The sequence below is a fragment of the Protopterus annectens genome, chromosome 1.part0 (assembly GCF_019279795.1).
Source record: "Protopterus annectens isolate FY-2018-M chromosome 1.part0, PAN1.0, whole genome shotgun sequence".
NCBI lineage: Eukaryota > Metazoa > Chordata > Ceratodontiformes > Protopteridae > Protopterus > Protopterus annectens.
Genome location: NC_056725.1, coordinates 624,893,508 through 625,181,865, shown reverse-complemented (window position 1 = coordinate 625,181,865; position 288,358 = coordinate 624,893,508).

Genomic DNA, 288,358 nt, shown 5'->3' with positions numbered 1-288,358 from the left:
TAACCCAAACCCTAACTCTAACCCTAAGGTCCGTCACTATCACACAATCACCTCACCCACGCCCTAACCCTAACTCAGCTACCCCGCCCTAACCCTAACGTCCGTCACAATCGTACACTTACCTGACCTGCGCCATAACCCTAACTCACCTAACCCGCGCCCTAACCCTCACGTCCACACAATCGCACACTTACCTGAACCCGACCCATAACTTTCCACCACAGTGCTGAAAATAGCTAAGCGACAGAAACAGCCAACCAAATTCTTCCCCTAGGAAATAATTTGGTGTTCTGCAGCTTCGTTATTTTCAGCGTTCGTTGAATAGGGTTCGATATTAGAACATTCGAAGTTTCAAGACTTCGATGTTCTAATATAGACCCAAAAAAACAATGAGGCATTTATGCATTTCAGTCAAGTTTCTGACCAGATCACAGGATCAATGCAAATATGTGAAACTCTCCACAGCATGCCAGAAAAAAAAATCAAACTACAGTGCCTGACAAAAACAGCAAATAAGAGAGGTACCTACTCTAAAAGAAACTTATAATTCAGTGATCCTCCCATAAGAGGTGACAGTCAGAAATGAAGGCTAGCTGTTTCTAACATTGCTTATGTTTACAATGGAAAGCCATGAAACTTCTCAGATATGATTACACTTTATGATTATAGAGACTGTGCTTCTACACAAAGCCCTGCTATTTCAGGATTGCAGTAATGTATACATTCCAGTTGTAAATTCCAGAACCTTTCACTTTGAAGAATACAATTTTAATAATTCAGAGTACAGCATTCTTCAATTAATTATTAAACATACTTAAAATCGAGTAGAGCCACAATAAAGAAATCTAATTCACAAAATGGAATACACTTAACTACACTGAAACTTCAAGAGCAAGGATGCCTTAGCTATCTTATTCCAGATGAGTTATGCTGCCTTGTAAAACACATTGACATTAGAAGAAGCAAAAAATATTATCTACCCTTCCTAAATGTTATGTTAGAAGATAGCTCAGTCTCAAGGTGACTGTTTTGTTACAGGATCTAAACTGGGACACTCAAGGGCTGTCCTGAGAAGCCAGATCCACGATGACATCCTCCCAGCCCCCAGGGATATGGAGATAAGGCCACATTGTCATCTTGTACCTGGGGCTGGCCTTGGGCATTGTGTAGGCCTCCCACCCTTCACCTGGCGCAGTGGGAATGCCACTCTGCAAGCTGCACCACACAGGAGGCAAGGGGCTATATGCCAGGAGGCTCAAAGCGATGTGCATTTGTCAGTGCTTGGTGCCATGGGGGAGAGAGATGGAGGCACACAGTGAAATGCGCAGAGATGCAGGGACCTAGGCCCATCTTCTGTGCAAGTTTGAAACCCTAGGTGGAGGGTAAAGGGGAGAGCTGGCGTCACTAAATCTGGATGAGGGACTGTCTGATGCCTCACAGATCACCAGAGTTTCACGAGGCTGAGAAGGATCAGAGAGAAGCTCCCTTGAGAGGCTCCGAGAGCATGGGTGACACTGCATGATTTGGCAGCCTTCAGGAGATATGTAACATGGGAAATGAGCTCAGAGGGGATTCTGTCCCAATGGAAGTCCAGAAGGAAGAGAGAGGCAGAAAGTGGCCAGCTGGGAGAGCTCCCGCCTGGGTGAGAGGGTCCAGATCATGCCCCCTGGATGGAAGTCCATAAGGGAGTGCTGGGTGGATGGCTGTGAGTGCTGGAGAGCTCCTGCCTGGGTGAGCAGTGTCAGGTAGAGCCCCCCCACAAGAGAAGTCTGTAAGGGAGTGACTGCTGGACATCTGCAGGGCCTGGAGAGCTCCTGCCTGCATGAGCAGGGTCAGGCAGAGACCCCACAATGGAAGTCCTTAAGGGAGCAGCTGGGTGGATGGCTGTGGGGCCTAGAGAGCTCCTACCAGGTAGGAGGAAGGTGTCTAACCTCACTCCATACCCAACGGTGTCCCCAAAAAATTGTAAAGTCCCCAGAGGTGCTCTGGATATGAAAGAAGGGGAATTCAGAAGTCTTTATGAGAGCGGCTCTGCATCTCTGCAGCCAAGGGGAGTTTGGTGAAGCTGGCCAGGATTGGAGGGAGGCTCCTCTGAGAGTATCCGACCGCATGCGTTTTCTGGCACAATTTGGCAGCCTGCAGGAGACACAGAGGCGGCAGGGTCCCCCAAGGCAAGGTGGGGTCCACGTCCAGGGAAGGAGGTTTCTCAACAAGGTCAAAGGGGAAACCTGTAGGGGTTGGCCCTGACTGAAGTCCATAAGGGAGCAACTGGCAGAAGGCAATGGGGCCTGGAGAGCTCCTGACAGACTCTCCTCAGTGCGGCCTGACCTCGTCCCACCGATGGGCCGGCGGGCTCACCTTACGTGCTTGGGCTCTGCGGCGATGTCGGTGTCCCACCCATCCTAGCTTGAAACATGGACCAATGAGTCTAACAGGTTCATGAGCCCGTGGGTGAGCAGGAGACCCCATAACACAATGAATGTGAGGGCTGGCGCATGCTGGCTGAGGCAGGATTCCCCCCACCCCACATGCAGGGTGCACTGCTGGCCTGTCTCACCCATCCCATCGGGGAGGTGGAGCATGAGTGTACCTGGTGGGACCTGAAAGATGGTGAACTATGCCTGGCCAGGGCAAAACCAAAGGAAATTCTGATGGAGGTCTGTAGTGGTCCTGATGACCTGGGTATAGGGGTAAAAGACTAATTGAACCATCTAGTAGCTGGATCCCTTTGAAGTTTCCCTCAGGATAGCTGGCGCTCGGCAGATGCAGTTTTATCTGGTAAAGTGAATGATTAGAGGTCTTGGGGCCAAAATGATCTCAACCTATTCTCAAACCTTAAATGGGTAAGAAGCCCAACTCACTGGCCTGAAGCCAGGTGTGGAATGCAAGCACCCAGTGGGCCACATTTGGTAAGCAGAACTGGTGCTGCATGATGAAGTGAATGCCAGGTTAAGGGACCCAACGTCGATGCTCATCAGACCCCAGAAAAGGTGTTGGTTCATATAGACAGCAGGACGGTACCATGGAAGTCAGAGTCTGCTAAGGAGTGTGTTACAACTCACCTGTTAATCAACTAGCCCTGAAAATGGATGGAGCTGAAGCACTGGGCCCATATCTGTCAGTTGCTGGGAGCCAAATGGGCTACACTGCAATGAGTAGGAGGGCCACCTCGGTGACAATGAAGCCCAGGGTGAGGGCCCAGGTGGAGCCACCACTGGTGCAGATCTTAGTGGTAGCAGCAAATATTCAAAAGAGAGCTTTGAAGGCCGAAGTGGAAAAGGGTTCCATGTGAACAGCAGTTGAACATGGGTCAGTCGGTCCTGAGAGATAGGTGAGCACCATTCCGAAGGAATGGGCGATGGCCTCTATTGCCCTCAGCCGATTGGAAGGGAGTTGGGTTCAGATCCCCGAATCTGGAGCTGTGGAGATGGGCACCTCACGGTGTCCAGTGCATTGATGCAAATGATCCCAGGGAAGCTGGTGGGGGACCCTGGGAGAGTTCTCTTTTCTTTGTAAAGAGCAGGATGCCCCAGAATGGGTTCACCCCGAGAGAGCAGCCTGCACCCCGGAAAGTGTTGCAGTTCCAGCGGCGTTAGGTGAGCTCTCACCAGCCCTTGAAAATCTGGGGGAGAGGGTGTAAGTCTTGCACCAGGCCATACCCATATCCACAGCAGGTTTCCAAGGTGAACAGCCTCTGTAGGTAAGGGAAGTTGGCAAGGCAAATCCATAACTTTGGGACAAGGATTGGCTCTAAAGGCTGGGTCAATTGAGCTCAGGCATGAGTTGGGCTGGGCGCATGCCTCAGCCCCCTTGCTGCATGCCTCCTCCTGGGGGGCCTGGGGAAGGCGGCGGTGACTCTGGATATGTGCCAGGCCCTTCCTGTGGATCACCCCAGCTGTGGTGAGCACTGGTCCCAACCTGCTTCCCGCATCATTCGGCAGCTAGCAGCTGACTTAGAACTGGTGCAGACCAGGGGAATCCGACTGTCTAATTAAAACAAAGCATCGCGAAGGCCCGAGATTTGTGTTGACGCAATGTGATTTCTGCCCAGTGCTCTGAGTGTCAAAGTGAAGAAATTTAATGAAGTGCGGGTAAACAAGGGGAGTAACTATGACTCTCTTAAGGTAGCCAAATGCCTCATCATCTAGTTAGTGACACACATGAATGGATGAACGAGATTCTCACTGTCCCTGCCTACTATCTAGCGAAACCACAGCCAAGGGAATGGGTTTGACAGAATCAGCAGGGAAAGAAGACCCTGTTGAGCTTGGCTCTAGTCTGGCACTGTGAAGAGACATGAAAGGTGTAGAATAAGTGGGAGGCCTCAGCCGCCAGTGAAATACTACTACTCATCGTTTTTTCACTTACCCAGTGAGGCGAGGGGATGAGGGCTCTTGCTTCTGGCTCCAAGTGCCCGGGTCAAGGCACAACCCACTCTGGAGAAAGTGTCAGGTGGGGAGAATGACTCGGGGTGGTACACCTGTCAAAGAGTAATACAGGTGTCCTAAGGTGAGCTCAGGGAAGACAGAAACCTCCCATGGAGCAGAAGGGCAAAAGCTTGTTTGATCTTGATTTTCTGTAGGAATATAGACCGTGAAAGCAGGCCCCCATGATCCTTCTGGCTTTTTGGGTTTTAAGCAGGAGGTGTCAGAAAAGTTATCACACAGATAACGGGCTTGTGGTGGCCAAGCTTTTATAGTGACGTCGCTTTTTGATCCTTCGATGTCAGCTTGTCCTATCATTGTGAAGCAGAATTCACTAAGCGTTGAATTGTTCACCCATTAATGGGTAATGTGAGCTGGGTGTAGACAGTCATGAGACAGGTTAGTTTTACCCTATTGATGATATGTCATTGCAATAGTAATCCTGCTCAGTATGAGAGGAGCCGCAGGTTCAGACAGTTGGTGTATGTGCTTGGCTGAGGAGCCATGGACTAAAACTAAATGGCAAGAAATGCATAATAGTATCCTTTGGAAAGTCATCCATCCCTGGTAAATATCATATTGACAACACATCCCTTAGAGTTGACCCAGTAGTCAGGGACTTAGGGACATACATAGATAGTAATCTAGCCTTTCATCATCACGTGTCTACAGTGGTGAGGAAATCATTCTATGTTGCGCAACTTATAAACAAAGGTATAGGTTCATAGGGTCATAGGTGTGTACTAGGCTAATGGCCCTGAAACCTTTACAAGCCTAGCCCATAGAAGTGCCCTGGCATCGTGCCACCTGATGTTAGTTCCCAGTGCTTCTATCAAGTACAGCCACAGGAGTAATCCCCGGGGTGAACTTTCTATTTCCCATCCACTCAACAAGATGTCTCTTGAAGAGGGCCAGTGAGGTGCTCTGCTTGACATGTATGGGAAGTCTATTCCAGAGCATGGTTAGTCTCTGGGCTATGAACCTGTCCCTCCAGCATGTTCTGTTGATTGTGGTAATGAGGTTTAGGTCTCTGGAGTGTGTGGTGTGGAGGGATTGGGATTTCTTTAGATGTAGCATTTCTAACAGAGCTGGGTCAGACATGGCTTTGTATGTCAAGCAGAGATCGCCTCTTAGTGGATGATATGAGACAGAATAGGTGGAGTTTTTTGAGTCTGTCCATGTACGACATGTGTTTAAGGCCTAGGATCCTCTTCGTGAGGTACTTCTGTGGCCTTTCCAGCTGTTGCATAAGTGAGGTACATGCCAAATGGAGTATTATAATCGATGACTGGCCTAATGAGGGAAGAGTAGAGACAGATAATGATCTCTTTCTTCCTGGATCCAAAACCCTCGGTAATGAGATGTGCACATAGAAGGACTTTCTGACTACAGTAGCAATGTGGTGGTCAAAGGACAGGTTGCTATCAACCTGTGTCCCCAGATCTCTTATAGCGCCTTCAGTGTTCAGTGGGCTCCCATCAATGTGGTATTTAGTGGGAACTGAGTTTTTCCCAAAGGGGATGATGACATATTTTTTGGCATTAAGCTTAAGGCCATGGTTTTGACACCAGTCCTTGGTCTGTAGTATTTCTACATCACTTGGGGAGTTAATAATGGCTCCCAGCTTGCAGTCATCTGTGAACTTGGTCAGCTAGAGTCCCTCCATGTTGGCCTGGACTTCTGAGAAGTAGATGCCAAACAGGAGAGGACACAGGACCAATCCCTGTGGGACTCCACTCGTGACTGGTCAGCAGTCTGTCAGCTACTTTCACATTGTGGGTTCTATCTGTGTGCCAATTTGCAACCCACCTAGTGATATAGGGGTTATGGCCTAGTTTGGTTAGTTTATCAATAATTCTTGAGTGGGGAATGGTATCAAAGGCCTTGGCCAGATTGAGGTAGGCTGTATGTACTGCCTTGCCCTCATCCACAGCTCTGGTAACTGACTCAAAGAAGTCAAACAGGTTGACCAGGCATGATCTACATTTCACAAAACCAAATTGCATGGGATCTAGAGTTTGGAGATTCCCTATATCCTTGTTAATTAGGTCCAAGATGATGCGCTCCACAGTCTTATATATCAGACTCGTCAGACTAATGGGGCAATAATTCCCAGGGGCTGTAGTTCCTCCCCCTTTATGGAGAGGGATGACTGTAGCAGTGTACCAGTGATATGGCATCTAAGCCAAGGAAGTCATTGTTCCACTGTATTCGGCATTCCTCAGACCTATCATTGAGTACAATGCCTCCTTTGGTATGTACCTAACCAAGCATATCCAGCAAGTGGAACATCCACAGAGGTTCCTCACTAAAAGAATACAGGGCATAAATAATACGTCCTATGCAGACCACCTCAAGGCCCTATCCTTGTATTCTATCCCCTACACGCTTTTGAGAGGAGATATATGCCTGGCATACAGGGCATTGTCAGACCCCACTCTGATGGACCTCCTTCATATCCACAAAACAAACAGCACCAGAATCAACCATTCTAAAGACTTAAACCTTGCCTGTGATATAAATAGGACCTGCTTTAGAGATAGGTATGTATCCCAGAGAAGACCCCATCTATGGAACAAGCTCCCCATCCATATGAAGCAGAGTTCCTCCCTAACCCAATTCACATGCAAACTTGGATAATTGGATGGGAAACTGGAAATTCATCCCTGGTTTGGCACCTATGTCTCTAATGGTAACAGGTAACCTGTAAATGGTTCATCTCCCAGGCCCATGCTTACCCTAATCAAGGGTAGTAGAACTTATCATAGATTTGGGATGCATGGCTAGGCTTAAAAAGGCCCTTGTGGTCATTAGCCTAGTAAACACCTATGAACCTATGAACCAATGGTGTGAAGCTACTATCTGTGGGACTATGACTGAATGCCTCTAAGTGAGAATCCCACCTAAACATAACGATATCACAGCACTGCAGATCTCCAGTTGGCCAGGGATAGCCAGCCACAAGGTCAGCGAGGAGCACCGCTCATCACTGTGTTGGAGTGTGGACAGAAGGGGGCTGCCTCTCTCCAGCAGTGCAAGAAACGTTCATGGGGAACCGGGTGCTAAATAATTCGTAGACGACCTGATTCTGGGTCAGTGTTTCATATGTAGCAGAGCAGCAAAAAGCTGCGATCTATTGAAAGTCAGCCCTTGAGCCAAGCTTTTGTCACAGGTGGGGGGGATGGGCTCCATGACCTCACAGAGAGGGGGGACCCATCCCCATCCGGACCTCCCCACATGCTCCTCCTCCCTTTCTTCCACTACATCAGGGGGACTTTGCTTGTCAGCGGCAGCAGGGTCCAACCGTGAGAGGGAGGGAGGGAGGGAGGGACCATGGACCAGGCACTCCCTGGTGGCAAGGCCTCCCGCGTGGGTGGAGGCCCACTATCACCCCGTCATGTTGACGATCTCCTGTGCCTCCATCCAGATAGCCAAAAGTCGGGCATGTGCAGAGGGGGCCAAGGATCATGTACCCGGGCTTAAAGGTTGTTCCCGGAGGGGCAACCTGGTGGTGGGTGTGTAGTTCCTTGGAGAGGGCAAAGGGCAGTCCAGGGAAGCCAGATGTGGGTGTCCTGCCCCACAGGCCACCACAAAGGGGGACCCATCTTCCCCTTTGTGGGTGTCCTGCCCCGCAGGCCACCACAAAGGGGGAGATGGGTCCACCCCAGGAAGACAGGTCTGGGATCCCATCGTCACAGCACCCAGGGGAGCAGAAATAGTGTCACCATGGTATCTCACACCCAGGGCCAGCTGGGAGAGGCAGTTGCCAGTGCGGGCAGGCCAAGGGCCACCCCAGGAAGCCAGGTTTGTGATCCCATCCTCCCAGCTCCCAGGGGAGAGAAGATATGGTCACAGTGGTGTCTCACACCCAGGGCCAGCTGGAGGAGTTGGCATTCAGTGCAGGCAGGCCGAGGGCTACCCCAGGAAGTCAGGTCTGTGGTCCCATCCTCCCAGCCCCCAGGGGAGAGGAGATACAGCCAGCATGGCATCTCGCACCTGAGGCTGGCAGTGGGTGTCGTGTTGGCCTAGTATCCTTCACACAGCACCACAGGGAATGCCACTCTGTGAATAGTACCATGCAGAAGGCAAGGGGCCATGTGCCAGGAGGCTCAAAGTGTTACACATTTGTTGGTGCCTGGCTCCACAGAGGAAAGAGACAGAGGCACACTGTCTAATGCATGGAGATGCTGGGACCCAGGCCCATCTCCCATGCAACTTTGAAAGCCCTAGGTGAAGGGAAAAAAGGAGAACAGTGTCACAGAATTCTGGATGAGGGACTGTCTGAGGCCCTGCGGACCAGGAGAGTTCCACGAGGCTGGGTAGGATCGGAGGGAAGCTCCCCTGAGAGGCTCCAAGAGCATGGGTGATACTGCACTATTTGGCAGCCTTCAAGAGATATGTAACCCAGGAAATTAACTCTCTTACCTGGGTAGAAGTGGAAGTCCATCCTGATGGAAGTCCGGAAGGGAGACAGAGGCGGAAAGTGGCTGGCCAGGAGAGCTCATGCCTTGGTGAGGGAGTCCGAGCCATGGCCTCCCTCTGGGACAGGAGTCTAGAAGGGGGAGAGAGGTGTAAATTGGCTGGGCAGGGAGAGCTCCCTCCTGGGGGAGAGGGTCCAGATCATGCCCCCAGAACCAAAGTCCTTAAGGGCACAACTGGTGGATGGCTGCGAGGCCTGAAGGACTCCTGCCTGGGTGAGCAGGGTCAGGCAGAGACCCCTAATAAAGGAAGCTCATAAGGGAGCACTGGGTAGAAGGTGGCAGGGCCTGGAAAAGTCTTATCAGGGGGAAGGCACCCAACCTCACCCTGTACTTGACGGCATCCCTGAAAAATCGCAAAGTCTCCAGAGCTGCTCTAGATGGGACAGCAGTGGGACTCAGAAGCCCTGATGAGAGTGGACCTGCCTCTTAGTGGCTGAGGGGAGTTCTGCAAGGTCGGCTGGAATTGGAAGGATGCTTCCCTAAGAGGTTGTGAGGGCATGAGCAATCCGGTATGATTTGGCAGCCTGGAGGAGACATGGAGGCAGAGGAGTCCCCCAAGGCAAGGCGGCAGCCATGGCTGGGGAAGGATTTCTCTCACCAGGGTCAAAGGAGAGGCTTGTAGGGGTCAGCTCTGATGGCAGTCCATAATGTTGCACCAGGTGGACAGTGGTAGGGCCTGGAAAGCTCCTGTCTGGGTGACTGGGGTCAGGCAGAACCCCTCCCCACAATGGAAGTCCATAAGGGAGTGACTGGCAGATGGCCACGGGGCATGGAGAGCTCTGTCCTGGGTAAGCAGGGTCAGGCAGAGCCCTCCATGATAGAGGTACTTAAGGGAGTGGCTGGCAGACGGCTGTGAGGCCTGGAGAGCTCCTGCCTGTGTGAGTGGGGTGAGGCAGAGCCCCTCCCCAAGATGGAAATCTGTAAGGGAGCGACTAGCGGATTGCTGAGAGGCCTGGAGAGCTCCTGCCAGGCAGGGGGGAAGGCATCCTACCTCACCCCATACCTGACGATATCCCAAAAAAAATCGCAAAGTCCCCAGAGTTGCTCTGAATGGGAGAGCAGGGGGACTCGGAAGTCCTGATGAGAGTGGACCTGCCCCTCAGCAGCTGAGGGGAGTTCTGCGAGGCTGACTGGGATCAGAGAGAGGCTCCCCTGAGAGGCTCTGAGGGAACTTGCAATCCGGCATGATTTGGCAGCCTGCAGGAGAACTGGAGGCATCGGAGTTCCCCCAAGGTGAGGCAGGTGCCACAGCTGGGGAAGGATTTCTCTCACCAGGGTCAAAGTAGAGGCCTGTAGGGATTGGCCTTGATGGAAGTCCATAACGGAGTGGCTGGCGGTTGGCAGCAGGGACTGGAGAGCTCCTGCCTGTGTGAGCAGGGGTCAGACAGAGCCCCCATGATGGAAGTCCATTAGGGAGCAACTGGTGGACAGCTTTGTGGCCTGGAGAGCTCCTGCCAAGGGGAAGGCATCTGACCTCACCTAGCACCCGACAACATCCCCAAGAAACTGCAACATCCCCAGGCCTGCTTAGGATGAGACAACAGGGGGAACTGTCCATCCTGGAAAGCTATGTCACCATTCAGACTAAGCAGTCCAAACTGGGACATTTCTGCATCCCAAAGACAATATTTGGGATTCTGGGACAGAGACTTCTAAACCGGGACTGTCCCAGGAAAAAACAGGACTATTGGTCACCTTGCTCAGTCTTCATTTGGAACCAGATGTCACAATGGACATATCAGACTTTCAACCTCTCGTGAACAAAACAAATATAGACTGCTTCACATTATGTTTCTATAAAACATTATGTTAACTTGCAGACCACACTACTTCTGTCTTTCATTATGAGTATGCATTAATCTACAAGTCTTGAAAACAAGCAAATTACCAAATTAAACACCTTCCCCTTAACCCTGTGGGTATTCATAGAAGAGGCTACTATTACAAAAGGGGTTACTTTCCCAATGTGGATTCATCATTGTGTTTCTTTCAAGGTTGAAAAAAAAGTCACACCTGTGATTTAACAAACTGCATTTATGTGGCCTGTTTGACAGTATTTCACTTAACAAACATAATATACTTTAACAAGGTCCTTTCAGCGAATAATGTGCTACAGTAGCAGCTCCTTAGACTGTCCTCCAGATAAGAAGCTGCAACATAAACAATGCCAGCACTTTTACCAGAAACTATGAACCAGTAGTTTGTCTTTCTGTAGGACACAATATACCTACAACTGTGATACAGGTGATCCTGTGACATTCTACCTCCCAGTGACAACCTTCTATCAGATATTATGGTTTACTGCTGCAGTGACCCTCCCAGAAGGAGAAGAAAAAGAACTCTTTTTTTTTAAACACATTTATTGAATTATCACTTGAGACATAGGCACATTTGCATTTATATAAAAGTAATCAAACTGTATTAACAAGTTAATTTAACGCACATAATGTATCGCGTATATTGCTATATATCATATAACCTAAGCAGCATTACATCAATTATTCAATTCCTGCCCCTTTTTTTAAACAAGAAACATCTTTATTAAACCATCACTTATGACATAAGCAATCATACATTTATATAAATGGAAACAAACCACACTGACACAATCCTAGTTGCAGATATTTTATATCACAAACCATACTGACACACTCCCAATTGTAAACGTTATACATCACTTTGTAATCTACCCAATCGTTTTCAGTCAAACATTACATTTAAGTCCTGCCTTTTCAGTCAAACATTACATTTAAGTCCTGACTTCTTTTAAACCTCATTGCTCCCCTGTATGTATTATTCCCACAATTCCTATTTTTGTCTATGTAGTTTACTTGTACCTTTTTCTACAGATCTCAATTCCAGTTGTTTTATCTCTGTTACTATATTCACTGCTTCTAATATGGCTGGTTTAGATTTTAATTTCCATTTTCTAGTAATTGCTTTTTTTGGCAGCCACCATAGTTAGAGACAGCAAAGCCTTGCCACATCTAGGCAATTCTGATTCTGTATCATAGCTCAGGAAAATCATTTCCCTCATCACACCAATCTGCCCACCCAGCATCTCTGACAGTGCATTCTGCAGGGAATCCTTAAAGTCTGCCAACTTACTGCACTCCCAGAAAATATGTTCCATGTTACATTTTTCTTCCCTGTCACACTTCCAACATTTGCATCTACCTGAGGAAAAATTCACTGGAACCTACTTGGGGTATAAAAATATCTATGTAAATATGTCCAAGCAAAAATCCTAAATCTTCTAGATTTTGTTGCATATTTGGCAGACATACATATATCCTCCCATTGTTTCTTTGTGAATTGCTTATCCAATCTCTCTTCCCAATATTTTCTAACCTCCTCTGATTGATTCTTATAGTTATCATGCGATCTTTTATATGATCTACTAATTATTCCTTTTTTTAATGGCAGCTACCATTCTAGATTCTACTAAAAACTGTACCAGTGTTGGTCTTTCATTTAGGACCCCCTATTTCTTTCTCTTTGGCTGTACTCTGATATCAGTCCTTGATAGGGAAGGCAATCTCTAACCTGCAGTCCTAATAAATTTGTGGCATCTTCTCATTCTATCATCTTTCCTTCTCTAGTTATTTGTTCCTAATATATTGGTTCTTTTGCCAGTTTTCTCCAATAAATTCCAGCCCCCCTTGTCTATTGTTTATATCCCTAATTGCAGTCATCCCTATTGGCAGAATCTCCTTTCTCCATTCCTGTCTTGGCTTAGTTCTAGGAATACTTTCTGCTGCTTTATGGATATAATATTCTGTATGATTATTGTTATTCTCCTTAAAGGCCTGCATCCAAAATCCAAGTCTCTCCTTGTTTCTTGAGCTTCCCACCTGTTTCAACATCATCCCTTTCCACTTTGAATTATAGTTTTCTGCTTGTGCTATGTATAGGAGCCTTAACTGTGTAGCTCTGAAATACCTTTTCAAATTGGGTAATCCCAGTCTGCCCTGTTCTTCTGGAAGAATCAGCTTATCCCACTTGATTCTTGCTTCTTCCCCTACCAGATAAAGTCCTTCAGCTCTATATTAATCGCTATCCACTGGTTGATAAAAATATGCCTGACCTGTGTATTAGACTAAATGGACTAAAACATTTTTGACTGCTTGTATCTTACTATCCATATCCATATAACAAAACTTCAATTTCCTCAGTTTTTGTATTATCTTTTGTTTAGTCTCTTCCTACATATCCTTACCTGCCACACCAGAATCATTTTTAATCCATACTTCATTTTATCGTGTTCTCATAAATAAGGACATTGCTAAACCAATTCATGTGTGAGTATGTAATTTACTGCTATTGCCTTTGTTTTAGCTTCATTCATTTTGTATCTCAAAAATATTTGAAAATGTCTTAAAATGTTCCACAACACTGTAATGTCTCTTTCTGGTTTTATCAGGTATAAAATAATATCATCTGCAAATAAAGCCAGCTTTTCTTGACTACCATATCAATTATATCCTTGAATTTCTCAATTATTTATTTTCTTTGCCAATGGTTCTAAATATGATGCAAATGACAAAAGGAAAAGAGAACACCCCTGCCTGGTTCCTCTGCTCAAGCAGAAATTATCAGAAAGGACCCCACCCACTTTAATATTCACATCAGATCCCTCATATATCCTCCTAATCAACCTTATATTTTTTTCAGGAAATGCAAATGCTTCCATTGTCCTGCTCATAAAATCCCAGCTTACTCTGTCAAATGCTTTCTCTGCATCAAGACCCACCAATAACAATGGTGTTTTCTTACATTCTGCTTCCCCCTGGATGATCAATGTTCTGTTAATGTTGTCAAATGTGTGCCTCCTCTCCACAAAACCACACTGATCCATATCTATCAATTTTGGCATTACTTTTGTCATTCTTTTAGCCACTATAAATGTGAATACTTTATAATCATGGTTTAGTATTGACATGGACCTGTATGAAGCTGGGTCTGATGGATCTTTACCCTCTTTAGGTATTACAGCTGCCACTATTTTTTTCCAGGATGTTGGTACTTCTCTCCCTCTTAAAATACTGTTAAACAAAAATTTCCTTATCTTTATCAGTCTTCCCTCCTAGTTTCCAAACTTCCACATGGATACCATCTGTTTCTGGGGACTTCCCGGTATATTGGTTATACATCACAATTTTTATCTCATCTCCTCCTATCCTAACCATTAGTAACTGAGCCTCATCTACCTGTAACCTTGGCATATTTAATTCTTTAGTAAACATTTCCATTTGCATCTTTTCTTGATTAAATCCCAAGACTTGTATGTGCTAGTTCTGGAATAGAGAGACTGAATTCATGAAAAAGGGGGTTTTATATATTATAAGTCCAAGAGTGCAGAGTCTCAAAGGATTCTTATTCTCAGACATATAGCATACACACACACACACACACTCATACAGAAGACATATTATATATGTATGTAAATTTGAAGGGGTGTGGGGGTGTCGATGTCAGTGTTCTCTATCAGTTTCACTGCTTTTTCCCCCCATAATTGCAGGACTTGCTATTATAGGTCTAGTGTCATAATAAAGAGTTAAGGTCACTGAAAAGTTTTTTATTAGATCACACAAGAGATTTTTTTCTGATCTTCTAATATTAAATATAATCAAATGTCTATTACTGGGAGGTGTATACTATTGCTGGAATGCTTTCAGATATATTTTCAGTACATATAATTTTAAATGCTGGTAAGCTCAACTTTTTACTTACCAAAAGCATAGATCCCCAAGGGACTTACAGGCTTGAAGGCCCAAACAGAGTGAAGCCCAATGTGGGATAGGTAAGGGAAATGCATGCCAGGTGCATCAGTACCTTTGAAGGCAGAAGACCTGCACTGATCTTTGCAAGAAATATTTATTTATTAATGCACTGTTTATTGATCAGGTTAGTTGCACTAGACCAGTGTCCTCTTTTCAGAGGAGCCCCAATGTGGTATTCATACTGACCAGGGGAAATTTCTCCAGGATACTGGTGAACCTCACCTACTCTTTTTAGCATAAGTGTTATGGGATCTTTTGCATCCGCCCAAGCTAACACCAACTCAAGCAGATGGGGTCTCAGTTTATCGTCTTATATGAGGGATGGAAAAGCCATTACTGAGAAAAATCCCACAGGAAAAAAAATTGATGGACTCATACGTCATGATTTACTGTTACACTGACCTTTCTAGCACTTTATACAACTGTACTTTACAAAACTGTGAAAAAAAAAATAAGTGATAATATTTTTGTGTCTGACAGCCTACCACACTATGTTCATTTTGGCCTACTCATTCCTTTTCATGCCAGATTACTTAATCAGGAGCAGCAGACATAACTTCCATACCTATGAAATCATACTGTCACTACAAGTGTAATGGTCTTCAGGCCACGTGAGTTCAGTGTCAGGAAAATATGAAGCAGTAATTGGAGAATCAGCAAAATGCAGGAAACCCATCACTCCAGATTTCAATACTTATGATTCACTCAAGTTACTTTCCATAAACATGGCACTTTGTTTCCTTCCATCCAATTTGCTTTTCAGTTTCATACCTGCCTCTAGTACCTCCCATTCATAACAATGAACTTCTCCATTTTATTCTAGGTTCTCGCGCCTTTTCAGATACACACGCATACACAGGCATACATAAATACACACACACATGCACATACACACACACACACACACACACACACACACACACACACACACACACACACACACACACACACACACACACGTACAAACATATATCGGATGAGGTGGATATTTCATGACTTTTGCTTAATATCTTCCTATCTTGGGAATCTACAAGGATGCCTTCACCTCCCCCTCATATATATTAGTTTAATTTGCTGCCAGCAGATTTCATTTAGAAAATGTGTTGTGCATATTTTTATTATTGAAGAAGTGGAAAAAATAGCTTATGGTGAAATATGGAGATGGCTAACCATATGTTTTAAAGCACTGAGAGTGTTAAGTAGTATGAATCTAGTATTTAAAAAATTAAATAAATTGTTTTTGCTAAGCATTTAAAATTTACTTGAAGTAGGTCTTTTAGAACAAAGTGCTTCAGTATCTGTTAAATACAAGGCAGCATAAGCAGGAAAATAAGGACGTTTGGGACAGCAGATGCATTGATTAATAAAACAGAACTTGCATCCTGTGACAGCTAAATCTGAGAACTAACTATAAAATAAGACCAGCTAACTACATGGGTGATGTTAATCATGAAACTAGGTATAGTGTGTGCCCCTTACCCATTGTGTCTATAAACTTACTGGATGAATGGTGTGTGGGCAAAGGTCAAAGTTACACCAAAAATGTATCTTTTATGCCTTCATTTATGAACATAAATATTTGAATCAAGAGTTTTTAAATGATTTCCAGTCGTAGACCTCCATAAATACTTCTAATAGCTTGCCCAACATAGCTGCATTATGTTCCCTTGCAAGTAAGTGAACCTGGACAGACTGCTCTAAAATAGCAACATGAAGGAAATGACCTTTGTATCTACATGAGACTTCAGAAGTTTGTCTTTGCCAGCTCATAGCCTTGGGACATACAGTTCCAGTTTCCTGAAAGTTTCTTCATTTTCTTGGTTCAAGTAAAGTTTATTTGTAAAGTATTATGAATCCCTAGCATCTTTACCTAATCTAATGAAGCAGAAGAAAAAATAAACTTTTGATGTCCGTAAATTGTTAAACATGGACCCCTGGGAAGTGATATTTGGTTTCCACAGGAAAGTTTAGAAATTGATATAATGTGGTTTTACAGTTACCCAAGGAGAAGTGTTTTGTTTTTCTTCACTTCAACTTGGCAGCAGTTAGGGCATTCATAGAGGTAAACTGTATTAGTGATAAACTGGTTTATAGGTTGCATTATGGACTTTCACTAAAGTAAACTGTGCTTGTAATAAACATGTTTATAGGCTATGTTATAGTGCTTACATTTGCTTGCCTCATTGTCAGCCATTTCTGGGCCACTAAATGATTATTTAAAACAAAATCTACCAGTCTGGCTGGTCTGTTAAGACTGGAGTAGCACACGTCTGTCAAGTTGTGTGATCAAACCACTTGTGTTTCTCAGTTTTATTTCATGTTAATTGTACATGCATTTAGAGATGTAGTTTTGGTTGTTCTGTTCAAAATATTTCTATAAAATGCAGTGTGTTTTAGATAAAGATTCAACCCATCATATTCATTACAAGAAATTACATCTGCATTATCTCAATAATTTTTTTTACAGTCTGGAATTTTCATTTACTTCAGATATGAAATATCCATGACCTCCGCCTGACAGCTTTGCATATAGTGTGCAAGTGTATCCTAAGCTTCCTGGTGTGACCTCCACGATACAATCACCCACAGTTTCCTGTAATTCTTAAGTAGTGCATGGAGCACCATGACTGCACTCCAAAATTGAAAAAAAAGACAAACCTATAAGTGCTTCTGTAGTGCAAGACTCAACTGTAAGAGCAATTTCAGAGGTATGTAAAAATTGTTATACACTTATGGTCTTATGGTTCGATCTCAGGAAAGAGATGTTCTTTTACTCTCTGATGTCCCTAAATAGCTTGCCTCGTTTTTTCATTCTATAAAGTTTAGTGACATTTAACTAAATACATTGTCACTGATCTTTTCTTCCACTTATATTTACTAGCTGTCTATGAGTCAGCATTTACTAAGTGCTTTACTGGCTTTCAAAACCGGTAAACGCTTCATGTTTTTTTTTTTTCTTTTATAACTGATAGTACATGGAGTAGATAAAATTCCATGCACTACAAAGAGTTATGATCGAGCCTCTTCGATCTTAATCATGTTATTATGTATTCTTGACACGGATGCCAAGATTCGCCTCTTGAGCTGCACTGTCCAGGTGAATTTCTTGGCATCAACGTCTCAAACACAGCATGGTTATGATTGGAGACCAGATCATAGCCCTCTGTATAAGTGATGCCAGTACCCACACAGTTGTTCATTATAAGCCAAAGCTTTACATGTTGTTCATTTAGTCACCTTTGGAGATACTTGATTTTATATAATTTATGTATTTGTTTAATTATTTACTTATTCATTTATTTTAATTCTTCTGTATTCTTTGTTTTACTCTATTTACCATTCTTCGTGGACTATATGTTGAATTGTTTTTCTTTTGCTCAAGTTGCATCTCTAATAGGTCCATTTCGGATCAGTGCAGTATTTGTATTATCAAATAATAAAAATAATTTACTTTTCTTGATATTTGTAGACAACGTGCATGCTCAATAGGACAGCGCAGGTCCGTGATACATATACCTTGCTTTAAGAGAAGGCTCTGATATACTTATTACAAAAATAGAATGAAGTACCAGATTGCCTTAAAATTGTCAGCAGTTGTACAATGTTTCGAAATTGTGGTAACGAGTCATGTGTCAAAAGTCCTGCAGCATTTTCAAACAAGATATTCTTTTTTGGATTTATCACCCCTGCTTTATCACTAGACTGAGTCCTAAAATAAATTGTGATAAAAGAATGTGCTTGTCTTTTATGTGAGGTCTGCATTTGTGATTTATTTTATCATTTTATCAGTTGTAAATATGCTGTTCTGTCAGCCATACTTATGTTGAAAAGAAATTAAAGCAGATACATGTTTTTGTATTTTTTTGGTTCTTATTAAAATATGCTGTTATATAAAGTCTGGGAGTCTGAGGTACAAAGAGGTATAACCTACTTAACAGAAAAATGTGTTGCTCTTAATCTTTTGTTTGCCCCCAGATTTAATGTTGTGATTTACTTCAGCCTTCATTACTCAGTATGCATTACTTCAGACTTTCATTATTGTCTAGTTTCATTCTTCAGGATTCACTATGTAGCATTTCACTTTTATAGTTCACACTCATATCATAGTGAGCCAGAAAAAGGTACAGCTGATTAATTTCTCTGTAAAATGGTATGAGAAAAACATTATGCTAGGATTAAAGAGAGATAGAGAGATGCCATTTCTCTGGTGACTACAGCTTGGTCTTGATGAGCAATTTTGATGTAAAAAGGACAGCCTGTAAGAGTGAGGGAGAAAGTAAGTGGCAGGCAATATTGATGCCTCATATTTTTATAGTGTGGGGTAAGATTTTTACTCTACAATTCAGTATATACTGGAGTGCTGGGAGGAGGTGAAGGGTAAGAACATGTGAGTGTACACACAAAGGGTAAGAAAGTGTGAGTGTACACACACTCACTATCATGCAAATAGTCATGAATACCATCCATGAGGGACGGAAGAAAATAAAAACTCCATATATATATATATATATATATATATATATATATATATATATATATGGATTCACTTTATAATCCCGAAATCCTGAAATATCGAATCTCAGAATTTCGAGACCATAAAGCCGAAAGCTCTAAATACCGAAATCCCAAAACAGCAAATTTTGAAATCGTGAATCCTACACTAACCAGACACCACACATACACTAACACACTCCTTCCCCCCACACACAAACACACAAACCTACACTAAATACAAGCAGGGGGGCAACCACTCCTGCGCCCCCCCACACCCCCTACTTAAATATACTAACTCCAGGGTTGCACTGCACAGGCAAACACACAAAAACACCACCACACACCTACATTCCCCTTGCACACAGATCACAGTCACAACACACACTGACACACACCAAAGCCCCTAACCAACACCCTTAAACATACATATTTACCTGAACTTCCATTCAAACACCGCAACACCAGAAGCGCTACTTCAACATCAGCGAACGTCGGGATTTTGAAATTCGCGCTTCTGGGGTTTCGGTATTTAGAACTTTCGGCTTTATAATCTGGGGATTCTGAAATTCGATATTTCGGAATTTCGAGAATATAAAGTGTTCATATATATATATATATATATATATATATATATATATATATATATATATATATATATACACACACGTATATATATGTATGTATATATATATATATATATATATATATATATATATATATATATATATATATATATATCGTTTTATAACAGAACTGGGGTTCACCAACTGACTACTGCCACTAGTCAGACTGTTTGACTAGTACAGATGAAAAGCTGAGCCCTGCATCTGAGGGGAACCAAGCATAATAAAAAATAGAAAAAGAAAAACGTGAACTGCTATGAACTACAGTTTATTTATGAAAATGCATTAACAGCATCTGTTACAATTTCCTAAACTTCCAGGGAGTATGCTAATTTCTTGTACTTGCACAAAGCTACAGTTGTATCTAAGAAACATTTTCCCTCTTCAAATCCTTTCTCTGTTTCTGTTTGCCTCCACCTGATTTATTTTATAAGCTTGTACACCTCCCCCACATACTGTCCTGCCTCAGTTTTATTGTTCTGTGACACAAGGTAGAGTTCTTCTTTCCAAAGTAATTTGTGGGATGCTCTTTTCTCCTTTGTTTTGCTCCTGAAGTAAGCAGTACTACCTTCATGTTGTACCTATTTTATTTTAATAAATGCTTCAACCTTTTTTGTGATGAGGATCCCAGCAGCTTAAACTAAAAATAGAGAAAGTCATCTTGAGTATTTTCATTTTTAGTGCCTTAAAAAGCAAAACTTCCATTGTTGTCACTCTCCACCACTGTCACCATTACCACAACTGTCTTTCCGTAATGGTGAATTATTACTATACATTATATATATATAATATAAAATTATCTTCAAGTACCTTGTTCTGTAATTCTCCTAGAACTGAGGATACTGTCTCACTTTTCAGACTATTACCAGAGCTGAGATTGGTCATGTCTTTGAATGGGATTTTCATATTCAGTACATTTCAGTAAGGAAAAATCTGCAATATAAATGTCTCTTTTTAATATATAATGTACCCAATTTCAGCTTGTTTTCATGACTCACAAATAATTATATTAATATTAAATAGCTCTGCTCTGAAAGTTGAGTTTGTTGTTATGCAAAAACACATACCAGGCAGAATTGTAAACATTCTTGCAAATATGCTCAACTGTTAAGTTTGCTAAAAAGTTTAATAAGTTGCACAAAATCTTTTGGAAAACACTGAAGGTTAGGTGAATGAGTACACCTAATTCTGCAAAAGCTACATTATTACATGGTTATGATTTGTAGTTCTGTGTTCATTATTATATACATAGTTCTTGACAGCAGCATGTAATCTTAATATCTCTCCTGACCTCTTACAGATGCAGAATCAGTTTAAAGGCAATTACATCTAAGGCATATGCACTGAGCCATTTAAATGAATGATAGATTTAGTGACTTTATTTCTTTATTTTTGTTTGTCTGTTTATCAAACCTGTCACTCAATTTAGTCTTTACATAGTTTGGATGTATTTGGCTGTGTGTGTAATAGATTACTGCTTTTAGTTGTGTGAACTGTAGCAGCACTCCAGTTTCTCATCAATAATGGTTACAGACAGACAGTAGCATGAAGTTTCACTATAGTAGGTCCTTACTTATTCTGATAGATAGTTCAGCTGTGGAGGTAGTACATGTAAAAAAGGGGAGTCAGAAAGCAGAAGGTATTCATCAAAGATACACCTAGTCCTGACAGACTGAAAGACAGTTAATGTGGCCCTGGTCATTGCAGGAGGCTGAAATACTGTTAAAAGGCTTTAGCTACGTGCAACACAATAGCATCCAACAGCAGCCTGGTGATTGCAGAAAGATATAGGAAGGGCTGGGTGCCAGATATGTGAGTTGCTAAGCAAAAAACCACAAAGCTCAGAACCAATAGGGAACTGCAGAGGAGCCATGACAGGTGTTGCAGCCCACCACAAGTACACAGGCTCACATGAAAGATATCACTAGCTAACTTGGACTACGCTATGACATGGACTTGTCAAAGAGAAGGAAACAAAAGATGGCAGTCAAGGGATACCTATATCATAGCTTCATCATACATTTTATATATACATATATATATATATATATACACACACACACACACACACACACACACACACACACACACACACACACACACATGCTTAGATGGATAGTACTGGGTATGTGTCAACAAACTTTATAAAACACATATCTGAGGAGCCATAGCAAATCCACAGAGCAAGTCAGTTTGATATGATGAAATGTTCATGCAAAGGAGAAAGCAAAACTAATCAAAACAACAAAAGAAACACCAAAGATATTTAAAGAGAAATACAAATAAAGGCACCCAGATATGGTCAATTTCACAATACAAAAAAAAAAATAAGAAAACAAAGGGAGGAAATAGAAAAGAGAACTAGTAATGTAGAAGTTAAAATAAATAGAAACTGAAGTTATGTATTACCTGCTAAGTGCAAAGTAAAATATTTAGTATAGTATAGAAAATCCAACTCAGGCAATGTCACAGTATGATGGAACAATGGATCCCAAAACTAAGGAGAAACAGGGGGAATGGGATGCATTTGATGACTTGTCACATGGTAATGCTCTGGACCCTTCAGTAGGAAACTAGTACAAAAGTTCATTTGGAGTTGCACAGCAGGGGAAAGAGCAGGAAACAGTCTCAAGGCTGACACAGGCAATGCTGTGTAGTGATGGGCCAATACGTTTTCATATAAAGGAGCAGCAGATGATGCAGGATGCAGCTAAAGATGATATGTCACAGGAAGACATTCTGGAACTTTCTGTAAAATGGCCACAAGAAACAGAGAGCAAAGAATGTGGTTTCTAAGGTAAATTTGTCTGATTTAATAGACATGGATAAACATATTAAGATCAATGAAAGAAATAGATTACAGACGGTAAATAAGACCCTAAATGTTAGAAGTCTGATAAAAATGATGAACACAATAATCAAGATTATTGACAGAAATTCATGTGATATAATAAAGGTTAACATGATATATTACTGTTCAGCTAAATTAATAACCAATAAAGTCTTACCACAAAAATGGGCAATAAGGGAAAGGAAGGAAAGAAATAAAATACCATTATGGAAGCATAGAGAAAACCATAAATCAATTAGGACAAGAAATGAAGAATATAGAAGATGGTACAGATCAACAAAAATACTTAGAAAGATAGATGTGGTAAAAGCAACGCACAGTATCAGAACAGGCCAGGCTCTGTCATACACTATTGCAAATAATAAACTAAAGATATCAGCACAGGCAGAAAAACTTAGAAAATATGCAGATAAATTTAAAGGTAAAGTAAAACAAATAAGCAATTCATTGATGACCCAAAAAGATTTTACAGAGAACTGGGAAACAAAATAAAAGTAACAGGAACACCACCTAAAAAAGAAGAAATAGACACATTTTGGAGTAATATTTATGAAGATCCTGTGGAACATAAAGATGCTGAATGGCTAGAATAATTAAAAGAAAATCTAAGGAGTTTAAATGTACATGATATGAAATGGGATGAAGTAAACTTCGTTGAAAACAAAATTAAGAAAAGCTCCTGCCTGGAAAACCCCATGCCCAGATGTGGTAGCTAACCTTTTGCTTAAAGTATTAACCATCCAACTTCAACCCCTTTTCCCATTTTGCACATTGGGTCAGGGTGTCACTTCCACAGTGACAATCATCTCAAGCCCAGGTTTACACTGCCGGGTGGCTAGCCTTGCTGTGGTAATTCATTTGCACCACTAACTCATGCACACACTCTCACCTATGGCCAATTTAGAGTGCCCAATCCACCTACTGCATGTCTTTGGAATGTGGGAGGAAACCCACATGACCACAGGGAGGATATGCAAACTCCACACAGAAGACACCGAGACCAAGTACTGAACTGAAGAGACTCTTGCTGTGAGGCAAAAATGCTAACCACTGCATCACTGCAGTCATCCATCTTTTCACAAAGATTTAGCCCCAGGTAAGAATTACTTATAGATACCAACCTGGTTAACAACAGGAAAAACAATATTCCTCCTCAAGAGGGAACCTATAAGCCATTCTAAAAACTGTAGACAAGTAATTTGCCCTGGAATGATTGTAATACTAAGAATTTGATCTACATAGCTCATTGTATAGTCTGTTCCACGTTTTATGTAGGGAAGAAAAATATGAGACTCTGAGCACGTATTAGAGATCATACCTATTGTCTTAAAAGGGGAATGGACTATAGTGCATTAGCCAAGCATACATTAGCCGCAGGTGATGATCATATTTTTTGGTTCCAAGTCCTACAAGTTCTTAATGTTGGTATTAGGTTGGGGGACATATATGCACATACTAATACGGCCGAAATTAAATGGATTTTAAGACTTGATGCACATATGGGGTCTGGTCTGAATGATGCAGTATCCATCAAGCCAGCCTTGAAAGCTCGTAGGTTGATGAAGAAATAAATGACATTAGTGTTGTTCAATTTGCATATATTTTTGTTTATGTTTTTAGTATATATATATATATATATATATATATATATTTTTTTTTTTTTTTACATATATCTTTTATATATATGTGTTCTAATGGATCCAGGTTACTACATCGACAACTAAAAAGATCGACAGCCACTTCCCCGACACGAAAACACCGACACATAAATAATCGAAACTGCAAATCACGGACATTTAACAGGTAACGGGTTTAAAGTTCGCTAATCATGCCTACCATGTTTTAGTAAGTGTGGCAGTGTTATGCATGTGTTACGATCATTGTATTACTAAGTCCTTATGGTAGGCATGATTAGCGAAATTTAAACCCGTTACCTGTTAAATGTCCATGATTTGCAGTTTTGATTATTTATGTGTCGGTGTTTTCGTGTTGGGGAAGTGGCTGTCGATCTTCTTAGTTGTCGATGTAGTAACCTGGATCCGTTCTAATATATGTTTTTTTATATAGTTTTGTATAGGCTAGTTAATTATTCATGAACTGTAATAGTGACACAATGGTTTCTGTTATTTTTGCCCCATGATTGGTTGTTTTGAAATTGGATAATGTATTTAAATGTGTGAATAGTTGGAGTACGTTGTCTGATGAAGCACTTACAGTGTGAAAGCGCTTACCATTCATTAAAGATTTTGTTTGTTTTTTACAAGGAAAGTGAATTGTTTTATTTAGTACTGGCCATGTTTCTGCACAGTTTTTTGCTTTGTTTGGTCTGCTATATACTGGAATTAATGAAGACATTAATGAAGACAGAGCTTATAGTCATTTAGAAGAAATTTCAGTTGTGACAATAGAACAAAAGGGTAACAAAAGAAAGTCATATGGAACAGGGGATCATTTGCTGCTAAATAAAGTCATAATACAGAATTGTAAAAATGGGAAGGGTCTAAGTACGGCATGGACAGATTACCAAAAAGCATTTGACAGCATCCCACATTCTTGCATAAAAAAGTGCTCACAGTTGTATAAGATATATTATGTTATAGTGACCATGAGACAGTGGCATATCACTTTGCAGTAAAGCGATGATAAAGGGAAAATTATTATCCCAGGGATAAAAATTAGAAGGGGGATATTCCAGAGTGATTCTTTGTCACTCCTGTTGTTTTGCCTTGCCTTTAACCCATTAAGCTTTTTACTTAACAGATTAAGTCTTGGTTACTATTTGGTTCCCAGAAAACAAACTTGCTTAAAGACTTCTCACCTACTTAATGTGTATGACTTAAAACTGTACAGTTCATTAGAATTAGAGTTGAAAGTACAACTGCAAGTTGTTACATTTTCTCAGATGATGTAAGAATGACATTTGGTCTTGATAAATGTGCAAAAGCAATGTTTAAAGCAGGAAAGTTGCAGTACCAAGAAAATATCAGTCTGGGACAGGAATGTGATATAAAAATATGAACAAAAAGGAGTGTATAAATATTTGAGAAGTGATGAAGGATCAACAATAAAACATGAATACAACTCAGTAAGGAATACTTCTGAAAACTAAAACCAATATTGAAAACAGTGTTGATGTCTAGAAATAAAGTCCAAGCTATTAACCAATTTATTCTTTCCATTCTAACTTACAATTTTGGTGTGATTGACTGGCCCCAAAAGGCAATGGATCAGTTGGGTGGAAAAAGAAGAAAAATGTGTCATGCTTCTCACGATATATAAAAATCAGTGTATACCAAGATTATATATTCCACATTCTGAAAGACATATGGGTCTCATCAAAACTGAATATCCTGTATAGATCTGCAGTCATAGAACTGCATACATATATGCTGACCTCATCAGATCCAAACATAATTAAAGTTTTAAAACATGAGGGAAGGAAGTTTAAGTTGACCTCTCTGCTTAGTTTAGCAGAAGCATTCCAGACTCAGGAGGATGGACATCAAACCAGAAGTAGACAAAAATCAGGCAGCAACTGAATGTGCCAAAAAAAAAAGAAAGAATATAAAGAGAAGAATCATATGAAAAGGAAAGAAATATGGAAAAGCCATACATATAGTGGCATGTATAAAGATCTGGGAAAACCTCATGTTGATCAGGAGTTGATACAGAAATGGTTAAAGAAAGGTGAGCTGAAACCAAAGAATAAAAGGTTAATAATGGCAGCCCATGGTAGTGGACTACATACATGTCGGTTTACAAAGTCCATTAAACATGTGGGAGAAACAGATAAATGTAGGTTCTGTAAAAAAGAATTGGAAACAGTTGCACATCTTGTTGCTCGGTGTTCATGGCAGGGGGCTTGTACACTGAAAGTCCCAATAATGTGGCAGACCTATTGCACTAGGAATTGTGCAAATACTACAATATAGATGTAGCTGAGAACATTGGAAACATGAACTACAAAACATAATGGAGTATTATGAAGTATGTATCACATGAAATCACCCATTACCAACAGTTCAAAAAATAGATGTGAGAAAACTAGATATAACTGTCCATGAAAAAAGACAAAAGTAGCACTGATCATTGAAATTGCTACACCAAGCAATTATGGTTTCTCATGTACAGAGAGACAGAAATACATAAAATATGTACATATATATATATATATATATATATATATATATATATATATATATACATAAAATAATCAGGATTTACAGGCAGAAACAAGGGAAATGTGGAAAAAAGATATTCCGACAGTTCCAATAGTAGTAGTAGGAGCAATGGGTCTAATAAAAAAGAATCTACAGTCATATTTAGATATGCTAACAATAAATTTAGCTCCTTATGAACTGCAGAAGGAGTCAGTTTTGGGCACACTGTGGGCAAAGCACTTTTGGCTAACATCAAAGACTGAAACAATACTAATTTCATGAATTTTAATTATATCCTGACTTAGTTATGTGGTCCATTCCCTTCATGGTACTAGAAACCCAAACAATTTGGAGAAATTAAACCAACAGGTCAAGCAGCTGCTCAGGACTGTAACACATTTGGATGTCATGGCAGAGCAGTACCACACAAAGGTAGGCCATTTCTTCATATAGGGTTACCATGCCACAAATACAGGAACAACAGAATGCTGCTGACAGCTGAATGAAATCAGCAGAATGTTGGCCATTCACAGATACTGTTGGCAGATGGGACATTTCCTGCATAGCCATTGGTCAGCAGTAGATTATATACAACACATGGCTTCACTGGCATGCCCACAATACACATGATGATGCCATTAGTGTTTGCTGATGATGAGAAACATCTGTGTTGGCATATAGGGCAATGTAGACCATAATATCTGACCTCTGCAAAACATATGGATTGTGACTGGATGCAGGATATATGTTTCCTGACTTTGAAAGGGCTACCATCACCACTCTTTGGTGCCACACACTGATAGCAACCCCAGAGCTGCTTTCCACTTTGGTGAAATTCTATGGTAACAATTGAAATGGCAACACTTGCCATCCCTCTATGGCATCTACAATACTTTCATGACTCAAAGGAAAATACTTATAACCCTAGCCTTTTTAAAGGATAGAGAAGTCATACCATTCTTCATACAACTGTGGAACCCATTGCAAGTCATCCATTGGAATTATTTGCAAATTATGAATGACATTTATAACTGAGGTAGTCCCCACAAGAATTCTATCAAACAGTTGCCACAGACCTGCTTTTGCAATGTAACAGACGTCATCCAGCTTGACCTCCCTCTAGCACAGAATAACAAGGATGTGTAGCCAAGGTAACACCATGTCCTGATATGGCATCCATCTCACACCATACATGAACTGTTGACTGCAGCAGTGGTGCAGTGGTAGCATTGTTGCTTCACAGTAAGAGGTTCTCCGGTTTGATTCTCAGCTGTGGTGCCTTCTGTGTAGAGTCTGCATGTCCACCCTGCATTCATGTGGGTTTCCTCCGAGTGCTCCGGTTTCTTCCCACATCACAAACACATGCATCTAGAGCGTTTCTCCCCAGGCCTCTGCTGAAAACTGGCTTTGTTCCAAGTCAGACTTTCATGGTAAATAAATGTTAAATAAACAAATAAATAAAATAACACTGTAGATGATCACAGATAAGGTTTCCTGCAAGATGAGCTACCTACAGCAGGAAGAAAGATAGCCCAGAATAGGGGCAGGGAGTATTCTTTTCATCCTTTGCAGGATTCATAGATACAATATCAATCAACTGAAGTTCCTTAGAGCTACCACTAGTAGAAAATCCTCTCACAGAGTTTACAAGCAGGACACACCCATCCATTCCCATATCTGTTAATAAAGTTTAGTCCTTTGCAACACACCTTCTGTTGTCACTCACACATCACTGCACTCTGTGTACACTGCTGCTGCATGCATGACTAGTTAGCTGCATCTTAAGCTGTGCAGCACAATGTGACCTCTGTAGTACAGAGTACACATCCCATAGGTTTGTATATGTGGCACTCTGCAGGATTACTTAGTATTTGGCACCTATTACCACTGCTGCACCAGCTTCCATGTTGTGTCAAGTCCCATAGTTGTAGCCACATTTTTCAGTAGAAGTGGTGGCAGGAGTTTGGAGAGTGACCTTACCATAGCATCCCAGGAGGATGAATAAACAGCACACATAGACAGAAGAGTTGTGGTCTAACCTACATGAAAACTAAAGTCAAACTGAATTTACTATAAGACCTGTGTGCCATATCACTGTAGCTAGTCTAATAGCACTAAAAATTTACATCTTAATAAGATATCCCCTTCTTTTAAAGCCAAAATATTATACACACACACACACACACACATATATATATATATATATATATATATATATATATATATATATAGCAAGAGAGAGAGTTATCTCTAGTTGTCCATTGAATCAAGAATAGTGCGGAATGAATGTTCTATGTCTTAATTCATAGGCTTGCACAATTTTTCAAATTCCTGACTAAAGTAGTTAAAACTCTTGTCAGCCATGACAATATATATAATTTGTCTCAAGAATATAAACTTAAATGCATTAATTGTAGTTGAATTTATATTTGCCAGTCTGACTATTTCAAAGAACTTGGTATAATAATCTACCAACGTGAAAAAGATGGTGTCTCACAACTGGAACACAACACTGCCCTCTCTGCTCCACATATTATCTGGTATTGGGTAAGTCAACATCTTTACCTTTGGATTATGTTTATGGTATGCAATGTACATGCCACTAGTTGGCATTACTTGTGCCATCTGACTAGCATTTTTGGATGCTTTACTGTTCCCAGATGATGTTTATGTTTCTTCTCAACTATTTATTTTCTTGGTTTATTGGGAACTATTATTTTGTCAGCTTTGATCATTAAACTGTGAGCATAATTTATTTTGAAAAATAAGGCTACATTTCTTTCCTTGCAAATAATTTTGCTTGTGCCATCCCTTCATTGTAATATTCCTAAGCATATTTATTTCTAAGTCATTATTAATGCATGTCTGAAATTATTTTACTTTTTTTGTCTTTGGTAAATGTGGCATTACCAAAAAATCCCCAGTGCTTTTTCTAACAGCTCTGCATGATTCTCTTGTGAATATGCTCTGATTAACATATCTATGTGTAGCTCATTGCCTAGTCTATACTTCACTTTCATATCATAATTTTGTAGATAAAACAGCATCCTGTGTAATCTCCGGAGTAATTTCAAAGGCTTTCTGAATATACTTTACAACAGTTTGCAGTTTCACCTGAACCTTTATTACCATATTTATGGAATCTCTCACACGCATACACTATCTCACATCCATATACTGACACCAACATTTCTTTTTCTATCTGAGTATACCACTTTTGTAAATACTGTTAATTCATAAATAACTAGTCTATTATCTAACAGTATCACAGTCATTTACCATTTGAACTGGCATCTAATTGCGGCAAAACAGGCTTATGCACATCACAGTATTTTAATGTTGGAACTCTGTAACTAATTATGAGTATTTCAAAACTCTCTTCATGTTCAGAGTTCCATTCCCAGGTTACATCTTGCTCTAGCAACTTTCACAGAAGCACAGTTGTCTCAGACATACCAGTTGTAAATTTTGCAAGATAGCTCATCATTCCTGGAACCCTCTGTAATGACTGTTTGCCTTCTGGCCTTAGCATTTGCACAAGTTCTCGGATTTTTTCAGGCACAGCTCTTTGGAATTCCTCTGTTGCTGATGAAATACCAAACTGAAGTCTAAGGCATACCTTCCTAATGATATACTATATGTATGCAGTTTAGAGCTTTGTACATCTAGCCTTAATTTAGTATTCGGCATTCTTATGACCTCTTCTTCAACTGTAAGTAATGGAGTGTGCTCTCAATCTGTTCAATCATGTGGGTCAAACAAGTGAAAATCTTATCCCCAGCAGTGACCATACTATTAACTATTTTTATGGGTTTATTTATTTCTTAGTGACACCCACTCTACCAGGATATTGACATCATTGCTTTTTACAGTATCTAACATATTTATGCAACAATGTGATTGATTCTAAGCTTCTCACAAGACAAACAACCTAAATATTAGGAGATGTCGATTTTGTAAGTGATGCTATTTGAAAAAGAAGACTGAACTTTTTCATATTAACATCAGCAGTCTCTGACCTAATCATAAAAACAGTAAAATCCATGTCAGCTATAATCTTTTAATAAATAAAATGTAAAATACAAGCTTTCACATAAACCGATGCTTTATCAAGTACAATTTAAAACAATCATAAGTGACATGATTAATGATGTAACAATCTAGAGCATAAAACAGGTTTTAAAGAGCAAGTCTCGTTAAAACCTAGAAAAGATGTTGCTTTCAACCTACTAATCTGGATATATTCTATACACTCAGTTTTATTTACAGTATTACCACTTCTTATATTTTAGTGTACTACCTGTAACACAGAAAAGTTTATAGTATGCTCAACTCCCATTAAAGAAACATATTTCACTAAGGCATTATTTAGGTTAGACTTCTTCATTTCATAAATATGTTGTGATATCTGATGTCTAAACGTCCTGTTCATCTTACCAAAGTAAAAAGCTGCAGAAAGCTTATACCTGACAACATAAACTGAGACTTAGTCTTTAAAGTCTATTTTATGGTCTAGGTTGTTATATCATTAATCACGTGGATTATGATTTGTTTTCAATTGATTTTCTGTGTTTGTATTTTAGATACTTGACAAAGCATTGGTTTAAGTGAATTATGCAGATCACCAAATTTCAATCTTTGTTCAATTCTTATTTGCAATGGTGATGGACAGGTTGACAGACGAGATCAGACAGGAGTCCCTGGGGACTATGATGTTTGCAGATGACATTGTGATCTGTAGTGAGAATAGGGAACAGGTGGAGGAGACCCTGGAGAGGTGGAGATATGCTCTAGAGAGAACAGGAATGAAGGTCAGCAGGACTACGACCAAATATATGTGTGTAAATGAGAGGGAGGATAGAGGAATGGTGAGGATGCAGGGAATAGAGGTGGCAAAGGTGGATGAGTTTAAGTACTTGGAATCAACAGTTCAGTGTAATGGTGAGTGTGGAAGAGAGGTGAAGAAGAGAGTACAGGCAGGATGGAGTGGGTGGAGAAGAGTGTCATGAGTGATTTGTGACAGACGAGTACCAGTAAGAGTGAAACGGAAGGCCTACAAGAGGGTAGTGAGACCAGCTATGTTATATGGGTTGGAGACAGTGGCATTGACAAAAAGGCAGGAGTCAGAGCTTGATGTGGCAGAGTTGAAGATGTTAAGATTTGCACTGGGTGTGATGTGGATGGACAGGATTATGAATAAGTATATTAGAGGGTCAGCCCAGGTTGGAAGGTTTGGATTCAAAGCCAGAGAGACAAGATTATGTTGGTCTGGACATGTGCTGAGGAGGGATGCAGAGTATATTGGGAAAAAGATGCTAAGGATGAAGCTGCCAGGTAACAGGAAAAGAGGAAGGCCTAAAATAAGGTTTATGGATGTGGTGAGAGAGGACATGCAGGTAGTTGATGTGACAGAGCAAGATGCAGAGGACAGGAAGAAATGAAAACAGTTGATCTACTGTGGCGACTCCTAATGGGAGCAGCCGAAAGAAGAAGAAGAAGAAGTTTAATTCATAAGATTAGTAGCATATACGCATCTACAGTTTCTTTTGGATCTTGTGGTATTGGAAAGAACAAATACCTAATTAATGGTAAATGGTTTTCAACAGGCATTAATTGCTAAATTTTCATCTAAGTGATGCTATTATGCCTTTCTCCCTTCAAGAAAACCTAAGATTTAAATACCTTGATGGGTCCTTCCACCAGCAACATGCAAGAATGTTGCTCAATAGGCTTTTTCAGGATTTCAGCTAATCTACTCACAGTGATGAATAAAGTAAATTTCACAATGATATGAAGGGATAATGCCTTAACTACTAACTACATCCCAGGCAACCCATGCTTAATTAGAGACTTGGGTATCTGCAGTGTCGAAAGGGAGGGATGGAAATGCCCATCCTGGGGGAAGGGCATTTATTGAAGATACTTCCTGAGGGAAGTATGATCCACAGATGTTGACAAACACAGGAGAGAAGCAGTAAAACAACAGTAGGTCAAAACATAATCTCCCTCAGTGGCAGAAGCAGTTGCCCTTAAGATTCACTCTGGCCCCAGCTCACTTGGAAATAAATCTGTGGGAGGAAGGAGAAACAGATAGACCTAATGATGGACAGGGGTACAGGGATGGCCGGAAAGCATGAAGCAGCAATGGGGGATTAAATAAATAAACTGAATGTTTGGATCCAAAGCTTACATTTTTCAGCTATGACGTCCAAACACAGAGACTCTTACAAGCAAATAAAGTTCTTCACTTCTGCAGATATAGTTCTTCAGTTATGGCAGATATTCTTCACTCTGACATTGTGTGGCATTAACAGGCTAAACAAATAACACAAAGATGCAGGAGATATAGCCTAACCTTCATGAGATCTAGATTGTAACTTAATTATCTGAGAGACATGTATAAACCATGACATGCAAGTCACCATAGCTAGTTTATTAGCATCAAAGCTACATACTCAGATAATGATAGCTCTCAATAACAGTGATGGACCAGAAAAGACCCACTGGGAATCTTAAGATAATCTGTCTGATGTCATTAGCTGTGCAACTTTAGGACTGACACTGAAACAAACTAAGTTCCAGCCACAAATAAATTTTAGAACCAAAATCACTATAGGTACACCAAGATATAAATTTTCAGAATAGCTTTGTCTATGGCTAAGATAGCTTGAACAAATACTGTGAATGCCTTGTGTCTGTATATCAGCAAAGCCTCTGACACATTTCTGAAGGTGAGGCTTATTAGGATGATTGCAAGGTGAAGAATGAAATCAGCATGATAGACAGTATCAGAAAAAGACTGTCACAAATAACGAACAGCGAAACAGTAGAAGGAAAAATGCACTGACACCTCAACCAGTGATGAGCATGATCTTGCATTCTTGCATAGTACTTGGATTCATAGAAGCTATCAGTGATAATTATTTATTTTATAAATTATTATAGAAGCTATCAGTGATAATAACTTCAGCTTAAGAGTGAAGATGAAGAGGTGAATTTTTTGGAAGCCATTTTGAGAACTTGCAACAAACTATAACGTTATTGTCAGGAACCTACTTATAATTCTTAGCAACACTTGGAAAGTTTTAGTTGGCCCAATATGATATAAATTAAAAATGTAAGAACATTAATTCTTTAACATTTTTAAAAGTTCTACCACACTCCCTGTAGCATAGAGTGATAAAGCCCAGACTATAAACTGGATGTCCCAAAATTAATTAGTGGCTTGAGAGCTGGAAAGCCAGACAGAGAAGGATGTGATTGAGCAGTTGATGCAGGGTCACTCATCCTGGGAGGAGCCAGAGGTGAACCAGTCTACTGCAATATTGACAACTACTACAGAGAGGAGTACAGCATGTAGCATTTGTAGATAAGGATGTTGTGCTGATGATTACAAAATCTGTGTTGACATATAGGGCAATGTAGACCATAATATATGACCTCTGCAAAACATATGGTTTGTGATTGGATGCAGAATATATGTTTGGTGACTTTGAAAGGGCTGCCATTACCACTCTTTGGTGCCACACACTGATGAAAATGAAAAAAGCATTCACATCAACCTGAATGACAGCTGCACCATGAACAGCTCTAGCCACAGCTGGGGAACAAATGGGTGAGTGGTGACAGCCAAATAGCATGCAGTGACATAAAAAATAATTCTAAAAATAATAATTTTAAAAAGCTGTAACACACCTCACACTGTCACCCAAATGGGGGGCAGAAACAAAGTGCAACTCTAACCAACCAACAGCTTTAAAAGTCAAGCTTTTTAGTGTATATGGCAGCATAAAGTGTGTTACAGCTTCCAAATCTGTGAGTAGGTTTCTGATGCAGTTCTGTGTTGGCTGATGTCTGTGTAACAGTGCAAGACTCACTAAATAACAATGAGGTTTATCTGCAAGCACCATGGTTCTTACATTTGAACATCTCCATAACAGGGCTATTTTTTTTTTCAATTAAGCAGCATAGTCAGCTACACTTTCCTTATCTTCCTATTCTTGTGCCGCTGAACTGCAGGAATTGTGTGGTACCTCAGTATTACATAATTTAACTATTTATTGATTGACTGATTTACTTTATGTTTATTGTTAAATAGGTATACAGGCTAACCTGGGATCTATAACCCATATATCCATTGCTAACAGCTCTATGCCATGCTGTAGACTATCTGTTTGTATCAGCATGAACCTGATAAATTAGCTCTGCCAGTTTTAGCTTATGGCTATGGAACACTTGAGACTTTATGTGTAGTATATTATCTTGTTCACAGGTTCATAGGTAAGTATGAGGCTAGCTGCTCTTGCAGACCATTTTAAGCCTAGCCAATTCCCCTTTCGGTGTTTGAATTAACCTATCAATTTGGTGTTAGACTGCCCTTACCTTTCCCGTGGTCAATAATTATATATTACCCCTAGTGAGAATAACTGGGATCATACAATAGATAATTTGAGGGACCCATGTGTGGGATAAAGTATTTGTACAGGTGGCAATCCTGGGGTAAATTTTCTGTTTCCCATCCATAGATCTAAGATGCACTTGAAGATGGACAAAGATGAGCTTTGTTTTATGTGGATGTGGCGCCAGTTCCAGAGCAGTGGTGTCTTCAGCAAAATATACCTGTCCCGCCGAAACCATTCTGTTGATGTTGCAGAAGAGGTTTAGATCTCTAGACTGAGTATTTCTGATGTCATTTGAATGCTGATGTGCAGTAAATTTACCAGTATGGGTTTGGAGTATGCCTTGGATACCAGACACAAATAACCTCTTAGTAGTCTGCAGGATAGCGAGTATAGTGAAAGGGCTTTGAGTCAGTCCATGTAGGACATATTGTTTAGGCCTTATATCCTTTTAGTTAGGTATCTCTGTGGGCATTCCAGTTGTTGCATGTGTCTGGACAGATACATGCCAAAGGGGCATTATACTCAATGACTGCCCTAATGAAGGCTGTGTAAAGGGAGACAATGACATCTCTAGATCTAGACACAACCCCCTTGTTTATAAGCTATGCATCATAAAAGGACTTTCTTGTGACAATAGACACAAGTTGGTTGAAAGTTAGGCCACTGTCCACATATGTTCCCAAATCTCAAACATCTGGGTCAACTCTTATGGCCATATTGCCAATGTGGTAGTTCCTCCAGGTAGATGAGTTCTGAAAGAATACTATAATGCATTTTTTGGCATTTAGTTTCAATCCATGATTTTGGCGCCAGTTATTTATTTGGGACAACCCTTCCTGCAGGATGGCTAAGTTATTTGGAGATTCAAAGACTGTTCCTATCTTACAGTCATCTGCAAACTTGATCAGCCACAGTCCTTTGCTATTGGCTTTTACTTCAGAGAAGGTGTAACTCATTCTAAGCCTTTTGGTTTAAACACTTGGGCTTCGGACCAGTTAGTTGTTTTGCACTGAGAGGGTTTGTGGTCTGCACTGTTGTGGCAGAACAGGTAGCTTACATCCTTCTAGGTTGAGAACTGCTGATTGAGGGCTCAGTGTCTGTTATTCTAAAAGTGTATTAATTCTGGTTTAAGCACTTGGGCTTTCAAGCCAGTTATTTTACATTAAGAGGGTTCGTGGTCTGCACTCTTGTGGGAGGAGAGGCTGGACTCTGCCCTTCTGAGCTGGGAATTTCTGGTTAAAGGCTTATAGTGCATGCATATCTGAACTGTTTCTTACTGAAGTTGGTGCGCCTTCTTTGCTGTGGCATAGACTGGATTCAGGCCTGCTGGATCTAGCTTTGTTTGTGTAACTTGAGCACTAATCCAGACATTCTCTAAAGTATTCAATGGTATTTATTACTGCTTGGTTGTAACTTGATTAAAGTGTAGCTATCATTCAAGTCTTTTGGATTAAGCACTTGGGCTTCAGACCAGTTGTTTTACATTAGGAAGGTTTGTGGCAAGCACTGTGGTGGCAGGACAGGTAGCTTTCATCCTTCTAAGTTGGGAACTGCTGATTGAGAGCCCAGTGTCCAAGTGTATTAGTTCTGGTTTAGGCACTTGGGCTTCAGGCCAGTTATTTTACATTAAGAGGGTTCGTGGTCTGCACTCTTGTGGGAGAAGAGGCTGGACTCTGCCCTTCTGAGCTGGGAATTTCTGGTTAAAGGTTTATAGTGCCTGAATATTTGAACTGTATCTTACTGAAATTGGTACACCTTGTTTGCTCTAGCATAGACTAGATCCAGGCCTGCTAAATCTAGCTTTGTTTATATGCTTGTTGTTTGTTTGCTTGTTATTTCCCTGGAAGCTAATTCCACCTAATACGCAACTTCTCAGCTTCTGTGGATCACTAGTGATATCTGCATTGCTTACTGTACTTATTTCCTTGTTTCACTTGAAAGAAAGTTACTGTTTGTCGTTTTGCATTTAGTTACTTGTAACACATTGCACTCAAGTTACCTGGCACTTGCTCACTAAAGCAATTATATAAGTCAGCACTAAAAATTAAAAGCACTACACCCTCACTCCCCACTGGCCCTTGTTTTCAATTAAGGATTTCCCAATATTATTCTAGCATGTCCAAAGGTCAGTTGTCAATCTCCTCTCCGGTCCAGCTGGTGAATCTGGGAATCTTGAGGCAATGTTATAACTGCCTCATGTACACAGACAACCCTCTCCTCCTCCCACATAACACAAATACTTGCGAGAGATGCAGCTATTTAGCCAAACTGGAGGCTGAGCTCTCTCAACTCAGGACTGGCAAGACCAGGCAGGAGGAGAAGGCAACTACACACACCACAAAACCAGCCTCACATAATGCTACCACTCCACTGAATCAAACACATAAACACACAAAGACATACTCGGAGGCTCTGAGTAAAATTTACCTAAACAGCAGAGGCCTCCAAAGCAGACACCCAAACAACTGCTACCTCAAGACACCCCACAAGCAACACATAAACCACAAAAGCAGTGTGCAAAGCAGTCACAGCCCTTAAGGCCAAGTACAACACCAAACATACTTGTCATAGGTGACTCCATAGTCAGACACACTGATGTCCCACTCACCAGGCTGAACAAGGAGAGGGTCACAGTAAGCTGCCTATCGGGCGCTAGAATCCGCCACATAACACAAGCACTCGAGTCACTCCACGGCAAGTACAAATATGACACAGTCATTGTCCATGCTGGTGTGAACGACCTGAGGCACCTCCCTGGACTACATGAAAAGAGACATAGAGGAGCTCTCTGATTATGTAGCCCAGGCAGGTATGACCCTAACCCTGAGCAGTATCCTTCCTTCACCAAGAATGATGCCACAATATAGAGACAAGATGATCAGCTTTAACAATTGGCTTAATGTCTGGTGTCATTCAAAGGGGATCCAGTGTCTGTCTGCCTGGGATGACATGCTTGACAAGCCACGCTGCTTCGCAAGGGACGGCTTGCACCTGTCACCCCTGGGATTCGGATATTGGCTAAGGCTCTTGCCACCCCATAGTGCCTTTTTAGGCAAGGCTTAAATTCTAAACCTACCACCCTAGAAAACAAAAATGGGAAGAAACTGAGGGTAATGCTGCTCAATGCCAGAAGTCTAAATCTCAAAATGCACGCACTCGAGGCCCTTCTCAGTATGGAGAACATTGATGTCTGTGCTGTAACTGAAACCTGGTTCAAGGCTCCTGAGAGCACCCTGGCACTATTAGGGTTTACCTCATATCATGTGTTCCGGCCCCAAAACCCGGACCACACCACAAAAGGAGGGGGTGTATCCATATTCATAAAGGATACCCACACCTCCAGGTTGGTGGCAAAATTGTAGCATGTTACAGGCCACCCTCTCAAACTCAGGAACCCCACACAGCCTTCCTGAAGACACTGGAGGGTATAAATGTATCTCCAAACACCATCATATTGGGTGACTTCAACTACCCGAATATAGACTGGGAACATTACTCAAGCCCTAACTTTCTAGCCCAATGGTTCCTGGAGTTCATAAATTCAAATGCCATGGAACAGCTAGTCACTGTTCCCACGAGAGGAGAAAATATACTAGATCTCATTGTCACAAACATGGGGACAAAATGCTCCACACCGGAAGTATATCCCTCATTGGTGAGATCTGATCATAAACTAATCTCACTGGAAATCCACATCCGCCCCACCCCAAACAAAAAAGACCATAGTGAAGAACTTCTCTAAAGCAAACTTCACACTACTCAAGACTGGTGTGGTATCCTTCAAGGCCCCTGAGCCAGAGGAAACCACAACCCAAGCTGCGGAAGCCCTTACAAATGCCTTCTATGAACACCTCCAGGACTGCATGGATCAGGCAATCCCAAATAAAACCAAGACTCTTTCCACAAAGGGCAAACGTCCAGTCTGGTGGACCCCAGCCATTAACAAACTTTATAATAAGAGGAGATAGCTATTACATGATAGAACAAAATCCATAAAAGGGAAGTCACCCCTGATCATTATTAGTAAAAAAATACGAGCACTCATAAAATCAACTAAGGCCAATTTTGAGAGAAAAATTGCCATGGATTCAAAGGACAATCATAAGGCCTTTTTCAGCTATGTTAGGAACCTGGGTGGAAACTCCCAGATATGCTCAGAATTAGTCCAAAATGATACAAAAATCACTGAACCCACAGACATTGCCAACATACTGGCAGACAGGTTCAGTGCAAACTTCAACCCCCTCTCCCCTCCTAAAGGAGAGATAACTATCCCAGCCGAGTGTAGCCTCCCGGACATCTCAAATGCGCAGGTGAAAGCTGCTCTCTCTAAAGCTAAAAACACAGCATCAATGGGACCGGACGGCGTCCCCGGCTGTGTGCTACACGAGCTAAATGAGGAATTAAACCCGCACATAAGGCAGCTGTTTAATCTCAGCCTTACCACAGGATACGTGCCCAAGGAGTGGCAAGCGGCAACTGTGGTCCCACTCCACAAAGGCGCCTCACGGACCCTGGTAATTACCGCCCCATAAGCTTAACAAGTCTAGTCTGCAAAGCTATGGAGAGGATCATAATGGAGCTCATAAATAAAGATATAGGGGACTTGCAGACATTGGACCCGACCCAGTTTGGCTTTGTCAAGGGAAGATCATGCCTTTTGAACTTGGTCGACTTCTTCGAAACAGTCACCAAGGCCATTGATGAGGGAAAGGCAGTCCATACAGCCTACCTTGACCTTGCAAAGGCTTTCGACACAATACCCCACTCAGGTATTGTAGAAAAACTTACCAGCTTAAATATAAACCCATATGTCACAAGATGGGTTGCAAACTGGCTTAAGGACAGAACCCACAGGGTTAGAGTTGCTGGCGCTGTGTCAGACTCCAAGCGGTCACAAGTGGTGTCCCACAGGGCTCGGTCCTTGGCCCCCTATTGTTTGGCATCTACTTCTCAGAAGTACAGGCCAACATGGGAGGACTTTGGCTGACAAAGTTTGCAGACGACTGCAAACTGGGCCATAGTGGAAAGTGCATCGGACACGGATATCCTTCAGAAGGGACTCACGGAAACAGATAGCTGGTGCCAGAGCCATGGCCTGAAGTTAAACGCCAAAAATGTATAGTCATACCCTTCGGGAAAAACAAGGTAACCCCAAGCTACCATATAGGTGGCAATCCACTAAGCACAGAAGAGGTTATCAGGGACCTGGGGACCCAGGTTGACAGTGGCCTTTCTTTTGACACTCACGTTGCTAAAGTGGTTAGAAAGACCTTCTACATTGCCCACCTGATCATGAAGGGACTCACATCCAGATCTAGTGAGGTCATTGTTCCCCTGTACTCTTCACTTATCAGACCAATGATCGAGTACAATGCCCCATTCGGGATGTATCTCACCTGACATCTGCAGCAATTGGAGAGACCCCAAAAGTTCCTCATCAAAAGGATAAAGGGACTCCAAAATCTGTCATATGCTGCCAGATTGAAGAAACTCCAGCTCTATTCAGTCGCATACCGTCTGCTCAGAGGTGACATGTGCCTGACATACAAGGCCATGTCCAACCCGGAATTAATGGACATGCTCCACCTCAAAAATCCAAATCCACCAAAACCACTAGAGCAAGCGACTTAAACCTTAGCACGGATATAAATAGGACGTGCTGGAGGGATAGATTTATCACTCAGAGACTCCTATGCTGTGGAATAAAATCCCAGTCCATGTGAGGCAGAGCACCTCGCTGACTCTGTTCAAGAGAAATCTAGACCTGTGGATGGGAGATCGTAGGTTTACCCCGGGAATCATCTCTGTGTCACTGCTGGACAGAGGCACAACAAACTAATGGGCACAGTATTTTTTCATATAAGGGGTGGCGTAAGCCACAAGAATTTGGGCTAGGCTTATAAATGCCTTAGGGCAGATAGCCTAGTATAAACCTATGAACCTATGAACCTAAGAAGTAGATGTAGACAACAAAAAAGAGAGGTCCGAGCACAGAACCCTGGGGGACTCCACTGATGACTGCTGTTTTTGTGGAGGTAACTTCCCCTACTTTGATTTCCTGCACCCTACATATGAACCAATTGCAATCCATTTGGTGACATAGGGGATTATTCTCAGTTTATTTAGCTTTTCTACTACGCCTAAGTGGGGAATTGTGCCAAAAGCTTTGGCCAGAATAAGGTATGTGGTATGTACTGTTTTATCTTCATCCATTGCTTTGGTGACATTTTCAAAAAAGTACACCAGTCTGAATAAGCATGACCTGACCTGACCATTCTAAAATGAGAGGGGTCCAGTGTTTGAAGGTTCCCTATATCCTTACTGAGTATATCCATGATAAGTCTTTTCATGGCTTTGCATATAGCATATAAGACTAGTCAGATGTATAGGTCTGTAATTGTCTAGGTAGGTGGAAGGTCCTCCCTTATGCAGGGGAATGACTGTAAGTTTTCTCCATTCACTTGGTACAAAACCACTGTGGAGGCTAGGGATGTATAGTGCTGCTATGGGCTGGTTAAATCCTGCTTTATGCTATTTAAGATGCATCCAAGGATATTGTCAGGACACATCAATGCAGTATGTTTAGCTTTTGCTAGCAGTTTTAGGAAATGGTCTTGTGTGATAGTTGGAGGCAAGACAGTTTCAGATGCATCTTGAGAGTCACATGGAGGAGAGAGAAGGGTGAAGTTAGAGCTGAATTTATCAGCCAGTAGGTTTGCTATATCTCCGGCCTCAGTGCAAGTAACATCATTCACAATCAGCTCAGTGCATTGCTGCTATGTGCTTTTGAGATTACAAACATAACTTTAAAAGTTCTTCTGATTGTCTTTTACTTGGGTAGCTATTTTAGCCACATACTTGGCTTTGGTGGATTTTATTAAGCTCTGCAGTTGTTTGTTTATTTCAGTGGCAAGGGCTCTGGCATTTTGGCAATTGCTCTTCTTACTTTTGGTCAAAATTCTCTTCCTTTTAATGTAAAACTTGTTGATATTATGGTTCCACTGTGGTGTGTGGGTTTGTTTCTGGGTTTTGCCCTGCATTTGTTACTACAGGGTGGAGCTGCATCTGTGCAGCTGTTTACATGCTGGTATGGTGTGGTGGTGCACGTTTCTGCACATTCAGTGACATTAACTGGGTTTGGTGGGGATCTGAAGCTTGCTAATGTATCATTTACGAACAGGTAGTTTGCCTGAAAGAAATTTCTAAAGGTAAATTGGATGGAACGGATCTGTGGCTTCAGTTTTATATGGAAGGAGATGCTTTATGGTCAGACCTAACAAGTGACAAATATACCCAATGGATAGTGCAAGATTATCTCATATTATTAAGGCTAATATCCAAGATGTTGTTGCCCCTAGTGAGTACTCAGACTAATTGTTCCAGGATGTTTGTACTGACAAAGTCCAGGAATCTCTGTGCTTGTGGACTAGTGGTAGTATAAGTTTCCCAGTCTATAGCTGGATAGTTTAGATCACCTAGGAAAATGATATATTGGCTTCAATACTGAGTGATGATTCCAGTTCCTGTACATAAGTGTTGTGGCTTTCTTGGGTCATAGCAGGAGTTCTATAGCTAGCTAATAAATGGTATGGGTCCACAAAAAAGATTTTGGGAACTTGTATGGCAATCAACAGTATGGTACTGAAATACACCATGCCTTCCAGAGTGTGAGACAGTAATGAGGTCTATACTATTAACCTAATCATCTTGTTTAGGAGTATTGACATTCTGGTTTGATTGCTTTTTCTTTCCAGAAAAGGAAGTAAAACATACTCCAGGTATGGTAAGAGAATATTTTTGTATATCTTTATTGTTAGATAATAAAAAGCCCTGTAGCAAGCAACAAGCACTGTAGACACTTATGCTTGTAAATGAACCATATATGCCAGGGTCTAAGCATATCTATATATATATATATATATATATATATATATATATATATATATATATATATATATATAGGATCGGACTGTTTCTTAATTGCCCACAAAGGGAGAGATGCATTAGCCAATCAGCAATTTACCACAATTGGTAATGGTGCCAGACAATGTGGCCTTGGTTTTATTCAGAATGGTCGACTCTTCGTCATTAAAAAAAATCATTGTGACAGTTTTACCAGATTAAAGCCAGCAACATTGGTGAACTGTGCCATATAAAGTAGTTTATTGAAAAAACTACTAAGATCTCATATTATATAGAGAATAAACAGACCGGTTTCGGCCATCAGAGATCTGGCCTTCTTCAGTGAAATACAAAACTCATATAAAAATAATATGGTCTTATATTGTATTTTGTATTTAATATTAATGAGTTCACTAATCTATATGTAAATGTCATCCAATGAAATGTCTTTACTCTCTATATAAGACCATATTATTTTTATATGAGTTTGTATTTCACTGAAGAAGGCCAGATCTCTGTTGGCCGAAACAGGTCTGTTTATTCTCTATATAATATGAGGTCTTAGTAGTTTTTTCAATAAACTACTTTATATGGCAAAGTTCACCAATGTTGCTGGCTTTAATTTTGTAATTTGTTCAGCGTTTCTTGCCGTGCAACCTCCCACGTGCAGGGGAATTTGTTTTGTGTTACACAGTTTTACAAGGTCATACTGAAAGAAGGGCTGATCTCATAAGAACATCAGCCTAAAGACAGCAAGACTATCGCCATAAAGTTCACCATTAACGTATCTGTTATGGTTTTGTGCTGTATTAATGAACAGGGAGAATAAGAACAGTCCTGTGACTTTCATCTCTCAATGTAGCAGTATTCTGATGACATGAATGGGTGAAATTTAAATATATTAGAAGCAATGCTGGGGCAGTCAGAGAACGTTCTGAGATAGTTATATAGTAATCCGTGCCACCTTAGGTTCTAGGTCAATATGAAATGGGAGAAGAAATTAAATGTTTTGTGCAAATCTTACTAAACAATTTCTGTCAATTCCTCTTCTTTTCCATGTGGATGCAAATTGAATTTGTTAGGGCACTGAGCACATCCCACGCACAGGTTCACTCATGCTAAGCATTGCAGACAGCAGTGAGAAAAATAAAAATAGTGATAGCAGAGCAGTACTTAGTCTGGTCAATATATGGTCACTTGCAGTGCAGCTTTAGATAAAATAGGGCATCAGATTATCCCCTGCACCTTCTGGAGAGGAATAAAGTTAAATACAATCACCTCCAAAACCTAGTTTTGATTAGTGAAAAAGAGGATGGTGTACATAAGCATGATTCTTCTCTACCTTTAGAATATCTCCTAAGGAATTTGAGATGGGCCTAAGGAATTTGGGAGAGGTGGGGGTTTCATCACTGTGCAGAGCCTGCATGATCAGCTGCAAATAAACCCTTACCCAAACAGTACGACCATGTTTGACCAGACAGCTATACTGCTGTCAGAAATTCTTGATAGCACAGATGATTAGCACAACTACCATGAAAGTCTAGGCAATCAGAGCAGATATTTAGGTAGCTGGGGTTCAAATTTAAATCAAGCCTTTATTTGTGTTTGTTTCTTATTTGCAAGCAACACTCTTTTGGTAGAAAACATTATTATTTGTATAATATCATGTTGTGCATTACAAAAAATGTAGCAGGTACACTTTAATTTTCAGCTTCCTTGACAGAATGGATGATTAGTACAACCAAAATGATTTGTGAGCAGATTGAGTTGAAGTTCCAGTTAAAACATTTTCTCTCTCTTTTGCTTTCCTCCGTTTCATGTTTGGAGTCATAATGGAGACACCGGATCTTAAACTCATTTTCTGATGAGAAGGAAAGTACAAATAATCCTTTTGCAGAATCAGATATCTTGAGTACTTAAAACTTGTGCCCAAGTGTCTTTTTTATCATATATGATTCTTCTTATTATTTATTTTTTGTTTCTTAACCAGATAAACACACTACACACAGCTTGCAGAATACCAGGACTAACCCTTAATATACCGCAGAGGTCTCTATCATTAAAGTGTAGGTTTTGCACAGCACAGCACAGCTGAGAGTCTAGTCCTTGTGAAATAATGTCAATTCAAAATTGGTCCTACTATACAGGAAGAGAGCTTAAATGAGTAGTGGAGCCACAGATAAAACAAAAACTAACCACTATTTCTAATTATCAGGATAAACAAGGTACACTGTCAGAAATGGATCCGCTTAAAATAATGAACAAGTAGCCCAGCTCCATGGCACAGAGAGATGCAGCTCAGACTACAATCCAGGTGACCCAAGTTGGATAGCTCTGTGAGTACTGGAGAAGATGGACAAAGGGTGAAAAATGAGCAGCATCCTGAGAGAAGTGTTTGGGGTTACTGCATATAGTGTATGCGTTCTGTTGGAGAATGCTAAGCATTTCCTAGATAAAAGGCAGGGTACTGTTCTTGGTGGTTTACTACTGTTTGTGTGAACGACATTTTATCGTCTGCAATGTGCTGAAAAATAGAATGTCGAATGCACAAGCAGTTTTGCACCAGATAGTCGACTCCACTTATGCGAATGCAAAACTGCATTCGCATAAGTGGAAATAAGAAGTTATGTCCCTACCATAACGTTCCATGTTAGTTGTCTTCTTCTCGCCTTCTTTCTTGCTGGATGAGTTCGGAGCCGATCCTCGGCTCCGACTCGGCCAATACTAAAGCTCGAGAGCTAATTCCACCGGCTCGAGGCTCCCCCATATCCCACAATGCTAGGCGGTAACTCCTCAGATCTCGTTTGAAAGCTAGGCCAAGCAAGAAAAACTCCATAACATGGAGAAGGGAAACCCACCTCTATAGGGCTGACTGTGAGGTGTCCTAAACCTAACAGAGGAAAAATATAGAGGTGGTAGAGCGTGGGAGAAAAGGATTGAAAGGTCACAAGACAATCTCCTCTAGGTCTGTCCAGGCTAGGGGAAGGAGGGTGGGACGCAAGAAAGAAGGCGAGAAGAAGACAACTAACATGGAACGTTATGGTAGGTACATAACTTCTTAATGTTAAGTTGTCTATCTCGCCTTCATTCTTGCTGGATGGGACCGCGTCCCTAGCACCTTGTCCCGGGTGGCCTATCAGAACAGACTCTTGAGAACAGTGGAACCAAAGTTGGCACGGTCTCTGGAGGCTATGTCCAACTTGTAATGAGAAATGAAGGTATGAGGGGAAGCCCAGGTGGCTGCTGAGCAAATAGAATCAATAGGAAGCCTATCCTGAAAAGCTATGGATGTGGCTAAGGCCCTAGTAGAATAAGCTCTAGGCTTCGAGGGCAATTGTTGGTGCCTGATCTCATAAATAAAGGTAATCATAGAAGTAAGCCATCTAGAAAGTGACACTTTAGTGACTGGAAGGCCCATCTTGCCTTCCGCATATGAAATAAACAGTTGGTCTGATTTTCTAAACTGTTTAGTCCTGTCTAAATAATACCTAAGTTGGCGATGAACATCTAAACAGTGCAGTTTCTGTTCTGACCTGTTGCCATAGTTGGGGAAAAAACTGGGAGATCAATAGTTTGATTCAGATTTGCTTGAGAGGACACTTTGGGAAAAAGGATGGATTGTGCAAGGATACTCTATCTCTGTGAAAAAGTAAATACGGGGGATGACAGCATAGAGCATGGAGTTCCGATACCCTTCTAGCTGAAGTGATGGCTATTAGAAAAAGCGTTTTCCAAGACAACAACTTCATAGAACATGAAGCCGCAGGTTCAAAGGGGGTAGAATCAATGATGCTAGAACCAAGTTCAGATCCCATGGAGGAGGTGGATCCTTGATAGGGGGCTTAAGAAGAAAGACTCCTTTCAAAAAGGCTTTACAGAGTTTGTGAGACATAATAGTAGACTCTGACACACCCACATGAAAATTAGATATAGCCGCCAATTGAACTCTGATAGTAGAAGAAGAGCCTGCTTGGAAAAGCTCAGCTAGGAAATCCAGAATGGACTGAATAGGTGCAGTAAAAGGATCTATTTCCCTGGACGCTGCCCAGAAGGAGAAACGTTTCCATTTGCTGCTATAAATCTTCCGGGTAGAAGACTTATGAGAAGCTATCAAAATATCTCTAACTGAGTGAGATATTAAGGGAAGCCTGGCTAAGGTTGGAATTGGAGGAACCACGCTGTGAGGTTCAGAGAAGAAAGGGATTGGTGCAGTTGACCCGATTGATGGGTCAAGAGATCTGGAACTGGGTCCAGATGCCATGGTTGCACCAAAAGGTAACGGTGAAGAAAGGGAAACCAAACCTGTCGAGGCCAATAAGGGGCAATGAGGATCACTGAGGCCTTCAGAGCGATGGCTTTCCAAATCAGCTGTGGTATCAGTGGGAAGGGGGGAAAGGCATACAGGAGTCCCGGAGGCCAATCGTGAACTAGAGCGTCTCTGATGGGATGACCTGGTAGGGGAAAGAGGGTGAAGAAATCGGGACACTTGCTGTTTTGGGGAGTGGCAAAAAGATCACAGCAAGGTTGGCCCCAAGTTCGAAAAACTTCTTCCAACACTGATTTCTTCAGAGGCCACTCGTGAGGCATGAGAATTGCTCTGCTCAATCTGTCTGCTATCACATTGGACTTGCCGGGAATGTGCGTTGCTATCAGGACACGCTGAGAAGAGATCGCCCATTGCCACAGTCTGAGTGCTTCTCGACATAAGGGGTAATATTTGGTCCCGCCTTGCTTGTTGATGTACCACACTATGGACATATTGTCCATCTGAATTGCTATAGTTCCCTTGGGAAGAGAGTCCTGAAGGGCTTGCAACGCTAAAAGCACTGCTCTCATCTCTAGAACATTTATGTGCAAGTGGCACTCAATCGGCTGCCACGTGCCCTGGACTGTCCTGCCCTGGTAATGCCCCCCCCACCCGAACAGGGAGGCGTCCGTTGTCAGAGTTGCAGCCGGGGGCGGGGGAATGAAAGGTCTCCCTAGAAGAAGTTGGGGAGATGTGACCCACCAGGAAAGATGATTCCTGCATGACTGAGTTATGCTGATAGTGTGGGACATTGGCAGAAGTTGAAAAGACCACTGAGTGAAAAGCATCCACTGAAGAATCCTCATGTGGAAGCGGGCTAAGGGGAGGAGAGGAATAGCCACTGCCATAATCCCTAGGACTTTCAACACCAGTCAGACCTTGACCCTGTTGTGTCGTAATAGAAGAAAAACCTGCTTGTGAATGTCTGCTACTCTTTGTTCCGTGAGTCTGGCTGACAGACTGACTGTGTCTAATCTTGCGCCTATAAAGGTAATAGACTGACAAGGCGACAAGACAGACTTTTCGTAATTTACAGAGATGCCTAGAGTCTGACAGGTTCGTAAAGTGTAGTCTCTGGCTAAAAGAAGTGGATGCCTGGTGGTGGCAGTCAGGAGCCAGTCGTCTAAGTACGGAAAAACCTGGAATCCCTGGCCCCTCAAATGAGCGGCGACCACTGCCATGCATTTGGTGAACACTTGGGGGGCTGTAGTGAGACCAAAGGGCAGGGCCCTGAACTGAAAATGATTGGCTCCTAGCCTGAAGCGGAGAAATCTCCTGGATCGTCTGTTCATTTTGATGTGATAGTACGCATCCTGGAGATCTATGGAGCACATCCAGTTGTCCTGACCCAGAAAAGGCAGGATGGACTGCAGCATGACCATCCGAAATTTTGTTTTCTTGACAAACTTGTTCAAGTTGCTGAGATCCAAAATGGGTCTCCAGTCCCCTGTCTTCTTTGGAACCAAAAAGAATTTGGAGTAGATTCCGGATCCTTGTTGGTCTGCTGGAACTGGTTGAATGGCTCTTTTTGCTAGCAACTTTGAAATTTGTAGTGCTGCTTGCTCCCTTTGACTGGGTGGAACGTCTGGAAGGGAGTTTCTGGATTGTTTTGGGATGTGAATGAATGGAATTCTGTAGCCTTCGGATATGACAGACTGTACCCACTTGTCTTGAGTAAGGGAAAGCCAGGCTTTTGGGTACAGAGATAATCTTCCCCCGACTGCCTCCGAAGGTGGACAGTTGGGCAGCCCCTCAGGGGTGCTGAAAGGGTTTGTCAGAGAAAGTTTCTCGACTACCCTGATTTTGCGGGCCCCCTCTGCCTCTAGGACGGCGTCTATTATTGTTCCCCCCTCTGCCTCTAGAGGGGAAACGACTCTGTGCGTCCGGTAAGACTCCCTGTGGTTGTTTGCGGAACCACATCTTCCCCCCCTTCTGACCCTTGGGGTAAGGCCTAGAAGAGGTAGAAAAACGGACTCCGACGGCAGAAAGAGTCTTACCTTCTACCTCGCACCTTGTCAGAGTATCCTTCACTTGTGGACCAAAGAGAGATGATCCATCAAAAGGGGAGTTAGTGAAGGATGCCTTGAAAGGGTCCGCAAAGCTACATAGCCGCATCCAGGCGTGGCAGCGTAAGGCCACCCCTGTACCAGCGGCCCTGCTCGCTCCATCAGCCGCGTATGAAATCAGGCGCATGGAGGAGTTGACTACTGAGTTAAGGGTAGCCAGCTGGGAGTTCATCCTATCTTGAAACCCCACAGCTGATGGGTCCTTCAACACTTCACTCATATCCTTGAGCAAGTCCCTTTGGAGACGAGTGAAATGACACAGGTAATTCAGCGAACGCATAGAAAAGGTCGCTGATGAGAACATCCGCTTACCATACCTGTCCATGGTCCTAGATTCCTTATTAGGAGGATGAACAGGTACCAAAGGATCCGCTAGTTCCTTCTTGGTGGCTGCAGCCACCACCATGGCATCCACAGAGACACCTTTGGACAAAAACTCCTTCTCTTTGGGGGCAGTGATAAATCTGGCTGGCCTCCTAGGGGTGGGTTCCACCAAGTCAGGAGCCGCCCAAGCCTTCCTCGCCACCACTTCCATGAGGGGGTCAAAGGGAGGGGACACCCAGGAGGTGGAAGGTCAAGAACCAAACGCCTCAAGGTACACTGATTTGTCCTCTGAAGGGTTAAGGGCTGGCCAATTCCCCCTCTGTTTCAAGATTTTGAGTATGTCTGCAAAGGAGACATCTTCAGAGGGGGAACGAGGGGAACCCTCAGAATCCTCCAAATCAGTGTCAGAGGTGACAGACTCAGGGGAGTCAATGTGCTTCCTCTTGCACTGTCTCTTCCTAGGGGGTTCTCCTGCAAGGTCAGGAGAGGCCTCGGAAGAGGAGGAAATTCCCACTGGGGATACTTGAGGCACAGATTCTCTACGGTCCGAAGCAAGGGGGTGAGAAGAAATCACTGCAGGCACTGTGGAGGGAGGGGCTGATGGAGCCGACTGTGGAGTAGAACCAGGTTCTAACACGCTCTGCATGACCTCAAAGGCACCCCTGTCAGGCAGGGCCAGAGGTCTCCACTCCGAAGAGCAAAAAACCTCCCCTGGCACCGACAAGGATGGCTCCGAAGCCGATGTCAGAGCCGAACTAACCAGCACCGAAGCACCGAGAGGGAGAGTGGGGTCGGACAAGGGTCTGATGCCACTCGCCCCCTCGGAGCCGATGAGGGAAGTCCGGCGCCGAGATCCCTCCAAGGAGGAAATCAGAGCAGACGACGGCGCCGAAAGGAAAGGTATCAGTTCCGACGGTCCCACAGTCTTGGCTCCGAGCAGTACCAGCTCCGAACTCAAGAGAGTCGGAGGAAGAATATCTAATGGAATGGGGGTAGCCATCGACTGTTGAGTTGGGCTGTGTAACATCTGGGCCAGTGCCTCGGACTTAAGAAGTCTACTCGCCACCCTCTGCAAATCATGGTCCGAAAGTCTGCAGGACCTAGAGGAGTGTGACCTATGGCTCCGTTCAGACAAGAGCGGTGACGCTGGAGCCGAATGAACGGAGTCGATAGAAGGAGACCTGGATCTCTTTCTAGTAGTTGGTTCCGACAAGGGTATCGGAACCAACTTCGACTTGTCTGTCTCGGCCAGATCTCTGTTGGCCGAAACCGGTCTGTTTATTCTCTATATAATATGAGGTCTTAGTAGTTTTTTCAATAAACTACTTTATATGGCACAGTTCACCAATGTTGCTGGCTTTAATCTGGTAAAACTGTCACAATGATTTTTTTTAATGACGAAGAGTCGACCATTCTGAATAAAACAAAGGCCACATTGTCTGGCACCATTACCAATTGTGGTAAATTGCTGATTGGCTAATGCATCTCTCCCTTTGTGGGCAATTAAGAAACAGTCCGATCCTATATATATATATATATATATATATATATATATATATATATATATATATAGATAGATAGATATGCTTAGACCCTGGCATATATGGTTCATTTACAAGCATAAGTGTCTACAGTGCTTGTTGCTTGCTACAGGGCTTTTTATTATCTAACAATAAAGATATACAAAAATATTCTCTTACCATACCTGGAGTATGTTTTACTTCCTTTTCTGGAAAGAAAAAGCAATCAAACCAGAATGTCAATACTCCTAAACAAGATGATTAGGTTAATAGTATAGACCTCATTACTGTCTCACACTCTGGAAGGCATGGTGTATTTCAGTACCATACTGTTGATTGCCATACAAGTTCCCAAAATCTTTTTTGTGGACCCATACCATTTATTAGATAGCTATAGAACTCCTGCTATGACCCAAGAAAGCCACAACACTTATGTACAGGAACTAGAATCATCACTCAGTATTGAAGCCAATATATCATTTTCCTAGGTGATCTAAACTATCCAGCTATAGACTGGGAAACTTACACTACCACTAGTCCACAAGCACAGAGATTCCTGGACTTTGTCAGTACAAACATCCTGGAACAATTAGTCTGAGTACTCACTAGGGGCAACAACATCTTGGATATTAGCCTTAATAATATGAGATAATCTTGCACTATCCCTTGGGTATATTTGTCACTTGTTAGGTCTGACCATAAAGCATCTCCTTCCATATAAAACTGAAGCCACAGATCCGTTCCATCCAATGTACCTTTAGAAATTTCTTTCAGGCAAACTACCTGTTCGTAAATGATACATTAGCAAGCTTCAGATCCCCACCAAACCCAGTTAATGTCACTGAATGTGCAGAAACGTGCACCACCACACCATACCAGCATGTAAACAGCTGCACGGATGCAGCTCCACCCTGTAGTAACAAATGCAGGGCAAACCCCAGAAACAAACCCACACACCACAGTGGAACCATAATATCAAGAAGTTTTACATTAAAAGGAAGAGAATTTTGACCAAAAGTAAGAAGAGCAATTGCCAAAATGCCAGAGCCCTTGCCACTGAAATAAACAAACAACTGCAAAGCTTAATAAAATCCACCAAAGCCAAGTATGAGGCTAAAATAGCTACCCAAGTAAAAGACAATCAGAAGGACTTTTAAAGTTATGTTTGTAATCTCAAAAGCACATAGCAGCAATGCACTGAGCTGATTGTGAATGATGTTACTTGCACTGAGGCCAGAGATATAGCAAACCTACTGGCTGATAAATTCAGCTCTAACTTCACCCTTCTCTCTCCTCCATCTGACTCTCAAGATGCATCTGAAACTGTCTTGCCTCCAACTATCACACAAGACCATTTCCTAAAACTGCTAGCAAAAGCTAAACATACTGCATTGATGTGTCCTGACAATATCCTTGGATGCATCTTAAATAGCATAAAGCAGGATTTAACCAGCCCATAGCAGCACTATACATCCCTATCTTCCACAGAGGTTTTGTACCAAGTGAATGGAGAAAAGCTACAGTCATTCCCCGGCATAAGGGAGGACCTTCCACCTACCTAGACAATTACAGACCTATACATCTGACTAGCCTTAAATGCTATATGCAAAGCCATGAAAAGACTTATCATGGATATAATCAGTAAGGATATAGGGAACCTTCAAACACTGGACCCCTCTCATTTTAGAATGGTCAGGTCAGGTCGTGCTTATTCAGACTGGTGTACTTTTTTGAAAATGTCACCAAAGCAATGGATGAAGATAAAACAGTACATACCACATACCTTATTCTGGCCAAAGCTTCTGGCACAATTCCCCACTTAGGCGTAGTAGAAAAGCTAAATAAACTGAGAATAATCCCCTATGTCACCAAATGGATTGCAATTGGTTCATATGTAGGGTGCAGGAAATCAAAGTAGGGGAAGTTACCTCCACAAAAACAGCAGTCATCAGTGGAGTCCCCCAGGGTTCTGTGCTCGGACCTCTTTTTGTTGTCTACATCTACTTCTTAGGTTCATAGGTTCATAGGTTTATACTAGGCTATCTGCCCTAAGGCATTTATAAGCCTAGCCCAAATTTTTGTGGCTTACGCCACCCTTATATGAAAAAATACTGTGCCCATTAGTTTGTTGTGCCTCTGTCCAGCAGTGACACAGAGATGATTCCGGGTAAACCTACGATCTCCATCCACAGGTCTAGATTTCTCTTGAACAGAGTCAGCGAGGTGCTCTGCCTCACATGGACCGGGATTTTATTCCACAGCATAGGGAGTCTCTGAGTGATAAATCTATCCCTCCAGCACGTCCTATTTATATCGGTGCTAAGGTTTAAGTCGCTTGCTCTAGTGGTTTTGGTGGATTTGGATTTTTTGAGGTGGAGCATGTCCATTAATTCCGGGTTGGACATGGCCTTGTATGTCAGGCACATGTCACCTCTGAGCAGACGGTATGCGACTGAATAGAGATGGAGTTTCTTCAATCTGGCAGCATATGACAGATTTTGGAGTCCCTTTATCCTTTTGGTGAGGAACTTTGGGGTCTCTCCAATTGCTGCAGATGTCAGGTGAGATACATCCCGAATGGGGCATTGTACTCGATCATTGGTCTGATAAGTGAAGAGTACAGGGAACAATGACCTCACTAGATCTGGATGTGAGTCCTTCATGATCAGGTGGGCAATGTCAAGGTCTTTCTAACCACTTTAGCAACGTGAGTGTCAAAAGAAAGGCCACTGTCAACCTGGGTCCCCAGGTCCCTGATAACCTCTTCTGTGCTTAGTGGATTGCCACCTATATGGTAGCTTGGGGTTACCTTGTTTTTCCCGAAGGGTATGACTATACATTTTTTGGCGTTTAACTTCAGGCCATGGCTCTGGCACCAGCTATCTGTTTCCGTGAGTCCCTTCTGAAGGATATCCGTGTCCGATGCACTTTCCACTATGGCCCAGTTTGCAGTCGTCTGCAAACTTTGTCAGCCAAAGTCCTCCCATGTTGGCCTGTACTTCTGAGAAGTAGATGCCAAACAATAGGGGCCAAGGACCGAGCCCTGTGGGACACCACTTGTGACCGGCTTGGAGTCTGACACAGCGCCAGCAACTCTAACCCTGTGGGTTCTGTCCTTAAGCCAGTTTGCAACCCATCTTGTGACATATGGGTTTACATTTAAGCTGGTAAGTTTTTCTACAATACCTGAGTGGGGTATTGTGTCGACTACCAATTTGTATTTACAGATAACAGATGAGAAAAATGTGAAATACAGCTTAGAATACAGGGTAGTAATCATATGCTATCTTGGGAGAAATTGTATGGATGGAGCTCAGGGGAAAGAAGGAAGGAAGTTATGCTCTGGGATGATACAAGTAAGTGGAGTGACCTGTACAGATACAAATGGTCATATCTGTAGGCACTGGTTCAGGGTCCAAGATAGAAAAAGTGGCACAAATAACAAAAAAGGCAAGAACTGAAACAGATATCTTAAAAATAAACAGGGATGAATGACATTAACAACTAAGATGAACCTCAAGCATGACTCTTGAAGTAAGAAGAATAAGAGCTGAGGAGAGGCAGGAACAGTCTTTTCTTCTGTCTGCAGACATTGTTGTGCACAGCAGTATCTTACAGTAGTAAAAGTAGTGCCACACTTTGGTAATAATACTTGGAATTCAGATGGTGTCAAGATGCTCTGTCCAAAGGAAGCAATCGGTCACCAGTGTTCTTTGTTGAAATTGCTACAGTCTGGACAATAAATGAGCATATATGCTCAGTTTAGGTTGTTTCTCACTACACGGGTCTACTACACTTAACCCAACTGCCATAAAACTTTTAGTTATGTACTCACCATAACTTCAGATGTTTGGGATCCATCTCGCCTACATTCTGAATGATGGGTTCGGAGCCGATACCTCGGCTCCGACTCGGCACGCTTATGCTATAGAGCGAGGCCTCTTATTGGCTGAGCTTTCTTTATCCCAGGATGCACCACCACTAATCCCCCAGATCTTGTTTGTCCGCATTCATGCACACATGCACAGCTTGTTTATATAACATTGTTAGATGTTTCAAGATGAAACAACAGGATTCGGACCTTCTGATATCCTCTGATCTCCAAGGAAGGGGGAAGGAGGGTGGGTTATTAGGAATGTAAGGGAGATGGATCCCAAACATCTGAAGTTATGGTGAGTACATAACTAAAAGATGTTATGTGATCCGATCTCGCCTACATTCTGAATGATGGGACAGCGTCCTAGCACCCAAATCCCGGGTGGCTCATTGGAAAACACTCCTGAGCACTGTGGAACCAAATGAAGCTCATCCTCTAGATGCCACATCTAATTTGTAGTGAGAAATGAAAGTATGTGGGGAAGACCATGTAGCCGCAGCACAAATGTCACCAATAGCAAGCTTAGAATGAAATGCTACCGAAGTAGCCATAGCCCTTGTAGAATGAGCCTTGATAGAGGTGGAAAGCTCCTCGTTAGAAAAAATATAAGCTTGAGTAATACAGTCCCTGATCCATTTGGCAATAGTGACCTTTGTGACTGCGTTGCCCAATTTGTTTTCTGCAAAGGACACAAACAACTGATCTGTATTCCTTGACTGTTTGGTCCTATCCAAATAAAACGTAACTGCCTATGGACATCTAGTGTGTGGAAAATAAATTCCGCTTCATTGGAGTATTTTGGGAAAACACTGGGAGCTCTAATGACTGTTGTAAGCATAAAGTAGAGCAGACTTTAGGAACAAAAGAAGGATTCGGTCTGAGGGAAACTCTGTCTGGATGAAAAACCAAGTACGGAGGTTTTACTGACAAAGCTTGGAGTTCTGAAACCCTTCTGGCTGAAGTAATTGCCACTAGGAAAGCTGTCTTCCATGATAGAAACTTTAAATCACAGGTAGCTGCCGGTTCAAAGTGGAAGAAGTCAAGGCACGTAATACTATATCCAGATCCCATGGAGGTGCAGGATGAGAAACTGGAGGTCTTAATAGAGCAGCACCTTTCAAGAAGGTCTTACATAACCTGTTGCTCATTAAAGGTGGGTCTATGGATTCATGAAAGTTAGAAATTGCTGCCAATTGTACTTTGATGGTAGAAACAGAAGAGCCTTGGTTGAAAAGAGAGGTTAGGAACTTGAGTACTTCTGCTACGGGAGTTGAAATGGGGTCCAGGCCCCGGAGTTGAGCCCATATAGCAAATCTTTTCCATTTGCTAGAATAAAGTTTCTTCGTAGTGGACTTGTGGGCTGAAGACAATATGCGCACTACCTCTGGGTCTAGTGCATGTCTCCTGACTATGGTTGGAAGAGGAGGAGCCAGGCCGTCAATCTTAATGTGTGTAGGGACTGGTGAAGTAGTCCCGACTGATGAGTCAGTAGGTCTGGGATCTGGTCCAGGAACCATGGACCTTCCAGAGCATGTTTCCGAAGATAGGGAAACCAGACTTGATGAGGCCAGTAAGGAGCAATTAAGATCATCTTGCTCCCTAAGAGAGAAGCCTTCTGAATCACCTTGGGTAGTAGCGGAACTGGAGGGAAGGCATAAAGCAGGCCGGTGGGCCATGGATGGACTAACGCGTCCATAGGGCTCTTCCCCGGAGCCGGGGATAGGGAGAAAAATCCTTGCACTTCGCATTCAGAGGAGTCGTGAAGAGGTCGCAACAAGGAACTCCCCATTCGCTGAAAATCTGTCTTGTAATAGTTATGTTCAGAGACCACTCGTGAGGAGAGAGAATGGTCCTGCTCAACCTGTCGGCTACGACATTGGATTTGCCCGGTATGTGAGTTGCCACTAGGAAGCGATTGGTTGAGATTGCCCATTCCCAGACCCTCATCGCTTCTCTGCAAAGAGGATAGGATCTGGTCCCTCCCTGCTTGTTCAGGTACCAGACAACTGACATGTTGTCCGTGTGAACAGCAATTACTCCCTGAGGGAGGTAACAGTGAAGGGCTTGAAGGGACAGGAGTACTGCTCTCATCTCTAGGATGTTGATGTGGAGAGAGGTCTCTTCCGGATGCCATTTGCCCTGGACTGACCTGCCCAGGGAATGCCCCCCCCACCCCGTCTGGGAGGCGTCCATGGTCAACGTGGCTGCCGGAGGAGGAAGAGCAAAGGGTCATCCCTGATCCAAATTGGAAGACACTAGCCACCAGCGAAGGTCTCGTCTGCAAGATTCTGTGATCCATATTAGATGATTGAGAGGGAGTTCCTGAAAGGACCATTGAGTTGAGAGAAGCCACTGGAGGATTCTCATGTGTAACCTTGCCAAGGAACTAGCAGAACTGTGGCAGACATCGATCCCAATAGTTGCAAGACCATTCTGGCTGGGGCTTTGGACTTGGGAGTAGGGCTCGAACCTGACTTTGTATGATCTGAATTCTGTCTGCAGGTAGATAGACCTGCATCTGGTTTGAATCTATCTCTGCCCCTATGAATTTTATCCTTTGAGATGGCCGAACACAGACTTTGGCCAATTGAAGGTGATTCCTAGGAATTGCCCAGTGATGTTGTGGCCTGCAGGCTCTGTAGAAGTAGATGCTTTGAGGTGGCAGTTAGAAGCCAGTCGCCTAGGCACGGAAACACCTGGAATCCTAGACTCCTCAAGTGAGCAGTCACTACTGCCAAGCATTTGGTGAACACCCTGGGGCTGTGGTGAGACCAAAGGGCAGCGCGAAACTGAAAAATGACTGCTTCCTAGGCTGAAGCGCAAGTGTCTCCTGGACGCTTGATGTATTTTGATATGGTAATACGCATCCTTGAGGTCTATGGAGCACATCCAAACACCTTTCTCCAACAACGGGAGAATGGTTTGTAAAGTGACCATTCGAACTTGGACTTCTTGACTGAACAGTTTAGGTTGCTTAGGTCCAAAATGGGCCTCAAGTCCCGGTCTTTTGGCACTAAAAGAATCTTGAGTAAGTCCCTAATCCGATCTGGTCTGGGGACCGTTGGATGGCTCCTTTTGCAGCAGATTTGAAATTTCTATGGCTGCGTATCCCGTTGACTGGGTGGCGGGTCCGGGATTCTTTGGACTGAGGGGGGACAACAGAATGGGATGGTGTAACCTCCGGCGATAATTCGAAGCACCCATCAGTCCTGAGTAATCCTTTCCCAGGCCTTTAGGTGCTTGACGACCCCCGACTGGCTCTGGAGCAGCACAGCCGGGCAATCCCTCAGGGACTATGAAAGGTTGAGGAGCCACGAAAGGACTCGCAGTCTCCAGTGTTGCGGGGGCCTCTGCCGCCTCTGGGACGGCGTCTTCCTAATGAATTTCCCCCTCCTCTGCCTCTGGAGGGGGAACCTTCCTGCTGAGAGGAGTAAGACTTCTGCGATCTCCGAACCACATCTTCCTCCTCTTTTAGCCTTGGAATAAGGCCGAAAGGGAGTGGAAAATCGTGCCCCTACGGCAGTCAGAGTCTTACCCTCCTGTTCACAGCGGGTAAGTGTGTCTTTCACCTTGGGCCCAAATAGGGAGGACCCATCAAATGGGGCGTCGGCGAATGAAGACTTGAAGGCCTCCGCAAAATGACACAGGCAAAGCCAGGCTTGCCTCCGTAGTGCAATGCCTGTACCTGCCGCTACCGCCTCGGCCGCATACGAGATGAGCCTCATGGACGAGTTCGAGATGGATGACATCGTAGCCAGCTGAGATCGAACCGTCTGGGCCAGCTCCTCAGGCAGGTTACCTAAGAGGGTATCGGATAGCTCCTTAATCAGATCCCTCTGGAATCTCGTAAAGTGCGTTAGGTAGTTCAGAGAACTCAAAGTAAAGGCCGCTGAACTAAGGGTGCGCTTGCCGTACCGATCCATGCTCCTAGACTCCTTATTAGTAGGATGGATGGACGTAGAAGCCTCTGCTACATCCTGCTGTGTAGCAGATGCCACCACCATAGCATCCACAGCCACACCTTTCGTGAGGAACTCTCTATCTGGGGTGCTGAAAGAAATTTGTTTGGACGAAAGGGCACCGGTTCCACAGAGTCCGGGTGTTCCCACGCCCTTCGACAGATCAAATCCAAGAGCTCGAAGGGCGGAGACACCCAGGAGGCGGAGGGCTGAGCCCCGAAGGCCTTCAGGAACACCGACTCATCAGCGGAGGGAGGTTTGGACTGCCAGCCGCCTCGTTGTTTTAGGGCTTCAAGGATGTCTGCAAAGGAGACATCATCCGAGGATGACTTGGGGGACCCCTCTGCATCATCGAGATCGGTGTCAGATGTCAAAGACTCGTCAGGGGAGTCAACGTGCTTCCTCTTGCACGTTTTCTTCCTGGGAGGTTCATCCGAAGAGGCTTCAGAAGGACCTCCAGGAGGGGGAGAAACCCCAGCGGGGGTAACCTGAGGCCCAGGGGCTCCGCTGTCTGCTGACAGGGGAACTGCCAATGACCCAGTCTCCAAAAGTAGGGAAGGAGCCGGGGAAACTGTGGAGGTGGCCAAAGAAGATTTGGCTAGAGCACTCCTTATAGCCCTGAAGGCGGGACCACCAGAATCCTGGGAAGGTCCCCCCTCCGTGGCCACGACAGTAGACGGTACTCCCGCCGCCGATGCACCAAGAGGAAGACTTGGGACCGAAGGCATCAATCCCGAAGCCTCTCCCCTAGGGCCGAAGGAAGAAGTCCGTGCACTGAACTCCGACCCAGGAGCCGGAGTCGGAGCAAGGGTCGGGTCTGATCCTAACACCTCCACTGGTTCCACCAACACCCGCTCCAATGGTGCCGAAGCTGTTGGAGGAGGAAGAACTGTAAGGGAGTGGACCATCGGCTCCGAAGCCAAATGGGCTGGAGCCGAAACCATCTTTTGGAACACCGGAGACTGGAAGAGTCGAAGGAGTACCCTGTCGATGTCCAAATCAGACATCCTGGAAGATCTCAAGGATACCGATTGGGCCCGAACCGATTTCTCCATCGGCTCCGAAGGACCTGGGGACCAGCTCCGAAAGGATTCCACTATTATCGGCTCTGAGGAAGCCTTCACCGAAATTTCTCTCGGCTCCGATAAAGACTTCGGCTCCAAGGGGGAAGTGTCTGAGCCGATGACCCTTACCGGCTCCAATATCAGTGGAGCCGATGAGTATGACCCGCCTCTCAATGCTCCAGACCTCGGCTCCGAAACCAGAGGGGTCGAGGTAGGAGGCATCGAGGCAGACCGTTCCGACCTCGGCTCCGAAGTCTGTGGAGCCGATGGAGAAGTCTGCTTGCCTTTCTTAGCTGTCGGCTCCGACTGACTGGTCGGAGCCGAAGCTTTCCTCTTCTTAGAAGAAGGAGAGGAAGATAAAGCCTCCTCGAAAGAAGGCTTGATTAATCCTCTAAGGATTAATTTGTTTTTCCTCTCCTGGAGGACTCGAGAGGAAAACGCATGGCACACACTGCAGGATTCTTGGAGATGTATGGCGCCAAGACAATAGACGCACGAGGAGTGGTCGTCCGTAATGGACATTTTAAACCCACACCTCGTGCACTTCTTAAAACCGGATGGTTTATGTTCCTTAGACATAGTTGTAAAAAAAAACAGGAACAACAGTAAATTTTAAACAGCTTAGGATACAGGTACAACAAATATGCCAACCAATATATAAATACTGAAAGAGAAACTTTTTATTTTTTTTTTTTTTACAGTAAGAAAAAAAGAAAGAAAGAAAGCAAGGAGGGTCAAGACCCTCTAACTCAAATGGGTACTTGACCCACACACAACCAATAAAGCAGTTAGAACAGGGAAGGCCCCTCTGACTGAAAGGAATCTTCTCTGACAGGAAATTTCAAGTAAAAATCAATAAATCACCAAGAAACACACTCATACACAAATAATAGCCATTAAAACAGCTTTTGGGTTGAAAAAAAGAAAATTTCTGACAGGAAAAGATACTATTAATATAGTACTTAGCCCAGCCAATGTTGAGACCACGTCCAAGCTCTGTAAGCGGCAAACGAGATCTGGGGGATTAGTGGTGGTGCATCCTGGGATAAAGAAAGCTCAGCCAATAAGAGGCCTCGCTCTATAGCATAAGCGTGCCGAGTCGGAGCCGAGGTATTGGCTCCGAACCCATCATTCAGAATGTAGGCGAGATCGGATCACATAACATCCGACCTTCATAACACGAGCCCACTACATCAAAATCGCACAATACTAAACGTTCACTTAATCGACTGTCAAATACACGAATGTCAAAACACCGACTCTCATATAACCAACAAATGTCAAAACCAGCTGAAAGAAACACCATCACTGTAAACACCACAATCCTCTAAAACTGCCATGCAAAACATTGCTAAACACTACAAATAGACCTACAGAGCATCGCCATAATTATGTCACATATCCATTAATATTTAAAATATAAAAATGGCATGTAAACATCCAGCTGGTACAACTTGTTCTAAAACGTAGTGAACCGTACACCCAGCATTTTAAACCTTCAAATCTGGATATCCAGCACTTCACATCAGCTGTACTGAAAATCCATATTTTAAAACTTTAAATACACAAACCCATGTATACGACATCTTCCTACATACCACAAATAACCATAATAAACTAATACAACCTTACTTTTTGGTGACATAAACTACAATAAATATTACCAATAACCCCTGCACTTATCTACAACAGGTCCGCCATGCTTCTAAATGCATACATTATGAACTACAAATATTTAAAGAAACAGAACACTATAAACTCAAAAAAAAAAAACACAGTTTACAGCTCCATAATTCGAATACACAACATCTAAATTGCTACCCATCAAATAAACACTAACAGCTATAACATTTATAAAGTTTACATTTTAGCAGTGGAACTATGCCCCACAAACCCCCTCAAATTAAATATACTAACTCCGAGATCGCACTACATTGCACAGATGAGCATACGTCATGGTCTTCTCACCTCAGATCAACAACAGCCGGCATTTTCACTATTCAGCCTTATGAAAGACGGTAAAGTGAGGTTTCAGTTATATGAAACTTCAACATTATTGTCTTGGTCTTTCAAGTGTCAGTCTACTGGTTTTGCAAACTTCTTAAGTAGAGCCCCACTGCATACCCTGGTGTCGCATTTAAACAGCTGCTCATACCTAGTGTTAATACTCATTAAATGATATGACTTAGACCAAGTATTTGTATGCATATACATCAAGAGAAACAAACAAAAGACAAGCAAGTTTAAATGGTACATTAGAAATACTAAAATAAACTCTAGCGACAAGTATATCTCTCAAATGATTTGCTTAAGAATTCTGGGCAAAGCCAAAAAATAAGGGGGAGACAGATGCCCAAAATCAGGGACAATTTTAAATATTACTCAATTCACTTAAAAAGTTGACAGAACAGCAGGTTTTTGCATCAGCATGCTTTTTTTCTGAAGAATAATAAGTTAAAACTCGAATATCTGACGGTAATCTTCAGTGATTTAACATTAAAACATTCTACAAGGGACAGGACAGAAATATGAGGCAAAATCAGAAACAGTTGATAAATATGAAGGCAAGCAATATATACAAGACAGTAGATCACCTGAGATCCCCACTTGGTATTTTCAGCAAAAAATATGATTTATAGTTTCTGTACCTTGCAACCTATATCAGTATATTATACCAACAGGAACTAGTGTGTTTGCAGATTGTTTCTACTAAGCTTATATAATGAAGCAACATATCTGCCTTACATTACACTATAGTTTGTAACTGACTAGCATGCCAATATAATTCTCTTAAGTATAGCTTCTTATTTGCAAGAGAGTGATTTTGTTCAGAGTGACACATTTTTCTTTTAGAATCGTATCTACTTGTACAAATATGGGAGGAACCCATTTATATACTCTGGTTTATCTGCTATGTTAGTTTGAATTATTATGTTGCTATATTTATTTAAAGCACATGTTCTTGTCAAAAATGTACATCTGCTATGTTAGTTTAAACTGGAATGCTGTTATATTTATTTAAAGCACATGTACTTTTAGAAAATAAAAGGGCTATGCACATTTAGTATAAAACAGCATACTGTTATAATTCTGTAAAACAGTCTGTCATTACAGAAGTGTGGTTTCAGTCATAGCCACACCCTTTCTGCTGTATGAACCCATTAACAATATAATATTTCAATTGCAGTCTTACCACTGTCATTTCTCTAAGGAGCATCCCAGCAGAACTATACCATTATGTTTTACATTAATATACATGTACATACCGCAAGGGGCAGCAACAGCTGCTACTGAGACTGGTAACCCCTCTACTTTGTTATGTACCACACTTCATTACCCTGATGCTTCTGTGTTAACCACCCAATGATACCAGGCAGGGAGCAACTCAAAACTTGTAAGAGATGATGTTTATATAAAATAAACCGCTATGGACTGCTTAAATGCCACTTTAAATGTTACATTTAACAAAGCTTTGTATACTCATATCCTTATTCATCACTTTCTAATGCCTAAATGAAGGGGATAGATTTTCAAATTCCATTCTTACGTTCCAGTTCTGTTTGTGAAATAAGATGAATTTGTAAGAATTTATTTATTTTTCCATAATAGTAGTTGTGAAAATTGCTGTCACCAATTTAACTAGGTAAAACAGCATTTTACAGCTACAGGAGTTTTTTAGACAAACCCACCCACAGGCTGCAATTAGGTGTGAACCCATAACCATCTGATACTGGCTCTGGGAATGCTGGCATCTAGGCGGTGGTGTGCCAATACTGCAGAGCTGCAAGTTACAAGACATGTACAACAGACCATTCCTTCAACTGTTTATGTGCAGCAACAATTAAATGAATCTGACTAAATACATTTCTAGGGCTTTTATTATTTATTTAAATCACTGAGTGAGTTGGTCTTCATCAAGTCCCTTCAGTCAGGACTTGACCAATAGGCCCAGGCCAACTGATGTAAGGCACACAAAACTTAACAAAGAGCAACTAGTCTGTGCACTGAGGAGAGCACCCCCCCCCACCTTGAATTTGGTCTTAGATAGTACTGATTGTAATCTGTACTTGTACAGCAGTCAGCTACAGTTCCCTCTTGTACCATCCCATTGTAGAATGTGAAAAAAGGATTCCTAGTCATGGACGTGCACTTCCCTGTTATTGCTGCAGCTTGCCTGGTAGATATGGAACTCCTGAGGCAGTGTACTGATTGTCTCATGTTTACTGGCAACCACTTCCTTCTTAAACTGATATGGTGTGTGAGAGATGTAATTACTTAATGTCACTGGAGGCAAGGCTCTCTCTTATAACACTTGCAATAAAAACAGGTTGTCAATAACAGGCAAACACTACACTCACCTCGCATAGTATGGACCACACAAACAGACCCATATATGCTGCGGCTGTTAAATGTAATCTGCCTGAACCACAAAGACCTCCCAGACATTGTACAAATAAGTATCCTTAGCAAACTCAAGAGCATTCCACAAAATCCGCATCCAACACAATACATATGGCCACATTCCAGGGTGTCATAGCTTCTAAGCCCATAAGGCACACCACCACGCAACTCAATATTTGGTCATAGGAGGCTCCATTATGAGACACACAAATGTCTTATTCACCAGTCTAAGTAAGGAGAGAGACACAGTCAACTGCCTGTCATGAGCCAGGATTTGTCAGATCACACATGCACTTATGTCTTTGAACCACAAGTACCTATATGACTCAGTCATAGTCCATGTGGGAAAACAACCTGAGACATTCCTCCCAGAACTACATAAAGAGAGACATGATGGAAATCTCAGGCTGTGTGTCCCAGCGAGTATGAGCATAGCATTGAGCAGCATTCTACCTTCACTAAGCATAATGCCACAATATGAACTGAAAATAATTGATTTTAACAATTGACTTAGAGTATGATGTCATTCAGACAGGGGGAGTGCAATATTTGTCAGCCCGGGAAGATATAGTCAACAGACCATGCTGCTTTGTCAGGGATGGTTTGCACTTGTCCCCTCCGGGATTTGGAATATTGGCTAAAATTTTGTCTACCCCCATACTGCCATTTTTAGGCATTGCCAACCTAATAAACCTACCAACATATCCAAACCAGCCTAGGGAAATATGCTGATGTTACTGCTCAGTGCCAGGAGTCTAAACTCCCTGCAAGCCCTGCTCAACCTGGAGAATGTACTAAAACATGGTCTGAAGCCACAGAAAGCACCCGTCAGTACAGGGCTTCAATATCTTCATATGTTTAGACCAAATACTGCATAAGAAGAGACAAAAGGTGGAGGTGTCTCTATTTACATAAAAAAAACACACCTTAAGTCTGGTCCATCAGTATGATGAACTTGAGCTTCTCCATGTCCAGCTTACCTTAGACAAAGTCTTATCCCATATCTTTACAAGCTATAGGTCTCCCTCTGTGACCCAGGAAAACCATAACACATACTTAAATGTGCTGGAAGCACTCGCTATTAAACCTAACACCATACTCATGGGTGACTTTAACTACCCCAGTATAAACTGGGAATCATACATGACCCCTGACATAGAGGCCCAAACATTCCTGGACTTCGTAAATCCAAACACCTTGGACCTGGTAGTCTGTACCCCCACTAGGGGTGCAAACATCCTTGATCTGGTCCTGACAAACATGGTGGAACATTGCACCCTCCCTAGTGTCATGTCCTCACTAGTCAGGTCAGATCATAAACCTGTTTACCTTAAAGCAAAGGAATAACCAGGAACACCAGCAAACCATGGGAAATTTAGAAATTATTGTAGGACAATCTTCCCACATCTAAGTGACATTCTGGCAAAATGTACCCTCCACCAAACCCTGAGAACACTGATTTCTATGTGGAATCATTCACAGAAACCCTGTATAATCATTTAACAGCTGCATAGAGACAGCTGTACATGACCAAATTAAGTGCAGGATCAACTCAGAAAACAAGCCAGCCAGGTGGAATCCCAACATCAATAGACTGTAAAACAAAAGGAAGAAATTCATGGCACAATTAGGAGGTGCAATACCCAGCAAGTTAAAAAAAACTCTCATCAACCTAAACAAGTAACTCAGGGGGCTAATAAAGGCAGAAAAAAGCCAAATCTGAGGTAAACTTACCCTCCCAGGCCAAGGACAATCACAAAGCTTTCTTCAGCTATGCTCATAACCTCAAAGACAATACACAGCAATGTGCCAAAGTAACTGTAAATGGTGCCACCTATGTGGAGCTGGAAGATATACCAAACCTCCAAATGAAAAATTTAGCTCCGGTTTTACCACCCTCTCTCCATCAGATGCCCCTCAGGAAATACCAACATCCATAACTCTCCCAACTATCACTAGAGAGCAGGTGTTCAAGGCACTCTCCAAGGCCAAGAACACTGCATCAACAGACCCTGATAATATCCCAGGATGCCTCCTTAATAGTATGAAACATGAACTGTTGGGACAACTAGAAAAACTGTTTAACCACAGCCTCCAAACAGGCTTTATGCCAAACAAATGAAGGACAGCAATGGTTAACCCACTGACCAAGGGTGGGCCATCCATGGGCCCAGGGAATTATCAACCCATAACATACCCTGTGACTAGCTTGATATAAAAAACCTATGGAAACAATAATCATGGATATCCTAAATGACGACATAGGAAACATATTAACATTGGACCCAAATCAGTTTGAATTTCTCAGGGGCAGGTCTTACCTACTCAACCTAGTGGAATTCTTCAAGAAGGTCATCAAAGTAATGGACTAGGGCAAAATGGTGCATACTGCCTATCTTGACCTGGCTAAAGCATTTGACACAATACTCCACTTGGGCATTGTACAGAACCTCACTAAACTAGGTCTAAACCCCTACATCACCCACTGAATAGACAAATGGCTTACAGATAGGACCCAAGATGTTAGAACAGGGGTCCTCCTCCACAGGAAAGGCTGGCTACTAGTGGGGTGCCTCAGATCTCAGTGCTGGGAATGCTCCTGTTTAGCATCTACTTCTCTGAGGTCAAGGCAAAGTCTGACATAGAATAATGACTGGTGCCAGAAACATGGTCTTAAACTCAATGTCAAAAAGTGCACCATAGTATGTTTTGAAAAGATGGCAACCCCAGTCAACTACTGCATTAACAGTACACCCCTAAGAGTAAACTCTGTCAAGGATTTGGGAATGCATGTACCCAGTGATTTGGTATTTGACCATCATGTGCCTACTGTAGTGAGGAAATCATTCTGTGTTGCATAACTTATAAGCAGAGGTATAGCATCTAGATCCAAACATGTCATTGTGCATTTGTACTCGGGTCTCATAAGATTATTCACTGAGTACAATACCCCGTTTGGGATGTGCCTGGCCTGGCACATGCAACAAATGGAACATCATCAGAGATTCCTCACAAAAAGAATATAGGGACCTAACTCTTGCCTGCAACATAAATAGGGCATGCTGGAGGGACAAATATGTGTCACAGATGCTCCTCTGGAATAGCCTTCCCATTCGTGTGAAGCAGAGTTCATCCCTGTTCTTATTCAAGCATAACTTGGATCAGTGGTTGGGGAACCATAAATACACCCCTGGTTTGGCGCCTACATTTCTATTAGAGAGAGTAAATGCTCAGCCATCCATACCCAAGCATATACACCCCCACAAAACCCTTGGGAACCTATACCTATCAAATTTTATTGGGAAGCATGGCAAGGCTTAAAAAGGCCCCTTGGGCCAATAGTTTAGTATTCTACTATGATACTATGAAAACAATTAACTGATGAAAAACCTAGTTTGCATCTGTATGTGCATAGATCAACCAAAGCAAATAAAAGATAAGCAGGTTAAACAGCACATTAGAAATAATAATCTACACTATGTAGGCAGGTAAATACACAAGCCATTAGGTCACCTGAGAGCCACAGCTGCCATTTCAACAGTACTCAAAATTAGAAAGAGGTAGAAAACTTGGAGCGTATTATGCTTGACTTATGGTGTAAATATTTGGCCGTAAATTTATTGTAGTGCATGGAGAGTGGTGATTACATTCCAGTATCTGGAAAAAGACAAATCAGTTAAGTGCTTCTATAGGGAGAGACAAGATCTTTTAACAGTTGTTAAACACCCCCTGCTTCACTTGTTAGGCCTGGGTATCATGTTAGGCACACTGTCCAACAAACAACAGTGGCAGAATTAAAAACAGAGTTCTTTCTGCCTGATGTCTGTGTTAGTAATTTTCCCTGTCTTTTTTAAACTTTTTTACCCTAACGTATGACAAAGTGTCATGTCTTTTTGACAGTGCTTGCTAAGGGCTTTATGGCTTTGAAAGCTGGCAAAATACTTAAAGCTTTTTATATTTTTCTGTAACCAGTAGTACATGGAGCAGATTATGTTCCATGCACTACAAAGAATTATTTTTTTAAATAAGAAACAGCTTTACTAAATTATTACTCATGACATAGGCAGTCATATATTTATATAAATGAAAACAAACCATATTGACATATTTTCAGTTGTAAACATCATATGTCACATATAATCTTCTATACAGAACATTACAAAGCTCCTTCAATTCCTGCCTTCCCTTAAACCTCATTCCTATTCCAAAACATTATTCTGCATGTATTTTCCCACAGTTCCTTTTTTTCTATGTAATTCTTCTGCCCTTTTCTAAGACCCCCCCCCAGTTCTTTTACCACTGTTACTGTATTCACTACTTCTAGTATGTTTGGTTTAGATATTGATTTCCATTTTCTAGTAGCTGCTTGTTTTGGCAGTCGCCAGAATTAAACTCAGCAAGGCTACTATGTTTAAACAATTACAATTCTGTATTACAGCTCAAAAAATGATTTCCTTAGTTACACTAATTTGCTTACCTAGTATTTCTGACAGAGTGGTCTGAAGGGAATCTTTAAAGTCTGCCAACTCATTACAGTCCCAAGAAATATGTTTCCAATGACCTCTTTCTTCGCAATCACACCTCCAACATTTGTAATCTACCTGAGGAAAAACTCTTTGCAGTCCACTTGGGGTATACAATACATTTGCAAATACTTCCAAGCAAAAATCTTAAATCTTCTATACACTTTGCATATTTGGGAGCCATACATATATCCACCCATTCAGGGGAGCCTGCAGGATTTCTTGCAGAGGGGGAGTGCACACCCAGAGCCCCCCCACACACACACACACACAGCCATTCCAGTGACCCATTACCTGGCTATTTCTCCTCAGATGGCATAAACACTGTTCAAAACTCTCAATGTGTATACTGTTTTATGCTTTACTTCTACAATGATTACAGGTATTTGGATTTAATTTACAACTTTTATTTCAAATTTTATTGCTCAAACACTGATAGACATTTACTAAACAAAGCAATAGTCTTACAACGAAAAGAAACTTAGCATTAAAGTTTCTCTACCTTTGAAACTCATATTCACTGAAACGGCATTGAAACCCACATTCAAAGAAAATGCATCTGACCAGTGGCAGGTTAAGTTTACCTTTAGGCTGTTTTCAAACCATAAACCTCTTGCACTCATTTTAGGGCCATGCAAAGGTTCTTCGATTCACCTTCCTGATTTAATTAATTATAATATATAATTTAATTATATCTCTTGTATAATACAGCACCACTTGTTAGAGTGTGTTTTAAATTTATAGTTTTGAACATTTTTTAGTAAGCAATGAAACAAAACATACGAACAAATAATGACAAACTGCCCAGTTCAGAGCATTTCAACCATAAAAGGCCACTCAAACTTCTGTCATTACGATCCACAAATACCAGTCAATATACACAATCTCTGTAGAAGCAAAAGTCATCTGAACAATTCCACATTAAAGATATCTGAAACTAATGAATAGGTTGTTGCTAGAAAACAACTTTATATTTCAGTGTTTCATCTACAAATTCACTGCCTACTTTCCTCAAAGAATAAAGTGCCTATGTTATATTAAAAAATTGTAAGCTGGTATATTGCAACAGACAATGGGTGGCAAGCTGAAAAACAGGTTCATAGTTACTAGGCATCTCATCCAAAGGAGAGCATCCTCAGGACTGCAGCACTCCACCCCCTAAAAAATACAAATCTACATGTGTTATATTAGAATCTATAGCCCTCTACGTCAAAATGCAAGTATGATACCTGTTGTGCTACTAACACTGCTTTAAAATTCTATACCACAATAGTGATACCATTTGCTAAACAAAACAGTTGCACATTTTAAGCAGACTTAGCATGAGCAGCAGTAAACTTATCTTCCCTTGAAGCTCACAATTCCTAGAAAATGCGCTTGAAAATAAATTCCACATGCTAATTCTAACTAGGGCATTTCACTCTTTCTCTCTCACACACACCTCAACCTCTTAGTGCAAGAAATCTGGACAAAGCCTAAAATAAATAGGGACAGATTATAAATATTGCTCTCATGAACTTAGAAAATTGCTAGAATAACAGGATTTGTGTTAGTATGCATTTTTCTAAAGGGTGTGACATCTACATCTCAAATGTCTGCTATTATTTAGTATATTCAATCCTTTTTAGGAGGAATATGGGGCAAAAATCTGGACATTCTGCAAAAACCTGGAGAGCTGAGGGGTATGCTCCCTCTTATACATACATACATACATACATACATACATACATACATGCACACACACAACATGCTTTTCAATCTCTTAGCACATGAAATCTGGACAAAGCCTGTTACAATGTTAGGGACAAAGGCCCAAAACTAGGGACACATTTAGAAAGTTGCTAGAATAACAGGATTTGTGTTAGAATGCATTTTCTAAAGGACATGAAGTCTGAAACTCAAATACATGTCATTAGTTAGTAACTTTAATCCTTAGCCCATCCCAGTGATTTGTCAAAAAAACAGAATTTTTATGAGGAACAGACCAGAAATATAAGGCAAAGATCTGGACATTCTGTGAAAATTTGTATAGTTGAAAGGTATGACACGCACATACATCCCCCTACCTCCTTAGAAAGTGGATAGAGCAAGGTTTACATTAATAGGCATTTTTCTGAAGATATGAAGTCTAAAACTCAAATGTCTGCCATTATTTTCTGACTTCAGTCCTCAATGATTTGCCAGTAAAAAACACAATTTTATGAGAAACAAACTGAAAATATAAGGGGAAAAAATCTGGATAATTGCAAGGTATGACCCCCCCCTTACAAACACTCCTACCCCCTTCTTACTAACACACAAACACACACACACATACCCCTACCTCCCTCTTACACACACACACACACACACACACACACACACACACACACACACACACACACACACACACACACACACACACACACACACACACACACACACACACACACACACACACACACACACACACACACACCTACCTTTACCTACCTACTTCTTACATGCATGCATACACACCCCTACCTGCCTACTTCTTACATCCACACACCCCTACCCAGTGGTGTAGCTAGAGTTTGTGCCATCTGAGGCTGTCTTTGAGTTAGCCGCCCCTACCCACTCACAAAATCATGGTCAAATGGGGCCCCACACACACACAGCCCTCCCGCACTGCAGCCATTCCAGTGTTCTATTAACATGCATACTGCTTTATGCTTTACTTCTACAATGATTATTTGGGTTTCATTAAAAACTTTTATTTTAAATTTTATAGCACAAACACTGATAGACATTTGCTAAACAAAGCAATACAGTCTCACAATGTAAACAAACTTAGCATTAAAACTTCTTTACCCTTGAAGCTCACGTTCATTGAAACAGCATTGAAACCCACATTCTAAGAAACTGCATGTGGCCAGTGGCAGATTAAGTTCACCTTTGGGGTGTTTTCAAATTACAGACCCCTTGCAAACATATTTAGGGCCATGCAAACATATATGTGTCATTTGATTCACCTTCCTGATCATATTAAATTACATTCCTTGTATAATACAGCACACTTATTAGACTATGTTTCAAATGTATTGTTTTGAACATTTTTTCTAGTAAGGAATGAAATAAAATGTATGAACCAACAATGATAAAAATGCACAAAATCAGAACATTTCCATCATAAAAGTCTACTCAAACTTCTGTCATTACATTCCACCAATATCAGTAAATATGCACAATCTCTGCAAAAGTAAATGTTATCTAAATAATTCCACATTAAAGAGATCTGTAACTAATGAAAAGGTTGCCCCTAGAAAATAATTTTATATTTCATTGTTTCATCTATAAATAAAGTGTCTGTTGCCCTTGAAGAATAAATTGCCTATGTTACGTTAAAAAATGATAAGCTAGTAATATTGCAATAGGGAATTGATGGCAAACTGATAACAGGTTCATCGTTACTAGGTATCTCCTCCAAAGGAAGACATTCTCAGGACAGCATCATTCACCCATTTTAAAGTACATCAGAGTACAGTATCAGCAATCCATCTACATATTGTGGGAGTAGAACCCACAGTCTTCTGCATCAAAAGTACATATGCTACCTGTTGTGCTACTAACAATGCAAACAGGCTTGGTATAAGCAGCACTAAACTTCTGTTCTCCTGAAGCTCTCAGCTCCTTGTAAAATCCGCTTGGGACTCAACTATATATCTCCACTTTGCAGGACAAGAAATCTGGAAAAAGTCAAAATTTATTGGGGGGGGGCAAAACCAAGGACACATTTTAAACATTGCTTGCATAATCTTAGAAAGTTGCTAGAATAACATGTTTGTGTTACTATGTGTTTCCTGAAAGAGACTGAAACTTAAATGGCTATTATTTAGTGAATTCTGTTCTCACTCATTTGCCAGAAAATCACAAATTTTAAGAAGAACAGACCAAAAGTATGAGCCAAACATTCCAGATATTCTGTAAAAAATCTGGACAGTTGAGAGCTATGAAATCACAAACAAGTGGTGGTATGGGTAGAGAATTCAGGCTCTTACTCCTTGTACCTAAGGTATAGGGTTTGAGCCTGAGTAACACTAACCACCAGGTATACCTAACAGGGGCATTTGTGCATTGAACACTTACACTTAGTAAGCATCACACACACAAATTTCATAACGTCTATGCATTAAACACTTAATAAGCATACTAAATTCCCTTACTTGATGTCTGTGCACACACTTCACAATGTCTGTGCATTGGTGAAGAAACAATACTGAACACTTAGTAAGCATACTAAATTCTTTTACTTGATGTCTGTACACACAAATTGACATGAAGAATCAATTTCAAATAGCACTGGAGGACAGGAAAAATGTGACATCTGCATGGACAGAAGTAATGCGACCAGGACCGTTCTTAAAGAAGAATGCCATTAAAAAGTTTTTTTTTTGTAATTAAAAGAAAATTAATCTCCCAGCCATTCCATTCCATGGGGGGTGCAGGTGCACCCCTTGTACCTGCCTGTGGGCACCCTTGCAAAGAACATTTGTACTGTTTATAGCTCTGCTTTTTTGGTTATGTTTTAATAAGTGCATCACTGAATATTTTTTCATATGGAAGGGTCATAAACTATTCCATTAGTTTGTTAAATGTTAATTCAAAATATAATATTGCTATTTATTTGTAGTAGTGGTTGTTTGTAAAGAAGATGAGTGTTTAAATTCAAGAATTTATAATAAGCATGTGGCATGAAAATTTTACTGAATATCTGCATCCCTTGATTTTTAACCATTAACAGAAATTTGTCCAAAAGATGCCTACATTAAGAAATTTACTGGGTCTGCTTTATAAGCAGATATAGTATGCTAACATTTCTCTTTATACTAATTCAAGCATAACATCTTATGCCCTGGCATAAAATAAGAGCAATACCAATAGTGTTAATTCTTAAATATATATTAATAGATGATATTAAAGTTTCCTTTTGTGATCCGTTACTCAAAACATTAGCACTAAACATATGCATACTTTGAACAGTGGTAGTTTTAGAGAAACATTTCTTCTAAGTTAAGGTGTAGGGTTGGGGTTTAGGGACTTGGGGCAGTGTTAGGGTTAGCAGAAATTAGTAAGAATGCACCAGCTTACTACAGAATGCTAACCCTAACATTGCTCCTAATTCCAAATCTACATTTTTCCTTAGAAAAAAAGTTTCTGTAAAATTACCACTATACAAGACACCAGATCTACACCACATACAGCAGCACACACAAATAATACAAAATCTTCCTCATTCCCTAGGTCCTACTCTAACGCTTAATGTGCAAACACTTGCAGGCATACAATTGCATTCCCTACTGCCACAAACTGTGGTATATCTGGAAAAATATATATATATATATGTGTGTGTGTGTGTGTGTGTGTGTGTGTGTGTGTGTGTGTGTGTGTGTGTGTGTGTGTGTGTGTGTGTGTGCATGCGTATGTGAATCCATTAAACATTGATGTACTTCTGTGCCTCCCACACCTCCTGCTAATTATTTATTCCATCTCCAAGATCGCACAGTGCCTGGGAAAAAGGCATATTCCTCAACCCAGAGAAATGTTAGTCTTGCACAACTGTCAACCATCTGTTTTGTCAACCAAAATATGTCAATAAAACAGATGTCGAAAACTTCCAAGATGGTTGTACATTGAGTAATAGCTTATTTATAGGTTCATAGGTTGGTACTAGGCTATCGGCCATAGGGCCTATATAAGCCTAGCCAAACAATTCCCTAGATATTTCTTCCTACCATATTTACTTCCCTGGACCCCTGTCTAGCAGGGCGACTGATGTGATCCCCGGGGTGAATTTCCTATCTCCCATCCAATTGTCAAGGTTCCTTTCGAAGAGAGCCAAAGAGGTGCTCTGCTTGACATGTATGGGCAGTCTATTCCAGAGTTCTAGCTCTCCCAGTGTGAAAACAGAAACTCAGTAGAGAAGGCCAGTAGACTTGTGTTTATGGGTAAATTTCAGTAACTGGCTAGTGCACTGCCTAGATGCCAGGAATAAAGAAATATAGAGGATCTGGAAAAAAATCAGATACAAAATGTGAGGAAAGTTCTCCAGCTGTTCTGCAAAAAGCAATGCAACCTTAAGACATGACTTCCAGTAACCTACAGGAAGATATAAGACAACTGCATGTAGACGTGGTTAAAATAAACAAAACATTGATGGTGTATATCAACACAAAAAATAAAAGGCTGGAAAAAAATGGCAGAAGCATTAAACAGCTATTCAGATGAGATGATAAAGCTGCAAAAAAGAGAGGTCAAAATAAAGAAAAGGCTAGCTGAATGTGAGACTGCTCAAGAAGAGATGTTTAAAAAAATAATAGAATTAGAGGACAGAGCATGTACGGAATACCTGAGATTTTCAGCTATACCAGAGGAGCTGGAAGGAACAGACTGCATTCATTTTATGAAAGCACAAATAAGCAACTGGACTGGTATTCCACTGCAGGAGTTCTTAGTTGAAAGGGCACATTGTGTGTATGCTCCAAACCTGGCTATAAGAAAGCAACCTAGACCTTTAATCCTATCAGCAGAAGGAGTTGATTCTGACAAAAATGTGGCAGAAGGACAAAGTACTAAAAGTGGGAGACAGCAGAGTGTTTGTGCAGAATGATTACTCATTGTACACTAGAAAGAAGAGGAGAAAATGTATTCCACTATTCAGGGAATGTCAAGATGCAGGTGTGAGATTCAAACTGCTGTACCTAGCTGTCTTCAAGGTATTCTTCCCTGGAGGGCAAACTCATTTTTGATGAAGTGCATGCTAAGGAGGAAATGCAAAAGTTTGTCCAGCAAAAAGTAAGCTGTGAAACAGAAGGAGATGGTCCTTCTTGTTCTTCCGATAATAAAGACTGCAGAGGGACTGTACTTGTGAAACCTTTTCAGATTTTCAACTGAAAATGTTGGAGAGAAGGAAGGGAGCATGAGAGCTGACTAGAAGAATTGAGAGTACTTTGGAAATGAAGAAGAGGCAGGATTTTGGAGATGAACAGTAATAAAACCAGTAACTTAATATGGGATTACAATGCAATAATTATATTTGTGAAATATGACAGAACAAGAAAGTCTGGAAATATTGGACTTGTTCAGAATATGTTGGACTTGTAGGAGACTCTAAAGCATATGTTCTACTTCATGTCATTGATGTTCAGAAAAGTGCTTTGCAGAGGGGAAGAGGAGGGGGAAAGTTAACTGTAAGTAAAGACTTTTTTCTTAAATAGTACCAATTTTGTGGCATGTGGTTTTCTTTACATTATAAATTAAAGTTTTTTCAGTTATTTTTCAGCATAATGGCAATTGTAAACAGGTGCTGCTCTTCTTTTTTTTCATTTCTTTTCCCCTTCTTCTATCTCTCTCTATCTCTCTCTCTTCTTCTTCAGTTTTAAGAAATGTAGGCACTGCAATGTATAAAAAGCCTGGTTAAAAATCACAATAAAGGAAAAATGTATGTGCTTTTTCTCATTCCTGCATGTGGAAATGACTGGATTAAAGACCTTACATTGATTTAGTAACAAGTGTTAAGAGAGAGCAAGTAAATCAAAAAGAGCATTGAATATTATGAAGCTTTTTACAGCAAATACATGTATGCTCAGTAACAATTCTGCAGCTGGTCTTCATGTTTCCATGGAAGCAATCTGATAAAGGGAGACTGGCTACCTGGTTCTCATGTCTCTATGGAGACAATATGATAAAGGAAAACTGGCTACAGTCTGATGGAGAATGACTGGCTGAGGGAAAAAAAAGGAAAAGAAAAGAGAAATTAGCTAGGAGATAATGTTCTCTGAAAGCATTCAGGGTTTTTTTCCATAGTAAATAATGTTCTCTGAAAACATTTGGGGGGCTTTCCCAAGGTAGTTAATGTTCTTTGAAAACATTCAGGGGCTTTCCAAACTGGAAGAGCTATAAAGGTAAGACAAAACCAATCAGCACTTTGTAGAAGCACAGGCTGTACAATGTGTCTTAGCATGGGTGACTTTTCTTTTAGGTTAACTCAAGTCTGTGAGTGCAGCTGTCAGTGTGAGACTTTTGTTCCTATTAGGAGAGTAAAACTTCAGTATTTGAAGATGTACATAGTTTTCTGTGTTAGTATTAATAGGTTTTAGGCAGGTATTGGGGGTGCATTTGTTTTGTTTTTTTTTTGTTTGAGGGCTTTCAATAAAACATAATGTTTTATAAGATGTGACATAGGCTCAAATATATATAACAAGAAACAACTATATAAAAGTTCAACCTGCCAAACAGTGTATGCATTTAACACAAAAGCTGGAACTAGACATTCAACAAAACAGGTGTTATACGTAAAAGGTGGGAATAATAACTTTTTTAATATAACAATGCTTTCTTTAATGTCTTTAAACATAAATGGCCTCACAAATAAATACAAACAAGAAAGAGTAGTGAACTATATTAAAATGTATAGACTGCAAATAGCTATGTTGCAGGAGACACATTTAGAACCGAACATGTGAATTTGATAAAGAAAGGTTTTCAAATGGTTATTCAGCGGAATACCTGGGACAAAGGAAAAGAGGAGTACTTATATTAATTGCAAGAAGAGCTCCAATAGTGATAGAAGAAGATAAAAAAGATAATAATGGCAGATTTACAGTGCTGAGGGGCTACTGGCAAGGGAGGAGGAGTACGCTGGCATGTATTTACATTCCACCTAAAACTGCTATAATCAGTTTTCAATGAGGAATGTTACTTATAGGTGGGGGATGGAATTTGAAGATGTGTCTGGGGGGGCAGAAAGGAAAATATAACAAAAGATGGTATATCTTTGAAGAAATCTATGAAAATATTTGGCATGCGAGATGTGAACTCAGTAATAGGAGTTTGGAGTGAATTTACATATTATTACCCAAAATATAAAAACTGGGCTAGGCTAGACAGAATTTACATTTCATAGGAACATGTCCATTTAATTGAAGGTCTTGATACCCACCAAATAAATAGTTCAGATGATGTGCCAATAATAGCTAAAATAAAAGCACAGTGTAATGAAATAAAAATGAGACATTGGTGCTTTCCCACCTATCTGTTGAAAAGACAAGAATATAAGGACTAGATAGTGGAAAGTTTTCAGGAGCTGTTAGAGAGGATATAAATTTCTTCTGAAAATATAGCTAGAGAATGGGATACAATTAAGGTTGAGTTTATAAATAGGGTGGAAATAAAAGAAAGGGAGCTGTGGTTAAGAAGTTATATGAATTATTTAGAGGGACTGACAAATGTTAAAGTATGGCAGAATATGGGGAATCTCACAGAACGAGAAGAGGATCAACTACAGAATGCTAGGCAGAAAATAAGGGATTACCTCAGTAGTATGCATGAGCTTAGAAAGATTGCTGTTAAGCAACTGTTTTTTGCTAATAACACTACACCAATAAAACTTTTAGCACAATGACTCAGGCAACAGAAAGTAGAAAGAGCTCTCACCAAATGTAGGGATGCTGTAACAAAGAAGGTAACAAGAGATCCTGTAGAGGTATTAGAAATTCTGTGAGAGTCTCTATAAAGCAGAGAAATATGAAAATCAAGAAAAGATACAAATGTAAATGTTTATGGAAGAATTAAATATGCCAAGATTAGAGGTAGATGAGGCTCAATTACTAACAGTTAGGATAGGAGGAGATGAAATAAAAATTGTGATGTGCAACCAATCTACAGGAAAGTCCCTAGGAATAGATGGTATTCTTGTGGAAGTTTGAAAGACAGGAGGGAAAAAAATTGATAAAGATCTGGAAGGTTTTAACGGTATCTTAAGAGGAGGAGAAATACCACTGTCCTGGAAGAAAGAAGTGGTAGCTGTAATACCTAAAGAGAGTAAAGATCCATCAGATCCAGCTTCATACAGGTCCATTTCAATACTAAACCATAATTATAAAGTGTTTATGTCTGCAATGGCTAAAAGATTCGCAAAAGTAATGCAAAAACTGATAGATATGGATCAGTGTGGTTTTGTGGAGAGGAGGCAAGCATTTGACAACATTCAGAGAACATTGATGATCCAGAGGGAAGAAGAATGTAAGAATACCATTATTGCTCATTGGTCTTGATGCAGGGAAAGCATTTGAAGGAGTAACCTGTGAATTTATGAGCAGGGCAATGGAAGCATTTGCATTTCCCGAAAAAAATTATAAGGTTGATTAGGGGAATATATAAGGGATCAGAGGCAAAACTTAAAGTGGGTTGGGTCCTCTCTTATAATTTCTGCTTGAGCAGAGGAACCAAGCAGGTGAGTCCTCTTCCCCCTTTATTATTTGCATTACATTTAGAACCACTGGCAAATAAATAAGGGATTCAGAAATTCAAGGATATAATTGGTATGGTTGTCAAGAAAAGTTGGCTTTATTTGCAGATATTATTTTGTAGCTGACAAAACTAGAAAAAGACATTACAATGTTGTGGAATATTTTATGACAGTTTCATATCTTTTTGGAATACAAAATTAATGAAGATAAAACAAAGGCAATAGTGGTAAATTATGTACCCACACATGAACTGGTTCAAAAATACCCATCTCTATGGGGACATTATAAAATGAAATATTTAGGAGTATGGATTAAAAATGATTCTAGTGTGGCAGCTAAGGATATGTGGGAAGACACCAAACAAAAGATAATACAAAAACTGAGAAAATGGAAGTTTTATTATATGGATATGGATAGTGAGTTACAAGCAGTCAAAATGTTTGGGAATTATGGGAACAATACATACAAGGGAGGAATGAGGTCTAAAAGGTGGTAGGATTTAAATGAGCTATGTAATGTTCGAGTGAGAAAGATTAGGTGGATTGTAAGTGATGTATAATGTTTGCAACTGGATGTGTGTCAGTATGGTTTGTGATGTAAAATGCTTGCAACTAGGATTGTGTCTGTGTGGTTTGTTTTCATGTATATAAATGTATGATTGCCTATGTAGTAAGTGATGGTTTAATAAAGATGTTTCTTGTTTAAAAACAAAGTTACCAAAAACTTGCAGTTCAAAAAGCAAATATGTACCTTTTTCTATGTTTTTGTAGGGGGCAAGTCTTTTGCCCCCCCCCCCATGTGCAAGGAACTTGGGGTTGATTATCTCAGCGGGTCCTAGAGAGATTCTGCAGAAATTGGTCAGGGAGGAGAATCTGGGTTCTCTTACTGAATCTCGAAAAGGGCCAGAATCACCAGTATTTGTTAGGGCTCATGTCCCTTCCAAGAAGAGACAAAAATGAAGCATGTTTCAGTCCATACAAAGGATCCTCAAAGGGAATGGCAAAAGTTTTCTTATGGCTTGTTTTTTGCCTTGATGGTCATGAAGTCTCCTCAAGGGGTTTCGGTACCTCATCCTTGGACCTCTACCCCTTCTAAATGGCTTAGGGAACCAAATTCCTTGGATGAAGATTCAGTGACTGATGAGGGGGCTTTGTCCTATTCTTCACAGATGTCTTCACATTTGGCTTATGGTTCTGATGAGGAGGAGTCTGTTAGCCCTGAGTCTCCTTTTGAGGAGCTGTCCATTGAGGACACAATTGCTAATATGAAGGAATACTTTAAGTGGGATCTTTCTCAGGTGTCTGATATTAATAGAAGATATTAGGAGTTGCTTCAGGTGGATACTCCTAAGCCATCAGCAGTTCCTCTTGCATTGGCTGTATTGTTAGATACTGTCCCTGCTGCTTCCAAGTCTCCTAATTCTCTGCCTCCTGCTCCTAAAAAACGAATGGGTTCTGTAAGGTTCCTGAAGATTGTTAATTTTTATTTAAATATCCTTCTGCTGATCCTGCTGTGGTGTCAGTCTCTTATGACAAACCTTCTAAGCTCTTGCCCTCTTCCAAACTTTTGCCTTCTGATAAGGCTAGTAGGGCAATGCAGAAGATTGGTAAGAAAGTTTATACTGCTTCTGCTTTGAGCTTTAGGGTTATTAATTACCAGACTCACATGACCGGGTATTCTCTGGCCTTGATTGCTCAGGATTGTCAGGTTATCTCTGCCCTCCCTGATTCTGAAGGCAAATCCTCTGCCTTATCTATTTTAAGTTCTGCTTCTCAAGTGGCTTGCCACTCTAAGTCCAGCTATGATGCTGCTGATGCCTCTTCCAGGGCTGCAGCTTTTGGGGCTGTCATGAGGCGTTATTCTTGGCTTCATTTCCAGTGTCAGCCTGAGGACATTAAGGCCAAGTTGTTGGATGATCCCTTGGATAATAAACATCTTGTTGTGACTGCTGTTGACCTACTGAAAGTTCTTCAAGAGAAAGGCAAAATCTTTCAGGACTTTAAACATATTTTTATCTCTCCTATCCCTAAGTTCCAGAGGAATTATCCTTATAGATCTGCTTTTGTTTGTAGGCAACCCTGCCAGGCCTTCAAGGGCAGGAAGTGTGGTAGGCAGGCCCCCCCTGTTAAGGCTTCTCAGATATCTGTGTCCAGAAGCCTCATTTATCTGATAAGCCTGCATCTGTTTGACAGTTCACCTGCTCCCTTCTCTTAGGCCAGGTTTCTTTGTCCCTTCAGCTTTCCCTTTGTCTTCCAAATTGGCATTTCATCACTTCAGACTCCTGGGTTCTTTCTATCATCCATTAGGGTTACTTCATGGTATGGAAGTCTTTATATCCTTTTTCAGGTATTCCTCAAGCTCCTGTAGAGCAGTTTCCTCATTTCTCTGAGGTTCTACAGTCCCTGTGAACTAAAGAACCATTCAACCCGTCCCCCCTTCCCAAGTGGGAAAGTGTTTTTATTCCAGGATGTTCCTGGTTTCTTGAAAAGAGGGCACTTGGAGACCTATTCTGGATCTCTCCTGGTTCAACACTTTTCTCAAGGTCTCTTCTTTTTGGATGCTTACTCTTCAAACCCTGCTTTCTCTTTTACAACCCAAGGCTTTTCGGCTGTCTTTGGATCTGAAAGATGCTTACCTTCATATCCCTATTCAACCTCTTTTCAGAAAGTTTTTATGTTTCTATATGTCTTCCTTTCATTTTCAGTCCTCTTATTTGCCTGTTAGCCTTTCTACTGCCCCAGCAATATTCACAAAATGCCAAACTCCTGTGTTTGCTTTCTGCAGATTCCAAGGCATTCAGATTTTTCCTTATCTAGAAGACCTGTTGCTTCAGGTGCCCCCACCCAGTTGCCTTTTATAGGATCTGGAGTTCACCATCTCTTGTCTTCAAAGTCTAGGGTTCACTAACAACTTCCAAAAGTGTGTCCTAACTACATCTCAAGATTATGTGTATCTGGGATGCAGGGTTCAGACAGTGCCAATGTTGGCCTCTCTTCCACCTCCAAAAGTGTTGTCATTGGCAGCCTTCTTTCAGTCTCTTTTTCCTCTGACTGCCATGCCAGCCAGAGAGTTGCTTCAAGCCCTGGGATTCATGGCCTGTACTATTCCAGTGCTCCCTCTTGCTAGACTGCATATGTAGAGGCTTCAATGGTACCTCAAGTCAGTTTGGCTGTAGCATTGTCACCCTCTGTATTTCAGTGTACCTCTCCTTCCCTGTCTAAAGAAGGAATTTGAGTGGTGGCATCAATAGTTTGCTCTCAATCCAGGCCTGCCCATTCAGCCTCCAGTCCCTTCTCAAGAACTGTTCGCTGATGCTTCAGACATGAGGTGAGAGGCTACTTTTGGTCACCTGAAATTTTAGGGTCTCTGCCCCCACCTCACCCCATCAGAAGTCAGACCGTATCAACATCAAAGGGATGAGAGCTCTGATCCTGGCCATTCAACCTTTTCAACCCTTGAAGGTGTACACAGACAACACTTCAGTTATGTGGTAAGTCAACAAGCATGGAGGCACAAAATCTTACCTCCTCTGCAGGATGGCTCTTCAGGCTTGGGAGGTGGCTGTGAGCTTTCAGTTAACTCTTCAGGCAGTATACATTCCTTCAGAGCACAAGTTAATGACAGACTCTCTGAGCAGCTCCAAAACACAGACTCACGAATGGATGCTTCACAGAGACATTTTTCTGGACATTGTCAATTGATTGGGTATTCATCGGGTAGGTCTTCTTGCCTCCCTCTGAACAGGCAACTTCCTCTCTTCTATTCCAGTGTGCCATGCCATCTGCCATGGAAGATGGATGCCTTTTCTCTTCTTTTCTTTATGCTTTCCCTCTGCTTTCTCTACTTTCAAGAGCCCGGCAGAAGATTCAGTTGGACTCTCCAAAAATCTTCCTAGTGACTCCCTTTTGGCCAAGACAGCACTGGTTTCCCCTATTAATGCATCTGGCCAGAGGCAATAACCACAAGTTACCTCCCCAGTTGGATCTCCTCACTCAGGACAAGGGGTCTCTAATCCATCCTCACTTGTCCACTCTTCAACTGACACTGTAGGTGATAGAGTTTTGATCCCTTTCAGGCACCTTTTTTCGAGGATATGGTCAAAGTTTTACAGGAGGCAAGGAAACCCTCACCCAGAAAATTTTATGTGTCCAAATGGAAAAGATTTTTATCTGGTGCCATGCTTGTAACCAGGACCCTTTTTCAGTGGTGGTACCTGTGGTTCTCTCTTATCTGTGTGAGTTGCTCCTGTCTGGCCTGGCCTAGTCTTCTGTGAAAGCCCATTTGTCAGCCATTTCTGCTTTTATGCCCTTGAATCCTCCTTTGGCTTCTCATTTTGAGGTCACACAATTTCTTAAAGGCATCCTGCATATTAGCCCTCCAAGGAAAACTATTTCTCCTCCGTGGGACCTTAATTTTGTTTTGGAAAGAATGATTCAGGCTGCTTTGAATCTGCAGATTGTGCTTCTTTGCAACATTGTACCTTGAAGACTGTTTTGCTGCTGGCTCTTACTTCTGCTCGGAGGGTTTCTGGAATCCAGACCCTTATGGCAATTCCTCCTTTTTTGTTTTTTTCACAGGGACATGGTGTCCCTTCATACTAATCCTTCTTTTATGCCCAAGGTAGTAAATCAGTTGCCCTTGAATCAGTCAGTACAACTCCTTTCCTTTTACCTTCTACTCACTCTGCTAGTGAGAGGGTCTTGCATGCTTTGGATTTGCACAGACATCTTAGGATCACAGTATCCTAGGCAGTTACTAGGCTATTGGTCCTGAGGCCTGTATAAGCCTAGCCAAGAGTTTAGCCCATGTTTAGACAAGTCAGCATCCAAAGCCCCTGTCCAGCAGGGACACAGGTGGAATCTGAGGGATGTATTTTCTGTTTCCTATCCAGTTATCCAGATTGCACTTAAAAAAGGATAATGAGGTACTCTGCTTGACATGGAGAGGAAGTCTATTCCACAGATGGGGGAGTCTCTGGAACACAAATCTGTCCCACTAGCAAGATCTATTGATGTCACAGACTATGTTGAGGTCACGCAAGTGAGTTACTTGAGTGGAACTTGACTTGCAGTTATGCAGCAGTCCCATCAAGGTGGGGTCTGAGATTTGTATGCCAGCTAGAGGTCACCTCTGAGGAGTCTGTATGAAACTGAGTAGAAGGACAGAGCTTTTAACCCATCTGTGTAGGGTAGATGTTTGAGGCCCTGGATTCTCCTGGTGAGGAATTTCTGCAGTCTCTGCAGCTGCTGCATGTGCTTTGTGAGGTACTTGCTGAAGGGGGTGTTGTACTCAATAATTGGCATTATAAGAGAAGAATTCAGGGATGTTATGACCTCCTTGTCCCTGGATGAGATACCCTTATTTATGAGGTGGGCCATGTAGAAAGCTTTCCGTACAACAGAAGCAACATGGTGGTCAACATCAAATTGCTATAAACCTGGGTGCCCAAATCCCTCACAACTGATTGGATGCTTAGGATGTTGTTATTAATGTGATAATTTGTATGGATGTCACTCTTCCCAAAGGGCTGATAAAGCATTTTTTGGCATTCAGCTTGAGGTCATGTTTCTGGCACCTGTCATTTGTTGGGGAATTGATGACCACACTCAGCTTGCAGTCATCTGCAAACATAGCCAGCCATAGCCCACTGGTTTTGGCCTGTACCTCAGAGAAGTATATCCCAAATAACAGAGGTCCCAAGACCTATCCCTGGGGTACACCACTCATTACGGGTCTACTGCTTAAGGTGGCTTCCCCTATTTTGATTAGGTGGGTTCTATCAGTGAGCCAGTTTGCTACCCATCTGGTAACATATGGATTCATGCCTAGTTGAGAGAGTTTATCTATTATGCCCGAGTGGGGAATAGTGTCGAAGACTTTGGCCAGGTCAAGGTAGGCAGTGTGCACTGTCTTCCCCTTGTCCTTGGCTTTGGAGACTATTTCAAAGAAGTCAACCAGATTTAACAGACATGACCGCCCCTTGACAAAGCCAAACTGTATGGAGTTGAGTGTTTGGAGGTTGCCAATGTCCCTGTTAATGAGGTCCATGATAATCTGTTCCATGGCCTTGCAGATCAGGCTAGTTGGGTTAATGGGTCTATAATTTCCTGGATCAGTGGATGCTCCACCTTTGTGTAAAGGGGTGACAGTGGCTGTCTTCATTTGGCTGGGACAAAGCCGGTACTCAGGCTTTAGTTGAATAGAGTGCCTAATGGTGCTGCAAGTACATGCCTGGGTTCATGTAGGATGCAGCCTGGGATGCTACCAGGCCCCAAGGAGGCTGTATTTTTTTGCCTTTGAGAGGGCAGTGATGACCTGTTTCCTAGAGATAAGGGGGGTATGTACAAGGGATATCCTGATTTACTGATGGGGGGTGACAGAGGAGTGAAGTTTTCACTGAATCTGTCAGCCAGTAGGTTGGCTATATCTACAGCATTTGTGTATGTGGTGTCCTTGACCACCAGTTCTGAACAGATCTGGGTGCTTCCTTTGAGACTGTGGACATATGTGAAGATGGCCTTATGATTATCTCTAGATTAGAAGATGTGGCCAATTTGGGCTCGAAGTTGGCTTTAGAGGATTTCACTAGTGCTCTTATTTGCTTGTTCAGGCTAAGGAGAGATTGTTTCCAATTGGACACCTGCACCTTCTTGGACCTGGATAGCAATTTTTTTCCTTTTGTTATATAGCTTATTTATTGCAGATGTTCACCAGATAGGTTTACTATTCCTTGCGGAGGATGATTTTGTCCAGTCGGGTATTCCTGATTCCATGCATCTATATAAATGCTTGTATAGTGCTTTGGTGTAGTTTTGGATATTGGTGCCAATTCCTGCAGAGGGGGAGGAGGCTGTGAAGCTGTTTATACCATCCTTCAGGAGGTTGTAATCAGCTTTGGCGAATTTTTTTGTTTGATGCTAGCTAGAGGGGGGTCAGGGGAGATGGTAACTTCGAAAGTGACTGCTTTATGGTCAGATCTAACCAGGGAGGATGATACTGTAGGGGTGCTGCAGTGGTTACTCATGTTGGTTAATACCAAGTCCAATATATTATCATCTCTTGTGGGGGGTATTGACTACCTGTTCCAACGCATTTGCATTGATAAAATCGAGGAATCTCTAGGCATTTGTGTTCTGGTATGAGTAGTTTTTCCAATCTATGGTTGGGTAGTTAAAGTCACCCAGGATCAGGGTAAAGGGCTGAATCTTGATAGATTCGAAGATGTCCAGATAGGTGGAGTGGGCATTTTGAGTAAAATTTGGGGGCCTGTAGCTAGCTATGATTTGAATAGGGGTCTTGTCAATGGTTAACTGCCCCTGGAATGTCTCCTTTGTGTCATACTGTTTGACCAGCCTGGAGGTGTGTGTGTCTTTAATATATAGTGAAACTCTACCTCCTTTGGCTTTGCTGCCCACAGTTTGGGGTCTGAATGTATGATAGGATGAGTAACCAGGTACGGATGGGGTGCTCTTCGCAGCTTTGAACTAGGTTTCTGTGACTGCACAAATCTCATCATCTTCCAGGGTTAAGAATGCTTGCAATGAGTACAGTTTCATATTAAGACTCCTAGCATTTAGCAGCATGACCTTTAATGTGTGTTTTGTTTAAATTTTTAAGTTGGTAGTATCGACTTCATGACTGTTCCTAAAAAAGGCACTATGGAGGAAGCAAGGGCCTTTGCCAGAAGCCTGAAGCCCAAGTGAAACAGATGCAGGCCATCTCTAGCAAAGCACCATGGCCTGTTGATTATATCTTCCCAGGCTGTCAGGTACTGGATCCCCCTGGAATGACACTAGAAACTAAGCCATTTCTAAAGTCAATCATTTCCTGTTTGTATCGAGGAATCATTCTGGGTGAAGGTAGAATGCTGCTTAAGGCTAGGAACATACCTGCCTGGGACACATATTCAGTGAGCTCAATCATGTCTCTTTTCATATACTCCAGGGAGGTATGTCTCAAGTCGTTCACCCCAACATGGACTACAACAGAGTCATAACAGTACCTGCTGTTGAGAGACTTGAGTGTGTGTGTGATATGGCCGATTCTGGCACCTGACAAACAACTAACAGTGACTTTCTCCTTATCCAGCCTGATGAGAGGCACATCTGTGTGTCTCACAATGGAGTCACTTATGACTAATATGTTGGGTTTATGGTTAGGCTTTAGCAGCTGCGAGATACAGGTGTGTGGGCTATGCATGGTATGTGGTGTGGAGGGTTGTGGAGTTTGCATGTGTTTTTGCCTCTGAGGTCTCCTTTGTTTGACTTTGTTTTTGTTGAGAACCTCTGCATTTGTGGGTGTGTGTTGTGTAGTTATGGATGGTGTTTGAGGTGTAGTGATTGTGTTGACAACCTTCTCAGTGCCAGATATACTGGCTTGTGAGGGAGAGAGCATAGGCTCTAGGTTCTTAATGTAATTGCATCTATCACAAATTGTGTTCCTAGGTGGTAGTAGTAGATGGTTGTCCATGTACATGAGGCAGTTGCTAAACTCTCTCAGGATGCCCATATCAACCAGGTTAGCAGAAGACACCGTAGGAAATTGTCCATCCATATTTGTCAGAATCTGAGGGGGAGAGAAGCCAGGGAGAGCTAAGGGGTAGGCCTAAAGCCCAAGTGCTTAAACCAAAACTAAGAGGCTAAGAATAACACTTACAATTTAAACAGGCTAAAAAAAGCAGTAATAAAAGCAGCAGAAAAGATGCAATTAAATACTTTAGAGAGCAAGTAGCAGAAAAAGCAAGATGAAGTAATAGAGTAGAAGGAGGAAACACAAATTCTGCAAAAGCAGCTGAATAAAGTGTTTGTTTTTTTTTTAGTGATGTGGAAAGGGAGAAAAGAGGGACAGAAGATAATTCAAGGTTAAGAAACTAAGGGGGTGGCCTTCCCAAATGTTCTCCCTGTATTAGGTAGAATGAGCTAATGAGACTGGACTGTGAGGAGTGTCCCAAATCAAACTTACTTTAGGTACTATTAGGTACAATTTGGATAAAACTAAAGTCATTCATAAGTCTGATCATCTTTTTGTTTCCTTTCATCCCAGGACTTTGGGTTTGGTTATTTCTAAGCAAATCATCTCCTCTTGGATATCTAAAGCCATTTCCTTTTGTTACACTTTTCATGACAAATCTGTCAAATCTCTGTCAATGATTGTTAAACCTCATTCAATTAGGGCTGTTGCCTCTTCTGGTGCCTTCTTCAAGAGGTTGGACATTAATTCCATCCTTGAAGCTGCTACTTGGTCTTCAGTGCATATCTTTACTAAGCATTATAAGTTGGATATGGTTTCTAGAGCCAGAGCAGGTTTTGCTACAACCATTTTATATGGGTTTGTTGAGGGCTCTTCTCAGCCTTCTAACTTACATTCTGTTTCTGGAGCTTTTTTACTCTCCCTTCAGTTTAGAATACTGCAACAGTGATATAGAAGGACATAGTACAGGTGTGTAAAATCTTACCATAATAGTAGATGTCCTTCACTGTTGCAGTGTTTGCTCCCTCCCTCCAACCCATTGTTGATTGTTTTGTTTTTTATTTTAGATTCTGTTCTGGCTGAGGGTTTCCCCTTTTTCATCTGCATTTTTCCTTCTGGATGTGCATGGACTCCTTTGTCCAATGGAGACTATTCTCTTCTAGGTCAGTTCAGTTCTGGGTAGCTGTGTCTGTATGCCCCTTTTATGCCCTACATTCTGGGTAGGGAGCATAAGTGTGATGTACAGTGCATACAAGATCATTAGGCTTTGGTATCATGGCTAAGCCCTGGGCTGCCCTGGGCAGGAAAGACCTTCTGTTTAAAATACTGCAACAGTGAAGAGAAGGACATCTACTGTTATGGTAAGAATTTACACAACTGTACTTTTCTTGTGAAGACATAGCTTTAACAAATGACCAGTGGTTGAATTCCTATCTTAACTGTACTTACCGTAAATAAGAATGTCACATGCATTTATTATTGTAAACAGCATATAAATATATTGTCACTGCTTTGTTACAATAGTTTGTACAACTCCGAGAATTGTCTTGTCTATGTACAACTCCCTATTTGTGTCATGCACCATGGTACCTTGCTCATGACTGAAAAGGGTCTGCTGCCGGTCCATTTACCCAGCTATCCTGAATTACATGACGATGTTTCAGTAAAAAACTAAACTGAATGAATAAATACATTTGAACACTAATTTAATTAAACAGTCACTTGATTAAACAAAGGGAACCCTTATATACATATATGAGTGTGTTGATGTGTGTGTGTGTGTGTGTGTGTGTGTGTGTGTGTGTGTGTGTGTGTGTGTGTGTGTGTGTGTGTGTGCGCATGTGTGTGCAAAACATATTAGTGATTTACCCAGTAATGACAGTACATGTACATTATTCTTTTGGGTATCATTAAAAAATGTTGCTAACAAGTAATTATATTTCAAAAGTGAGGCATAAAATATGTCATAAAACATTTAGACACTTAGATCTTCTAAGAATCTGGGGGCCCCCACTCCCAGATTATATAAATGGATACAGGGGGCTCACTTAATCATCCTTGACTTTGCAGGGGCCCCACAAAAGCTGTTGCTGGTTGGGGAAAATGAGAAAAAATGTATTAATTTTCTGATTACGCTTTTTAACCTGAACAGACTTGATATGGCCACCAGTCCTGCTTGGATATGTGTGTACAGGAAGCTGCTGTTGGTTGTGTGTGTGTGTGTGTGTGTGTGTGTGTGTGTGTGTGTGTGTGTGTGTGTGTGTGTGTGTGTGTGTGTGTGTGTGTGTGTGTATGTATGTGGGGGGGTTGTGTGGTTATGACTTCTTTAATTTTCATCACAGTCAAACCTTAGAGGTGTGCACATGAGGTCATTATAGCTTGTGTTTGGGCTCAGGACAGTGTGGTCATTATTTTCTTTTACTTTTCTCACAGACCTCAGAAGTGTACAAAGAAGGTTACTGTGGCTTGTGTAGGGGCATTGTACTGTCTAGGAACAACACAGTAGAATACATTACTGCAGTCATTGTTTCACTTTCCTCACAATCACTCTTCAGGAATGCATACAGGTAGCTGCCTTTGACAGTTTGGGTTGAGGAGTGAGGAGGCATGTTATGCATAAGTATGTCTGCAGTCACTTGAAATACATGACTGTGGCAGTTTGGACCTATGCTTTCACCCCAGCCTAACACTAGAGCGATGCTTAGGCAGTCTTTTTTTTTTGGGGGGGGGGTTAGGGAGCAGGCAATTGCCAGATAAGACTTGTGTATTCAGATAACAACTAGCTTGTTAGTTTTTTTTTTTTTTTTTGCTACAGTTTTGTCATCTTTGAAAATTAAGTCTTGGGTACAACTTATGTCTTTTTTAAAGGAAAAAAAAAGACTGAAATTCTTTTCTTACTCATGTTTTTTTTTTTTTTTTATTTAGGTCACCACTGGATTTAAAGGCTGGGAAAATGCTCTAAAATAAATCACAGAACATCTATAACCCCATGGCTTCTTGGGCCCTGGCTTATTTGAGTTATTTCCTAAATGGTTATTATTGTGCTATCTTGGTCAGGAAAGATGTGTTGAAAGGATGCAAGGAAAACTAAAGCTGTACAGCAACACAATCCATTTCCTAATCATAATTGCTGTTTAAGTCATCATTGGTTGAAAAGATTGTGTGTAAAGAAAAAAAATCTTTAAAACACACTTCAGAGCATATAGGGAGTTATGGCTTCTTGAAAAAGCTGAATAGTAAGGCAAAATGAGAGAAAGGGAAGAAAAACGTAGTGTACATAGTATGGGGAGCCCAAAATGGAGAGAAAACAGGGGAAGACTGAAGGGTGTGTGGGGGGGGGGTTGCTGAAACAGTAGGTCTAGGATGCCATTTCACCTAAGTCCAGACTTGTACATAAAGTGGCTGCAATGTATCATTGTTGCAGCTAAATGCCAGTAACCATAAATATCGCTTTGTGAGATGGTCCAACATAGTGTGGTACACAGGTCTGTTGTATGGTAAGGGTACTGTAGCTACAGGTCAGTCTGTGTGCACTACCCCTAAAACTTTGCAGTATAAACTAAAATGCTGCTTAGGAAGGGTAGCAGTGATGGATCTACTATGTTTGGTCAAAGTTTCAGTACTTTTAACTTCACTTGTATGAACCCACTTGTTCGAAGTACTGAAACTTCGAAAACTGACTCCGGAGATCTCAATACAGCATGGAATGGGAATATTCCCTTTTCCTCGCTGTAGTGCGATCTCGGAGTTGGTATATTTAAGAAGGGGTGTGGGGGGTCCAGCGGGGCTTGCCCCCCTGCAAAAGCATGTTTTTGTTAGATATTTCTTTTTATTTGTGAGGCGATCGGGCGCCTAGTCTTCAGTGAAAGTGCACTTTCGTTGAAGTGCACTTCCGCTGAAGTGGGGTTCTACATTTCGTACAGTTTCAGAAACCATATCTATTATGAGTTTGACAGATGATCATAATAAATTATTTATTCAGTAAAGTAATAGATGTGGACGTATAAATATTTTCCAAAGATGAATTCTTTGACACCAAGTTATACCACACTCACACAATTGAAAAATGCTGTCTCCAATATTAGAGGTAGCATTTTGCAAACCAAAGGTGCCAAGGTCAGGAATTTCACATTTCCTAATATGCAATGACCTTGAATCTAGAGCGCCCCCCCCCCAAGTGGCACATTTAGCTTTTTTTTTTTTGGTCAATGCCTGATTGTTAAAGCCACACAGCTTGGTAGATTTGATGTTGATAGATTATTTAACAATGAAAAGTCACATACTCATTGGGCATATGTAATCACCTTCCCAACCAGAATGGTATGAGAAACAGTTGAAGGATTTTAAGAAATGTATGAGACAGATGCAAGACTCTCCTAGTAGACTAATAAAAATGTAACCTGTCTAATTAGGCCATCTACCTAGTATGTCTGTGGTGTTCTGTTATTGAGGGAGGGGATTGTGTACACTGGGCATCTCCCACACTACTATTCATTCATCAGTAACTGTGTTTACACTTTTTATATCTAATATGTAAACTGGTTATCAGGGGACTTAAACCACCTTACTAAAACTGATTATGGACCAGCCTCAAACATAAATCTGCTGTAAGTTTATCTTTACATTACTAACCGATCCTTGGTGCTTTAATAAATGTGCCAGCTGTGGCTATTCTGTTGTTTCCAACAGAAAAATGTCATTCATTTATGAAAATACTTGCAAAGCTTTACTTAAGCTCCCTGTTTTCCATTACATTATAATGAAAATACTGTAGTACTATAATTTAGATTAAATAGTAGTCTAGTCACTTCATATTTATGTACCACAGTTGGCTTGCTTTGAAATGAGGTAAAGATTCAGCACTTGTAACTACCACCTAAATTTTCTCTGTCATGTGGCAGCAGAAAAAAAGCTCCAAAAAAACTATAACAGAGAGACGTGGGGTTACAACACCTGCAAAGAGCAGAACTTTGCAATTATGCACTCAGACAAATTCATGTTCATGAAGAGATGGTTTCCACTGCAATATTCTGCACCTTTATCCTTTTTGAATGAAGGAGTTAGAATATGTAGATATACCAACCCAATGTAGAACATTCAGCCACAAAACCACTTCTGAATCATAAAGAAAATGCTGGCCAGGAGGAAACTGCCCTTTCAATAAATTCGGGTACTATTTCTGACTCTGTAACTCTTACTGAGCAAATGGTTATAAATGTAAATAACGCAGTGCCAAAACCAAAGTAACTACAGATTATATATAGCTTAATTATATTGTTTTTTTTTTCATTGAAGCATCCCTCTTCCTTTAATGGCTAAGCACTTATCCCACAGATTTTCAGATCCACCCCAGACTTTGCGGTAGCACTTGGAACTAGAAAAATAATCAGTAAGATTTATTAAATTTTGCTTTTGCCTGGTTCTTAGTGTCTAGATTTGTTTGAAGTAGAAAGATTCAATAGCTTGTGTAGTTTGCAGCAAAAATGAAGAAGTAACTAGCCCATTACCAATAAAAGGAATGACTCTAAGATTCTATGGCATCATAAAGACTAACATGTCTGAACTTCTTTCTCACAGAGGGTTAAGGCTATAGTTCCTGTGGTACAGGGATCGATTCCCACAGCCCTCATTTGCCTACTGTGTGACCTTCAGCAAGCCACTTAACCATAGAGTGCTTGAGGGTAACATGGAATTTGGGCTTGGCTCATCTATGGTGCACTGAACTGCAAGCCTGGCAATATCCTTGATATATCTTAATCATATAAGTACATCAAGTCCAGACAATTTGATACAGGAGCCTTTAATATGTATGATATATATCATTCATAAAAGATATGCCTGTGGCAATATACTTTCTGTAGCAGCAACAATGCAAGCTCCTTTTTTCTGAATGCATTCTAGCTTGTGCAGCTCAGCAATGCAAAGACCAGGTGAGATATGTATGTAAATTTAATTCAATTACAGTGGACATTGAAATTAAAAACATTTACACCAGAACTTAATTTTGGTTTCCAACAAATATCAAAACCCAGCAGATGGACATCTAAGGAAGTTAAGTTTAATAAAAATATAACAAAAACAGAACTAATCGTTCATATTCAACATACCTCTCAAATGTCCCTTATTTTGACTCAAATTGTAGTTTTGTCCCTCTTAATCTTGCCTAAAACTGGATTTTTTGCAAAAAATGTAGTGAATTGCACTTAATACATAATGGAAATAACTAGAGTTAAAGACTTCTTTTACTTCAAATAATGTATATTAATTCACATTCTCTTATTCTGTCAGTCTCAAATTAATAGTACAAATATTTTAAAATTACCCTTGATTTCCCTGATTATTTCTAGATTTGTCCCTGATTCTGTTGAAATTTGTCACTGATTTTGTGAGATTTGTTCCCGATTCTGGTGAGATTTATCCTTGATTCTGGAGAGATTTTTCCCTGATTCAGAGCTATGCTGCTCAAGTCATTCAATAGCACAGACTTAACAGTATCCATTTAAATGAGAACAAATAAAGTAATCAGATTCAGTCAGTAAAGAATAACGCAGATTAAAATCTAAGCCATTAAAACATTAATTGCTGTTTTATCATTCCAGATTTTCATTAAGCCATCATATATTTTTCCTTTATTCTGTGGTTTTACAAGGGTCGACTACATGTCTTCTCATACTAGAGTGTGTGACACACTCGCTCTTTGCCTCTTATTCTAAATGTGAAGTGTCCTAACTCCCACTATCCCAGGCTTATGTAATTATCTTACCCTTCTACCACCTGATCTTACTGAACTGCTTAAACCTAAAACTCCCCTCTCGAAACCCAAGTTCTTGATCACTCTCTAAACCTAAAATTCTGCACCCACCTCTCTAACCTTAAAGCCCATAATGTGTCCCTAAAACTAAAACCATATCCCTGCTCCCTAACCCTGAATTCCCCAACAGAGGTGTAGCCATTTCTTTTATTAAACTCTAAGGTCCTACACTGCAACTCTACCCTACCTCCCCCCCATAGCAATGGTGACCCACACCCTGAACTCAGGGGGTGGTCCTAGTTGAAGTGGAACCCTAGGCAAAATACTGTGTTACCCCCTCCTGTTGCCTTCAAGTACCCTGTGTCTTGCTCCTAGTTTTCCCACTATATATATATATATATATATATATATATATATATATATATATATATATATATGTGTGTGTGTGTGTGTGTGTGTGTGTCTGTCTGTTTTTTTCACTCTTCAGTTTTGTCCTGCATATGCTCAATACACCCTAACTTGCCACAGCTGTATTATAGCAACTGTGTAGGAAATAATAAAATTAAGCCAGGGAGCTGGAAAGGGCCTCCAGAAGCCATGAGGTTCATGATGTCCTAAGGCGTGATCTAATGATGGCCTCAAAAAAAATCCTGACTAAGGAAAGAAATTCAGTCTTACTTATTTTTTTCGAAAAAGAAAAAACATGCCTAATGCTTAATGATCAAAGATGACAATTTAATAGTTCCCGTTAAACAGAGAAGACAAATGCTCATGAGGACATAAGGTATATCTGGGAATACTTGTAACAACAAACAAACGGCTCAGGGTGCAGAAAGGTGCAGAAAAAGAAAGAACCAAATAAAGGATGAAGCGACGAGAGTAGCCATGAAAGCGCTCATGTTTGTTTTTGTTTTTTGTTCAATAAAACATCTGGCTGTGTAAGCTTGGTGCAGTTTTTTCCTATATCTGGGAATACTGCCTGACTCCCTACCACTCCCCCAAAAATAAGATGGTTACCTTTTGTTTATCCTTCTGATGCTGAGTTGTGAGAAGAGTAAAGAAACAAAAAGCCACAATCATAGATTTCAAGTTGCTGCTGTCGTACATGTACACAGCATGTGGGAACCTCTCTATTGTCAGATGGGGATGAAGGTGAAAGAACCAAGAGAGCGCTATCATATGTCAACTTGTTGTTGTCAGATACACATACATGTCATGCTTTCTTATCCCTATCTCCAAAAGGTAGCCATGGGCATGCACATCTGAAGTTTGATTCTGAGGACTGGGAAATAAAATCACAATGACAGCAATATGTAAAATAATCCAACTTGTTGGCTCTAAGCAGTACACTGCCCGTAAACAAGCTGTAGTCACCATCTCCTTACATCTCTGATGTTTAATTGTGAGGAAACTTAAATGAGTAAGGACTACATTCTCCACAGCCCCCAGTGCAAGCTATAATGACCTTCTGTGCATAACTCTGAAGACTAATTGTGAGAAAAAGTAAACAAATAAAGACCAAACTGTCCCCACCCCCTCACACAAGCTATAACAACCTTTTGTTCATACCTATGACATGTAATTGTAAGGAAAGTTAACTGTTCCTGGCCCCCACAAAAGCTATAGCAATCCTCTGTGTAGTATAAGTATTCTAAATTACTACACACACACACACACACACACACACACACACACACACACACACACACACACACACACACACACACACACACACACACACACACATATTAGTCCTGTAAAGTCAGAATAATGGTTGTTCAGCTTGAGTAAATCATAACAATGTCAGTCATTTGCATCTACAGGCACGCTGAACACTGGTCTTGCAAAGCCAAATGAATGACTATTTAAACTGAGCAAACAACAAAAGGGTCAGTTACTAACTTCATCTACAGATGGCAAATTCCTCATTTTTCTACCTTTGTTACCTGAATGAAATTGGTAAACACAAAGCAGTTTTCCATAACTATTAACGTATCTTCCGCTACTTTATAGTTTAAGAATAATACTGATATTTTTGCCTTCTGCATCATGGTTTATTTAATAAACTTAAAACTGCTATTAATTAGTAAATATATTTTAGTTAAATCTGCAGATAAAAATGACATACCAGTAATTGCATGGGGACTGCTATTTGTAGACTTACTCTACTGTACAAAATAACTAAATTCTCAGATTTCTGTAGTTTTATGAGATCCATCAAACGCAAATGGTTTGATTTGGAATACCAGTCTTCACTCGAAGCACATAGTAAGGTCTTCCATTCTGACTTCTGACTCCTGTAGTGGTTAGCTTTAGCCAATAAGACAATGCTACCTCCTGGATTGCATACACATCACACTCACATGGAGAGAAATGATGGCACAGTGTACTAGGGAAACAGATAAATAACCAAAATTTAAATGGATCACTCAGTATTTCATAGTTCCCTGTTATTTAAATTTAAAAAAACGGTATTTTTCAAGAAATACCTATGCTCATGTGGGCTTTCTGTATGAATCTGGAAGAGCCATCAAGGTGATTAGGGACATGTCAAACAACTGTGGCAGAATACAATGCTCATTAGACCAGTCCTTGAATATAATGCTCTCTTTGGCATGTATCTGTCCAGATACATGCAATAACTGGAACGTCCACAGAGATACCTTACTAAAAGGATACAAGGCCTAAACAACATGTCAAATGTGGACCAACTCAAAGCACTATCATTACACTCAGTATCTTACAGACTGCTAAGAGGTGACCTGTGTCTGGCATACAAGGTATCCTCCAACCCATTACTGATGGATTTACTGTACATCAGAAAATCAAATGGTATCAGTAATATTAGGGCTAGAAATCTAAATCTCTTCTGCAATATCAACAGAACAATTTGGAGGGACAGGTATATCTCACAGAGGATACTCCTTTGGAAAAGCTCCCCATCCACATAAAACTGAGTTTATCCCTGTCCATTTTTAATCACAACTTAGATTGATGGATGGGAAAAAGAAAATGTACCCTAGGATTGCCCCTGTGCTACTAATGGACAGAAACAGCTCATAAATGCTTTATCCCATGCATGGATCCCCTCAAATTATATATGGTATGATCTCAGTTATTTTCATAAGGGGTGATATACAATTATCAACCGTGGAATAGGAAACACCAACGTCTAACCAAATATGATAGGTTATTTTGATCACAAAGAGGGAAATTGGCTAGGCTTAAAATGGCCTGCAAGGACAGCTAGCCTATGAACCTATGAACCTATGAACCTATGAACCTATGAACCAGAATGTATAGCTGAAAGTGGTAGAGTTAAGACATGAACACTGCTTCTGTAACTCAGTAAAACAGGAAAGTACATTCTGATTTTCAGCTGTGATTTACTGAATTACAGAAGTCTTTTTTTTTGGATCACATAAAGGGGGAGGCACATAACCTGGTATCACAGCCAAAATCCATCAGGATTCACTTTAACTGTTGCAACACTTGAGCTTACTTGCCAACTTCTTTCCTTAAGAATTCTGGAAAAATCTAAAAATAATGGGAGTACAAAGGATCTAAATTAAGGATTTTTTTTTTAAATGTGGTTTATTTCACTTACAAAGGTTTGCTAACCAAAAACATTTTCTGAACAATAAGAGGTATGAAGCTCTAATGTCTGGCATTAGTGACTGATTTAGTAATATACCAGAAAATCAAATATTTGATGAGGGACAGGGAAAAAATATGAGGCAAAATCAGGGACATTCTGCAAAATCAGGGATGCTTAAAAGATATTCTCTAAGTAACTGCACCTAAAAGCATTGCAGTATGAACTGTCCACTTTAATTCAATCAAAAATCACCTGTATGAATTGGAGCCAATTAAGATGTCTGTATATTATATATACCAACTCCAAGATCGCTCCACATTAAGGAAAGAGAAAACACCCAATCCCAAAAAAATACCAGCACTGTGGTGAAAAGCCATTTCAATGATGTGAGCTTTGATATACTGCCATTTGATTTTGTGGTCAGTGAATATTTCAGCACAGACCTTATTTAAAGCTGGATATGCATGATTTTTTCATGTGGCTGCTAAGGTAAAAATTAGACAATTTAATTGGGTCCCACTCTCACAGGAGATCAGCAGATGAATAAATATATATATATATATATATATATATATATATATATATATATATATATATATATATAAAACGTCTTATCTTTAAACAGTATTTTCAGTGTTTTTTTCAGTGTGTTTGCTTCCCTCCCTTGCTGTGTATATGCTATATTGTATATAGTGTAAGCTTGCTGATGTCCCTATCCTCTGATTGCTTCCCTAAACTTAAAACTCACATCCTGCTCCCTAACCCTGAAGTCCCTGAATAATCCCTAACCCTAAACTCCCTTCCCACTCCCTAACCTAAAACTCCCACCAGCTACCTAACTGTAAATCCTCTGCCCAACTGCTACCTGAAAACTAAGCTACACTCCTACAAACCTTCCACTCCCTCCCCACAGCTGACATACTTACCTTGTTCCAACTTGACTATGTCTCCAGGTGTGGTATGGCCATTCCATGCTCTCGGCACTGCTGGTGCTGCTGCAACTCTCCAAGCATGCAGCCTGGTTCGAGCACAAGCAACAGCATCCCATGTGGTCTACAAAACGCTCGAGTCCCAATATTTCCCGAAGACCCTTTTTATAAGTAGTTTAACTAAGAGAGAGCTACTTTACCATGTAAAATGTATTGTAGTTTAATGTTCCTTTTTAATGAATGAACATGATCACGTTAATTGTTCTTAGATCCTAAATTAACTTCTGTTTTGTTTTGTTTTTTTTCTAGATTGTGTATTTGGTAGGCTGGTTCTGTTTGCATGGTGAAACTGTTCGTGTGTCAGCTGCTGTTTCTAGCAAATGGCAGAATAACTAATTCCTTCATCATATAAAATAGAATCACTGCAGCACAATTTTGCAAATATGACTTTTGAAACTGAAATCTGTAGAGAAGGCAGTAAACAGCTATCCAGCAGAGTAATAAACCAAGAAGCAAGATCACTCAGATAAAATCTATGGTTTCTGTGTAACCTAGAACATCAGTTTGTGTAAACAAAATTCTTGAACAGCTACTGCAACAATGGAAAAGCAAACTTCATTTGCAGGTCAAGCTGGAGTTTGCTCATGGGCCTGGTTCTTCTGTCACAAGCTCCAAAACACAACAATGACTGGCTGCTATTAGGCAAAAGGATTTTTATAATCAAGCTGTAGTTTCAGTTTGCACAACCTTCCAAATGGCATTGTTAATAAATCTTTAATACATATCAGGAAACTTCTTTGGCATCAATGAATTATGAGTAAGGTTCTCCTTCTAGCGTATTTAGAAATTAAATGCAATATTTAATTTTACTTTTGCAACTGTTGTAGAAGTAAAACATGAACTAAAAATCATGTTTATTTCCAGAACCATCTCACAATGTGGAGATGTTCTTAGATAATGTCATTTTTTTTTTTTTGGTGGAATACTAATTTTTCTCATAATGTTTACTTTATTATAGCATGAAGCGAGTTTTCTGCCAATACTCTGTAAATGTCAAAGGTTCTTCACTCAACATCAACAGATTGAACTACCCAGATCTCTGCAGTATTTATTACCAAATATATGTTGTCTACAACAAATACATTTAGTAAGCAGTAAATGGGATATTTTGTGTTTTTTTATATCCATCCAGCCATCCATAACCCCCTTTTTTTTCCATTTTAACACATTGGGTCAGGGTGGCACATCATCATCTAGAGCCAATGCTCACACCACTGGGTGGATAGCTATGTTACAGATATATATTGTAACTCAAATAATAACAAATCGGTTAGAGTAGTCATAATTCATACAAAGTTGAGGTCGTACACAAATAACTTTAGTTAGGTTGTATGAATTTTGCTAAGATATGTTATGGAAATACCACTTCCAATGCCAGTTTAATGTGTGTCCATTTTAACAGCCATTAATAACAACACAAATCTTTACTCACAAGCTATAAAAGGAATGACCACAAGGTTCACCAGCCTCATTTCCTTGATTTCTGTACTTTTATATAACTTCAGCAAACATCATTACATACATGTTACATTTCAGTGCAGTACAGTATAAAATAAAACAGTAAAAATTCCATTTCATTCCGTTTCATTTTCTTCATCTAGCTATAAAATCTGACTAGTTTCCAATATTATTACTCAACCATTTTCTTCTTGTAGAAACAGTCGCATAGAATGCATGTGCGATTATATGGGCAAGTGCCAGCATAGCCAGCTGGAGTTTTGTAAAGAATGATATGTCCTATGAATATCAAATTGATTTATACAAGATGCTTGTATTACAAATGTAATAGAACTGTCATTTGTATATCAAACCAGTTTGTACAGATGCTTGTGCTGAAAATGTATTTGTGAGGTTTGCTTGTGTTGAAACGTATAAACAGTGCACCCTGCTGAAAATGAAGAGAAATGTACATGTATTATTGAAACTGAATTAAATGTATCAGCTAGCTTACTTTAAGAAAAATAAGGAAAACGTAAATGAGCTGTTAAACCATTAAAATGGTACACCACAGTGCTGAACAGGACTGGAGAGGCTAGGTCTGGGAAAAAGCCTTTGTTCATTAGCTCAGTAAAAAGAGGGAAAGCCCAAGGCACTGCCATAAACATTTAGATGTATATTGTAGCCATCTATACTAAATTCCTGTCTCAGCTTGAAAAGGGAATACTGTGAGAACCTAGAGTCAGGTGGCCAGATGAGGTCATTCTGCCAGCCCTCCTAGAAATTATATTTTAGATATTACAAAGAGAAATCTCAGAGTATTAAGTATTCTGTTTTGGGAAACCTAACTAGAATGACCCTCACCCATACCATCTTGCCTTGTGGTAGTAAGTAAAGTAACTTAAGCAGGGAAGAGTAATTTTGTTTAGATCAGTCAGGAATATAGTGAAGCTTAGTTTAGATATTGTTTTTCTTTATTTGTCTGAGTCTGTCCATCAATGTTCTTTTCAATATTTCTTGTGATCTGAATTTTGGAATCATTAGCAGACCGGAGTTCCGCTGTGGCGACCCCTAGCCAGGAAAAGCCGACAGACACACACACACACACACACACACACACACACACACACACACACACACACACACACACACACACACACACACTGTAAAATTATATTCAATATTTTCGTGTTTTTTTACTGTTTATTGTTAAATATATTTAAATCTTTTATTGTGGCTGGTCCTTGTAGACAGTATCTAACCTTTCAGAGTACTTATTTTTATTTGGTGACACTGTGTGGACCACTGCAGAAGGCCTAGCCATCTTGGTCAACTACTACTATTTGTATTAGTATTAATATTCCACCATAAAATGGGATACCTTTTGCAAGAGCCTTATAGTAACTGACTGGTGGCAGTGAATCTGTCTTATAGTCTGGACAAAGCTGGTAGAGCAGGTAACCTGTGCCAGCCTTTCCCATGTGTGTGTGTGTGTGTGTGTGTGTGTGTGTGTGTGTGTGTGTGTGTGTGTGTGTGTGTGTGTGTGTGTGAAAATTAAATCTTAAAGAGTGTATGTGACAGCTACTTTGGGCAGGGACATGAAGCACTGGGTTCACAGAGAGGGTGCTGGAGGACTTGGCTTGGACACTCAGCTGAGGACCTAACCCTATGGCTGTACCAGTGGGGAGTGTTATTGGGCGAGCTGGAGGGAGACAGATATAGAGACATCCAGACCCCGTGCCGAGTGTGTTTCCTGTGTGCTCTTAAGGGAAAGTGTACTTGATCCAGGGAGGTCTGCATCTGGAAATACTGAGTGTATCCATTTGTATTCCAAGTGTACATTCCTCTCCAGTGTCAGTGATGAGGAATCAGGCTCCTTGATTACTGGCCCAGTGTGGGGACATCATATATTGGTGCCCATCACAAACTGGTAGCAATGGTGGGCATCACATATTTGGTTGGCAGTGGTGGACCATCAGATGCTCATATACTGGTGAGCAGTGGTGTGGATATTAATTGAACTCCTGTAGCCTGGAAGTAGTGGTCACTAAAGAAGGTGTTTGTACTCTCAATCAGCCACAAAGTAGACATTCAGAGTTTCATATCATAATAGGTTTAATTATTTACTTTTTGTTAGCTCATTTATTCAGGGAGAGCATGCAAAAATGTCAGCAGAGGATTATGGCAAGCTGACAGGGAACCAGTTGGCTGAGATGTGCCATGCCAAAGGACTGAGGCATGCCAGCCTGACTAAAGGGGAAGTTATTGCAGCCTTGATCACAGCAGAGGCACAAACCAACAACTAGTCTGGCATTGGGGTTGTACAGCTCTCAGAAACAGAACATTTCAACTTTTCCTCAGAGGACTTATAAACCCATCTGGAGTTAAAAAGACTTGAACTGGTGGTCAAATGTTTGGAATTAAAATCAGCACAGCAAATGCAGCATTTTGGAGGCTGAAGAAAAAGAGAGACTGAGACATCTGGAAGCTGAAGAAAATGAGAGGCAGAGGCAACATGAAAAGGAAATGCTGACTCTTCACCAGGATCATGGAGGTAATGGGGAAGGGAGTAACCATACCCCAGAAGCAATAAAGGTCAGCAAACTTCTTCCTCAGTACCAAGAAGATTATAATTTTGATAGTTTTATGCATATATTTGAAAGAGTATGCAAACAGTATAATGTTGACCTAAGGCTCTGGGTATGGTTCATTCACCCCCTTTCTCCATGGTAAAGCTGTAATTGTTGTTTATACATTGTCTGATACTGATTGCTCAAACCATGCTACAGTTAAAAATGTTTATTTTGAATGTTTTAAGTTAACACCTAAAGCTTACAGAAAAAAATTGAGGACATAGATACAAGGCAGCTGAAAGTGTATGTGATTATATTGTTGACCTAAGCATTTATTTTCATAGGTGGGTGAGTGGATCAGGCTACAACTTTTGAAAAGCTGGCAGACCTTATGGTGAGGGAACAAGCCCTTAGCACTTTGCCTGAGGACATGAGAATCTGGTTGGCAGACAGGGACTGCAACTCTGCAGATGAACTAGGGAGGAAAAGGGGATCTATACCTAGCAAGCAGGGTATCACTGCACAGGAAAGGGACATACAGTGCTTCACATGGATATAAGGAAACCCATGGTGAGCAACCTAAACTTCCCCAACAGAGTTCACCAGTAAGAGGGGAAGCCACTAGTTCAGGTACATGGCCAGGATCAAGGGTTAAATGGTTTATGTAACCAGTGGGGCTATGTAACATATAGATGTCCACAGAGGCAAGGTAGGGAAAAAAAGGTGGGGGAGCCAGCAAGTGGGAATAACAGAATGCCAGTGTTAAGTTGCCTGGAGACAACAGGGGGTACCAAACTACCAGCAGAGTTTCTATCCAAGCTTGGTGGATTGAAAACAGGCCACTACCAAGAGAAACACAGCCTATGATATAACCATTGTGAAGCCTGCAGTGGTTAAAGAGGAGCAGTACTTGCTTGGGCAGTCTACTCCAGTCAGAGCTTTAGGAGGGATCACATTCCAAATGCCTTTGGTCAGGGTTCACCTTGACTGGGAGGGTGGAAAAGGAAGCAAGCAAGTAGGTGTGTGTGTATGTTGATGATAGCCCTGCAGATGTACAGAGACAGCCCTGTGGGTCAGGTAGCATGGGGGAGACCCAGACAGACCACTCACTGAAGCCAGGATCGGTGATGTGGCTTCTTCAGGGAGGGAGCTACCTTGTAGCAGTGAGACTGAAGATGAGCCACAGCTGCTGGTGGGTATTGATGTTCCCATGGACAGAGATACTACAAGGGCAGAGGTGAGTAGTAGTACCCAGGCTGACAGTAAAGCACAGCTATCTGAGGATACCAGACTTCATGTGGAAGTGGAGCTGGGAAGCGTTACAAAGAGAGAGTTGAGAAAGGCTCAGCTGTCAGACCCTATGCCAAGAGGATTGAGGGAGGCACCTATGGAGGTGCCTGATTCTCAAGGAAAAGAGGAATCTGTATACTGGCACAAAGGGTTACTGTATAGAGACTGGACCCCTGAAAGAGGACTAGAAGGTGAGGTAAAACAGCAGTTGGAATTGCCCAGAGCCTAGTATCTGGCACTTCTAGTCATAGCCCATGGCATTCCTTTTGCAGGTCATATGGGCATAAGGTGTACCAAGAGATGTATTAGTCAGAACTTTTATTGGCCTGGGATTGCAGTGCCAAAAAGTAGGCAAGGCAGGAGACAAGGTCAAAGCTCCTTTGATGCCTTCGCCTGTGACTGAGTAGCCATTTCAGAGGGTAGCTATGGATATTGTGGGGCCTCTGAGTACTCCAACTTCCACAGGGAAGATGTATATCCTAGTGGTAGTAGATTATGCTAATAGATACCCTGTGGCGGTGGCTCTGTCCTCCATCGAGACAGAAAAGGTGGCAAATGCATTGCTAGATATTTTCAGCAGGGTAGATTTTCCAAGAGAAATACTGACTGACAGAGGTGCCAATTTCATAGGTTCAAAGGTTCATAGGTGTGTACTAGGCTAATGGCCCTGGAGCCTTTACAAACCTAGGATTACCCTGGCATTGTGCCACCCGACCTTAGTTCCCAGTGCCTCTGTCAAGTAGAGCCACTGAAGTGATCCCCGCGGTGAATTTTCTATTTCCTATCCACTCATCAAGATTCCATTTGAAGAGGGCCAGTGAGGTGCTCCTCTTGACATGTATGGGAAGTCTATTCCATAGCATGGTCAGTCTGTGGGTTAGGAACCTGTCCCTCCAGCTTGTTCTGTTGTTTGTGGTAATGAGGTTGAGGTCTCTGGAGCGTGTAGTGCGGAGGGATTGGGATTTCTTTAGATGTAGCATTTCTAACAGAGCTGGGTCAGACATGGCTTTGTAAGTCAAGCAGAGATTGCCTCTAAGTAGGCGATATGAAACAAAGAATAGTTGGAGTTTTCTGAGTCTGTCCATATAGGACAAGTGTTTAAGGCCTAAGATCCTCTTTGTGAGGTATTTTTGCGGCCTCTCCAGTTGTTGTAGGTGTTAGTGAGGTACATGCCAAATGGGGCATTGTACTTGATGATTGGTCTAATGAGGGAAGAGTAGAAGGAGACAATGACCTCTTTCTTCCTGGATGCAAAACCCTTAGTAATGAGATGTGTCACATAGAAGGACTTTCTGACCACAGTGGCAATGTGGTGGTCAAAAGAGAGGTTGCTGTCATCCTGTGTTCCCAGATCTCTTATGACACCTTCTGTGTCCAGTGGACTACCACCGATGTGGTAATTCATGGGAACCGGGTTTTTCCCAAAGGGGATGATGACACATTTTTTGGCATTGAGCTTAAGACCATGATTCTGACACCAGTCATTTGTCTCAGTGAAGCCTTTCTGTAGGATGTCAACATCACTTGGGGAGTTAATTATGGCTCCCAACTTGCAATCATCTGTGAACTTTGACAGCCAGAGTCCCTTCATGTTGGCCTGAACTTCAGAGAAGTAGATACCAAACAGGAGAGGACCCGGGACCGAACCGTGTGGGACTCCACTCATGACTGGTCGACAGTCTGATTTGGAGTCAGCTACCTTCTCACTTTGGGTTCTATCTGTGAACCAATTTGCAACCTACCTAGTGATATAGGGATTGATGCCTAGCTTAGTGAGTTTTTCTATGATTCCTGAGTGGGGAATGGTATCAAAGGCCTTGGCCAGATCAAGGTAGGCTAAATGAACCACCTTGCCTTTATCTACAGCTCTGGTGACTGACTCAAAAAAGTCAACCAGGTTGAGCAGGCATGATCTACCCTTCACAAAACAAAAACTGTGTGGGATCCAGAGTTTGGAGGTTCCCTATACCTTTGTTTATTAGGTCCATGATGATGCGTTCCATAGCTTTGCATATCAGACTTGTCAGCCTAATAGGGCGATAGTTTCCAGGGTCTGTAGTCGCTCCTCCTTTGTGGAGAGGGATGACTGTAGCAGTGCGCCATTTGGCTGGGACAAAGCCTGAGGTGAGGCTGTGATTAAACAGGGCACACAGGTGAGGTGCCAGTTCACTCTGTAGTTCATGTAGAACACAGCCAGGGATATTGTCAGGTCCTATAGAAGCCACATTCTTGGCCTTCGACAGTGCTGTTTTAACCTGTGGAGCAGTAATACTGGGTGCCTGGCAATCTACTGATGTTGTGATTGGTCCTTTGGTGGGGGAGAGAGGGGTAAAGTTGGCACTGAATCTGTCAGCCAGTATACTGGCAATATCTGTTGGCTCGGTATAGGAGGTACCATTGTGCAACAGCTCCAAGCAAATCTGGGTATTGCCGTGGAGATTCTTTACATAACTATAGAAGGCCTTGTGGTTGTCTTTACTATCTGCTGCAATTCTGTTTTCATAGCCATCTTTAGAGAATTTGATGAGGAATCTCAACTTTTTGTTGAGGCTGATAAGGGTTTTTTTCCAGTCTTGGGACTTCACCTTATTTCTGATCAGTTTCCTCCTTCTGTTGTAGAGTTTGTTGATGGCAGGGGACCACCAGACTGGCTTCCTTTTTTTGGAGGAGAGCGTCTTGGTTCTATTGGGTATGGCGAGATCCATGCATTTGTGTACGTGTTCATAAAGGGCATTAGTGTATGATTCAGCGGTCATGCAGCTGTTCTCCATTTGCATGGGTGCCGTGAAGTTAGCCACCTCCGTTTTTAGGAACCCAAAGTTAGCTTTGGAGAAGTTTTCCATGGTGGTTACATTTGCAAAAAATGTAGTGAATTGCACTTAATACATAATGGAAATAACTAGAGTTAAAGACTTCTTTTACTACAAATAACGTATATTAATTTAATTCACATTCTCTTATTCTGTCAGTCTCAAATTAATAGTACAAATATTTTAAAATTAACCTTGATTGTCCCTGATTATTTCTAGATTTGTCCCTCATTCTGTTGAGATTTGTCCCTGATTCTGTTGAAATTTGTCACTGATTTTGTTGAGATTTGTTCCAGATTCTGGTGAGATTTGTTCTTGATTCTGGTGAAATTTTTCCTTGAATGAGAGCTATGCTGCTCAAGTCAATCAATAGCACAGACTTAACAGTATCCATTTAAATGAGAACAAATAAAGTAATCAGATTCAGTCAGTAAAAAAAAAACACAGATTAAAATCTAAGCCATTAAAACATCAATTGCTGCTTTATCATTCCAGATTTTTATTAAGCCATCATATATTTTTCCTTTATTCTGTGTTTTTACAAGGGTCGACTAAATGTGTTCTCGTACTAGAGCATGTGACACACTCCCTCTTTGCCTCTTATTTTAAATGTGAAGTGCCCTAACTCCCACTATCCCAATCTTATGTAATTATCTTCTCCTTCCACCACCTGATCTTACTGAACTGCTTAAACCTAAAGCTCCCCTCTCGAAACCCAAGTTCTTGATCACTCTCTAAACCTAAAATTCTGCACCCACCTCTCTAACCTTAAAGTCCATAATGTGTCCCTAAAACTAAAACCTTACCCCTGCTCCCTAACCCTGAATTCCCCAACAGAGGTGTAGCCATTTTTTTTTTAATTAAACTCTAAGGTTCTACACTGCTACTCTACCCTACCCCCCATAGCAATGGTGACCCACACCCTGAACTCAGGGGGTGGTCCTAGTTGAAGTGGAACCTTAGGCAAAATACTGTATGTTGCCCCCTCCTGTTGCCTTCAAGTACCCTGTGTCTTGCTCCTGGTTTTCCCATGCTATATATATATATATATATATATATATATATATATATATATATATATATATATATATATATATATATATCTACGTTTTTAAGTCGAAAGTACGGTTCATCGAGGTTGGTGTGATGGTTAAGGTGCTTGCCTTAGAAACACAAGGTGCAGGGTTTGATTCTCACATGGGGTAATTGGCTAAGCTTAAAATGGCCCATGAGGACAGTTAGCCTATTACTAATCTACTTCCGCGAAAGTGCATTCCATCAAAAATGCACTTTCGCGGAATAAAAAAAAAAACTAGCTAAAAAAGTAAAATAACACACTAAACAGTGTTATGCAGGAGGGCAAGCCCCCCTGCACCCCCATGTGGGGGGCTGCGCCACCCACACCGCCCTACTTTAAAATTCTCACTCCGAGATCGTACTACAGTTGGTAAAAGGGAATATTCCTTTACCCCCACTATACTATGATCTCAACAAAACTTTCCTTAATTGTACATCAACAGTATAGTTTGATGTACAAGTAAGCCAACATGCAAACTGCATGTTTTCCTTTTTATTTGTTTACTTTAGCGAAAGTGCATGTTCGACAAAATGCACTTTCGCTAAAGTAATTTCGACAAAGTACAGTTCGATGAACTGTACTGTCGATAAAATAAATAGGACCCATATATATATATATATATATATATATATATATATATATATATATATATATATATATATATATATATATATATATATATATATATATATATATATATATATACACATACATATATATGTGTGTTTGTGTGTGTGTGTCTGTCTGTCTGTTTTTTTCACTCTTCAGTTTTGTCCTGCATATGCTCAATACACCCTAACTGCCTAGTATGAACCTATGAACCTATAACATGCCACAGCTGTATTATAGCAACTGTGTAGGAAATAGTGAAATTAAGCCAGGGAGCTGGAAAGGGCCTCCAGAAGCCATGAGGTTCTTGATGCCCTAAGGCGTGATCTAATGATGGCCTCAAAAAAATCATGACTAAGGAAAGAAATTCAGTCTTACTTATTTTTTTCAAAGAAGAAAAAAACATGCCTAATGCTTAATGATCAAAGAAGACAATTTAATAGTTCCCGTTAAACAGAGAAGACAAATGCTCGTGAGGACATAAGGTATATCTGGGAATACTGCCTGGCTCCCTACCACTCCCCCAAAAATAAGATGGTTACCTTTTGTTTATCCTTCTGATGCTGGGTTGTGAGAAGAGTAAAGAAACAAAAAGCCACAATCATAGATTTCAAGTTGCTGCTGTCGTACATATACACAGCATGTGGGAACCTCTCTGATATCAGATGGGGATGAAGGTGAAAGAACGAAGAGAGCACTATCATATGTCAACTTGTTGTTGTCAGATACACATACATGTCATGCTTTCTTATCCCTATCTCCAAAAGGTAGCCATGGGCATGCACATCTGAAGTTTGATTCTGAGGACTGGGAAATAAAATCACAATGACAGCAATATGTAAAATAATCCAACTTGTTGGTTCTAAGCAGTACACTGCCCGTAAACAAGCTGTAGTCACCATCTCCTTACATCTCTGATGTTTAATTGTGAGGAAACTTAAATGACTAAGGACTACATTCTCCACAACCCCCAGTGCAAGCTATAATGACATTCTGTGCATAACTCTGAAGACTAATTGTGAGAAAAAGTAAACAAATAAAGACCACACTGTCCCCACCCCCTCACACAAGCTATAACAACCTTTTGTTCATACCTATGACATGTAATTGTAAGGAAAGTTAACTGTTCCTGGCCCCCACAAAAGCTATAGCAATCCTCTGTGTAGTATAAGTATTCTAAATTACTACTCACACACACACACACACACACACACACACACACACACACACACACACACACACACACACACACACACACACACACACACACATTAGTCCTGTAAAGTCAGAATAATGGTTGTTCAACTTGTACAACAAATGATAGCAATGTCAGTCATTTGCATCTACAGGCACTGGTCTTGCAAAGCCAAATGAATGACTATTTAAACTGAGCAAACAACAAAAGGGTCAGTTACTAACTTCATCTACAGATGGCAAATACCTCATTTTTCTCTCTTTGTTACCTGAATGAAATTGGTAAACACAAAGCAGTTTTCCATAACTATTAACGTATCTTCAGCTACTTTATAGTTTAAGAATAATACTGATATTTTTGCCTTCTGCATCATGGTTTATTTAATAAACTTAAAACTGACATTAATTAGTAAATATATTTTTGGTTAAATCTGCAGATAAAAATGACATACCAGTAATTGCATGGGGACTGCTATTTGTAGACTTACTCTACTCTACAAAATAACTAAGTTCTCAGATTTCTGTAGTTATGAGATCCGTCAAAGGCAAATGGTTTGATTTGGAATACCAGTCTTCACTCGAAGCACATAGTAAGGTCTTCCATTCTGACTTCCGACTCCTGTAGTGGTTAGCTTTAGCCAATAAGACAATGCTACCTCCTGGATTGCATACACATCACACTCACATTGTTGTAATCACATGGAGAGAGATAATGGTACAGTGTAGTAGGGGAAACATATAAATAGCCAAAATTTAAATGGATCACTCAGTATTTCATAGTTCCCTGTTATTTAAATTAAAAAAATGGTATTTTTCAAGAAATACCTATGCTCATGTGGGCTTTCTGTATGAATTTGAAAGAGCCATCAAGATGATTAGGTACATGTCAAAAAACTGTGGCAGAATAAAATGGCTCATTAGACCAGTCATTGAATATAATGCTCCCTTTGGCATTTATCTGTCCAGACACATGCAATAACTGGAACGCCCACAGAGATACCTTACTAAAAGGATACAAGGCCTAAACAACATGTCAAACGTGGACCAACTCAAAGCACTATCATTACACTCAGTATCTTACAGACTGCTAAGAGGTGACCTGTGTCTGGCATACAAGGTATCCTCCAACCCATTACTGATGGATTTACTGTACATCAGAAAATCAAATGGTATCAGTAATATTAGGGCTAGAAATCTAAATCTCTTCTGCAATATCAACAGAACAATTTGGAGGGACAGGTATATCTCACAGAGGATACTGCTTTGGAAAAGCTCCCCATCCACATAAAACTGAGTTTATCCCTGTCCATTTTCAATCACAACTTAGATTGATGGATGGGAAAAAGAAAATGTACCCTAGGATTGTCCCTGTGCTACTAATGGACAGAAACAGCTCATAAATGCTTTATCCCATGCATGGATCCACTCAAATTATATATGGTATGATCTCAGTTATTCTCATAAGGGGTGATATACAATTATCAACCATGAAATAGGAAACAACAACGTCTAACTAAATATGATAGGTTATTTTGATCACAAACACGGAAATTGGCTAGACTTAAAATGGCCTGCAAGGACAGCTAACCTATGAACCTATGAACCTATGAACCAGAATGTATAGCTGAAAGTGGTAAAGATATGAACACTGCTTCTGTGACTCAGTAAAACAGGAAAGTACATTCTGATTTTCAGCTGTGATTTACTGAATTACAGAAGTCTTTTTTTTTTGGATCACATTAAAGGGGGAGGCACATAACCTGGTATCACAGCCAAAATCCATCAGGATTCTCTTTAACTGTTGCAACACTTGGGCTTACTTGCCAACTCCTTTCCTTAAGAATTCTGGAAAAAATCTAAAAATAATGGGAGTACAAAGGATCTAAATTAAGGAATTTTTTTTAAATGTTTAATTCACTTACAAAGGTTTGCTATAAAAAAACATTTTCTGAACAATAAGAGGTATGAAGCTCTAATGTCTGGCATTAGTGACTGATTTAGTAATATACCAGAAAATCAAATATTTGATGAGGGACAGGGAAAAAATATGAGGCAAAATCAGGGACATTCTGCAAAATCAGGGATGCTTAAAAGATATACACTAAGAAACTGCACCTAAAAGCATTGCAGTAAGAACTGTCCACTTTAATTCAATCAAAAATCACCTGTATGAATTGGAGCCAATTAAGTTGTCTGCATATTATATATAACAACTCCAAGATCACTCCACATTAAGGAAAGAGAAAACACCCAATCCCAAAAAAATACCAGCACTGTGGTGAAAAGCCATTTCAATGATGTGAGCTTTGATATACTGCCATTTGATTTTGTGGTCAGTGAATATTTCAGCACAGACCTTATTTAAAGCTGGATATGCATGATTTTTTCATGTGGCTGCTAAGGTAAAAATTAGACAATTTAATTGGGTCCCACTCTCACAGGAGATCAGCAGATTAATATATATATATATATATATATATATATATATATATATATATATATATATATAGATATAGATATATATATATATATATATATATATATATAAAACGTCTTATCTTTAAACAGTATTTTCAGTGTTTTTTTCAGTGTGTTTGCTTCCCTCCCTTGCTGTGTATATGCTATATTGTATATAGTGTAAGCTTGCTGATGTCCCTATCCTCTGATTGCTTCCCTAAACTTAAAACTCACATCCTGCTCCCTAACCCTGAAGTCCCTGAATAATCCCTAACCCTAAACTCCCTTCCCACTCCCTAACCTAAAACTCCCACCAGCTACCTAACTGTAAATCCTCTGCCCAACTGCTACCTGAAAACTAAGCTACACTCCTACAAACCTTCCACTCCCTCCCCACAGCTGACATACTTACCTTGTTCCAACTTGACTATGTCTCCAGGTGTGGTATGGCCGTTCCATGCTCTCTGCACTGCTGGTGCTGCTGCAACTCGCCAAGCATGCAGTCTGGTGCGAGCACAAGCAACAGCATTCCATGTGGTCTACAAAACGCTCGAGTCCCGATATTTCCCGAAGACCCTTTTTATAAGTATTTTAACTAAGAGAGACCTACTTTACCATGTAAAATGTATTGTAGTTTAATGTTCCTTTTTAATGAATGAACATGATCACGTTAATTGTTCTTAGATCCTAAATTAACTTCTGTTTTGTTTAGTTTTTTTCTAGATTGTGTATTTGGTAGGCTGGTTCTGTTTGCATGGTGAAACTGTTCATGTCAGCTGCTGTTTGCTGTAAAATGGCAGATAACTAAATCCTTCATCATATAAAATAGAATCACTGCAGCACACCTTGCAAATATGACTTTTGAAACTGAAATCTGTAGAGAAGGCAGTAAACAGCTATCCAGCAGAGTAATAAACCAAGAAGCAAGATCACTCAGATAAAATCTATGGTTTCTGTGTAACCTAGAACATCAGTTTGTGTAAACAAAATTCTTGAACAGCTACTTCAACAATGGAAAAGCAAACTTCATTTGCAGGTCAAGCTGGAGTTTGCTCATGGGCCTGGTTCTTCTGTCACAAGCTCCAAAACACAACAATGACTGGCTGCTATTAGGCAAAAGGATTTTTATAATCAAGCTGTAGTTTCAGGTTGCACAACCTTCCAAATGGCATTGTTAATAAATCTTTAATACATATCAGGAAACTTCTTTGGCATCAATGAATTATGTCTAAGGTTCTCCTTCTAGCGTATTTAGAAATTAAATGCAATATTTAATTTTACTTTTGCAACTGTTGTAGAAGCAAAACATGAACTAAAAATCATAGAAATGTTTATTTCTAGAACCATCTCACAATGTGGAGATGTTCTTAGACAATGTCATTTTTTTTTTTTTTTTTGTGGTGGAATACTAATTTCTCTCATGTTTACTTTATTATAGCATGAAGCGAGTTTTCTGCCAATACTCTGTAAATGTCAAAGGTTCTTCACTCAACATCAACAGACTGAACTACTCAGATCTCTGCAGTATTTATTACCAAATATATGTTGTCTACAACAAATACATTTAGTAAGCAGTAAATGGGATATTTTGTGTTTTTTTATATCCATCCAGCCATCCATAACCCCCTTTTTTTTCCATTTTAACACATTGGGTCAGGGTGGCACATCATCATCTAGAGCCAATGCTCACACCACTGGGTGGATAGCTATGTTATGGATATATATTGTAACTCAAATAACAACAAATCAGTTAGAGTAGTCATAATTCATACAAAGTTGAGGTCGTACACAAATAACTTTAGTTAGGTTGTATGAATTTTGCTAAGATATGTTATGGAAATACCACTTCCAATGCCAGTTTAATGTGTGTCCATTTTAACAGCCATTGATGGTAACACAAATCTTTACTCAGAAGCTATAAAAGGAATGACCACAAGCAGTTAGGACAGCTGTTTAATCTTAGCATCACCTCAGGATACGTACCCAAGGAGTGGTGCACTGCGACTGTGGTCCCACTTCACAAGGGCGGTGCCTCCACCGACCCTGGAAATTACCATCCCATTAGCTTGACAAGCCTTATCTGCAAAGCCATGGAGAGGATCATAATGGAACTCATAAATAAAGACATAGGGAACTTGCAGACTTTGGATCCAACCCAGTTTGGCTTTGTCAAAGGCAGATCATGCCTTTTAAACTTGGTTGACTTTTTTGAAACAGTCACCAAGGCCATTGATAAGGGAAAGGCAGTCCATACAGCCTACCTCGACCTGCCAAAGGCCTTCGACATAATACCCCACTCAGGTATTATCGAAAAACTCATCAGCTTGAATGTAAACCCATACATCACAAGATGGGTTGCAAACTGGCTAAGTGACAGAACCCACAGGGTCAGAGTTGCTGGAGCCATGTCAGACTCAAAGCCTGTCACAAGTGGTGTCCCACAGGGCTCAGTCCTGGGTCCACTCTTGTTCGGTATCTACTTTTCTGAAGTACAAGCAAACACAGGAGGGTTATGGCTGACAAAGTTTGCAGATGACTGCAAACTGGGCCATAGTCGAAAACACTTCTGACACAGATATCCTTCAGAAGGGCCTCACAGAAACGGATAACTGCTGCCAGAGCCATGGCCTAAAGTTAAACGCCAAGAAATGCATAGTCATACCCTTCAGGAAAAACAAGGTTACCCCTAGCTACCATATAGGTGGCAATCCACTGAGCACAGAAGAAGTCATCAGGGACCTGGGGACCCAGGTTGACACTAGCCTTCGCTTGACACTCATGTTGCTAAAGTAGTCAGGAAAACCTTCTACATTGCCCACCTGATCATGAAGGGATTCACATCTAGATCAAGGGAGGTCATCGTCCCCCTGTACTCATCACTCATTAGACCTATGATTGAGTACAATGCCCCATTCGGAATGTATCTGACCCGACACCTGCAGCAGCTGGAAAGGCCCCAAAAGTTCCTCACCAAGAGGATAAAGGGTCTCAAAAATATGTCTTATGCTGCCCGACTGAAGGAACTCCAGCTCTATTCAGTCTCATACCGCTTGCTCAGAGGTGACCTGTGCCTGACATATAAGGCCATGTCAAACCCAGATTTGATGAATATGCTTCACCTCAAAAAATCTAGATCCCTCAGAACCACAAGGGTGGGAGACTTAAACCTTGACACGGTTAATAATAGGACGTGCTGGAGGGACAGATTCATCACCCAGAGACTCCCTATGCTGTGGAACAAAATCCCGGTAAATGTGAGGCAGAGCACCTCGCTGGCCTTGTTCAAGAGGAATCTTGACCAATGGATGGGAGATCGCAGATATACCCCAGGGATTACTTCAGTGTCACTGCTTGACAGAGGCACAGCAAAATAATAGGCATAGTTTTATTCAAACTAAAGGGGTGGCGAAAGCCACATATCTATGGGCTAGGCTTATAAATGCCCTTGGGCAGATAGCCTAGTATGAACCTATGAACCTATATAAGATTCACCAGCCTCATTACTTTGATTTCTGTACTTTTATATAACTTCGGCAAACATCATTACATACATGCTACATTTCAGTGCCGTACAGCATAAAATAAAACAGTAAACATTCCAGAATTATTTTTCATTCTGTTTCATTTTCTTCATCTAGCTACAAAATCTGATTAGTTTCCAATATTATAACTCAACCATTTCCTCCTTGTAGAAACAGTCACAGAGAATGCATTTGTGATGATATGGGCAAGTGCCAGCATAGCCAGCTGGAGTTTTGTAAAGAATGATATGTCCTTTGAATATCAATTTGATTTATACAAGATGCTTGTGTTACAAATGTATTAGAACTGTCATTTGTATATCAAACCAATTTGTACAGATGCTTGTGCTGAAAATGTATTTGAGAGGTTTGCTTGTGTTGAAAAATAAACAGTGCACCCTGCTGAAATGAAAAGAAATGTACATGTATTATTGCAGCTAAATTAAATGTACCTCCTAACTTACTTTAAGAAAAATAAGGAAAAATAAATGAGCTGTTAAATCATTAAAATGGTACACCACAGTGCTGAATAGAACTGGAGAGGCTAGGTCTGGGAGAAAGCCTTTGTTCATTAGCTCAGTAAAAAGAGGGAAAGCCCAAGGCACTGCCATAAAAATTTAGATGTGTGTTGTAGCCATCTATGCTAAATTCCTGTCTCATCTTCAAAAGAGAATACTGTGAGAACCTAGAGTCAGGTGACCAGATGAGGTCATTCTGCCAGTCTTCCTAGAAATTATATTTTAGATATTACAAAGAGAAATCTCAGAGTATTAAGTATTCTGTTTTGGGGAACCTAACTTGAAAGACCCTCACCCTCACCATCTTGCCTTGTGGTAGTAAGTAAAGTAACTTAAGCAGGGAAGAGTAATTCTTTTAGATTAGGCAGGAATATAGTGAAACTTAGTTTAGATATTGTTTTTCTTTATTTGTCTGGGCCTGTCCATCAATGTTCTTTTCAATATTTCCTGTGATCTGAATTCTGTGGTGTACTCTAAATATATATTCAATATTTTCATGTTCTTGTACTATTTATTATTAAAAATATTTAAATATTTTATTGTGGCTGGTCCTTGTAGAAAGTATCTAACCTTTCAAAGTACTTATATTTATTTGGTGACACTGTGTGGGCCACTCCAGAAGGCCTAGCCATCTTGGTCAACTATTACTATTGCACCATAAAATGGGATACCTTTTGCAAGAGCATTATAGTAACTGACTGGTGGCAGTGAATCTACCTTATAGTGTGGGCAAAGCTGGTAGAACAGGTAATCTGTGCCAGCCTTTCCCGTGTGTGCATGTGTGTGTATGTGTGTGTGTGTGTGTGTGTGTGTGTGTGTGTGTGTGTGTGTGTGTGTGTGTGTGTGTGTGTGTGTGTGTGTGTGTGTGTGTGTGTGAAAATTAAATCTTAAAGAGTGTGTGTGTCAGCTACTTTGGGCAGGGACATGAAGCACTGGGTTCACAGAGAGGGTGCTGGAGGACTTGGCTTGAACACTCAGCTGAGGACCTAACCCTATGGCTGTACCAGTGGGGAGTGTTATTGGGTAAGCTGGAGGGAGACAGATATAGAGACATCAAGATCCCATGCTGATTGTGTTCCCTGTGTGCTCTTAACGGAAAGTGTACTTGATGCAGGGAGATCTGCATCTGGAAATACTGAGTGTATCCATTTGTATTCCAAGTGTACATCCCTCTCCAATGTCAGTGATGAGGAGTCAGGCTCTTTGATTACTGGCCCAGTGTGGGGACATCACATATTGGTGCCCATCACATATTGGTAGCAATGGTGGGCATCACATATTTGGTTGGCAGTGGTGGACAATCACATGCTCACATACTGGTGAGAAGTGGTGTGGATATTAATTGAACTCCTGTAGCCTGGAAGTAGTGGTCACTAAAGAAGGCGTTTGTACTCTCAACTAGCCACAAAGTTGACATTCAGAGTTTTATATCACAATAGGTTTATTTATTTACTTTTTGCTAGCTCAGTTATTCAGGCAGAGCATGCAAAAATGTCAGCAGAGGATTATGGCAAGCTGACAGGGAACCAGTTGGCTGAGATGTGCCAAGCCAAAGGACTGAGGCATGCCAACCTGACTAAAGGGGAAATTATTGCAGCCTTGATCACAGCTAGCTGAGGCACAAACCAACAACCAGTCTGGCATTGGGGTTGTACAGCTCTCAGAAACAGGACATTTCAACTTTTCCTCAGAGGACGTATAAACCCATCTGGAGTTAAAAAGACTTGAACTGGTGGTCAAATTGTTGGAATTAGAATCAGCAGTACAAATGCAGCATTTGGAGGCTGAAGAAAAAGAGAGACTGAAACATCTGGAAGCTGAAGAAAATGAGAGGCAGAGGCAACATGAAAAGGAAATGCTGACTCTTCACCAGGGTCATGGAGGTAATGGGGAAGGGAGTAACCATACCCCAGAAGCAATAAAGGTCAGCAATCTTCTTCCTCAGTACCAAGATGATAATTTTGATAGTTTTATGCATATATTTGAAAGAGTATGCAAACAGTATAATGTTGACCAAGGGCTCTGGGTATGGTTCATGACCCCCTTTCTCCATGGTAAAGCTGTAACTGCTGTTTATACATTGTCTGATACTGATTGCTCAAACCATGATCTTTTTCTTCTTCTTTCGGCTTTTCCCGGTTAGGGGTCACCATAGCAGATCACCTGTCTGTTCATGACTGGCAGTGGAGTTTTACAGTGTCGAGTTGCCAGCAACACATACACACACACACTCCTAGGGCCAATTTAGAGTGTCCAATCCACCTACAGCATGTATTTGGGATGTGGGAGGAAACCAGAGCACCTGGAGGAAACCCATGCGACCACAGGGAGGACATGTAGACTCCGCATAGAAGGCACCCCAGCTGAGGATCGAACCAGAGAACCTCTTGCTGTGAGGGGGCAATGCTAACCAATACATCACCATGGCCACCCATTGCTCAAACCATGATACAGTTAAAAAATGTTTATTTTGAATGTTTTAAGTTAACACCTAAAGCTTACAGAAAAAAATTGTGAGCATAGATGCAAGGCAGCTGAAAGTGTATGTGATTATATTGTTGACCTAAGCACTTATTTTCATAGGTGGGTGAGTGGATCAGGCTACAACCTTTGAAAAGCTGGCAGACCTTTTTGTGAGGGAACAAGCCCTTAGCACTTTGCCTGAGGACATGAGAATCTGGTTGGCAGACAGGGACTGCAACTCTGCAGATGAACTGGGGGAAAAGGGGGATCTATACCTAGCAAGCAGGGTATCACCGCACAGGAAAGGGACATCCAGTGCTGCACATGGATATAAGGAAACCCATTGCGGGCAACCTAAACTGCCCCAACAGAGTCCACCAGTAACAGGGGAAGCCACTAGTTCAGGTACACGGCCAGGATCAGGGGTTAAATGTTTTATGTAACCAGTGGGACTATGCAACATATAGATGTCCACAGAGACAAGGTAGGGAAAAAAAGGTTGGGGAGCTAGCAAGTGGGAATAACAGAATGCCAGTGTTAAGTTGTCTGGAGACAACAGGGGTACCAAACTACCAGCAGAGTTTCTATCCAAGCTTGGTGGATTTAAAACAGACCACTACCAAGAGAGACACAGCCTATGATATAACCATTGTGAAGCCTGCAGTGGGTAAAGAGGAGCAGTACTTGCTTGGGCAGTTTACTCCAGTCAGAGCTTTAGGAGGGATCCCATTTCAAATGCCTTTGGCCAGGGTTCATCTTGACTGGGAGGGTGGAAAAGGAAGCAAGCAAGTAGGATGTGTGTGTATGTTGAGGATAGCCCTGCAGATGTCTTGATAGGGAATGATTTTGAGAATGCAGTACCTGGTGTGCATTCAGTGACACACAGTCAGGCTTAGAGACAGCCCTGTGGGTCAGGTAGCCTGGGGAGACCCAGACAGACCAGTCAATGAAGCCAGGATCGGTGATGTGGCTTCTTCAGGGAGGGAGCTACCTTGTAGCAGTGAGACTGAAGGTGAGCCACAGCTGCTGGTGGGTAATGATGTTCCCATGGACAAACAGACTACAAGGGCAGATGTGAGTAGTAGTACTCAGGCTGACAGTGAAGTACAGCTATCTGAGGATACTAGACTTTCTGTGGAAGTGGAGTTGGGAAGAGTTACAAAGAGAGAGTTGAGAAAGGCTCAGCTGTCAGACCCTATGCCAAGAGGATTGAGGGAGGCACCTAGGGAGGCACCTGATTCTCAAGGAAAAGAGGAATCTGTATACTGGAACAAACGGTTACTGTATAGAGAGTGGACCCCTGAGGGAGGACTAGAAGGTGAGGTAAAACAGCAGTTGGAGTTGCCCAGAGCCTAGCACCTGGCACTTCTAATCATAGCCCATGGCATTCCTTTTGCAGGTCATATGGGCATAAGGTGTACCAAGAGATGTATTAGTCAGAACTTTTATTGGCCTGGGATTGCCAGGGATGTAACAGGGTACTGCAGGACCTGTGAGCAGTGCCAAAAAGTAGGCAAGGTAGGAGACAAGGTCAAAGCTCCTTTGATGCCTTCACCTGTGATTGAGTAGCCATTTCAGAGGATAGCTATGAATATTGTGGGGCCTCTGAGTACCCCAAGTTCCACAGGGAAGAAGTATATCCTAGTGGTAGTAGATTATGCTTCTAGATACCCTGTGGCGGTGGCTCTGTCCTCCATCGAGGCAGAAAAGGTGGCAAATGCTTTGCTAGATATTTTCAGCAGGGTAGGTTTTCCAAGAGAAATACTGACTGACAGAGGTGCCAATTTCATAGGTTCATAGGTGTGTACTAGGCTAATGACTGTGAAGCCTTTACAAGCCTAGCCCATAGGATTACCCTGGCATCGTTCCACCCAACCTTAGTTCCCATTGCCTCTATCAAATAGAGCCACTGGAGTGATCCCAGGGATGAATTTTCTATTTCCCATCCACTCATCAAGAGGGCCAGTGAGGCACTCCACTTGACATTATGGGAAGTCTATTCCATAGCATGGGCAGTCTGTGTGTTATGAACCTGTCCCTCCAACTTGTTTTGTTGTTTGTGGTAATGAGGTTGAGGTCTCTGGAGTGTGTAGTGTGGAGGGATTGGGATTTCTTTAGATGTAGCATTTCTAACAGAGCTGAGTCAGACATGGCTTTGTAAGTCAAGCAGAGATCGCCTCTAAGTAGGCAATACGAGGCAGAGAATAGTTGGAGTTTTTTGAGTCTGTCCATATAGGACAAGTGTTTAAGGCCTAAGATCTATTTGTGAGGTATTTTTGCCACCTCTCCAGTTGTTGTAGGTGTCTAGTGAGGTACATGCCAAATTAGGCATTGTACTCGATGATTGGCCTAATGAGGGAAGAGTAGAGGGAGACAATGACCTCTTTCTTCCTGGATGCAAAACCCTTAGTAATGACATGTGCCACATAGAAGGACTTTCTGACCACAGTGGCAATATGGTGGTCAAAAGAGAGGTTGCTTTGTTCCCAGATATCTTATGATACCTTCTGTGTTTAGTGGACTACCATTGATGTGGTAATGCATGGGAAGCGGGTTTTTCCCAAAGGGGATGATGACACATTTTTTGGCATTAAGCTTAAGCCCATGGTTCTGACACCAGTCATTTGTCTCAGTGAGGCCTTTCTGTAGGATGTCAACATCACATGGGGAGTTAATTATGGCTCCCAACTTGCAATCATCTGTGAACTTTGTCAGCCAGAGTCCCTTCGTGTTGGCCTGGACTTCAGAGAAGTAGATACCAAACAGGAGAGGACCCAGGACCAAACTCTGTGGGATTCGACTCATGACTGGTCGACAGTCTGACTTGGAGTCAGCTACTTTCACTCTGTGGGTTCTATCTGTGAGCCAATTTGCAACCCACCTAGTGATATTGGGGTTGATGCCTAGCTTGGTGAGTTTTTCTATGATTCCTGAGTGGGGAATGATACCAAAGGCCTTGGTCAGATCAAGGTAGGCTGTATGAACCACCTTGCCTTTATCCACAGCTCTGGTGACTGACTCAAAGAAGTCAACCAGGTTGAGCAAGCATGATCTACCCTTTCACAAAACCAAACTGTGTGGGATCTAGAATTTGGAGGTTCCCTATATCTTTGTTTTTTAGGTCCATGATGATGCGTTCCATAGCTTTGCATATCAGGCTTGTCAGCTTAATAGGGCGATAGTTCACAGGGTCTGTATTCGCTTCTCCTTTGTGGAGAGGGATGACTGTAGCAGTGCGTCATTTGGTAGGGACAAAGGCTGAGGTGAGGCTGTGACTGAACAGGGCACACAGGTGATGTGCTAGTTTACTCTGTAGTTCATGTAGAATATATCCAGGGATATTGTCAGGTCCCAAAGAAGCTGTATTCTTGGCCTTGGGCAGTGCTGTTTTAACCTGTGCAGCAGTAATACTGGGTGCCTGGCAATCTACTGATATTGTGATTTGTCCTTTGGTGGGGGAGAGAGGGGTAAAATTGGCACTGAATCTGCCGGCCAGTATATTGGCAATGTCTGTTGGCTCGGTATAGGATGTGCCATTGTACAACAGCTCCGAGTAAATCTAGGTATTGCCGTGGTGATTCTTCACATAACTATAGAATGCCTTGTGGTTGTCTTTACTATCTGCTACAATTCTGTTTTCATAGCTAGCTTTAGAGGATTTGATGAGGAATCTCAACTTTTTGTTGAGGCTGATAAGGGAGTTTTTCCAGTATTGGGACTTCACTTTATTCCACATCAGTTTCCTCCTTCTGTTGTAGAGTTTGTTTATGCCAGTGGACCACCAGACTGGCTTCCTTTTTTTGGTGGAGAGCGTCTTGGTTCTACTGGATATGGTGAGATCCATGCATTTGTGTACATGTTCATACAGGGCATTAGTGTAAGATTCAGTGGTCATGCAGCTGTTCTCCAATTGCATGGGTGCTGTGAAGTTAGCCGCCTCTGTTTTTAGGAGCCCAAAGTTAGCTTTGAAGAAGTTTTTCTTGGTGGTTACATTTGTGGGGGGGGGGTAGAAGGGATGTGGATTTCCAAGGTGATTAGTTTCTGGTAGGATCTAACCAGGGAGGAGTTGACTACTGGTACAGAGCAATGGTCGCCCATGTTAGTAATGACCAGGTCAAGGATGTTGCTACCACTAGTGGTACATGAGTAGTTTTCCCAGTTAATGGAGGGGTAGTTGAAGTCGCCCAGTATGAGAGTGTTAGGCTGGACCCTAATATTCTCCTGCATGCTTAGGAAAGTGGAGTGTGAGTCTTGGGTCATGGTTGGGGACCTATATCAGGCTACGACCTGAATCGCTGTCTTACCTAGTGTTAGCTGCACCTGAAGTATCTCTGATCCATCAGGTTGGACTACCAGTCTGTGTGCGCATCCTTTATGAATATGGAAACACTACCGCTTTTGGAGCTTCGGTCCAAGTTCTGTGGCTAAAAGGTATGGAATGAGTTATAGCCTGGTAGTGCAGGGGTGCTATATGTTGCCTTGAACTAGGTCTCTGTTACAGCACAAATGTCGATGTTCTCCATTTTAGGGAGTGCTTTGAGCGAGTGCATTTTGAGATTTAGACTTCTAGCGTTGTGTAACATGACCCTCAGATTGCATTTGTTTGTAGCTGTTATGTTGGTAATTTGGTCTTTGGAACACTGCCTAAAAGAGGCACTATAGGGGTGGCAAGAGCTTTAGCCAGTATCCAGAAGCCCAGGGGTGACAGATGCAGGCCATCTCTGGCAAGCATCTAAGTCTGTCAATCATGTCATCTCAGGCAGACAGATACTGGATCCCCTTAGAATGACACCAGAAACTCAGCCAATTGTTGAAATCAATAATTTTCTGCTTGTACTGTGGTATCATTCTGAGTGATGGTAGGAGGCTGCTCAGGGCTAGGGTCATACCCATCTAGGCTACATAATCCGAGAGCTCCTCCATGTCTCTTTTCATGTAGTCCAGGGAGGTACGCCTAAGGTCATTCACACCCACATGTACAATGACAGAGTCATATGTGTACCTGTTGTTGAGGGACCTGAGTGCATGCGTTATGTGGTGGATCCTGGCACCTGACAGGCAGCTGACTGTTACTTTCTCCTTATTCAACCTAGTGAGTGGAACATCAGAGTGCTTCACTATTGAGTCACCTATGACTAGTGTGTTGGGCATGCTGTTTTGCCTTGGGGCTTTGGTTGAGTGGCACACTGTTTAGAAGAGTTAAGTGTCTCATGTCAGACCTGCTGGCTTCTCTGTGGGAGCACTGTGGGGTGAAGCACCTAAAGACCACCCACTACCACCCCAGATTAGTGGTCTTGTGGAGAGCTTAAACTCTAAACTAAAGACCATGCTACGGGCATTTGCAGACCAGTTTCAGAGAGTTGGACAAGTATTTTCCCCATCTGCTGATTGCTTACAAAGAGGAACCCCAGGAATCCACAGGTTTTTCACCCTTTGAGATGCTGTATAGGCACAGGGTGAGGAGACCTCTAGATTTAATTTGTGATGAGTGGGAGAGTGAATGTGATTCCCACAAGGAGTCTGTTGTGGCATATGTCCTAAACCTTAGGACAAGGCTCAGAGAGCTCAAGATCTTGGCCCAGAAGAAGCTGGCAGGAGCCCAACAGCAAAAAAAGGTCTGATATGACAGAGTGCTTGAGCCAGAGAGTATGCTGTAGGACAGCAGGTGGTGCTCCTTCCTGATAGACACAATAAGCTCCAGGCAGTTTGGGTGGGATCTTTCAAGGTGGTAAGGAAGGTCAGTGATGTTAACTACATGGTAGAACTGCTAGTTAGGAGGCAGGGGCACAAACTGTACCATGTTAACATGTTGAAGACTTACTGTGATAAAGAGGTCCTTGTGCTGAGTATTTGCAATGGGTGGCAGGAGGAGTCTGAGGGGTGATCTGGTTACTGATCTCAGTGAGGCTCGGACTAACACCTCAGTGGAAGGGGTAGCAATGTTCCAGCAGCTATCCCCTACCCAGCTTTGAGAAATCTGAGCAGTGTTACAGGAGTTTGGGGAAATGTTCACTGGGAAGCCAGGGTGCATCTACCTGGTGCAGCATTATGTGGATACAGGGCCCAAAGACCTATAAAGCAGGCCCTTTACAGGGTACCTGAGCGAGCCAGACAGACTCTAAGGGAGGAGATAAAGGAGATGTTGGAACTGGGAGTAATCCAGTAGTCCAGCAGTTCCTGGGCCTCCCCAGTGGTGCTGGTACCAAAGAAGGATGGCAGCACCAGGTTCTGTGTGGATTACAGGAAATTAAATAGTCACACAGAGTCAGATGCTTACCCCATGCCTAGGACAGATGAAGACTTAGAGCAGCTGTGTGGGACTAAGTATCTGACCAGTACTGATCTGACAAAGGGCCACTGGCAGATGCTCTTGACTCCCAATGCTAGAGAAAAAGGTCAGCCTTTGTGACTCCTTCAGCTTGTATGAGTTCACGAAGAAGCCTTTTGGGATGAAAAATGCCCAATGGCTTCCAGAGGTTGGTATATCATAACCTAGCAGAAGCAGGAGATTATACCCTTGCTTACCTCAATAATATTGCCATCTACAACCATTCCTGGTAAGAGCATGTTCAGCATGTCAGGGAGGTGCTGGGCAGACTGCAAAAGGCAGGGTTGATCATTAAGCCCAGTAAGTGTTAGGTGGGTATGGCAGAGGTCGCCTACCTAGGACATTGAGTCGGGAGTGGTAAGATTGGGCCAGAGTCTGTCAAAGTGGAAGCCATTCAGGCATGGCCTGTCCCTCTTACCATAAAGCAGGTGAGGGCATTCTTAGGGAAAGTGGCGTACTATAGAAAGTTTGTCCCCAATTATAGTATCATAGCTGCTTCCCTCACAGGCCTGACAAGGAAAACAAGCCAAATAAGGTAGTGTGGACCCCAGCATGTGAACAGGCATTCCAAAAGCTTAAAGGAGCTTTGGGAGGACCCCCTTTGTTAGCCACTCCAGTTTACAGCAAATAATTTGTTGTGCAGGTGACTGCTTCAATCCATGGGGTGGGGGCTGTACTTAGCCAGGTTTCCTCACAGGGAGAAGAGTACTTAGTGGTATATCTCAGCTGTAGACTCCAACCCAGGAAGGAATGTTATGCAGCTGTAGAAAAGCAATGTCTAGCCATAGTATGGGCACTGCAGAAATGTCAACCTTGTCAGTATGGAAAGAAATTCACTGTAGTTACAGACCACAATCCCATAACATGACTATATAGAGCCAGCCAGCAAACTGCCAAGTTATTAAGGTGGAGCTTAGGATTGCAGGCATATGACATGACATTACAACACCATAGTGGGGTCAGCAATGCCAACACAGGTGAGCTCTCAGGACAGGCAATGAGGTAACATATTCCAAGACTGGTTTATTTTTCTCAAGCCATGTTTATCAAGGGTCACTTGAAAAACTAGCTTGAGTTTTTTTTTTTTTTTTTGGGAGGGGGTGATATGGACAAGTGCCAGCATAGCCATCTGGAGTTTTGTAAAGAATGATATATCCTTTGAATATCATATAACTCCTCAATACAAAACAAGACACCACAAACTGGATAGATGACCAAACAGCCCAAGGTGCCAAAAGTGCAGGAAGCATCCAAAAATAATCCAATAAGTTTTCGAAAATCACTTTATTCCAAACAAACATAAGTGCTTTTGTTCAGTCAGTGTGAACTTCTTCAGATAATAAAACTGCTTCTTTGTAACATTTAAATAGTAAATTCAATTAAATTAATTAAAGCTTTTACCTTATTAAGGTTGTTAAAAAATGTATTAACCCCTACAATACCCACATTGCTTATTGAAGCTGGTTACTATACAAAAAAGCACACAATGCAATACGATTCTTATTTTCTGAATATTTTCCATTATACCATGACCCCCCCAAAACGTGCACACTGATTGGCCAGCGTGCACATTGTAAATCGAGTTATACTAATGGAAAAAGGTCCGGTCTCCTGTTAAAAAGAAAAATCAATCTAAGTTCCCTTTAAACATGTTGGGAAATCCCGAGGGGGGAGGAAGCATAGGAGCAGATACAAATACAGACTCTATGACGGGGTTAGTTCAGGCATTGCTGAACAAATAGTTCAACCTTATGACAATGTTCTAAATTTGTCTGATCATATACTGACTAAGGAACAACATGGTGTTCTTAATAAAGGATTGGGTTTTGTCCCAAGTTTCTTCTCAGATCATTATTCTGTATCGGTTGATGTTATTGAATTTTGCAGGAAGTTGAATTTAAAAATTTTTTTTCAGGATCAGAGTAATCAGGTTACTCAAAGATCTACTGATTTTACATTTAAAAAATCAACATTCCAGCCTCCAATGAATAAAAATGTTGGGATTTTCCAACAAGCTGTTTTGAGGGACCTACATTTTCCCAACTTTAATATTAATATAGCTCAGGACAATATCACACCTTCAGAGAGGGAAGCTTTGATTGAATTGAGACAAAATCACAACATTGTTATCATTCAGGCGGATAAGGGGGGTGCGGTGGTTGTCCTAAATAATGACTATTATGTACAGGAAGGATTAAGACAGTTGTCTGATGCCCAATGCTATAAGCATATGAGGATAGATCCCACACCCCAGTTTAAACAGGAGATTGACCTATTTATTCAACAAGCAGTACAAGAAGGTATTATTTCATCTAAAACTGCCAGTCACCTCCAAGTTGATGATCCACAAAAGCAGATTCTTTATCTGTTACCCAAAATTCACAAGTCTATCAGTGCTCCTCCTGGGAGACCTATTGTGTCCGGTCATGGATCCCTCACGGAACCTATATCGGTTTTTCTAACATCATATTTGAAGCCACTATTGCCTATGGTCAGAGCTCGTATACAGGATACCACGGAGTTTCTGAATATTGTGGTTGACACACAATTAGATCCAGATTGGATAATGTGTACTTTAGACGTGAAATCCCTATATACGAGTATCCCTCATTGGGCTGGCCTACAGGCATTAGACTATTGGCTTCAAAGATCTGATCTATACCCACCTGGATTTAACACGCTACTGGTATGTTTGTCAGAGCATGTTTTGAATAAAAATGTTTTTTTCTTCCAGGGTGATTGCTATTGGCAACTGAGAGGTACAGCTATGGGGGCTTCCTTTGCCCCCATATATGCTGACCTCTTCATGGCATACCTGGAGGAATGTCTTATATATGATCCTTTGCATAACATTTACTTAGAGGAGATGGATATTTGGAGACGTTATTTGGATGATTGTTGGATGGTGTGGCATGGATGTTGACTATTTGATGGAATTTGTGGAACATTTGAACAGCAACGTTTGGGGTATTGAATTCTCTATAACATATCATAAGTGTACCATTGACTTTTTGGATGTCACGGTATATCGGAATGAGGACAATACCCTAAGCACTAAAATATATAGGAAGTATCCACAATTTAATACTCTTCTTCATTCTTCTAGTATGCACCCACGCCACACCATCCGCAACATCCCTAAATCACAATATTCATGCTCGTCTTAAACGGATTAATTCATCTCCTCAGGATCATGAAGATGCCATTCAGGATTTAAATTATAGATTCTTGATAGAGGTTATTCTGTGAAGGACATATCCAGTGCCAGGGTGTGGACAGATCAGCAGTCTAGATCAGATCTTTTAAAATATCAGAGTAGGGGTACTGATAAAGATGACACCATTAGATTTATTACCACATTTGGGAAAAATCATCAATTGATTAGAAATGTGTTGAATAACAATTGAATATACTTTTGGCTAATGAACATCTTCGCATATATTGACTGACTAATGTTCTATTTCTTACAGGAGGGGTAAAACCTTGGGCACGTTATTCTCCTATTATAAACATAAGGACAGTGGAGGTGCAACATATAGACAACTTACCCTTTCTGGAGATGAGCTGTTGGGACTTTCCGTGTGGTCATTGCACTTCCTGTTTAAGTATTAATAAAACTAAGGAATTTTCTAGTGCCAATACTAGTAAGATATTTGATATACGTATATTTGCCAATTGTTCAACATGCTGGGTGATTTATTTAGCCATATGTCAGTGTCAAGCTTTTATGTGGGTAAAACCTCAAGGTCCCTCCGAACTAGAATTGTAGAACATCGAGTGATATTCGGACTCACAAAATTAGTAATGCATTATATCAACATACTGTTAAGCATCCATCTGCTAAATTTATATTTTGTGCCATTGATAAAGTACAGGGCAATAGGTCCAACCAGACAGGTTGGCAGAGTGTCCTAAGTATGAAAGAGAAATACTGGATCATTCACTTGGGAGCTCTTTTTCTCCAGGTTTGAATGACCATTTGTAATGTTTCTTCACATATGTATTTTTATATGTATTTTTATATATATATTAACCAAATATATATATATTTGTTAGTCACTGAACACCACATCTGGGCTTTACATTTAAACTGTATTATTTATGCACTGTTTGTGCATTTAAGAATTCCTACTTATTAGTTAGGTTTCATTGTATAGTATGTCTTTAAATCTGATTTTGTAATTAATGGATAACCATTTGGTTATCAGTTGATTAATTGTTCATGTATATATAAGGAGCATGTCTTATGTAACTATTATGGCTGTTATCCTCACTGAAGAAGGTATTACACCGAAACTAGTTTGAGGTTATGGAGAGTGTATGTGTCTTTGACACTATTTTACCTCATTAAAGCATTTGGGAACCTGTTGCTGGCTCTTGTTTGTTCCTGTTCTGCTGTTGGGCCGTGCAAGCTTGAACGTGCGTGGGTTAGTGTGTCACTAATGCTGTATTTACCCACGGTTGGCTTTGTTTGGTCCCTCGGGCTTCGCCCTCGGGACCAAACCATGCCAACCGTGGGTAAATCCAGCATTACCCACACCCAGGCGTGGGTTATTGCTGTAGTAATATATAGTGTTAAAACTCTTTAAACCATTATTATAAAATTCATAAAAAAATTTGTTGTTAGTGTGAAAAAAACTGAATAAGATAAAATATTGTTCAATAAAATGGAAATGTACATACACTAATGTCACTTTTATCCCCTTTTTTTAAAAAGGTATTATTTATTATTTTCCATGCAAACACATAGGCACTTATGTATGAATGTATGTATATATATATATATATATATATATATATATATATATATATATATATATATATATATTATATTTTTTATTATATTTATTTTTTATATATACATATATATAAAACCTCAACCTTTCATCTATCCAAAGCCTTAGTCTAAGCACACAATATATTGACACACATTCATTCAAGCCTGGCCATGCTGAGGCATTAAATTTTAACTGCCATAGAAGCTCTTTCCTTTCCAAATGGAGTCCAAAAGGACCTCCCCTTGATTTAAATTGTACTTGATCAATTGCCATATATTTAAAATTATGTCTTGGAGATTCCATTACATATTTGGCCAGTGTATTAGTGTCTTTCATTTTCCTAATACTGTATTCATGTTCGTATATTCTATCTCTGAGTCTACGTTTGTTTTTTCCGATGTAGAAACAGGGACATTCTTGACAAAAGGCTATGTGCACTATATACTTAGAATCACAATAAAACTTTCCTAATAAATTGCACTTCTTATTTTTAATCGAAAAACTACCTCCTGTCTGTACCTTGCTACAGTAATGACACCTGCCGCACTTGATCATCGATTTTCTTAAGCCTTTATCCTTTCCTTATTCAATGCTTCTAACATATTTTTAAAATTATATCCCTTCCTAAAAACTAGTTGTGGACTATCACTTACCTTTTCTCTAATATTATTGTCATTTAAGAAGATGGACTGATTTTTATTCAAAATCCACCTTACTAAATTGTAATTATTACTAAAGATTGTGATGAATGCCATGGAATAAATATTAACTTTGGTGCTGCTGTTCTGTCTTTGATTTACTGCAGTCATACTAATGTCAATATCATAAGGTAGGATAGAAATAAAAATGCCAGTTTCCCTTTTCCACCTAACCGCTGAAATCAACTCATCCAATAATTCAAAAGGATATGTTCTTTTCGTAAACATAGATTTTAAATTTTCACATTCTATAAGAAAGTCCTCTTCTTTTGTTATCATTATTGCTGCCCTAACTAATTGCCCCTTTACCACTTATCTTTTTTGGTGATTGGGGTAGCAGCTTGAATAGTGTAAGAATGCATTTGAATATGTTGATTTGTGATATATATTGGAAATATATTTCTTATTCAAAAAAATCTTTTTGTAATAAAATATCCAAATATGATATACTTTCCTTACTATAAGTAGAAGTAAATTTCAGAAAGTTAGTTGTCCCATTGATATATTCTAGAAAGCTACTTAGGTCATTCTTTGTGCCCCTCCAGATGATACAAATAGCATCCAGGTATCTAGTGTATAACCTTAATTTACTACTGAATTCACTTTCTAGTACAAACGTATGCTCCCAGTAGGCCATATTACTATTTGCAAAAACTGCGCCACAGGGTGACCCCATTTCTACCCCCTTCTTTTGAACAAAAATCCTCTGTTTAAAAAATATATAATTGTTTTGTGGGACTTTTTGGCAACTCTAAAAACGCAGGAATATAATGATGATGATTTTTTGATAACAATAGATGTAAAAGATTTATATACTGTGATCCCCCAAGACGTGGGGGTACAATGGGTGACTGAATTCTTGCATAATAAGGGAATTGGCCAGGAAAAATTGAATCTATATGAAGCATTATTTGAGTTGGTCTTGAATAACAATTATATATTTTTTGAACAGAGGATTTTTGTTAGAAGCATTGAATAAGGAAAGGAAAAAGGCTTTAAGGAAATCGATGATCAAGTGCTGCAGGTGTCATTACTGTAGCAAGGTACAGACAGGAGATAGTTTTTCGACTAAAAATAAGAAGCATAATTTATTGGGAAAGTTTTATTATGATTCTAAGTATATAGTGTACATAGCCTTTTGTCAAGAATGTCCCTGTTTCTATGTTGGAAAAACAGAACGTAGACTCAGAGGCAGAATATATGAACATGAATACAGTATTAGGAAATGAAAGATACTAATGCACTGGCCAAACATGTAATGGAATCTCCGGGTCATAATTGTAAATATATGACAATTGATCAAGTACAATTGAATTCAATGGGAGATCCTTTTGGACTCCATTTGGAAAGGAAAGAGTTTCTATGGCAGTTAAAACTGAATGCCTCAGCATGGCCAGGCTTGAATGAATATGTTTCAATATTGTGTATGCTTAGACTAAAAGCTTTGGAAAGATGAAAGGATAAAGTTATATACATATGTATATATAGAAAATAAATATAATAAAAATATGTACATATATATATATATATATATATATATATATATATATATATATATATATATATATATATATACATAAATGCATATGTGTATATATGGAAAATAATAAATAATACACATTTAAAAAAAGAGGATAAGGTGACATTAATGTATGTACATTTCCATTTTGTTGAACAATATTTAATCTTATTCAATTTTTTTCACACTAACAAAAATGTTTTTATGAATTTTATAATAATGGTTTAAGGAGTTTTAACACTATATATTACTGGAAAATATTCAGAAAATGAGAATTGTATTGCATTGTGTGCCTTTTTGTATAGTAACCGGCTTCAATAAGCAATGTGGGTATGTAGGGGTTAATACTTTTTTAACAACCTTAATACGGTAATGGTTTTAATTGATTTAATTGAATTTACTATTTAAATGTTACAAAGAAGCAGTTTTATTGTCTGAAGAAGTTCACACTGACTGAACGAAAGGGCTTATGTTTGTTGGAAATAAAGTGATTTTCAAATTATTGGATAATTTTTGGATGCTTCCTGCACTTTTGGCTCCATGGGCTGTTTGGTCATTTATCCTTTGAATATCAAATGATTTATAAAAGATGTTTGTTTTACAAATACATTAGAACTGTATGCCATTTGTATATCAAACTGATTTGTACAGATGTGTATGTTGAAAATGTATTTATGAGGTTTGATTTTGTTGAACTGTATCAACAGTGCACCCTGCTGAAATGAAGAGAAATGTACATGTATTATTGCAACTGAATTAAATGCACCAGCTAGCTTACTTTAAGAAAAATAAGGGAAATGTAAATGAGCTGTTTAAACATTAAAACAGTACCCCATTATGCTCAATAGGTCCAGAAATGCTAAGTCTAGGGAAAAGCCTTTTTGTTCATTAGCTCAGTAAAAAGAGAGGAAGCCCAGGGCACTGCCATAAACATTTAGATGTGTACTGTAGCCGTCTATGCTAAATTCCTGTCTCAGTTTTAAAATGGAATACTGTGAGAGCCTATAATGAGGTGACCAGATGAAATCATTCTGACAGCCCTCTTAGAAATTATATTTTAGATATTACAAAGAGAAATCTCAGAGTACTGAGTATTCTGTTTTGGGGAACTTGATTAGAAAGATCCTCACCCACAACATATTGCCTTGCGGTAGTAAGTAACTTAACTAAGGCCTTGTCATTCTTTTAGATTAGTCAGTAATATAGTGAAGCTTAGTTTAGATATTGTTTTTCTTTATTTGTCTGACTCTGTCTATCAATGTTCTTTTCGATATTTCCTGTGATCTGAACTCTGTGGTTTACTGTAAACATATATTCACTGTTTTCATGTTGTTTTACTATTTATTATTAGTAAATATATTTAAAATGTTATTGTGGCTGGTCCTTATACAAAGTATCTAACCTTTGAGAGTACTTATATTTATTTGGTGACACTGTGTGGGCCACTCCAGAAGACCTAGCCATCTTGCTCAACTACAAACATTTGTATTAGTATTAACATTGCACCATATAATTGGATACCCTTTGTAAGAGCCTTACAGTAACTGACTGGTGGCAGTGAATCTACCTTATAGTCTGGGCAAAGCTGGTAGAGCGGGTAATCTGTGCCAGCCTTTCCCAGGTGTGTATGTTTGTGTGTGTGTGTGTGTGTGTGTGTGTGTGTGTGTGTGTGTGTGTGTGTGTGTGTGTGTGTGTGTGTATGTGTGCGTGTGTGTGTATGTGAAATTTAAATCTTAAAGAGTGTGTGTGTCAGCTACTTGGGGCAGGGACATGAAGCACTGGGTTCACAGAGAAGGTACTGGAGGACTTGGCTTGGATACTCAGCTGAGGACCTAAACCTACAGCTATACCAGTGGGGAGTCTTATTGGAGACCTGGAGGGAGACAGATATAGAAACATCCAGACCCTGAGCCTAGTGTGTTCCCTGTGTGCTCTTAAGGGAAAATGTACTTGATGCAGGGAGGTCTGCATCTGCAAATACTGATTGTATCAATTTGTATTCCAAGTGCATGTCCTCTCCAGTGTCAGTAGTGATGATTCAGGCTTCTTGATTAATGGGCCAGTGTTGGGACGTCACATACTGGTGGGCATCACAGCATGTACAAAACAAACTTGATGGTTGTTTTATAGTATGTTTATAGAAGACAAGAGCTCAATGCTCAATAACATCAGAAAATCCTCTTATGCAACCACATAAAGGAAAATTAATGCAGCGGAGGTAGTACAATGCTTCCCAAAGCCAATTAACTATGGAGTCAGGGTGACATTGTGTGATTAGCTTAAACTAATTAGGGAACTCACTGGCAAAACTCAAAAGGGCACATAATGACTAGGACAGTGCAATAATGTCCAGTGTCGTTCATGCAATGTGCTCTCAGAGAGGACTGTTCACATGCACAGCAACACACCACCACGAGCACAGCTGAAAACACAAATAGAGGCTATGCAGCAAAGTCCTTACTGTTTTTATTCTACAATAAATGGGAAGGAATGAGTCTATGGGTCAGTCAAAAAGGGGGAAGAGCAAGCAACAGAACACATAGAAAGTTATTAGATGAAGAAAAGTGATGGGTGAAGAAGCAAGAGCATATTTTTTTTCTTTTCTTTGTGAGGGGATCCCTATTTTTTATACTTCCAAAAAGAGTAAATGGAAAGTGGGAAAGGGAAGGTATGGACAGGAAAGAGGATATAAGGATAGTGACAGGGTCAGACAAACAAACACAAAAAATAGGCAAAGATCAACATGGATGGTGCTTACACAAAAATGGGGTAGGGAAGACAAAGGAAAGGCACAGACAGACAAAAGGAGGATAACTGCTAAAGGGGAGGACTGGACCACAAACTGGGAAGGGAAGTGACACACAAGGACAGGGAACAGCAAAGGAGATGGGTTGGGTTGATGGCTGACTACTGTGCTGTGAAGTGCCACACCCAACCAAAGGTTATTCACCTCTGTGACCACCACCATGTCTGGGTTCAGCAACTGTCAGCCCACTGGTCAAGACCAGACAGCTGTATGTTCTGCCACTCACATGACAACATGTTCCAGGTTGCCAGTATGGGTGTCCAGCCATCAGGCCACTAAGTCTATCACATACGAGGACTCACCAGCAGTGCCCCTTGATGTAAAGTCTACATCCCCACTGGAGATGGACTACCATGGTACAAAGGGAAACCCTCCTGGTTACCGCATGATGGATGACCTACATCACCCTGCAGCAAGGTTGACCTTGGGACCACTGGAGACCCAGTGGATGCTGCTGAGGTAGGTGCTTGGGGCAGTGGCCACTGCTGAACTACATCCACTGTTGCAAATGACTCTACATAAGATATGAATGTAAATGGAGAGAAATGAAGCAACAAAGGACAAAAAAGAGGGCAGCAATAAAGAGAATGAAACACAAAAGCAAAAGCAGTTATCCCTAAAGAAGGAATACAATGATGTTAACGATGCTGTGGCAAGTGAATCATAACATAAAGATCAGACAAAAAAGGTTGTACAGCAGTATGTGGGTCAAGATGATATGCCATCCAAACACAGTCCTCCCCATGTGCATGGCGTGTGACCAAGATAATATGCCATCTAAACACAGTCCTCCCCATGTGCATGGCATGTGGCCAAGATAATATGCCATATAAACACAGTCCTCCACATGTACATGGCATGTGACCAAGATGATATGCCATCTAAACACAGTCCTCCCCATGTGCATGGCATGTGACCAAGATAATATGCCATCTAAACACAGTCCTCTCCATGTGCATAGCATGTGAACAGTGTATAAGCTGCAAAGAGTTAATGCAAGGGCCAGAAAAGCTGGGCCAAACAACCTCAAAATCTTGGAGTGTCTTATCAATAGGTGGTTACAGTCAGGTGACACACAGCCTACCAGACAGTGCCCTGCATGGCATCATGGGAACCATGCCATTAGATGTACACAGCTCCACAGCTGTCCAAGAATAATACACATAGGACATAGACACCCAGTAGTAATACATCCCTATCAGATTATCGAATTTTCATAACTTCGAAAGTCATATAGTCGGGACTATATCATTGAAGTTTTGAAACTCTGAATGTTTTGAATGGAGATCGCAATACAGCACAGAATGGGAAATGTACCCTTTTCTGCTATGTAGTGCTATCCTGGAGTTGGTATATTTAATTAGCAGGGGGTTGGAGGGTGCAGAGGGGCTTGCCCCCTGCAAAAATAGACTTTTTAGATTTTTTTTAATGTTTGAAGTTCTGAAACTTCAATCATATGGTGTCGGCCATATGAATTGCGAAGTTTTGGAACTTTGATAATCTGACCTAGATTCAGCAATATGTACCATGACACAGGACAGCCACGATAAAACATCAACTGTCAGTCCACAGAAAACCCAGTAGTGAAGGCAATAGACAAATTCTTCTAAAACAAAACAACTTTTATTCAGTGTAAGTGCTTTCGTAATGTAACCATTACTTCATCAGACTCAAAAATAAAATGCCCACAATTTTATATACAAGTCAATAAAGCACTTCCAATCAAATAGCATAAAAATCCCTAAAAAATACTGAGCAACTTGCCATTGTTAATTTGCAGAATAATAAGGACATTGTGATCCATCCTGCTGACAAGGGTGGGCCTGTAGTTATATTAGATGCAGTTTTTTATTCGACAGAAATGAAAAGTATGCTTTCTGACTCAAATGTGTATAAACCTGTTACAATAGATGTCATTCAAAAAATGATTAACAGTGTTCATAGAACCCTCTGTGAAAGTATGTGTTTGGGCCATTTGACTAAAGAAATGTTGAATTATTTCACTGTGAAAAATCCCCTCATACCTTGAATCCACGGCCTTCCCAAAATACATAAAAATCCCCTCAAGCCAAAGTTTAGACCGATAGTTGCAGGTGCAGGGTGGCTCACTGAGCCGATCTCTATATTTCTCGATAAAGAGCTTAGGAAAGTTTTAGATGGGCATCAGGTTGTATTAAGAGACACAGAGCACTTCCTAGTTGATTTGTATGCATTTACATCAGGTCGAGCAGACAATATGTTTGACTTGTTTGTAACTTTAGATGTAGCATCCCATTTCATGTGTATTCCAAATACAGAAATCTTGAGTATACTCAAAAGATAAAGATGATAATCCCAGCGAAACAACAAAATTGCAAACACACCAAAGGTGAATGAACGCCAGGAATACAGGATACTGTGCTGGAAACACTTAATTTATTGACATAAAATAGGTTGAGCGCTTTCTACAGAAGTAAATCTGTCTTCTTCAGAACATCATAGCATGGAATCATGACGCTTATATATCATAATTGAAGTAAAAAGCCCGCCCTAAATTGTAATTAAACAATAAATCAATTATTAAAACAGTGCTATCTTACACATTTCCTACAAATGCAATGTATACATCTTGCTACATAACCACACTGAAAATATAGTTCATATAATTTACGAACCCTACTAATCTAAAAAGCAATAAATATCTAAATCACTATTTTATATATACTAAATAAGCAAAATTACAAATTGTTAAAAACAGTTATATAATGCCATTTGATTATTCTTCTAAAAGTGGAATAAAATGCCTTCTAAAGTGGCTATCCATCAAGATGTGTATAATATATATCAATCATGATACTGGTAGAAATGAAAATATTTGTGAGTTGAATTTATAAAATAAAATATATATATATGTAACATATTACCCAATGCATGTAACACATTATGTGACATATAATATATAATATATAATATAATATATGACATACAATATAATATAGAATGCAAACATTATGTAAATACTGTAATGAATATAACAACATATTGCACAATTTATTGAACTAAACCCTGACTAGTGGTTTTGTAGGAATCATTTCATTAAGGCCTGGGGGGGTGGCTGCATCCAACCTTATCTGCCACCTGATTTCCCAACAACAGCTTTTATGTTACCCCCTCGGGGGTTAGGGAAAACAACATCTAGAATTGCAAACTTAAATAGCTTGCACTGTGGACTATTAATAAGATGTCTTGATAGTGCATTATTAATGTCACACTTCCTTATACAGTATATATGATCATATATCCTGTTTTAAGACAGCGGTCCGGCTTACGCACATAGAAACTCTTGCAGGTTTGACAAACACTTAAATATATAACATGCTTAGATAAACAATTACCATTAGAAAACCAAATCTTACTCTTTAAACAATTGTTCAAAGTGATGTTGGGTGTATCCAAAATATAATTGCAATAATTACATTGGCCACATCTTCTAGTGCCTGTCCTCTTCACATTAATGTTTTTCTGGAATTTGGATTTTAATTCAATTATTCTTTTTAAGTTATTTCCAGTTTTATACACGAGTGTGGCTCATCAGTAATCTTGCTTTTAATGGTCTGGTCACTGGTCATGATATTCCAATTTGTGGTAATAATCTTTTTTACCTCTTTTGAATATTTACCATATTGGATAATACATGACCTTGTGTATGTGTTTGTATTTTGCTCTCAGCCGCTCCTCTGACCCGCTATATTCGAACTAATATCTCCTATGGTGTAGATTTGGATATACCCACCCCCAAAAGTGGCTTATATTTTAATCCCCATTCATTCTTGACATATCCTGTAATGTCTTTCACCATATTGGGTGGATATCCCTTGTCCAAGAACAATCGGCCAATATATTCCAATTCTTGGTCCACTATATGTCTCTCAGTAGTCATGCAGCACGAATGCACTGCCCCTTGATAATGCCCCTCTTGGTGTTATATGTATGTGCACTACTATAGTGCAAGTAGCCATTACTAAAAGTATCTTTTCTGTGGATTTTGGAGTGAAATTCATTGTCCTTGCTGTAGATCTGGACATCCAAGTAATTTATACTATGCCTATCATATTGATGGGTGAATTTGAGGTAATCCGTAGTATTGTTGATGTAACTAATGAATTCATACAATACTTCAACTTCACCTTCCCAAAGTATAAAGATATCGTCCAAATAACGGACATATCTTTTAATAAAGGACATCCAATTTGAATTTAAAATGAATTCCATCCCAGTCCAACAGTACCATATTGGCATAAATAGGAGCACAGGCAGTGCCCATGGCTATGTCTATAATACTCCCCGTCATAATAGATGTAATTATGGTCTAGAACAATGTCCATAAATTCTGTGAGGAGGGAGATGTCATCCTGGCCTAGTCTACTCACCCCATGATACTACTAATAAATCTAGATATTCCGTCATCCTTAGGAATACAGGAAAATAAATCCTGTACATCTATTGTCACATAAATTAATCTGGGGACCATAGTTCCTTTTAAACAGGCCCAAAACTCCCAGGAGTCTTTCATAATATGTTCAACTATATCATAAATATGTTTGAGTTTATAGGATGACTTGTCCAAAGGTAAAGGCTTTACTGGCACTGCCAGATATGATAGGACGAAGGGTGGATCATATATATCCTTGTGGACCTTAGGAATGCCCGTAATAGTCGCCAGAATGGGAAATTCAACTTTAAGAAATCTGTATAGATCTTCATTTATTCTATTTTCCACTATGAATTCTTCTAAGTATGAATCAATTCGACTGTGGGCTATGTTGTCCTCATTGATAGTAGGGGTAGTAAACTGTGTGGAAGTATTTAGAAGATTGGAAATTTTACTTTTATATTGTTCCTGTTCATAGTGTACTAGTCCCCCACCCTTGTCCGCAGTAAGAATTATTATTGTCACACAGTGCTTGAATAGCATCCATCATGTCATTACCAAATTGTTGCCCTTTGTATTTGTACTTACATTTGTTATATAAGGAATATACCTCAGTATTTACTACATTTTCAAAAGATGTCAGTGTGTTACACATGGGTGGAGTGAAAGTACTCTTTTTCTTGAGTCCCTCAATCTGATTTGAACTAATACTGTTCTGATTTTTAAAAAAATTTTAATTCAACTAGGGTATCAGTTATATCAAACTTGGTGTCAGGTATAAAATTCATACCCCTTGAGAAAAATTGAAAAAAAGTGTAGTTGTAAATCTTGATTTCTCCACAGGAATGTAGAATACTATTTTCCTTAGCATCTGAGTTAATACTTCCCTCTATAATACTATTAGGAACGACATCAAAATATCTGGGGTTAGAATTGTGAAGATTCACTAATGGTTGTATCTCCGGTTCCTCCAAGAGTTCTTTCCTCTCCCCTTCGGTTCCACCGTTCTCCATTTGTCCCTCCCATTGTCTAAAAAACAGTCATCTTCCCAGTTATATTGATTAGGATGTCCTTCATCCTGTACAACTTCACTAACATAAGCAGCAGAGCGATTTGTGTATCTATTTTTTGTAATAAATTTACCATCATGCCCATTTTTCCATCTATAAGCTGTCCCCTTCTCATATTGTACTATATCCCTTTGTAGTTTCTTATACTTCCTTTCATAGGTCTTTTGATACATATTTTCCGCATATTCATATTGTTTAAAATGAAGTTTGTCCCACTGTGTAAACATTAAATCATCCTTAATCTGTTTATCCAATCTGTCTATCTCATTTTTTGAATCATTACATTCCACAATAAATCTGATAAACTTCCTACCAAACTCATCAAACATATCGTTGCAAATCTTGATATTCTGTGCATTCATTTCAATCCCCAGTGGTTCCTTAAAGAACCGCAGCCCCATGGGTACAATCCCACTTTCCAAACATTTGTGCAAATATAAATTTTCAACCTGAAGGTTTTAACCTTTGTTAATTGTTAAAAATTAGCTTTTTCAAGGATGGGTGATTCCCTCCTTCACCAAAAATTTGAAACCGCTTGTGGAATGTCCTTGAAATCAAGCGCATATCCATAAATTTATCTAAACAATAATCATGTCTTTTCAAACGATCCACTTGAGTAGATGCAGCAACTTCAACAGTACCTTTCTTAGGTGCCTGAATGGCCTTTGTCCTCCCCACCATAAGTTTAGGTTTGGCACCTGATATAAGACAACGGTGCGTCTTCTGTTTGTCATTACATTGAGTGTGTCGTATATGAGAAAGAAAAAGCCACGGCTGCCCCTTCACATACATCCTTCCTCGGTGTTCGGAATATCACCAGCGGGTTAGGTTGAAACTGTTTATTTGGAGCAGTACTAGCCGCCAGTAGTTCAACAAGTCTAGTAAAAGAATGGTCATCTCAGAATGAATTTTATCTATCTCGGATTGGAAACATTAAGCATCTCCTGCATGGAATCCATCGAAACAACGAGATGATAATCCCAGCAACAACAAAATTGCAAACACACCAAAGGTGAATGAACGCCAGGAATACAGGATACTGTGCTGGAAACACTTAATTTATTGACATAAAATAGGTTGAGCGCTTTTACAGAAGTAAATCTGTCTTCTTCAGAACATCATAGCATGGAATCATGACGCTTATATATCATAATTGAAGTAAAAAGCCCTAAATTGTAATTAAACAATAAATCAATTATTAAAACAGTGCTATCTTACACATTTCCTACAAATGCAATGTATACATCTTGCTACATAACCACACTGAAAATATAGTTCATATAATTTACGAACCCTACTAATCTAAAAAGCAATAAATATCTAAATCACTATTTTATATATACTAAATAAGCAAAATTACAAATTATTAAAAACAGTTATATAATGCCATTTGATTATTCTTCTAAAAGTGGAATAAAATGCCTTCTAAAGTGGCTATCAATCAAGATGTGTATAATATATATCAATCATGATACTGGTAGAAAAGAAAATATTTGTGAGTATACTCAAAAGATGTCTACTTAGGCAAGGATCTTATGATGACCATAGAGTAGATTTTATATCTGTGCTCCTGGAATTGTATGAGAACACAATGTATTTATCTTTGATGAGAAATATTATTGGCAAACAGCTGGAGGGGCAATGGGTAACAGCTGCGCCAACTCATATGCAAATCTCGAAATGATGGAGTGGGATATGGATGTCATACAAGTAGGGGGTGACTCCAGTGTTAGATTTTATAGAAGGTTTCTAGATGACCTTTTCATAGCATGGAAGGATGAACATGAGCAACTTGTGCGCTATGTTGATTATTTAAATAACAGCAGTCAATTTTGAAAGTTTACATGTCAGAGCTCTGCATCTAGGATTACTTTTTTGGATGTAGCAGTATTTCAAGATGGAATAGATTTACATACTTGGATACACAGGAAGGACTGTTATCACCCTTCATTTTTGGAAAGACACAGTATGCACCCACCATATATGTTTAAGTGCATAGTGGAAGGACAAGCACTAAGGCTATCGAGATTGTTATCTTTAGAGACTGATTTTGAAAAGGCAATGGGGTGCTTGAATGAAGCCTTTGCCAACAGAGGCTATTCAAGAAAAGAAATTAACCATGCTTATTTAAAAGTAAGACATGAAATAGAAGGAAGCGGGAAGCCCTATTTTTCCAAAGGGAATAAGGTTTTGAGACAGAAAGCAGACGAGAGTTTAGTAGTTGCTATGATTTTTACATTACACTCATGACATAAATTTGGTTAAACAAATAATAAACAGGAATTGGCACGTCCTTCTTGTAGATGATGAGACTAATGGAATTGTAAGTAATAAACCTAAATTCCTTTTTAAGAACAGGTTGAACCTCAAGCAACAGTTGTGTTATCCTAGGAATGTAAGATCTTCCATTACTATGAATACTGGAACACAAAGCTGTGGAGACTGCACCTTCTGTTCTTCCATTGATGAATCTAAATATTTTAGGCATCCTGATACTATGCATCTTTGGCAGATTAAATGTAGTGCTGATTGCAACACTAAGAACGTAGTATATATTGCCCATTGTGAATATTGTTTTAAATTCTACATGGGAAAAACTAACCATCAACTTAGGGAAAGAATTAGAGATCACATGTATTGCGTAAGGAAGGGCCATGGCTATAGAGCTATAGCTAAGCATTTATTGCAGGAGGGTGATAGGCACAAGTTTTTATTCCAAGTTCTTCAGGTTGAACTGGACAGTGTTAGGATGGGTGACATGGTAAATAATACTGAATCCACTGAATTGAAATGGATTCTATGTTTAGGGGCATATCGGGGATCAGGGTTAAATGAGATGGTCCCTCTTAAGCCAGTATTAAAAGCTAAAAAGCTTAAGCAATGATTTTTTAGCACCTGCCCTTGATGTATGTATTTTAGAAATGTTTTTAAAAAAAACTTTTATAGATGGTTTTGGATGATGGTCAATACATATGTTTATATGCATTGTGCTAACGACAATATGCAGTTATGTGAATGCTCTTGGGAAACTGTCACTTTAACTTAATTAGTTAGTATTTTGGTGGGATTTTTATGCTATTTGATTGGAAGTGCTTTATTGACTTGTATATAAAATTGTAGGTATTTTATGCAGTTTTTTGTGTCTGAAAAAGTAATGGTTGCATTACGAAAGTGCTTACACTGAATAAAAGTTGTTTTGTTTTAGAAGAATTCATCTGTTGCCTAAACTACTGGGTTTTCTGTGGATTTACTTGGACTACTTACTACACTTTGGTTTGTGGGATTTTTGGATTATCAACTATCATTCTGTGAGATGCATACTACTGGTATGCCAGGTGTAAGTGAAATGGGCAGTGGAGTTAGAATAGACAGTAGAAGAGTAACAAAGGGCAGAAAAGAAAACAATCAGGTAGGCCAAAGACGATGACACGCTGTATAGTGATGGAAAGCCCATTGTTAGCCCAGTCACCTTCACAATCTACCATGTGAATCCCTGGTGGTAGGAGGGAAGTAGAACAGGTCAATGTACATTTATAAGGCATGTGACAAATAATGCAAAGTACAGCTGCATGCAATGGTTAAAACAATTAGCAGCAATGCAAACATGGGCAATGAAGCAGGTGTCTAACAAATATGCCATTATAACATCAGTGCCTCGTACATACCCTGATACCTGGATAGCCTCACTTAGCACTTCCAGTAAGTCAGCCTAGTGTCCTCTATTTCACTAAGTGCTTAAAAAGATAAAATAAAAAGATGTTTGGTTATGACCCACAAGTCCTGCATAGCTGAACAAGATTCCCTGTCTTTAACCTCTTCTTTTCATTGGCTAAAAAGGTCCCAGTGGCACCTCTTAAGTCACTGTATCAATATGGACACTGCTAACTAGAATGGGTGATGCACATGACATCACTCATTGCCTTGGCAAGGCAATGCCAGTCATCCACTCTATACTGAGGGCCCTCATAACAGTCCCCTGGCCAGGGCTCCCAGTGGTCCCTGTGCTACAGATACACAAAGGTTTTGGTTTCTTTCCTGCAACACCCTGAGGCCCTTCCACACTCAGTGACTTCAGAAGCCATGACCAGTTTATGGGTTGCCATCAAGAGGAAAATACTAGCAGATTCCCATTGATGCATGTTGTAGTGTCATGTGATGTGCACTGCTGGGCATTAGGGCAGTACAATGGTGCCCAGTGCCACCATATTGTCACACATTACCAACCATTATGCCATGGTGGCAAGAGAGGGCATGGAAAAACCTGGCCTAAAGGTAGGAGCCACATATAATCCAGGCTGGTGTCTGTGGTTGTGGGACAGTGCTTCTGGGGTCATGAAGCTGATAAAGAATTTCATGACCCTGTAGAGGTCACAGACCTGACTGCATATACAGAGTGCATGAAAAAGTCTTCAGTGAGTGTACACAGGCAGGTATGGGCCTCACTGCATAGTCCAGGGCTGGTATGCACTGCAGTAAATGTGCATTTCAGAGACATTTACCCTAAAGCCTTAGTAGTAAGACTACCAGGTTACGAGCCTCAAAACTGCATTATTAACCAGCCACAATTATTGCAGTGCTCATTACACTAACTAACCAAGCAGAGATAGAAAGAGAAATACAGTCTCTTAGTCTACAGAGGAAATGACCGGTACACAGCTAATGTTGCTAGAGTACACAAGGCAGATGCAAGTGGGGAGAATGACTGGAAAATGATAGCACTATAGCTATCTGCTGATGAGAGGCTTAAATGGAGGTCTGTGATGGAGCTCTGCAATAAATAACAGTAGTCCTCTAGAGATTATAGGAGTGTGTTGTACATTTTATATGTGATGGGGAAGGATTACACTGACCATAGGCAAGTGAAGAGATTGACTGGATAACTGTAAGATTTTTCTGGGGGGGGGGGGCACAGGAAGGGTTTCAGTGATGGATGACTGAGGACAGGGCTCAGGCGCACAATTCTCTGCTCACCTCATTACTACACTGTTTTACTCAAATGTCTTCCACTGAAAGCCACAGTGTGGAACTGAGCTGTAACTGATACACCTCTGTCATTTATATTAATCTATTATGCTTCTAAAATATTCATGGCAAAACATTTACCACTATCCTATTTTATTCTTTCTGACTACAGACAGAACTTCAACACACTGTTGCCAGTTGTTTATGCTCAGTTTCAGACCTGCCTTTTAAACAGATCTCACACATCACACACAGTTAAGCATTACTGAAGAAAGGCAGAGCATGATTTTCCTGCTGATAAGCTATATTTATATTTAAAAAGTCAGAATTTCCCAGTAAACAAATGCAAATAAATAAATAAAAAGGAAATATGTTGCCAAATCATTTTACACTCAAAGCATATACTTCAGCCTAATTTTAATTACAGTATGTCTTATTTACAGTATATTAATTCCTCACCAGATGGAAGTTATGCTTCAAATTTCCAGTACCTTTTAAAATTTTATCTGGCAACCACACTGGAACTGAGAGCCCTGAGGCAGAAATCTTGTCAGATAATTATCCAAGAAAAGAATAAGTATAACTGTAGCAATTTTGTGCTATAAAATCTAAATGAAAAATTGCTGTTGAAATGGCATGGGAAACAAATGAAAAAAAACCAGCAATGAAACTCAGTAGCACTCTAGCAGCAGCCAGATTTTCTAATATCTATGGAGACTTCGGATCATAACGCAACAAGAAAGGAAAGGAAAAAGAAACTCCCACATCACCTTTATAAAAAGAGAAATTGTATAACTTACAGAAATATAGTCAATAGGTCTAGTGAAATTAAGTCTTGCCCACATTAATTACTAAGACTCTTTATTTTTTCCATTATGAAGCCAGGGTAGAGTTACTGCTCTTTTTTCTACAGAGTAAAATAAGATTGTAATATTTGGTACGTATACCAGTAATCATTTTTTTTTTTTAAATGGCTCTATTCCAGGGTTGCCTGCACTTCAGGCCTGGTACTCTCTGTAATTTATCATTGGTCATTCATTTTGTGTTGGTGGACTTCAGAGTCAAACAGTTGCTTGGAGGTACTGTAAGCAGTTTGTTCTAATTGTCAGACCATGAGGATGACTTTCATGTTTAATCAGCTGCAGCTGTTGGAAATGGAGCTCTGTGGCTCAGGGACTGCTTCTACAGTACTACAGCTGCACTTTGAGTGACCCCAACACCAACTTATATGCACGCCCAGCTGGATTCCATGACAAGTACATAATAGTGCACAGATTATTTCTGGAAGTGTAGTCTGTCAATCTAGCCAGGTCCTAGTGTACAGCAGCCTGGAAAAAGAGAGTACTGGGAACTTCCCAGAAGGATGGATGCTTCTGTTTGTTTGCCTTTTTGCACCACCCCAGGAACCACAAACATGAGAAGTAAAAGGAACCACAAAACAAATTGTATATTCCTGTTTGTGACAGCTATTAAATTATGAGCTGACTCCATCCTCTGCCACCATGCAATAACGGGAAAAAAGTTCAGCAAATGTAGTCCTCTGTTTAGCAGAGCCAGCATAAGAGAAATAGACAGTCAGCTCTGATCTGTGATATACAATGCCTGAATGGTGTTGTCATCAAATCAAATTTAAAATAGCTGTATGAAATCTCATTCTAATGAGAAGAAGAGCTGCAATGCAGGCATATATCTTTAGCGGTGCTATGACCCAGTTATATACCACTGCAGGGGGGTTAAACTGCCAGTTAATTCTGACAAAATGCATACTTAAAACACACCTTTATGCTTAACATGGACTTAAGTTGCCATGCCAAAAACCATGCATCACAAGTACATAGTGGGATGTAACAACATATTTATCACATATAGTGAACAGTGTTCCTTTTGTCTATAGTCACTTTTTACTATCAGTAAAATGAATGGAGCTTTTTTTTGATTCACAGCATACTATAGCTGGAGTCATAAACACAGCTCCAAACATGAGCGCTGCTGTCTAATATTTTACACTAGTTACACAATGTCACCCTCTGAGCATTTTGACCACATAAAAATTAGGTCTGTCAGGTAAGTTAGGATTACGGTAAAATCAGCACAATAACAAAACGTTTCCTGGGCTTCAGTCCTCTAGTTTTTGGCCAGTGTGATCTCTGTGCTGAAGATCTAAGGTATGTGTTATGGCTACATTCCTGATCACCTAAAATAATCACAGCAGGTAGCATAAGCCTTTCTCTTTTACATGCCATGTTCTTCTTTATCTGTTCTGATCTATTTGAACTACCCCCAACAACTACTATGATTTCAGTTCTAGCTTTGAAACTGAATGGCTCACTACAAGATTGTGTAGATTGTACAGAAGAGAACCAGTGTGACTGCTTCATTCAGGATGTTTGTTTACTACATTCATTTACCAGGAAATCATCTATAAGCATAAAGGTTAAAAATTGCATGCATTTTAGCACCAGCATCCCATTCTACTCATCTGGCCTAGCACCAGCTCACCCAGTTAACCAGTCATATTTGTAAAGTGTTGATATGCTGACAACCACATGCTCAACCAATCCACTTACACCTCTCCATGAGAGGAGTACTGTCTTACACAGCTGCTGTTTCCACTGCTAGCCCTTCCATCTCTACCAGGCCCCACTAGCCTGTGCTCATTTGTAAAAGCTGACTGCTAGTGTGGCGAGAGAGTTGATCCAAAATCTTTAACATTATTTCATCATTTTCCCTTGTCAGTATTCCTCTTCTGCTAAGAATCACTCCAGCAGTTTGCTCTTAACACCAATAAAAACAAGTTATGTATACCATTGTTCAGTTTAGGAATCCTTCCCAATATACAGTTTGCTTGGTTGCATTGGACACTTAAAAGCAATACATGTTTTTGCTGAGACCGATATCCCATGTAATGAGCCTGGCCAATGCTAGCAGTACTGTTACAATGCAGTTGCTTGAAAACATGTCCTTTATATGGTTACTTCCTGCTATGCCTGCTGGGTAATAGATTTCAAAGTATAGCTGATATATTTAAGTAAAACAGAAACATAACAAAGATGACAAGACTGTGCATGTATTTAGACTATATCTATTTTTCTCCATGGACACTGACAGAGGGCAACCCTCTGAAGCCCTGTTCAGCTCCCTACAGCAACTAAAACCTGGCACATGTTCCTTTCATATTACTACTACTCAGCACACTGTTTGGATGTCATAGCAAAAAAAAAAAAAAAAACACCATAGAAATAGGCATTTCATTCTGTAATGAGAAACAGATGCTTCCCATGGGTAAAGTATTCCAACCATAGTCAAAGACTGCACTATAGCAATTTGCTTTTCATGACAAATAAAGCAATATAAAAACATAGTAAAAGCATGCAAGCATAAAAATATATGTACATATCTGTGCTTTATTTAACTTTGTGTGTCTATGCATGTATATATACATACAAGTAGTATTATCTGAATGTGTGCATGTGTGAGGGGTGCATATGCACTCACAAGGAGTGTGTGTGTGTGTGTGTGTGTGTGTGTGTGTGTGTGTGTGTGTGTGTGTGTGTGTGTGTGTGTGTGTGTGTGTGGGTGCACGCACGTTTATGTCACTTTGTTCATGCACACACCTAAACATACATTTGTATTAACAGACATAGACACAGTCATAGTTCAAAGATAAAGCTCCAAATCAGAATATACAATGTATTTTTTACAATTGCTGCCTTCATCAAAACCTTTATTTTCTAAGTTGACCAATAATGCTCTGTTAGCCTGGATATTTACACTAACTAGTTTTTAGTTCTGCTTTTATTTTTCTACCTGCTTCTACACTTTATTTGGCGGGAGCATGTGTATTGCCTATGGTACTTGTAAACTCTGCTTCTATGATCAGGTAGCACTGGTATTATTACATAAATGGCATTAAGTCCATCATGATGGAGAGAAAATTGTTTCCCTTGCACACAGCTACAGTCAGAGACAAATGTTCCTGGCATCTGAAGTCCTGAACTGATATATGTAACTTATTCCCACTTTAGATTTTGCAGATATGTGTGAAAGGACAAGACAAAGGAAACTGTAAGAGACAAGCAAGTGCTTCTTCTGTACTCGGTGAAGCAGTATCGTGGTGTAGAATGCTGGCAAAGAGGGAAGACGCTAATCAGCCCTAAATGCTACTTTAGTAACCATATTTGCATGCTAACTTATTTCATTTTGTTGACTGGGTAAAAGCCAAACTGAGATGGTTGTCATTCTTCAAAATAGTCCTAAGGTGGTACTTATATTGACTATTGGAAGTTTAGGACATTAAAGAAATTTCCCCATGAAAAGCAGGGAACCTCTTGAGTGTCCATGGAAGAGATCTCCTAGCCTTTGGTACAGCTATAGAAGGTGGTGGTTGTGTCCTTAAGTGGTCCCATATCATAGATTCTAAAACTCTAAAGTTCACAAATGATGAAATGGTTATACGCGCACGTTTAGCATGTACACTGGAATTCAGGATGGCAGACCTGATTTTATGATAACTGTGAACACTAACTAGTGCAGGCAGTAACTGAAGCTTTAGTATATGACAGCTAGTCAACACTCCATTCAGCTACAACCAAATCCACTGATAGCACAGGCATCAACATTCAGTACTTTAGGTCAATGACTATTCTATGGTTACTGAACCAGAGTCATACCACAAACAGAAAGTTATATTTACCATAGGTAGCAAAGCTAGCCATACCCCCATGCACCCTAAAATCCAAGGTCATTGCAGGTCAAAGAAACAGGAAAGGCCCTGCCTGGAGGAAATTACTCTCCCAGTATTGCAACTTATAATAACATTTACAGCTTGTTTTAGTACTCGCCCCATCAGTCAAATGGAGTTGAATGGAGAGATGAAAAGTCAGCAAGTAAGAGAGAGTAGAAGTGCTAAAACTGAATTCATCTTCAAGTCTTGGTGAGTACCTTCACAAGGTGGACCCTGTTTTTCACAAAATCTCACCAAGGCAACACTGATATATAGACTGTATTTATATAGCATATATCATGGACAGAAGTAGGTTAAAATTAAAAAAGATAGCTGGGTGCACAAGACCCAGGATAAAAAAAGTGCCCAATTCTGGTAGGCACACTGGTGCCAGGACTGGAAAAAAATGACAGTGTAGAATCTTCAAAATATGGAAACATTCCTACAATGGGGCCAGGCCCAGGGGGAGGATAGCCCCTCCTGCTGTAGAAAGAAGCAGTAGTCCACAAAAATCACAAAAACTAATAGGCCAAAGAAGAGCCATAAAGACGATAAAGTGCACTGTTGAGGATAAGAAAGAAATTATGTATTGTTACTATTATGCAAAAAAGCCCAGAATTTCCAGACACAAGATAAACAAAATGATTACGACAGAAATTAGAGGAAAGAAAAATACTTCCACAAGAAAAACTGTCAGAAGCTTCAAATAAAAAGTTGTATTCATTAATACAACATATTTGTGAAAAAAACAGTCCTCCAGATTTACTATCCTTCCGTGCAGGACTAGCTTAGTCCTGCACGGAAGCAGCCATTTAGGAGCAGGACAGCAGCATGCCATGCATATTAATGAAGGCACGCTGCCTGAGCTCGTAATCTTACATGGAGCGTGTAACAGTGCAGGGGGTGTGTCTGAGAGCAGAGCTCTCAGAATATACACGCCCCTGCAATGAAGAACAGCAGACAAGTCCTAAAAGAATGAACGAGGCCGCTCATAGGTGTGCGCATACCCCCAGCAGCATCCCCCCACGTGTACAAGAACAATAGTTAAAACAAAAAATATAAAGATATGTTATTTTTTTTTATGAAACTGATTCAATTTAACCATAGGTGCGCAGGTTTGCCCATCGCTTAGCTACGGTTAATGCAGCTTAAATGGCAGAAAAGGATAAAAAGCAAGATATAGGCAAATAAAGCAGTACAGCAATAGTGTAGTAGGCAGAGCATTTGCCTTACAAGCAGTCATTCCCAGTTCAAGTCCCACTACAGCACTTTCCATTTTCCATGTCAAATCACTTTATGACCAATATTTTAGTTGCATAACCTACTACATAACATATATTTGTGAACTGGAGTACTGCATTAAATGCAGATGTGAGGTGTCAGTGTCATAATGTTGCAAAGTCCACTGATAATCACACGTGCCCCATACAGTATATGTACACAGGAATCAGGGATACAAATGGAAGGTAAAATGTGTAATGAATGATAACTCCATACAGCTTCCAAATCTCCCACCTTCCCAAGAACCATTTGACATTACTGTCTAAAGTAGTGCAGTGGTAAGTGGGAGTAAGCACTAGTAAGCAAGTGTAAGCACTATTAAGCAGTAGTAAGTGGGAGTAAGCATATTTAAGCACTAGTAAGTGGGTTTAAGCCCGTTTGCATGGGGGTAAGCAATGCACACACAGGTTAAGCAATATTGAAGTTAACTCTCTGTAAGCATATTTAACCGAAGGTTAGCATAGCTTACCCTCATGCAAACCTGCGCAAATCTGCTTACAAGTGCTTAAAAGTGGCTTAATCACTCTGTATGCAACAGACGCTGTTCTGGCCAGAAACAAAATAAACAGCCTTTGCAGGTCTTGAACCCAGGACCCTGTACACTATAGCCACAGTAGTTAACCACTAAGCCATCACAGCAGTATATATGATTGAGGTATCACCAAACAAATCCTCATGATAGGGAAATCAAACTGAACATGTGAAAGGAATCTATATACAGTCTTATGTTGTATAACCTACTACATAACATAAATATGTGAACTGGAACACTGCAGTAAGTCCAGATGTGAGGTGCAAATGTAATAAAGTGTTAAAGTCCCCTAATAAACACAAGGACCCCATATAGTGTATGTACACATGAATCATGGATACCAGAAACATATATAACATGTAATGAATAACTGCCAAAAAACAAATATAATGCAAATTAAATATTAAGCAATGCTAAGCATTGCAAAGCCTAGCTTAGTAGGGGGTAAGCAATGTGTAGGCCAGCTAACTCAATTTGCCTATCGGTATACCCCTTTAAGCAATGCCAACCTTAGGTAAGCAGGTTTACCCATAGCTTAGCCTTTTCAAAACTGTCCAGTCATGGCAAAGTGTGGGTAATCGGCCCTATTTAAACCTAACAGGTGGGGATACATCTCATAACTGGTTGTAGCTTCCCCTTGCAGGCACCATGTCTGGAATGGGAGAGGGTGTGTGCTTTCGGGCACAGCGCTGGGGCATTCAGGAGTCCAGAGTCATGGCAGGACTCCTTGTCAAAGACCATGAGCAGAGACTGCTGCAGAGCCAGTACCAGGGTTCCCAATATAAAGCGAAAGCCTGGGACCATCTCGCCCATGACCTCACCAGTGCCACTGGCATACCCCGAACTGGTGAGCAGGTCTGGCATCACTATGCCTACCTGAAGCGGTGAAAGGGGGATCGCTTGGATCAGTGGATCCAAGAGGCTAGGAAGACAGGGGAGGTCCCAGCTGTGTGTAAATATCACTCCACTACCTGTTTATTAATCGCCAGCTCATGTATATTATGGATAGGTATGGCAAAATATTCCTCTTATGTCCTTCACAGTGGCAAATGAGCGGGCTACGAACCAGGAGGCCCATGGATGTCACTTGGAGAGGTTGCAACATGAGGCAGGTTAGTAATACTCTTGTATTAACTGTCACAGGAAATACATCTAAAAGTATTAGTAAGTTAATTGCTTGTATAAAACCTGTATTGTTTAAGGCAAGTACTGCATACACCAGAGAATATGGCAGGAAGAGTCTCATACAGGTTGTATGTGAATAAAAGCATAATAGCCTGACAATAAAGGTCTAACTGCTGGACTGCATGTGTTTACTCTGGTATCATATGGTAATGTAGATTTTCAATAGTACTATTGTATTAAGCACTGTTACCCACACTGTGCAACATAAATAAAATGTGTAGGAATGTCTGTATAGTTAGTACAACTGAAAGAGACATAGACAAAAAACAATGAAAATACAGACAACAAAATCCAAATATCACATGCAACTGAGATGTGAATTGTTGTATTTTTAGCACACACAGCCTTGGTTCGAATCCCTGGAGTGGTAGTAGGCTGCATACAGAATCATACCCCACAACTGTACAGATATGTCCAGAATGTCCAGTAAATCGGCCCATATCTGCTGTCTGTCACCCTGTCCCCCTGGAAAATCAGTGTGTTGATCCCAGATGTTTAGGCAGCAAACAAGAAATGCAACTGATTGTCACACATCTATAAGAACAAACCTGTCACTCTAGCAACTCCCCAAACTGTTATGAGAGTAATAAGCCAAGTATGTCCCATCTACACCCCCATGTTGTCAAGCTGTGACCAGAGTGTGTACAGTAACAGAGTGAGATGTATGTGCATAATACTAATGTGTAATCTGGTAATTTGTGTGGCAACATTCAGGTAGTGCTAACAAACATTGCTCCCACAGGTCCATCAGATATGAACACTGTGCCTAGAAATAAAAGATTGATACCCTGTACTGGTACTGTTTACTCTGGTATTGTATGGCATTGTGAGTGTTGCAGTTGCTCTAAATAATAAGGTATTACTCATCACTGTCACCCACACTGTGCTACATAATATAACTGTTTAGGAAATCCTGTATAAGAGTGTTGTAAGTCACTCAAGATTTAAGAGGGCAAGGTCTAAATATGTACCAGTTCACCTGCATGTGGTCAAGACATGGCCAGAGTCTGTGCAAAAAGAGATCGACAGGAATGTGCATAACATCAACCTGGAATCTGGGAGTATATGTAGAAACAGTTAGTGTTAAACAATTCCGCCACAGGTATACCAGGTAAGAGGTGTATACTGCAGGTAAAACCAGTTCAGGTATATAGCTGTTGACAGCATATCACTGTCCAAAGTAAGGCAATAGGGTAGTATACTAATACTTGTAAGGTACAGATAACAGCACTGACTAGGAAAGTAATGCAAACTACAGGAATATACTAGTTGTTAACTGACATCTTTCTCTCCCCCCACCATATCTGCAATAATAAACTAAATATTCAACTCAATTGGTACGTGATGACTTAACTGTAATGTTGGGACATATGTCCTATTGTTTGATAATTATTTAAATCTGTTTCTATGTATGTGCTATGTTGAAATACTCCCACATTGGTAGCATGGTGCCATCAATGTAACTGCATGCTGTTGTAATTACCACTGTGGTCCCAGATATGCATGTGTTCAGTTTGCTATGCAACTGTTCCATATCTGGTGTCTGGGTTAATGGGAATATCTATGCATGCTGTTATACCTAATCCTGGAATGTGTTGACTATTACTAACTCACATATGTTGATAAAATATAAACACCATAGCACTTATGGGAATGTGGGTCCCAGTGTACCCACCTGTCCCACCTCAGCTGGTCGTGGCACTGGGCACCAGCACTCCTGGAGCCCAACCCAGGATGTCCTCATCCATTGGTCCTACACCACCTTCGGGTAGAACCGCCTCAAGGGATGGGGCTCACCCCCCGGAAGCGGGCACAGACAGGAATCTGTCACCCATCGCCAGGTCCAGGTCGTGGTGCGTCGTGAGCTCAACCAGCAGTTCAGAGATCTGCTACGTCAGCTCGAGGGCCGCGTGTTGCAACTAGAGGGTTGGCCTGGCTCTCCGACTCAGCCCCCAGCACAGCCACCTTCAGGGCTCTGAAGCTGAAGTGGTGATTGCCCATGGGTGGGGACCTCAGTCCCACTGTTTCCACTATGGGGCTCATGGGCTTCCAATTTCCCAACATCCCTCCCCATCAAGTTGTTTACCTCCCACATGTGTCATATACTGCCCCTGTATGCGTCTTGTTTGTCTTGTCTGTTAACCTACCCAACCTACCTCCCCAAATATACCTACTATCCCTCCCCAACATCCCACTCTCATCTGAAAAAAAGGACAATTCGTACCCCAAAAAAATCTCGCCCCATACATACCTGTCCATTTCGCACACATGTCCACTGGGAACATGCAGTCTGGTATAACTGGCTTCACAACATATTATTGTTGTCCTCACCCCTCTCTCAGGGGTTTGAGTGTCCAAATCTAGCTCCAAATTCAGTGTATATGCACAGCTGCTGCTGAAGAAGAAATGGGCAGCTATGGACTTTCCCTACACACTTCCTGCACATCCCTGCATATTTTCCCTACTGTCTTTCCTCTTTGTGCCCCGTTTCTGCCACTTTCCTATCAACTTTTATTTTCTTTTAAATAAATTAGCATGGGGGTAAGTGAGAGTAAGCACTTTTGAGCAGCAGTAAGCAGGTTTAAGCTTGTTTGCGCGGGATTAAGCAATGCCTACACAGGTTAAGCAATTGAGACACTAAATCAGTAGAAGAAACTGTAACCGGAAGTTAGCAGTGCTTACCTCCGTGCAAAACCACTTAAAAGTGCCTTAATCACTCTCTATCCAACAGCATTTATTCTGCCCAGCAACAAAATAAACATCCTCTGTAAGCCTCAAACCCATGACCCTGCATATCATAGCTAAAGTGACTTACCACTAATCCATGTCAGATATACATAACCCTAATGTTTTCACAAACATAACATCCAGCACAGTCATTCAACACTACAGGAAATGTATTTAAACGTGTAGATGTATGTGTGTATGCATATATATATTTATATCTAAATAGATATATACATATCTATATATGTAGATATATATATATATATATATATATATATATATATATATATATATATATATATATAAAAATTATATCTATATGTATGTATATATATATATATATATAAATTTTTTTTATATATATATATATATATATATATATATATATATGGGTCTACCTAAAAACACCGACAGCAAGATAACCGACACCACAAAACCGAAAGTTCAAAAGCACGAAACTTCACATGCCTGACAAACCACAATCCCGACAATCAACAAAACAAATTCTTCTTCCGTAAAACACACACACAACACAAGGACACCAAAAACCTTACAAACCTACACTAAACCTTACATACACAACTATCTATGCACTAAACTTAACCCAAACCCTAATCCTAAGGTCCATCACTATCGCACACTCACCTAACCCATGTCCTAACCTAACTCACTTAACCCGCCCCTAACCCTAAAGTCTGTCACTATCGCACACCTACCTTACCCACACCCTAACCCTAACTCACTTAACCCGCCCCAACCCTAACGTCTGTCACTATCGCACACTTACATTACCCGCACCCTAACCCTAACTCACTTAACCCACCACTAACCTTAAAGTCTGTCACTATTGCACACTTACCTTACCCGTACCCTGACCCTATCGTCCATCACTATCACACACTTACCTTAACATGTCGGTGTTCTCAGCATTGGGATTTTCAATCGTCGGTCATTTCCATTGTCGATCTTCCGGTGTCAGTTATCTCATTGTCGGCGTTGTCAGCTTTCGGTGTTTTCAGGTAGACCCATATATATCTATATATATATATATATATATATATATATATATATATATATATATATATATATATACACATATATATATATATATATATATATATATATATATATACACACACATATATATATATATATATATAGATAGACAGATATATAGATATAGATATACATATATATATATATATTATATATATATACACACACACATACATCTATAGATATATATGTCTACATACATATATGTCTAGATATATATATATATATATATATATATATATATATATATATATATATATATATATATATACACACACAGTAATATATATGTAAGCATAAATATATATCTATATGGATCTAGAACTGTTGAACGAAAGTTCAACAGTCCAAATCCGCTATCACCTAACACACTTTAGCGAAAGCGCTTTCACCAAAAAAGCGCTTTCACTAAAGTGTGTTAAACAAAAATAAAAAAAAAAACACTAAATTAACGTCTTTGCAGGGAGGCCAGCCCCCCTGCAGCCCCCTACACCCCCCTACTTTAATATTCTCACTCCGAGATTGCACTACAGTGGGGAAAAGGGAATTTTCCCTTATCCGCACCATAGTACGACCTCCACAACAGGCATACTTACGTGAAAGTGCTTCTTCGGTGAAAAGCACTTTCGCGTAAGTATGCCCGGCCGTTAGTGATTTGGTGATATTGTCATTCAGGGATCAGTACAGATCCCATCTATATATGTATATACAGACCTATATCTATAGATATAAAAGAGAACATAACAAAAACATATATGACCACATGCACTGTTAATGGGGGTGAGGGGCCCAAGCAACATACATCTTGTACATATAGATATACCCCCACAGCCAAACATGTATGCCCCGCAATACAATACCAACTTTTGCAAATCCCATACCCAGGACCTGACACAACATGGGCACAAGATGTTAACAATACTCCATCCCACCTGTATGATGTCAGGCTGGTATCATTAACATATCATGCAGTACAGTCTGACTACCATACGGAATGCACAGTGTGGAACCAATCAACATTCCTAAGATACATATACACAGACACATATATGCAGATACATATATATATATATATATATATATATATATATATATATATATATATATGTATATAGATATATATGTAACTAGACATACACACAGAAAGATATGTATAGTAAGATACATATGTAGAGGGTGCACACAATATGGAACAGCCCATGCCTACAGTTGCCACCTTACCAAGTGGACACTGTATGAGCCACCCATAAAAATGAAAATTGTTGAATGCAACATATACCCATAGAGAGCTCAAAGGATATAACACCACACACAGGTTTGCATACATAGGAAAGCTTTATTTATGTACTATTACAGTTGTATATGACATGTCATATAGCTGTTTAGACTCTGAAATACATATAAACGGACAAATGCAACTGTCAAACAGATAAATTAATACAGTATTCTGGAAAGGATTACATATGTTGCTGTCCAGGCCAAGGCCTTCAAGTAGTACAACAGTAAAGACAGACTGGGCCACAGGATAACAATCAATCAACAGTAAGTAATGCAGATGTATAGTCCAGCAGCCTCCATCTACACTCTGTACACAACCCCTAGGGGGTAAATACCTCAGCTGACACAATGGGATGTATCTGTTACATAACAAGGCATAACTGAAACCATCACAATCACACTGGCAAACAGAACAGTGTGTGTGGCAGGAAGCAGTAAGCCTGCAGTTACACAAGGTGAACTGTATGGTAATGTACATCCAGATACCTTAAGGCAGCTTACCCCTGATACCCCCACATGTTGTAATAGCCTAGGTTAGTTATGGTGCTCCCCCCCCCCCCATAGACTAATGTACAGGGCCATATACAACTGTTACATACACTGGCCTCTGGACTGCATAAGGGCACACATGTATTGTGCAGATGAAGCCCACACATATATGAATCCAACCCCACAATATTTGTGGGGACCACAACAGCAGTGGATTGATGGCAGGAATGGCAGCATGACATACTCACAGGCCACTAAATAACAACCCCTGACAGCATGTCATATGGACAAAGCCTGGTATATAGGTGGAGGACAGAGGCTGGAACACAGGCCCATATGTGAAATAGTGTTTTCATACACTAAGAAAGTCGCTGGTGTTACATGATAGTCTACAACATACCCTTAGTCAGGAATATGAAGTCAGAAACACAAATGGATGTAGCCATGTACTGATAGCACTCAGCACACACACAGCCAGTGATATAACTAACACAAGACCTGTGTGGTGGACAGGCAAAACATAACATGCACACCTCTGGCCATCAAGTGGATAGGTACATGGTTGAGAGCTATGCAGATAGACTGCAGTCCGTGTTAAACTAGTATGTACACACAGACCCTGTAACACTGGTGCTATACAATGCATACAACAACAGTACTCACACTCTCTGTTTGTAGTTCTGGAACCTCATACAAATATGTAGCTGGCCTGAGTGTGCAAGTCCTCTTGTAAGATGTATTGCTACCTGCTGTCTGTAACACTGCTGCCCACACACTGGAATGATGTCCACCATGCAGGAAAGGTAAAGAGACCACGCCCACATGATGCAGGGATTTATAGTAGTGGGTTGCCATGGCAATGGTAATTGGAAGTACTACACAGCTGGCTGCATGCAGGTAGCAAGTGGAGGACAAACTGACTGGTGCAGAGGCCATCATCTGATCATGTGCATCACCCACAAAAGCCATGCTGTAATGTATTCCAGGCAGCTCAATCCATTTCCTGGAGAAAGAGAGAGAGAGAGAGAGAGAGACGCAGATGCAAACACAGACAAATAAAGTGAAAAAGACAAATAACCATAAACATACAACAGCTCCTGAACCGCAATAACACCAGTAAATACAACAAAGGAAGCAGGAGAAGGAGTGGAAAAAAAACTCCTACAAGGATACTATCCACAACAGACCTCATCTCCACAACAGGTATGTGAAGAATATATGCATGTAATTGACTGTAGTTCCTGGTCCATAATACTGGGGTAGATGATGTTGAATGGTATACATGTGCCAACAGGTGTTGCTGTTGTAATGATCTTCAGCTGAACAACTGCTATGGACATTAGAGTCTGTCCCTGTGGGTAGTGGGCCATACCCATCAACTGTGTAGAGCAGCACCGACTGGCAAGATGTATGCCAAGATAGTGTGTGGTGTGTAATGGAAGGGATGTATATTACTGTGGCCAATAGCTGGTGGTGGCAGTAATGCCATAATGATGGACACGTGGGTTCCACAGCCCACCACTTTCAGGACACTCAGGTTAACCTGTATTGTAGCATGCTGAAATGCCATAGGTGTGTAATAGGGTTACCTGCAATCTGGCCCTACATATACCCCCCCAATGTTAGACTGTGTCCATATGTGGCACCTGTCTGTGTTGTAGCAAGGCAGAACAGCGCAGCTGTGCAGGAAGGTGTTTTGAGATTGTGGACCTGATGCCTGAATGTACCCCATATATAGGTATGTATATGTGTACATATCTATATATATATATATATATATATATATATATATATATATATATATATATATATATATATATATATATATATACATGTATGTCCACAGACATACAGATACCCATATGTAGATATATAAACACATATACATCATATATATCTACACACATATAGATATATATCTATATGCATGTCTGCATATATACAAACACACACATATATGTATGTAAATACATGTTCCCTATATTACCACCACAGTGCTGCATGCTATGTGCGAGGGAACGCACACATACCAATACACACAGATATAAACAGTTGACAGTGTGTGTGCAACATGGATGGGTATATCACATGTGAACCCCTTGTTGGGACCACATTGCCCTTGTCTGTGAAGTAGGGAATGGGAATATGGAGAAGTATGGCAGCTATAGTTGTGGAGGTGGTCTGGGTTGCTAGATATAGAAGACAGCCTACAGGGGTGGTATATGACGTGGTGGGTAAGCACCCTGGATGCTGTGTGTGGTCTGCGATGTGCAAGCCCCTTGGGCCCCAATATGGACACAATGGGAACAAGCCTCCCACTCACTGCTACTCCACAACAGTAGTCCATGTTCTGAAGGTGCCTGGCTTGAAGGCTGAGCAGGAGGAGTATGTGGACCCTGTGAATGTGTACTAGGTGCCTCAAGGTGATGTAGTACATCCCACATGTGTCTGTGGAGCCCGCTATGGAACATACCCTGGACCTGACCTTGGGGGACAGGATCATGTCTGTGTGTGCCCCCGGAGGGGACAACATCCCCTGAGGTGGTTCCAGGTCTATATCAGTTCAATGAAACAGCACATCATTGAATACAACAACCTCGAACTTCTAACCACGAAATCTAAAAACATCGAAAGCTCAGAACAGCGAATTTTTTCCCTGGGAAAAAAATCACTGTTCCGAGAAACACACACACAACACAAGCACACCAAAAAAACAGCAATCCACACACATACACTTAAAATCCTACATCTAACCCTACACTAAACTGTACATACAGTACTATCTATCCACTATCCTTAACCCAAACCTTAACCCTAAGGTCCATCACTATCGCACACTCACCTCACCTGCACCCTAACCCTAACTCACATACCCCGCCATAACCCTAAAGTCTATCACTATCGCACACTCACCTCACCAGCGCCCTAACCCTAACTCACATACCCCGCCCTAACTCTAAAGTCTGTCACTATCACACACTCACCTCACCCGCGTCCTAACCTTAACTCACATACCCCGCCCTAACCCTAAAGTCTATCACTATCGCACACTCACCTCACCTGCGCCCTAACCCTAACTCACATACGCCGCCTTAACCCTAACGTCCACACAATCACACACTTACCTGAACCCAACCCATAACTTACCACCACAGTGCTGAAAATAGTGAAGCCACAGAAACAGACAACCGAATTATTTCCCTAGAAAAAAATTTGGTTATCTGCAGCTTCGCTATTTTCAGCGTTCGTTGTTTTTGGTTTAATATTAGACCATTCAAAGTATTAACACTTCGATGATCTAATAAAGACCCCAATGTTAGACTGTGTCCATATGTGGCACCTGTCTGTGTTGTAGCAAGGCAGAACAGTGCAGCTGTGCAGGAAGGAGTTTTGAGATTGTGGACCTGAAGGTGCAGTACATGAGGAGACCCCAGGGTGGGTCCCACATGTGATGTGACCTGGTAACATGGGAAGATGAATTTGGAGAGGTGGTTCTGCTGGCAAATATTCCCTAAACATGCTATTGTGTCATTGTTATAGAACATATGTGGGTAGTAATAGCCTACACAATCCCGGAACATGTCCAACAGCATGCATAGATATCCCCAATAACACAGAATGTCAGATGTGCAGCAATCACATAGCAAGCATACCACAGGCATATATGGAACCATAGTAGCCCTGACAATGGCATACAGGTGAATAGTCCATAACAGGCCAGCAATGATAGTGTTCACACAGGGAACATGGCTACAAACACATAGCACAAAGTGTGGCACAATACAATATCTGTCCCACTGGTAGGTACGCTGTAGCCATACCTATTGAGTTGTGTGTACAATTTGTTGTCGCTGATATGGTGGTGGAGTGACAGAGATGTGTATTAAAAACTGCGGCAACCTTGCTGTATGAGTTGCTCAGACCTGTTTCCATCTTTATGTCTTTCAGGCAAGATGTCACATGGACGGCTCCCATCTTATTCAGCTGTTGAAAATGAAATAGTGCTAACCTGTCTAAACCAGCACTACCCTGTCCTGTTTGGCTGGGCCACCCATGTGCAGCAGGAGCAGACCGCCCTATGGAATAACCTAGTCCATAGGGTCAATGATGTCGGACTGCACAACCGCAGTTATGAGCATGCTGCTGCAGTCTGGGGGAATCACCTCACAACAGGGGGGAGGGCCATGCCATCCATCCTCCCGACATGTGTTGAGGAGCTCCTCACCAGCCTCGTGGCACCTGCCCATCCGCACAGCCAACAACTGCCAGACACCATGGTGGAGGTGGGTGCTAGATCAGAAAAAAGATTGTTGAACAGCAGACAATGGTGTACTAATAAATAATTCTCTTTATTATGCCATAAGGCACATAAAAAAGGCAAAAAGCCTACAGTCCAAAATCCAAACCGGTTTCAGCTTATATATCAATCCTTCATCAGTGAAGAAAAGAAAACTAAAAAGAACAAAAAGCTGCCTGCCTTATAAAGGGAACACCTGTCAATCATCATTACAAACAATTAATAAACTTAAAATATTCATTTAAACCAGGGGGAAACAAACCACCCAAATTAATAATCCATATTTTCTCTAATTTATTAAGAATGTCATGCCAACCAAAAACCTTTGCTCTAGTACCTTGAATTTTATCAATGATAGTAAAATTAAAATTAGCACTGGAATGTTTCAGTGTATGTTTGTATAGAGCATTATTAGCTCGTTGATGCCTAATATCAGATAAATGCTCTGCAATTCTAAACTTGACAGGCCTAGATGTCTGCCCCACTTAGAATGCAGAACAACTACATGTAGCTAGGTAAATGACCCCATCGGATTGACAATTAAATACAGAAATATTATAGACTATGCCAGTATTGCGGCTGGTCAACAAAACTAAGAGCTTTACCAGTCGCAATACTTGCATAGTCTATAATATTTCTGTGTTTGTTAATTGTCAATCCGATGGGGTCATTTACCTAGCTACATGTAGTTGTTCTGCATTCTAAGTGGGGCAGACATCTAGGCCTGTCAAGTTTAGAACTGCAGAGCATTTATCTGATATTAGGCATCAACAAGCTAATAATGCTCTATACAAACATACACTGAAACATTCCAGTGCTAATTTTAATTTTACTATCATTGATAAAATTCAAGGTAATAGAGCAAAGGTTTTTGGTTGGCATGACATTCTTAATAAATTAGAGAAAAGATGGATTATTAATTTGGGTGGTTTGTTTCCCCCTGGTTTAAATGAATATTTGTAGTTTATTAATTGTTTGTAATGATGATTGACAGGTGTTCCCTTTATAAGGCAGGCAGCTTTCTGTTCTTTTTAGTTTTCTTTTCTTCACTGATGAAGGCTTGATATATAAGCTGAAACCGGTTTGGATTTTGGACTGTAGGCTTTTTGCCTTTTTTATGTGCCTTATGGCATAATAAAGATAATTATTTATGACTACACCATTGTCTGCTGGTCAACATTTTTTTCTGATTTGCCTTTTGAGACCTGGCAGTTGCCTTACGTGCAGGGACTGTGTTTTTTTTTTTTTTGGAGGTAGGTGCTACCCACACACTGGCTGAGGAGCATGCAGGTAAGGCCACAGGGCACATCAGTAGACCACTGTTGCGTATGCATCCGCATATGTATAGGTAGATCATGCATATCTGACATGTCATATATATAGTTTGTTGCTGCATAGTAGTAATAAACAGATGTGCATACATGGTAGTATTGTGGACTTGTACTGTTGATGTAGTGTAATGCTGCAGCCACCCTGTAGCAATGCCACAGGTGTGCCCACTGACTTCGCATCTCTCACCCTCTTATGTAGGTCCCTCCGGTATACCACCAAGGCAGCAGCCTGTAGCTAGTGAGTATGGTTTATGTTGATGCTTGCCAATACACCAAGCATGTAATGGCTATGGTATATTCCATGCACACATCTAACACACCTACCCAGAATGCATGCTGTACATGTGCATGTATTGTTGCTGATAAATGCACGGCATCACAGTGGTGACCATGATGGAGTATTGGAAGGGTATGTCAGACACCTGCAAGATAACTAACATCCTGTCATTGTGGAATGTGTCCACAGGGATTAACATAATGGTGGGAGACATGGCCTACAGTAGGGACTTGTGTGAAACATCACTCATATACATTGCAACAACAGTGTATATACCAGTAGTACAATGGCAACTGTTACAGATTTACACTATGGAATAACGTATTACTGTGGTCCACATTATTATCTGGGACTAGGCTGTAACACGCAGTGTTCAGTGTATGGGACACTGCAAATTGACACACATGTGTAGGCTTTACTTGTCAAGCATCTGCAAAAAGGCTGAAGGTGGGGAGGGGGTGTCAGCATGACACACCAGTGCACTGCAGCAGGGATCCTAAGGATGCTAAGAATGGCTGATCTGCACACAGTCAGGTTCAGGAACTGTGGCAAATGTAACCCTACCCCTACAGCAATAGTGACGGCAGTATGTGAACACCAAGGGATGTGCACATGAGTAGACCTTGCAATCATGCAGATTTGGGGGACATGTGTAGGGCAGACTGAATATACACTGGCAAATGCAGATGACCCATGCTAGTATACCCCTGCCAGGAGTAGTGACTGCTGTAGTACACATAAAAATAGGTGCAACAAACCGTCATGATAAGGGTGTGCACACAAATGCACACATGGAGTGTATGCATTGGAGTCAGCATCTGCACACCAACACATTCAGTAGACACTGCATGTGATTGTACAGGACATATGTCACATATCGGGCTCATGTACTGTTAATATATGTGGTGATGTGGTCCCATAGCAGATCAAGGAAGGGTGCATCATATCAATAAGGGTGTGTACACTCCCCATAGCCACAGTATGGTATGATGGTTGTCAGTGTAATAGTATTGGATTGGTCATACATGGTCCGCTGATGTTGAGATCTGTAAACCAAACATCAGGCATTCACAAATGACATCTGTCCACATATCATTCCAGGTATGCATTGCTAAAAAACATAGGGGCTGTGAGCATTAGAGCTGACATAACTGACACAGTACTACACATTCAGCAATGGGTTGTACACCTGTGAGGTTTGGTGCACAGTACATGGCAGGGTGCAGAACAGGTGCACAGTAATACTTTGTACATGGGCACAGTGGTATCCAGGGGAAGGGGCATCACCTACTAACACAGCACATGCATCACGCACATGTATACTGTTGCTAGCATGCATTGACTATAGCTGCACTGCATTCTATTGTGTACCATATGTTATGCATGTTGACAGATGGGCAATAGGAGGACTGTGTGTACTATCTTTGTGCAACCTCATGTGTGTGTGTGTGTGTGTGTGTGTGTGTGTGTGTGTGTGTGTGTGTGTGTGATTATTTTGTCTGTAGGGTCACTCTGGTGAAGTGGAGGGAGGATGATGCATGTAGGATGCATGTGTGCATGTGTGTGCGTTTGTGTGGGTGTCCATGTATGCACATGTGTGATTGTGGAATTGTTCATATGGCAGTACTTCCCTTTGGGATCGTGCAGTACATGGACTGACACGAGACACCAGGAATACTTGTCTGATATATAATCACAGGACAGCTGATAGTATAATAAGGTCTGTAGCATGGAACATGCATTGGGAGGGAAGGTAGACACCAGGTATACCCTTAATATCGCATTCAGCAGAGAGGTGACCAACAACCCACGTATGCAGCACTACAGATGCATTGGAGAATTACTAGACAACACCAGGGAGTGTATCCATATATTACAGTTGTCACATGATAGGTTGATTGAGCAGCATATCTGGCATATACTGAGCAATACTTACACATGACACTCCAGTGCGTGATATTATGGAGTGAACATAGTAGCCCCTCACATATAGGGGCCATACTCATGATGTCCAGACATACACAGGGTGAACACTAAATGACAGCAGTGAGGTCATGTAAAAACCACTCCACTCAGGTCAGGGAGGTAATGGAGTAACAGGTCTTGTCTTGTGATCACTTGTCTAGGCATTTAGAGGAATGATACGTTAATGAGTGGTATTAATGAGTGTATGTTACCAAGTGTGATGCAGGATGGAGAACACATGGGAATAAATGTGGGACTGTCTGTAAAGTCACAGACAGGTAGGTATTTAGGTGGTGTGTGTGTGTGTGTGTGTGTGTGTGTGTGTGTGTGTGTGTGTGTGTGTGTGTGTGTGTGTGTACTGTTATGCAATGCTGTACAGGTCTTAAAGTGCATTTCTTGTTTTCCTCCACAGGTGGTGAGGTGGGGCAGGGTTCCTCCTGCATGCAATCTGATGTTGGTGTCCATACAGACACAGAAGATGAAGACAGTACTGTTGAGGCACAGATGGGGTTGTCAGGAGCCGAAACAGCGCCATCATTTGATATTCCCCTTTTAGCCACCCCAACCCCGCACACAGTTTCAGTACCTATACATACCCCATCACCAGTGGCCATAGCAGAGGGACAGCTGGTGGTTGGTGGCAGTGCACAGGAGAGTGTGATAACCATCCCTACTGTGTCTGGTCACAGCAGGCATAGCCGGATGTCTGGCAGGGCACCACATAGGCATATGTCCCAGGGTGCTCATGGTAGGGGCACTGGTCATCATGCCCCTTGCAGACGTGCCACAACTGGTACCACCAGGCGCATGTTTCAGGCTGTCATGGCAGAGCAGGCAAATATGGAATGTTACACCAGACAGGGCCTGAGGCTGCAGAGGGCTGCTCTCACATCTACAAGGGACAACATCCATGAACTGTCTGGTGCCATCCATGCTTATACCGAGCTCATGGATAGATGGTTTGGTGAGATGATGGGCCTCATCAACCGTGGTTTGTCCGTGCTTGAACATGTGGTGGGAGTGCAGCGACGGCCGCATGGATGTAGGCCAGCAACATCAACAACTAGCAGTCAATGTGGATTTGCTAGGACACCAATGTGCTCCCATAGTGGCAGTACCAGGCCTGGAACTGCAGAAGGGGCACTGTCCACACAACAGCAGGCCACAAGCATATGGTCTTGGCCAGTCCCAGGAGGGGCCTGCTTCCAGTGGACATCTGTCATCATCAGGGCAGAGTAGCACATTGAGGCTGTACCTGGACATGCCCATGGAACACCTGGCAAGCACAGTCCACTTGTCTGTGGCCGGAGGCACTGAACTGCACACCCTACCAGGTATGGTCTGCAGCTGTCCATAAACACCTGTGTAGGGCAGACACATGGCAGAACTGTGTGCATGCATACCCACACACTATAAGAACACACCCAGGGCAACCCCATACCTACACACACCACATCACCATGCCAGTTTACCTCATCACCCCTCACCCACACACATGGTGGCAAATGTATGGCCCACTGTCGGCCTCTGGCAAACCAACAACACACCCTGTGCATATAATGATACCTGTGCCACATCCCTGTCATCCATAATATCGATGCAGGGACAGGCTAATATGGTTCTGATCCACACGGTGACTGTACTACAGTGTACCAAAGTACTGCAGTGTAACATGTTGTCAGGAGTAATGTTTAATGCATACATGTCAGGTAGTGTAGCTGTCCAGCAATGATGCATTATAGCTTTTAGTAACACTGGTTGATTGTGGTCTTCATAATGTTATCCATTTGTGTTGTAGGTGTACGTGTCAGCAGGAGGATGGTCTGCAGTCATATTCCACAAGGGGTATGGCATTGTGGTGACACCATGGCTGTGACATATCTGGGGTACAGTTGAACACATGTCATAGGTTTGTATAACAGTTATTGCCTGTGCCACATGGACAGGTGACCCGCTGAGACATGTATAATCTGCAACCTGATGTAGACCCATCCACATACATGCACATTCTTACTTGGTAACACTGGGACTCGACCCCTACCTAGGTATATAGTGCTACTGAAGTGTGTGGCTTTCATTGCACACACCACACAGTGTTTAGGGTGAAGTGTGTTCCAGGTTACATGTTACATGCAGAACATCCCCAGACATGTACAGTATGCTAATGGGGGATGTAATGGTTGTATATGGACAATACATAGTGTGACATACCATCATATACACATTAACAGACACATAACAAGCAGACACACGTCCGAGAGACCTGGGCCTATCGCTGCTAACTAACTTGACCATGTGTCCAGTGTGTTACAGGTAGGCTGCACACAGCACATGCATAAATGGGCTGGATTGTGGTATCAGTTACCTGTATGGTTGATGGTGACAGTAGTCACGATAAAGTGGTACATGGACATATTCCGGGTGTACCTTGGTGTAATAGCGTACACAGCACCCACATCCCCCAGTGGATATTGTACTCCCTGAAACCCATGATGACACTCTGACATACCCACCATCACACATTGCCCACAACTGTGATACAACCCATTGTATATCCCAACAGTGGTACTATAGCGATACGCATCTAATGCACATGCCACAGGCATAGTAGGGTCTTGCATTACCATGCCTCACCTATGGGCAGCAACAACACTATCTGTATTACTGTGTGGCAATGGGTATTGTAATAGGAGTATGTGGCCTCGGAATGCTGTACCCTACAGATATACAGACATGCACGCATACACACACTTGCCAGACCTCAATGGGTATCCCATACCTATTGACCCATTTGTACAACACTTTTGTGCTGGTACTGCAAGGCTCATGTAGTCGGTAGGGAGAGGAGTGCAACAGGGTGCATGTAATGTTCCATACAGCAGCAGCAGCCACAACTGACTATAGCAATGGGTGTTGCGGTGGTTGTGAAGGCTCTCATGGAATTCCCAAGTACAGGTGTACTAACACACAGACACTGCTATCCTCAGTAATGCAAACGTACACAAGTGTCAGTACTGGGGTGCATCGCTGCAGGTGGTCATAGCTGTGTACCTAGCTATTGTCCATGAAGAGATGGGTTGTGTAGGGGATGTGTGTACAGTGGTATCCTGCCACCTGCCATGTGGCAGCAGGCAATCTATCAACAGACACCACTGTGGTGACCTTCAGGGTGAGAGTGACATGTATCAGCCAATCCTCTGGGTGCCTCCTGCACACGGCCACTGAATTGATCAAGTTGACATGTATGCAACATGTATTACAATGCATGGTTAGTTTCTGTGATGCAGACCTGCACCCAAGCATGTTCTGTTGACTGTGGTAGTGTAGTGGAGGTACCCATGGCATGTGGTGCATACAGGGTGTTGTCTCCTATATGTGCCAGTTCTTACACAGCTGGGCAGACATGTCAGTGTCAGTCAAGCATAGGTTGATTGTACATATCCCAACTGGATACCTGCCATCTGCACATCTGTACAGAACTGACAGTCATCAGCTTGGCAAGTAGCTATGCAGTAGAAAGAATGTGATGACAGATAGACATTTGACAACAATATGTATGCCATAACTACATGTTGGAAGCCCTCACTAACATGTGCTGTACAGATGGTAGTCTACAGTTACATTCCACATGTTGGATCATTATCCAGGGCAGTAGGGGATATATACTGTGACACAGCTCACACATCAGGGACACAACAAGGAGGACTCAGAGTTCAGCTATGCCTGCAGGTGTGCCTGCTGTCATTACTACATGTAGCACTCTACTCTCATCTGGGAAAGTCAACAGTAGTACCGCCATCATACACTACATGCCAGTGTGACAGCACGTACCCTGGGCTACTACCCCTGTATGTAATACATTTACATGGATAACAGTGCTGTATAGGCCTCATATACTTGTGTGCCCCAGACATGACACTCACACCCCTTGCTACTGTAATGACAGCATAGGCACATGTATTGTAAATGGCATTACATACACTTATCACAGATGTCATTACCCTGCTATGTTATCGGACTGGGTGGTAAGAACTGGTTAAGAGGGCTAAGCCATGTTTAGCAGGTATCAACATTGCTCCAATATAACAGCTAAGCTGACATGTGCACTGTTAAGTGATGCCTACACTGTGTAAGCACCTGTACATTTAGCTGTAGCTTAGCACCGCTTAGCTTCTCGCAATCCCGTGCAAACGTGCTTAAAGCTGCTCAAAACTGCCTTAACCACTCTGTATCTGACAGCTCTTGTTCTGCCCAGCAACAAAATTAACAGCTCTTGTATGCCTTATATGTAGGCACATCCTATGTGTACAGATGTGCCTATTTATGTAGATATCTATAACTATATGTACATACATATCTATTTTGATATACCTATTACTGTTGATATATATGTAGATATCCACAAGTATATGTGCATATGTAGCTTTATCTGTATATGTGTAGACATATATTGCTGTGTATATGTATATATTTGATTGTTTATATGTATATATATATATATATATATATATATATATATATATATATATATATATATATACATACACACATATATATATTCATCTATGTATGTCAATGTGTATATGTGTATATATCTATATAGATATATGGATAAATAGATATACATATATGTTCACCATATGTCCAAAACATGGAGTGGAGTCCTACCTCAGCCCCAGTAGTCCCAGCCTCTTACTGCAAGGGGATGTCAGGTATGTATTGCAGGTATATATGTAGACTGTTGCTACTGTAATAGGGGTTGTCTTAACAGACATGTTGTGTGTGGGAGGTCACATCTGCTTTTAATATGTGCACCACTGGCTACTGACAGACATCTTAAGGACATCATAGTACAGTACTACTGCTAGCACAGTAATGATCCTGTGGACTACAGCAGGTATATGACCAATATATGTGGACAGTCTGGTACTCTGTGGTCACTCCAGAGGTGTACACATATTATCCCCTTCATGCGAGACATGTGGACCATGCCTCCTAATGTGGATGTTAATAGCCATGTACACGGGTATATCACGTAAATACTAGACTATATATGCCCACACAGTTTATGCATGCACACACACCAATCTGTCCTGACACATAATACCTGGTGGTGCAGGGGTCACATAGCCACATACTACCCAGTAGTTAGTGACATGCATCTGTACAGAATCCCACTGCTTTGTCAGAAATACACAACAGTTATGGTGGCCTGGCAGCAGTATGCCTTGCAAATAACTGGACATATCAGCACACTGGGTCATTACACTAGGCTGCTAGGCATGTCACAAAGCATTGTGCAAACTACAGGCAGACTGCCACAACACTGGACTACATGTTGTATGGAGGACTACACATGTACCTGTGATTATAGCGGGCTCTACACACATCACAGCACAGAGTAACAGACACCTTTGTGAAAGTGCATACCCACAACCAATATAAACCCAGCCACAGCCATATATGGTACACACACTTAATATGACACTATATGGACTGCCTGATAAACACCATCCTCATATGTGCCACTCACACACTGACCCTACATACACTGGATCATGGCACTGTGTGGTCCGATGGCTGTCTGTGGTATGTGACACGTGTGTGTCTGGCCCTACAGACAAGTGAGCCAATAGGGTACCATTCACTGGAGCAGCATGTCTCATCAGATAGAACAGGACTGACAACAATGGCATCTACCACAGTCTGTGCACAGCCCAAGGTATGTATGTGCAATACACATACTGTCGACAATCATCCTAGGTACACAGACCCCAGTACTGTACACACAACCACAGAATGGCCAAGCTATGTCCTCAGAAACAACCCTTACTATACATAACATGACTAGCAGTCTGATATCTGACTGGCTTGTTATCAGGTATGATGTCAATAAATAATAGCGTACAGGACTTATGCACCTCTTACTGCAGGACATATGTACAAAGATTGACAGACTTGTGGCTGGAGCTACGAACACTGCCCCAATATTGGCATGTTGCTGTGATAACCTCATACATTTACTGTTGTACCAGGGTTTGTTGTGACATATGTCCTATGAGGGATATGAGGTCAGTAACTCTCATGGCTGTCGCCATTTACTGACTGCAATCATCACACTATGCTTCTGTAGTTCACAGACAGGTGTTCTGTGAGTAACACAAGAAACAAAAGGCTCCACACACTGCCCCAGTCTGCTTATGACCCTACAGCTGAGGGTTTCCTCAAAAACATAGCACTGTCATGACATGTATTAAAACATGTAGCCCAGCCATATCCGCACACACCCTGTTAAACTGACATTACTCCAAATGCAGAATAGCAACACTTACATTCTGTAGTCATGTCAGGCACATCCCCCTCCTGTGTTTTGGCCTGTTTCCACAGTGTATATTGTTAGAGGTAAATCCCAAATCCATCTGTGATGCTATTTGCCAAACACCAGATCTAGGTCCTGCTCACAGTGAATGAAAAGGCCCAACACCAACATGATATTCCTAGATATTGGAGTGTGTTTCCATGCAATTGGCTATGGGAATGTTACCACATATGTTCCTCATGCAATCAGCTAGAGGAGGGCTGCAATTCATGCAGAGGCCATCAGCTGATCATGAGCATCACTTACAAAACACAAGCTGCTGCCTAAGCAAAGCAGGTGTAGTTCTCCACATCCACCAGAGAGGGAGTGAGAGAGACAGACATAGACAAAGTAAATCAAGGAGGGGGTGGGAGAGTAAAACCCAAGCAAGTTTGTGTCACACACCTACCAGTACAGGGTTTCAAACCCCTGACTGACTATGTATTGCTATCACATGTCTATGCAGTTATTGCATGCACCACATAGCTTACATGTTGAAGAGCTGTCCAAACATATATGTGATGGTGAGTGACATCTGCAACAGTGATATGGTAGCGATATGGTAGGTGTAGTACACATGCCTGTCCACATGAACAGGTGTCAGTGTCAACACAGCCACACTCTCTCAGGGACTCACACTCATTGACACACTTGGCAGGGTCAGGAATACACTTCCTAACTAGTTAGTTTGCCACAATACAGTAATGTGCAGGTATCACATGCACCACAGGGGTTATCCGAAGGTTATATGGGCAAAGAGTCTGTGAAGGTGTCTGACATTAGACAGCATGCTTCAGTATTCCAATGGGAGTTGTAGTGAGTGTGAATGTGGTCGAAAGCATCATACACTACACACACAGACACAGGGTGCCAGTACTTACATGCATGCTGTCTGGGATGTTCACACGTCCCACATGCATGTACAGTGACATGTGGAACTGTACCTGTGGTGTCTGACCCATGTTGTGTACACAGATTATCATCAGATGTGCCAGTCCTGGCCTCATGTGGTGGGAACTGGTAATGGACAGCAGGGTGACCCTGCACCTACAGTGATAGCATGATACAGCTATTCCCTGGTGTCAGTGGCATCTCTCCATACAGGGTATGTGTTTAAGGCATGGTATGTCCTTTGTGGGTCACATTTGATGGCACCACAGGTGTTGCAGGTGTCCAGTGGGGAACATAGTGAAGGCGCACTGTCTGCATGTATGTGCCTATTGTACTGATGGACAGGGTGCCATGCCCTCTGTAGTCCATTGCAATCATACTATGGTTACTATCTGTGGGCAATATTCAGGGTACTACCAACATAGTGGTTGTTGCCTAGGCAACTGTGTTTGTGTATGAGACATGGGTTGAGAGTGTTCTCTGGGTAATATAAGGGTTGCTAACTTTGTTCGCCAGGCCTTGATGTCACATGTAGGGGTATGGATTGGCACCCTAGCCTCTCAGCTATTTTATATCTGTTATCCTTGTAAGGTGGACATTGTGACATATAATAAGAAATATGCAAAACCCGCTTCACAATGAGTCCAGTTATTACACACTCACAGCCACCTCCACACAGGATATGAATGACAAACACAGATACACACACACACACACACACACACACACACACACACACACACACACACACACACACACACACACAGACACACACAGGCACACACACTTATCATGTCTGAGATTAGAATTCCTACCTAGCTTATTACACTACAGCATTACGCAGTTATAGGACGCGCCATTGAGATTACTGGAGTATTTTTCCCCAAAGGTGTATTGTACTGGGAATGACATCAGCAGGCTTGCCAAAGAAGGTCAATGGAGGTCGCAGTGACTGTGAATGGCCTCAAAAGCATTGCACCCTACACAGACAACGAAACACACACACAAACATCTACACTTGCCATGTCTGGGAATAGAACCCCTTCCAAGCTACTATATCACATGACAGCATTACGCTGTTATAGGACACACCATGGTGATTACTGGGCTACTCCTTTCCCAAAGGTGTATTTCAAAGTGAATGACATCAGCAGCCTTGCCAAAGTAGGGCATGTGAATTGTAGTGAGTGTGACTAGCCTAAAAAGCATTGCTCCTTATACAGGCAGAGGCACACACGCAGTTGCCATGTCTGGGATTAGAACTCCTACCTAACTAGTTTATCACCCTACAGCATTATGCAGTTATAGGACACACCACGGAGATTTCTGGACTACTCCTTTCCCAAAGGTGTATTTCAACATGAATGACATCAGCAGCCTTGCCAAAGTAGGGCATTTGACATGTAGTGAGTGTGACTAGCCTAAAACGCATTGCTCCCTACACAGGCAGAGACACACACACACAAACACACAGTTGCCATGTCTGGGATTAGAAATCCTACCTAACTAGTTTATCAGACTACAGCATTACGCAGTTATAGGACACGCCACAGAGATTACTGGGCTACTCCTTTCCCAAAGGTGTATTTCAAAGTGAATGACATCAGCAGGCTTGTCATAGTAGGGCTATGGGGAGGGCAGCGTGTGTGCATGGGCCATAACCCATTCATCTAGAGATCACATCACACTCAGGCACACGCAGGTTTATATTCCGCAGGTACATGTATACAATTGCTAGATGACTACTGTCTTGTACAGTCATGTTGCACAGCTAGCACTTGCACCACAGAGTTTGTAATGCTGAGGGATACCAGTGGATAATATCTATAGTGAGTGATATTTACACATCATGTGGTTGTAGCCAATTGGCTGTGTGCTGGGTGGGACAGGCCTCATCATGGAAGGCTCTTTGTCACTGTCACTCTCTTCCACACATCTATGTATGTGTACTTTTGGCATATTATAGTGTGTTGTCCTTGGATATATGTGTGTATTCCTATCCAATGTGTGTGCAAGGCATGACTGGTGCATACTGAGGAGTGTATGCACTAACATCTGCAACTGTCAGATATGTATGGTCCACTGTTGTTGGCAGACATGGGCTTCATTTGTTTAAGTGTGTGGGCTTGCCCAGTATGACCTTTCAGTATGTTGTCTGACATTGCTTTCATTTCTCTAAGTGTGTGAGCATGCCCAGAATGCCCTTCTGTATTAAATGTGTGGATCCATTCCAGGTAGTTTGTACTCCAGTGCAGACCTTTGTGTTCTACACCTACAGGTAGCAAACTGTTTCTGCAGGATATCTGTAGATCAGTTGGCAATATGGTGTCAAACTGTGCAAGAGATAGTGTGTACTGTAGGTGATTGTGACTGTGCTGCTTCTGCTACATGGTACTGGTGTTAGCAGAGATATTCAGACATGTCTACTGTTATACACTGTGATGTTTTATGTCCTCAAGTACTGTCAGGTGGACATTTTAGCTCACAGTGATGTCCTGGGGAACACAGGGTGAAGTAGCTGTGTCCAGTATTGTGGTCAAACACCTACATATTCATGGAACGGTATGCCATTTTGGAGGGGGAGCTGCAGACACTTGCTGCTGGGTCTGTGTATCCAGTTCAGCACTTTGGTAGAGTGCTGGCAGAGGATTCCCATACTTGTACATCCATCGACATGATAGTATGGCCTTTTATTGCTGTGCCAATACCTCACAGCTGTACAGGTTTACACAGGTTACCCAGAGGCAGGGGTCATAAGCCAGGACATTACCCCTATTGTGGTGTATGGGCAGGTTTGTAACCACCCATTTCTGTGTTTGCAGCTAGGGATAGTATGCGCACATGGTTGTGTGGCTTTGTGTTGGATCTTGCTTCCACCCCCCTTCTATTATTCCCAATATATCAGTCCTATCACCTTTGTGATCTGCACGTGTTCGACCAAACATCAGTATTCCCTATTATTAGCCCAAATAATGTGATGCATACCTGTATGTACATTTCCAAGGGTGTGTCCATTTCACAGTTACACATTATATACTGTATGTCTGGGGTGCTTTTGCCTGTGTACTGCTTGTATATCTATCCCAACACTCATGCCATGTCCATATTTCAAATGGTGACACATATTACCACCATACATTTACAATGGCTTACTGCTAGCATGTGTTATACAGGGGTGAATTGCCTTTGGCACTGCAGTTGTGAGGACTTGGACCTGTCATCGGCAGTAATGGGCAATGGCATCAGGTCACACCTCAACATGCATACATACTGATCATTCTCACACAATATGTAACACACATACCTGCATATTGTACAAATGCTACAATCTATCCTGCTACCTTGGCCACCTCAGGTCATCTGTGCTCCACTGGTATTATACCTACACATACATGTTACTACATGTCTACATCGGATTGGAGGGGGGCACACCTGACTGTTACTACATTTCTACATAGGATTGGGGGGCACACCTGACTGTTACAACATGTGTACATCGGATGGGGGGGTCACACCAGACTGTTACTACATTTCTAAATAGGATGGGGGGGCACACCTGACTGTTACATTTCTACTTAGGATTGGGGGGCACACCTGACTGTTTCTACATTTCTACACAGGATTTGGGGGGGCATACCTGACTGTTTCTAAATTTCTACACAGAATTGGGGGAGGGGCACACCTGACTGTTTCTACATTTCTACACAGGATTGGGGGGGCACACCAGACTGTTTCTACATTTCTACATAGGATAGGGGGCACACTTGACTGTTTATACATTTCTACACAGGATTGGGGGCACACCTGACTGCTTTTACATTTCTATATAGGATTGGGGGGTATATCTGACACTTGTACACATTTGCTATGACTGTACTGGTATGTCAGGTACTCCATTTCATTCTGTATTCTAACCTATCATGCTGACTAGAGACATATCAGTGTACTACAGGTCTTAGGTTTGACTGACCTACATACCAGTTTCTGACTTCTTACCTGTCAGATCTAACATCCCACCACCTGACCTGATGTAGTCTGTCTGTGCAGGCCTGGGGGGGAGGTTACCCATAACAAATCATTCAGAGGCCTTAGCGCAGCCTTTCTTTGTGTTTGTCTACACCTGTCCTGCTGGCTGAGACTGTTGTTGGGTATGTGAACCTCCCTGACTGGCATGTGTGTGTTATATGGACATAAATGTGGCACAGCACATTTCCTGCAGTGGGTTTTGTCACCATGTGTAGTACTGGCTAGTATGGTGACACCAGTACTTGTTACAGATCTCATGCTGCCACTATAGGTGTCTACTATCTGCTGGCATCCCATTCAGCCATCCAATTCCCTTGCATGCTCACATCCATACCATAGATACAAGTAAAAACACATACTACTCCATTCGGCAATTGGTAAGGACAGTGATTTATCTTGTGGGTGTGCCAGTATTGAGGATGGTGCTGGAGGGCTGCCTATGTTGGATGCACATAGTACACTCCCAATACATAGTTGAGCACATATAGTGTCATGTTTGGCATCCCTTTTACTGTATGTGTGAGTCAGAGAGAGGTGTCATTCCCTGGGTCCCTACTGTGTCAGTGTATGTGCTATGCATTGCCTCTTTGCCAAGGTCAGGGCATACTGGGCACACCTCCATCTGCCTACTGGGGTAGGCTCAGGTTGTTCCTCCTCTGAATCACTCTGTGCCTGTACAGGCCTTGGCATTGATGGGGGGCTGTGTGGCCCTGTCCCATGCTGTTCCTGCTGCAGCTGTTTCTGCAGGATCATATTGTTTAGAATGGCACATACGATGACAATTTGGGTACATGTAGCTGGTGAGTACTGCAAGGCTCCACCGGATGTGTCCAGGCACGGGAACTGTGACTTCAGCATCCCAAACACATGCTCTATTATGATTCTGGTCTGTGCATGTGCCTCATTATGGTGTTCTTGTTCGGGTGTGTGTGCATTTCTGATGGGTGCCATCAGCCACGGCTCCAGTGCGTAACCAGCATCCCCCACTAGGTGATAGTAAGGGATGTCCCCATTGGCAAATCTCTGGTACAGCTGCATCAGATGCCAGATGTGGGAATCGTGATAGCTTCCAGGGCAGCCAGCATACACATTCATTATAATGCCCTGGGCATCACACACAACCTGACAGTTGATGGAGGGAAGCCCTTGCAGTTGATGTAGACCTTACCCCGCTCACTGGGTGGTGCTTTGATGTGTATGTGCATGTAGTCTATAGCTCCCACTACCTCATGGTATGCTGCCAGTTGGTGGAAGAGACACATATTGCTGGCCAACATCTGACGTGTGTTGTGGAAATATATGTGCTCACTGGCATGTGCTGACATGCCATCCAGGAACTGGTGGAATACCCTGGATGCTGATGCCTGTGAGATCCCCATGATATCCCCAGTTGGTCTTTGGTAGGTACCTGCGGCTAGTATTCCTAGGCCTACACATACCTTGGTATCCACTGGGATGGGCTCCCCTCTGTTAGTTCTGTGTGTCAGGCATGGCCGGCACAGCTTAACAATTTGCTGTAGGAGGTTCCTGTCCACCTTATAGTGCTCCACTATCTCCAGCTCATGTAGCCCCTGGTAGGTTACCCTGGGTCTGTACACCCTTCTCCATCTCCTCACTGTGGGTTGGTCGACAGCATTCTCATCCTCACCACCCTCAGCCTCTTCCACATGTTGATGTCTGATAGCTGCTGCAGCCCCTATCATTTTGTTGTTTTTGTTTGTTAAAAGTTCCCCACTTGTATACACCGGTGGTGTAGAGTATGTGGGGAAAAAACAGTGGGAAAGGTGTTTGCATAGTTTATAGTACTGTGCTGGGCTGGGCTGGTCTGCTGCCTGTGTAATTGGCTGATTCTGATACATTTCACCTTCCAGCTATGCTATTTCTCCTAGATTACCTTCCTACTGCTGTTTTCCCTTCCCATTGAATTCCTGTTTAAGCCCGGGGGCACGCCGCACAAACACAATGCTTAAATGTGCACAGAGTTGCTATTTCCTAGTTTACTTTTTTTTTCCCCTTTAAAACTCGGTGCGCGGCACACGTACCCGCTTAGGCAATGTAAAGAGTGCTAGGCAGCCTCAGACACACCTCCTTGCTTAGCTCTGCTAAGCTAGGGGCAAACCCGAGCCACAGGGCCCCACTTACAGTATACCTGACACACCCCCCTATGATGTCAGCTAACTTCTAGGCTTGCACCAAGCTATTCCTGCTCTTACATTGTTGGGTGCTGACTAGATGCAGAGGAAATCTGGGATTCAGTATCATTCCCCTCATTTGCATAGGATTGCCTGCTGATGCATAGTTACAAGTCCCACACCGAGCCTCCCCCCTTAGCAACCACTATTCACTGGCCATGTTGTCTTCTGCATGCCATTGAGTATAATGGCAAAATAGTGATTTAGGTTAGAATGCTTATTTTAGGATTTTTTTTTAATTTTTCGCCCGATCCCGTTTGCGCCCCGCTGCCCTACGCTTAAACAGCTGAGATTGGCTAAAAAAAAATAAAAGTTAATTTTTGCAACTGTTTCCCATGCCAATGGCCATATATTTGGCCATTGGCATGCTTTATACATAATATCCACCCTTTATTTGGATCTGTCATGGCTCCGTTTTGTAGTTTGCAGAAATGCACCCAGTTACTAATCGAGTACATTTCTGCAGATTACACTAGTTCTGCACGGCCAGCTTCCAGCTTCCTGGATCGCAAATTCACCTCATTTGCATGGATTTTACCTGCAAATGTGGTAATTTGCATACAGAAGTTGAGTCCGTGCAGGACTAGTGCAGGAGTGCTCATGCACATCCCTACAGCTTATTCCTGGATCACACGGCAGACATATTGCCTGCTGAAGATCCTGCACTAGTCTTGCACACCGTGCAGGGCTTGCTGAATCTCGGGGAGTATATAGATCAAGAAACACTGATCTGTTTGGAAAAAGAAGCATCTGAAGAAGTGAAAAAATCTAAACAACAAAACCTAGAGATTTTTGAAAAGTATAAAAAAGAAATATGGACATGGGGAAGAAAGAGAGATTTTATATGGTGCAATATTTATGCTAAGGAGAAAGCCAAACTAATCAATATAAAGAAAGCAGCCCCAAATATATTTGAAGAGAAATACAGGTAAAGGCACCAGATATGGAAAATTTTACAATACAAACAATGAGAAGACAAAGAGGAAAAATAGAAAAGGGGACTAGTAATAGAGAAGTTATATAAATAGAAACTGAGGTCATGGTGTACCTGCGAAGTGAAGGATTCAGTGTAGAAAATCGAATTCAGAAAGCACCACAATAGGACAGACCAATGGATAGCCAAATTAAGGAGAAACCAGTGGAATGGGAAGCAATTAGTCAGGTGACATATGAAGATATTTTGGAGCCTACCATAGTAAACTAGTATAAACATTCACTTGAGGCTGGACAGCAAGGGAAGGAACAGGAAACTGTGCAAACTCTGACTCAGTTAATGTTGAGGAGTGATAGGCCAGTAAGTTCCCATATGACAGAGCGATGGATGGCACAGGATGAAATTGAAGAGAATGAGCCACAGGAAGATGCTATAGAGCTTTCTACAGAATGCCAGCAGGAAATGGACAATAAAAAATGTGCCCTCAATTTAGAAGAAAATGAGCTAAGAGAAGAGTTGCTTGATTTAATAGAGATAGATAAACATATTGAGATCAATGAAAGAAATAGACTGCAGAAGGTCAATAAAACCCAAAATGTCAGAAGTTTGATAAAAGAAATGAACACAGTAATTAGGACTGTCTATAGAAATCCATGTGATATAACAGAAGTAAAAGGATATATTACTGTGCAACTAAATTAATAACTGATAAAGTCCTACTGCAACACAGGGTAGTGAGGGAAAGGAAGGGGAAAAATCAAATACCATCATGGATGTATTGAATAGAGAAAACTATAAAACAAGACAAGAAGTGTCACTGTTAGAAGAACATGGAAGAGGGAACAGATCAACAAAAATATTAAAAAAGATAGACGTAATAAAAGCAATGTACAGTATTAGAACAGACCAGGATCTCTCATGTACTATTGCAAATAAGCTAAAAATCTCAGCACAGGTGAAAAAACTTAGAAGATACACAGATAAATATAAAAGAAAAGTACAAAATAAGCAATTTATTGATGACCCAAAAATGTTTTATAGAGAGTTTGGGAAACAAGATAAAAGGAATTGAAAGTACACCAAAAAAGAAGAAATATATACATTTTGGAGAAGTATTTATGAAGATCCTGTGGAACATAACAAAGATGCTAAATGGATAGAAGAAGTAAAAGAAATAATAAGAAGTTTAAAGGTACAGGATATCCAATGGGATGAAGTAACAGCCAGAGAGATTGAAACAAAGTTAAGAAAAGCCTCTGGTTGGAAAACTCCAGGCCCAGATACAGTACATAACTTCTAGTTAAAAGTATTAATGTCTTTGCATGAAGATTTAGCCATGAGTAAGAACTATTTATACATGCACCCTGAACAGACACCAACCTGGTTAACAACAAAAAAACAATGCTATTACTTAAGAGTGAACCTGCAAGCTACACTAAAAACTATAGACCAATAACGTGCCTTCCTACAATGTATAAATTATACACTGGAATTCATGCCAACAGAGTTTATAGTCATTTAGAAGAAAACTCAATTATGGCAGTAGAACAAAAGGGCCATAAAAGAAAGTCATATAGAACAAAGGATCATTTATTGTTAAATAAAATTATAGTGAAGAACTGTAAAAAAGGGAAGAATCTAAGTATGGCATGGATTGACAATAAAAAAGCATGTGATAGTATCCCACATTCATGGATAAAAGAGTGCTTAAAAATGTATAAGATTGGCTACATTCCAGTGACCATGAAACAGTGGTAGACCACTTTGCAATTAAGCCATAATAAAGGACAAATTATTATTTCAGGGATAAAAATTCAAAGGGGGGTTTTCCAGGGAGACTCTCTGTCACTGCTGTTATTCTGTTTTGCCCTTAACCCATTAAGCTGTCTACTTAGCTTAGGCCATGGCTATAATTTGTCTCCTAGAAAACAACAAAGTGTAAAGACTGACCTTCTCTTTGTTGATGATTTAAAACTGTATAGCTCATCAGATGAGGAACTGAAAGCACAACTTCAAGTTGTCAAAACGTTTTTCAGATGACATAAGAATGTCTGTTGGTCTTGATAAATGTGCAAAAGCAACCTTTAAAGCAGGAAAATTGCAGCACCAAGAAAACATCAATTTGGGACAAGAATGTGATATAAAGGAACTTAAGCAAGAGGAAGTGTATAAATATGTAGGTATTGATGAAGGATCATCAATAAAACATGAACAAATGTGAATAAAACATAGTAAGGAATATTTTAGAAGACTTTAATCTTGAAAACAGAGTTGACATCTAGGAACAAAATCCAAGCTATAAACCAATTTGCTCTTTCTGTCCTAAATAGAGTTTTGGAGTGAGTGACTGGCCACAAATCATATTGGATAGATTAGATAGGAAAACAAGAAGGATGCTTCATGCTCACCAAATGATTTATAAAAATCAGTGCATACCAAGATTATATATTCCTCGTTCCAAAGGAGGGATGGGCCTCCTTGGAATTGATTACATGCATAGATATGCAATCGTGGCACTCCACACATATCTGCTGACCTCACAAGACCCAAACATACTGAAAGTTTTGAAACATGAGGAGAATAAATCTAAGATGACTTCTCTGCTTAATCTAGCAGAAGCATATCAGCATCAAGCCAGAATGGAAATCAAATCAGAAATAGATAAAAATCAGGCAGCAACTGAATGTGCCAAAAAACAAAAGAAAGAATATAAGGTGAAGGACTAGATGAGAAGGTAAGAAATGTGGAAAATGCATTAATATAGTTGCAAGTATAGAAAACTTCTGGAAGAACTTCATGTTGATAAGGAATGAACACAGGAATGGTTAAGGAGAGGTGAATTGAAACCAAGAGATGAAAGGTTGATATTGGCGGCTAAAGACACTGGGCTACGTATACGTTGGTTTGCAAAGTCCATTGAACATGTGGGAGAAACAGACAAATGCAGGTTTTGTAAAACAAAACTGGAAACAGTTGCACACCTCATTGCTGGTTGTGACACACTAATGGCAAAAATGACTGTATACCAAAAGGCATAATAACATGGCAAGACTGTTACACTGGTGATTGTGCAAACATTATGGTATTGAAGTGGCTGAAAAACACTGGAAACATGAGACACAAAGCATCATAGAAAATGATGAAATTTACATCACATGGGATCACCCATTACTAACAGTTCAGAAGATAGATGCTAGAAAACTGGATATAGTGGTCCAGGAAAAGAAGTCAAAAGTAGCATTGATCATTGAAATATCCACACCTAGCGACTACAGTGTCTTGTGTACAGAGAGACACAAAGTCATAAACTATCAGGATCTGCAGGCAGAAACAAGAATGATGTGGAAGGAAGAAAGATACCCAGACAATTCCAATCGTAGTAGGAGCAACAGGTCTTATAAAAAGAATCTCCAATTGTATTTAGATATGTTACCAATACATGTAACCCCATAGGAATTGCAGCAGGAGTCATTACTGGGCATATTATGGGTGCTGCGAAGAGCACTTCTGGCTGACATCAAAGATTGAAACAATACTAATCTCATGAGCTTTAATCGTACTTTGACTTGGGGATGGGGTCCATTCCCGTCATGGTATTAGAACCCCAAAAGACTTTGAGAAATTAAAAAAGACAGAAATCATACTGTCATTCCTATCGGTTTTAATGAATTCAGTTTTGAGAAGCCAGACATTGCCCAGGCTACCATGAATTTTTTTTCTGTGGGTAGTCCCTGCTATAAATCTTGTGTTGATCCTAGCTTTATTGTACAATCAACAGCCTGATGCCAATATATATTGTGATACTGCACAAAAGGCGAAGAATTTGTCAACTTCTGGCTCTTTACCGGCATTATGTTAGCTGGGTTTCTGTGCAGCATGACAGTTCACCTGAGGTTTTGCAATCTGACACCAAGAGTTTGAAATCAATTTCTATTAATGCTTCCAAAAGTGATGGTGGCAATAACCTGCAGTTGAATTTAATGGAGTTGTGAATCAGCCACTGTCTTGCAAGGCCTGCTCTGTCACTAACTTTGAATGTAACCCTGAATGCCTTATGTCACTGTCTGGGCTCTACTCATCTGTTTGTTCTGCATGACCAGTAATGTGTTGCACTCTCAAATGCAGCATGCATGGATTCTGCTGCTGTCAGCAGTGTGGTGTCTTATTTAGTAACTGTGACATATGGAGAAAGATTCCCTGTGCTTTTGTGTGGTCTGTGGGTACTGTGTTCTGGAGATATAATGCAGAGTGTGGCTTCTAAGCACCTTAAAAATGCTTTTTTGTACAGTTCTTGCTATCATGCCTGCTGAACATCAAGCCTCCTCCGATTCCAGAGGGGGCCATCATCCAGACAACCACAGGGACCGCTTGTGCCCTCTCACCAACATCCTGGTAATGAGGACATTTTTCTTTTAAGCACCATGCCCTTCCCCTTGGAAGGGGAATATGTGACCCATGTTACTACCTGCACTAGTATACCTCCTGATGATGTACATACAGCCATACTCCTGCTGAGGAAGGTTAACATGTTCAAGGTATGGTGAGCCAAAGACACAGCTCAGGACTGCCCCGTGCCCCACAAGACCTCTCCTGAGGGATTCCAGCTTAGTACAGCCTTATTCTGCCTCCTGTTCCCAAGGATATGCATGTCCATTTACCCCACACCAGCTCCAGTAGATGCTAGTGCCAAATGTGGATGTAGTCAGGACTTTAGCTCTCTATGCTAAATGAGCTAGCCTTAAACACACATTTGCCTGCACTATTATCAAATGTCTGTGGAGATATGTTGGGATCAGGCCATGTGAATTCCTATGCACACCTAGCTTTAGAGAAATAGAGTTGGAAACTTCCATATACTTCGGTGGATATTTCTGAGGACATTACTCAAGATCTATGTGTTGGATGTTCAGTTCCTGCTTCCTCAGTATACACACATGATGTGTTATGGGAAAATTCTGGAGTTCCAGAGATAGCCTATGGAAAGTCTTTCAATGGACTCTAACACAATATGTGGAATTGAAATATCAATGAGGCTTTTATATCTGTCTCATGTAGTAGCATCTGCAAATTGTTAGACCCACATCTCTCAACTGTTCAGATTTTTGCAGAATGTCCACATTTTTACTTTGTATTTTTGGTCTGTTTCTCATAATATTTGTGGTTTTCTGACAAATATTTGAGGACCGAAGTCATTAAATAATGACAAACATTGATTTCCAGACTTCATATCTCTCAGAAAATGTATGTGAATAAAAATCCTATTATTATAGCAGTTTTCTAAGTTTATGAGAACAAGATTTAAAATTTGTCTCTAATTTTGGATGTTTGTCTCAAGAATTCTTGAGCAAAAAAGTTAAGAGGTATGGTAAAAAAAAGCAACATGATCTAAGGATCTGAATGAGTGCTGGCACTCGTAGGAACAAACCATAATGTGACACAGCTGGGTATAATGACAGGGTCTCCATGGGCACCTCAATGTATACTGGCACTGTCACTGCACTACATTCCTACGGCCAAAGCATACTCAGGCTATGTGCCACCAATATAGATCGAATCCTGAGGCCTGCAAGCCAGAGATGGAGCGACATATTAAACTGAACCCTGCACTCTTTTACTAACAAAACAGGATGTTTGAAATTTAGGTGACTTGATAGCCTGTAGCATAGTTATTATGCAGGATGTTACACTGGATTGCTTTGTTTTATGGCTTTTCACTCTTACTTCATGTATGTAATGCCACGGTGGTATGGCGGCAGCGTTGTTACCTCACAGCAAGAAGTTCTCCTGTTCGATTCTCGGCGTGGCCTGGGAGTGCCTTCTGTGTGGAGTCTGCATGTCCTCCCCGTGGTTGGGTAGCGTTTGAAAGACATGCGTGCGTAAATGGGTGTGCCTTTGTTGAAGGTTGGGCGTTGAGCTGGCACCTCGGCATTTCATAAAAATCTACTGCCAATCATTAGCGGACTGGAGTTTCACTGTGGTGACCCCTTACCGGGAAAAAGCCGAAAGAACAACAACAACTTTTAATTCATGTATATTTTTTGTTTCTTTCTTCTAGGGACATTTCTCTAGCCTTTCCCTGCAGAAACCAGATCACTCTCTGCTGATATACGTCCTGTTGCCCTTAAAAGGAATCATTCTTTGTAATCTAATCCACACACAGATACCAGGAAGTGGCAGTATTCCCAATGATCCCTCATTCTGACATGGACACTATGTTCATTTTAGGTGCTCACAGCAGCTTCAGGTTATCATCTTTTTAGATTCTTGAATTAGGACACTTAAGTATGACCTTTTATAGGCTAGGTCATACTCTCAATTAAATTAAAGAAATGTTCATCCTTTGTTAACAAAATTAACCTACTGCTACATATTCGTATCTGCCTCACTTATTCCATTATATTATAAGACCTTTCAGTTGCAGCATCAGAGTTTTCTGCAACAATTTTTCTGGTAATGATTTTTTTAAACAAATGCCCAGGTCAGAGCTGCCGTTTAAAGTAGGGACAGAATATGATCTCACAGCAGTTCATTGCCTGGATTTTGTCTCTTCCTCTCATGCTGTTTTTCCTCTTGTTCATTCTAGAAGAAGCAACGGCATCACAGATTGGGGAGGAAGGCATTCTGCACTGTTTTTTGCCAGTACACCAACCATGTTCATCTGATTGAATAATGAATATGTTATTCTTTAATTTCCTCACAGAGACCTTTACACTGCTTTGATTCATATTTTTCATCTCTCTCTGTAATACTTGTAACATGTTTTATAATTGTCTGGTGTTCTTGTATCTTAGAAACTGTTTTTCACCTAGTTCCTGGATTTCTGTGGACTTGTTCTGTCCTAGAACACATGCATCTATCTGCTCTGCTTCACTTTTGCACCCCCCCAACTCCCCTATCCTTGACAAACCCCAGGTGTTTAACAATTAATGATCTGCCCAACCCACTATATATCTTTCTACACTGAGGAAAATCATCTGTTTCTGACCATTACTTGCTGGGTTTTGTAGTACCTTCTACAAATGATACCATATTCTGAAACAGTCCGTCAAAGGTTGTTACTTCCTTTTGTTAAGACTTAAGTTTAATTTACAGTGCCATTTACATCGTGGCTAAATTTCTTATGCTTCCATTTATTAGCAGTACTTCTTTAGAATACAGACTCCTTTTGTATCAAGTCAAACAGACCTAAGATACATGTTTTAAGGAAACAGGTTATTTCACAGGCAAATAACTTTAGCTTTTCAATAAGATTAGACCCTAGGTGAGCTGCATTGGCTTAGAATTGAATATGTACCTCATCCTTCCAGCTCTGTTTGAATAAAAATGCTATCCACATCTATTACCTATATTCTGCCTTCAAGAAAAGTTTTCGCTATAACTTCTGATTCTAATACTGAGATCAGGTGATATCAGTCCCAATCCAGGTTCTACTGCTCACCAAGCTAGTTACCTGCCAACTTCCTTTTACCTAACTAAGCTCTATTCTATTCCTTCTAACACATATAGTCGCACCAACAAATAGACATCCACAGAGATTCGGATGCAGCTTCATCAACTGTAGATTACTGCCATTATAGAATGTTGGTTAAATACCAAATATTGTTTACCCCCTATATTGGCAATCTTTATTACTGCTTTTATGACAATAGTCCAGGGCCATGTGAAGGAGTCTTGTTATTCATTGAAAAAGATGTCAGATTTAACATATCACTTGTTAGTAGGAATTATGTTGTTTACACCTTTGATCCTACTTGGTTGTCAGTGCATTTTATTTTCTTTTGTTCAAACAGCTTTATTAAATCTTCACATTTTAAACAATTATATGGATGCACATACATTAACAGGAAAAAAGTCATATTAAAATGTTTGATTATTTTCATTCCTGGATGTTCTCATTTTTAAGAATTCTCATTCCCTCAAACATTACGTAAATTGCTCAATTCCTGCCTTGCCTTAAACATTATTCTGCATGTTCTAAACATTCTCCTGTCAATGACTTAAGGTGCACCTCCCCAGGCTATATGAAGAGCGACACGATGAAGCTCTCAGATTATGTGTCCAAGGCAAGTATGAGCCTAGCACTGAGCAGCAGTCTACCTTCTCCAAGAATAATGCCATGGTATGAGCAAAAATAATTGACTTCAAAAATTGGTTTAGTTTTGGGTGTCATTCAAAGGGGGTCCAATATTTGTCAGCCTGGGAGGATATGATCGACAGACCACACTGCTTGACCGGGGATGGCCTGCATCTGTCCATTCTAAGGATTTGATTATTGGCAAAGGCATTGTCCACCCCCATAGTGCCTTTTTGAAGCAGTTCCAACCTGACAAACCTACCAAGATAATGAAACAAGTAAAGGAAAATATGAAGGTGTTACTGATCAATCTAAGGAACCTAAAAAAACTACACTCACTACAAGCCCTTGTGACCCTGGAGGATATTAACATCTGTGTAGTGACTGAGACATGGTTTAAAATAGTTGGAGAGCACTCTGGCTGTGCAGGGATATTACACTTTCTACATATTTAGACAAGCTAGTGTACATAAAGGAAAAAAGGTGGTGGTGCCTCAATCTTCATCTAGAAGAGACTCACATCAATGCTGGTAAAGCAGCATGATGCACTAGAGCCTTTTCATGTCCAAATAACCATCAGAAAGGTCCAGTACCATATATTAGCTAGTCATAGAACCCTGTCTATGACACAAGAAAGCCACAGTGCCTATCAACAATGTACCTAGGGCAGGACAAAAGGGGAAACTACCCTGGGCATAAAGTGGTAAGAAGGCATGATACAATCAGCCATCCATCATCTGGATCACTCCTAGTGCAATACAGGCTTTTAAAAAACAGTATTCAATTTGCAGTCAAACCTGAATGCTGTAGAGCTCCATGTGTAGTCTAACGGTATCATAGGATCATATGAAGTTACTAGGCTTTTGGCCCTGAGGCCCTTACAAGCCTAGCCAAGAATTTAGTCTATGTTCCAACAAGTCAACACCTGATGCCCCTGTTCAGCAGGGACACAGGTGGAATCCCAGGGGTGTATTTTCTGTTCCACATCCAGTTATCCAGGATGCACTTAAAAAGGGTTAATGAGATACTCTGCTTGACGTAGAGAGGGAGTCTATTCCACAGAAGGAGGGAGTCTCTGGGACACAAATCTGTCCCACCAATAAGTTCTATTGATATCACAGACCAGGTTGAGGTCTCGCATATGGGTTGCTCAACTGGAGCTTGACTTGCAGATATGCAGCAGTCCCATCAAAGCGGGGTTTGAGATTGCTTTGCATGCCAGAGAGAGGTCACCTCTGAGGAGTCTGTATGAAACTGAGTAGAGGGACAGGGCTTTTAGCCTATATGTGTAGGGTAGATGTTTGAAGCCCTGGATTCTCCTGGTGAGGAACCTCTGTGGTCTCTCCATCCGCTGCATGTGCTTTGTGAGGTACATGCCAAAAGGGACCTTATAAGGGAAAAATACAGGGATGTTATGACCTCCTTGTTCCTGGATGAGACACTCTTCCTAATGAGGTAGGCAATGTAGAAAGCTTTCCATACAATGGAGGCAATATGGTGGTAAAAAGTAAGTTTGCTATCAACCTGGGTGCCCAAGTCCCTCACAACTGATTGTGTGCTTAGGACCTTGTCATTAATGTGATAATTTGTGGCAGCATCACTCTCACCAAAGGGGATGAGGATGCATTTTTTGGCATTTAGTTTGAGGCCACATTTCTGGCACCAGTCATTTGTTTGGGTGAGACCCTCTTGGAGAATGTCCACATCACTAGGGGGAATTGATGGCAGCACCCAGTTTGCAGTCATCTGCAAACCTGGTCAGCCATAGCCCATTGGTTTTGGCCTGCACCTCAGAAAAGTATATCCCAAACAACAGAGGCCCCAAGACCAAACTCTGGGGTACACTGCTCATTACAGGTCTACTGCTCAAGGTGGCTTCCCCTATTTTGACTAGGTGGGTTCTATCAGTGAGCCAGTTTGCCACCCATCTGGTAACATATGGATAGATGCCTAGTTGAGAAAGTTTATCTATTATACCCAAGTGGGGAATAGTATAGAAGGCTTTGCGCAGGTCAAGGTAGGTGGTGTACACCCTCTTCCTCTCGTCCATAGCTTTGGTGACTGTCTCAACAAATTCGACCAGATTTAACAAGCATGACCTCCCCTTGATGAAACCAAACTGTGTGGGATCAAGTGTTTGGAGGTTTCCAATGTCTTTGTGAGGTCCATGATAATTCATTCCATGGCCTTGCAGGTCAGGCTAGTTAGGCTGATGGGTCTATAATTTCCTGGATTGGTGGATGCTCCACATTTGTGCAAAGGGATGACAGTGGTTGTCCTCCATTCAGCTGGGATGAAGCTGGTACTCAGGCTTTGGTTGAATAGGGTGCCTAATGGTGCTGCAAGTTCCTGCCTGAGTTCATGTAGGATGCAGCATGGGATGTTATCGGGTCCCATGGAGGCTTTATTTTTTGCCTTTGAGAGGACAGTGATGACTTTCTCCCTAAAGATAAGGGGAGGGGGCCAGATGCTGGGGATGTACTGATCTACTGATGTGGGGAACAGAGGGGTGAAGTTTTTGATGAACCTGTCTGCCAGCAGGTTGGCTATATCTATGGCATTTGTGTATGTGGTGTCCTTGACCACCAGTTCTAAGCAGATCTGAGTGTTTCCTTTGAAATTGCGGGTGTGAAGAAGGCCTTATGATTGCCTTTAGTAGATGTGGCCAATCTGGACTCAAAGTTTGCTTTTGAGGATTTCACTAGTGCTTTTATTTGCTTGTTCAGCCTAAGGAGAGCTTGCTTACAATTGGGCACCTGCTCCTTCTTGGTCCTGGACAGCAATTTTTTTCCTTTTATTATAGAATTATTTATTGCAGATGTCCACCAGACAAGTTTACTCTTCCTTGAGGAGGAGGATTTTGTCCTGTTGGGTATTTCTGATTCCATGCAGCTATATAAATGCTTTTATAGTACTTTGGTGTAGGTTAGGATATTTGTGCCAGTTCCTACTGGAGGGGGGGGGGTGCTGTGAAGCTGTTTATACCTTCCCTCAGGAGGTTGAAATCAGCTTTGGAGAAGTTTTTTTTTTTACCCTACCTGGGGGGAGGTTCAGGGGAGATTGTGACTTCGAAGGTGACCACTTTGTGGTCAGATCTTACCAGGGAGGATGACACTGTAGAGGTGCTGCAGTGGTTACTCATGTTGGTTAATACCAAGTCCAAGACATTATCACCTCTTGTGGGGATGTCACCCAGCTGGTCCAAGGAATTTGCATTAACAAAATCAAGGAATCTCTGGGCATATGTGTTTTGGCATTTTGGCATGAGTAGTTCTACCAGTCTATGGTTGGATAGTTAAAGTCGCTCAGGATCGGGGTAAAGGGTTGAATCTTGATAGATTCGAAGAGGTGCAAATAGGTGGAGTAGACATCTTGGGTCAAAGTTGGTGGCCTATAGCTAGCTATGATTTGAACAGGAGTCATGTCAGTGGTTAACTGCACCTGGAGTGTCTCCAGTGCTTCATACTGTTTGACCAGCATGGAGGTTTGTGTGTCTTTAATATATATTGAAACTCTACCTCCTTTTGCTTTGCTGCCCATGGTTTGGGGTCTGAATGTATGATAGGATGAGTAACCTTGTATGGCTGGGGTACTCTCTGCAGCTCTGAACCAGGTTTCTGTGACTGCACATGTCAGCATCTTCCGGGGTTAAGAATGCTTGCAATGAGTGCAGTTTCATGTTTAGACTCCTAGCATTTAGCAGCATGACTTTTAATTTGTGTTTTGATGACATTTTCATGTTGGTAGTTTTGACCTCATGGCATTGCCTAAAAAAGGCACTATGGAGGAGGCAAGAGCCTTTGCCAGAAGCCTGAAGCCCAAGGGAGACAGATGCAGGCCATCACTGGCAAAGCATCACAGTCTGGTCTTTCGATCTTGTCTTCCCAAGCTGTCAGGTACTGGATCCCCCTGGAATGACACCAGCCACTAAGCCATTGTAGCAACAGTTTGTAACAATTTACATGTAAAAAATAATTTTTAACTAAAACCTGAGTGCTATAGCACTCCATGCAGGGTATAAACTGTAGCAACTACTTGCTACATTTGTAACAAGCAGTTTGCTACAATTTAAAAGAGATTTTTTTTTATTAACACCTGACTGCCATAGCACCTAGTGCTCAATATAAACTCTAGCAACTGCTTGCTACATTTGTAGCAAGCATTGTGCTACAGTTTAAAAGATATTTTTTTTAACTAAAACCTGAGTGCTCTAGCACTCTATGCAAGGTGTAAACTATAGCAACTGTTTACTATATTTGTAGGAAACATTTTGCTGTAGTTTAAAAGAAAAAAAATACTACAGTACAAGGAAGGAGGGTTGGGGCAGGACACAAAACCAGGATCTGAATGGCTGGTGCAAGAGGGTTTGGGGGGAATGTCCTGCATCTGGCCATCTGGTTGGTGTGCTAGTATAAGGAACAGATGGGGTAGGGCACTGGTTTCTGGGGCCAGCACAGGGCACTGGCTGACCCAGCTACAATTCTGATTCCTATCTACAGGAACTAGAATCACTCAGTATTAAACCCAGTACCATTTTCCTAGGTGATCTAAACTATCCAACTATAGACTGGGAAACCTATATCACCAGTAGTGCACAAGCACAGAGATTGCTGGACTTAATACAATAACTCAGGATACTCACTAGGGGGAATAACATCTTGGATCTTGTCCTTACTAATACAGGAGCAACTTGTATGATCCCTTGCATATCTTCATCATTCATTTGGTCTAACCATAAGGCAGTCTCCTTCAAAATAAGATTGAAAACAGAGATCCCTTCCATCCAAGGTACCTTTAGAAATTTCATTTAGACAAACAGCCTACTCCTAACTGATACATTGGCAAGCTTCAAATACCCAATAAAACCAGTGAACTCCACTGAATACATGGAAACGTACTCCAACACATTATACCAGCATGTAAACAGCTGCATAGATGCAACTGTATGCCATAGGAACAAGCAAACAGCAAACCCCAGAAACACACCCACATGTGGATATCAACAAGCTTTACAATAAAAGGAAAATAATTTTGACTGAAAGTAAGAAGAATATTTCCCAGAATCTTAGAGCCCTTGTCACTGAAATAAACAAACGTATAAGCATAATAAAATCCACCAAAGGCAAGTCTGAGGTTAAAATAGCTACCCAAGCAAAAGACAATCACAAGGCCTTTTTTAGTTATGTTTGTAATCTCAAAATCACAATGCAGCAATGCTCTGAGCTGATTGTAAACAATGTTTCCTACAATGAAGCTGAAGATATAGCGAACACACTTCTTCTTCTTCTTCTTTCGGCTTTTCCCGGTTAGAGGTCGCCACAGCAGATCACATGTCCGCTCATGATTGGCAGTGGAGTTTTACGGTGTCAAGTTGCCAGCCCAGTGCCCAGCCTTCCACAGAAGGCACAAACACGCACTCACACCTAGGGCCAATTTAGAGTGTCCAATCCACTTACAGCATGTCCACACTGGCTGATAAATTTAGCTCTAGCTTTACTCCTCCCCCTCCCCTTTGTCTTTCCCTCAAGATATACTTGAAACTGTCTCACCCCCAGCTATCTCACAAGACCAAGTCCTAAAGGTGCTATCAAAAGCTAAAAATACTGCATTGACAGGTCCTGACAATACCCCTGGATGCATCTTAAATAGCATGAAGCATGATTTAGCCACACTCCTAACAACACTGTTCAATCTCAGCCTCCAAACAGGTTTTGTACCAAGCAAATGGAGAACAGCTATAGTCTTTCCCCTGCATAAGAGATGACCTTCCTCAATCCCAGGCAATTACACATCCATAAGTCTGACCAACTTCATATCCAAAGCCATGGAAAGACTTATCATGGAACTAATCAATCAGGACATAAGGAACCTAGGAAGACTGGACCCATCTCAGTTTGGATTCATCATGGGTAGGTCATACTAACTGGACCTGGTGGACTTTCTTGGAAAGGTCACCAAAGCAATGGATGAAGGAACCTAGGAAGACTGGACCCATCTCAGTTTGGATTCGTCATGGGTAGGTCATACTAACTGAACCTGGTGGACTTTCTTGGAAAGCAATGGATGAAGGCAAAATGTTACACTACATACTTTGACCTGGCCAAAGCTTTTGACACAATTCCCCACTCAGGTATAGCAGAAAAGCTAAGTAAACTGGGAATAAACCTCTATGTTAGCCCCTGGATTACCAACTGCCTCAAAGATGGGTGCAGGAAATCAAAATAAAGGAAGTTACTTCCACGGAGACACCAGTCACCAGAGGAGTCCCTCCCCAGGGTTCTGTGCGATTACCTCTCTTGTCTGGCACCTACTTTTTTGAAGTAAAAGTAAATAACAAAGGACTCTGACTGACAAAGTTTACAGATAAATGCAAGTTAGTAGCAGTCATTGAATCCCCAAATGACTTGGCCATCCTGCAGAAAGGATTGTCCCAAATAAATAACTGGTGCCAAAATCATGGACTGAAATAAAATTCCAAAAATGTATTAGTGTATCTTTTGGAAATCATCTACTCCCGGAAACTACCACATTGACAATACACCCCTAAGAGTTGACCCAGTTGTTTAGGATTTCAGAACCTTTGTGGACAGTGACCTAAATTCAGATCGACATGTGTCCATTGTTGCAAGAAAGCCCTTTTCTATTGGATAGCTTAGGAACAACATGATTATGTCTAGATCTATGGATGTCATTGTCCCCCTTTTTACTCAGCCCTCATAAGACCAATCTTTGAGTATAATGCCCTTTTGGCATGTATCTGTCCAGACACATGCAATAACTGGAACACCCACAGAGATACCTTACTAAAAGGATAGAAGGCCTAAACCATATGTCCTACATTGACTGCCTTGAAGTCCTGTCACTATACTCAGTATCCTGCAAACTGCTAAGAGCTGACCTGTGTCTGGCATATAAAACATCCTCTGACCCAGTACTGATGGATTTATCACACATCAGCAAATGGCATTAGAAATACTCAGTCTAAGGATATAACATCAACACAACATCAAAAGAATGATTTGGAGGAACATGTATCCCTCATAGAGGATACAGCTGCTCTAGAACTGACCCTCAGCCACATAAAACAAAGTCCACCCAGAGCTTATCTAAACAATACTTTATTGGTTTGTGACTGACTGCGTAGTAGCTTGGTATGAAAAGTTTTTATTTGAATTTAGATTTTATTTTTTTACACATTTTTTTTTTCTGTTTGTGGGAAGGAAGGGATAGCTTGTAGACAAGAAGATTTACTTTGATTTATATTTTGTTGTTTTACCTTTAATTTTTACTGTTAATTGTTGGAAAGGGATATGTTTTAGAAAGGCAAACTCACAAACTCTAGCCATCCCAAGGGGGCCTAGTCAGCTATAAATTCCCACAGACTGCAGAAAGGACAATCCTGAGCTTATCTAAACAATCATGTCTTGGTCTGTGATTTATCGATCTTTACTGTTAAAAAGAGGTGCAACTGCAAGAGATAGTGAGTAGAAGCTACTGCATGCTTTCACTCACAATGAAAAATAATTCATGCTTTTGTGTGACTTTCACAACTTGTACAGGCAGAGTAACAACTTTGCTGTTGTTAATTTAATATTTAGTTGTATATTGTTTGTGTGACTTTTCTCTTAGAAGTTATTTAAGTTCTCTTTGAATTCTATTGTCACTGATTTTAGTTACTCTTTTCTTTTAGAATTTTTATTCATTTGCAGCTGAATATGGATTCCTTAAATAAGTATGCCTTTAATAATTTGATAAAACACAACTATCTTGTACAGTGTAATAAATGCTATGTATATTTAAGGGTGATCTGTCTTCCTCATGTCAAAAGTTGGATGATTTGTTTACCATTATTAGTAGTAAATCTAGACTTAACAGATAATTGCATTTGTGCACTTGGCATGGCTTCAGGAACTGTTGTTACATATATTAATGACTGGACTGATGAGATAAATAATGTAAGGTGAAGAGCAACCAGAACACATTTAGGAAAGGATGTGTCTGCTGTCTGTAAAGATCACTCAGCCCTTATGAAACAAGATAATGCCATTGACAACTTTGGAATTATGGGTACAAGTATTCAGCAATCTGAGGATTCAGAGCGTATAGAAGGAAATTAAAAAAAAAAAAAAAAGAAAGGAAGAAGTTCACAACAAATAAAACAAAAACTGATAAACATCCGTAAAGCAAACAGAATACATATTAAAAAGGACACTGCTTTGTTATGTAGCATACATATTACAGGGAATGATAGCCTTCAGTCCATAGAAAAAGGCATAATTTTTCCATAACTGAAGGTAGAATAAAAGAGACAAAGAGCAGGCGAAAAGGAAAAAAACAAAACTGAACATGGAAGGATTGAAGAACATTACTGCAAGAGGAGAAAGACAGACATTGACAACATGGCTCAAGCTGTGGCTGTACAAAGTCAGCTGGATGAGAAGTATAAGCAATGAAAACAGTGGGATTAATAGGACTAATGGTGGTGAAGATCATTCCTTTGTAACAACTGATAGAGCAGATGTTACTGAATTAGCAGTTGAAGAGTCTTTAGATCGGGTCAGAAAATATATTCTTGTAATGGGAGATTCAATTAGTGGAGGAACTGATACTTACATCTGCAGAGAAGATGATGACCATTGAATAGTGATATGCTTGCCAGGAGCAAAACCACAGGATGTGAGGCAGGCCTTAGAATGCCTTAATGTAAGGAAGTATGGATCTGTTTTTATTCATTTCAGTACAAATGATCTCATCTGCAAGGACTCTGTGACTGTTAGCAGGGTACTTAGATAGTGCAGCTTTCACAGGTATTAGAACATATTTTTCACAAATCACATATAGAAAGGAGAGTCATGTCATTGTATGTGAAAAGATCTTTTGGGTGAATGCCTACATGAAAAAAATGTCCTGTTTTAAAAACTGGAAATGTGAAGAACATCCAAGCCTAATTTTGGGTATATGTGTTTAGAGAGGATGGCGTGCACTTCTCAAGATCAGAGAAGAGAATTTTTGCAGCAGATATTTTGTAACATTTGACAAACACAAGGCAGGATTTTTGCCAGGTCGAAAATTTAACAGTTCATAGCAACATTTCATGAGTCTCTGATGGTTATTAATGCTAGGGGCATTAATAATAAAGGTTTTTTTTAATTGGAAAATTTGCTACTTTATTGCAAAATTGATGTTGTTATTGTTTATGAAACATGATTAAAGAACAATGACTGGAAATCAGAAACAGATATTCAAACAAAAATCAGGTGGAGGTGTACTGATAGGGATGAAAGTTAGTTATGAGACCTGTGATTATTACATGTTCAGTGATAACGCCAATACTACAGATTGTGTAACTGTGACAATAAAGACAACCCTGGAACATATAACAATTGTTGGAGTGCATAGACCACCAAAGTCAAGTGCAGATGACCTAGAGGAATTCGTACATTTCTTGCATGAGACACAAGGAGCGAAGAATAATAGGGGATGGGGGCTCAAATGTACCAGAAACAAACTGGAAAAATATCAATTCAACAACATTAGAAAGGAAACAATTCACAACGTACGTTCAGAAATTGCTTCAGATTGTTAAAAAAAAACTATCAGCGAATGGAACATACTGGACACTGATTGGGTTCCTAAAGAAATTCCTGTTACATCATATCACGTTTTACCACTGTAGATGTGGCGTGATCATGGGGTTACTAAGTTTAATTTGTTGCTAGATAATGCTACCAAACTTGAAATCTAAACCAATACATAGAAGATTAATAACAGGTTATATGAAAACAAAACAGTCACTATGTAAAACTAGTTTCAGTGATGTGTTCAGTGGAAAAACTGTAGAAGGAATGTGGAAAGTTTTGAAAGAGAAATTGTTTGAATACAAAACAAAAATATTGTAGAAAACTTATATAAAGATATTGAGTATAATATGAAACCATTTTATAGATTACTAAGATGTGGAAGGAGTAAAGACATACAAATTGATAAGCTATGTGTAGATTCTAAAATTTATTCTCAGACACAACAGATTGCAAAACAGTTTGGCTATACAAAGGTGGTGATAAGTTGTCCTAGTGACATCCAGGTAACCTCCAATACTGAAATCAAATTTGATTTTGTTGAAAAAGAACTATGCAAGCAGGATCCAAACAAATCACTGGTCAGAGGCAGAATTAGTAATAATGACCCAAGAACACTTCAGAACAAATTTACACTACCATTATATTTATTATTTAGTAGGTCATATAAATATGTGGAGATTCCTCAAGCTTGGAGACATGCACTTATTCAATCTGTCTTTAAAGGATAGGGGAGTAGGACAAACCGAGAGTCATACAGACCCTTAAGTCTACTTTCATGTTATGGAAAAATAATGGATAAGGTAATATTGGATAAGTTATTGTCAGAAATGGTAAGGTTGGGACTTGAAACTATATATCTGCATGTATATGTTGAAAATAGATCTATTACCACCTGTAACATTATATAACAATATAATAACAGCTATAAATTATGCTGTGATATAATTTATATAAATTTAACTTCAGCATTTGAGAGGGTCATACACAAAACACTGATCAATAAATTAGAACAACTTGGTATTGATGTACTCTTCATAAGATGGATAGCTGCATAGCTTATAAATAGGACATGACAAGTGTCATACAGAAACTGGACAGGTGAAATCCTTGGTTACAGTCAGGGTGTCCCACAGGGCTCTGCCCTAGGCCCTTACTTGTTTAGATAGCTCTGAAAGATACAATCTTTTTCATCTGAGGTGTTCTACAGTCTGTACACAGATGATTTGAAATTGGGTAAACTGATTACATGTGTTACAGACAGGGCATGTCTGCTAAATAACTTGACTAAAACATTTGGGCACAGGAGAATAATATGATGATAAACATATAAAAAACTAAGCATATGAGATTTGGGAGATATAATCTGAAAGGTGCATATTTAATATAGCACACAGTGATTGAAATTGTAGATTCATTTAAGGACCTGGGTATATGGACAAATCCAGTTTTATTTTTTAATCATGTCAACCAATAGGGTAATAATAGTTACAGCACTATAGGTTGTATAAAAGATTTATAAAGTCTAGGAAAACAGAAATGATGAAGTAATTGTTTGTTAGTTACATTGGACCCAAACATGAGCATGGAATAGCAATATGGAAACCTTATAAGAAGACATACATGAGTAAAGTGGAAAGAGTGCAATGGGAGTATACTAAGGCCATCCATGGATGTGAAAATTTAAATTCTTATGAAAGATTAAAATATCTGAACTTGTACATTGTCTCATACAGATATTTAGAGGAGACCTTATTCGGGTATGTAGGGTATTTAGATACAACTATCTCTGGGAGTGTTTGAGATTATCAAAAAGTACTAGAGAATTATCAGACAACTTATGTAGATTATTCTGTAGGAATGAGAAGTGTACTAACTGGTTCTCTGACAGAGTAGCTGATGCATGGAACAAAATACCAAATTACATTAAAGCAAGTACTAGTTTAGATATTTTTAAGAACAGCCTGGACACATTATGGGAACAAGTGTTTTAGTATATTGGCAGGCTAGAAGGGCATTAATCCCTTGAAATATTTGTATGTATGCATGTAATGTGTTCAACATGCAACATTTGTGAAAGACGGGCTCTTAATTATGGCTGGCTGTCTATCTATACTATTGCATTGTTCTGTTTCTTATATGAAGGCTTTTGGAAAAGAGCAGCTATCTGTAAATATTACTTCTTATATATCAAACGGATGATAAATAAAAACATCAAAGCGTGCTGAGATCCTTTGAGTCAGCAACAGAATGCACAGTAAATATATGCGATAAATTTAACACAGTAAAGTTATGCAGTAGATTTTACACAGCAAAGATGTGCAATAGATTTAGAAATAGTCCAGGGAAAGACAGAAGAAGGGAGACAGCAATGTTCAGGAATATCCACACGAGAACAGAAGACTGTGAACAGGTTCAGAGTTAACATTACAAAGTGATCTTTTTTGAGAAAAACGGGTGTTAGGTTCATGGAAAAAGCTCATAAAAGACACATATGAAGAAGTGAAAAACAATCTCAGCATGTGGACGTGCAAGGGATGAACACATGGGTCATGCAAGCGATGAACACACGGGTCGTACAAGAGATGAACACATGAGACGTGCAAGGGATGAACACATGAGTAATGATTAAGATGTGCAAAGCAGGATAGTCTCAGTTCCAACAGCATTTGGAGCAAAGAGATGCTCAGAAACAGATTAGATGGGCCACAATTGTCAGATAACAGATTCTTGGTTTCTGTGAAAGATACCGGTACTGTTAAAACAAGATACATTATTAAAACATAAGATTAGACCCCATAAAAAAATTCCTTTCCTATTTCTTAACTGCAGGTGTTTTAAATACAAGTGAAATATTAGTGAATTCTGAAACAAATCCTTCTTTAAGTTTGGCAGAGAGAATTAAATACATAGTCAAATATTTAAAATATAAACAAGACTAAAGTTTCCAAAACTTTTCAAATCAGCTAAGAAAATGTGCCGATTGATAGCAATGCACATTACCACAGAATTCATGAATTACCACTCCTAAAATGATGATTATGAATAAACATGTTTCTGGTATTTTTGGCTGGGAAACCTGCCCATGTTTGGTTTGAATTAAAAATCCATCAGACTGAAATAATAGCTAAATGGAAAGAGATGACTGTCTTTGAAGTGTGTGCAAATCAAATTTATGTGATAATTAGCAACAGACAATTGCAATCTAGTATTTATTTGTTCAAGTACTGAAGTTTCTGAACAGACTTTGAATGCAGGCAGACAAAACGTTTAGTCATTTTACTTCATTAAGTACAAATTACCCTTTTCAGTGTTGTGTGCTATTAAAATGGAACCTATCACAATGTAGAATGAAAACCAAATGCTAGAAGTAGTTTTTTGTTTGTTTGTTTTTTGTTTTGTTTTGTTTTGTTTTTTTGTTTTTTTTGTGGGGAGCAAAGGCATTACTGTTGTTTTATTGTGCATCACTGCAGGCAAAAGCAACAAATAAAAACAGGCTTTGCATGCTGCAGATTTTACTGGAGTTCCCAGCACCTAACTGTGTAGCCTAGTGATTAGAGTAATAAATTACAGTTCAGATGTGCATATAAGTGCAATATATTATTTTAGTTATTTATTTATGAACATTTGTTTACTGGGAAAGCCCAAATGGGCAAACAAGCTCTTTTTTTAAGCAGAGGCCCAGGAAGAAAAGCTCAAGGAAAAATAACAGTAGTGCATATATAACATACAGAATACTCAGGTCACATTTAGCAGTACTACATACAAAGTGCAGATGAATAAAGCAAATAATTATGAAACAGGATCGTCATGAAATAAACAAGTATATTTTGCAGTAACATAATCAGCATGGGTGCAGCTCAGCAGTAGTGTAGGTCAGATATAATTATATGCCTTTTGCCATAAGAAGAGTAGAAGACAGAAAATAAAGACAGAGAATAGAAAATCACCAGCATGTATATGTACACAGGAGTGGTATATCCATGTCTCGGTCTCACAAACACCACCATCTGCACATTCTGAGAAAATCAGATAACGTGCACAGTCTTTCCAGGTGAGCCTTGAAACTACACACCTGGGTCTAATCACTGTTATTTCTTAAGCAGTGGCTGAAAAGACCCATAGAAGATCACTGCTGAATGACCGGAATCAATGGTTTGCAATTAAGTATTAATTCAGTCAATATCTCTGGAACTGTGTATGCACTGATCACTTTCTAACAAGTGACAAAAACTCTACTGTGAAAAGAGAAGCAAACATGTTCTTGTTTCATTTAAAAGCTCTTTGATTTAAAACCTAATAGTGATATAATAGCAAACATTTTAAGTGAGTTTAGTTTTGAATAAGGCAGTGTGCTCTGCTGTTTAAAGCAGAAATCTGAGGGAAGAAAAATAACATATGCACAGTTCTTTTTACTTAACTGCCTATTTCTTTTTTCTTATCGGCCTGTTATCCAGGCTCAATGAACAAAGACTGCTAGAATCACATTAGGAACTAACTTTGGCTGAGGAAAGTCATTTTAAGAAATGGAAAATTTGAGATTTTATTGAATCCCTGTGATTTGTTTGTGGCAGCACAATATTTATAAACTATGTTTGAAAAATCAAAGTATTGTTACCTGTTAAAGCAATCAGGTGATCCCAAAGTGTGACAGCACAGTGCAGTAACCTTAAATCATACCACAGAATAAGGAAAGCAGTAACTCCAGTAACAGGATAATTCCCGAACTGAAATCACTGCTAAGACCTAGGGATGAGTCTTAATCCCAAATTAAGCAATCCAAGTTTTCTTTTCCCCATGAATGATTTACAACATTCTGTAACATTCCAAAAAGTGTGTAAGACAGCACAAGGCCATAGCCATGAGATTATAACAAACCCACAATCTCTGAAACACAAACCAATCCGAGAAACAAGTAAACTTTGTTATACAGACTGTGTCAGTGTTACAGTGGAATAAAGCTCTGATTACAGCCTAGGTGACCCACGTTTGGTGAGTGGCTCAGGTGATTGATGGCACTGGCAGTGAGTACAGGTATACCCATCCCTGGAAGAAGGCTTCTGCTTAGGCACACCTCCACAGTTGATCCCTAGTGGAGGCCAGGGACACACAAGGAGTGCTGTCTACAACTGGGGGGGAGCAGAGCTTTGGCTGAGCTATACATGGTGGTATGGATGATATGCCACAAGGCCCTTGCATTTAATTCCCTAGGGTTGCATATGTATGTGGAGGGATTCCAGTTTAAAGGAAGAACTCTCTTTGCAGCAGCATAACACTGTCCCAGGTTGTCTCAGACAGGTCAGAGTCAGTCTGGCAGAGGTCATGTCAGGTTCAGTAGACCTGGTGGATGAAGACAGGCACTGGAAGCAGTTGCTGGACAGCTATGGGGAAGCCATAAAAGTAAGCCTCATTACAGGGAATCATAACAAAAAACAACTTTATTTCACTATTCCTTATAAAAATCACCTTTGGTGGCATGATCTTTTTCTAAAAGAATTTTCTTATCAACCTACTTAAAATTCTACCACTGCAAAAAACTCCTGTATACCTCCAAAACCAAGTCTAATGGAACCACTGGTTATATGTTAAATCAGCGAATGCTTAAAATAGCGAATGCTGATTTATTGACCCTTTAAGAGCGAAAGCTGACAATCTCGAAGACACGGAACAGCGATTTTTTTTCCCAGGGGAAAAAAATCACTGTTCCACAAAAAAAAAAGTTCAAAACACAAAATAAAGTGGGGGGCTTCACCCCCCACCCCCACCCCCGATGTGGGGGGCTGTGACCCCCACACACACCCCTACTTAAATATACCAACTCTTAGATCGCACCACAGTGGAGGAAATGGCAAAGTCCCAAAAATGGCCCAGCAATTATTTTTCCCTGTGAAAAAAATGGCTGTTCTGTGTCTTCGGGATTGTCAGCTTTCGCTCTTAAAGAGTCAATAAATCAGCATTCGCTATTTTAAGCATTCACTGATTTAATATAGACCCAAACCACTTACCTCCCCAAAATAAACTGGAGATCTCTTAAACTAAATCTCTTACGATGCTCCCTCCTGGATATGACCAGTTACAACTTTGATTGCTGTCCCTTTAAAGACTACCTTGTAGAACCCCTTCCCCACATTTTCTGCTTATCCATTACAAAAAATATTATATATCTCTATTTGGAAATCTACAATAGTAAAGCCCCTGCTAAAAAAAAATAAAATAAAAACAGAAAAGGCTTCCAAATCTACATATTTCCACTCAATTTCAGTACGTTCAACCTTTGGGAAAATGGTAGAAAAACTAGTCTATTCTCAGTTGCCTATTTTTTCTGGAAATAACATCCCCTCTCCAAACATGTACATGGTTTCTGGAATGGGAGAAGCACTCTGACTGCCACCTGGACTCTTTCTGATAACATCTTAGTCAGTATGTGGAAAGCTTATTTGACTAGTGCTGTATTTGTGGACCCAGCCAATGCATTTGACTTGGTTAATTACGTCATGCTCATCAATGATTTTTCAGATATAGTCCTTACTGGCAAAGCAGCAGGCTTGTTTAAAAAACATTTTGCCTAACAGAAACTTCCAAGTTAGGGTAGAACCTTCCCTCTCACATCATCCCCCCTAATTAAAAGACTTCCTCAAAGTCAGTCCTCTCATCGCTACTTTTCTAGGTGTTCATTAACAGGCTTCCAACTGATCTTCCCACCCTTCCACCAATCATATACAGATGGCATGGTTATTTATAGATCAGGCTCTTTTCCGCTGCAACACTTACAAATTTCTAGAACAGAATATTGCTTATCTTGACACATACATCTTATTTTCAAATACAGAAAAAAACTAAATCTGTTTTGTTTGAGACCCAGAAAATGCTTGGCCTAACAATTGGAAAATCCAGGTCAATTCTACTAATACTACTGTGACCACTAACACAGATATATAGATATATAAGGATATGGCTAAATCAAGAATTAAATTATTATAATCATCACATAGAAATAATATAGGGCCGCAGTGGTGCAACGGTTAGCGTTGTCGCCTCACAGAAAGAGGCTCTCTGGTTTGATTCTCAGCTGGCGTGCCTTCTGTGTGGAGTCTGCATGTCCTCCCCACAGTCAAATTCACTTTAAAAGACATGCAGGTAGATGTGTGTGTGAGTGGGTGTACCTTCCATGAAGGTTGGGTGCCGGGCTGGCAACTCAACACCGTAAAAGTTCACTGCCAATCATTAGTGCACCAGAGTTCCACTGTGGCAACCCCTAACCGAGAAAAGCCGAAAGATAGTATCACATAGAAATAACAAAAATAAAAGTTAACAAATGAGTTTTCCAGGCCTGGAAAACATTATAATTTATTGACCACAGAAGGTAGAGCATCAGTCAGAAAAGAGGTTTATTTGAATAACTTATTGCTGCTACCAGCGAGAAAACAATATTAACTTCCATGCAGATGCCTCCTAACAAGCTGTTGGCTCAAAATTTTTCCTGTCACACTACTGAAGGGTCTTAACAAACACCCAAAAGCTTCCTGTCCAACAAAGTACAAAGCTAATCTTAGGCTCCCTTCTTTATAACCACTTAAATGTCATCCGTATCTCTTGTTCAAATGCAGACTCTCAATCCATACTCCAACTAGAACCTTTGGTCATTTCTTACAAATGTTTACCATTCCACATCCCTTATAACAAACTTGTTTTCAGTCACCATAGCTTTTCAGTGCCAGCCCCCAAACTTTGGCTCCTGGAAAAATATCCTGTTTTTTGGAACAGTGTAAAACAGCATTTGTTAAAAACTGTGAAACATACCTAAACCTTCTCCAGCTACTTCTACCTCCTCTAGTCCTAAAACTCAGCCTAACAGCAGTAATCACACAAATGTAAACTTTAAACTACACCAGCAGCCATAACTTTCTTAACCTCCCAAAATTTTATAACCTTATGATTTTTTTATTATTTTTGTCATATTTTTCTCTTACGGCTATCTATCCCTCCATCTATCTTTCTATCCATCTGTCTATCTATCTATCTATCTATCTATCTATCTATCTATCTATCTATCTATCTATCTATCTCCATTTGTTGAAGGAATAATCCAACTGAGCTAAAATCCTATTTTCAGTGGAGGCCTGGGAAGAGAAGCTTCAGAGTTTTACAACAGAGGCAATAAAAATCAGTTATACATGGATAATCCTGAATGCATACAGAAAACAATTACAGAACACATATGTACAGCAACAAAAATCTAAGTTATGAAGTTTACAAATAAATACATTAACAGTATATGGCAACTGTTAAATACAAGGTTAAGAATGTATATATTATAGTGGTTGAAGAAGGTAGAGGAAGTGAGGTAGAAACTAGGATGGATAGGGATTGGGGATATAGGATGGATGGTGTTAAAATGAATGTGCAAGGACAGGTCCAGATGGAAGTTTTTTTTTTCTTTTTGGATTTTACAGAAATATTTTACTTTTGCTTTCATGTGTAAGATCTGGGGGAATGGAATTCCATAGCTTGGCTATCTGACCAAAGGATAGTGGCTTTTACAACTTCTATAAGGGTTTGGGTCAGTAATCTTAGGTCTCTGTGAGTTATATAGTTTGGAAATAAATTAGAGGTGTGTGTGTTTTAACTGGTTAAATGTTAAAAGGTGTTTAGTTATAGCCAATTAACCTTATGAAGTGTTTTACAATTATATTGTTGGGGACATTAACAGCATATTTTGCAATTTTTATTGCATGTTTTTTCTAGCTTATGTAGGTGAGCTATGGAATATTATAGCAATAACCCACGCCTGGGTGTGGGTAATGTGGGATTTAACCACGGTTGGTGTGGTTTGGTCCCGAGGGCGAAGCCCGCATTACCCACACCCAGAAGTGGGTTATTGCTATTATACAATGACATTATTTAAGAAAATAAATAATTACTTTTCTTAAATAATGGCATTGTATAATGCCTCTTTGCTGCCCTTCCGCAGCTGTCTGGTATTCCGCGGCAGTTCTGATGTACTGCGCATGCCTAAGCAGTACATCAGAGCTGTGGGCAAAAGCAACGGAGAATGCAAGATCTCCGTTGCTTTTTACTGTCTCGCTATGTTAAATGGGTTTAACATAGCGAGACAGCTTTAAAATAAGCAACGGAGATCTCCGTTACTTATTTTAAAGCTGTCTCGCTATGTTAAACCCATTTAATATAGCGAGACAGCTTTAAAAAAAAGCAACGGAGATCTGCATTGCTTTTTTTAAACCTGTATCGCTATGTTAAACTCTTTTAACATAGCGAGACAGTGTTTTATACTAACGGAAAAAGTCCGGGCGACCGGACCTTTTTCCGTTAGTATATTGAGGGATTTACAACAGGCACGCTGGTTGGGCTGGCCAATCAGCGTGCACGTTTTAGAGGAGGAATTGTATAATAGATATGATACAGGATACATATAGTAATGTAAGTAGTTACAGAGTGTAGGCTTTATTTAGTTGTGTTGTTTCTGTTAGGTTTTAATTTGTATAACATATCCAAGTTTTTGTGAATTTTTGAGGTTATGCATTCAATATATTTCTTGAATGATAATTTATGATCTATGAATATACCTAAAAGTTTGGCATATGAGTCTTGTTCAATACTTGTGTTACTTGGTGAAGTAAATGAGATTTCACTGGAGTCAAATTTGAGTAGTTTAGTTTCACTAGCATTTAATAAAAGATGTGAGCCTTTAAGCCAACATTCTAGGCTTTGAATATTAAGCTGTGTGGAATGTTGCAACTAACCGAGGTACTCAGCAGTATAGATAACAATGGGGTCATCGGCAAACTGTACTAATGTGGTATCAGGAAGTTTGTCGTGCATGTCCTTTACAAAGATACTGAACAGAACTTGTCCATGTATTGAGCCTTATGGAACACCTATATTGTTGGGTAGAAAAGTAGAAACTGCTTGGGACCATATAGTAATGCTTGTCAATTAGCTAGATAACTTTTGAACAATTCCAATGTGTTGTATGCCAGATCCACATTAGCCAGACTTCACTAAGGATACCATGAGATGTAGTGTCCAAGGCTTTAGAGAGGCCTAAGAGAAGGATACTTTCTGTAATGGATATCTGCATTTTCATAGTAACTATCCACTAGAACAAAAAAGAAGTATTATTAAAGGGAAAGTGGTTAGAATAGCCTGTATGACTTCATATCTTGAGGACGTAAAAACAGAATTTAATAAAATATCACTTATGTTTCAGAAGACTGTACCCCCAGGCCTTAATAAAATAAGTACTAGATGAGGTCTATGCAAAATGGGGTGTTGTATACAAACCATTATTGGGTGAAGGATTGGTTACTAGTATGGCTATGGACCCCAGATATAAAAAGGAAGACATATATGAAAAAGTTTGTGTACTACAATATAACTATCTTTCAGATGAAATTAATGGAGCATTTAGAGTCAATTGGAATATTTTTAGGACACATCATGAAATCTTTAATAGCTTGGGTAGAACACAAAGATTTGTAAATTGTACAGGACCTAATTTCAAGAAGATGCTTGACAGCAAGGTAGACTCAATGGATATAACATCTGTAGGTACACACCCCTGTGGAACGTGTAGTCAATGTGTCTATATCAATAGAGAAAGAATAGTTTTCTTGAATAATAAACTGCATAGCCAAGTGGTATTCCAGAAAGGGAACTGTTTGAAAAGTAGAATAGTATATTTGGCAATATGCACATCATGTCAACATTTCTATGTTGGCAAAACAGAACGTCATTTAAAGAATAGTATATATAAACATTTAAATGATATTAAAAATAAAAAAAAGTCTACAATGCTCTGTACAGACATGTTCAGGTTTGCCAAAATTTTGATAAATTTATATTTGGTATACTAGAAATAGTTAAAATACAACCCAGAGGGGGTGATTGGAAAAATAAGCTGAAAAAGAAAGAAATGGAATGGCAGTATAAGTTGGCTGCCATGTTTCCACCAGGTCTTAATGACTTTATTTCTATTGCACCTTTACTATATGAAAGAGCAAGTCAAATATAATGTATTGTATTTTAAAGTATGCATAGTGGGATATACATGTATATTGGTAACATCAAGTTTACATATGTTTTGTTTAATAGCAAAGTAATGTGCTGTTTTTAAAAGGAATGTGACTGTTTTTGTAATGGTGTCTTTAATAATTGATTGCTGTTGTCATGTGATACTCATCAATTGGTAATGGTATTTAAATGCTTCAGATTTTTAGATGAATGTATTCTGATGAAGTCTCGCTTGTTATGAGATGAAAGCACTAAATACTATATGTATTTATTAAATATTTAATTCGCAGCTGGTGGTGTGCAGTTTTGGAGCCAATCATTTTTATTTTTACAGGTCTAAGAGAATAGCAGAGGTGGAAAGAGACTTGTTCTTGCTACATTTAATCATATTTAAGAGTAATAGAACAGTTTCAGTGCTGAATCCAGAATGAGTACCACACTCTATAAGTGATACATTTTTATGTGTAAAGGTGATGTAACAGCTGCTTTTGTATACATTTAGCAAGTATTTTAGAGACGAGGAATAGTATGGCAGTAGATCTAAAACTGCTAAAGGAATTGTTTGTTAATTCTTTATGAAGATGTAATGTATAACATTGTCTCCTTAGGACTGGAACATTAAGATTCACTTTTGGATCTATTTATATGCATTGCAATAGGGTAGGCAATTGTATCAGGTGCAGTTTGAGAATATTCAGATGAATGGTCAGCTGCTACTGAACTAAGTTTGAGCTTCTGTAATAAACTTTTTAATTGACTGACACATTTGCTGAAGTGTACCAAGCAAGTTTTCCTGAGGCCTTGTTACTGTTTTGCAAAAAATAGTTAGACTTTGTAACCTAAATAACAAAAAAAATGGAAGAGTTTGACATTTAGGCCAAGATTCACACATGTATTGCAAAGTAATTGCTCCTGTGCAGCGAGCCCAAATATGTCACAGAAGATACATGCTAATGACTGCAATATGACATGCAATTAAATAAGGTAGTTACATAAAGTCCTAATAATATTAGTTTGCATGCAAAATGAACACAGTCACATTTCTTGTTGTCTGTGACATTAAAATATATGCAAAGTAAACACAGTCATTTTCATATTGTCTACAGATGATATCCTATGGCTGTTCACACCTGACTATATAAGGGAAAGCACACCAAAAGTATTGCTGGTGTATGCCATAGGAGTGTTCAGAGAGACTGCAACCATTTCACTGCAGCATTCTATAGTCCTTAGCATCATCAGTTTGTGCCAGCATGTCACACCATTCTGTGCCAACATGAATCAGAAGTTGTCTTATCACAGTTTTATAGATAAAGAAACTAGTGGTTACTTTAGAGTCAGTTCCGAGATTACATGGATCTTGGCTGATATGTATCACTCACACATGCACTTGACAGAAATGTGTGGCCTTTCCGTACCTGTGAAGACCAAAGTATGTACAGAACTTTCCATACTGGCTACAGGGACCTTTCAGAGACTAGCTGAGGACACACTGGATATTCCATAGGGATCCACCATCTAGAATACTCGAAAAGTTCCTTGATATAATTTTTCCATATGGGAAGGATCATATTTGGTTTCCTGTTACACTATATAAGAGGTCAAACACCATGGTGCATTTTACATCTCTTGACTCCCTGAGGTACTTAGTGTCATAGATTGCATACATGTAGCAATAAAGACCTTACCTGGCCCACAATTACAAAAGTTTGTGAACAGGAAGGACTACTATTCCATGAAGTCCCAAATAGTGTATCACGTGCATGGAATTCATAGGTTCATAGATTAGTACTAAGCTAACTGCCCTTGCGAGCCATTTTTTAAGCCTAGCCAGTTGTCCCTTGTGAGACTCAACCCTGCACCTTGTGTTTACAAGGCAAACACCTCAACCATTAGGCCACCATTCCATTATAACCAACATGTTCAAACAGCACCCATGCAGTTAATATGATTCACATATCTGACACACATCTCAGCTATATCACCACTTCCTTAATTCTAAAATTCCACAGAGCCATCTAGCTGGTAATTGCAAGTAATGGGACTTATGTGAAACAAAATTGCTATATACCTAGTGTGTCTATATGTAGTAACAATCCACTCCTGTTTATACTTTGCTGCAAGTAGCACTGGACCCCACTAAAACTATGGCCAATGACACCTGTGTGGAATCCTCAAAGTGAGGCTGATCAGCAGTAAAGCATTCATTCCACAAGCTTATAACATTAAAGCACATGCATTTGGCTTGCTTCCACTGCCTCAATATATGGGGGGGGGGGCACTCCAATATGATCCTGCCACAGTCTGCAGGATGCTGCTAACATGTTGCATGCTCCATAGTGTGGTAGTATGGTAGTGAGGAGACAGGCAGGACAGTCCCAAGATACTGGTATGGTCAAGTCCATGCACACACAATTGCCAGCTGAGAGTGTGGTGGAACAGTAACAACCACCAACTGCATAACCATCCCAGACAGTGATGAGCATATTAAGTGGCAGCACTAGTAAATTGGTGATGTTCAGGAAATATGTATAAGCCACAATGGGTACACAGTGACAGTGCAGAAATCAAACATGGTGTATGAGTGACTAAATCAGGCTATGCTGCTTAGTGCATGGGATTTATCATAAAGGTGGGAGGGTGAAATGTGTCACATTTACCATTATGTACCCAGGTGGCTTGGGGCACAATCACACATTTATTTATTTAATTTTTAGTTTATTTATACTTTGGCAACTGGGTTATCCCCTCTAGGCCAGCACCTTTTTTTTGGGAGACCTGAGGTGGTACTCATACTGACTAGGGAGAATTTGGCCAGGACACCAGGAAACTTCTCCAACTCCTTTTTTATAAGTGCCATGGGGTCATTTACATCCACCTGAGCTACCACCTACTCAGGCAGTTCCTTTTGTCACTCGCCATATGTATTCATATAAGACAATGAGGCTTGGGTGTTCTTTTAAGTAGTTTATTACATACAAACACATCAGGACTGATGACGTCAACATTAATCTTAAACAAACTAACTAACTGATTGACTGCTACACACATACATGCTTTCACTTTTATCAATATGTTGCAGTTTTGAACATTTTGCTTAATTAGAAATTTGTTTTGAGTGTTTTGAATGCTTTGTTTTATATTTGTTGCATAAAAAATCATTTAAGCAAGTTTCAGTACCTGGAAATTCTTTCTGACCTGTTTGCAAGTCATTTGAGCTTCAGGTGATCCACTTGTGTATATCCCTCCATTACTGACTGTGAGCCTCATGGTTTTGACTTCAGATCTCATTCTGACACCATGTCGCTCGTATTGTGTATTCAAATAAGAGGATGAGGCTTGGGTGTTTGTTTAAGTAGTTTATTACGTACAAACACATCAGGATGAATGACTGGAACATTAAACTTAAAGAACTAACTGGCTGACTGACTGCTGCACACATACATGCTTTCACTCTGGCTGCTCACTCAAAATGGCACACTTGCTTGCACATGCTCAGTACTTATATGCACATGCCTACAGATTGGAATGGTTCTTAAAGGTAGAACACACTCTGATCTACACCTTTGACACCCCACCTAGTTGCTGCCCTCCATTCATCCAGCACAAAGCCTGTTTAGAGGCTGACACTGAATAGCTTCTGTAGGGGGTTTGACAGGTCCTGTTTCAGGCTGGCCCATAAGCAGCCCAGTATGTTATCTGGCCCCATTGAAGCAGTGTTCCTAGCCTTAGATAATGCCTTGAGGACTTGCTCATGGAAGATTTTGGAGGAGTGTAGATGCAGGTATAATATCCTGGAATGTAGTAGGTGATGGGGGGAGGGGTAAAGTTAGAGCAAAATTTGTCTACTAGTAGATTGGCTATATCCTCTGGGTCTGTGCATGTGAAATTATTTACTATTAGCTCAGTACAGTGCTAGGCATTGTTTCTAAAGTTTCTAAAATTAGCTAAAGAAGGCTTTATAGTTTTCTTTTGCCTAGGTGGCAATTTTTACCTCATATGTGATTTTGGTTGATTTGATCGGTGCCTAGAGTTCCCTGTTAAGTTTAGTAAGAGCAGCAAATTTTTCTTTCTTTATTTATTTATTTAATTACTTATTATTTAGTTTGCTTTTATTATAAATCCTGGTGCACCATAGGGGTTTAGTTTTGAATTCGGTGTTGTATTTACTATGGAGAGAAACAGAGGCATCTCTGCAGCTATTTACATGTACACTGAATTTTGGCTGTAAGGAATTCCACATAAGCAGTGGGGTCATTGAGTTAAAAGGGGATGATCAATTTATCCAAGTCATCACCCAGTTTATACTGATTAGCCTTGGCATAATCTCTTAATACCAAAGTACTGGAGGATGCTTCTGTCTTCGGTTTTTAAAGTGCATGTGACTGACTTGTGGTTCAATTTGACCAGGGAAGAGGTTACAATTGGTAGAGAGCAGAGCTACCCCATAATGGTTGAGGACCATGCTCAGGATTTTATTGTTCATGGTTAGGCTGCAAAATAACTTTTCCAGGGAATTTGTATTGATGAAGTCCGGGAATCTCTGGGCATACATTTTAGAAGATGTACGTCTCCCAGGTAATGGAGGGGAAGTTGATGTCCCAAGGAGATTGGTGTTTGGCTTAATACAGAGGCAAGAATATAACTTGGTTGAGGAGATTTCATCAGCCACATGCATCAGCAGCATGGGGACCAGTGCAAGCATTGGTTTGATAAGCTGCAGAACAGAAACAGACAGGCTCAGTCCATGGGAAGCACAGATTATGCAGCAGCACCCCTAATGGAATAGTCAAGCATTTGTTTTCTTTTTTATTCCATTTTTATTTTTTCTCTTTTACCCTGCTGTATGTTGGGGACTATTGTTACTGCTGGCAAACGTTTGGCAAAAATCACCATAGGAATTAGGTATATGTTTTGAGCTGGATCTTCCATGTCAGGTGAAAGTAGTGGTGGTGATGTTACTATATATAATATGTCTGCCATATTTCATGTGGGTATCTGCAGGATCCTGTTTTGGAGTGAGGTCATGCTGTCATACAATGGTGGCTGCACACTGTTGAGTGCCTTTGTGTATACCTGTGTCATATTCTGTTTACACATCTTAAGGTATCTGCATGAGATATACACTTTCTTTATGCCTCTCAACAAATGAGAAATACTTATGAGGTCGTATAACTTGTTTTAGCAGTTCACCTTACTGTTATCATGGCTCTCTGATATGCCTTTTCTCTTTCTGCACAAGTAGCATGTGGTACAAATTCTGTCACCTTCTGCAGCAGTGGGAGAAGTTTGCAAATATCCATGGTTAGTTAATATTCACAAGGACTGATGTCTGTTAAATTATTCAGTCTAATGTCAGAAGAGCTCCGTTTATGACTACCTTTGGATTATGTCTCTTCACTGCAGGCCTGAATAATACATTTGCTCCACAGGTGCCCCCACCATGCCCCACACCTGTTGAGACTGTGTCTGAGGGCCAAAAGGGTAATTTGTTTCACTCAAATAAACACTATTCTTGCAAAGACAGATTAATAACTTGTTTAACATGATCGATGGCAGCATGGTCAGTCATTATCATCTGCACAGACAGTGACAGACTCTGCACCCAGCAATTATAACCAGTTTGAAGACTTTGTATACTTTGGATGCCTGGGTATAATAAAATAAAAAAATGATAACATTAATGTATTTCAACGCTGTTTTCACACAGTCAGTAGCCACATTAAAGTACTTTAGCTTGCATCATATAAATGAATACTAGTACTGCAAAGCAGATTAATGATTGTTTAACCTGATCAAATGACAGAAGGTCAGTCACTTTCATCAACACAGACAGTCCTATACCTAGCAATTATAGCCAATAAGTTGAGCTGACTGTGTACACCTAGATATCTGATTGTGACAAAAAAATAATAACTTGCCACAGTGCGGTATTTCAGTTTTGTTTCACAGAAACACAGAGTAGTCCTGTCAAGCCTAGAAACACCTAATAATGGTCACATTCACACAAACACACAATAATCTCACCTCATCTTGCACCACCTTGAAGGACACAGAGCACAGTTCCATGTAAACATTTTATAGTTAATATAATTTTCTTTTTCACACCTAATAAAATGCAGGAACCAAGGTATATTAACAGTTTTTAATCTCAAATAACTCACAACAGGTACTCAAAACACTCAAAGTAAATGCTAGTTAAAACTTTTGCATAGGCTTTGTCTGGCAAGTAAATTCTAATTAATACTCTAAATTTATAACAATTGCAAAGCAATCACATCATGTAAATCAATCATATAATATAATGTTTAAAACAATCAGGTAAAACAATGTATAAAATATACTATATTATTTAAAATTCAACTATTTAAAACATGTTTATCAAACTTGTTCTTGAAACCACCTAAGAATGGGTTTAATGCTGACTTGACCATTTAATCCAGGTATTAAATGAGCTTCAAAACAAAGAATTCACTTAAGTTCCTCCTTTTCTGTAATATTCAGCAAATTCCCTTCTCTTAAAGGGGTTTTAACAACCTGTGAAATTAAAAAATTGAAGCTCTATGTTTCATTTGTATCCTTAATGTACTTATAAAGTTCATTCATACTTACTTTCTGTGATATTTCTGAAAGGTGCCCCGCTATCCACTCCTTAAGTCTTCTGTTAGTTTTGCCTATTTAATAGGCCTTGCAGGAGCTACTATTTACCATGTAAATCAAATCTTTTGAAAACAAGTACCAAAAGCATGTAACCTAAAGGACCTAAAGGAAGTACCATCAATCAGATGCACAATCTGCTTGTCCGTTTATATATATATATATATATATATATATATATATATATATATATATATATATATATATATATATATATATATATATATATATATATATATAGGTCTATATTAAATCAGTGAACGCTTAAAAAAGCGAACGCTGATTTATCGACTCCATGTAAGCGAAAGCTTACAATTCCGAACACTTAGAACAGTGATTTTTTTTCCCAGGGAAAAAAAAAATCGCTGTTCCAAAAAAGAAAAGAAAAAAACTTTAAAACATTACATAAAGTGGGGGGCTTCACCCACCACATCCCACGACGTGGGGGGGCTGTGCCCCCCACACCCCCCTACTTAAATATACCAACTCCGAGATCACACTACAGTGACAGAAATGGCAAAATAATGAAGGCAGCCAAGTGATTTCTTTCCTAGGGAAAGAATTAGCTTATATGCCATTTCGTGCTTTCAAGTTCGATTAAGATGCATTCGAAAGAATGCGTCTTCAATCATACAATAGGGAACCATATATGGGTCCCCTTCAAAACATCTAAAACCCATAACATCTAATTTCATAACACTAAGACCTGAACATCTAAAACCCAAAACATCTAAAACCCATGAACAATGAACAAAACATGCTGGAGGGATAGGTTCCTGACCCAGAGACTCCCCATACTCTGGAATAGATTGCCCATACATGTCAAGTAGAGCGCCTCCTTGGCCCTCTTCAAAAGGAACCTTGACGATTGGATGGGAGATAGGAAATTCACTCCGGGGATCATGTCAGTCGCCCTATCTACAGGGGTCCAGGGAAGTAAATATTGTGGGAAGAAATATCCAGGTAATTGTTATGGCTAGGCTTGTATAGGCCCTAGGGCCAATAGCCTAATACCAACCTATAAACCTATGAACCTATGAACCATAACACTGAATTTCATAACATCTAACAGTACAAATCACATGAAAATAACATCCCCTCCACATATAATGACATATAATGACACCAAACTACCAAACACTTTTTACTATGTTTACGCAGGGGGGATTGATACAGTGGGGTTAGAAAATTAAATTTTCCACACTGTAATGCGATCTTGGAGTTGGTATATTTAATTTACGGGGGGTGTGGAGGGCGCATCCCCCCACATGGGGGGTGCAGAAACATAGTAAAAAGTGTGTTTGGTAGTTTGGTGTCATTATATGTGGAGGGGATGTTATTTTCTTGTGATTTGTAGTGTTAGATGTTATGAAATTCAGTGTTAATGGTTTTAGATGTTTTGGTCTCAATGTTATGAAATTAGATGTTATGGGTTTTAGATGTTTCAAAGTAGACCCATATATATATATATATATATATATATATATATATATATATATATATAGACAATATGTGCAATTGTAACACTTTACAGTTCCTCATGTTTTATATGTGTTGTATCAGTTGTTTAAAGTTCTTCTTTGTAACATAAAATGTTTTTGAGATTTCTACATCTTCTATATCCAAAACTGAAGTCAGTCATATGTCTTAGTTCAGGGATCTGTTGTATAAATACCCCAGTATTTCCTCATAATACACTGAATCACTGTAGTATGACTGTTATACATGAGGGTACATCTAGATGCATTTCTCTTAGTATTAACATATTCCTTAGAGAATATCAGTTTGTATTTAGTGTCCCTCTCATTTTGCACTTTTAATCTAGTTGTATCCACATGGCTATGAGTATAGCCCCTGTTAATAAGATCATTGGTTAGAGAATTTACTTGATTAGACATCATTTCATCATTAGTGTTTAAACATGCTATCCTAGCCATCTGCCCTTTATAGGTTCATAGGTTCATAGATTGGTACTATGCTAACTGCCCTTTGTGAGCCATTTTAAACCTAGCTAATTATCCCTTGTGAGGCTCAAACCCTGCACCTTGTGTTTGCAAGGCAAACACCTTAACCATTAGGCCACCTTTTTTTTTTTTTGACTATGTTCTGAAAAGCAAAAGAAGGATGCATACTTGTCCTAAACAAGTAACTATTGCATTTAACAGGTTTCTTGCATAGGGTACTAAGTTTGCCAATATGATCTTTTTTAACGGTAATATCTAAAAAATCTATTGTATTAAAATCAGAATTCATTTTGAAACATAAAAACTAGTAGTTTTTGTAATATAATCCATAAACTGTTCTAGCTGAATTATATCTCTGTCCCATAACAAAAAGAGATCATCAACAAATCTCTTGTAATCAGATCAAACATCATCAGATATATCATGTAAAGTAAGTTTGAATGCACTTTATAAGCACATTAAGGCTACAGATGCAATGCATAACTTCAAATTTTTAATTTTATAGGTTGTTAAAACTCCTTTAAGGGGAGGGAATTTGGTGAATATTACAAAAAGGAGGAACTTAAGTGGATCCTTCATTTTCAAGCTCATTTAATACCTGGATTAAAGGGTCAAGTCAGCATTAAACCCATTCTTAGGCAGATCCAAAAACAAGTTTGATAAACATGTTTTAAATAGTTGAGTTTTAAATAATATAGTATATGTTATACACCGTATTACGTGATTGTTTTAAACATTGTATCATATGATTGATTTACATCATGTGATTACTTTACATTTATAAATTTAGAATGTTAATAAGAATTTATTTGCCTGATGAAGCCTATATGAACATTTTAACTAGCATTTACTTTGAGTGTTTTGAGTACCTATTTTGAGTTATATGAGATTAAAAAAAAAAAACGGTTAATATACCTTGGTTCCAGCATTTTCATTATTTGTGCTAGTATTTGAACTTGTGAACTGCTGGATTTATCGTTACATTGTTTTTACTTTTCATCAATTTTTCCACACCTGTCATCAGCTTTATACTTTGCAGAAATAAAAGGTAGACCAAGCTTATCCTGTAATCTGACTCCAGACTATGCCAATAAGGCAACCCTTTCAAACACTCATATTGATGCTTCTAAAGTAGCTGCAAACTACTTGGGGAGCTGGAAAAAAGATGATATATTGTAACCAGCTTTTCTTCTTTTCCGGCTGCCCAAGTAGTTTCCTTTTACTTTGGAAACATCAATATCAATATTAACACATTGTTTAAATAAGGAAGTAACAAACACAAGTCAAAATCATAAGATCAAAATTTTGCGTTTAAACTCTGTGCGTTTCTTATGTGTGCATCTGATGAAGTCTCAGTTATAGGGATGAATGCATTTACTGGTTTTAATGTATGTTTTGAACTGTCCACCCATGGTCCATAAACTGCTATGTTTTTGTTTGTTTTTTATATTATTATTATTATTATTATTATTATTACAGTATGTCTGGCAGTTAGCAATGGTTGGTATTTTAGTTTGCTGACACTTACATGACTGCCTGATAAAAAAACTTGGTGGTAACTCTGCTATGACTGTATAGCATCATTATCAGAGTTTCAGACTTGGGCCCCATAATCATTGTGCCAAAGAACTTAGAGTACCTGGGAAAGCTTAAGGGTGAAGTCAGACAGGGCAAAATGCTGGCTGAAATATGACAAAACCACATCATGCCAAATAAAAGTAAATCAGTCAGTTCACAACTAAAAACTCAATGACACTGATTTATAACCTAGCACTTTTTAGTAGGTTAATTCATCAATGAAAAGTGTTAGGGAAAAAGCATATTAATTCATTAATGGCACTGGAAAAGATAGCTGAGATCAAGGAAACTGTATGGATCACACCAACCTCTTCAAAACTGGGGCCCATACTATGGGTATTAAAAACAAACATGATAGGTTACTTGCATTAGTAAGACAACAGACATAATATAGAAGGAAGAAAAGGAAGCAGAGGATTATATGTCATCATATAACATGCAGGTCATGGCGTAAAAGTAAATGTATCCTATTTGATGTTGTACATAAAATGTATAAATACTGCACAAATGTATTCAGTAGAGCAGATACTGTTATGTTAAGGAGATGGAACCTGATTTTATTTTCGGTACCAGGCCAAATATACATGATGAATGAAGCAGAACTAAGACTGGATAAAGTATTGCTTATCAAAATTAATCTTCAAAAAACCACAGGTTTCAGACAGGTAGTTCTAAAAGGTTTAATCCACGTATTACACAATCCACAATACACAGTAAGCGCTTTCATCCATAAAAGGACTTCTTCAGACTGAATAATGTAAACAAAACACAATTGCTTAAAAACATTTCAAAGAAGACATATGACTTAATTAATGATGATGTAACTTCCTCCTTTTGAGATAAGCCACAAAATCAGCTCTATTATTCAGCTCAGGTGGATAGCATGCATTTAGCTTAATTTGCCAAACATATTCCTTCCACCCAAGCTCCTCTTCTGCATCAACTCTATTGTTAATATTAGTCACTTCATCCAAGACAACAAACTTTAAATCAACTTTACATGCTGGACTGTTTTTGTAATGCTTCCCAAATGCATTTTTTCATCTTTTACAGCAACAGCATACCTATGCTCATACATTCATTTGTTCATTTCTCTTGTTGTACGTCCTACATAGAAGGAATTGCAGGACAAACAAAATCCCAAATAAACAATAAATTTCGATTTACAACTGTATCTTCCCTGTATTTTAATTAAATACCCTCCAACTGTTAACTCATTTGTATCTGTCATTAAAAAATTACACATATTGCAATTTAAACATTTATACATACCTGGATTACTAACCCTATTATTATATGAAAAAAAGGTTTAATTTTGCTTGAAACATATCTTTAAAACTTTTTCCTTTTTTCTGTTCGAATACTGGCTTTTCTCCCATGACCTTACATATCTGCATCTGACTTTAGTAACTTCCAATTATTATTAATTATGTTTTTAATCGATGAAGTATCTACACTATTCTCTATCTGCATGGCTGTACTAAAATCACTGTATTTACCACTGGACACTGCCACTGTCATTTGATTACTTCTCATCAGGTGGATTTCATTAAGGGCTTCTGTCACTACACTTTCTAGATATCCTCTATTAATAAATTTATCACATAAGATTCCACTTTCCCTTATAAAGTCACTATCCTTGTCTGTCAATGCATCTATTCTCTTGAGCTGACCTTTAATAATGTTTTTCTTAGTTTTTCTTGGATGTAGGCTATCATAATGTAAATAGGCATTATTTTGTACTTTTTTCTTAAAAATGGAGGTACCTAAACATTCACCTTCCTTATAAATAAGTCTAAGTAATTAACACTATGTTTATTATATGTTGCCGTAAATTTCAAATACATACTTCATTCAAATAATTTATAAATACAGTAATGCCTTCACCTCTCCAAATAAAAAAAACATTGCCAATAAAATGTTTATAAAACATAATACTATTGCTTAAATACAATCTGAAAGTTTTCTGTTACATAGGGAAATGTGCAGACTAGGTAGAACAAGCAGTCTTTAAGTCTTTAAGTGCCATAGGAATTTATGTTTCACGTATAAGCTGTCTGGCATAGAATGTAGGCGCAATGACTGCACTCCAGTCAGCCCAGATTCAATTTAATGGTCCAGGAGCTGGAGAAGCTGGCAGAAGGATGGCTACCAAGGTCATCCCAAAAAAGAGAAATGTGGTTTCAAATCACTGTTCAACTGCCATTTGGTAGAGGCCACATACATGGCTAAGGTGAGATGCTTCAACCTGTCGCAGCATGGCAGTATTGTTAAGTGTGGAGAAAGGGAGTGTGTGTGTGTGTGTGTGTGTGTGTGTGTGTGTGTGTGTGTGTGTGTGTGTGTGTGTGTGTGTGTGTGTGTGTGTGTGTGTGTCTGCATGTGTGTGTGTGTGTGTGTGTGTGTGTGTGTGTGTGTGTGTGTGTGTGTGTGTGTGTGTGCACGTGCGTGTATGTATGAGTGTGTGTGTCGGCATATGAGTGTGTGTGTGTATGTTTGTGTGCACGCACATGTGTGTGTGTGTGTGTGTGTGTGTGTGTGTGTGTGTGTGTGTGTGTGTGTGTATGTGTGTGTGTGTGTGTGTGTGTGTGTGTGTGTGTGTGTGTGTGTGTGTGTGTGTGTGTGTGTGTGTGTGTGTGTGCGTGTGTGTGTGTGTGTGTGTGTGTGTGTGTGTGTGTGTGTGTGTGTGTGTGTGTGTGTGTGTGTGCGTGTGTGTATTTGTCAGCATGCTCACATCACAGGACCCAGCACTGCAGATCTTATTTTAAAATTTCTCACCACCAAGAGGAGGGAAACTGCAGAGCAGACAAAAAAAAAATCTTGAGTCTGCATAGCATTATGGCCTTCTTATGTCAATCCCTCTCCCCTCAAGGAAGCAAATGTAAAAGGGGTTCTGTGATACAAATACCCTATAGATCCATAGACTTTTACTTGGTTTATGACCCAAAGGACCTTTCTAAGCCTAGCCAAGTTTTCCCAAAAGAATAATGATGTCCTGCATCCAAATAGGACATTGAGGGCCAGGCATTTATAAGCTACCTCTGTCCATAAGGGACAAGGGTGCTAGGCCAGGTGTAAATTTCCCATTCCCCATCCTCTAGTCTAGGTTGTGTTTAAACTAGGTAATAGATGAACTCAGCTTCACATGGATGGGAAGTTTGTTCCATAGGAGGGGCAGTCTCTGAAACATATATCTGTCTGTCCAACATGTTCTGTTTATGTCACAGACAAAATTCAGGCCCTTTGACCTTGTATTTCTGGTACTCTATGATATACAAATATGCATGAGATTTATAAGAGTGAGGTTTGCAGATGCCTTGTAAGCCAGGCATAAATCACCCCTCAGCAATCTATAGGAAACTGAGAAGAGGGAAAGGGCTTTAAGACGCTCTACCATAAGGTAGGTTTGTTACACCTTGTATTCTTTTTGTAAGGAACCTTTGAAGTAGGTCATTGCTGTAGATGCCTGGTCAGGTACATACTAAAGGGAGCATTGTGCTCCATGATTGGTCTGATAAGGGTGGAGTACAGTGGGATAATGACCTCTTTGGACCTAGATGCCATGCCTTTACTTATAGGTTGTGCAACATAAAAGTATTTCCTCACCACTGTGGCCACGTGGTGGTGGAAGGTAAGGCTACTGTCTGTGTGTGTACCCAAATCCCTGACCACTGGGTTGACTCTTAGGGGTGTATTATCAACATGGTAATTAGCCAAGATGGTTGATTTCCCAAAAGGTACAATTATGCATTTCTTAGCATTGAGTTTAAGACCATAGCTTTGGCACCATTTATTAGTCAGAGATAGGCCTTCTTGAAGAATGCTAATGTCTGCAAGGGAGTTGATGATAACCCCCAACTTGCAATCATCTGTAAATTTAGTCAGCCATAAACCTTCAGCATTTGCTTCTATTTCAGAGAAATAGATGCCAAAAAGGAGCAGGCCCAGTACCGAGCCCTGGGGGACTCCACTAGTGACTGGCTTCTTGTGGAGGTGGCCTCACCTATTTTGACCTCCTGGGTCCAATCAGTGAGCCAGCGGGCTATCCAGTGGGTGATAAAAAGGTTTATACCTAAATTAGTGAGCTTGTCTATAATGCCTAAGTGGGTGCTGTATCAAATGTCTTAGCCAGGTCAAGGTAAGGTGTGTACAAACTCTTATCTTCATCCAATGCCTTGGTGACCCTCTCAAAAAATTCCACCAGATTTAATAGGTATGACCTTACTTTAACAAAGCTGAACTGTGATGGTTCCAATGTATACAGGTTACTATGTCCTCATTTATTATATCCGTGATGATTCTTTCCATGGCCTTACATATTAGGCTGATAAGACGTATGGGCCTGTAGTTACCCATATCAGTGGTTGGACCTCCCTTGTGCAGGGGGTGACTTGTAGCTATCTTCCATTCCTTAGGCACAAAACCTGACTGAAGGCTCCAGTTGAAAAGTGATTCAAGTAGACCAGAGAGGTCATGTTTCATGTTATTTATTAAACATCCCAGGATGTTACCCAAGCCCATCAATGTAGTGTTTTTGGCTTTGGAAAGTGTATTAATGACCGGTTCTCTAGTAGTGGTTGGGGGATTGTGTTATGTGGTATTTCCTTTGAACTATTGGGGGGGAGTGGGGGGAGAAGTTTGAGCTGAATCTGTCAGCCAAAAGGTTGGCAATGGCCTCTGGTTCAGTGTAGCTGATGCTTTACGATACATTCTGGGCATTGTTGTGCATTTCCTCTGAGGTTATAGACATAGCTGTAGAAAGCTGTGTGGTGGTCCTTTGCCTGAGAAGCTATTGTTTCTTCAAATTTAGCCTTTGAAGTATTAATTAACCCACTTAGTTGCCTGTTTAGATTGGTCAGGGGGCTATTAGTATGTATGGCTTTGCACCTTGTATGCTTGACCAAGATTTTTTTCTTTTGTTGTGTAACCGATTGATAGTGTGATTCCTCCAGGATAGCTTGTCTTTTGAGTTTGTCTTATTCTTAATATGAGTGGGCAGAGCTCACTCTATACAGCTATCAATATGGCTGTACAGAGCTTTTGCAAATAGGTCAAGTGTATTCTATGGTGTTTACTGGGTTTGGGGGTGCTTGGAATTTAGCCAAGGTGTTGCTTAGTAGAGAGAGAGGTTAGCCTTGGTAGAGTTCCTAAAGGTTTTTGGTTTTACTGGATCCCCGGATTTAACTTTTATTTCAAATAATACTGCCTTATGGTCAGATCTGATGAGCAAAGATATTACATTAGGTGAGGAACATTGGCCTCCCACCATGTTCATGAATACAAGGTCAAGGATGTTTGTAATCCTAGTAGGAGAATGGACTGACTGTTCCAGGATGTTGGTATTAACAACGTTTATAAATTGCTGAGCTTGTGCATTAGAGGTGGAGTAGGATTCCCAATCTATAGAGGAGTAGTTGAGATTCCCTGGAATATTGTATTGGGATTAATGGTGAGGGATTCTAGTGCATTGAGATAGGTGGTACGAGTTTCTTGGGACATGGAGGGGACCTATATTTTTCAAGGATATGGTACAACACCCTGTTTATGGTGAGTTACACATGTATGAGTTCCAGTGGGTCATACACTTTAACTAGTCTGGATGTGAGATTAGCCTTAATACAGACTAACACTATTCCACCTTTGGTTCCCTCCTGTGCAAGTAGCTAATCTAAAGGTATGAAAGGCATTATAACCTTGCATTGCTGGGTACTCTCAGAGACTTTAAACCATGTCTCCTTTACTACACAGATGTCTACACTCTCCAGGGAGAGGAAGGCTTGCAGGGAATGGAGTTTCTTGTTAAGACTTCTAGCACTGAGCAGTAGCACCTTCAGATATTCCTTCATAGGTTCAGTTAAGTTGGTAGGTTTATCAGTCTGGCATTGCCTAAGAAAGGCACTATGGGGGTGGAAAAGGTCTTTGCCAATATCTGAAAGCCTAGAGGGGAGAAGTGCAGACCATCCATGGCAATGCAGTGTGGTCTGTCAACCATGTCCTCCCAGGCCATCAAATATTGTACCCCTTGGATTGGCACCAGAAGATAAGCCAGTTGTTAAAATCAATCATTTTCTGCTGGCAACGTGGCATCGTCGTTGGAATAGGTAGTATGCTGCTATGTGCTAGGCTCATACCTGCCTGAGACACATAATCAGCAAGCTTGATCATGTCTCACTTCATATAATCAAGGGAGGTATGTCTCAGGTCATTAACACCCACATGGACTAATGACAGAGCCATATTGGTATCTGTGGTTCAATGACCTGAGTGCTTGTCTGACTTGACAGATACTAGCCTGTGACTTTCTCTCCTTACACAATCTGGTGAGGGAGACATCAGTGTGCCTTACTATAGAATCACCAGTGACCAGGACATTTAGCTGTGTTGCCTTAAGGGCTTAGCAGTGGAGGCACTGAATAGTGTTACTATGTGTAGCTGTGGGTGGTGTTTTAACAGAGTGTTTATGTGATGGCTGAGGACCCTTTTTTGATTGTGCTATGCAGGAGGTCTTAGGGTTTTAGGAAGATTACCTGAAAGTACCTCAGCATAATTTGTTTTATATATAGGGTTTTTACCCTGTGCAGTAGGTGTGGTGCAATTGTCAATGGCAACCTCTATAGGATTAGTTTTGGCTGTATGAAAGAGTTTTGCCTCCAGAATTAAAGTGTATTTATACTTCTCGCATACACTATTTGTTTTATTAAGAATAAGTGGGCTGTCAGTGTACATGAGATAATTGTTAAAATGCCTCAGAATACCCATCTCAGCTAGACTGGCCACAAAGAGAGTTGGGAAGTGCATATCCTTGGCCACTGATCTACTAAGAAGGAGTGAGGAAAATTTAAATATTAAACAAGTCAATAAAACAAGTAACTTGATGAGTAACGCTCAGTTATAAGCAAGCTAGATGCTCTAGTAGTTAAAAAAAATTGGTCTAGACAGTAATGCCACAAGAGTGTAGACAACAGACCAGTACAAAGACACTTAGAATAACAGACACAATAAGCCTTCACCAGCAATTCCCAGCTCAGAATGTAAAGGCTACCCCTCTCCTCCCACAAGAGTGTAGACCACAAACCTTCATACTGTAAAATAACTGGTTTGGAACCCAAGTGCTTACCCCAAAACAAAGACACTTAGAATAACAGCCGTAATAAGTTTTCCCCAGCAGTAGCAGCTGGTGACTTCATATCAAAGGGAGACGGCTGAATGGGTGGCGCCAACCAGAAAGGAGTGCGGCCCAACTAGAAAGGGGGCTGGGCTATGTTACAGTGGAATCAACCCTGACCATGCCTACCAATTTACATAAAATAAGTGCTCAGTCTCTATTGCACATGCTGAATAGTCTACCAACCAATACTAGACTAAAGTGCATTTCAAAGTTAATGAGGTGTTAGTTTAATTTTTGCTGCACAGAGACAGTAGTCACAGCCTGTATGCTTACTCCCCATACGCATTAATCTTACAAAGCCAGAATCACTACAGTAAACAGCAGGGCCAGTTATTTCATTCTCACACTGACACAGACCCCCATCCCAATTGCGTAACCAAAGTATCTGGTTTGAAGATAGAAAGTTAAAAAAATGAAAAAAAGACAACATTTACATTAATGTACTGCTTTCACATAAACATTAGCCGAAGGTCAGCACTACTACTCATGCCATCTCACTTCACCCAAATGCACAGCAGTTTTGCAAAGGCAGAATTAGAACAGTAAACAGCAAGACGAGTATACAGCAAGACGAGTAGAAAGCAAGTGAATACACAGCTCAGCAAGCTCCTGCCTGGTGCCCTGCAGAGTTCTAAGGCAGCAGAGAGACAAAAGAGAGACTTTGGAGTGATTAAGTATCATTTTTCTGCATTTTCTTGCTGCCTTTAGCTAATTCCGCCTAAAATGTTGATTTTCTAGAGTTTCTATGATTTAAAAAGCTTGTTTCAGCTACATATTGTACTAATTTTACTGCGTGCACTTTAACAAAGTCATTTTTTTGTTTAAATTACCTGTTTAACTGTTGAAGGCTACACACTCCAGTGTGATAGCCATTTCTGTGCATTTAAAGTGTTTTTTTGATTGTATCTGCTTTATTTTCTGAAAAAAAAAAACAAAAAAAAATACTTGTTTTCCCACCTTTCTATGCTAGTATAGTCCAGTTTTCAGGTTAGTGCTGAATTCAGGGCTGTGTTACAAGTTTCTGTGTTTGCCCATACCTTACTTGGATAGAATTAAGTTTCTCTGTTCACTGTGAGAGAGGGAGCTTTGAGCAGCCTATCTGTCCCTGGAGGAGTGGTTTCAGCCCAGAAATTAGTAGTTTATTGGCCATTTTGGGCTAATTTCTATCTCTTTCATTTCCCTGCCATAAAACCCACATTTGCAAGGTTTTTGCGCTAGTATACCGCTCAGCAAGCTCCTGCCTGGTGCCCTGCAGAGTTCTACAGCAGCAACAGAGAGACAAAAGAGAGACTTTGGAGTGATTAAGTATCATTTTTCTGCATTTTCTTGCTGCCTTTAGCTAATTTCACCTATAACGCTGATTTTCTAGAGTTTCTGCAATTTAAAAAGCTTGTTTCACCTACATATTGTACTTATTTTACTGCCTGCACTTTAACAAAGTCGTTTTTGTGTTTAAATTACCTGTTTAACCGTTGTAGGCTACACACTCAAGTGTGATAGCCATTTCTGTGCATTTAAAGTGTTTTTTTATTGTATCTGCTTTATTTTCTGAAAAAACAAAAAATATATACTTGTTTTCCTACCTTTCTAAGCTAGTATAGTCCCATTTTCAGGTCAGTGCTGAATTCAGGGCTGTGTTACAAGTTTCTGTGTTTGCCCATACCTTACTTGGATAGAAGGATGTTTCTCTGTTCACTGTGAGAGAGGGGAGCTTTGAGCAGCCTATCTGTCCCTGGAGGAGTGGTTTCACCCAGAAATTAGTAGTTTATTGGCCATTTTGGGCTAATTTCTATCTCTTTCATTTCCCTGCTATAAAACCCTCATTTGCGTGGTTTTGAGCACCAGGCAGCGCCGGTTAGCTAGGGTATAACTATTCCCGGCTCCACAAAGTCTACTCTTCAATTTTTCCCTTGGAACTAGACAAACTTTCAACTTAAGCACTCAAACCATTCACTTCTCATCTCGGCACTTGCTCAAAACTCATAGCAAGCACTAATAAACCTTAGCACTAGACCCCCCCCTATACTGTAGCGAAGCATAAGGCTCTCTATTCAACCTTACCAGCCAATCAGTAAAACAGTTCACTGTACCTATCCAGGCATGTCCAGAGGGCAGTTTCAGGTGTACTCTCCAGTCCAACTGGTGAATCTGGGCATTCTGAGGCAATGTTAACCCTCTCCTCATTCCACCAAACACTAATACATGCGAGAAATGCAATTATACAGCCAAACTTGAGGCTAAGCTCTCTCAACCCAAGAATGGACCAGGCAGTCAAGAGGAGAAGGGAATTACTTGCATCACTCCACCAGTCTCACATAGACCTATGAAACCAGCACCGGCAAAACACACATAAATACACAAAAATATACTCTGAGGCTCTAAATAAAAATCTGCAAAAGCAACAGAGACCTCTAAAGCAGACATCTAAGCAACCTCCACCCCCCAACACAAACCATGAAACACATACTTCACAAAACCAATGTGTCACACTATCACAACCCTTAAGGCAAAATAACACACCCAACACACTAGTAATAGGTGACTCTATAGTCAGGCACACTGACGTCCCACTTACTAGGCTGAACAAGGAGAAGGTTACTGTTAGCTACCTGTTTGGTGTCAGGATCCACCACATAACACAAGCACTCAGGTCACTAAAGAACAAGTACAAATATGACTCTGTCATTGTCCATGTTGGTGTGAATGACCTAAGCCATACCTCCCTGGACTTACATGAAAAGAGATATGGAGGAGCTCTCTGATCACGTAGCCCAGGCCGGTATGACCCGGACCCTGAGTAGCATCCTGCCCTCACCAAGAATGATACCATGGTATAGAGAAAAATTATCAATTTCAACAATTGGCTAAGCTTCTGGTGTCATTCAAAGAGGATCCAGTGTCTGTCAGCCTGGGATGGAATGCTCAACAAGCCATGCTGCTTTGCTAGAGACAGCTTGCACCTGTCACCCTTAGGCTTTCGAATACTGGCCAAGGCTCTTGCCACCCCATAGTACCTTTTTTAGGCAAGGCTTAAAAAACAAACCCACCACCGTAAATATCACAAGTAACAAAAAACTGAGGGTAATGCTACTCAATGCCAGAAGTCTAAACCTCAAAATGCACGCACTCGAGACACTCCTCAGTATGGAGAAAATCAATATATGTGCAGTAACAGAAACCTGGTTTAAGGATCCAGAGAGCACCCCAGCACTACCAGGCTACAACTCATACCATACATTTTGGCCACAAAACCCAGACCAAAATACAAAAGGCGGGGGAGTATCTATATTCATCAAGGATACCCACACCTCCAGGTTAGTGGCACAGCACGATGCTTCAGAGAACATCCATGTGCAACTAACAACAGGCAAAACTGCTATTCAAATTATAGCTTGCTACAGATCACCTACCATGTCCCAGGACCCCCACTCCACATTCCTGGAAACACTGGGAAACATAAAGGTCCTACCAAACACCCTGATATTGGGTGATTTCAATTACCCAAACATTAACTGGGAGAACTACTCAAGTACAAACTCCCTTGCCCAACATTTCCTAGAATTTATAAACTCAAATGCCCTGGATCAACTGGTCATCACCCCCACCAGAGGTGACAACACATTGGACCTGGTCATCACCAACATGGGCGACCGATGTTCCACACCGGAGGTCAACCCCTTGCTGGTTAGATCTGGCCATAAACTAATCACTCTAGATATCCACATTCTACCACCACCCCAGGTCAAAGAAACTACTGTGAAAAACTTTTCAAAAGCAAACTTCACATTACTTAAGACTGAGGTGGGTAGTTTCAAAGCCCCCATGCTAAAGGATAACGTTGTCCAAGCTGCAAAATCCTTTACTAATGCACTCTACGGGCATCTACAAGAATGCATGGATCATGCTATCCCAAACAAAACCAAGACTCACTCCTCCAAGAAAAGGAAACCAGTCTGGTGGACCCCTGCCATAAACAAGCTATACAATAGAAGGAGGAAACCAATACAGAAAAGAGTAAAATCCCAAGAAGGGAAGACATCCCTGATCAGTATCAGCAAAAAACTACATCCCCTCATAAAATCATCCAAGGCTAGCTTCGAAAGAAAAATTGCCATGGACTTCAAAGATAAACACAAGGCATTCTTTAGCTATGTCAAGAATCTAAGTGGCAATTCCCAGATCTGCTCGGAGTTAGTGCAGAATGATACAAAATACACTGAGCCGACTGATATAGCCAACATCCTGGCAGACAGGTTCAGTGCAAACTTCACCCCCCTCTCAACCCCCAAAAGGGCCCATAACTATACCAGAAGGATGTAGTGCCCCTGAAATCACAGACACTCATGTTAAAACAGCCCTCTCCAAAGCCAAAAACACAGCATCAATGGGACCAGACGGTGTCCCAGGTTGCGTCCTACATGAGCTCAAAGATGAACTAACCCCTCACCTAAACACACTGTTTAAACTCAGCCTCTCCACAGGCTATGTGCCCACAGAGTGGCACACAGCAATGGTTTTTCCACTCCACAAAGGTGGAGCCACAACGGACCCCGGGAACTATCACCCTATAAGCCTGACAAGCTTGGTCTGCAAAGCTATGGAGCGCATCATCATGGATCTCATTAACAAAGACATTGGGAACCTCCAAACACTGGACCCTACCCAGTTCAGCTTTGTTAAGGGCAGATCATGCCTCCTAAACCTAGTGGACTTCTTTGAGACAGTTACCAAGGCTATAGATGAGGGAAAGGTGATCCACACAGCCTACCTAGACCTCGCAAAGGCCTTCAACACCATTCCCCACTCAGATATTATAGATAAGCTCACCAGGCTGAACATAAACCCCTACATCACAAGATGGGTTGACATCTGACTCATGGACAGAACCCACATGATAAGAGTTGTGGGAGCTAGGTCCGACTCTAAACCGGTTACAAGTGGCATTCCCCAGGGCTCAGTCCTAGGACCCCTCCTGTTTGGCATATACTTCTCAGAGGTACAGGCAAGCACAGGAGGACTATGGCTGACCAAGTTCACAGACGACTGCAAACTTGGGGCTATAATTGACTCTCCGGCTGACACAGGCATCCTCCAAAAGGGTCTCACTGAGACAGATACCTGGTGTCAATACCATGGCCTCAAGCTAAATACCAAAAAGCGCATAGTCATCCCCTTTGGAAAAAACAAAGTACCCACAAACTACCACATAGGTGGTAGCCCCCTAAATACAGAAGATGTAATAAGGGATCTAGGGACCCAAGTAGATAGTAACCTCTCCTTTGATAATCACATTGCCAAAGTGGTTAGAAAATCCTTCTATGTGGCCCACCTAATCACAAAAGGGTTTGCATCCAGATCGTCATTGGGCCCCTCTACGTATCACTCATCAGACCCATCATAGAGTACAATGCCCCATTTGGGATGCACCTTACAAGACACCTGCAACAACTGGAAAGACCACAGAAGTACCTCACCAAGAGGATCACTGGCCTCAAGCAGATGCCCTATGCAGCTCGACTGAAGAAACTCCAGCTGTACTCGGTTGCATACAACCTACTCAGAGGTGATCTCTGCCTGACATACAAAGTCATGTCCAACCCAGAACTGATGGACATGCTCCACCTAAAGAAAACCATATCCCCTCGAGCCACACGCTCCAGGGATCTAAATCTCACCACAACAATAAATACGACGTGCTGGAGGGATAGATTCCTGTCCCAGAGACTTCCCATGCTCTGGAACAAGATTCCAATCTACATTAGGCAGAGCTCCTCGCTAACCCTCTTCAAGAGAAACCTTGATGAGTGGATGGGAAACAGAAAGTTTACTCCAGGTATCACTTCAATGGCTCTGCTGCACAGAGGCACAGGGAACTAATCTAAGGGGACAGCGAAAGCCAACACATTCCGGGTAGGCTTATAAATGTCTTTGGGCAGATAGCCTAGTACCTACCTATGAACCTATGAACCTATGACCTAAGACCAGTCAAGTCATTTCATTCACAAACACCCCCCATTACCTAACTAAAGTAGCTGCTTTTTACCCTGTCAGGATTAAAGTAGAAATAATAGTAAAACGTGGATTGCATTCTTGTATTACTTTCATTTTGTTGTCAAAAACATTAGGCACAACTTGTGTGTGCCAGCCAAATGCACATTTCATTTTATTTATTTAACTTTTGTTTACTCAGGTTTCTGCAACTGGCTTTGGTCGAAGAAAGAAAAACATTTTCAGCATATGTCCAAGGAGAAAAGCGCCAACATACTAGAAACATTTTTAAACAAACATTCAGTATATACATGAACAGATATGAAATAACATACATTAAGAGTTATTCATAAACTTGCTAATTATTTTACATTCATCTTAAAGTACAGGCAGAAAAGTATTAAAATTTTGTAAATCTGGAATTACAACAACAGTAAACAGTAGGGCCAGTTGTTTCTTTCACACATAGCCCCAATGTCCCATTGCCTACCCCACCCAAAGTATCTGATTTGATCTTACAAGAGTAAAAAAAAACAACAACAAAAAATATGACACTGTCATTAAGATAAGATTTTTTTTTTCAAATTAAGAATACTCAGAGTTCAGAGCCTGTGGTCCATCTTACTTCATTCAAATGCACTTGCAAAGCAAGACAGAACTGCAGTCATTCCATTCACATATAGGCATTGCCCCTCATCCCAACTCCCTACCCTGAGAATCTGCTTTGAGCCAACAAGGTTTAAAATAATGAAAATAGAAGACTATGGTTACATTACTGCATTTCTTTCACATCACATAGCCAAGAACTTGCAGGTTATCTTACTTCAGTTCACCCATACACTCTTTACTCACGCAAGATTAGAGTTTGTTTCAGCAACAAAACATTGACAAACCACTGTAATGTAGCTTGACTAACCATGCAAAAAGATATTAGGTTAAAAATAAGAAATAAAAACATATGTCATCCACAAATGGCTCCCAGAACACACTGCATACCTAGTATCTCTTTGACTCCTGCCAGGATATTATATTAAAAAAGAAAGTCATCAACAGCCCCAAAACATGCAGATCAGCAGTGTCTGGTTGACCCTACTACTGTATTATATTAAAAAAGAATGTTATCAGCAATCCCCAATTTCCTTCACAGTATCTTTTTAACCCTGCCAGGATATTATATTAAAGCACGGTTTAAGTAACTAAATATGCTTTTGCACTTCAGTTTTGACTCTGTATTTTTTCTTTATTTGTGTTAATTTTGCGTTAAGACCAAACATTTACATTTTTGATAAAATAACAATTGTTACAATTTAAATGCATTATACAATACTATTTTATACATTACTAACCATATAGTACACTTGGTGTTCATTATCAGCCTAGATATTCTATCCTACTACTAATACTATATAAATAACAAAATAAGTCATTTACAATCTGCATCAGTTTTCTCTACATTTAGAATGATATATTATATTATATTATATTATATTATATTATATTATATTATATTATCTTCTTCTTCTTCTTCTTCTTTCGGCTTTTTCCCGGTTAGGGGTCGCCACAGCGGATCACCTTGTCCGCACATTGAATGGCAGTGGAGTTTTACGGTGTCGAGTTGCCAGCCCGGCGCCCAACCTTCCACAGAAGGCACACTCACACGCACACCTAGGGCCAATTTAGAGTGTCCAATCCACCTGCAGCATGTCTTTGGGATGTGGGAGGAAACCGGAGCACCATATTATATTATATTATATTATATTATATTATATTATATTATGACTATAATACTCAGTATTTTAATTCAATATTCAGGTAATTTAGCAACTTAATTTGACACACATTCATTGTTATATCTTATTTATTTATTATTTTTATTTTATTTGTGTTTGTTGACCGGGAAAGTCCACTGGGCTAAAATTAGTCCATTTTCAGTGAAGGCCCGGGGAGAAAAGCTCCAAAACAATTATATAAGAAGATATAAATTTGTTAAACAAGAAAAGCTCCAAAACAATTATACAGGAAGATATAAATTTGTTAAACAAGTGTACAACTTGTAGCTGAGTTACAAAAAGAGTATTAATCAGAACAATCAATTGGACATTATACAACTTCTATCGTTGCAAGTTATGAAATCAGCTTTGGTTCAAGGTAAAGGTATATAATAAATTAGGATTTAACAGAGAGGACAGATAAGCCATACAGATATATGATTATAGTACATTTTAGGCAGAATGATTAAGGAGAATAGCTTATATAGTATACATGAAACAAGCATGGGTAACTACACTATATGTCTTGTGAGACAAGTAGGGTAAAAGAAGATATGCAAAGAGTAACACTTAAGAGGGAGACAGTGAGGATTACAGATTTAGAGTGAGTCAAATAGAAAATCAGGTTATAGAGGAATTGGAGATGGTGCATCGGCAGAGCCATTGAGAAGAGAGATACTGATGTAAGTTCTTGTTTGAATATGGGGGGACTATTAATGGTCCTAAGAAAAGGTGGAAGAGCATTCCGGAGATTGGCAACAGTGAAAGAATAGAGATATTGACCTGCAGGGAGTTGTGGTCTATTTACTTGGAGAAGAGATTGGTTTTCAGATCTGAGATGCCTATTTGGTTGATAGAGAGTTAGAAGGGAGTTGAGGGCTTTGCTTTCAAGAGGTTTGTATATAATTTTGTGCACTGTGAATAGTTGTATGTTTGTGAGATGTTGTGGTAGTTCAAGCCAGTTCAGGGATTGTAAAGAGTGACAGTGATGGGAAGAATATTTTGCATTTGTCACAAACTTAGCAATTTTGTTGTAGCAGGAATCCATTATAGTTTTTAAACAGGACTGGATGTTTGTAAGAATGGGAGGCACAGTAGAGGACAGAGGGTAGGAGGAACATTTGGGCAAGTGTTTTCTAGTAGAGAAATTTAGGAAGCGTTTATATCTATAGAGGGTCCCAAGTTTTTGGTGTGTTTTTTTGATGTTGTTGTGGATGTGTTGGTCGATTGTTAAGTTATCATCTATAGTAACGCAATGTAATTTGGATGATAAAGTTTGATTTATTAAGAGTGATTTTTTTTTTTTTTTTAGGTGTAAAGATCAGGAGTTTGGTTTTGTTGGGGTTAAGGGCAAAGTGGTTATTGGTCATCCAAGATTCGGTAGTGGAAAAAGTGTTTTGGGTCATGGTCAGAAGTTCTGTTTCTGAGGCCCCAGAGAAGATAATAGTAGAATCGTCTGCATATTGTTCTATAGATCCATGAGTGATAGTGGAGTAAAAGTCATTAATGAAGATACTGAAAAGAAGGGGTCCAAGGATTAATCCTTGGGGAACTCCAGTGGCAGTAGTGAGAAGAGGTGAAAGGGAGTGTAGCCACTTGGTGGATTGTTGCCTGTTTGTGAGATAGATGGAAAACCAGTTAAGGATGGAAGTGGACATACCTAGGTGTGAGAGCTTGGAAAGGAGGAGAGAATGGGAGACGGTGTCAAAGGGCTTAGAGAGATCGAGGAAAAGTGCAGGGACACATTGGCCATCATTGCAATGGTGCCTGACAGTGTTCAGAAAGGAAATGAGGGCAGTTCTCGTGCTGTGTCCAGGTCAAAAGCCATGCTGGGTGGTGGAAAGGAGTTGATGTTGGAGTAGATAGTTCATAAGTTGAGTCTGAATGCATTTTTCCAATATTTTAGAGATGGGGAATAGTATGGCAATTGGGCAGAAATTAGAGATTTCAGTGTTGTTGCTGCCTTTATGTAAGGGAATGATATAGCCTTTTTTCCAGCTGGAGGGTACATAGGATTCTTAGATTTGTTTATGGGAATACTGATGGGGTAGCTGATAGATTTGGTTGACATTTGCAGATACTCAGGTGGTAGGGTATCTGGGGTGGTACTACCAGGTTTGAGTTTTAGCAATAACTTAGTTATGGTGGAAGTAGGAACGAGGGAGAAAGTGAAGGGCTGGGGAGGGGAATTTGGAGCAGAGAAATTAGTTTTTGCATTGTTATCGTAAGTGATTTGTGGAAAGGTGGAAGCTAGTTTGGATATAGTTTCTATAAAGTAGGAATTGAAAAGTGAAGCAAGTTCAGCAGGGGTTTTGTCAGGATTTGGGCAAGGGTTACTTTTGGTGCCTGGATTTAGTAGAGTAGAGAGCGAGTTCCAAAATCTTTTTGGGTTATGGTTGCAGTCATTTTGGAGACGAAGATAGTATTCTTCTTCTTGAAAGATATCTTTCAAATTATGTTGCTAATTTTGGCAGGATTTAATTTTCACTGTGCCATTTTCCACTTTCATTCATACCGTATTCAGCTTTGTCATAAATTATATTAGTTAATGCAATAAATTCAGAAATATGAAGAATAATGTTTTTTCCCAATTCTAATAATTATTTTTCTTCTGATTGATAATAGACACCAAAGGAGTACCTGATCTTTCATAACATAAGAAGGAATTGGTGCATTAGCTAATATCAGCTGTTTAGTAACTTGAAATCTGACTGTCCACAGCAATTGTGCAAATGTCTAAAATGTTCTTTCTCCAAAATTTCTTTATATTTTTGGAATTCATAAAATATGTTGTGCCAAACTGTCTTATCAACCTCTTTATATCTTCAACTTAAATTACATTCCCTTGTCATCATTTTATTTATTCTATGAGGAACGTAAAATGTTCTTTGTAAAAAATATGCCTTTAAAATTGCCATGAGAATATTACCCAAAATGGAGATTACTGGAAGTTGATCTTTCTTTCTCTTACTAACTTTGCATCTCTTTCACTGCAATCACTAGCAATCTGGCTTTAGTAAATTAGAAGGCTATAGTTTTCTAGGTAAATAATTTGACAGTAAGACATCATCCTAAACATATTTTTTAAGGCAATGAAATGTTATTATCCAGATAAAACATAACTACGCCATCTATTGAATTATTTCAAAATGAAACATACAATCTTTTAACAACTTTGTATTATTTCCAAAGAATCAATTATGCTGCTTTGCTGATCAAGGTTAAACTATAAGCTAAAGGGTGAAACTGAGATAAAGACTGTTTGGCTCTGACCTCCATGAATCCATTTTAAACCAATATAACAGTCACCAATCTGTTAAGCCCAGGTTTGCCATTTCTCTCACATCATCTGATTTGAATGGTCGGTAGCGTTGTTGCCTCACAGCAAGAGGTTCTCCTGTTCGATTCTCGGCTGGAGTGCCTTCTGTGTGGAGTCTGCATGCCCTCCCCGCGGTCGAGTGGCCTCCGAAAGACATGCGTGAATGGGCGTGCCTTCGCTAAAGGTTGGGCGTCAGGCTGGCAACTCGGTACCATAAAAATCTACAGCCAATCATTAGCGGACTGGAGTTCCGCTGTGGCGACCCCTAACCGGGAAAAGACAAACAACTGGTATAGCTAACTCCAATCCTCTACTCTCCTTCAGTAAAGGTAAGACCTCATTTATCTGTGGAGGCTGAAGGGTTGTCCATCCACTGGTGCAGGCTTTCTTCACTTCCAATAACAACAAGCCAACTAATCTATTTTTCAGGGAGTTAGGCCTTAAATTTTGTGCCAGACCAATCAAAAACAAGCTTTAGAAAGCTCAAAAGGCACTGGTAAAAAAATAAAGACAAGATAAAAATAAATAAATAACTGACAATAAGCAGACACACACTGTCCCCAGTTCCCTCTTCAAATTCTCCATTGCTGGATAATCACAAAATACATGCATCCAATCTGGCAACATGTCTTGCCCACATCTCCAGCAAAAGGGAATGACAGCGGGAAAGAATTCTATGAAGTCTAGCTGGGCTATGAAAATTTTTGAAAAGGTACTGCCAGCCAAAAAATCTGTACTTGCAAGATCTAGTGGTGTATTGAGGGAAAAAAAAACAGTATGTTAGTCCACTGCTGAGGGGTAATTTGGTTGTTTAGGTCTGTTTGGCAGTTTTGCTGATATCCACTGGTTGCTATCCATTTTCCCATTATCAACATTTTATAAATATTGATGAGCATCCCCCTTTCTCAGTGATCCATCTCCTCTGCTATTTAAGACCCACTGCACTAACCTTAGACGGACCATTGAAATCCATATCTTGACTAACCTTCCCACAAACAATGCAAACTCTTGTGTCACATCAAAACAAATCTTAACCTTCCTATTGAAAGCTGAAAAATCCATCATACCATTCTCCAACAATTGTTACAATCAGTTGTCCTGCATTTATTACTCTTGCAACTTGTATGTCAAATGGTCCCAGTCCCCTACCTTGAGTATGGGCATCAGATCTGGTAACCAAGTCCACCATTTCCCTGTGAACCAAGGCTAATTTGACCTGCTTTACTATGTAAGAAGTCAGTCCCTGATCAGAATCCCATTAATGACCCTGAATCTCCCTAACTGCTCTGTAAATCTCTACTGAGTTATTAAATTGAGGTAAAATGAGTGCCTTTCAACTGCTAGTGAATGAGGTAAAGTTTATTTAATGAAATAATTTGAAATGAGCTGCTGCTAAACATGTAGCAGTCTGGTAGGCCCAAAATACCAAACACCACAGAGAGGGTCAGGACTTTCCAGGCCACCCTCTGTTTAACTCCTGCCCATAGAAACTGCTGAACTGAACTAGCTGAGAGTTGCTTAAGGTTATTTGGGGGTAGGAGTAGGGACCAGGAGACCTGGAGCAAAATAAACCAATTTACTGCATGTATCCTTTGCAGCATATCCAAACAGACACCTGTCCACCTCTTTAAAAAGATGCTGCCTTTTTCACAATTTCTCCAAATGTCACCCCAGCCATTTTGGTCAGTGAAATTGCCAGGGCAACCCCCTAAGTAACCTGATAAAAATAGAAACCTGCTCAACAAAGGACGACAAAAGATAGTGATTAATGCAAACTGTCTTAGTTTTATCTCTGTTGACCTTATAAGCACCAGTACAACCAAAACATTCAAGTTCCTTAAAAATCAGGTCAAGATCCCCCTAAGTATCAGTCGTGAAGATCAATCATTGTCATAAGGAGCCACTTTTTACATCCTACCATGCAGAGTGTACACAGTAAAAGGTAACTGTCTTAATTTAATCACATGGAGCTTTAAATATATAAGAAACAGCCTGGGAGATGGTGGATAGCCCTGTCTAGTTCTCCTTTGAATAAGAAAGAATGAGAAAGACAGTCAGGTTCCAGTCATACCCTGGCACTTGCCCTAAAGTATAAATTCAACCCAAAAAGTTCCAAGCTTTTGAATAACTATTCAAGATTCACTCTATTGAATGCCTTTTTGGTATTACAACTGATCAAAGCCAGAGATTTACACTTTGCATTAACTTCTTCAATCATTAATTCAACCATAATAAGATTGTCAAATGTGCCTCTATAGTGAATAAATCCTGTCTGGTCTGTGTGGATTAATCCTAGAAGAAGTTCTGCTACACTTCTTATTACTGATGCAACTAATTTATAATCATGATTAAGGACAGAAACAGGGTATTAAGAGAAGGAATATGGGGGATCTTTATCTGGATTTAGTATAACTAAAGCAAATGACTGCTTCCATAATTCCAGGACATGTCCTCCCTGCAAAATGTGATTGAATAGCTTTCCCCAGATTGGAAGGAAAATTCTCTAGCTGGGGAGAAAAATGCTGTAGCCTGGAATTGAAGTTCTATTGGAATACCATGTGGGCCAGGTGACTTGCCCTTAGATGTCTCCTTCCTGACTAGTTCAATTTCTTGTTCAGACACAGTGGCCATTAACTGTTCAGCCTCATCTTCTCTAAGCTTGGAAATATCCAGACTGCATATCAAATGATTAAACTCTACAACTGTGATACTAATCAAAACCATCCTGCACTTCACCAAGAGCTTTTTTTGCAATTCCCCTGTAATCGGTTGACAGTTTTGCCATCTGCCTATCAGCCATAACAGCCAGCAATCTGATCACCAAGTATTTCAAATTCTGGAGGGAGTTTTATAATAACTTAAGTTCTAAATATTTCTTCATGAAGTGAAGTTTGCAGTCCAGTATTGAATTAATAATGTCTTCTAAGGTATACAGTTCTACCTTCTACCCTGCCTACTCCTGTAAGCATCTCTCCCTCTGGGCTACCATCAGTTCTCCCTAAAATAAGCTGACTTGTCCTTTCATGGCCTTCCTTTCTTATGTCCTACCTGAAGACAAAGTAAAAGCCGATCATGCATGAACTCATTCGCTTTATAAGGTAGCAGATTGTCTACCCCCACCATTCTGGGACTGTTCTCCCTTAAAAAGGTAACAACTTGTCTCTAAAAGAAGTCCCTCCACAGAATGATAGGTAAACACTTAACTGTATTTCATGTCTCTCATGATCCATGGCAAAGATAACCTTCAAGGAAGAGTGATTAGACAGTCCAACTGGAAAAATAATGAAGGGCTTGTATCAAATGGTTTTGTTCTTTTGACATAAAAAAATTGTCAATCATGGAGCATATATGGAATCTAGACAGCAAAATAAATAAATACATTAAAAAACGGTGTAAATGTCTCACATTAAAAAAAACTTTATATATGTCCCCCATCCAGATTATTATTAAGGATCTTTTAATATAACTTCCCAATGCTGGAACTGTAAAGTGTCTGCTTACAGCGGCTTTTTTCTTTCCCCAGACTGAAGCACTGCATTGCTTGCACAAGTGTAAGTCAAGGGAAAAATCCTTAGTGACATTCAAAATTACAAGATATGATAAAAAAATCTGTTACCAAAATGGAAAGAAGTCTACCTAGAAAGAATATACCCTAAATGCAATACTAGTATTAATGGTTATACGCAACTACAGAACACAGTCAATAAACTGTCTTCAAAGGTCAGTAAAATAGGCAAGCAAAGAAAGGTTAAGAAGAAAACTAACATTCTTACTTCTACTTATCACATTCTCAAACTATGCTCTTTTATACAATAGGAATAGAGCCACTAACTGTCCTATGCTAAATAAAATGCAAAAACTCTGGAGCCACTAACTGTCCTATGCTAAATAAAATGTAAAAACCTCTGGATCTGTCAGAAGACGTTGATCTTTTAAAGACTTATGTTAGAGAAAAGTGTGTTTGGAATGACAGAACATAGGAATTAAAGATATTACCTTTATTTGCCTTCGGCAGAGCAGTGAAGATACCTCAAGTGGGAACCAAACCACAGAACAAGAGTTCTTTGTGGCAGCAGTGAGATGCCAACTGATACACCTATGTGTTGCCTCAGTTTTAGTGAAAAGAAAAAAAGTATGCTGTCATAATTACAACGCATCCTGGGAACCATGAAGCTTTTGTCATGAAAAATACCTTTAGGTTCTGAATTCAATAACTGCAATAATGTAGAGTCCAGCAAAGCTCTTCAATGTTTCCAAGGCAAATCAAATGACAAATGTTACCAAACATGATAGCTATAAGATTTCTAGTTATTTTATTATGTTTAGTGTAATCATTAATCAGTGATTTAGTACTCAAGACACAGACAAAGACAAACAGATAAACACACAAACACACACATACACACACATACACACACACACACACACACACATAGACACACACACTCACTACCATTTTAAATCACCTGTTTGTACTCTCCTTTTTTCTTCTAGTCTGTTATTGTCTTGCCCAGTTCATGGTAGTTTTCCCCCATTGCTCTGATCTGAAAACCTTCCTTGCGATCCACAGTTGAGTTGGCTCCCTAGCACTTATTTCTACTTTTAAGTTCAGATATTTAGCTATTGATCATAGTTTTAAAATGGGTTTAGTTTCAACTTGCAGTCATTGCTGTCTCTTGTGGCATAATCTGCACGGTATCTACTGTAGTGTTTCACAGCAGTCTGCACTGAGTTTATTATTTATTTATTTGTTTATTTATTGACATTTCATTACTGAAAAAGTCCAGCTGGGTAGGAATCCATTTTCACCAGAACCCTGAGTAGAAAAGCTCCAAAGTATTACAAAACATTTTAAGACTCTATGAAGAGAGACATGGTTGAGCTCTCTGAGTATGTGTCCCAGGCAGGTATGTCCCTAGCCTTAAGCAGCATACTACCCTCACCTAGAATGATGCCACTGTATAAACAAAAAAATATTGATTTCAATAATTGACTCAGTTTTTGGTGTCATTCAAAGGGAATCCAGCTTTTGTCAGCCTGGAAAGCCATACTCGACAAACCTGACTGCTTTGCCAGAGACGATTTGCAGCTGCTCCTCTAGGCTTTCGGCTGCTGGCAAAGGTACTTGCCTTCCCCATAGTGCCTTTTTTAGACAAGGTCTCAAAAACAACATTACAGATGTGAAATTAACCAATCAGAATAAAATAAGGGTCATGCTGCTAAATGTTAGGAGCTTAAACCAAAAACTGCACTCACTGGAAGCACTTCTATCACTAGAAGATGTAGATATCTATACAGTCACAGAAACCTGGTTTAAGGCCTCAGAGAGTACTCCAGCCCTGCAAGGCTACAATGCCTTCCACACTGTTAGACTGCAGAATGAACATGTGAAAACCAAAGGAGGCGGTGTTTCAATCCATATTAGAGATAACTCACCTCCTGTCTAGTTACATTGGACACCTCTATGGAGTTACTCCAGGTCCAGGTTACAGTGCATAAGATCCCCATTCAAGTTTCAGCCAGTTATAGATGCCCCTCCATGGGTCATGACACCCACAAAGCCTACTTAACCAATTGAAGACAATCCAAATTTTACCAAACACACTAGTTATGGGAAATTTCAATTATCCCACCATCAACTAGGAAACCTATGCTAGCCCGAACTCACTAGCACAAAAGTTCCTTGACTTTGTGAATTCAAATGCCCTGGAACAAATTGTCCATTCCCTGACAAGAGGAACAAACATTCTGCATCTGGTCCTCACCAACATGTCAAATAGGTGCACTGCTGCAACTGTTGGGCTCTCATTAGTTAAACCTGGCCACAAATCGGTCACCTTCGAACTGACACTAACACCAGAATTCGCAAAGGATGAAATCAGACTAAAAACTTCACCAAGGTAAACTATACCCTCCTAGGTGAAGGTATGAATGCATTCCAAACCATTCCCCAGGCTTAAAGTGGTAACTACGCTGAAGCTTACACTAAAGCCCTGTACAATCACTTGCATAAGTCTATAAACTCCGCTGTACTAGAAAGAATCAAAGCCATAACCCCAAATAAAACCAAGCTGCCATGGTGGACATCCAGAATCAAGAAACTCTAAAATAAATGCAAAACGTTGCTGTCCAAGAAAACAAAGGCAAGGCCCCAACAATGGAAAAGCAACCTCCTCAGCCTCAACAGGCAAATAAGACAACTTGTCAAATCCTCCAAGAGCTCCTTTGAGAGAAACCTAGCAAGTACTGCCAAGGATAACCAAAAGGCCTTTTACATCTACATACATAACCTAAAGGGTAGGACCCAAGCATGTGCAGGACTAGTGGCTAATGGTATCACACACACTGACCCCACAGAGATAGCGAACCTGCTGGTGGATAGGTTTGGTAAAAATTTCACTCCTTTATCCCCTGTTAACTTACAACAAGCCCTCCCCCAAACTTCCCCCCACCCCACATATCTGAAGAGCAGGTCCTCAAAGCCCTGTCCATGGCAAAAAAACACAGCCTCGATGAGACCAGATAACATCCCAGGCTGTCTTCTAAACAGGATAAAACATGAACTAGCATCACCACTAAGTACCCTTTTCAATCATAGCCTAACCACAGGGTTTGTGCCTGTAGAATGGAGAACAACTGCAGTTATTCCCCTCCACAAAGGTGGCCTAGCAACAGACCCAGGGAATTACAGACCCATAAGCCTGACCAGCCTCATCTGTAAGGCCATGGAACATATCATTATGGACCTCATAAATAAAGACATAGGTGACCTCCAAGCCCTGGATCCTATCCAGTTCGGCTTTGTGAAGGGCAGATCATGCCTGTTAAATCTGGTGGATTTCTTTGTAAGTGTGACCAAGGCCATTGACGAGGACAAATCTGTGCACACAGTATACCTCAACTTGGCAAAGCCTTTTGACACAATCCCACATTCAGGCATTACCAATAAACTTAGCAACTGAATGTAAACCCCTTCATTGTAAGATGGGTTGCCAACTAGGTCACAAACTGGACACACACACTATCAAAGTGGGTGACTCCACATCAGTCAGCAGACCTGTTACCAGCGGGGTACAACAGGGGTCAGTGCTGGGCCCCCTACTGTTTGGTATATACTTCTTAGAAGTTCAAGTCAAAACTAAGGGGTTGTGGCTAAGTCTGCAGACGACTGAAAACTAAGTGCAATCATTGAATCCCCAAATAATGTCAGTATACTCCAAGAGGGTCTCACACAGACCAATGACTGGTGTATTAGTCATGGTTTCACATTAAATGCAAAGAAAGGCATCATCATTCCCTTTGGTGCAAGCAATGTCCCTTCACACTATCAAATCAACAACAATACTCCAAGTACTCATGAAGTGGTAAGGGACCTGGATCACAGATTGACTGTGACCTTAACTTTGACCACCACATGTCTACTGTAGTAAGGAAAAATGTCCAAGTAGCACACTTGATTAGTAAAGGCATCATTTTGAGAGTAAAAGAAGTTATAACATCCCTATACTCAGCACTTATCCAGGCCATAACTGAGTATAGCATCCCATCTGGCATGTACTGTACTAAGCACCTGCAGAAAGTAGAGAGACTTTAGAGGTTTCTAAAAAGAAGATCAAGGGGCTCCAGCATGTGCCTTACACAGACCAACTAAAGTCCCTGTCACGCTACTCCGTATCATATAAACTTCTTATGGGAGACTTATGCCCGGCCTACAGAGCAATCCAAGACCCAAACCTAATGAACTTGTTGCATATCCATAAATCAAATGGGTCTAGGGCTACCCATTCCAGGGACTTAAATATGGCCTGCAATTTAAATAGAATATGCTGGTGGGACAGATTTATCTCCCAGCAACTGCCACGTCTTTGGAACAGGCTACCAATTCATGCAAAACACAGCACCTCTATGACACTGTTCAAGAGGAACCTGGACGAGTGGATGGGGCACCATAAATTCTTACCAGGGATAGTACCCACAACCCTCCTGGACATAGGCAGATATCACTAAATGCAGTCTTGAGTACTGACTAGCACTTCTGTGGTATTACATTGGGTTGAAACGGCTAGGCTTAAAATGACCTCCGGGTCGATAACCTGGTAATCTCCTATTATCTTATGATCCTATGACAAGAATAATAATTTTACAAACATTAAAAATAATGCAAAGCACAAATATGGTCTAAATAATTATACCAAATTAGACATAATATGAAAACATTGGTTAAGAGTAGATACAAGTTATATGACCATGATTTAACAGTTAGAGAAATGTTAGCCTGTTTATAGAGAAAATAAAGGTAAGTTAATGTAATACAAACAGGGTTTGCAATACAAAGTGAGAGAAATGCAAGTTTATGGTGTATTTAGAGAGAAAGCTGGGGGACAGAAATTGATAGAAGCAAGGAAGTGAGTGAAGATGGGAGAATAAGAAGATGTAAGGTATGAACTGGTATTTGTTCACATTTAGGGATATAGTTTATCCTGGTGTTGAGCAAGAACAGGGTCAGCGTTTGGCTAGGAAGTGTTTCTGAATAGTTCTGAAGGATGGGAAGGAGGGTATTGACTTTATGGATAGAGGTAAGGTCTTAACAACATGGTACAAGTACAGACAATTCCCAGCAAATTTGATAAGTTTGTGGACAGACGTGACAAGAGTCGTTGGTCAATGGATCATAATGACTCACTGGCCTGGGATCACAGTTGTATAGTAGTGCTGAACAAGCAGATGGATTCTAGATAATTTTCTGGGTGGTAAGAAGCTGTTTATATCTTATTTCAATTTGTGATACTGCCATAAATATTTCTGTGCAAATATTCATCTGAATATATTCATTACAGTGATTACACCTGGTATCTGGAAGTTTGTTATATTTTAAATTCCCTATAGACACTCGCTTTACAAACAGAAGGTCAAACTGCAGTTGAAGCTATTTGTTTGAACAATTGATGTAGTGATAGTTAAAGATGCTTCTGTACTAAAATTATACTTTTAACCTAAATGTGTCTCGAGTGACACTGCAGCTCACTGTAGCTAGGACACTTGCAAATTACTCCATTTCAACATGTCGCAAAACTGGAATGCAGTAGGCAGATTTAGTGAATTCTTATGCAACACTGCCATCCTGGGGCCATATTAAATAATGCATCAGCTCACAGCACTTTTCTTTTAATTGGTCTGTATGACTGTCACATTTGTTTACTTGATGTTTAACATATGAAAAATAATCTGCAGTAAATAGCAGCACAAAGCTCACACTTTCTGACTACATAACTTTAACTGCTTTGTCTGACTCATTTCTTCTTTTAGTGAAAGAAATCACTGGTGGGGGCAGAAGTGTGTACACACAGTGAGTAGTGTATAGTGACTCGGTATTCATCACAAAAGACAGAGTAGATCTATCAGATTCTTTCAGTAAAAGTGTCCAAATAAAGAGGGGAGGAAGTCTTTTCACAGAAGAAATGGTCCTGGAAGGTCCTGAAAACACTAGAAACTAAATACCTCTCAACTATACAGATTTTCGCAGAATGTCCAGATATTTGCCTTATACTTTTGATCTGGTACCTCATAAACAAGGGGGGTGCACTTGCACCCCCCTGGAATCGGCTAGTTAATTTCAAAGAAAGTTTTTTTTTTTTCTTTACGTGCGTTCTTCTTTAAGAAGAAAAGTCCTAACAGGACAGTCGCGGGTGTGCTGACATCATCGTCGCTAAGTTTGTGAGCGGGAACAGATGGGTTTGCAAGCAGGACCTGATAGCAATCGCTAAGTTTGTGAGCGGGAAAACACACGGGTTTACAAGCAGCCAGGAGCGAAACGGAATAGCACGCAGGAGTAAACGGATGGAAGATGTGGGACACTTTCAGGACTGTATGTTACAAGGGATCAGCATACTTGTGAATGGTTAATGAAGTTCTTGTATTATTGTATACCTACTGATTGCAACTTGTATACACTGTTCCATTTTACACCATGCTATACTGGGTGCATTTTAAGATGCCATATAGTTATTTGTCAGTCTGCTTTGGGGACATGCTTTACTTGGCTGTCCATAAGAAAAGGCCTTTAACTCAGTAAGATCCATCCAATCCACATAATGAAAGAAATAAGTAAATTAACTAAGTGTAGTTTCATACTAATTCTATAAAACAAAAGTATTTTAAAATATGTAGGCGCAATTTAATGTTTTCTGAAGTTCTGATTAATAACATTTAGAAGAATGGGGATCGGTTATTTGAGTGATTTAATTTTATAGAAATAACAGCTGGTCCACAGAGGGAGAGCTGCAATGATTAATACCAAGGCCATGTTATTACAGTGTGGAATGACTTTTATGTTCTTAGTATCAAAGATGTTTATTACTCTATGCTACAAGCGATGTGTCTCCGTGTGTGTGTGTGTGTGTGTGTGTGTGTGTGTGTGTGTGTGTGTGTGTGTGTGTGTGTGTGTGTGTATACACTATACAGACAGCTAGAAAATAGCTACCTTTGCCAAATGCCACGCTTCTTCCGTGTAACACACTTTCTTTCTTTCTTTCTCTGTATATATCTATTAGCTCTCTCTCTCTATATATATATATATATATATATATATATATAAATATATATATATATATATATATATATATATGGGTCACCCAACATTGAGTGAATTTTACTTTTGTTGACCTCTATTGTCTCTTTGGTCAACATATACAGATGATCTACAGATGTGCGAGACTGAGAGTCCCCAAGGTAGGGGATATGCCCTTTCCCCAGGGATTGTGTGATCGTGGAGTTAGTGTGTTTATATATATATATATATATATATATATATAAAATTAGCAAGGGTTGTAGAAGGTGCATTATTATGTTTAATCTCAGAGCATGTGCTGAAGGGTGTCAACTTGTTAAGGTGTTTTGTTGATACAAGTGTATTTACATTAAGCATGTTGACACTTCCATGGAGTATTTGTAGTAGTGCTCTAAACACATACACACCTCTACCATAGAGGTATGGTGTGTGTGTGTGTGTGTGTGTGTGTGTGTGTGTGTGTGTGTGTGTGTAATGCCCCAGGTGTACATGGTGGTGGGTAGAGAATAAGGCTTGAACCCTGTACCTTGGGCCCAACTGGTAAGAGCCTAAATTCCCTACCCACCACCATTTGTAAAAATGTTGCAGGATTTTCCTTCATACTTTTTCTGTTCCTCATAAATTCTGTGGTTTCTGCATTTGTGTCCTTGTTGCCTGACAGCTACACGTTCTCTGGTTTTATTCTTGGCTGTCTGGAGTGTTTCTCCCTGGGCCTCTGCTAAAAATTAGCTTTTTTTTTTTTTCAAAGTCAGACTTTCCAGGTTAACAAAAGTTAAAAAAAATAGACGCACTTCAATATCAGACTTCATATTCTTCAGAAAGTGCATGGTAACAAAAGCTTTTATTCTAGCAATTTTCTAAGTGTACAAGATGGATATTTGAAATGTATCCCTGTGTTTGGGACTATATTCCCCCCATTATTGGCTTTGTCCAGGTTTTGTGCTAGGGTTGAGAGTTATGGTAAGAACTGAATTCACTGAATATGTTTGGGGGCTGTATTCACCCAGTATTGGCTTTGTTTAGGTAGTGTTTGGGACTGTATTCTCCCCATTATTGGCTTCATCCAGGTTTTGTGCTAGGGTTGAGAGTTATGGTAAGAACTGAATTCACTGAATATGTTTGGGGCTGTATTCACCCAGTATTGGCTTTGTTCAGGTATTTATTGGCTTCATCCAGGTTTTTTGCTAATGTTGAGAGCTATGGTAAGAACTGATTTCACTGAATATGTTTGGGGCTATATTCTCCCATTACTGGCTTTGTCCGGTGTTATTTGCCAAGTGGTTGAGAGCTATGGTGAGAACTGAATTCACTGAATGTTTGGTGGTTGTAGTCACCCATTATTGGCTTTGTTCAGGTATTTTGTGCTAAGAGGTTGACAGCTGTGCTATGGTGAGAACTGAATTCACTAAATGGTAGCTATTTAAGTTTCAGTCTTCCTCTTTCGCAAAACAGTTGATTTGGCGTAGTGGTATGTTGCTCTGACTGTTTTGCATGGGGTCCCCTGGGTTCAAGACGTGGCAGTGAAATGTATGGTGGTAACGCAGCATTTTATTCTAGCAACTTTCAAACATTATACAAGCAATGTTTAAAATGTGTCCCTGGTTTTTGGCCTTTTGTCCCCCCCCAATAAATTTTGGCGTTTTCCAGATTTCTTGAGCTGAAAAGTTCAGAGACAGCTGAGTGTCGAGTAGATTTTACAAGGAGCTGAGAGCTGCAGGGGAACAAAAGTTTAGTGCTGCTTATGTTTAGTCTGCTTGCATTGTTAATAGCACAACAGATAGTGTACTTGCTTTAGATGCTGAAGGCTGTGGGTTCTACTCCCACAGTAGGTAAATGCATTGCTGATGCTGTATTGTGTTGTAAAGGGGGTGGATGCTGCAGTCTTTTTGGCAAAGATACCTAGTAACTATGAACCTGTTAACAGTTTGCTATCTATTCCCTATTGCGGTATTACTAGCTTTTCATTTTTTTATTGCATGCAACAAAAGCAATTTATTCTTCAAGGGTAACAGGCACTTTATTTGTAGATTAAGCAATGACATATAAAGTGTTTGCTAGCAGCAACCTCTTTATTAGTTACAAATTTTTTTCAGTGTGGAGTTTACTACTTCAGAGATTGTATATATTTTTTACTGATACTGGTGGACTTGAGTAGACTTTTATGATGGAAATGTTCTGAATTGGACAGTTTTGTCATTGGTGGATGCTTTTGTTTCATTGTTTACTGGAAAAATGTTCAAAACAATAAATTTAAAATGCCCTCTAACAACTGTACTGTATTGTACAAGGAATATAATGTAATACGGTCAGGAAGGTGTATCAAAGAGCACGTTATGTTCGAGGGGCCTATGATTTTGAAGACAGCCCAGAGTTAATATTTGCCATTGGCAAAATGTATTTTCTCTGAAAGTGGGTTTCAGTGCTGTTTCAATGCATGAGTTTCAAGAGCAGAGAAGTTTTAATGTTAGTCTATTTTCATTGTGAGACTGCATTGCTTTAACAGATATGTATTAGGGTTTGTGCTGTAAAATGCAAAATAAAACTTTCAAATGAAATCCTAAATCATCGCACAAGTAAAGCAGTATGCACATTAGTGTTTATGATAAATGGGGCAAAATAACCAAGGAATGGGACATTGGAATGGCTGCAGGGGGGAGGCTCCATTTGACCATGATTTTGTGAGGGGGGTAGCAAGCTCAGACAGCCCCGGTTGAACTATACCTCTCAGTTGTCCATATCTTTGCAGAATGAATAGATATTTGCTGCTTATATTTGGTTTGTTCCTCAAATTTGTGGTTTTCTAGCAAATCATTTAGGAATGAAGCCATTAAATGACAGACATTGAGTTTCAGATGTCATAACCTTCAGAAAAATGCATGCTAATGCAAGACTGTCTTTAAGTTTATACAAGAGCAATTTTTCGTAGTGTTTGTATGTTCCCCAATATATTTGGCCTTGTTCAGATTTCCTGCATTAAGAGGTTGAGAGGTACGTGCAAATCACTTTGTAGATTAGGAATATCCAAACATCTCAATTGTCCCCAATTCTGGCTCAAAATGTTGCTCTCCCTAATAATCCCTCCTCCAAAATGGCAATTTTGGAAGAAAATGTGGAGGGTTTACAATTATATATAACTGTAATGATCACTTATAGATTACCTTTATTTCAGAAATGCATGTGGATGCTCTTATTTTGTCAGCTGCTTCAAGTTAACTGTTAATATTAAAAAGGTGTCCCTTTTTGACAGGTATTTTGCATCACATTTTGGTCCGTTTTTCATAAAATTGTGGTTTTCTGGCAAATTAGTGGCAAGTCATTAAAGATTGAAGTTAGAAAATAATGGCAGACATTTGAGTTTCAGATTTCATACCCTTCAGAAAATTTGTACTAATGCAAGATCTACCTGTTCTATTTAAGTTATAAGAGCAATATTTAAAAATTGGCCTTATTTTTGGGCTTGTGTCCCACTTCTAGTTCTATGTATGGCTTTGTCCAGATTTCTTGCTCTGAAGTTGAGAGGTATGAGTGTCAGATCCATCACTGTCAGCCAGAGACATTTCAAATTGTGACATACTTATTGCACCCCGCTCCCCATTGTAGTGGCTCTGGATGTGTCCATGGAAGGCAAGGAGAAGTTATGCAGTGTAAGTGTGCAGAGTATTCCCCCATCCAAAGTAGATCACAAATACGACCGTGGCTTTTCATCTGTCCTTGATTTTGCAAAATGTTCTGGTTTTCTATCAGATTTTTGTACTGTTGATTTATGCTTCTTATTCAGGAACTGTATGCTGTCACAGTGCCCTGTTGCTCTGTTTAAGTAGCAATGGTTTAATGAACATCAGGTAAGCTTGTCGGAGATTGTAAGATGCAAGTAAGCTTTAGTAAGCTTGTCAGACATTGTAAGATGCAAGTAAGCTTTAGTAAGTATATTGTTAAAGAATTACCAGCATTGAAAGCCTTTTCGTTGTTGCCATGCAGAGAATATTTACATGACTAGATAATGTATAAGCCTTGGGTATTGAAATGCATATGACAGTGTTTTATTTATTTATTTTATTTGCAGTTGGTTTGCCAGGATAGTCCATTGGGCCAAATGAACCCATTTTCAATGGAGTCCTGGGGAGAAAAGCTCCAAAACTAAGTAGGTTATTAATAGATATACAAATTATACAATTACATGAAGTTAATCATACAAGAAATAACAATTTGCAAATAATACAACAAAAACTAGAGCGAGTACAATCTAGTGATGAAATTAATAGGTAATACAGACTAAAGGGAAATTTAGCACAAAAGCACTGAGAAATAACAACATATTTGGAAGCATTTCATGACAATATTGAGGAATAACAACATATTAGGAAGCAATGCACAAAAGTACTGAGAAGCAATAACGTATTAGGGAAGCAATACTTAGGAAGTGTGGCCTAGTATATTCTTTCAGATTTATTGTAGGAATAATAATATGTATGAGTTAGGGTGGGTAATTAGGAAAGTTGCAGGAGGAAACAGAGGAAGAAAGAAGATGGAGTTTGCAAGTTAGTTATGTGGGGTGGGAGCAAGAGCATTCCCACTGGGATACTACATGTGAGTGAAGAGATCTTTTAAATATAAAATGGTTGGGGGTGGTGCGAATGGAAGGTGGTAGGGAGTTCCAAAGGCATGCAAGGCCATAAGACAGAAGATTTTTGCCTGGGGAACGAGTTGGTTTATATACTTCTAATAGATTTTGATTGTTGGACCTTAATACTCTAGCAGGAAGGTGCATTTTAAAGGCTGATGAAAGGGAGGGACAAAGGGAGGGGTTGAAAATGAGCTTATGTGCAAGATTTAGTTGAGTATATGTGAGATAACTGGGTAGCTCTAGCCATTTTAGTTTTTGGAGAGAGGAACAGTGATGGGTGGAGGACTTGTGGTTGGTAGCGAACTTGGCAATTTTGTTGTAGCAAGAGGAAAGTTGTGTTTTTAGAGAGGTCTGTAGATTAGTTAGGAGTGGAGCTCCATAGAGAAGGGAGGGGGTAAGAAATGAGGTAGAGAAGGTGATTTTGGTAGCAGGTGTAAGGTAATGATTTTGTCTGTAAAGCATACCTAGTTTTTGATGGGTTTTCTTGATATTTAACTGTAGGTGGGAGTTGAATTTGAGCTGGTTATCAATTTGGACCCCAAGTAACTTGGTCTTGGACACCAGTTCTAGGGGTAGATTATTTTGTCTAGAGATGTGGAATGTGTTTATATTGAAAGAAGTTGCCTTAGAGGGGGTGAAAAACATTAATTTGGTTTTAGAGGCATTGAGTGCTAGGTGATTCCTTTTCATCCATTGCTCAGTTGTTGTAAAAGCATCTTGAGTCAGTTTTAGGAGTGAGGGGATAGAGGTGGCAGCCCAGATAATAGCAGAATCATCGGCATATTGGATGATGTCTGAGAATGGGATAGAGTTGCGGAAATCATTTATAAATATATTGAAGAGAAGGGGACTCAGTATAGAGCCCTGGGGTACCCCAGTAGGAGTATTTAGAAATGAGGAGGTGCCCTTTTTTTATTTGACTGCTTGAGATCTGTTAGATAAGTAGCTGGAGAACCAGTTCAAGGAGGAGGGAGATAGGTTAAGTTTAGAAAGTTTAGTTAGTAGCAGGCTGTGAGAGAGTGTCAAAGGCCTTAGAGAGGTCGAGTAGTAGGGTAGAAACAATTTGGCCAGAGTCGCGGACTTTATTTACAGTTTCAAGGAAGGAGAGGAGGGCGGTCATAGTGCTATGATGTGGTCTGAATCCATGTGCGGGAGTTAGTAGATGATTATCTAAGAGATGTGGAAGGAGTTGTAGTTGGATACACTTTTCTAGGAGTTTAGAGATGGGGGACAGAATAGCGATGGGGAAATTAGTAACATTGTTGTTGTTGCCACCTTTATGTAGAGGTATGATAAAGGCCCTTTTCCAGACTTGGGGTACTATACATTCTTGGATAGAGCGGTTGATTAAAATGCTAATAGGGTAGCGATTGCTTCAGCAGCTTTGCTAAGAAAGTAAGAAGGGATGTTATCAGGAGCATTGGTGCATGGCTTCAGTTTCATAAGGAGTTTCTTTACAGTAGAAGTGGGTATAGGTTTTAATGAGAAAAAAAGAGTGTGAAGAGGGAGAATTAGGGGCAGATGAAGCTAATGAAGAAGTAGGAGTAGGAGGAGTGGAGGGATGGGAGTTAGTAGATGGGAATGAGGAAGTTGTAGCAGAGTAGGGTAGAGAGATGGTTGGGGATGGTAAGGGAGTTTTGGAGAATGTAGTGGTGTTAGAGAAAGATGACATTAATTTGGAAATGGATTCAATGAAAAGAGTTAAATTGGGTAGCCAAGTCTTGGTCAGGAGCGTTTGGGTCTGGGGTAGGGGTATCTGGTTTGCTGGGGTTAAGTAGAGTAGAGATACCTTTCCAAAATTTCTGAGGGTTTGATTTTATTATTGTTTTGAAGTGTGCAAAAAGTAGTTTTGTCGGTCGAAGATTATGAGCTTTTTTACCTTATTTCGAAGTATTTTATATTCATTGTAATAAAAGGACAGGATTACAGTATTTTCAGAAGCTCATTACATTTTATTGCAGACCAGTGTCTTATAGCAGTGTCTGTGTGTTAGTACACTTGTAGTTGGGTGGCTTTAATGCTATATGGTAAATAAGCATTGCTACCTTACTTAAAAGCCAAGCCCTGCAACAACTAGCTCCACACTGAAGTCAAAACACAATAGCTCTGGTGGGTAAATGTACTCTGTAGTAATCAAAAAAGGCAAATGTTTAAAATAACTACAGCTTATGTGCAAACACAATAGGTAGTGATGAAACAATGCTCTGCTAAAAATGCTTTAATGCTTCACATTGCTGAGCTGCAGATCAGTTATCACTGGCTACCAGGATTTCACCCACTTCAGCTCAAGCACTGTGCCGTTCAGTGCAACCTTCCCAGAACTAATTCAAGTCTGACCAGAATTATTTGGTGTGTGTATAAGAGGGAGGTAGCATACCCTCAGCTGCCCAGATTTTTGCCCCATATTCCTCCTAATAAGGATTGAAGTTGCTAAATGAGACATTTCAGTTTTAGATGTCATGTCATTTAGAAAAATGCATACTAACACAAATCCTGTTACTCTTGCAATTTTCTAAGTTTCTGTGAGCCATATTTATAATCTATCCCTATTTATTTTAGGCTTTGTCCAGATTTCTTGCACTAAGGTTGAGGCCTTGAGGGGTGGGGCATGTTTGTGAGAGAGAAAGTGAAATGCCCAAGTTAGAGTTAACAGGTGGAATTTTCAAGTGCATTTTCAAGGAACTGTGAGTTTTAAGGGAAGCTAAGTTCACTGCTGCTCATGCCAAGTCTATTTACAATGTGCAACTGTTTTGTTTAGCAAATGATATCTCTATTGTGGTATAAAGTTTTAAAGCTATGTTAGTAGCACCACAAGTAGAATACTTGCATCTTAATGTAAAGGCTTGAGGTTCTATTCCTACAGCATATACATGTGTATGCTGCAGTCCTCAGGATGTCCTCCTTTGGATGAGATGCCTAATAACTATGAACCTGTTTTTCAGCTTGTCATCCATTTTCTATTGCAATATACCAGCTTACCATTTTTTTAATTTAACATAGGCAATTTATTCTTTGACGGCAGCAGGCACTGAATTTGTAGATGAAACACTGAAATATACAGTTGTTTTCTAGCAACAACATCTTCATTAGTTTCAGATATCTTTAATGTGGAATTATTCAGATTACTTTTACTTCAGCAGAGACACTGAAACAAGTGCTGCTGTATAATACAAGGGATATAATTCAATTGTATATTATAATTAATACAATCAGGTAAATCAAATAACTTTTGCATGGCCCTAACGGTGTGCAAGGAGCCTATTGCTTTAAAACAGTTCAAAGGTAAATAACCTGCCACTGGCCAGATGCATTTTCTTTGAATGTGGGTTTCAATGCTGTTTCATTGAATGTGAGTTTCAAAAGTAGAGAAGCTTTAATGCCAAGTCTGTTTTCATTGTAAGACTATTGCTTTGTTTAGGTTTAGTAAATGTCTGTGTTTGGGCTATAATGTTTGAAATAAAAGTTGTAAATTAAATCCAACTGCCTGTAATCATTGTAGAACTAAAGCATAAAACAGTATGCACACAGATTTGAACAGTGTCTACAGTAAATAGGGAGAAATAGCCAAGTAATGGGACACTGGAATGGCTGTGTGGGCGGGGCTTGGGGTGGGTGGACTTGGGCGGGGCTGTGTTGGCAGGGGGCGGGGTGAGCTATGTGGGTGGGGCTCTGGGTTTGCACCCCCCTGCAAAAAATCCTGCGGGCTCCCTTGCTCATAAAATCTGAAATTTTCTGGAAAATCACTGGTATGATCTCAGGATTTAAGTCATTAAATAATGATATACATTTGTGTTTCAGACTTCATATCCTTCAGAAAAATGTATGCGAAGACAAATCCTTTTATTCTAGCAACTTTCTAGGTTTATAGTAGCAATATTTAAAATCTGTCCCTATTTTTGGGCCTTTGTCCCTCCATTCTGCCAAGCTTTGCCCAGGCGTCATCCTCTAGTCGTAGGTTTGATTCCCTCAATTTCCACTTGCAATCTGTGGGAGCAAGACACTTATCCAGACAGCATTCCTGTGTCACCCCTGAAAAGGGACCCATGTGTCCAGTGGTCTTACCTAGTTAAGAATTCATAAAATAAAATAAATAAAAAGGATTGGGAGACAGGATGAATATTATTGGTCTGTTAGTTTTACTTCATTTGTAGGTAAAAAGCATGGAATTATCATAGAAGGTATCTGAAAATGAATGAGACACACTATCCAAGGATGCATAGATTTGCAGTAGGACAGTCCTACAGTATGAATATAAGCACATGCAGTGAATGGGCAAATAGTATATTAGAAAAGAAACAGGAAGTCGATATGGTCAACTTAGGCCTTACCGAGGTATTTGACATGATGCCAAATAAAACTTTAGTGAATAAATTAGACAAAGTAGGTTCTAGGTTCCTAGCATGGATAAGGTATTAGCTACACAATAAGACACATAGAGTATTAGTAAATGGGTAAATAGAACTCACTCAGATGGATGTTATTCAAAAGGTATCATATTGGCTTAGCTTTGAGACAGTTTTTGTCTTTTTATAAACCCCTCCCAAAGCAAGCCAACTGAAAAGATGGCTGTCACTTCCATCCAGTATCCATCCTCCCATCTCTGGGCAAACATCCAGAAAAAACAGTCTACATCCAACTCTCTCTCACACTATCCAGCAGTACCAGCTGCTCTCCTCCAAACAGCATTAATTCTGTCCTGGATAAAGTACTATGACAGCACTTTACTCTCTAACTGATGACACTCTGAAAAACACTGATAGAGGCTTCCTTACAAGTGCCCTATTTATAGATTCAACAAAGGCATTTGATCTCATTGACCACTGTATTCTCACTAACTAACTGAATTGGTATCAGCCCAGATAGCACTTATTTGTTTAAAAACCTCATCACAGATAGACACTTCAGAGTTAAAATAGGATCCTTCCAATCAGAATCTGCACTTATTACCAAAGGTGTGCCACAGGGATCCATTCTTGCTCCCCTCCTCTCTTTCCATATTCATTAACAAACTTCCGTATGAACTCCCCCATCTCCATCTCATCCATTAAGTTGACAACATGCTCATTTACCAATGAAATCGCTCTGACACCAGCATTCAGTGCCAACTCCAGTCAGACTTACATGTGCAACACCAAAGGCTCATAAACTATAAATTATTTCACAACCTCCCCAAGACCAAAATTATGCCCCTTTTGAACTCCACAGAAAATTCACCAAGCACCTGACTCTTTGACTATTTTTGGCTTACACAACCATTCCAGACAGACAACCTTCACCTTAAAATATTTTAAATGATGGCAATCCAGCAGGTAGGACCAGGAAACAAGTTTGGGGGAAATAATCAGAACACTTTAATATAAAAATAATAAACAAAGATTGAGTGCTTTTGTAACAAGATACTTCTTCAGAATCAAAGCAATACACAAAAACACTGTTACTAAGACATTCCTTAGGGTACTAGTCATAACTCTTATAATCTAAAAAACACTACAAAAATGTAAAAGACATGAAGTTTCTCCCCTTTACAAATTAATAAAAATGAAAATACAACACTTGTTTAAATAACATAAGATTAAAATTTTAGCACACTAGAAATGGACACTCTATCATTAAGACCAGGGGGGGTAGTGACATTCAACCTAAGCTGTCAACGCAACTCCCTTTCCTCAAGAATGTCTTCCCAAGCCCCGCCCCCCCCCCCCCCCCCAAGATCCTGTAAAACCTGCTCAAGTACAAAAAAATGAAAAAAAAATGTTCTGGGTGCTCTATAATATGTTTAGCCAAGGTGTTCCTATGATCCTGCTTCCTTATAGCAACTTTATGTTCATAGATGCGCTCCTTAAATGTCCTCTTTTCCCACAAAATAACCCTTACATTTTTGGCATAAGGCCACATAACCACCCCAACACTATTGCAATTACAAAAATAATTAGACCAAATGGTCAAATGGTTAATGATAATATGATTAGCCTCCAAAATATCACTACAATGTCTGCAAAAGCCACATTTGTATGTGCCAAACCTCCTATTACTACACCCATGTTCACAATGAACTGAGGCATGCTCCAAGATATTTTTAATAGATCTGCCCCTTCTATATATTACCCTGGGACAGTCATGAGTAAAGATCTCCATTTCTTTAAACAGAGAAAAGATCTGCCAATTCTTAGCCACAATGTCTCTAATTTCCGTGGCTTCATTGCAGAACTCAGTGATAAAGGCATGTCTCATATCAGATGTAGTACTAGGCTTTCCACCGGCAACTTGAAAAATAGAAGTATAGGAGGAATGAATGAGGGGAACAATTTCCCCCTTTAATCTCCTTTCCACTATTTCATCATAGATAGGGGACACTAACTTCTTGGGATAACCTCTTTTGAGAAACATATTCCTTAATTTCACGCATTCCTTTATCAACATATCATGGTTGGACACCATTCTGGCCGTTCTAACATACTGTCCTTTGATAATACCCACTTTTTAATGCATAGGGTGGTTACTCTCAAAGTGCAATAAAGTGTTACTATAGGTGGATTTTCTATAGATGTTGCTCACCCATCTTTCACCCTGTTGATAGAGGAATGTGGGAAATTAAGGAATATGTTTCTCAAAAGAGGTTATCCCGAGACGTAAGTGTCCCCTATCTGTGATGTAATAGTGGAAAGGAGATTACAGGGGGAAATTGTTCCCCTAATTCATTCCTCCTATACTTCTATTTCTCAAGTTGCCGGTGGAAAACCTAGTACTATATCTGATATGAGACATGCCTTTATCACTGAGTTCTGCAATGAAGCCACAGAAATTAGAGATTTTGTGGCCAAGAATAGGCAGATCTTTTCTCTGTTTAAAGAAATGGAGATCTTTACTCATGACTGTCCCAGAGTAATATGTAGAAGTGGCAGATCTATTAAAAATATCTTTGAGCATGCCTCAGTTCATTGTGAACATGGGCGTAGTAATAGGAGGTTTGGCACATACAAATGTGGCTTTTGCAGACATTGTAGTGATATTTTGGAGGCTAATCCTATTACCATTAAACATTTGGCCATTTGGTCTAACTGTTTTTGTAATTGCAATAGTGTTGGGGTGGTGTATGTTGCCGTATGCCAAAAATGTAAGGGTTACTATGTGGAAAAAACCAAGAGGAAATTTAAGGAGCGCATCTATGAACATAAAGTTGCTATAAGGAAGCAGGATCATAAGAACGCCTTTGGCTAAACATATTATAGAGCCCCCAGAACATTTATTTTTTCATTTTTTTTTACTTGAGCAGGGTTTACAGGATCTTAGAGGGGGCCCTTGGGAAAACATTCTTGAGGAAAGGGAGTTGCGTTGGCAGCTTAGGTTGAATGTCACTACCCCCCCTGGTCTTAATGATGGAGTGTCCATTTCTAGTGTGCTAAAATTTAAATCTTATGTTATTTAAACAAGTGTCGTATTGTAATTTTTATTAATTTGGAAAAGGGAAGAAACTTCATGTCTTTTACATTTCTGTAGAGTTTTTTAGATTATAAGGGTTATAACTAGTATCCTAAGAAATGTCTTAGTAACAGTGTTTTTATGGTACTGTGTCTTATATTTTTAACAGTGGGTTGACTGAACATGTGATTTTTTGGGGGAGGGGTATTTAAGGATGGTGTCTTGTGTATTGCTTTGATTCTGAAGAAGTACCTTGTTACGAAAGCGCTCAGTCCTTGTTTATTATTTTTATATTAAAGTGCTCTGATTATTTCCATGCAACTTGTTTCCTGGTTCTACCTGCTGGATTGCTGTTATTGTTTGCTTGGTTCATTTTTCTTTGGTTACCTGGTTCTATTTTAAATTATGGCTTAATCAGTCTCTAAACTTCCATTTCCACATAAACAAAGTTTGAGAAAAAATAAAGTCCCTTCTCTCACTTCTAGGCCAAAAAATTCTCCCCTTTCCTATCTCAACCAGCCAGAGCAGCCATTAGCAAAAAAGTTCTCTTGCAGTTAGAATATGGCTTACCAATTTCATATCCTTTTTCAGAAAAAACATCACTACACGCCAGACAGTCTCCAACAGTATCTGCTGATTCATTACAAACTCACCCTTCTGTAAACATCACTGTATCAATCATGAGAAAGCCAGCTACCATAAAACAAAGATCTAACCTACTGTTAGGATTTCAGCTCTACAAACTACTCCAACACCAGACATTTACTCTCCTTGCAATTAAAGTTCATAAAAAATCTCCTTCTACAACATGAGACATTGCTCATAAGTGACACCAACTCTCATAATTCCTAGAACAAAATTCACAACACTGCACATGCAGTCTCCTGTCAGGCACCTACTCTTTGGCAAGCTCTCCCTAATGAACTAAAGGATATAACATTTACTCCAAATTCAAAATGCAGCTCAAAAAGCACTTCTTCATCCATGCCAACTGTTTCCGCTTCAACCCAGGACAATATCATCAAACACACTATTCCTCTCTTTTCTACTTCTCCTCTCCCAGAATTACTGAGGGATGACACACTTCAGAGACTTATATTACATTTACATGTAGCGCACCCAGAGGTGTACCTGATGAGATATGGGTTCCTTCCGACCTGACTCTGGTGACACCCCTATTAGGCCCAACACACCAAGGTGGCAAGAGGGACAGATTTTATTCTAGGTGACACATCTATTTTAAAAAGGCAATACCACAACCATAAACAAATTATTTCAACAGTGCACCAGTTAGCAATACAGCAAGGTGAGATATGCATGCAATAAAAACATATATTCACCCTCTTCCCCAGAACTCAACAGAAGAAGTTCTTGACATTCAAACATGCACAAAGAAGGCAATATCAATGAGCAGTAAAGCTTTATAATGCAGCAATACAAACACGGGAAAAAATGCAATGTCATTAAGCAATAAAAGAGTCATAATATAACAACACAGATATGAGAAAATGCAATGTCATTAAGCAGCAAAATTCTTGAAGACAGCAGTACTAACATGGCAAAATGCATTATCATTGAACAATAAAGATTTATAGTGCCACAATACAAACATGAGAGAATGCAATGTCATTCAGCAGTACTAACACCCTCTACCCCCTTGATCAATTCTAAACAGACCAACTATGAAACACTTTATTATACCTTGTTCACTGGCCAGTGACTACTTACAGTCTTGCTGCCTGCATGATGGGGCCCAAGTTGGAGCTCATATGGATCCCAGTTATTTGTAATCCACAAAGCATTAAAGGGGGGGGACCACAATCTTATAAAAATATAAAATGATGGCCAGAGCCTCTCACCACTCCATCGAGAATATCCTAGTGTCCAGGCACCATAGTTCTTCTGATGAGAAAAATAGAAACTCACCTACCAGAACTCTGGTAATCATCTATGGCTTCTTGGTACTAGGCCTAAGGGAACTCCTTTTCTTGCTGAATCATAGCAGGCATGGAACTACTGGTTTCAGACTTCTCTCCTGATTCCACAAAATACCATATCCAGGATTACAGCAAGAGACAGACACAATCTGCTACTTCACTTCCCTCTCCCAAAACACTAGAAAAGAAAATCCAGTCATGCTGCAAGGCTCTTCTTCCCTCCAGCTAAGTGTTTCAGTCTTCCCTCCTTCAGCTAGTGTTCCACTTTCGAAATCGTCTTTTATATTCCTGAAAAGGAGCTCCACCTTGTGGTGTAATGGGAAACTACAGTCTATTACTTTTACATGAAATACAGTGGGAGCTACACTCTCCCCCACTTGAAAATTTTGGGTCCCCCCAAGTCAAAGGTAGATTAGCAGAAACTATTTACAAACATTAATGCACCAACTGAACAATATGTTTGCATTCAAAGGGTACAATCCACCAAGGGTAATCAGCCTTATGCTTAACTTGGAATGGGGTGTCACCACTGGAGTAGGAGGCATAGAGATTATGAGTGCAGACCCTCTGGTGAGCTGTGGTCACAGGTTCCGTGTACTATATCTCAAACTGTCATAGGTAAGTTTCTGTGGGGGCCGAATAAGTCTCTGAAGTTTTGGTTCAGAAGAGACAGCTAAGGAATATTGCTCGGGAGGTTTGTCACTCACATCACATTCAGTATCTAGTTCTTCAGTAGGCATATTGTCTACTTCTAAGATCTCCTCTTGTATAACTTAACTTTCATTTTCCATAACAGTATGACTATCCTCAGCACTATTTTCTGAAGTTTGCATAGCAGGGCCTCCATCCGTATCAGGTTCTCCAAGAGGCACAGAAACATTACTTAGTCTATTGTTAGGTCTGGGCTGCTCAAAATGACAAGGAATGAATTCCGGTACATTTACATTGAGATTTCAGCCCACGGGGTCTTGAACATCCTCATAAAAAAGCCCACTGAAAGCCCAGTCATCATCACTGTCCTCCTGTCCTTCAGCAGGAGGAAGCATAGGCTCTTGAATATTGAAGAGGATAGTTCCCCTCCACCTTAGCCTTCTGGATAGCCGTGAGTTAGGCTTCCACTGAGCCATTCTGGGTTCTGGATTCATGAGTCTCACTGATTTTGCCAAAGGCATTAAGTTGTTTCGGTGCAAGGTTTTTATGGGTCCTTCTTTCCCCTCAGGGCAAACTTGGTAGACAGGGATATTAGGTAGCTGATAACAAATTATGTAAATCTCAGATCCCCAGTTGTCAGCTAGTTTATGCCTTACTTGTAGTCCCAAATTTCTCAAAAGAACTCTGTCCCCTGGCTGCAAGTCATGCATCTTTACTTTTTTGTCATAGTGAGTCTTGTTTTGCTGATGTCTTTGTCCTGTTGATTTTTCAGCAAGCTCATAAGCTTGTCTGAGGTTCTTCTTGAGTCTCTCCACATAGCTGCCATGAGATCGCACTGGCGTATCATCAGCTGTGACTCCAAAGGTGACGTCAACAGGAAGACGAGCTTCTCTTTCAAACATTAGGAAGTAAGGCGAGAATCCTGTAGCATCATTTTTAGTACTGTTGTAAGCATGCACCACTGTGGCTACATGTCTACTCCATTGACTCTTCTTCTCAGCAGATAGTGTCCCCCACATGTCTAGTAAAGTTCTGTTGAAACGCTCAGGCTGAGGATCCCCTTGAGGATGATAAGGAGTGGTGCGGCTTTTTTGGACTCCCAACAGAGCGAGTAGTTCATGGACAAGCTTGCTCTCAAAATCACGTCCTTGATCAGAGTGTATCCTTTTTGGCAGGCCACAGTGTACAAAGAACTTCTCAAATAGTAGTTTTGCCACTGTAATAGCTTTCTGATCGTGAGTGGGAAATGCTTGAGCATACCTGGTATAGTGGTCTTTCAACACCAGCACATTACTGATCATGCCTTCATCCGGTTCAATGCACAGAAAATATTTTTTTTTTCTAAAATCTCTTTATTTGAATTTTCAGATATTAACAGCGATACATCCAATCAAATACACAAAACAAACAGTACATACAAAAAGGAAACATTCAAAAAACTAATAACACAAGAAATATATATATATACACTATATACAGTAGAAGTCACTACATCATCAAATGGAGTATAAAAGGTTTTTAACATCACTTAAGAAAGTGAGGGATAGTATAAGGGACATATTTTATGAAGAAGATAAATATAGAAATTCATCCACTTATTATACTTAATGTAATTAGGCAATACAATTATATATATAAAGAGGAAAAAGGGAAAGAAGAGAAAAGAAAAAAGAAAAGAAAAAAACTAAAAACTGGCTATAATGCAGTTATTGCATAATATAAATTTGTTTTATCATGTCAGTGTACAGACTATCTTTCTTTGTTAAGAATTATATCTAGTAAGTAACCCCAATATTTCTGATAATAGTGTTTCTTTTTTGTTTTTGTATAAACTAGTTTGTGAGATGAGATATATTTAATAGCAGGGTTGCTAAAGCCTTCCCATGTAATTGGAGATGTGACATTCCAATTTTTAGTGGTATAAAATTTAATAAGGGCACATATCGTGATAAGGACATGATTTTTTTTTATATTTGGAAGTCGAGTCGTGTTAATGTGCAATATAGCTGTCTCCCATGACAGGGTTGATTTTTCGTATCCCATCTTCTCTAACCTAGCTCTTAAAGAGCAAAATAGGTTGTGTACCTTGCTACACTTCCACATGACATGGTGAATATCTGCAGTTTGGTTTGGGCAGTGAGGACATATAGGCGAGAAGTTGGAATTGAACTTATTTAGTTTTGATGGGGTATAGTATACATTGTTATTTATCATAATTTGTGTATATAGCAGCTTCTTAAAATATTTAATTTAATTGTATTCTCAATGGCCAGTCTCTTATTTTCATCTGTCAGAGATTGTTTTTTTTTCTTGCCAATAGTTTGAAAATAATAGAAGTTTATATGTCCTAGAAATTGTTTTCCCTTTCATCTCAAGGTTTTCTAGTATTAGTTTTACTAAGTTAATATCCTGCAAGTCGACTTGTGTTTGTGAGAATTTAGCATTTATGAGATAATAGATTTGGGTAGAATAACAGTATATTTCTTAGTAAGATTTAGTTCTAGTCTTATTTGTTGTATATTGGATTCTCTCCATTGGTATATTTCCCATACTGTGAGATCTTTTATCAGAGGGTAATTTGTTAGATTTTAAGGGTTTATTGTTTATTAGTAGGTTGGGATTTAGGTGGAGTGGTTGTATAAAGGCAAGAGCATCTAATAACTGCAATGATTTAAATAATTTCTGTGTAGTAAGAATCGTGTATTTAATTAGTGGGTGTATATTCTTCGTGAATATGCCATTTTGATTTAGGTTTAAAAATGGTAGGGATTTGCTGTTATACCCAAGGGGTTTCAGTTGTTCAGACCAGATTTTGGTCCATTGGGGTGTCCAGGTATTTACATACAGGTCATGGCTTATTATCTGTATTAGTCTGTTGGCAGTAATTATACTATAATATAGTTTGAAATCAGGTAACCCCAATCCCCCTCTATCTTTGGTAAGTACAAGTTTGTCATATTTAATTCTAGTGGATTTGGGGTACCATAAGAATCTTGATATAGCTTTTTCTATATCAAGAAAGAATTTTTGGGGAATATTTGAAAAAGTAGCATTTAGTTGAAAGAGTATTCTCGGTAAAAGGTTCATCTTAACAACACTAGCTTTTGAGAGTATTAATAGTCTTCCACCTATTGATATCACTTTCAATACTGGTCCATGTATGTAACAGGTTATTCTTTATCATATCCTTAAAGTCAGGAGTAAATATTATTCCTAGGTATTTTATCTGGTAACTTATCTTGATCTCACTCATGGGAAAGTAAAACTCCTTATGACCTATAAGATTCATGGGAAATATGTGGGATTTGTTTAGATTTAAATTATAGTTAGACATTTCAGAGAACTCATCTATAGTTTTAAGTATTTTTGGGAGGTCAGTAGTGGGAAGTTGAAAATATATATTTAAGTCATCAGCAAAGGCAGAGAATATAAGATTTGCCACGGTGGTGCAGCGGTAGCATTGTTACGTCACAGCAAGAGGTTCTCCCGTTCGATTCTCGGCTGGAGTGCAGGGAGTGCCTTCTGTGTGGAGTCTGCATGTCCTCCCCGCGGTTGGGTGGGTGTTCGAAAGACATGCATAAATGGGCGTGCCTTTGTTGAAGGTTGAACGTCGAGCTGGCACCTCGGCGTTCATGAAAATCTACTGCCAATCATTAGCAGACCGGAGTTCCGCTGTGGCGACCCCTAACTGGGAAAAGCCAAAAGACAACAACAACATTATAGATTCTAGGTATGTGATGGAAGTTTTTTTGTGAAATAAACAGAAGGAGAGGTTCTAGATAAAGATTTGAGAGGTATGGGGAAAGAGGGCAACCTTGTCTTGTACCATTGGATAACAGTACAGGGTTAGTTTTGAGCTTATTTATCTGAATAGTGGTAGAAGCTTTCTGATATAGAACCTTAATTATCCTTATGAATTCCCGAGGAAAACCATATAAAGGCAATATATTAAATAGGAAATATAAATTAACGCTATCAAAAGCTTTGGTTGCATCTGCCTTGAGGACATATCTGGGGCATTTGTCACTGTTAAGAAGTCTGATAATGGTATCTAAAAGGAGGCTGTTATCACTTGTTTGCCTGTTTATCATAAAGCCCATTTGTTCTTGGGAAATGATAGAGGGGAGTACATTCTTAAGTCTATCTGCTATAACATGATCTAGGATCTTAAGGTCAGTATTTATCAGGGCTATTAGTCTATAGTTTGCTGGATTTGTTGGGTCAGAATTCGGTTTTGGAATTAGCACTGTTTTGGAGTTATTTAAATAATTATCTGTTATTCGATGTTGTATTATAAAGTTGAAAACTTTTAATAATACTTTGGAAATAGGTTCCATGAATAGTTTATAAAATTTGGAGGTATAGCCGTCGGGCCCAGGGGATTTACCCGGTTTGAGTTTGTTTAATTCAGCTTTTCTCTCATTTAGTTACAGGGGTGTTTTTAGGAGTTTTTTTTTTATCTTCCGTAATTTGTGGAAATTTCATATTATGTATAAAATCACCAACATTGTCTGTAGATGGTGATAAGGGCATGTTGTATAGTATCTTATATGTGTCTTCAAAAGCATCTACAATACCCTGGTCCTTGTGCTTCACCAGTCCTTCATACACTATTTCTTTAATTCTCGGTGGGCCATTTTTTATGTTAATTAGTCTAGCTAGGAATTTTCAAGCTGTTTGTGCCCATTCTGAATATTGATATATTGACCTTAATTCTAACAGGGAGATATTTTCTAGATAGTGCTTGTGTAATTGATTTTGCCAGTCTATTACTTTTTCCTCCAGGTCTTTAGAGTATTTTTTCAGAAGTTCTAATTCAGCAATATTTATTTGAGTTTCTAGTTCCTTTTTAAACTTTTTGTACTTTTTTTTGAACCATGCAGATTTTTGGATAATTCTACCCCTAATGACCACTTTGGCAGCCACCCATTGTATATCATAAGGAATTTGAGTAGATATAAAGTCATTTTGAAGTTGGGCTATGACATTCTGGATTTCCTCTGCTGTTTCTTGGTTTTGAATGATTTTAGGATTTAATGTTCAATTATTGAAATAGGGAACATTTTGTTTATATGTTTGAAAATGTATTAAGAGACTGATTTTTGAATGGTCTGAGATAGTTCTAGGTGATACAGCATAATTTAGTCTGTTCGAAAGCAATGATTGGGAAATTAGAAAAGCATCTATTCTGGACCAGGTTTTATGAGTGGCTGAGAAGAAATTGAATCTTGATATTGTTTCATCATATTGGAATTTAGTGTAGGGGTCAGTTAGTTCAAAAGTATTTTGTAATTCTTCAAGTGCTATAGTGGTGTGTTGCGACTGCCTATTTTCATTATGTGATCTATCTTTGTCTAGATTTAATAAAGCATTCCAGTCCCCACCAATGATATACAAATGATTTGGGTGGTTAGCTAGTATAGTAAAGATTTCATAAATGAAGAGATGCTGATTAGAGCAGGGGCTATATATATTAAGAAAGAGTAAAGGTTTATTTAGAGTATAATATTCACTAGTAAATAATACCCATCTTCCATTAGAATCAGCTTTAAAAGAAGTGATTTCTCCTTGGAAAGATTTATTTATTATAATGGCTCCCCCCTAGATAAAGAATGATGTCCTGCAGCTAATATTTGCTTCACCCATTCCCTTTTCCTTTCCTGATCCCACAGTTGATCATCCAAGTGAGTTTCTTGCAGGAAGGTTACATTAGCCTTGCTTTGGTATGTGAGATGCATGATTAAATCTCTTTTTTTTTATCCACTATCCCTTTAACATTCCATGAGTCTATTGATACCATGTCTTAATTTACTTATCATGATGTTCATTGTCTGATAAGCAGAGAAATAGTAATAAAACATGTCTGTTAGTGTGTTAAGCTTTAAAATTGATGCAGTGACTTCTAAACTCCTATACCCCAAATAGGTGCCCTTCCACCCACCCCTCTGTATTGGTAATTGTGCATGAGTTGAAAAGCAAAGAAAAACTATTATTTGTATTAAAGTTATATATACATTTAGCAGACAGATGTCAAAAGTACCTATAATGTTCCAAACGTGAACAATCATCAGCTACAGACTGAGCACAGCCTGCTCCTTTTATTTGTTATTTACAGTATAATGATTTTCTGACCTCTTAAAATAATATGTTAGTTATTTAATTAAATTGTATGTGTAAAGTAAGAGAAAGTAAATTATTAGAAAATGTTTATAATAAGAGGCAATAATATGTTCTAGTTCTTAATATTTCAAAAGTTATTAAAAAGTTTACTAAACAACATTTTATATAGAACAGATCTAAAAGAAGCTTAAAAGAAAAGGCAGCACTTTGAAGTTCCAAAACAGTTAGAGTAATAATTTTATAAGCAACTAACTATATTCTTTAAAGCTACTGGAAATTTCCTCATTTATATATATATATATATATATATATATATATATATATATATACTGGCAATATACATACAACAACATCTGTCTTTGTTATCCAAATATACAAAGAAAAAATATGACACCATAATCCAAAACTTGAGATAGATTGCGTCCATATCCACTCATTTGTTTTGAACACGTCAGTGTCACCTTCTCACATATGCATGCAAAAAAAGACTTTATTTATCATTTAGTCAAAGACTCATTCAAATACAACCCAGTCAACATGCTATTAGGATAGTAATTAAGCAATGTATAAGAACTTACTAATGTCAAAGTAATATACTAATTTAGGCTATTATAAAACAAAAGTCACAACCCAAATTGCATCATCCTGTTTCAAAGCATTATTCAGAAAAGAAATGTACCCCCCAGGATTAGTCAGAGCATTTCACCTATATAGTTGTATAATACAAGAAAGCATAGCTGTAATCATTTGGGAGTGTTTAATACTTAAAAGTTTATATGAGACCCATTGATCCAGATGTCATTTAACAATCCTTGTTTCTTGACACCTGCAGTGACTTAAAGAAAAGCATTTTTAAATCATTTCTTTATGCAGCCATACTTAGGTAGCTTTTAAGAATTTATAAATGAAAGGCAGTTACTAAGAGACAGTACCTTGGTTTATCCAGTGTAGCACAAGGTTTTGTAATACTGTAGGAAGGGAGGCTGAAATATTTAAAAGCAGCTACATCCTTTTCTTTTCTAGAATTTTCCAAACGACTGGTATTTTCTTCTATCACCTTCTTCTTTGTAATTATAGCAGTGCAGAGGCTTGAAACATACAATTTGAGGATTCTTTGATGAGAAAAGTAGAGTATGGTTAAAAGTTGAATATTCATTGTTTGTAGAGTTTCCCTACTTGATTTAGTGTTTCTCCCATTCCCAGAGATGCACTGCGGCTGGAAACAAGTCGTTAATGACATCATTAAAGTTGAAAGGTAAAAGAATCATAGAGCTTCCTGATTTGAAGAGGATTATGGGAAAACAGAATGCTGAAATGCTAAAATGGACCTCCAGGGCTGTAAAAATAAAACGGTTTTATTTTTAGCTTATTTTAAAATAGAAACATGCAGAATACCTTGCTGAAGCCCTCCAGAACATTGTTTTGAGTTCATTGAAGATGAATTGGGTTGTTTCAAGCAGGATTAACTTTGAAGAGATGCAGAAAGGTTGATCTTGCTTGCTCAGGGGATTCAAGGGATATTTTTTCTTCTTTGTGGTAGGAAATTAAAGATGTAGGTTATTTCATTTGAAAACTAATCTTGTTGTCAATAAGGTAAGCACAATATTTACTAAGTTTCTGTCTGTTTTGTTTAATTTCCAAAGGGAGCTCTTAAGTTATTGTGATTTTATGTGATCTCCATGTAAAGTTCTTTTTAGCTTTGTATGCTGCTAGTATTCGTTGAACATGTGCTGAATTAAGCAGTCTGACATATATTTGCCTCGGAGAGTCACTTGTTTGTGCACACCTTATAGCTCTGTGGGCTCTTTCTATTACTATATCATCCAAGAGTTCTTTATTATTCAAGAGAGAGCTTAGTATTTCTTTTATTATTGAATTAAGTTGTGTATTGTCAAAGCTCTCTGGAATTCCTCTTATGAAAAAGTTATTACACCTGCTTCTGGCTTCTAGATCTAACATTTTTTTGTTGTAATTCTTTAATTGTGTTGTTGCTGGTCTGAAGCCTTTGCTGAAGTTCATTTATTTTTAGCTCATTTTCCAGAACTTTGGCTTCACTTTGCTCTAGTCTAAGCATAATTTGGTCCAGAGTAGAGCCAAATGTAGTAAGTTTATTTGCAAAATTTTGCACTTCTAATTGTAAGGGTTGCAGAGCATTTTTAAGGTCTTCCAATGTTAAAGATTGTTCCTGTTTTGATCTTAGAGACATCTTAGCAGCTTCTTGTTGCAGCTTGTTAGTTTTTTGTCTTTTGGGAGTGACGTCTTTCTCAGGAGTAGTAATCATAGATAGTTTAGTTTTTGTGGTTAAATTTTTCATTTTTATCTGGTTGATTCTCCATTCAACTTCCAAACTTAGATGCTTGTTGATAGTGCAGAATTTTTAATAGTAAATCCTGTTCTGAGAGATACTTTCTCCTTATTTTTGTGTTAGGCCTGTTAATCTGGAAGAATCCACACCATGCGGTTTAGGGCTCAACTTCCATCAAGTAGATATTTTCCTTCAAAAAGAAAGTTAGATGCTTTATAATATTGCAGAATTTTTTAGTAGTAAGTTGTGTTCTGAGAGATGCTTTCTCCTTATTTTTTGTGTTAGGCCTGTTAATTCGGAAGGATCCACACCATGTGGTTCATGGCTCAACTTTCATCAAGTAGATATTTTCCTTCAAAAAGAAAGAATTTCAGCAAAATTATAGATGAAAAAAGTAATTACTCACATTTCTGCTTTAATCCATTGATGTTTTGTGCATTTTCTTTGAGCGATGTGCTGGCCTGAGGTCAGATTAGAGTTTAGGTTGCAGGAGCTGCACTGTTAGTGTGCTTACAGGCTGTCCACTATTTTGGAATCAAATGCACAAAAAATCTATACAGACCAGTTCCATGGGTCCACTACTTTCCATTTGACCCAGTGAGGCAGCTCTGGTTGTCAGAGTCTTCCTCTGAATGCAACGAAGACATGTACAACAATAATCCTCAACATCTTGCTTCATGCATGGCCAGTAGAACCTGTCTCATACCAGACCCATAGTTCTGTTATAATCAAGATGACCATGTTCATCATGCAATGACCGGAGTACTACTTCTCTATACTTATGAGGAAGCAACAATTGCCATTTTTCACTGCCGAGTGCACTAGGAGATCTCCTATACACTAGTCCATTTTGTATCTGGAGTCTGTCCCAATCTTTGGCCAAAAGTCTTGCCAGAGGATGAATATCCATGTGAAGCATATTAACTTGTCTCTTCTCTAAAGCAGCTACCACCAGCTGACCTAAGGGGTCTTCTATTTTATCCCTCCTGAGGTCACTGTTACTCAAAGCTGGTAGCAATGAAGCCTGCAAAGTGACCAGATTACAGTAAGCTTGGGGTATACTTGCTGCAGACAGACCCAACTTCTGGGCCCAACATTCAGTGTGTTGATAGCAGGTTGCAATCTGACACATAGCTCTCACCTCTGGCGCTGGAATTTCCACCCATTCATCATCGAGGTGTAAATCTCCCTGAGGTTTTCTGGACAAACCATCAGTATCTCAATTTTTGTGTCCTGGGTGGTATTTCAAACTGAAATTATAGTTGCATAGAGCTGCCATCCATCTGTGGCCAGTAGCATCTAGCTTTGCAGTGGTCTGGATGTATGTCAGGGGATTGTTGTCGGTCTGCACTTCAAATTCAGCCCCATAGAGATAGTCATGCAGCTTGTCCACTACCGTCCACTTTAAGGCAAATTCCAACTTGTGTGCAGGGTAGTTTCTTTCTGTGGGGGATAAACTCCAACTGATGAAAGCCACAGGTATCAGTTTCTTGTTATACTCCTGGTAAAGGACTCCTCCTAAGCCATCACTGCTGGCATCCACATGTAAAGTGTATGCTTTGTAGAGTCAGCATATGCCAGCATAGGGGCATGTGTGAGGCAATACTTAAGCTGTTCAAATGACTCTTCGCACTCAGGAGCCCAACGACTCTTGATGAGTTCTTTAGAACCTCTCAGTCCCTTAGGCTTTTTCACAAGGATATCTTCATCTGTTTCATCTGCTTTCTCATCATTTCAGAGCAAATGGTTGAGGGGTCTTGCTATCTTTGAAAATCCTTCCACAAACCTTCTACAGTAACTGCAGAACCCCAGGAAAGATCGCAGCTCTGTGATACTTTTGGGTCTGGGCCAAGATGTCACCACTTCAACTTTGTTGGGATCTGTGGATATTCCATTTGCAGACACTACATGTCCCACATAAGTCACTGAAGGTTGGAAGAATTTGCATTTGTCCAATGACAGCTTCAGGCCTTCCTTCTCAATCCTGTCCAATACCTTCATCAGTCTTTCTTCATGCTCCTCTAGGGTCCTCCCAAAGACAATGATGTCATCCAGGTAGACTAAGACTTCCAGAAGATGCATGTCTCCAACTTTTCTTTCTATGATTCTCTGGAAAGTTTCTGGTGCATTTGATAAACCTTGAGGTAAGTGACCAAACTCAAAAAATCCCAAAGGGGTGATGAAATAGTCATCTCTTTATCTTCTGGGTGCACAGGGATTTGATAGTATCCACTCCTTAAGTCTAGCACACTGAACCACTTACTGCCCACCAGGCAATTTAGAGCATCTTCAATCCAGGCAGTTGTGTACTGGTCTGGAATGGTTCGCTGATTCAGAGTACGATAGTCAACACACATGCAAATTGACCCATTCTTTTTCCTGACAATGACAATAGGAGAGGCATATGGACTTCTTGACTCTCAAATTATCCCTGCGGCTTTTAGTTCTTCCAAATGTTTTCTTAAGTCCTCCAGGTCTCCTGGGGCTACTCTTCTGGAACATTCCCTGAAAGGCCAGTCCTCTTTTACTCTTATTCAGTGTTCTGCACTTTTTGCACAGCCCACATCTAGTTCACTGGTAGAAAAACAATTTTTCTTTTTCATTAGTAGTTCTTTAACTCTGGTTAGCCACTCAGGAGGCAAGACACCACCTCCTATATCAATATCTTCCAGCTTCAACCCATTGGCTCTGCTCTCATTCCTTGTCAACACAGAAGCAGGTAAGGGAGTAGCAGCATAAACATTTCCCAAACCCACTTGTGAATGCAGGACAATGGGAGTACTTCCTTTATTTTTGAACCCCACAGGCAAAGTGTCATAAGGATGCTTTAACTTGTCCACAGGCCAAACTTCTGGGACTAGTTCCACCCCCGGTGGCAAGTCACTTTCTGGATCTGTTTCCATCATGAGATGAGAGGAAACTGTTTGTCCACACATCCTCACTCTGGCTCTCAAGCAGGTGACCTGACCAGGATGAATTATATGCTCTTTCCTAGACAGGGTCCACACGTGGCCAATTTCTTCTTTCTTACTATACTTCTCCCTTTGAAGGGCACAGAAAACTGGTCTCAGGAGAGGATGTAGTGTTGGGTGTTCCTGGGTCAACTGAGGCATTAGCATTCTTCTGACGAGGGCAGTATTTGTCTCCACTAAAATAGATGCTGAATCCTATCCTTTTGGCCTGGGGCACATGACAGTGAGTGTTTCAAAAAATTATGTTGACCCAACAACTGAAGTGGAAAATTCTAACTTTAGTGAGACATAACCATCATAAGGGAACTTCGTGTCACTTAGCCCCCAGATCTCCAAATCTTCTAACTTTTCAAGTGGCAATTGCTTTAAGTATTTTTGGTAGAAGTCTCTGTACAGAATGGTGATTTGTGCACCAGTATCCAACAGTGCTTTACTATACACTCCTTCTATTTTTACTGACACAACAGGGGACAGTCCCAGTAGGCCATCGGGTAGTTTCTGTATCTGGTGTTGTTCAGCTGTACGGCAGTCAACATGTGGTTGAGGTACCGCCGGTTGACTTTGCCATTTTAATGGATAAGACTCTTGCTTAGTAATGCTTTGTGGTCTGAGATGCTGAGATTTTAGCTGAGATGACTTTCCAATTCAGTTGTTCACCTCAGATGAGCTAGAAGCGTGCATAGTAGGTAGTCTCTCTCCCCTATTACAAGAGTTAGTGTGGAAAGGAGATCCAGGATGCTATCTCTTGATGTTAGATTATATGGAGCTCTTTGTAACTGGGCACTCAGCTGGCCCCTTCACTGAGGCCCTCTGAAGTTTCCCTGCATTGCACTAGCCAATAATAGTTCATTCACTCTTTTCAGGTTCTCTGCATTAGGACACTGTCGCTTTATATGCCCTGCATTTCCACAGTGAAAACAAAATACAGTAGGAACTCTGAGCATTGGCTGATTCAGTTCTTCCCTGAGTCCTTTGATGGAGGTTTTAGCTGATGTATACCTCACTTCAGCTAAAGTTACCATGGCTTTCTGTAATTCTGCAAATGTCTTGGTGACTTGAGCTATGATGTCGGTCAGGGAAGACACCTGCATTAGCAACTGTGACACCTCTACATTGCGGACACTGTGGGCCATGACTCTTGTTTGAGTAGTGAGCATGGCTATAGGCTCCTGCTGGTGTTCACTCACTGTTTTAGTTGCTGTTGAACACTGAGATTTCACTTCCAACAGGGCTTCCTCTTCCCTCACCTCTTTAACCAACTGAGAATAAGTTAGAGTCTCTTCCCTATTTCTCATCCTCATTTTACACACAATGGGGTCCATAGCTTGAGCTCCCTGTAAAATTTGTCCAATCTGTACTTGGTCAGCTACTTTCAGATCCACCCACTTCTTTAGGATGATCTGGTGGAGCATTTTATCTAATCGCTTAACTCATTCACTCCGGAGCTGCTCAGAAAAAGCTGCCTGCTTAATTCCACCATAGGAACAACAGTGCAGCCTGAGCTCATTTTCAGAAAATCCATTTGTAATAGCATACAGAAAACAAATGCTCATAACTCTTTATAAGAGCTAGACTAAAAATGTAAATGCGAAAGTTGTTCAGCAGACACTGACCTTTCCAGCAGTGTAAATGTTGATAGTGTATATCAAAGTCATTATGAAATATTTGGCAAGGAATGTTGATATTGTGCATATTTTTTACCTTTTTGGAAAAGCAAAGCACAATATCTTGGTCAATGTACACAGCAGACCCATACAATTTGAATTTAATTTGTTAGTATGAATATCAGCTTTAAAAGATACCTTAACCATTACTGTGTGATGCACCTTTCTTGAGATATTCACAGAAATATGATTAATATATTATTTCTCATAATTGATAAATAAACAATGTGTAATATCTCATCACCTGTAACAGACAGAGCCTACATATTAGTGTAGAAGCTGTGCATCTGAATGCCAGCTTCAAAATGATGTATCATTTGTGTGATCACCATGCTCCCTTGCAAAGATATGGGCATAATAATGAGAAGTATTGTAAAAGTATAATTTTCATAATCGTACAAGACTAAACAAACTGTGATATCTGTACATGTGTACAGTGCACAGACACAGTTCTTTTACCATGTTCTAAGGAGTATCACTGTCTTCAAAATGAGGTATTACTTGGCACACTGACATGCTCCCTTGCAAAGTTATTTACCAAAATATGAAAGAAAATCATAATTTCCATAACCTAAGTCTGAAACAACTGTAGAAACGTTCCAAAAATTCAAAAACCACACTGAAAACCAGGCAGTAATCAGGATAAACTCCGAAAGAAAAATTCTCACTCTCCAAATCAGATTTTAGCGCTTTCATTCACTTTTATTTGCGTGAACCTAGTTCACGCAAATAAAAGTGAATGAAAGCGCTAAAATCTGATTTGGAGAGTGAGAATTTTTCTTTCGGAGTTTATCCTAATTACTGCCTGGTTTTCAGTGTGGTTTTTAAGTCTGAAACAAACTTTGATATCTGCACATGTGTACAACGTACAGGCCCAGTTCTTTTACCATGGTAGAACAATCAATACTGTCTTCAAAATGATGTATTACATCGCACATTTAGATGCTCCCTTGCAAAGTTATTTACCAAAATATGAAAAAAAAATCATAATTTCCATAACCTAAGTCCGAAACAAACATTGATATCTGCATGTGTACAGCATACAGGCACAATTATTTTACCATGTTAGAACCAGCAATACTGTCTTCAAAATGAGGTATTACTTGGCACACTGACATGCTCCCTTGCAAAGTTATTTAACAAAATATGAAAAAAATCATAATTTCTATAACCTGAGTCCTAACAAAACTGATATATGTACGTGTACAGCATTCAGAAGCAGTTGTTTTACCATGTAGACACATATGATTGTAAATATACACATTCTTGGTGTAGCCAACATACTGCTGAATGGGTACATGTAAACAGAAAAAGCAAGGTAAGGACCGCCACTCCACTAATGAAACCAGGACAGGCATGGGACTTTAGTGGCAGACAAGGCTATCTGATCTGTCTGATAGCTGTCCTAGCTACCCACTCAAACAGCTGATACCACTGCAGTCTCAGGACCTCCATCAGTGTCAGCAGTCTGCCTTACCTATGCCTTTTCTCTTTACATGTGTCCACTCAGCAATGGACCTAAGGGATCAAATTCTGTATTAGTAAGCCCTTCCTGTCATCTAAATTCTACACATGCCTGATAAAAGCAGAATAAAAAAAGAAATATTGCAGGATGGTTACTGACATATTAGATTGTACGTGCTAGAAACAGTTCTTTCTCAGCATCTACACCAGCTCCTTACCACAGTTCTTTGCCAAACTCAGAAAAATATATTCTACACAACACATTTCATAATAGAGTTTTACTTACCATACTGGTCCCTACTTGGTCATGGTTGTCTTCCATTCTTCTCACAAGCTGCATGTTACCAATCCTGCATAGCTCTCCTCACGTCATTGTGGAGGTCAAGTCAAAAACAACACAATGCCCTCCTCAGTTAGGTGAGCACCATCCCTTCTGAACAGTTGAACAACTTCTGCGGGGATGCTGTCATGACAGATTGCAGATCCACCGACCCTGTGCATCAAGCCATGCATTAACCCATTCTGTAAATGTCTGGTCTTGTGCACTGCCCGATAACTGTTTGCTGTTTTCCATATCTGTCGAGGAATTATACCACACAAAATGACAACGTGGCCACCACGACTGCAGGTGTTCAAAAATTGCTGTGATTTGAAACCAAAGCCTTCCGAGTGGTTGACTGATGACATCATTCCCTCCAATGTGCAGCACAAGGATGTCGGGCTCAGAGTAGATGGAACACTTCTCTTCCAACAACTGCAGTACTCCGCTCCAATGCATACCTGTTCTTGCAATCCAGTATACCTTCACACTGGCTGTGGAGAAGCTCAAGTTGTACTGGTCTTCAGTTATGGAGGCATGGCTGGCAGCCCAGTGAATGTAGGAATGGCCACATACCCACACTATCACTTGTCGTTCTCCTGCTCGTGAAGCCATGTCAGTGTCAGAAGGTGGACAAACCTGCACAGGAAAGAAAATGCAAGCAGATTACTACTGATGTTTGACAGATGTATTGCAAGACTACATATGTATGTATATCATATGCATTACCTGGTTAGCCCATCCAAATCTTCACTCCTATTCACAGGGGCAGTATTCTTTTCATAAGGTATATTAGTGGTGATGACTCTGCAGAGGTATACACACACACACACACACACACACACACACACACACACACACACACACAGGTCTTGCATTAGCGTGTTCTAATGCATGTTAGTGTGGAGTGCAGAGGCATTCATTATTATTCAGTAGAAATACTATATCATTATAATTCAGTCAAAATAGTATAACACTTGGATGTTATTGAGCCCTTCCTCCTACCACCTAATTTCCACCCATGACTGACAAAGTGTGGAAGCATGCCAACTACTGAGTATAAGCAGAAGTACAGTAATACAAGCAGAAATGGCAAACTTATCTGGGTCATCCATGCAAGAATTAGTCACAAAAGTAATAAATCCAGTTATCGCATCTGACCATCACTCCGGTTACAATAAGACCCATCAGTTTTCCTCAATGCAGTTTGTGCATATTGTTAACAGATAATAAATTATTCTTGAAAGCTGGATGCATAAACAAAAAATTATAATAACCATCACTTAAACATGAGCTACAGATAACCTATGCCTGTTACACCATATCTGTATTACTATTGTCAGCAGGCTAAACATGTATGCACAAGCACTTCCCTGGTACAAAAATGAATTATTTCCCCTACCAACATCTTCATTACTACATGTTATACACATGTCCCTAAATGAAACATTCACCCAAATGACCCCTTCAGGAAAATGTTGAGATACACACAACCACCAAAATTAGTTGTTGGAGATCTGCGATTTCGGCGTTTTCAGGTAGACCCATATATATATATATATATATATATATATATATATATATATATATATACGTGCGCATGCATTTGACCACTACATATATGTGCAAGTACAGTATGTACATGCATATATATCCATATACACACATGCCTTTTATTTATATATATATATATATATATATATATATATATATATATATATATATTATAGATTGTATACATACATATACATATACACAGCAAGAAAAAAATCAGGGGTTTAGGAGGGTAAGCAGTTGATGAAGAATGAGGGGGGTTGCTTGCAATGACTCCAAGCAGAAAAAAAACACAACCTGGCTTTTGCATTCATCAAAGTGATAACGACTTCTACTTATGTGAATAACATTGACAGCAGCTGAGACTTTTCCCAGAAAAATGATAATGATTAACCACTATATTGTAACTGCACGTATTGCTAATGTGATAATGACCTTCCTTTCATTACTGCAAAGGTATGCATGCTGAGACACCGGTGATAATTTCTGCGCATAACCTGTTGAGTAGGCATTCATTATATTACATTGTGCAGCTGTTATGTAACACAGATAGAAGACCGGAGACATTCAGTCAAACAGTATAACACTTAGATATTATTAAGCCCTTCCACACATGACTGACAGAGCCAAGAATATTTCCCAAAATATATGATTGCTCCATGCTGGTACTTTTGTGCAAGTGATAACATTTATGTCACTGAGCCAAACACTGAGTATAATCATAAACAGAAATGACAAAGTCAGAAATATGTAAATTACCTGGCTGATCCAAAAGTAGTAAATAATTTTATCTTACCTAGTCATCCCTTGAGTTAGAATAAGACACATCAGTGAAAAAGGCAGCAATATTGACCAAAATATCTGGGTGAGCTATGCCAAAAATCAACAATATAATATATCTCACGCAGCCTTTCATCCCACCCGAACATGTTGTGGCAGTCTGACCATGTATGCAGAAGCACTTCCCTGAAATTCAATGAATTATTTCACCAAGCAACATCTTCATTAGCATGTCCAGGTAGACATATGCACCAAAATCAAACACTCACCCAACTGACCCCTTCAGTAAAATGTTGAGGTATGCTTAATCACCAAAATGAAACATTTACCCAAACGCCCCTGCAGTAGTATTTCCTAGTATGTGCAATCACCAAAATGAAGCACACCCAAGCGACCCCTTCAATAAAATTCTTGATGTATGCACACGCACCTGAATGAAATATTTCCCCAAACTACCCCTCAGTAACATTCCCCAGCATTATTCAATAGAGAAGACTGTTTCAGTTTATATTATTCAGGAGAACCAGTGCCCTTTCCTCACTAGAAGAAAGTCTACTTGAGCTGAATGGTACCCACTTTTGTATGTGATTTTGTGACTGTCTTTCTGAACCATGTGTTGCCTACCATCAAGTCAATTACCAGACAAAAGTCTAGAATGGGCTATCCTTTATTTCTATTGTCCCATCCATGTGTACCCAGGGAGTCCTCCTATCCTGCTCTGCATCTCCAGATAGGTACATTCGGGTCATAGATTGCCGTCAACAATTCTGCCAACACCAATTCCTGTTCTGCTTTGTGTAGTAGGTCATAAAATTTCTGTCTGAATGTATTGTCTTCCCCTCTATCACAGCCCTGCTGTGGGACATAGGCTGATTAAGAATATTGCTCTGTCATTACACTGGAATCTGCCATAAATCTGTCACTGCTTCTGATGATATCCCTCACTGTATTCTGAAGCCTCTCCCTCATCACAGTTCCCACACCATTTCTAGCCTGTCTTCCTGAATAGCAAACCCAGAATCCAACACTATGCATAATTAAACTATCTATTTTCATCTTCTTTTTGGTAACACGCTGCTGCTGATGATGATGATGACGGTAAAGGTTTCTGAAGAGAGATGAGGAAAAAAGTGGAGGAAAATGCAGATATTGCAATTTGACTTCATTCATAATTATCATAATATAATTTATGTTATTTAGTGTGGTAATTTTCTACCTGTTTTATTATCTTGTTAGGCACTAAGTGAAGTTCTTTGTCCCTTTACATAAAAGTTGGGGTTTCCTGAGGGACTGCACAGACTGGGCTTGCTAAATATGTAATGGCAGATTCTTGCTCTCAGCTTTGCATGAAAGCCATGTCAGGTACCTTTGGTGCTCCTTTATCTTGAGAGTCATATCTATTTATTTGTTGTACATAGTTAAGACTAGCATATTTAATGTGAAGTTCTTAATAACTAATAACAAATCTGCCTCCTTTAGACTCTTCCCCCACAGCTGAAATCATGCAATTCTGTCCGAAAGCAATGGAGTTGATGGATCTAGCTATTTCAACAAGTCCATTACAACTCCAGTATACTCACTATTCCCTCAGATATAAAACTTTTAGCAGTAAAGTCAGAATGTATGTAGCTGAAGATTTACTAAGAACCTCTTGCTTTGAAACCATGAAGCTCTGATCTCTCATTTTGACAGCAATGACCCCTCCTCCCTCTAGACATTGGCATTTCTTCCAGTACTACAGGAATGCATCTTTGCCTCAATGTGTACTTATATTCTGCTCTCTTGTAAGGAATCCTTAATAATTACTGTATTAAAACCAGGCAAAGACCCTACTGCCCCATTCAATTATTGGCCAATATGACCAGTTTGCTTGCTAAATGTAGATCTGAAAATTTATACTGTATATTATACCAACCATTTTTAATCAGAAAAAAAAATAATCTGAAAAGGCATATAGCTTGACCTTTCATATGTTTTTTTAACCTGCAAAGGATGTACATTACTGGCATGCAAATACAAAATGCAAAAAGCTGTTTTTTAAACATCTGTATGCCAGACCATTTTAACATAATTTCAAGTATTTAAACACTCTATATGCCTTACTGACTCGTAATCACTTCTTTGTAACAGAAATTTGAACTGGAAGCCAAAACAAGTATTTAGGAAACAGACACTGACTCATTGCTTATCCCATCAATGTCACATGTAGTAAGAAAGCTCTTGTCAAAACTGTTAACCACCAGTTAGTAAAACCTCAAATAATACAGAATGCAATTAGTAATATAATTTGAAATAAACTAATATTCCATCAGACCTAGCAATATTTTTATAAATAGAAAGATGGAAAAGCAAGTCATTTGTGGAAACTTCACAATAATTCTAACCACAGGACAGTATCTAATTTATTCAAATTAATTGTAAATAAAAAAGGTGTTTCCCTATTTTTCTTTCTATCCTCATACACACACACTCTCCATGCATCCCTTTACCGTTCGCTCTCTCATATACACACGCAGGCACTTCTAAAATCATACACACACTCTCCATGCATTCCTTTACCATTCGCTCTCTCATACACACACGCAGGCACTTCTAAAATCATACACACACTCTCCACACATTCTCCATCCATCACTCTGGTTACAATAAGACCCATCAGTTTTCCTCAATGCAGTTTGTGCATATTGTTAACAGATAATAAATTATTCTTGAAAGCTGGATGCATAAACAAAAAATTATAATAACCATCACTTAAACATGAGCTACAGATAACCTATGCCTGTTACACCATATCTGTATTACTGTTGTCAGCAGTCTAACCATGTATGCACAAGCACTTCCCTGGTACAAAAATGAATTATTTCCCCTACCAACATACCATTCGCTCTCTCATACACACATGCAGACACTTCTAAAATCATACACACACTCTCCATGCATTCCTTTACCGTTCACTCTCTCATACACACAGGCACTTCTAAAATCATACACACACTCTCCATGCATTCATTTACTGTTCACGTTCTCATACACACACGCAGGCACTTCTAAAATCATACATACACTCTCCATGCATCCCTTTACCGTTCACTCTGTCATACACACACGCAGGCACTTCTAAAATCATACACACACTCTCCATGCATTCCTTTGCCGTTCGCTCTCTCATACATACAAGCAGGCACTTTTACATTCATACACACAGTCTTCATTCACTCCTTTACCGTTTGCTCTCTCGTACACACACAGGCCACCACTCTCCTATTTAGACCTTTGTGGCCACAGCTTAGCATTGTCTATTTTCCCATCCCAGCCTTATTACCTCAACATTCTGGCCCTTATTCTTGAAGCTGTTGATGCAATGGTTTTCTAAGCCGGTGGTTTCAGTCATGGTTGTAGCAGAGGGGAGGGGGCTTGCAGCACATGGTTGCTCAGTTCGCTCCTGCTGCTTCCGTCACCTATATAGGACTCCATCCTCAACGCCTCCTCTGTCAGAAGGAGGCAGATGAACAAGGGACTTCAAACTTTTTTTTAATCCGAAGGATTACTGCCCCACAGTCCTGCTACTTTTGGAATTCCTTTATTAGCCTTAGTCACATAAACTTAAGTTCAAGTAGCCAGTGTCCATTAAAACTGTGTATAGTCCTACACAAACAGGAGGGAGGCAATGATTGGGTAGGTGCTAGTGAGCAGGGCATAGTATGATAAAGAGATTAAGTGAGCAGGCTGCTACGTTTATGTACTACTAGGCTGAATGCTGTGATTTGCCTGCTTGTATACCAGTTATTGTTATTATTAAAAATCTTAAAGGATAAAGAATGTGAATGTCCTAGCAATGGTGGTGCATAGTTTTTCAACTTCTAAATATACGAATCAAAAGTGCACTATATTGGACTGGGGATGACTGAACAAAGAAAGTGTCTTGTGAGCTGATACTTAAAGCAATGGTAGGCAGCCAAAACTCTTTACAGAACTAAGAGTAAATAAAACAAATGTTGCTATTTCTATAAGGACGGATGTTCATACGTAATGTTGTATATTATTCTGTAGTAATAATGGCTGCGAAAAGGGAGGCAGTTTCAGTTTCTTGTTTATACTAAATCGGCTTGCTGTTGAGATGCAAATACAGGTGTGTTGCAAGCCGATTTTCTAATTAAAGTCAAATATGAAGACCATGCAACTCCATGTTGAAACTTAAGTTGGCAAGGTAACTGACAAAGTTCAATTACTTATTCAACTTAATTTTCAACACTGGAGATAAAATATGCATGCAAAGTTACTTGCACTGGGAGAAGGCACTCGGGTGTAACAGCATGCAATTACTACCGTCTCACAGCGTGCTCGGTGTTAAGCACAGAGGCACCATGAGACGGTAGTCGGGGTTAATGTAATCAGATAGTTTCTCTCCAACTTCTTGGTATGTATGTTCAAACTGATACAGTAGGTCAGCAGCCCTCTCGGACCTTTCAAACACATCCTGCAGTACTCCTAAATAGTCCTTGGCCGTGCAATCCTGCTTACCCATCCTTAGGTTTTGTATGGTATCCACAGCTAATCCTTTTAGACTTTCAGCTATTCACTGCTTCTTCTGAGATTCTGGGATAGCCCACTCCTCTAGGGCTTGTGAAGCCTGATCCATCCAGGATTCAAAATCTTCCTCTCCGTTCACATCTTTTTAGGACTGGTTTCAGGGCAAGCCTACTTTTCACTTCCACGAAGGCAGTTCCACCATCTTGGCCGACAACAGCACATACTCGGACAACTTAGCAGCATTATAAACATCTTTACAAAGGTACAAAAGTTTACAATTGGACAATTTGTACCTGAATGAATGCCTTAAAAGGCGAATAGTGCCTAAAGGACTTCGCTTATTTAAATTTCCCAATAATGTATCTGTTGGTAGTGTTTTTCACAAAGAACTTCTCAGAGCTTTTGACAATTGTGGACTTGAAATAGTGCAAGCTATTATTAACAGAAATGAAGGGGATATTGGTAAATTGCACAATGAAATAGATAGGTACAATCAAGCTGTGGTTAATGATTTGTTGTTCAATGTTGAATTGGAAAAGAAAAAATACTATGAAATTAGAACACAGACTGACAAAAAATGTGATGAAATCCTCAAAAGAAAATACAAAAAGCTTAGTAGAGACACCAAGGAATACCAGGAGGGATGTCAGTACCCAGCACCTCCAACTCCACGTTTCGGTAAAAATAGAGACAGATATGACAATATTGCGTATGCCCACGATTTAGTACCAGAGGGAGACAATTATGATGATGAAGAGGTTACTGCTGACCACTATGTTCAGGAACCCCTTCCTAGGAGGTCAGAGAGAATGCGCAATCAGCGTAACCAACAGGATTCCAACCATTTTTCCCCGGGCCATTACCCCTACAGGGGGGAGGGGGGTACAACAGGAGGGTGAAACAGAACAGGAACCAGAAATGGTAAAAGGAACATCAGTTATTGTTGTTGAACAGGAAAGGGACAATATTTGTGTTCTTAGTAGAGCAGGTTATCACATATACAACTATTGTGACCTCACAGTCACTGACACATTTTTTGATTTGTTTACCAAAGGTTTCAAGTATGTGCCGTAAAAGAACAGCAATACTGTTAAGGTCATTTTGGACCTTAAAATGTTTATTAGAAAACTTAACTTGGAGAACCTGTTTGGCAACAACATACATGCTGAACCTTCTGTTCCTACTAGATCTAGTACTTACAATCCACCGATACACCCTCAATTGAGGAATTTAGAAAATAGAATAGAGCAACAAATAAGGAAACTTACCAGGTATAATAGATTCCCTCCTAATTTAACTACAGGTGAAAACGACCTACTTTCTGAACTTAGCCACAACCCCAATATTAGAATCATGGAGCCTGACAAGGGGGGTGGCACTGTCCTCATGGACAAAATATGTATGAAAGCAAAATGTATGCAGTGCTGAATGATGACACACGTTATACACCCGTATCTATCAATGAAATTCATATCTCTTACAAAAAGATTGAACTAGCTATCAAGGACCTATTTGATCAGGGAGTTATTGATTATAGCACATATCGATATTTAGAAATTGAGAACCCTAGGGTACCGACTATATTCGGAGTACCCAAGATTCACAAAGATATTGTGGATCCACCTTTGAGGCCCATTGTAGCTGCTCAGGGATCAAAGATTTCACCCCTTTCAAAGTTCCTGGATTGGAAACTTAAATCACTGTGGCCTAGGGAGCATTATTTACTTAAAGACTCCTGGGAATTCTTATGCAAAGTTATGCCGGAGTTTAATGTACCAAACTTACGGTTTCTCACTATAGATGTAGTAGATCTCTTCTCTGTTATACCTCATGAGACGGGACTACTTTGGTTGGAAGAGGCTCTTAGGGAGTGCCCAAGGACTCATGAGAATGACATCTTTCTCATTTTGGAACTGGCAGATCTAGTATTACACAATAACTTCATTTACTTCTCTGGTGAATATTTTAAAAAGATTTCCGGTGTGGCTATGGGTGCCAATTGTGCACCTACGTATGCTGACATTATTTTATCTGTTTGGGAAAATAAATATATAACAAATAGTGAATTTAAGAACAACTGGATATTTTACTCAAGGTTTCTGGATGACATTTGTATTTTTTGGATAGGGTCTATTGGTACTATTGTGGAGTTTATGGATTATCTAAACTCCACTACTGAGTTTTTGATTTTTACACATCAGGTTCATTTTGGTAAGGTCAATTACCTAGATGTGTCATTAAGCATTTATGACCACGGTTTCAAATCAACAATCTACAGAAAACCTACTTTTTCTAACAGTTACATCCATTACCAAAGTTCACATCCTAGACACCAGAAAAAGGGTATTGTCAAGGGCCAGTTCGTCAGGGCATCTCGTATGACTTCGAATGACATGGATTATCAATTAGAATGCCTCAAACTTACTGAGATGTTTCAGGACAGGGGCTACCCTGATGAATTTATTACCAACATTTGCCAGGAGGTTTAGGAAGGCAGGAACAATAGGTATTGACCCATTTTAGGTACAGGTGTATTGGAAGAAATCAAAGGGCCAAATGACCCACTGTCAGAGTTCAACAAGGCCTTTATTACCGAGTACAGTGCCAATTTGGGCACTATTAGGAATATCATTGAACGGGAATGGGACACCTTCAGGGGTATTACAGACCTTAGTAATTTAAAAGGAAAGGCTGTTAAAACAATATTCCGTAAGGGGAGTAACATCAAGAATTTACTAGAATATGAACTCAGCACAAATAGATTTTCTAACCAGCGCAAGGGTACACACAGGTGTGGCACATGTCCACAATGTAAATACATTTCCCATACGGACAAAATATTTCTTTCTGCCAGAAATAGGTGGATAGGGTCTTCAAAGTTCTCAAATTGTAATAGTCAAGGTGTTATATACCTAGCTTCCTGCCAATTATGCCAAGCATTTTATGTTGGCAAAATTGAGAGACATCTCAAGAGGAGAATATACGAACACCTTTATGAAATTCAGAAAGAAAATTCCAATAATGCCC